Source organism: Pituophis catenifer, unplaced genomic scaffold (assembly GCF_029215685.1).
Source record: "Pituophis catenifer annectens isolate HBS135680 unplaced genomic scaffold, rPitCat1.0.hap2 SCAF_1, whole genome shotgun sequence".
In the NCBI taxonomy this organism is placed as follows: domain Eukaryota; kingdom Metazoa; phylum Chordata; class Lepidosauria; order Squamata; family Colubridae; genus Pituophis; species Pituophis catenifer.
In genome coordinates, this window is record NW_027256881.1 from 330,439,316 (window position 1) to 330,674,481 (window position 235,166).

Consider the following 235,166-nt stretch of genomic DNA (forward strand, 5'->3'; position numbering starts at 1 on the left):
TCCTTACCATTACTGTCCTGCTGATATGCCAACTCTGTTTTTCAAAATCAAACAAGTCACAGTCATCAGCCAACTCTTGCAGCTCAAGGCAAGTAAGTAACAATACAAATCAAAAGTACAAAAACTTACAATGAAAAATACAAAATTTCACACCTCTGATGCCCTCTGGAAGAGCTCCATTTTCAGCTGCTTCCATGAAGCAGCCAGAGTTGGAGCCAAATACACTTCCCATGGAAGAACATTCAACCCAGGGTTACACATAAATATGGTTGAGGCACTATTCTTGGTGGAGGCTTTAAAGGTCTGGACGGGGAGAAGCAGACTCAATCCCACCAAGATAGAGTGGAAGTAGGTTTGGCAGCTAAGATGTGTTTAATTCAAGATGCAGTTCCCCAGATCAAACTAGCTTGTAATCTGGAGGTGTTCTTAAGAGTCTACTATTTTGCATAATTCTGTCTAGCTGCTACAACTAGAGTAGATCAAAAGACGCACTCACAGTTGCTCATGCCCAGATCATTTTTATTTGATTATTGCAACTCATACACTATGGAGCTGCCTTTGAAAACTACATCATGGGGCAGAGGCTCAACCAACTAAGGAAGCCTTTTTATGGCTTTTATCATAAATTCACATCTTTTAGCTACAATTATTGCTACCCTTCTTGCTTTTTCTTTTTTTTTTAATTTGATTTATATGCCGCCCTTCTCCGGAGACTCAGGGCGGCTTACAATACATTAAGCAATAGCCTTCATACTTTCATATATTTATAAAAGTCAGCTTATTGCTCCCATAATCTGGTTCCTCATTTTGATGTACCAAATGCCTTTTCATATACATCAGCCCAGTATAACTTAAGTTCATTCACCCCTTCTTTCTTTTGATGTGTTTCTTGTAAAAATACAATATATATTTTCTCTTTGTTAATTGATTTTTCAATTCTTGCTCATTTATATTCAACGATTTCCCCATCTATCCCACATATGACATATTCCCTTTGGTCTCCATAGGTGCTCTAACATAAATCCTACAAAACTAAAACTACACAGTATACATATTACCCCAAAATGTAAATAACCTCTTACCCACCCATCAACATTTACCCACCCATAAACATATACAATATCCCCTTTCCCTTCTTCAGATTTTCCTCCTCTCCACCACATAAGGCCTCTGGGGGAGAGAAGAGGAGCCATTCATACATGGCCTTCGGTTGCCCACTCCACCTCCCTTAACTATCTTTACCCTATTTCAACACCCAAACCTATGTTGTAACACATATCCCTTAATATAACTATTGCAAATATTTATATACTGTCTCTACAGCGAACTTGTAACTCCTGTTGCTTCATCCAGCCTCCCTTTCTCCCGTAGATCTTTCTTCTTCTCCATCTCCCTTCTTGAGAATGCTGACATCTCATTCATTTTCTGGATTTGCTCCACGAACTCTTCTTTATTGATGATTCCAAGCTCCCTTAATTTCTCCATCGCCTCCTCCTTTGTTTCAACTCTATAAAATCTTCCACCATATGGAAATCTCAAAAAAAAAACCTGGATAACCCCAGCTATAATTAGGGGAGATAGTGGCCTAGTGGTTATTCTTCCCCCAGTTCCTGCCAACCTAGCTGTTCGAAAGCATGCACATGCGAGGAGATAAATAGGTACCACTTTGGTGGGAAGGTAACAAAGTTCCATGCACCAAAGTGAAGCATGACCACAGAAGCATCTTTGGACAACACTGGCTCCCCTCAGCTAGGAAACGGAGATGAGCACACACTCCCAAAGTCAGATACGACTAGACAGGGGAAACCTTTACCTTTATTTCTGACACTTTAAATGGAGTTGGACTACAACAACCAGGTCAGAAGCATTTTGCAGCTCCTACTAAAATACCTCCATTTGGGAAGGACAGGAATCAGTTCCAATATTTAACTAGCTTTGCCTCTGTTCGTTTCCCTGACTTCCTAGTAAATGAAGCCGGAGCTTTGCTCTAGTTTTAAGGCACTTTTCTGCTGATGAAATTCCTCCTGGCTGTCATATTCAACTTTTCTTTTTTCTGTCTTTGAAGACACGGGTAGCCCCTTGCCCAAAACAAATAGTGGGTGGAATTCTGAAAGACAAAATGCAAAGAGTGCAACCTGGCTTAGTTATAGTAATACAATACACAACTGAATACAAGCTAACAAGTCCTCCTAAAGCAGAGTTCTCCAATTTTTTTCAGCTTTACGGAGCAGCAGGGGCAGGGAGAGAGGGGATGGTCCTGCACACTAACAGCTCCATTTGTGAAAACGGTGGGCACGCGCATCTGCCATTTGCACAAACGAAGCATGTGCACGCCTGGTCACCTGCTGCTTGAGCGTGTAGGTGCCCACCATTTCCATGGCCTGGTTCAAAAAAGGTTCAAGATCCGGTAATGGGTCATGGCCCGGGGGTTGGGGACCCCATGTCCTAAAGTTTCTTATATTTCTAACAATTCTACAGTCCAAAGACAATAGTAGTTTTGTAGTACGCAGACCTAAAGAGGGGGGAAAATGCTTCAGATCCTACATGAGTCTTGCCAGATTTCCCCCCCACCCCGGTTTAGTCACCAATTAGCTAAAAGACAAAATTAATTATTTCCTTTAACTATTTCTGATCTGAGGATATTTAACTTCTCTTAAACATTTCTGACATTGAGAAGTTCTCAAATTATTAAATTATACCAATTAAATCCAGATTGGCTGGTTATCAGATTTTTGCTTAATTTCCAATGATGAGATTAGATTGGATAGGAATTCCAGAAATCTGACATCAGTTTGCTGAAAAATATACATTAGGCCAAAAAAAAAATAAATTCCAATAAATACTATGTTGTCTCCAGTGGCCAAAATTATTCTAATTCTTGAAGAGATAGATGTTTCGGTGCAAAGTCAGGTGGATGTTCATACCAAAAGGTGATTCCAAGCCATCTGAAAAAAGCAAAGCCACCAACCTTGATCTATAGAGCTGTTTTCCAAATGCTGGAGAGTCCACAGTACACTCTGTCTCAGCCTGAAAGTCACTTTCCATTATACTCTCATCTGGACCTATTTCCATGGCCTCAACATGTGATTGTTCTGAGTCTTCCACAGTCATATCTATTGGCACATTGCTTTCTTTTGATGAAGGCCTCATTTTCTCTTTCCTATTGCAGAAATTTAGCTCAAAATCAACATACTGAAAAATAGATGGCAAGAACATTGTAGAAAGACTTTAACATCCATGCCAGTCCTCAATTTATGCTCTTTTTTTCCCTTTAAGCAGTCATATAAAGGTAAAGTTTCCCCTCACATATATGTGCTAGTCGTTCCCGACTCTAGGGGGCGGTGCTGTCTGAAGACGTCTCCGTGGTCATGTGGCTGGCATGACTAAATGCCAAAGGCACACGGAATGCTGTTACCTTCCCATCAAAGGTGGTTCCCTATTTTTCTACTTGCATTTTTTACATGCTTTCGAACTTCTACGTTGGCAGAAGCTGGGACAAGTAACAGGAGCTCACCCCTTTACACAGCACTAGGGATTTGAACTGCTGAACTGCCAACCTTTCGATCAACAAGCTGAGTGTCTTAGCCACTGAGCCACCATGTCCCTAAGCAGTCACAGTCTCTCACATTCTGGTGAGAAAGAAGTTCCCTGACGATGGGCTCCAGCACAAATCCGAAAGCTTGGAAGACTAAACCTCTGGTCCCAGTGACCGACCCAAACTGGATCCTGCAACATTATCCTGGGACATGAATATTTACTTTCATTCCTCACTTATTTATTTTTATTATATTTATATGCCATTCATCTCACTATTGAGTCACTCTCTCTGGGTCAGTCACTCTCTCTTAGATTAATTTAATTAATCAAGTCGAAAGAAAAATACAGAATGATCATATCAACAGTATTCATAACTAGGAATTGATCTTCTGAATTTTAGATTTTCTGTCAGTCATAGATCAAAACATTTCTAATGAGCAGTGAGGAACATATCAAATGTACATTCCGTGTAATCATTTACCTTTGTGCTTTCAGAGACTTATCAAAGCGAAAATCAGATGGATACTGATGAACTGTGATTAAATGATCCTTGCGGTCTTTGCTGCTCTTGAATTTCTCTGGACAGCTCTCTACCAAACACTGGTACTGCAAAGAGGCAGAAAAACCAATAAGAAGGTTGATCAGTATTGTGTGTTATACTCTTGAAGTTACTAGTCCACTGTTAAGACTGTATTGGCAGAACATAAATTCAATCTTCCCAACTCAAGTAACAAGTTTTAGGATGGTCTTAGTATCAGCAGCTGTCAGAGCTAACAATAGTTGATGAACCCATGAAGTGAATTAAGCATAAGGCAGTTTTACTGTTTTCAATACCCAAGAGAAAAATGAACTACAAGTAAGCATTGCTTATGTTCTTGATTTTTTATAACCAAAAAAATGGTGATTATGATGGTAACATTCTTGATTACAAAAATATTGCAGTTGTTAATATAACTAGATTTGTGCTGTACTGAATCTCTGAATAGCAGCCAATCTATAGGTCTCATGGCCATTTACCATATTCTGCTTCTCTGCCATTATCTGGAAGAGGGAATCATGCCACTCCAAAATGTGAACATCTAACAAATGTGTTGAAGGGAAGGCTCTTTTGCAAGAAGAACACACATTCCTGTGCAGCATGTTGTAATGATGCTCATAGCTCTCCAAGGTGTTGAAAACCTGGCTGCATCCACCAATTTGGCAAGAAAATTCAGAGGTTCTGAAAGGAAACATAGAAAACAAATCTTTATCAAATTATTCCGAACAAATGCTTTTTCAGGAGGCAACTGGAGTTTCTTGTTTTTTCTTTGAAGACGTTTAGCTTCTGGTAGGGAATGGAAGGAGGTCTAGTCAGAGCCGAAGAAGCTTCTTGGATGAAGTGGTATAACCATGACCTGGATGACTGAGAATTGCTACAGCCTTTATCAAATTGTGACATTCTAAGAAGTGTTGGGTTTATTTATTTAGTGCATTTTTATTTACAGTCTTTACAGTGATTGAAGCTTTGGGAGGCTTGTTATTCTTAAAGGAACAACATCAATAGAGTAGAATCATCCCCATCATTGTGGCTATACACTAAAAGGGAAGGGGGTGAGGCTTTTAATGTAACTCTTCCTTATGAACAAGCTTGTTTCTGCTGAAGATTTTATAATCAACAAGCAACAGCGAATGAGCATCCTTGCAGGGAAGGAGAGAGGGAGGTGTTGTGGCCCACCAGCTGCCAGCAGAACTGCCAGCAGACTCGGACGATGAGGAGGTTGGGGAGGAACTTGGGCCAGTTATGGAGTCTGCGTCGAACACAGAGGTAGAGCCAGGGCCGTCCGACATTTCCCAACCACCAAAGAGACAGCTGCCTTTGGAGGCTCATATGAGTGAGAAGGAAGAACAGCTGGGGCCTGTTACAGATGCACGTATGTGCAGAGCAGTTAGGAGAGATGAACAACAGAGGACAAGGAGTTGACTCGGGAAGCAAAGCACATGTGGATGTTGCATGGCCCCTCCCTGGCTGGGGAATAAATAGAAGGAAAGGAGAGTGGTTGTTGTAGAAGACAAGTGTTTGTATTTCTGAACATTTTGCTCATTGTGTTTTGTGCGACAAAGACTGCTTACCAGAACTTAATTTGCAGCCTTTCAGCTGGGACCTCACAGCCTTGCAATTATCACAAGGAAGTGATAAGGTCTGTTACTGCCGTTAACTCCTTGAATAGAATAGATTTTTTTCTTTTTTGAAGGACTACTGCCTGGACTTTTCCGTGAGTGAATGCAATTAATTCACAGGAGGTAAATAAAAAGGAGGTGTTGGTGACAAGGAGTCTGTTTCTTGCTTCTGCTAAAGCTGGGGCAGGAAAGGAGGGCAGGAGGGAGGGAAGGAAATAAAAGAATCACAGAGTTGGAAGAGACCTCGGAAGTTTTCTAGTCCAACCCCCCTGTTCAAGCAGGAGACCCCATATTAGGGGGTGTTTAACCTTAGAACTTCAAGACTTGTGGCCTACAACTCCCAGAATTCCCTGCTGGCTGGTGAATTCTGAGAATTGAAGTTCACAAGTCCCAAAGGTCGGACACCCCTGCCCTACAACATCCCAGACAAATGGCTGTCCAGTCTCATCTTAACAAGATTAAAAACATCCTGCCTTTGAGGGGAAAAAAAAAGAGGCCTTTATTCAGGACATCTGGCGAGGAAGGGGGGGAGGCAAAGGCCCAGACCCACCCACCCACCCCCCCACACACACACACACTGATCTTGTCTACCAAAAAGATTGGCAGTTCGGCGGTTCGAATCCCTGGTACAGGTCTCCTGCGTGAGCAGGGGGTTGGACTAGATGACCTCCAAGGTCCCTTCCAACTCTGTTACTGTTAAACCCCCGGTCACCTGTGCGCTCACAGGAAAGGAGGAGGCACCTCTCCCAATCTTCACCTGGGCCTTTCCGTGTCCCTCGTGACGTTCTCCAGGAGACCTTGGAGGTACATATGCCGGTGGACGTCGCCGTCCTGGAGAGGAAGAGAACAGAATTTACAGCAGGGGTCTCCAACCTTGGCCACTTTAAGACTTGTGGACTTCAACTCCCAGAATTCCTCAGCCAGCTTTGCACTTTAAGTCCACAAGTCTTAAAGTGGCCAAGGTTGGAGACCCCTGATTTACAGCCATCGCTTCAGGCGCAGGGAAGAAAAGCAAGGCCGACCCCAGCTCGGAAGGAAGGCAGAAGCAAGGAGGCTCCCTACCTCGAAGAAGGGATCGTCCGCCGCGTAGCGGACCACGGCGGGGCGGAAACGGAAAGGACCTCCCTCCCCACCGCCGGCCATTCTTTCTTTCCCCTCGCACCTTCTCTCTCCCTTGAAACCTAGCACACCCGCGCTTCTTCCGCTTCCGGGTCGTGCGGAGGATGGTTGCTGGGAGACGGGCGACGGGAGGGGCGGGGCTATAAAAGGTGGAGCTTTTGTGGCGCCTTAATTCCTAACGGCATGGCCCTGCCTCGCAGGGTTGTTGTGGCTTGACCGCCCCTCTTGGGAAGCCCTGAAGGCTCCTTTCTCGTCATTATGAGCGAGTTTCGGATTCATCACGACGTGAACGAGCTCCTGAGCCTGCTGCGAGTGCGGGGCGGCGGGGAAGGGGCGGAGGTCTACATCGACTTGCTCCAGAAGAACCGCGCCCCTTACCTCACCACCACCGCCTCAGCCCTCGGAGCCAAGGTGGACCGGCCGGGAGAAACCGGGGATCCTTCTCTTTCCTACTTCCCCTTCTCTTCCCCCCCCCCACTCCTCTCTTCTTCCCCTCCTTCTAACCTCCTCTGCTCCTCTTTCCCCTCCCTTTTCTTCCTCTCCTTTTCCCTTTCTTCTTTCTCTTCTTCTCCCTTCCTCTCTCTCTACTCCTTTCCCCTCTCTCCTGTTGTTTCCCTTTTCAGTTCACTCTAAAGTGGTATTTGAGCAGCCCCGATTTTCTAATTACCTTTATTCTCATTTCAATTTCTTATTCAATTATTATTTATTTTTATTTCATCATTTGCATACATTTTTATAATAGCTCGCTTTTTTCCCTTTTACACCCCCTCCTCCCCTTTCTCCTTTTACTTGACGTAATCTGGGTATCTATTTTTCTAATTGTTTTCTCCCATCTATTCTCTATCTATTTTATCTCTATATCCTTATTCAAGGAAAGGAAAAAAAAAACCTGTTTTTGTATAGGAGGGAATGAGATATTTTGAAGTAAACGCTGCATAGTGATCACTGATGGCTGCGAAGGTCCACCCAGCTATTCCTCCACAATCATAATATTTAAGGGTGCAACTGGTTTTGCAATCAATTTTAAAAGGGTTGACTGGCCCCGCATAAGATCTGATGAAATGAAGATAGCCATAAAGCTCTTACTGGGTCCCAATAAGGGGTTCCTCTCCCACCCTGTTTCCAGTCACCCTGCTTCCAGGATGGACGAGCTAAGTAGGGGGGGAAATATACTTATTTGTTTAGTCATTATTTATTTGTTAAATGTATTTGCCGCCTCTTCGCCGTGAGGGCTACTCTGGATGGCTTACAGGAAGAAAAAGGAAGAAAAAGGGAGTGTAAACAGAAGTAGAATAATAATAGAACAATAAAATAAACAATTACAAAGGAACACACAAAGATAAATACATTAATATGATAACCAAAAAGATGGCTGGGTGGAGAACAGAGAGCAAGAGGGAGTAGAGATGGAGTCTGCCATAAATCTAGCAGCAACCTCCAGGTTTATCAGGTTTATTTGTTCATACCTGGCCTAAAAGAACTGCTGGTCTTCAAAATATGAAGTTGTGTTCATATTTGCTGGCCTTCCTGACCACATTTTATCCCAGAGTGAGCCAGGTAAATTCGTAGAGTTATGTGGCGTCATTCAACCCATCAAGTTCAATCCCCTGCTCAGGGTAGGAATCAAAATAATTTACAGAGATGATGATAGCAAGGATGTTTTCACCAAGATAGAAGAAACATGGGGAGATGTGGTAAGTGATGTTGGTTTCTTTATCTTGGGTCTTTAACTTTTTGACTATCTCATTCGTTTTCTTTTCATAAAGTTGCTTACCTCAAAGAGGAATAGCCTGGTGGGTATGAATATATAATACAGTCAGAGAGGGGAAATCTATAGTAGCTTTTTCCCCTGCCGCCACAGGATCACAGTTTAGCTGCCCAGCAATTCTGCTTCATGCAGAATTGGAAAGGCTTTGTTAAGTAGAAAAGCACTCTGGAAGTTTACAGATATATATTTGTGTAGTTTTTTTCCTCTTGTGATACATAAGAACAATGCTATTGATTTTTTTAAAATTTTGATTGCTTTTGTACACCACCCAGAGTCGCATTGCTCAAATTGGGCGACTATATAAATTAATTAAAATTTTAAAAGTAAATAATAACAATAACATGTATTTCCTAGGTTAAAATTGCAGAGTTTTCACGGACTCCGGAAGATTTCTTAAACAAATATGATGAACTAAAATCGAAGAACACAAGACATCTTGACTCACTTGTGTATTTGCTGTCCAAGCTTATAGAAGACAAAGAGGTAGAAGGTTTACTTTAGAAAACCCATATAAAAACAATTTTAATTCTTAGTTACTGGTAGTTGTGTTGGTAAAAATAGGAGACCAAGCATTAAAGGAGTCAAGACCAACCATAGTTGTGTAGTGGGATCCAGAAAGGGGTACAAAACAAGGAAATAGGGAAATCTCTTGCATTCTCAAACTAACAGTGTTGAGTTGAGGAATACAGCAAAGCAAAATAAAAGTCTGGGTTAAGTAACATTAATTTTCCAAGTCCCATGTACAGAATAATTTCTAAATGTAATACAGAGGTCTTTTCAATTGGAGATGATCACAGAATACAGGGGATGAAAGGGATTTTGGAAATTATCTCTCTGAGTCCAGGGTTCCCCAAAGTGGTTAGAATCAAGGGTCAATAGAACTATCCATTATGGTTGTTACTATTTTTTGTAGTACTATTAGTTAAAGTATTTATTAAATTATTTTCATGCAATAAATGTTTGGGGTGTGCATGAAGAATCTGAAACATGAAGTCATGGAGCCAGTGAGCTGAAGAGTTTGGAAACCCCTGATCTAGTGGGACCCCAGTCAGCTATCCAATTGTAGAGCATAGCTGAGTGACAGTGAACAAGTCTTTATTTACACATCTCTAGAGGAGAATCTACCATATCGACAGTGAGTTTGTCCCATTGTTGAACAGTTCTTACCATTAGGATTTTTTTTCTGATGTCTGACCAAAATTTGCTTCCCTATCACTGAAACCCCTTTAAATGATATAGGGCAGGGATGGCTAACCTTTCCAGACCAAGTGCCCAAAGCGCGCACACATGAATGCGCACGCGTGTGCCCAAACTCCCAAAATGCAATGCGCATGCTGGCCCCATGCATGTGTCCCGCACATGCATGCACGGCCCCCCGCACACATCCCAAACCCCGCGCATGCGCATTTCCCCCACATGCACCCTGTGCATGTGTGGCAGAGACCCAATGACCAGCTGACCCGGTGGGAGGCATGCGCGCATGCGTGATGGAGCTGAACTGGGGCAACAACTTGTGTGCCCACAGAGAGGGTGCTGCATGCCATCTGTGGCACACGTGCTATAGGTTCGCCATCACGGATATAGGGGATCTTCTGCACAAAGGGAATAAATGCCATTCTAAGTAAACATCTTATTCAAGGATGCCTCAGAAGCTGAGTGAAGTTATTAATTGGCACTCGCCATAAAGCTAGAATCAAGAACATCTGGGTAAGAGAACAAACTCACATTGCCATACATACCCAAATTCCATAATAGGTTTCAGGGAATTGTCAGAAACGCAAGTAGATGCCTAGATATGTTGGTAGCCGGAGGTATAGTAAGTTCAGCAAATAATCAGGAAATCGTACATGTACATGTGAAAGACTGAAGCCTTCATTATTTCTGAATTCTGTTTTTGGCCCATTTTTAGACATTGCAATACTTGCAACAGAATGCAAAGGAAAGGGGAGAACTTGCAGCAAGTGCAGCAGCCAGTAACAGTGGTAGCAGCAGCCTCACTTTCTCTGTCCCCTCAACATCTTCCAAAATGACTGCTCAAGAACTGGAGGAGTTACGGAAACAGCTGGGCACTGTGGCAACTGGCTCCAGCTCACAGCAGGTCTCTGAGGTTCTTCCTTTGTTTATTTGCTGTATGTAAGCCATGCAATCCAAAGGGCCATGCGTATTCTTTACGATTCCACATTTATTGAGGAGTAGAGAGTGGCATTTATTATCAAAAATTATAAGGAATCACAGGGAAATTATACTCTATATACTCAATTAAATTATTGGGTGGATACTGCAATATGTTATGCATGGGCTATCCCTTGGCCACTTTAGTTACTCAAAATAACCCTGAAATGTTTCTGACAAGTTGCTTACTTATCTAGTACTCTGTTAACTGTCTTGGCCATTAAGTCATTTCTGAGCCCAGTTCAATATCTTAATGTTGATTTTTAAAGCCCTGAATAAACTACATGCCAGACTTGAATGGCTTGAGGAATGATTCTTCCCATATAAACGAGCCTGGCACTTTAGTCATTTTCTGATGACCTGTACTGTGGTTGTGGATGCTTAGAGTGGACTAAGCAAAGTTATATTTACAACTTTTGAGCTCCTTGTGGAATGTGAAGGTAATACAGACTGAATGAAATTAACTGGCTGGTTGGGTGGGGTAAGGGTTAAGAAATGTTTGTCTGCTCACATAAAGATGGATAACACCTAACCATGCAGTAAATCAATTGCTAAAAATTGTCACTCTGCTGTGACAGAACTAATTTGTCTCATCTCTGTGTGTGGCAAAAAGGCTTCTTATATTAGTTTAGTAGGCATTTCACTTACAGAATGCTCATGTCTCATTTTTCTTTGGCAGCCTCTTGAACTTGTACGAAAGGCACTCCGAGAAAAGCAGAACAAGAAAAATTCTGGCCAGCCTATCCCATCATTCCCTTCCTGGGTGTATGAAAGACCAGCTCTTATTGGAGACTTTCTTTCTAGCTCTAGTTTAAGTACAGATACAACTGTGCCAATAGGTGAGTAAAAGTGGTGGATTGTAAGAGACTATCTAATCATGAAGCTCCACACCAGTCTGTTGTTTGGCTGGAGCCTTTCATTAGCACTTAAACATTCAGCCTGTATTTTCCTGCCAGCGTACCTCAAAGGAACTGGGATGCAAAGTTAGAGATGTTAATTAATTTGTGTACATTATTCTGTTCAACAAATCAGGAAAGATTATTTTGTATCTTAATTGGATGCCTTTAATATAAAAACTTAATCCTCCAGAAGCCTGAAAGTTATTTGTTTGTTTTTCCCTTCTCCAAAATATTATATATCTTTGATTTCCTCATCAGGTACTTTACCATTGGCAGCCCAAGAGTCTGCAGTTGTAGAAGACCTGCTGTATGTTTTGATAGGTGTGGATGGCAGATACATCACAGCACAACCCCTTGTTGGTAGAGAGACTCGTACTTTTCTAGTGGATCCCAATCTAGATATGTCTGTTAAGGAATTGGTCACTAGAATCCTCCCTGTCGCTGCAAGTTACTCCATAATATCCAGGTACTAGCAAGTTCTTTAAAATGTCACTAGCGGAGACCAATGAAGGTGTCCATTTCTTATATGCTTCTTGCAACTACTCTAGAAAGCCAGGCTCTTGTTTCAGCTAATAAAACAGCCTAATGCTTGTTCTTATAGATGGATGGATGGATGGATAGATAAATTGACAAAAGGCTTGGATTATTGCAGGTTTGTAGAAGAGAAATCTTCCTTTGAATATGGACAAGTAAATCATGCATTGGCAGCAGCAATGAGGACCCTCATTAAAGAGTACATGATCCTGATAACCCAACTGGAACATCTCCAGCGCCAAGGGCTCCTCTCACTGCAGAAGCTTTGGTTTTATATTCAGCCCACAATGAGGACCATGGAAATCTTGGCTTCTCTTGGTGAGGAATTCTTCTTTCTTTGATTTATTGGGATGGTGGTAAATATTTTCTGCTAGACCATCTTTCAACATTTACCTATATAAGTAGGGTGGCCAGTTTTTTAGTGAATCAAGTGGAATTTTTTCTGCCTGCATTTCTCTTCTTCAGTTGTTTTATCTAAAGCAAAATCCTAATTCAATTACTATTTTTAGTAACTACATGCTTGATGCACTAAAATAATACCTGCTATTCAAATACCAGGGCCCTTGAGGCTATCATTCTTATTATAATTTTAGTTATTATAATTTAAATTCAGGGTAATTTAAATCACCCTGAAAACTATTGAACTGAAAAGAAGAGGCTTTTAAAACTTACAGATTTACATATTTAAAGAATTCAGTTACACCATGAACGTGCTCAATTTGAGCTGATCACTTATAGCTCAATCACGTTTACAGGTAATCCTTGATTTACAACCATAATTGAGCCATGGGAGTATGCGGCCATCATAACTGCAGAAACAGGTCATAAGTAGTCTGGGGAAATCTGCCGTAACTTTAAACAGTCATTAGACAATTAGTCATAAATCAAGCACAACCTATACATGTACTTCAATGGTGTCAGTTTGACTGTCATTTATTCTGCTAGTAAACATTCAAAGATGTTTAAAATTACATTGAGCCATTTGAGAGCTGCATTTAATGTTTTGCAGCATGCAGCTAACTAAGATCAGTGAGTCTTTTTGAAATTATCATTTTTAGTGGATTAGCAGTGTTGCAGTTGAATATTTGTTCAGGTGGACTTTATGCAAAAAATTCTGTGTGATCAGCAAGCAGATTCTTTCAGGATGAAAGATCTTTCATGGTAGCTGCATTTTTTTCACAGTTAAGTTTTTAAAATTGCATCTTTTTTCCCCCAGCTACTTCGATAGACAAGGGCGAATGCATGGGAGGTTCAACCCTCAGTCTACTCCATGACAAAACATTCAATTACACAGGAGATAGCCAAGCCCAAGAGCTGTGCCTCTATTTAACCAAAGCTGCCAGTGTTCCTTACTTCGAGATATTGGAGAAGTGGATCTACAGAGGAATTATCAATGATCCTTATAGGTATCCTGAGGAATCGTGCTCTTTTTTCCTTCTGGGTATCATTTGTGGTATTGTTGGGAGGCGAGGTAAAATTCCTTTCACTGGTGGAAATGGTGTGTTAGCGCTGCCAGAGTAACCAGAGTATATATAACACACTGGAACAAACAAAAATTCTTTTCCATCTTTGTACTCTGATTTCCCCTTTCACTCTTCTCTTCTCTCCCCTCCCCCCCGCCCTTCTCCACCGCTGCTCTTCATCACTCCCAAACGTTCATTTCTTTTAATTTTATAGTGAATTCATGGTGGAGGAACATGAACTCCAGAAGGAAAAGATCCAGGAGGACTATAATGATAAGTATTGGGATCAACGATACACCATTGTCCAGCAACAGATTCCCTCCTTCCTGCAAAAGGTTGCTGATAAAATACTTAGCACAGGTAAGCATTTAGCTTTCAGTGAACAGGAAAGAGGGCAGAGGCTCTTGAAAAACAATACTGTAAGCACCTTAAAAATGTGAAACTTGTGCCTCCTTTGGTAACCAAGACTGAAAAGTTCTTTTTTTTAATCATGAAAAAACAATGGTTCTTCACGGAGCCTGAGAAACCCATTTGGATGGAATCTTGCTGGCCTTGACAAATCCCTGCTGTTTTCTTGGCAAGTTTTTGGCAGTGGCTTACAATTTCCTGCCTTTTAGGCAGCGGTGAAATCCTCTGAAGTCTGCTACCGGTTCTGTGAGTCTGCTACCAAGCACTCGCTTTTGCGCGCACATGCGCACCTGAGACTCGCCCGCACAGCACTAAAAAAAGAACATTTTGAAGCCTTCTGAGTCTGCAAAGGTAAGTAGAACAGCGAGGGGGGAAATCCGCTGTGCCATGTGATTTAGATTAGCTAGAAAGCAGGAAATCCGATGATTCTAGCTAATATAAATCGCGCATCACAGTTGATCGCCGCCCAGCTGATCGTCAGAAATACTGGTTTGCCCAAACCGGTAGCATTTTTTACTACAGGTTCAGGAGAACCAATCCAAACCGGTAGCATTTCACCCTTGCTTTTAGGGCTAAGAGAGAGTGATCCAAGGTCATTGACTTGATTTCATGTCTAAGGCTGGATTAAAACTCAGTCTGCCAGTTTTTGATCTGATCCTTTAACCATTATACCAAACTTTCTCCCTTAAAAATAATTACATATTTTTAAATATATCTGTGGTATGCCATGTGTGGATTCACTTCTTTTGGCTCCATCACAAGGCAGAGCAAGTTAAGCTTTGTTCGATGTAGAAGTTTTTATTCAGTCTGTACCCATCTGAGTTATTCCTTTCTCCCTTCAGGGAAGTACTTAAATGTGGTCCGGGAATGTGGCCATGATGTTACTTGCCCAGTGGCAAAGGAGGTGGTTTATACCTTGAAGGAGCGTGAATATGTGGAACAGATCGAGAAGGCCTATAATTATGCCAGCAAAGTCTTGCTTGATTTTTTGATGGATGAAAAGGAGCTTGTGGCCCATTTAAGGTTTGCTTCATTTGTTATATTCAGAAAGCACGGTTTTTACCTTGCTTTGCCTAAGAGGATGATTCAGGGAGGGTGGAAACGTGCTGGCTTTTGTTAGCATTTCTCCTTGTAGAAAATATGTCCCTTTTTTTTGTTGTTGTTGAGCAGGTCCATCAAACACTACTTTCTCATGGACCAAGGTGACTTTTATGTCCATTTCATGGATTTGACAGAAGAGGAGTTGAAAAAACCAGTAGATGATATCATTCCGACTAGATTGGAAGCTCTTCTGGAATTAGCATTACGTATGAGCACAGCTAATACTGACCCATTTAAAGATGATTTAAAGGTAAACGAGACTTTGCAGCCTGAAATGAAGACAAGATGTTATAAAGACAGAAAATAAAGACAGATGTCAGATTCACAGATAAAAACTGGGAGGTCTAGATAGTTACCTGTTTCTGCATTTATCAAGCCAGTAATATAAAACCTTCAGGACAAAAAAAATCCTGAAGCAACTGTAACAGCAGATACACTATTAACAACTCAAGAGACCATTTAAGTCACAGCATTTGCCATATAAGCCAAGAGGAAGTGCAGCTGACAGCCTTTTTAGAGCAAAGGGTCTTGTTGATTATCATTGTTAGTATACATTTAGTATAGATCTATTTCAAGCTTTTTAGCTTTCATCAGCTAGCATACCCTTTCTCGGATTCGAACTTGGGCTTCCTGCATGTTAGGCAGTTGAATTAACCTTCTGAGCCACAAGTTCTCCTCCCTTCATCAGCTTGGGGGGGGCGGGGGGGGACTTAATCTTTCCCCTGGCTCAAGCTGATGAAGGGAGGAGAACTTGTGGCTCAGAAGGTTAATTCAACTGCCTAACATGCAGGAAGCCCAAGTTCGAATCCGAGAAAGGTATGGCTAGCTGATGAAAGCTAAAAAGCTTGAAATCTATATTAGTCTCCCTTTATTTCTTTATCAGCAAAATATAAATTTGATATATAATATATGAGTGTGTGTGTGTGTGGTTTTTTTTCCTCTAGCCAGGTTTTCCTACATAACCAAGGTTTTTCTGCAGCCCTAGCTCAGTAGAATCACATCCACTCGATTCTGGGCTTTTTTTCTGGTGCCAGGTGAGAGAGCCCAGAATCGAATGGATGTGATTCTACTGAGCTAGGGCTGCAGAAAAACCTTGGTTACGTAGGAAAACCTGGCTAGAGGAAAAACACACATAAATCCTACGAAGAAGTATAGAAGAAATTCTTTTTGCCTAAATTCCCTTACGTGCATTATCCAATCTAATTACTTAATAATGCCTTATAATTAACAAAAAGAGTATTTTTTTTCTCCAATATCACATTTGTCAGATTCTTACTTTAGCTTTAAGCTAACCTCATTGTTCTTGTGGTTTCTTTCAAGATTGACTTGATGCCACATGATCTCATAACACAGCTCCTGCGAGTTCTGGCCATTGAGACAAAGCAGGAGAAGGCCATAATCAATGCTGATCCAACGGAGCTCACTCTCAGTGGCCTGGAAGCATTTTCTTTTGACTATATTGTGAAATGGCCATTGTCTCTCATCATCAACAGGTAAGCCAAGGAGAGGAATTGCTGCCAGAAAGAACCACATCATTTATAGGTTGCTGTCAATATACTTTTGCAGTGATTTGATCACTCATTATTTAATAATCTCGGGTCCCAATATAGGAAGTGTTTAGGATGGACTAAAAACTGTCCTTGCCTGGATGGCAGTGTGATAGCTCAATGGTTAAGATGCTGGCTTGTTGCTGGAAAGCTGACTGCCAGGTTCCAAACCTGAGCGCCATGCAACAAGGTGAGCTCCCATTACTTGCCCCAGCTTCTACCAACCTAGCAATTTCAAAGCATGCAAATGCAAGTAGATAAATAAGTACCACTTTGGTGGGAAGGTAACAGTGATCCGTGTTTTGCCACATATTCTGCGCTCTAGTGTGATGTCATGCTGGCCACATGACCATGGAAAAATCTTTGGACAGCACTTAACAGCTTTGTAATGGAAATAAGCACCACTCCCTAAAGTCAGCTACAACTAGCAAAATAAAATTATCTTTACTTTATGCCTATATAAATTTCCTTCTGAGAAAATTTAATGCTTGCTTAGCATTTGCTTGTAATTGCTAACTTTGTGCTTGACTTGTAGAAAAGCCTTAACACGGTATCAGATGCTCTTCAGACACATGTTTTATTGTAAACACGTGGAGCGGCAGCTGTGCAATGTCTGGATCAGCAGTAAAACAGCTAAGCAGTGTTCCCTACAGTCATCAAAATGGTAAATGATCCTTCAGTGTTCAGTGGACTAGAAATAGTTGTTCAACTATTTATGCAAACAGCCTTCTATCTCTGACATCTAGTAATACTCTGCCAAGGAATGTTTCCCAACCTGGAAATTCTTGGCCTCCAGTTATGGAGATACAGGGAGGAATCTTAGTGCTTTCTGAATAAATTGTTTTTGCCATTCTAAAAGTGAAGGAAGTAAAAAGAAATAGAAAAGCAGGTATGTTAATGGTTTCAAGCTTTCACCTCTCCCCCCCCCTTTACTCCAGTGAAATGTTTTGATCAAAAGCTAAACATCAAGTATGTTTGAAAGGTAAGTAAATTTGAAGCTGCAGCTGCTTCATAGAAAACTGCTTTGCAATGAGTGAAGTTGTTAGTACTTCAGTATTATCTTCAGTGATGGGGGTGACTTCTGGATTTCTGCCATTTCGTTCTTGGCACTAGTTAACAAGGTTATGGACTCAACCCATCTGCTTGCAAAGCATAGTAGTAACTACTCTGAGGCTGTGTTTGCACGCCACATTTAGTTAGGGATGTCAAACTCAAGGCCTGGCCCTCGGGTTGGTTAGATCTGGCCCATGGGGCCACCCTGGAAACAGTGAAGGACTGGCCCACAGTGCCTCTCCAAGCAAAAACTGAGCTTGGGAGGGCTGTGTGCAGCTCTCTCGAGCTCCATTTTCACTGGGAGAGGGTTGCAGGAGGCTGTCTCAGCCAAAACAGCTCAGGAGCCTCTTTTCACTGGTAGAGCGCTCGGGCCACCACGTCATGGGGGCATGACGAGTGACATTGAGCTGGTCATGCCCAACCTGTCCCCCCAAGGTCAAACAAAACCCTGATGTGGCCCTCAATGAAATCGAGTTTGACACCCCTGCATTAAGTCATATGAACAGTTCATGAGAGTATTCACTCTATGCCCTTATACTAACTTATGTGGTTCATTAACTATAATTGAAGACTTACCTGATAATACATCCCTGAAAGTGAATTGGCTGTTGTTTAGATTTATGAAAACTAAAGTTGAAACCCACAACAAGCATTGATTCTATATCCTGGTTCCTGCAAATAAAACAACAGCCACTCCAAATTCAGAGGCATGGTACCTCTCAGTGGCAAACCTGCACTTCCTACCCTGACAATCTCTCTTGAGTTTGTTGACCCCTTATAGCTTCATCAACCCTAATTGATGAACTCTTTCTTGGGCTCACTGCTCCTCTCTCTTTAGGTTTGCGGGTGCTTTTACTCTGCGTCAGCGGATGCTCAATTTTGTGCAGAATATCCAGTACTATATGATGTTTGAAGTGATGGAACCCACATGGCATATTTTGGAGAAGAATCTGAAGTTGGTTAGTCTGGATCAAATTATATTAGCTGGAATAACTAAAGAGTTAATTGTGCTGCTGAGTCAAAACTATAGGAACCAGTTGGTTTCTGCCATCTATTCTAACTGCCTATTAGCAAAGCTGTAAAGGAGTTATGGGGGGGGCAAATCTCCCACCACTAGGGCTCTTCTAAGTCTGCAGATTTAGTGTTCTATATTGAGCAGGCTTCCTGGATGAAATTTTTGATAACCTATGGCAACTGAGCAATTGGATAAGCATTCTTTTCAACTACAACTGTTAGAACAAAACAATTCTTCAAACTACAGACTCTCCTGAAATATGCGTAGCTATCTAGACAGAGCAAAGATTACCAATCCTACCTTGAGCAATTACCATCCTTTTTTATTAGCTATTGCTAATCTAGCTTCCTTACTGGTTTAAATCTTTGGAAGTATGGATGTTTCTAGGCAATATCATTGCTGCCAGGTTCTAGACAGGCCAGATAAAGTAACATTCACACAACATGCTCATTTCATTAGTTTTAGTGTTGGTTACTTGGTTGTATTCAGTCCCCAGGTCACTTGGTTTGGTTGTGATTGATTACAGGAACCTTGAAAACCAGTTAACTCCCAGATTGAGTGTTGAGTAAATTGAGGGTTTTGAGCAAACTTATTTTATATTCCTGCAGAAAACATAGCTAGAACTGATAGCTGGAAGTTATACAGTATGAAAGCCAGTATTAGATAAACATTAAAGAAAAAAATTCCTCCAAGCCTTGAGGACCTGAAGGCTATTTGAAGAGAAATATTTGAATTGAGGTTGGCCACCATTTGTGTGAGATAAACTAATTGGATTCTGTCCTACAGAGCATCAAACAAGATTACACTAGATGACTTCTAACTTCTCTTCCGTGATTGCTGGAAGAAGGGTTCGTTGATGTTATTATATCTCCTTCAATAGGCCTCCAATATTGATGATGTCTTGAGCCACCACACAAGCTTTTTGGATAATTGCTTGAAGGATTGCATGCTTACCAATCCAGAGTTACTGAAGATTTTTTCCAAGCTGATGTCTGTGTGTGTCATGTTCACCAATTGCATGCAGGTAGGACCCACAGAGCTTTAAGTCTTCTAGATTTGTTGAGAAGGGCCACCTGCTGAATTATGTAGGGCCTCAAAGGCGATATATGTATGCTTTGGAACATGAACCTTAACACCTGTTGGAAGTATTTTTTAATAAAAAAGTTTTTATTTTCTGATCAAACAAGTATACAATATAAACAATCATTCAAACTATCATCAGAAAAAAAGAAAAAAAAATCAATTTGGTAAACTCAATCTTCAACCCCTCCTCACCACCCCCCACCCCCGACTTCCCAGAACAAAAACAGGGCATAGATTTCACCAAACATTCGCTAAAATAAACTAGCTAACTGCAAGATTTAATAACTCCCAAGACCCCTTAACTCCCCTTTTACAATTTCATCAACCTCCCTTTTTATAGATACAAAGTAACATGTAATCCAATAACTCTAAGAATTTTAAAACCATTAACAAATATTAAACATTCAAACCTAAAAACATTTTTCCCCCTCCTACTTTTCTCAAAGTTCAGATATTTTAAAATCTCATAACAAAAAATAAACCTTAGATATTCACTAATTAAATTTCTACATTTTTATAATTAACCATTAGTACATTAACTAGAAAACCAAAAAAGATTAATCAACCATTAATACATCATATTTAAAAATCAATATTCAACTTTATACTTTTTCCCCCTCAGTAGTTATAACACCTAAAACATAATCATTTTTAACCATGAGTAGAACAACTGCAAAGCCAAAAGAAAAAATTAATCTTCCATTCTTGCTTTATTTTGAAATCTCATAACAAAAAATAAACCTTAGATATTCACTAATTAAATTTCTACATTTTTTAAGTTTCTAAATTTCCCCCTTCATTATTCCTCCCTCCAACTTTTAAAATTTGAAAGATGATCATCAACATAATTAACCATTAATACATAAACTAGAAAACCAAAAAGGATTAATCAACCATTAATACATCATATTTAAGAATCAATATTTAACTTTATACTTTTTCCCCCTCAGTAGTTATAACACCTAAAACATAATCATTTTTAACCATGAGTAGAACAACTACAAAGCCAAAAGAAAAGGTTAATCTTCCATTCTTGCTTTCTTTTTATATTTTTTCCAGTCTTTCTGCATCCCTCCTACTTCTATTTTGAGGTTTTTCATTTTAATTTGAGGTTGATATAACTGCAAAGATTGTCCCCTTTTTAAGAAAGTTTCCTCTGATTTAGAGCCCCCAAATCGCCTCTTCATGCTTATATAAATCAGTTCATTCCTTCGTCTGTAAAACCAAAGTTTATCAAGAGTTTGTGAAAAGAAGTTCAGTTGTTTCTTTTCTATTAAATGTATAGATGCCACTGACAAATCTCCTTCATCTTCTGAAACTTCGAAAGTCTGGTCATTTACTACTTTTTTCCAAACCAAGTCATAATTTTGAAAGATTCTATCAATTTTTCCGAAAAGAGCAGAGAATAGGCTCGAAAATTCTTGAGAAAATTCTTCCACCCTCTCTGCTGCAATATCTCCTGAATTGTCATCATGCTCCATAGTTGTTTTTGTTTCCTCAGTCATTTCTGTTGTTATCCCTTTAAGAATTGCTATTTGGTTACTTATAGCTGCAGTATGATTATTCATGGCTTCTTTTATAAATTCTGTAAGTTCTGCATCAAAATCCTTATAACTCTGTAAATCAGACAACTGTTTCGTTTCTGACACCTCCAAATAGCATCCAGCACTTTCAAGATCTCCTTTCTTAGAAGCCATTTTATTTTAAAGAAATTTTCTTTCTTCCCACAACCATAAAATCATAAAGTCAGAGCCATCCTTTTGAGCAGCTTTCAACAATACCAAACGAAATAATCTTTTCCCAGACAGCTCTTCAAAATCTATTCCAGCAACTTAAAGCCAGTCTCTGAGCACGAGTCTATTAGCGAAGACTTTTTCTAACTTTCACTTTTAAAATCGCAACAAAGAAACGCCATCTTAACTTCCAGCTCAGAAAATCCAATTAGAAACATTGTATCCCCGGAGTTAAGTATTATACTTGCAAAAAGCTTGTCCTCCTGCTTCTGTTCCGCCTGCTTTTTTGAAATCATTTAATCTTCTGTTTGACAGCAGAAATTGGACGCAACGCCTAGCTCTGTAAAAAAAAACAGAGTCCCCCCGGATCCGGAGCTTCAGTGGGCTGAACGGGGAGCTCTCACCCTCCTAACCCCTGGAATTAATCCAGGGGTTTTCGGGGAGCTCTACCCTCACCCACCTGCTCTCCTCCCCTTCTTTTCCCGAAGGGGAGATTTTCAAGCCGTTTGACATCTGATTAACGCTGTCAGAACGGCTCAACGGAATCACGGGGGCGGCGGTCTAAAAAGACCGTCAATGGCGCTGCGGAGCCAACCCGGAAGTGGAAGTATTTTAAAGCACCTGTCTACAGTACTTAAGTATTCCTTTTCCCAAGGTTGCACAGTTGTCTGAAAAAAAGATGCAGCTTTTTATTTATTTACAAGATTTGTCAATTGCTGCAGTTGTACCAATTCTTGGCAACATATAACAAACTAAAAAAAAAAAATCAAGTAAAATAATCAGCTTCATGGCTGCTGCTGGCCAAGAAATCTGGGAGGGCAGATGTGTACCACCCAACCACATCACAATAATGCAAATTAAGTTTAGGAAATTGTCCCCTGCTGTGTCTTAAATATAATCTTTAAAGCAACACTGCTTTAAAGATAGGCAATAGGCACCAAGTTCATGCTCTCACATGCTCTAGAACATGAAAAAATGTGCAGAATTCTAATATTATATGCATTTTAAATACTCCATCCTTTCTGCTTGCCAGAGATTTTCCCACAGCATGAAGTTAGATAATGAAATGGACCGCCTCACTGTAGAGCATGGGACTATGAGAGGCCCACCTACTAAACAGGAAAGAGTAGAGGAATCCACACGAAAGCAGCTTGCTAATAAGGTACGTTGTGGGTGCCAGGCTCTTCCCACTTCCTCTCTTACTCTAACACAGCACTTGAAAATGTTAGGCTATTGCATTTTTGCGCTGTATCAGAATCACTAAGTTAAGTCACACAAATGGTTTAGTCAGCTAAACACAATGTGTATGTTTCATTTTGGTTTGTGTGAATAACAGTTGGAAGGGACCTTGGAGGTCTCCTGGTCCAACCCCCTGCTTAAGCAGGAAACCCTATACCATTTCAGATAAATGGTTGTCCAATCTCTTCTTAAAAACCTCCAATGTTGAAGCATCCATAATTTCTGGAGGCAAGCCGTTCCACTAATTAATAGTTCCACTGTGGGGGACTTCCGGTTTGCGAGCTTCGGCGACGGCGGTGATTTTCTAAGACCGCCAGCCCCGCCGCCTGTAGAGCCGCCCCGCGAACGAGGAGCGGCTCGAAAACTCCGAAATCTTGAAGATTGCAGGAGCAGAGACAGCAGGGTACAGGTTGAGCCCCTGTAACCCCCCCAGGGAATTGTTTCTGGGGGTGAAAACAGGAGCGGCTCCCTTCCAACCTGCGGAGACTCCGGGCGGCGTGGGACGATTCTGCCTTCAGCAGAACAAGCCGACAGCAGCAAACTCTTAAAGTGAGAGGAACTAATTCTAACAAATAGCGGAAATACCAACTTGAATCCAGAAACCTGAAAATTGCAAGTATTAGTGCTTTATTGACTTTTTAAATCAAGAGAAAGTGAGCGAGTGAAAGTGATTTGGAAAAAATATGGCGTCCAGCGCTTGAGTTAACGAGCTAGTGAAAGTGAATTTGTGAAGCCTCTCTGCTTTGCTACAAAGTTGAAAAGTTGCTACAAAGTTGTCTTACCTAAAGGAAAACATTTCTTTTTGCTAAAATTTGACTTTGCTTTACTTCAGTTTTATTTGACTAAATTTGGGGGACTTTTTTAGAAGCTTTTGTGGAAGAGGGAAAGGAAAAAGAACTTTCCTCTCTAGAAAAATTAGCCTACGTGGCACAATGGCTTCAAAGAAGCAGGAAGGGAAGGCATCAGGGGGGGGATCCCCCACACACAAACATCAAACGCAACTTCCCCCTGCTCAACAACTACAAACTCAGAAAAAAGAACTTGATGTGGGAGATTTAAAAGACTTTATTGCTAAAACTTTGGATGAAAAATTTCAAGAATCTCAACAGGAAATAGATCATAAACTTCAAAAATCACATGAGGAATTTCTGCAGGAAATTAATGAAGTTAAAGATATGGTGAAGCAGAATCAAAATATGGTGACCAAAAAAATATCAGAAGTGGCGTCTGGCCTGGCAAATTTTATTGGGAAAGTTGATTTTAAAGTTGAAGAACTCAAATTAGAAGTTAATGTTAGGATGAAAGATAATGACTATAAAATTGAAGAAGCTGATAATAAAATGCAGAGAATTGAAGATGAGATTGTCATGATACAATTCCGGGCGATGGAATTTGCCATACGGCTTCGGGGAATTCGAGAGGAGGAGAGACAGGATTTGAGACAAGTTTGCTCTGAAGCCCTGGCTAAGATCTTACAAGTTAACCCTGATTTGGTATTTCACAAAATAGATAAAATTTACAGAGTCAACTCTTGGGTGGCCAGACAAAGACAATTGCCTAGAGATGTGGTCATATACTTTACTGAGAGAGAAATTAGAAATGAAATCCTCCAAAAATCTTTTCACACCTCTGTAGAAGTGGGGGGCTCACGACTTGTAGTTTTTAAAGAATTACCTCCTAAAATGCTGAAAGCTAGAAAAGAGTTTGGTTTTCTTGTTAAGGAACTGAAAGACTTACAGATACCCTTCCGGTGGGATGCACCAGCTGGGATAATTTTTAGATATAAGGGAGAAGGATATCGATTGAATACCGTGGAGAAGGCACAACATTTTTATAGTACTATTCTTAAGGAAAGAACACCATCTCCACGTACATCTACAGTTTTGGAGATTAAGGAGAGTGAAGAGAGGCAGTCGGAAGAACAGCCCAAGCAAGAATTAGAAAATGTGCAAGGTGCAGAAGGAGGTTTTCTGAGTGAGCCCTTGCTGGATTCTTCTCCAATTTTGGATTTGATTCAGCTGACTGAAGTTAAAGATCAACGTATAACTAGAGCTCAATCCAAGCTACTTAAACAAAAGCAACAACAACAACAGGAAAGACAAGACAAGATGGCAGCTAAGAGTACCCCACAAGAGAGTGGAGCTATGGGAAGAGCAAGATCGAAGCTTTTGGATGAACTTCAAATATTTTGCTCTGCGCTCCAGAAACAGGCCGATGACCCTTAAGTGTCTATCTTGGAATGTTAATGGGTTGAATTCAGCACAGAAAAGGAAGAAAATATTTACATATTTGAAACAATTTAATAATGATATAATTTGCTTACAAGAAACACATATTACAACTCAAGATCAGAAATATTTGATAAATTCAAAATTAGGAGTGCATTATATATCTTCAACTTCGCAGAAAAAGAATGGTGTGGTTATTTATGTAAATAAAAAATTAACAGCAAAAATTATAGAAGTAGATCAAGATGGTAGGTTTGTAGCAATTGAATTGCTTACAGCAAATGGTCAAATTCTTTTGATTGGAATTTATGCTCCTAACCAACAACAGGATTGTTTTTACAAGATGTTACATACTAAAATATTGCAATGGGACTATAGATCTATTTTATTTATGGGAGACTGGAATGGAGTAATTGATTCTAAATTAGATAAAAAGAGCTTGGCAAAGTCTAGAATTAGACTACCGCAGACTTTTTTTGACATGAAAGAAGATATGGAACTAAAAGATGTTTGGAGAATACATAATCCGAATGAATTGGATTACACTTTTTTTTCCGATAGACATAGATCCTTTTCTAGGATTGATTTTATTCTGTTGTCAAATGATTTACTTATTAAGACAAAAAGAACAAAGATTTTTCCAAGAACTTTGACTGACCATAGCCCTGTATGGATAGAAATTGAGATGGATAAGGTTGAGAGACGTTCTTGGAGATTAAATGAGAACTTGTTTAGATATGAAAAAAATACAATAGAACTTAAAAAGCATTTGAAAGAATTTTTTGAAATAAATTTGAATAAAGGTACCCCAATTGAAATTGTTTGGGACGCTAGTAAAGCTTATATGAGAGGGGTACTTATCTACATGAATTCTAAACACAGACTGTTCCGACAAAAGAAAAGATCTGAGTTGGAAATGGAAATAAAGAATAAGGAACAGTTACTTATTAAAAACCCAACAGATGAAAGAATAAGAAGTGCTATAAAACTTTTGAAAGACCAATTTCAAATGCTTATGGCGGAACAAGTTGCAACAAGTTTACAATACGCAAAGCATAATACATTTTGCAATGCTAATAAACCGGGCAGATGGTTGGCTTACACACTGAGGAAAAAACAAAGTATACGGACTATTGATAGTATTGACATTGGAGGGAAAGAAATTTTTCAACAAAAATTAATTAAAGAAGCTTTTGTGGATTATTATACTAAATTATATGCCAAAGAAGAGGTGCAGAATGGACTTATAGAAAAATATTTAAAGGATAAGAGAATTACAAAAATTACTGATCAACAAAAGGAAAGAATGAATTACCCTATAACAGTGGAGGAGATAATAGCAGCAATTAAGCAGCTAAAAACAGCTAAAGCGCCTGGCACGGATGGTTTGACAGCAGTGTATTACAAAACTTTACAAGCTGAAATGGTGGAACAACTTAGAGATTTATTTTGTAATATTCAACAAGGGGGTAAAATACCCCCATCTTGGACAACTGCTTATATATCTTTGATACCAAAGGAACAAGTTGGTCCTAAAAAACCAGAGAACTACAGACCAATATCTCTTTTGAATACAGACTATAAAATTTATGCGAAGGTATTAGCCAACAGGTTGATGCCAGTAATTCAAAAAGTGATTCATGAGGACCAAGCGGGATTTATTGAGGGCAGATATATGAAGGATAATGTAAGGCAAGTAATAGACTTATTGGAATATCTTGATAAGAATAAACAGATTTCTGCAGTGCTGGTTTTCTTGGATGCGGAGAAAGCCTTTGATAGAGTGGATTGGAACTTTCTACTAAAGACTTTAAAAAAGATGGGCTTTGGGGACCAATTTATACAGGCGATTTCAGCAATTTATCAAGAGCAAAAAGCACAGATTATTATTAATGGAAGTTTGACGACAGAGTTTAAAATTGAAAAAGGAACAAGACAGGGATGTCCGTTGTCCCCACTTTTATTTATATTAACATTGGAAGTCTTGCTAAATATAATACGGGACTCAAAAATCTTGAAAGGTATAGTGATAAGGCAAGAGGATTATAGAATAAAGGCATTTGCAGATGATCTGGTTGTTACCCTATCACAACCAATGGAATCAATAATCCTGATGAACGACATTATACAAGACTATGGTAGAGTTTCAGGTTTTAAACTGAACTCAAAAAAGACTAAAATGATAGTTAAGAATATGACACAAGATCGTAAACATGAGCTTGAAAGGAGGGCAGGTTTTGAAATTGTACCTAAGGTAAAATATCTTGGAATTCAGGTTGCAGAATCAAATATGAAATTGTTTCAAAATAATTACGAGGTGTTGTGGCGAGAGGTTCAGAAAGACATGGAGATCTGGAAAAAGCTGCAACTGTCTTTACTTGGAAGAATAGCAGCAGTTAAGATGAATATTTTGCCAAGATTTCTGTTTTTGTTTCAAATGATTCCGGTGCTTAAAAGTGATAAACAACTGAAAGTCTGGCAGTCTGGTGTGAATAAGTTTGTCTGGAACGAGAAAAAGCCGAGAGTGAAATTGAAAATTATGCAAGATGTTCCAGAAAGAGGAGGCCTTAAACTCCCAAACCTACAGTTATATTATGATGCAGCAGCTTTAACTTTAACAAGTGACTGGTTTGGAAATAAAAAGGCTGGAATATTGAATGCAGAAAGTTTTGATCTTGAATTTGGATGGCATGCTTATTTATTTTATGATGATAAAGTTGATAAAGTATTTAAAAGTCATATACTCAGAGATTCTTTGATGAGAGTTTGGAAGAAGCACCGACTCAAATGGGATTATAAAATACCGCTATGGCTGGATCTTGGTCATACCTTGTGGAATACAAATATAATGTCACTCGGGGGGTTTTTATACAAAGAGGTTCTTTTTACAGATGCGGGCAGATGGCAGCTGAAGACATTGCAGACACTGTTGGACGAAGGGATTAATTTAACCTGGTTACAATATAATCAATTACAAATGAGATGGAAAGAGGACCAAAAAACTGGTATTATGTTGCATGAGGAAGAATTGGTTAGACATATAAGAGAGAAAGGTCCAATGCATATTAAAAGGCTGTATAATGTTTTGTTAGAAAGAGATTCAGAAACGGAATTAGTTAAAGATTGTATGATTAAGTGGGCACAGAATTTTGAAGAACCAGTGATGCTGGAAACTTGGGAAAAAATTTGGGTTCAGAATGTTAAATTTACACAGTCGCAAAACCTGAGAGAAAATTTTTATAAAATGTTTTATAGATGGCATTTAGATCCTAAAAAGTTGTCATGTATGTACCCTAATGTTCAGCCAAAATGTTGGAGATGTGATTGTGTAGATGCTACATATTATCATGTTTGGTGGACCTGTAGGAAAGTTAAGGCTTTTTGGATAAAAATTTGGTGGGTCATGCAGAATGTTTTGAAGAAAAAAATTCAATTTTCTCCACAATTGTTTTTATTGGGTATAGTTAAGGGTTTTACATGGGGTGAAATAAAACTAATATTGTATATGATAACAGCAGCTAGATTGTTGATAGGTAAATATTGGAAGAATGAAGCTTTGCCTACTATCGAGGAATGGACTTTGAAGATGGCCAGCTTTGCAGAGATGGCGAAGATTTCAGCGTATCTAAAAGATTGTTCACAAGAGACTTACGAATGGGAATGGAAAAGGTGGATAGAATATGTTCAGAACAAATACCAAACCAGAAAGTATCAAATAGCTTTTATTTGAAAATAATGTATTAGAAATATTTTTATGTAAAGAGACAAAGAGGAAAAATTATATAGGGGGAGGGATGGGTTCAGGTTTATATATTAGTGTTATTAGTTATGAGTATGTAATAGGGAAGTCTGGGGGGGGAGGGTTAGGGAGGGTTAGGGTGGATGGGAAGTTTGGGGAGGGAGGTGGGGGGGTGAAAAAAGGGGTGAAAATGTAATTGTAAAACTTTTGCAATAAAAAAAAAAAAAAATAGTTCCACTGTGAAATGAACCTATTAAGTTAACAGACTATAGTTTATGGCTAAATGGTATTTGAAAAAATACCATGTGGGAAACGCAGAACCTTTTCTCTTAATGCTGTACAATCATACAAATCGTTTTTCTCAGTAGAATTTGCAATTTCTTCAAGTCTTTTGGCGCATTTATGTCCTTTGATGTTCTAAGAAATCAATTTGCTATGAAATGTACATGAAACAATGTAGGATTGCAGGAGTCTTCCCCTTTCAGTTGCAGTCTTTGGGTTAGAAATTATGCTAATTTCCTGTATTTTGCTTTTTTCAGTTTTTAGCAGAGCAGGCCGATTCTTTGCATGTAAGTTCTGGCTTTGAGGCAACAATAAACAAGTTTGACAGCAATTTCTCTGCACATCTGCTGGACCTCCTGGACAAACTGAGCATTTACAGTACCAATGACTGTGAGCACAGCATGATCAATATCATCTACAGGTAAGCAGAGATTTTTCTCCCAGAAAAAAAATATATTCCTCTTCCTCAGGAATCTCTATTGAGTGTATAAAACTCTAGAGAGAGCTAGAGTTATCAATGGCTATGCTGGTAGTGTGTGTATACTCACTTCAGGATCCGACTCAGTATGGCTTTCCGTTCCTGTTGCTGGGGAAGAGGTTTTGCTCTTCACATCCTATTTGCAACCTCTCCTAATCTGATGTGGCAGTGGGGAAGTAGAAGCTGGGCTAGATGGACTTTTGGTCTAGCACAGCTCTTATTTCAGTTCTTCCCATGGTCCATCCACATAAACCCTACCCTTTCTTTTCTAGACTGGACTTCAACGGCTTCTACACAGAACGACTGGAGCACATGTCTGCAGAAAGGAGTCAGAAGACTGTTTTGCAAGTGGCTCCTCCTCCCAAAGTTGCTGCCTCCACTCAGTGAAAGGCCTGGTTTGTATGAAAGTCATTTTTCCCAGAGAAAAGTGGGAAGAGTTAGGGACTGCCTCGAGAATGTCATGGTTTCATCAACACTTATGTCGCACAAAAGTTGAGGAGCAGCAGTGGAAATATAAAATACAAACACTAACAACAATACTGTGTATAAAGGAATGTGACTCTGAATGCTTCTATATTTTTAAATCCAAGCATTTAAATTCTAAATTTTCTGTATTATAGGTGAAAACTAGTGTTTCTAAGTGGCATCTTTGATCTTTAAAAATGTACTTTTATATGTTGATGTTTAAGTCCTGGCTAACTAATTGTGTCAGTGACGGCTCAATTCAGTCAAGAAATAAGATAATGCCACCTATTTTGATCAATTTGGAGTAGAATGAGTAATATTACATGAACTTTCATGGACACTGTTCACTGCTACTAGCCAACTCATTTTCGTATTTGCACTTTTGCAGAGAGCTTAACTATCTCCTGTTGTGTACACTCCATTCAGATAAAGCTTCATTAAATGTAATTGATTTCACCTGGTGTCTGGTTTGTATAAACCTATGTGCACGTGCATGGAAAAATAATTGAACAAGAGTCTGATAAAATGAGGGAATTCTGTGCATTGGGAATAGTAGCAGAAGAAGCAGGAATTTAGATCTATTAGGCATATTGGGAACTATTAGTGGAACATGGCCACTAATGCTACTAAAAAGTGGCACTTTCACATTTGAAATGCCACACTATGAAACGAAATCATTTTGAAGTCCTGAATTTCACATTGACAGATACCAGAGGAATTCTTCGAGGGTGGGGGGAATCAAGTTGTAAAGGTTGAGTTTGAAAAAAGACTGCCAAAAATAAAGGAACACAAAAGAAAGCAAACTGGATGTCAGAACAGATAAGGAAACCAAGAGAGCCAAAGCCAAGAAAGATTCAGGAGGGAAGATCTCCAAAATGAACATAACAATTTCAAAGACCTTTTGGAAGACACAATAAGTAATATTGCAACAATATCTGTAGAAGCAGGAGACATGTAGAGTTCTAAAAGATCTCTGAATTTAGAATGTTGCAACCTTGAATTGATATACTATGGACAGGTAGTAACTGATTCCAAGAAAATGAAACAAAGATGGAAGAAATTACTGAAACTTTGTACCGTAGAAATGTCATTATCCAAGACAACTTAGAACACATTCCATACTTTCAGGAAACTCTCCATACTTTCAACAAACTCTAGTATTAGAAGATGAAATCAGATCGGTGCTCCAGTCAAGGCTATAAGAACAGATTGAACTACAGAAACATGGCAAAAACAGAATAGGCAAACTATCATGAAAGATCTCATATACAAGCAGGGTGGATAAAAATTGATTTTTTAAAATTTAAATTGGATTTTTTTTATTTCTATCAAATTTATTTTAATAAAATGCTTTTGGAGTAAATATCTAGATAGTTTTCTATTTAAGATACATTAATATAGTTTATTCAACATGAAATGGAGTTTAGTTATGTAGCATGAAGCTGTATATTCTGCAATATTGGGACTGTCGGTGAGTCAACAGCAGGTCGGAGCAGCCGCGGGACAGATGACAGTTGCGCTTTAAAAATTATGATTTAAATCAAGTTGATTTAAATCAAGCCTTTTTACTACTGATTTAAACCGTGATTTAAATTGACCTGATATAAATCAAATCCACACTGTATATAAGTAAAATGTTTAGGATTATCCAATCCAGATTAAAACTCTACATGTAAAGGAAAATGCCAGACAAGCTGGTTTAGAAAAAAAGGATAAGATACGTAATTGCTGGTGCATGTTGAATAATTAAGAAAACCAAAGAATACCAAAATAAATCAATTTCAGCTTCATGGTTTATAGAAAGGCTTCCAATAGTGTGAATCTGTCCAATGTCCTGATGAAAATGGAAATCCCAGACTATCTTTGACAAAACACAGTAGTGGCCAAAATTGTGGAAACATTTTGGTTTGATGGCTAATAACACCACTTTTTTGGGAGTTTCAAGATAATTATATTCCACTGCAGGAATGGCCTGGGAATAGCCCAGAATTTAACCCAACTGAAAATCTATGGAGCCAACTAAAGAAACCTGTTAGTCAGAAGCGACCAGCAATAAAACCCAGTTAATAGAAGTGATCATTCAATCTTGGTTTCACATTATAACAGCTGCAGAAGTGAAAGACTTGGTTCACTCCATGGGAAGACGTTGTAAGGCTGTAATTCATGCTAAAGGTTACCCAACTAATATTAACTGACGTGATAATTTTTGTATATCTCATTTTTTCTATGGTGATAATTTCTGTATATCTCAATTTTTTCTATGTTTCACTTTTCTTCTTTATACTGTAACTGCTATTCTAATAGCAAATCCTTCATAAAAGTTATTGCATTACATTCTTGATTAAATTATCTTTCCATTGATATATAATTTTATGGCACTACTCCCAAAAAAGGTGGTTATTAGCCATTAAACCTCAAAAATACATTTTCCCCAAACTGTTTCCACAATTTTGGCCACTGCTGTATATACAGACTACACAGAAATGACAATTTGGAGGGAACTTTTGAAACTGACTGACGCCAGAGCAGGAAAGGATTAAGGGTGGCTGTTTACTCTCTCCTATTTATCCAATCTACGTCTAGAATATGAGTCAAGACACTGAAGCATGGTTGGAAAAATGATGTGCATAATTTTAAAACTGAAAGAACTTGCATTATGCTGATATTAATCAGATAAATAAAAACATCCATGATCTGTAAGCTCAGAGTCAAGCAGTAAAATGGGGGAGGGGGGGAATGGATTAAGATCAAATATAAAGATGACCTAACTAATGACAGCAAGGAAAGTAATGAGCTTCAGAATTAACAAGATACTGAAGTGGATTGCTTCTGCCTTTTTGGATCTACTACTGTGGCAACATTAAAGGAAACGGCAGCAAAAAAACATTCCATAGACTAGCACTTGGTAACAGTGAAAGCCCGGGAGAAGATACTCAGAGGCTGTGATGTGCTTGTTCCCATACAGATCACAATTGAGCATGCAGTAGTCTTCCCTATAACACTTTATAGAAACTAAAGTTGGGAGTTTGAAGAAGCAGCACAGAAAAAGTATTGACACTTTTGAACTTTGGTGTTGGACAAGAGCCTAACAATGCCATGAATAGTCAAGAAACCAGATAGATGAACCACAGAACAAATCAATCTGAAGTTTTTACCCAAGGCACAAATACAGTACAAGGTTGAAATTATTTGTTGGACACAGCCCTATCTTGCAGTCTATAATTCTGGGAATAATGGAAGGAAAAATAAAACAATTAGCAGCAAGGTGTATGACTTCAATTATAGTGATGTATTTGGATGCACTGATGGAAGCACTGAAGACAGAAAAAGTTGGGGATAAATCATCCTTAAGAATGTCGATCTGAGTATTCACTAAAAGTCAACATGAACTTGATGTCACATCATTATTCATTATAGATTTTAATAAAGTTGTCTTGGTTTCTGAATTTTAAAGGGATTTCTATTTTAGTTTTCTTTTTAAACAATTAAGATCGGAGGACAAAATATTCTATTGTTATCGAGTTGCTGTTTCATCCTACATCTCCCAATAAACACTAGCCCATTTTAGCAAAGTGACTTGTTTTCTGAGGTTTTTTTTTTAGCAACAACTTGTCCGTGATAACATAGGATAAACAACCTGAATCCACCATACACATTCTTAGAAAAGGTTATGAAAATAGCTTTATTTTCCCTATTCCAAATACCATTTGAAATACAAGCCTTTAAAAAAAAAAAGTCTGAAATGATACTTTCCAGTCATGAGATGCATCTTCTTCAGACACATTTGTAAATTCCAAAGCAAAGTTTTCACAGCAAGAACACAATTGAGTTGGAGCCAGAGCCTAAGAAGTAGTCTCAATAGTTTTTATCTTACCAACAAGTGGGACCAAAATTAATTGGGGTACGCAACTCCCCTGGAGTCATACGTTTATCTTATTGAGCTCTTGGTTAATAGCATCAACTTCCAAATTCCAGTAGTAAAATGTATGATTGAGATTATTAAGATCTAGTACATCGGAGCCCCTATGTTACAATTGCTTTCAACGTAGGAACAAGTGCTTCCCCATAAGAGTGAAATAGCCAGGTTCAATTATTTTAATTGCCAACTCTTTTCTAATGATAAACGTTAGCACTTGGATTACTTTAGTTCTTGAAATCCCCAGGAGCCAGCTTCTGGTGTGGAACAGCCAAAAAAAGCCTTTGGATTCTCTTCCTAGCAGGCTCTGGAGAATGACACAAACTCAGTGTAGAACCGTTTATACTGCAAACAAAAAAAAAAAAACAACCCACTAATTCCTTTCCTCTGTTTATCAATAAGGCAGTTTGAGAACAATAACTGCCCTGATTTTGAGCAGTTGATTAATGTTCAGATCAAGGAGGCTAGATGGCATGAGCGTCAAGTAGCAGTTTCTTGAGCCCTGAGGTGGTGGCCTCCTTTAGAAGTCCTTGCAATCATGTGTTCAAATGCCCAGGAACCTAGAAACAAGTGAGAGGGCAGGCTACTGCCAAAGTAGAGCTTGCTGTTAGTAGCGATTGCTTGGTATTTCATCAGCTCCAGGTAGGCTGGTGTGAGTTTCAGCTGTCAAGGAGAAAAAAAATAATAAATACACCAAGGAAGGTATTCACATTACAAGAATTACCGTCTTTTTCAGAGTATAAGACACCTTTTTCCCCCAAAAAAGAGGGTGAAAATCTGGGTGCATCTTATACTCCGAATGTAACCCCACCCAGCTTCTAAAACGGAGGTTTCAGAGGCTGAAAAAAGCATCAGAAATGAAGCTTTAGAAAAGAAGCCCCCAAACAGAGCTTCAGAGGCTTTTTTTCCAAAGCTGTTTCAGAGGCTTTCAGAGGCAGAAAAAAAAAGCAAGGCACAGACCTCACAACCAAGGAGCTTGTTGCTAAAATTCACCTCTGGGAACAGCTGACTGGGGGGATTCCAGGAGGCTGGTCCACCTGCCAATCAGCTTTTTTTCTTATTTTCCTCCCCAAAAACTAAGGTGCGTCTTATACTCCGAAAAATAAAGTAAGTGCAAACGCAGCAGGCCACTAATAGGGAATGTTTTTACAGCTGTACTTATTTTCTTCCCCAAAAAAGTAGGCATTGCTTATATGTGTCTCATTCCCCCTAAACTTTGGTCAGATTGCTGATTGTAAGCAAGGGAAACTTAACTCACCTTATTTGAGTCAGCTGCTTTTTGGGCAGTGTAGTATTCTGCATCAGCCTTTGCTTTCTGTCTTGCTAAATAAGCAGCATCTGAGAAGGCAGCAGCAAAACCTCTTTTAGCCAGTTTTAAGCCATCAAGTCACCTGTCTGTTTCTTCAAGTTACCAAAATAAACCTTTCTAAACCTCTGCAACATAGCCCACTGTGAAATACATGAAGTCTAAGCATGTTTCTTTTTGGCCTCCAAGAACGAATTCAGAATAGAAGACAAAAAAACAACAACCAGGGAAGACTTTTGAGGAAGGCTGAAGTATGGGACGGGGTGTGTGGAATGTAATGACAGGAGGAGATTCCATTAAGTCGTATTCCAGTTCCAAAACCCGGCAATGGGGAAGAGAAAGATCAGGGAGAGAATAGAAGAACTAATATTTCCACAAAGGAAACAACATTAATCATTCCTACAAAGCCTTCTAAGCAGCTTGAACCAATCTTTGGAAATCAAGACAACCATCCTCCCATCCTAGTTCCCAGACACTGTGGATCATTGTCTAGAGATTGGCAAGAGATATAGAGCGGAGCACATAGCTACCTTCAAGCTCAGAAATTCGTTTCTCTGTCAACGTCTCCATGACCTTCTGTTGGATCTGTATCTTTGCCACTTGAGCAATTTTCTCTGCTTCTGCAATTGAAAAGCATTCACAGTTAAGCACAAGAACTGCACAGGCTGTGACAACAATCAAGTGTGCCAATGCCCCAAGTTTATTCAACTTTCCTGAAGCTCACAAGAAACGATTTGTGGTCTGGCGCGCACACAGTTAAATCCCTACAAGTCCGGGAGAGTAACGTACGGCACATCCTTGCTCTTAACTTACTTTCCTTCTCTTAAAGACTCCATTACAGCAAAGGTACACAAGCAAATGCATGAAACTAACCAATGGCCAAAGTAGTTCAACCTCAACATTTTTAATTTGGAGTATTGCGGCACACAAGGTAGGGATGGAGGGCTATTGGCATATTGAAGGCTCCTCAAAATTATGCCACAATTCTGGCCATTTAGCTACTATTTTCAATACCTGCCAGACAGAAGATCCATGGTTCAACTATTATGCTTGTCAGTTTCCACACTCAGATTTTCTTCAACCAAAAGAGAATACTTAGCCCAGAGGCAGTCAAGTGAGGAGGGGAGGGGGAACAGTTGAGCAAAGCTCATTACCTATGACTGCCTTCCTCCTTTCCGTTTCAGCCTCCTTTTCCACCACTTTCTGCTTCTGCGTAGCTATCAAGAGTTTAGTCTTCTCTGCTTCCCTGCAAAGCAGAAAACGAATCGGCTTCTTGAACTGCCTACCTGGAAGGTCATCTCTATGAAATTATCTCTATCATCAGCACAAGAATAGAGCTTTACGAAAGTTTCAGCTTAACTCATGAGAAATTCAGATGAAGACTCGGAAGCCAGAGATGGAGACTATTATGCTATTACATCCACATCCTGCTTTATAAATACCCCAGAGGCATCTAGCAGAAGTAGAATGCTGGACGTGCCTCTGATCTGATCCAGGAGGGTGTTCTTATACTCACACGAGTTCAAAATTTCTTCTGATTGCTTCAGGGATTTTGGGCTTTGTCACACGCACTGCCTGTGCAGAAACAATCAAATGGTCTTGATTAAACAATATCCGTGTAGCATTTCCCAAGCACAAGTTCTATACCAGTGTTTCTCAAACTCGGCAGCTTTAAGATGGATGAACGTCACCTCTCAGGATTCCCCCAGTCAGCCATGCGACTTATGACCATTCATTTAGCGGCCGTTCAAAGTTACAACAGCACTGAAAAGTTACCTACAACAAGTTCTTGCACTTACAACATCCTGATTTGAGCGCTTGGCAATCGTCACAAATTTACAATGGTTGCCGCATCTCATGGTCACGTGATCACCATTTGCGACCTTCCCGGGCAGTGTTCTGTTTCAATCTCTTTCCATCACCCACACAGCTATACAACAGGCAAGTGATAGGTAGTACCTGGATGGTAAGGCCTGGTGCCATGGTATTCAGATCTTGTTGTAGTGCCAGCTTCAGGTTTTCATCGATCTGGTCTGGTACAAGAAAACACAAACTAATGAGTAAATTTGGTAAATTAACCAAACAGAGACACTTATGCCAGAGCTCAAAAAAAAATTCTGTCAGCACTACCCATGGCAATGCTATCTATTCAGCTAGAGAAGGGACTGGGATTAAATAGCTACTACTCTTTTAGCCAAGGTACATGAAAGAAGAATGTAGGGCATATCTAGGTGGTTCCATTCCAGGCTAACCACTGCAGATATTTTATTTATTAAATTAATATGTCACCCATCTCTCCATCAAGCAACTCTAAGTGGCTTGGATCAAGCTAAAAATGGGAATACAAAACATTAAAATAATAAATATTACCAAAAATATCTAAGGAAGGAGCACTATACAGCAGGCTGGAGATAAAATCTTCTCTTATACTATAATAATAAAATTGTAAATAACAAAACCTTCCACAAAACATGTTTTACATAGGTTTAATGACAACTTGCTGGGGTCAGTCTCCCCCCTAGCTGCACACACACCTCTCTACACTCAGGTTGCACTGGCCACTGGTCACATCCTCGCAAGCCCTCCTTGACCTATGCCATGTATCTCACACACACCTCATGCCCTTCCCAACCCTCCCCATGCATCCCTCTTTCTCTCTCCTATCCAGCAGCAGCCACTTACCTGCCTACCGGCCTGGAACTTATAACTTTCTCCCCGCTTCCCCACTGGTTGTGGGAAGCTGACAGAAAGTTGCTTTGCTTAATAATCATGGGATTCAGTTAATGACGACGATCAAGATTGTCACGACTAAACCATTTTTTGCTTAAGACTTATTGTTGTTGTTAGCCGCCTAGAGTAGCCCCATGACATTTGAGTAGTCCCAAATTAATTTACAACTGCTTTGCTTAGCAATGGAAATTCCAGTCCTACCGTAACTGCTATCATAGGTCAAGGACTACCCACGTGTGGAAAAGCCCATCCTCCATTGTGAAATACATAAAATAGACAAAAGCATTCCAAAAGCCATCCTCCAATAGAACCCTGTGTCTATGCAAAACCTCTTACCATGGATAACAAGGTCTGGTCTGTATTTACCAATCACAAAATATGTGAAACTGCAGGTAATGAAATCACCAATAATGAGGATTGCTGGGAAACAATGTGTCCCAAATGTCAAAGACTCTCTGTGGGAAAGAGTGGAGCCAAAACACAGTGAGACTTACCAAAGAGCTCAATGTACACCTCCTGCAGGGTATGGACGCTGCAAAACTGGTTGAGTTCATGATGGATCTTATTGAAGATGAGCGCCTTGTCATAATCGGCAGTATAATTCCTCACAACGTCATAAACTAGGAAAGGGAATACCAATTTGCTTATCAATGATGTGAACCCCCCCCCTCAATCACAAAGCGATTCTATGCCGCTGATACAACACAATTACAACACCAAGTCAAAATAACAACTAAAATTAGAAAAAGGCAACCGGTGAAAGAACATATGGCACATGTCAAGGAGGATTGCATTTTATTCCAAAAATTACCATCAGGGAGTAGCTCCTCCTACTCTACCCTGGGACCTGTTGAGAGCGCCAGGTTTTACAGAAGGGCAATGAGATGAGGGGCACATAATCTCAGGGTGTCACCTAGATTCCACAAAATTAGGAAGCCAAGACCTGGAGTGAACCAAGTCATTCGGAATCCAATCCACCAAAATGGTTCCTTGGCTAACCACATCTTGAGCCACAAAAGACTCCTCACAGATATTCTTTGAGATATTCTTCCTACCTCTCAAATCTCACAAGAGTTTGGGTTCCCTTAAAAAAGGTTGATGGGTAGGATTCTCCAGAAAAATATCCATGCCTTTATTTTTTGCGATATAGACCTAAGCTTGCACATGTATTTGGTAGGACTCATTCTTCATTCTCCCATTTTAGCACTCTAAATATCTGTTCTGATGCTTTACCTCCTCAGAAAACCAAGGAAGAGTATAAAATCACTCAAGTGCCATTCTGTGCAAGGCACTGATGTACCTTCATTTCAGAAAGCAATTAAAATCCAACTACTAGAGACTCAAGGAATTCCTCAAATGCCCTCTGGAAAACAGGCAACACCAGGCACTGGGGGCAGTGCAATTTGATAATCCCATCTGCAGAAAGAGAGGGGGGAATAGCTGCACCAGAGAGTGGTTTAGCTATGACAAGGAACAAATGCAAACCCACTTCAGATCATGTCACCTCTGCTCCAAGACAAAAAACAGATCCAATATGTAACATTGTGAGTCAGGTCCTCAATCATCTAGGACAGGCCACAAACTTCCAAGCCAATTTAGGTTGAAATTCTCCAGAACGATCAGTCTAGGGAAAATTTAATCACCATCCTGGCAGTGACATTAAGCAGTTCAGGCAAAGAACCTGCTAGGCAGCAAGAGAGTCTGGTGTTCCAGCAGCAATCTCACCTGCTCCCTTATACTGCACCCAACTGTACATTTCCAAGTAAGGAACAACACTGTGTGTTCAATCAGATTTGGTAATTGCCACTACAATGACTCTCTCATGGATGAGGAAGGATTTATTATAGGCCAGCCTGACATTAAATAGAAATAACCAAAGCCCAGAGACACTAAGGAACTGGTGACCTGAAATTTGGGCTCAGAACTAGGATGCAGATGTGGGGAAAGGGAGCTCAGTGTAAGAAACAAAACCTCTTTTTCTTAGAAATGGTCCATTCCCTCTCTCAACACATCTCCCTCTGCACACTGCCATCAAAATCCTCCTGCAATTCCCACAAACACACAATATACGACAGTAAAATGCCTGAATCCAATCTGGTGCCCTCCAGCAATCCAGCAATCTTTATGAATCAACTGTCATATCAAACAATAACAAGCCAACTATGTCAGCGTCTCAGACATAGAAAAGGCTGACACAGAAAAGGGAGGATGAAGTTTGAACTTTTGCCTGCTAAATCCCTTTGAAGTTTCAATTTCTTTGGAGATGAAGAGGGGAGGGGGAACATTCCTGTGAACTGCAGGAAAAGAAATCAGGAGAGTGACTTGGAAGATAGCCAATGAGAAGCAGAGAATTGGGGATCGGAAAGGGAGGGATTGGGGGGCAAAGGTCAGTACTGACCATGCAGAGTCATGATCCGGTTGCCGTACTCGAATAAAGAGAAAATTCCCTTAAAGATTGGCAGTTTGGAAAGTCATTTATTTTGAGATAGCACCGAAGCTAGACAAACTATAGTTGAACGTATCCTCCTTTTAGGAGCAATAAACTGCATAGCTTCTGCTCCTATTTCTACATGTACTTGCCTACCTTCTATCTTCCCACCACTGATCTTGCTTTGAAGCTCCCTTCCCAAACTTGAAGCACCCCAAGAGTTCTCTTTCCTCTAAGCGTTTGTTTTCTGTTAAAGGAAAAAGGAAAATACCTGCATATGGTGCCAGCATATTCATCACCTCAATTCGGTCAATATAGATCATGACACCACCACTGCAAGAAGATAAGGAGAAAGCTCTTCCTTCATTGCATATACATATTTGCATGGTTAAAAACTATCCACTGTGTGCTTTTCTGGCAACGTCTTTGGAAACAATACACTCAGTTCACAAAATCAGGATTATAAACTATGTTCCTCCAGGATTATAAACTATGGTCCTCCAATTTTTGCAGAGTTTTTGTTTATCTTTGCGAGATTGGTCTTCAGAGGAAGGCTGAAACCTCTAATCCCTCAGAACTGTTCAGTAAGAAGGCTGCATTATAAAAATTACTTCCCTTTCTTCCATTTTTACCAAAAAAGAAGATTTAACACATTCTACTCTTCCACCCTGTGACTCAACCATTCTACTACACATCTTAATGGTGTATTTCTCAACTAGACCAGAAACACAATACAAACCACAAAACAACCACATACCTTGTCCCACATGGCACATTTTTCACTTCATCTGTCTGCAATGTTGTCTGGAAAAAAAAATAAAACAAAATTGATCAGCAAAGACATTGCAGAATGTAACATTTACTAATCTAACAATTATTATTGACATTCTGGAAACAAACTAAATTTCAGGAACATTCTGCTCTTTTTCTGAGAAACAACTTCAAAAACTTCAGTCCCACAGAGTTACAAGTGCTCCAACCACCACCTCCAATATCCAGGAGGAATTGCAGTTCATTTTTGGCATGAGATTGAGATCAAGAAACTGGAATAATGCAATTAAAAAAAATATTATTATTTTTAAATTGCATTAATATTTTTTCCCATAGAATAAGAGACAGGAAAGGACAGGAAAGGACAGAAATTTAAAGTTTAAAAATTAATGACTTCTGACCTTCTTTTCACCAGATAATTACAACCTTCCTATAGGTAATCATCCACAATGGAGCCTACCCATTACTCCCATATGTTGTGACGGTTGTGTTGTGGCCCGTCAGCGGCCTGTGCGGATTGTAGCTGATTCTGACAGCGAGGAGGCTGGTGTGCTGCGCCAGCAGCCTGTGCAGCTGGCACTCGAGTCAGACAATGAGGAGGCTGGAGAAGATGTGGTGCCAGAGGCAGGGATTCAGGCAGGGCCTTCAGAACCTCCAGAAGCTCCTTTAAGTGAAGAGGACGAAGAGGAGGAGCCTCTTCTCGATGCACGGGTGCGCAGAGCTGCCAAAAGGCAGGAGTGGCTCCTCAGGAGGAGGTCTCCTCGAGAGTAAGGCTTGGGGCTAATTGGCCACTCCCTTAGCCTATTTAAGGAGGACCGCCGATTGAAGCTATTTGTAGGGAACAACTTTAGTTCATTCTACTTCGTGTCTGGATTTATTTATTTATTTATGTATTGGTTCGATTTATATGCCGCCCTTGTCCAGAGACTCAGGGCGGCTTACAATGCGTTAAGCAATAGCCTTCATACTTTTGTATATACCTGCTTAATAGGGATTTCGCCCCCCCCCCTCCTAAGCAGTGTTCTTTCTTATACAAAGTCAGCTTATTGCCCCCACAATCTGGGTCCTCATTTTACCTACCTCAAAAGGATGGAAGGTTGAGTCAACCTTGAGCCTGGTGAGATTTGAACTTACAGTAATTGTAGGCAGCTGGTGCTATTTAACAGCACTTTAGTCTGCTGCACCACCAAGGCTCTTAAGGATTCTCTGAAAATTGCTTCTGGGCTTTCTGCCAACCTTAGTAAGATTGTGATTACTTTATCTTTGATTTCTTGTAGGCTGTTAAGAAAGTTTATTAACAACCTTTGTTTGGAAAAGACTGAGTTATTTTAGTAAATTTAAGTTTTGTACAGACTTTGAGTGTGCTGTGCTCTTTGGAGTCCGTGCTGCGGCAGAACAGGTTGTAAAACAGTCATCATGTGACCAACTCAATTTTAGGAACTTTTTCTGGGGATCCTAAGTTAAGCAAATGTGGCAGTCATAAAGCAAACACAGTGGTTGTAAAACTATTGCCCCAGTCCTTACATGAACCAATGGTTCACTAAGGCTATGATTTTGCTGAAAACCGGCAGTCAGATTTTTTTAGCAAAACCATTGCAAAACATGGTCATGTGACCGCAGGACACTGCATAAGGCCATAAATGAGGCTGTGTTGCCAAACTCCTGTCAGAACTTTGAATCAGGGTCATGAGTTCCTTTCTTTGGGTCAGTTGTAACTTCATAGTAACTGATCATAAATCAAGATATCACTCCTCCCTCTTAGATGTTATACAAGTTCCTTCAACCGAACATTTAATCCAGGGAAACAGGGTAATTGCTAATAAGGAACTTGCTAAATTGCTATTTTGTTCTTCCTTCTTTTCTTCAATCCTTCTTTTTTATCTTCAAGCAATTAGCAAGATCAAGCATGCAAATGAGAGGTATAAGCTTATTTATAAGTATTTATCTGTACTGCAACATTAGCCATTACCTATTTCTAGTAACATATTAACCTGAGGTGGATTTTTAGTAGTGACAGGATACAACAGGAAGTATCAAAACAGTAATTATATTCTGCCCTGATGCTATCTGTATGAAAGACAAAGGCAGTCCTTTTATCATCAAGCTGTTTTCCCTCCCTCTGCTGTTTCCCATCCAAGGCAGTTACACAAACCTGTACTGTTCTGTAAGTTGTGAGAATTGGGATCATGATGTGATAGCCTGGTCTGCTCAGGGTAGAGAGCAGTGCACCTCCCCTATAATAAATTATATACAAAAAGAAAGCAAATAAGCATGAATTGAGGTCAGAGAGGACAACGTTCTTATAAAACAAAACCCACAGCAAACATTAATTTCATCTGTCCAACTCGTTTTCCTAATACCATACTCCAGTGGTTCAGAACAGAATAACAGAGTTGGAAGGAACCTTGGAAGTCTTCCAATCCACACCACTGCTCAAGCAGAAGACCTTATACCCGTGATGGCGAACCTATGGCACGCGTGCCAGAGGTGGCACACAGAGCCCTCTCTGTGGGCACGTGCACCATTGCCAGCTGCTTTTGTGGTTTCCAGCGCGCCAGCTATTCCCCTGGTTTATTGGCAGATAGGCTGAAGATAAAGGGGCAAATTTACAGGCACAGAATATTTACAAGTTGCCTTGTGCATTTAGCCAACTTAGTCTGGCTCTAGGCCTCTTCAGGAGTAGAGCAAAATCAAGAGATGAGAGCGCCAATGTTGTTTCACACCTTTTCAGGAACAAAACAGGACAAGCCGCCCTTTATTTCTGAGAAGTGTTGCTGGGTGGAGCCCTGTTTGTTCTAAGACAGTTTCCCAACCTTAGCCATTTTAAGGTGTGTGAACTTCAACGCCCAGAACACTTCCTATTTTGGGAATTGAAGTCCGCACATCTTAAAACGGTTAAGATTAGGAAATACTTATCTAGGACAACTTTTTTTTCCATCTGGGACCATACCCAGGTATTTGAGATCACAACACTACATTTGGGTTCATGCATCATGCCAAGTTACCATAAGTTTTGTCAACTATGGATCAACAAGGCTGTGAAACCAACCAATGGAAGTTGCTTAAAAAGTACAATTAAGCAAACCAGGACACACCCAGCCTCTGAATCACCACGGCCAGGTTGGTATCAGAAGTTGTAGTCCCAACACCACCTGGAGAACTAAAGCTTTTGCTCACTCAGAAGAAAGTTTCAAATCAGGACAGACGGTTGAGTAGATAGTCCTCAACTTGCAAGAGTTCATTTAGTGACCGTTTGAAGTTACAGCGGCACTGAAAAAGGTAACCCATTACTATTTTCCATCCCCGTGGTCACGTGATTTACATTTGGATGCTTGACCACTGGTTCATATTTTATGACGGTTGCAGTCATATGATCCCCTTTTGCAACCTTCCAACAAGCAAAGACGGTGGAGAAGCCAGATTCACTGAACAACAACTGCATTACTAATTTAAAGCGATTCATTTAGCAAACATGGCAAGAAAAATCGTAAAAAGGGGGCACAACTCACTCAGCACATTTCTCACTCAGCAACATAAATTTTGGGCTCAATCGTGGTCGTAAGTCGAGAACTGCCTGTATTGCCAGAGCCAGGCTGCAACCACGCTCTCTACTCAGGGGTTTCTATCATCTGCCCGGGGAAGGAAGGCAGCTTCTCAGGATAAGAGGTTAGTTAGAGCCACAAGAGGGATCCCGTCGCCCGGACTCACCTGTAGTAGACAGCCAGGTGTCCCTCCTCCACCTTGTGGACCGAGACCCAGAGCAGCAGCGACAGCAACAGGCCAGCCGTCACTGCTATTGACACCGCCGGTCCCCGTCTCCGGCTCCTGGTCGGAACCTCGCCGCCGCTTCCAGGCATCCTCCCGCCGCTCACACCCCGCTGCCACCACGGCCACCACCACCACGACGTCGCCGCCTCTCCTGCCGCTGCATGTAACAGAACGGGACGGACTCTCCCCGCCTCCTTCGCGTTTCCGGCGGAGCATTTTGCCTGTTGCACGGGGGCGAGAAGGCGGCCGGAAGTGCTTTTGCGAGGCGCCGCCGTCGTGATGGCGCCGGAGAAGCCTTTGCGCCTGTGAGGAAAAGGGCGAGGGGAAGAAGGCTGGCCAAAGAAAGCCCCTTTTATTTTATTAAAATGGGGTTGCGGGGGATCTGGGCAGGATAAAACCCAAGCTCCTGGTCTTAATGGGAGTGTTAAAAAAAAGGCCGCAAAGGACTGAGCTTTACTTCCTTTCTCTAGAATCCACGGGTCGCTTGGAAGGGGGGAAGTTTATTTTTTATTTATTTATTTTGTCAAGCATGTGTAAGATGACAGATATAAGTATAAACGTGATTATGAATACATGAAATGGATACGAATAAAATGGGGACATAGGACAGGGACGGAAGGCACGTTGGTGCACTTATGCAGGCCCCTTACAGACCTCTTAGGAATGGGGTGAGGTCAACAGTAGACGGTTAAAGTTTTGGGGGTTTGGGGAAGTAACCACAGAATCAGGTATTGCATTCCAGGCATTGTTTAAAATATAGTTTCAAAGCAGCGTTTCTGATCTGGGGATCAAAAGAGCCCAGGTTTGCATAAGTGCACCAGTGGGCCTACCATCCCTGTCCTAATATTCCTTTTTACTTACTCTCTTCATGTATTCAAATTACGTTTATACTTTTACCTGTTATCTTATATATGCTTGACAAACAAACTTATGATTATGGTCTCCATTTGGTGCTTGAAAACGGGACTTTAAATTAATCTTGGCTGCTTCAAAAACCAGACAAGCTAAGTGGTGAATGGTGTGATTCTGGAGCAATAATAACCACCCCTGACATATCACTTCATTTGAAGTTATTAAAGATGGAGGAGCCCCACACTTTGCTTGGGCTCTGGCTACCTGGGAATGAAGATGTTTCCTGAGTTCTCTGGCTCACATCACTGCATTTCTTCAAAATAGTCACTTAAGAACTCCTTTTGTCAGTAATTTTGTAGATTATTTTATCCCCAGGGTGTTCTGCCATAGTTTGTTGATTCAGGGGCTTTTTCTCTGCTTGAGACATGCTCATTTCTCTCTCTAGGTTGGCCTGTGGAGATGTAGAAGGAAAATTTGGAGCTTTATATTCCAGAGTTCAAGCTGTTCAGAAGAAAAGTGGAGCATTTGATGTAAGTTTGTCTACATAGAATAACGTCCTAAAGCACTGAAGCTTCAGAATGAAAATACTCCTATCTTATATAGTCCTTCCAGTCTGTCTCAGTATCTGCCAAATGAGGAATCAGTTCATTGTTTATGTCAGCACTGGGTTTTCTTCTTTTTCCAAACAATCACCATTTTGTTTATTTCACCTTCTAAAAAATCTGAGAAGCTGCATAGAGGAGATGGAACACTAATGGAATTATATGGCAAGATACAGTTCCAAACTTGACATTTCAATGTAGCTAATCAAAACTACGTGCTACAATATATCATATTGATAATTTTATGATACTGCACAGGGCTATTTGTATCATTTCAACAGATTAAACTTTTTAATCCACTCACTAGCCCAAATTCTCTAGGTGAATTACAACTGATTTAAAGCATCATTATGATAAAACAATGAAAATAATGCACCACTTTTTTAAAAAATGAGCAGAATGCATTATGGAGAAACTACACAAAAGTATATTAAAGCTACCCTTGTTGAGCTAAATGTCTATGGAGATTCTCAGTCATCCAGGTCATGGATGTCCCAAAGGTGCTTTTTCAAGAGACAACTGGAGTTTCTGGTTTTTCTTTTGAAATCGTTTTGCTTCTTATCCAAGAAGCTTCTCGCTGAAGAAGCTTCCTGGATGAGAAGTGAAACATTTTCAAAAGAAAAATCAGAAACTCCAGTTGCCTCATGAAAAAGCATCTTTGGGACTACCTTGTTGAATTCATCACCTTTGTTTCTGCTTTGAAGGAATATTTCATGTCACCTCAATATTGTGTTCATTTTTATACTTTTTAATTATTTCATCCCAAAAATTTGTTGTCCATATAGATTTTTTAAGACATTACCTTAGCTGAACTCTTAAGCTTAAAATTAGCTTATTGTGCCTCTTTAGCTGAAATTGCTAAGGTGAAATTTTTATATTTTTCCTAAAGGGAAAAATATTGAAATAAGTAAATATGCACCGTAGCTCTTTACTTTTTTAAAATTCAACTGTATAGTACTGATAAATACCTACTATGCTTATATGCCCTTCTTGAAATAGCTAGGGATGCCATTGTGGTATCCCAGATTGAACAGGCAAATTTATAGCTTGGGAAGCATTTTAAAGATGAGGTATTTTCACCTTGATGCATCTCCTTTGGTTATTCCAATCAGTGTTATAAAAATTGTATGAAATGTTCTTACAGTTCATTGTGTGTGTGGGAAACTTCTTTGGCTCTGCTCAAGATTCAGAATGGAAAGATTATCAAACAGGAGCAAAAAAAGGTAAGCAAAGTTACTGTTCAGTAACCTGTTGGCCTTTGCAACTGACAATTGTGTTATAGAATCCTTTTCACAAATATGTCACTGCAGCTTAGACCTCATTTTTACTTACTATGTCTGGGCTGTACCACTTGAGGAAATTGGCTTGCTGACAGTTCTATAACAAATGAAAATTCTTCCCATAGGAAGTTTGACAAAGAGAAATATTGATATTTGTATACATACCAAAGCCAGTTCAGATAAATTCTTAACATTTCTATAAGGTACTTTGTCCCACTTTTTTGAACCAAAATATTTCTCTTCTATTCCCTACACCCACTGATACTTTGATCACAAATTAAATGGGTATACTGCTGATTTCCAGATCAAAATAAACATCTTATTACTCTATTGTAACATGTATCACATAACATTCTACATGTATAACTACAATTTTTGTTATTAATCTACTTATTCAGAAGCTCATAGAACATCTATGACCTCAAAAGTATAAATGTTTCAAATTAATTCAGACAAAATTGTGACTGTCAGATACACAGAGAAATAAAACAGCAGATTGCTGCACCTGCTAGAAATGAAACATCAGTTGATTTCTGTGCTCCAGGAAAAATAGCACAAACCCTTTTAAGTTAGAAGTCATATAAGTTTGTACTGAACAGTACAATACAGTACTTATATATTTCTGTTGTGTTACTGTTCAAAAATACAAAGAGGATGCTTTTAAGTAGCAGATAACAGGGAAAATCCTCACTATCATTTGCATGAAGCACAGATTCTTCCTCAGAACATACTGGAATAGCAAAGAATTTCTTAAATTTAAAATAAATGTCACAAAATAAAACTTTGACTTAAATCATTTTGCTCATACTAAGTAGAATGCATTTCTGTTGTTGTTTTCTTTAATTGTACTCTTGGGGAGGGGGGTTCTTTAGCCCCTATACAGACATACGTGTTGGGTGCCAATAATGATGAAACAGTGCGTTGTTTTCCTGATGTCAGCGGATGTGAACTAGCTGAGAACATCACTTATCTAGGTAACCTGGAAGTTTTATTTTTATGAGTTAATTTTGGGGGTATAAATAACTGAAGTTGGAATTTCTGCCTTCTCCAAGATTCTCATATAAGCTTCTTGTGGTGTGGTAGGCATTTGCTAGGCATAGCTGAGCACTGGCTCATATGATTCCCGAGATCAAAGGGCTTCTAAAGCCCCTAGGAGGCAAGAAAGAGCTGATTGCTGCTGAGATTCTGACTATCTTTGACTAACTTCTTCTTTGTTTAATTAAATAATGTCCTTTTTTAAACATCAGAATGTGAATTATCTGAGGTATCCACAATTGTTTCCCTATTCCCCCCAAATGGGGGGAATATATGATATATCTGTTCATTGTAGTTCTGTCTAACTTTTATTTGTAGTTTGGAAAACTGCTGGCATCTGTCCATGCCTTGGCAACTGCAGGAAAGAAAATACATTTTGTTTTGTTTTTTATTTATTCATTCATATTTTACACTTGTCAGTGAAAAACAAAATATACAAATTAATATTAATATTGTTAATACTAAAAAAAGTTTAAAATTATAAAAGGCACAAATAAAATAAAAAGATTAGGCAAAGAGGAGCTGTTAATTACCTAAGATCCATCTCAATATTTGCCAGTCCGTCAGGTTCCCCAAGCCTGCTGACACAGCCAGGTCTGGAGGTACCTCCAGAAAGCTAAAAGGAAAGAGGCCAGCATTACTTCAGGGGAGGAGACATTCTATAAAGTGGGATCCACAGCAAAAAAGGCCCACATGAAATGGGACCCACAACAGGCCCTTTCTGCTGGATGTGGTGGAACAGACAGATGTAATCTGAGAGAGATAGCACTTCAACTGCTTCAGCTCCATGTCATGTAGGGCTTTAAAGGTCAAAACCAGTACCTTTAATTCAATGTGGAAATTGGTATCCAATGCAGCTCATAAAACAGAGGTGTAATGTTTGATTAGCTCCCCTTTTTTCAGTTCAGTATGGAGATGAAAGTAAGACTTAGGTTCATCTAATCTTGCAACTCCAATTCATTCTTAAGAAGAAAAAATGTGATACTTCTTCAATCTTTTCTCTGTTTTGACTTTTTATGTATGCCAAACTGTCACTGAATTTACATATTATGCTAAACCAGAACACAAGAGAATTGAAAATTGTGTGAATCCCTGACACATTCACATGTGTCTTCTAATCAAAGACTGGGCAAGGGGCAGTTCGTATCTTTCAGCACAAAACAGAGATACTACTTTATCAATTAAAATACATAGTTTGGGATTAGGTATTCCTTATATTTGAGTGTACAGTATGTTAAAAGCGTGTTTCCTACAAATTCTCTGGCTGAATCATGTTCCATTATATGCATAGGGCGCAAAGGTGTCTTCAGTGGAGCTTCAGGACTTCAGATTGCTTATCTCAGTGGAGTTGAATCCACAGAAGATCCAGCTCCTGCACATTGTTTTAGTACTAAGGATGTGATTGATCTCAAGACTACCTTGCAATCCACCTCAAAATTCAAAGGTGTGGACATCTTGCTCACCTCTTGTTGGCCCAAGGGGGTAGAGATCTTTGGCAACAGCCCAGTAAGTAGTACATTGGAAATGAAAAGGAATTGTATGATAGGATTTATGTCTTCCACAAAGACTCATAGTCTGCAGGTGGAATGTACCAGATTGGCAGTGAGTATAACTCTGATTTTTAACTTGAACATAGTAGAAAAAGCTGACTGTAAAGAATGACACAATAAAATTTATTAATAATAATAACCTATGGTTAAATAAAAGAATACTAAATACAAATTGGACACAAGAATATAGGAAAACTATTAATGTTCTCACAGGAATTTTTTAAGAGAGGTTTTCCTTCTTGATAAGTCCAGTACCAGCTCTGATGTTGTTTAGAAGAACTGGGAAGACCTGGCTTTTCACCCAGGCTTTGGCAAGGAAGAGTGAGATCCCTCAATATATTGTATTTGCATTTTTATTATTAGATTTTTATTCCATCTATTTGTCCCTCCTCCCCTTCATTGAGTTGGTGTGTGTAAAAATAAAAAAGGCAACCAGCATATGGAATTCTCTTGCCGCCTCTTTTCCTCACAACAAGCCTTTGAACTGGGTTGGAGTAAGAGAGAGTAACTGACCAAAAGTCATCCAACAGGCTTTCTTGCCTAAGGGAATGTGGAACTTATAGCCTCCTGATTTCTAGGATAGCATCTTAATCACTACATCAAACTGGCTTTATCTTTTAAGTATTATTGATCTGAATGTAATTTCTTTTGATTGTTGTGAGCCACCCAGAGTCAGGCAGCAAACCAGTTTAATAAATCATTGTTATTCGATTTAGACCATAGAAGCATTGTTGATATATTTTCTATATATAAATCCACTGTAAACATTAGTAACATTAAATATTTGTGTGTGTGTGTGACTGTTGTTTTTTACAGGGAGATGTGAACTCTTTGAAATGTGGTTCAGGGTTAGTATCTATACTGGCTGCAAGTTTAAAGCCCAGATACCATTTTGCTGGTCTTCAAAAAATCAATTATGAAAGACTTCCTTATAGGTATGTGAATCCTTAGCTAATAACTGCTATACACTATAAACCCATTTCTAAAACTGCAGCAAAATTGTCTCAGTACTTAATGAAGTAAGTTGCATAAATATAAGGCCACGAAAAGAGATAAACTAGATCAAAACAAAGCCCACTACTTGTAGTTCTGTTCTCACAGTGACTACAAGTAGTCCTTGACTTACAATCGCAATTGGGACCAGAATTTCCCTTGCTAAGCAAGGTAGTTGTTAAGTGTTAAGTGCACTTGATTTTATGACTGAGTTTGTCACAATTTTTAAGCAAATTACTGCAAATTGTTAAGTGAATTTTGCAGTCAATAAATTAATCTGGCTTCCCCCATTGGCTTTGCATGTCGGAATCCAGCTGGCAAGTTTGCAAAGGCACTCACAAGACCCCAAGTTGTTACAACTGTCATAAATGCATGCCATTTGCCAAGTGGCTGAATGTTGATCACATGACTGGGAATGCTGAGACAGTTGTAAATGCAAGGACCTGTCATAAGTCACTTTTTCAATGTCATTGTCACTTCACATGGTCACTAAATGAATGGTTGTAAGTTGAAGTGTACCTGTAATTACTTGTAGAAAACCCACAAGCAAGATCAGGACATGACAACACTTTCCAGTCATAACCCAAGAATTTGTCATGTGAAAGCATGCTGCCTCTGATATTGGAGATAATGCATAGTCATTAAATAGTAACTTTTGATAGTCCTGCCCTCCATTCTTAAGAGAGAAGTAATTTCATAAACAACTTTTTATGGAATTAATTAAACTACACGGACAATTTTATGTGGAATTCATGTTGCATATAAACATGTTATACAGACTAAAGTTTCCAAAAGCAAACAGTTTTGTTTTGTTTTGTTTTGTTTTTTAGAGTTGTTGCATCTCTTTTCATCAAGACAGTTGAATATCTTCCAGATCAGGGGATTCTTTCTAAAATCTGTGCAAAATTCTTTCTATAGAAACCATGCTGTTCTTCAGGAAACTGCACAACATGTCAGCAGATTCATCGCCCTGGCCGATGTTGGCAACACTGATAAAAGAAAGGTGAACAGAGACTTTTTTGCCTTTTCATACCTGAACTGAACATAGAAATAACCAGGTTGTATCCAAGCTGATTATATTTCTTGTCCTAAGCAGCATAATTTAATTTTGGCCAAGAAATTTGACTACAATAGTGCTTCCATTAAAGGAAGCCCAAAAGTTGCTTTGCATTTGGTGTTTTGCATTGAAGGACGAGATCCCTCTATAATTGTTAATTTCCTTTTTTTAAACTACTTTATTGGCCTTCGTGTATTTTGTCTCACAAATCACAAAGCCCACCAGTTTATGCAGGAGTACCCAATATACTAGTGCTTCTGAGCATATTGGGATGATAGCCAGTCTCACAAAAAGTTATATGCTTGGCATGGCCTACCAATTCCAACTCCCTTGGCATAGGCAGCTTCCCTTTAGGCCTCTCTTGCGGGTCCCCTACAGTCTTTCCTAATTTCCCTTGTGATCTATCAGTTGCCTCTGCTACTTTGCTACTTTTCTCCTTATGCTGTGATGTGGCTTGCCAATTGCAGTGGTTTGATTCATGACACGTGCTAAGCCAAAACCAAATTGACCATATATGCCTTATGGCAGTTTGCGAATAAGTGTTGCTATTTCAGTTGGTACAATCTGGGGTGTCCTTCCCTTTTGACATTCATGTATGTGTGTCTACTTGTAACTTTATTATGACATACAATTTTCATTTTGGATGGAAAATGCATACTTCGATCCTCTATTCTTAGAAAGTGCTTAAACAGTACCCTGCAGGTTTTCTGCTGTGGCTCTATTCCTTTTTTGTGATTTCTTTCTCTCAGTATCTCTATGCGTTCAGCATTCTTCCAATGAATTCAATGGATCCTGCAGAACTCATCAAGCAGCCACAAGATACCACCGAGAACCCATACCGAAAACCTGGGGATGGAGGAAGTTTTGTATATCAGTTACCAGATGCAAAGGTAGAGGGATTCAGCATTCATATTTTCCAATCTCTTAGACTTGCTGAACTTGTAACATAGTTTTGGATGGTCCGGGATAGCTAAACACTGCCACTGCCTCTGATGAATGGGTTCCAGTTCTGGTATCCTCATAGAAGTGTACAACTTTTTTTAATGAGTCAGGCCTCTTCTGCTGGGCATTTTTAGAACTATGTGACATTTGGAGTAGATCTATGGCTGTAGATCTATCAGAACAAACCAGACACACTTCCCCATTTCTTCTACATAGCACTGATTTTCCTTCCTTTTTTGGTTAGTTGATCCTAGGCAATTTTCCAAATTTCCTTAAAAATTCTGGGTTTATAACATTCCTTAGAACAGTGGTTCTCAACCTTCCTAATGCCGCGACCCTTTAATACAGTTCCTCATGTTGTGGTGACCCCCAACCATAAAATTATTCCTAAAACCATTGAAAATATATGTTTTCCGATTGTCTTAGGTGACCCCTGTGAAAGGGTTGTTCGACCCCCAAAGGGGTCACGACCCACAGGTTGAGAACCACTGCCTTAGAAATAAAAAAGCTACGTTCTTTCTTTTATTTCATACTCATACATGTGTGTGTATGTGCATGCACATACACATAAGTTTATTTTGTATTAGGGACTCCATGTTCCAACTGTTTTTCAAAAAGAGCTTTACTCCAGATGTGTAACATGTCAAGCTGAAATACACATGAAAACAAATCTTTTCTAGTCTTGCCCTCTGCCCTAACAGATAATTTTCTCTTGCTTCTAAAGGAGGAGCCTGCTAGCCAATTTTTTTTCGATTTAAGCAACAAGCCTAAAGGAAAGAAACGACCTATGAAAGGAGAAGAGAGACGTCCACCTAAGCGGTCACCTTTCAAACCCCGTGAGTACCAGACTCATTTATCTTTAAAATATTGAGCAAGAAAAAGCACAGGGCTACAAATTGACGTTGGCTACCTAGCTTTCATTTTTATAAATTAGTGGAGGGGTCATGTTTGTTTTCTTCTAAGAGTAGAATATTTTGGTATTTGTTTTGAAACTGTTCAGGGCGACCAGCAGATTTAATACATTCGCACAACTAAGGTGCTTGGGAAAGTCCAAGAGGACTCGTTCACTGTATTAATAAAAGACTTTGATTTTATTGGTCTTATCATTGATCCGAACAAATTAAGACAAACTCTTGGCTGTACATTGAGAGATACTATCTAGCACAGTGGTTCCCAACGTTTTTTTTGGCCATGCCCCACCTAAGCATCTCTAAAATCCTGATGCCCCCCTCCCCCCGTGACATATAATTCTTACTTTACTCAAAAAATGAACTCTACTCACACTGAGGAAGCCTAAAAGGTCATTAATTTGGTTTAAACAAAGTTCAAATTGCCCCCTTGTGGGGCATGGGCCCCACATTGGGAACCACTGATCTAGCACAACATGCATTAAAGCATTTTCCTTAATGGTGACAGAATAGAGAAAGGAGAGAAAAAGACCCGTTTGACCCATCTTAACCTTCAAGGACCTCTAAAGATCTCCTGTTAAAGATTTAGCAGAAGTCATTGGTGATCTGTTTTAAGTCACTGCTGAGTTTCTGATACCTATTTCCTCTCTGATTTTAAAGCATTGCCAACAGCTGCCTGCTGGTTTTGCCTTGCCAGCCCAGATGTTGAGAAGCATTTAGTAGTGACCATTGGCACTCATGTGAGTATCTATTTTCCAGTGTCTATGCTTTAAAGATGAATTATATATAATACAAGATACTCAAAATATACAGTAGATTTGGACTTGGTTGGTGATGTAGATAGGATATCAGTGGCAGCTCTTTCGAATAGTGTTCATTAATCAGACTGATGTGAAGCAGAGTACTTGTTTTTCATTCCTAAAAGTTATTCATAGTACATGTTTCTCTCACTGTTAAACAGATGTTGACAATCTCTCTTTTTCCACAATTCTTTGGTTATCGTTTGGCAGCATCCTGCACAATCTTTATTGCATTTATTGATAATCCATTTTCTCTCTGGTTCTTTTGTCAATAAAGTGGCATAAAAACTTCTAATAATGATTTTTTAATAGTTTTCTCTGACTGTAAATTTTGTTTCTTTGTGAGTGGAAAGATTAGGACAATATAACATTTCAGAATGTCAGTACTGTTCCTTTCAGTTTAACATTAATAGCATGAAGGGATTGGCTACGGAGTGCTAATGATTCTCACCACTGTTTCTTGGGTTCTTTTTCTAGTGCTATCTTGCCCTTGCCAAAGGGGGCTTGTCACCTGATCATGTCCTTATTTTGCCCATTGGACACTATCAGTCAATGGTCGAACTTGCTTCAGAAGCAGTGGAAGAATTTGAACAGTACAAGTCTGTGCTGAAAAAATTCTTCAAAGCCAAAGGAAAAAGGTGTGTGATTTATGAAAGAAATTATAGGAGTCAACACCTCCAGCTCCAGGTGAGGCACTTCTGTCTTTGCAGGATGTTTTTAATTTAATTTTAATGAAAATTTCTGAATATTTGGGGTATGATTTGATGGTTTTAACAGCACTAAGAATCATGGAATATCCTTCCTTTCTTCAGTATAAACCTTACTTGTACATTCTCTTCATAGATAGTGTTCTGCTTATACCACCATGTTTTTTTGTGGTAGTTTCTATTTGGCTGACCAGAAACAGTATCTGAACAGCATCTGGCTACCACAGAGAGTATAAGTGAGGCAAGAAAACTGAGGGCTTCAGAAGAAAAGCAAGTCCTCAGTACTTCATCTCCCACAGCCAATTTTCTCTTTCACTTTCATAAGTTTAAGACTGCAAGAGAGGCATTTGTCTTTCGTCATGATGATAACCTTTGCTGAGGGCCCTCTTTGGTCCCAATGATGGAGCCCTTAAGTTGCCTTGAATATTGCTTTTTAACTTCCTTTTTTCATTCCTAAGTGCTGTGAAAATATTCTTCTAGGTTGTTCCTGTACCCCAGGCCTGTTGTGTTACTGAAGACATTAAGGAAGCCTTCATAAGTCAAGCAGAGGAACGTCACATTGAGTTGTTAGAGATACCAGAACATTCAGCTCTCAAACAAGTAAGAGTCAAGCATTGCTTCCTTTGTTTATACCAGAAGATTGTTGCAAGGGATTCTGGGAATGCAGGAGTTGGATCTCAGCCTAGCATGTTTTTTTATGTGTCCATTTCCTTTATTTCTAAGCAGATGGCAGGATACTGAGTCAGCAGTTCCAGTGTGTATTTTTATTACATGTTACATACTATCAATGAGTGTTTCCCGTATCAGGCTTCCTCAGTCTGATTGCTTTCTAGTAGCAGGGTCCTCAGTTCCAAATGTTCAGCCACAGCTATTGCCACTGGCTGCTAAATTACAACATCCCTGGCACATGTCCTTCCGTAATTTAACAAACCTTTTTCTCTCACAAAGAGCATCTCTGCCAGCATATTACATCTAAATGTATCCAGAATAACAAATAAAAAATTACCAGCATCACTTTAGTCCCTAAATACTTTAGCACGTATTTGTTGTAACTTGTCAAAAGTTGCCTGCTTAAAAAGCCCAATGAGTTCACAAGAAGGATTACAGCCTTAATTCAGTTTTGTCACAACCTGAATGATGTGAATAAAAAATTTCTTACTGAGCAAAAATCCAACTGCACCAAAACTTTGGCACTTGCTTTCATTTTCCTGGCAGCCTCGTAAACATGCTTCAGAGATCATGTGTGCTCATTTGTTTTTTTTTTTTTATCCAAACAGACTCCTCTTTGGAAGGGAATGGACAAAATATTGCTACATGGAAATGTTTCTTGTCTTTCAGATAATTCAGCCAGGGACACCGTATTTTTATGTTGAGCTTGATAATGGAGAGAAACTCTTCCATCGTATTAGCAAAAACTTCCCCTTGCAGTTTGGAAGGTTAGTTTATTCTACTTATTTAATCTCTCTCTCTTTTTTTTTTTTAGTGTGATTTAAATGGCTATCCAAGTCACTGATTGACTCTGGGCAGTTTACATTTGGATAGACAAATAAAAAACATAGGAAATAAAAGCAAAGTAAATAAACATCCAGAAGCAGAAAAAAGAATAACAAAAAGATTACAGAATAACCAAGACCAACTATTACATAGACCATTCAGAAGCCTTTTGTTCTGGACTTTGCCCATCAAATGGAATGAAAGTGTGTTGTAAAGACAAGCTGTAGCTTCATAGTTACTAACCCCTGTCTTTGTTTTCAGTTGGGATTGCATCACCATTTTTTTTTCCTTTGGCATCCATTCCTTCTTGTTAGGTTTTATTTATCCCTCTGCATGATCCTCAAGTGGAGATCCATCAAGTGGCCTTTGGAATATATGGCTAAGCAGTCTTCAGTATTGGGAACTTGGAGCACGATGATAGAGTAACACTAGTTTGCATTCTGCTGTTTTCCACAGGGAGGTGCTGGCCAGTGAGGCCATCCTTGGCATGCCTGAGCGAGCAGACTGGAGAAGCTGCCAAACAGGACGGGATGAAGAAATCGCTGCAGTCCAAGATTTCCGTCAAGCCTTTGAGCCCTTTGATTTTGCCCAATCGGATTGAGTATTTGAATGGAAGTGGGAAAGCTCTCTTGAAGAACAGATTTCCTTTGAAGCTTCCTGTCAAGCCACAGGAATTTTGCAGGGCTTGGAGTTCACTTTTCCTGCTGGCTAGGTCATGAAGGAATGCCTTTAATCTGACGGGAACCAGTGCTTGAAGTACTGAATATTATTTATTTATGAAATCTTGCTGGTCTACAATTTGGGCCTCATTTTGTCTGCACTTATTGGCCTGTGGCTTCCAGAAGGCCTTCAGAAGAGGCGCTCGCAAAAGATTTTCTTTTGCAGCTGATACCTCTGTTCCAGCCAGTGAGTTTAAGAGCTATGAATCCTCCCAGATTGGGGAAGTAGTTTAAATCCTCTGATATTGAAGGTAGATTTGCAGTGTGCATCACACAGTACCCCAAGTTCTTGTGCTCTGGCAGTAAATGACTGCTATCCAGGTCATGCACTAAAAGAGAAGAATACAATCTTTGAAAGCAGTGGAAGCCTCAACCCTCTGCTATATAAATAGAGGAGGTGGTGAAAAGCTAGTGCTGGTTGCAAGCTGATTGTGCAAAGGGAAAAACATGCACAAGCAGGGTACGTGTTAACAGTGTGTTTTAGGAAAATAAGGGAAGTCAGATGTGCAATGCAGATAAGCAATCACTGCTGATTCAAACTTTCTGTTCAGCCTAAGTTTAGATGTAAGGTGATTGGGCTTTTAAATAACTATATCTGTTGAGAGAGAGAGATTGTGAATCCTAATGTCAAGCAAACTACTGGAGAATGGTTAAAATATTTTAATGGTTGGGTCAAATGAATGTTTTTTATGAGAATGTGTTTTTTTTTAATACGTGAAAAGCAGATAAAATATTTTCCTGTCAACTTTTGGCTAGCGTTATCAGCTGGGAATAAAGTCATCTATATGAGCTCAGTTAAAATTTTCAACAAGTATGTTACTTTTGAGGAAGTGATTATGATTTATGAGGAAATTATAAGATCATATACTATATTACAGTAATAGAGTCATATGGGGTCTGTTTCTTATTGCTTATTTGGAATTTCTCAAATGTGACATACCAGCCTTTTAATTTACTTACATCTTTCTTATTTTTATTTTTTCAATAATTTCCTTGGACACCCTATTCAGCCTAGGAATCCAAATTAAAGTTTCTCCAATAAATGGTGATGTGGCCTTGTAGCATCCAGTGAAGGAACCCTTCTTTCTAATTAATTGGTTTCATTGTTGGACTGTTCCTACTGTTAGAGCATTTTGCTAACATTCAGGCAAAATGGATCTATAGGCATTGGGGGGCGATATGGTCACATTTCAATTAAGATAGAAGTTAAAATGGTCTACTCACTGGTCTTCTCTGTTTCATATACGGCTACAAGACGTGGACAATAGTGCTGAAAGAAGCATACAGGTATTCCTCAACTTATAACAGTTCATTTAGTGACCGTTTGAAGTTACAACAGCACTGAAAAATGTGGCATATGACCATTTTTCACACTTAACGACAATTGCAGTATCCCCATGGTCACATGATCCAAATTTAGATATTTGGCAACTGATACATTTTTGACGGTTGCATGTCATAAATACGACCTGACAAGCAGAATCAGTTGGGAAGCCGGATTCATGTTACTAACTTAACACAACGAGTGATCCACTCAACAACTGTGGCAAGAAAGGTCATAAAATGGGGCAAAATTCACCTCACAACTGTCTCACTTAGCAACAGAATTTTTGGACTCAATTGTGGTCATAAGTCGAGGACTACCTATATTCGTATTCTTTAGACAGCCAAGAGGCCCAGGCATTCATGACTATAGAAAATCAACTTGAATGTCCATTGGAAACGAGGCTGAAACAAAGCCCTTTGCACTTTGGGCACATCCATAGTGATGCCTCTGGAAAAGATAAAACAGGTAGTCCTCAATTTACAACCACAATTGAGCCCAAAATTTCAGTTGTTAAGTGAGACATTTATTAAGTGAGTTTAATTTATTAAGCATCCCTGGCCTGCTCTTGAGTTGCCATAGGCAAGGGAGATGGGAAACCAGCGAAGCAGCACGGCAGCCAAAAACAAAAGCACATTCCAGACATACCTCTCTCAAAGCTGTCTCCGAGGGTTACCCACAGCAGCCAGAGGAGAGTGATCTCTACAACCCACGAAATTGCTCCGAATGTGACTGATGACATACCCTGGGGGGAGGGGGAAACAGGGTCAAGATTGGGCCATAAATTACATAGGGTCAGAGTTGGCTTCACTTGGAAGTACTGACATGAATCTCCTAATAAATAACTGGATTTCTTTTGAAGCTTGGCTTGAGGCTCATGATTTAATTAGGGCATCCGTAGGAACCCTGACACCATTTTATGATCATTCTTGCCACAGTTGTTAAGCGAATCTAACCCGCTGTTAAGTGAATCTGGCTTCCCCGTTGACTTTGTTTATTAGAAGGTTGTAAAAAGTGATCACATGACATTGAGACAGCAATGGTCATAAATATGAACCAGTTGCCAAGCATCTTGAATTTTGATCATATATGAGCACGAGGATGCTACAAAGGTGGTAACTGGAAAAAACTTTTCCATGCCATTGTAACTTTGAATGGTGACTAAATGAACTGTTGTAAATCGAGGATTACCTGTATTGGGCAAGGTAGATGTAAGGAAAACAAGAGGTCAGAACATTAGGTGACCAGATGGAGTACAGAACAGGAAATTACAGGATTGCACCTCTAATAATTGTGTAATGCAACAAAAAACAGGACAGTTTGGAGAACGTCTATCCATAGAGTCAGCTACAACTCACTGGGATATAATATACAACATCCTTCCAGGAACTTGAAGAACGTTACCATATTTCTCCTTTCCTTGCCTTTTCCCAAGACTATTTAATTCCATCAATCTTTCCTCATGGTTTTGAGTCCCCGGTCATTCTTGTTGCACTTCTACGCATCTTTTCCAGTTTATTTGAATTGTTACAGTGTGGTGCCTAAACCTAGACACAGTATTCAAAGCGGGGTCTGATAAGTGTAGAATAAAATAGAATTACTTTCTGTTCTTTATTTGCAGCAGGAAAAAAAAACAGCTGTACAGTTTGTTGTAATAATAATGTGGCACTGTTATAAAAGCCTCGTATCCAACCTCATGTATATACCTGCAGCACACAGGGTGTGATAGCAGGGGGTGGGAAGATCCCACAAATCAGGAAATTGTCTGCTCATTGTTGATGTTGTCATACCAAAGGAATAAATTCTCTACAATGTTGCATCTTTTCAGTATTCAAATGAATTATTATGTTCCACTCTGTCACTCCTGGATTAATTTTGTGGACAAATGTTTATCCTTGGCAATTTTCTGTCAGGATAGTATGAAGGTTCTGACAGTAGCAGCCGGTTTAGCAGCAACTCAGTGTTTCATCCAAAAATATTATGCAGTATTTTGCATAGAAATACTTCAATGTGGATGCAAGGGGAAACTTTCAGTTCTTTGCAATATTTGCCACTGGAATCATAGCGATACACACCCACTTGATGTTGGTGCACAAAAATTTTATAAGGGGAAAAGGACAAGCAGTCACATATACTATTCTGAATCCCATTCTAATCAAACCATTATGTGCCAGGGTTTTTTAAAAAAATTAAGCAATATTTCCCATCCCCATCCTGCTTTGAAACCAAGACGTGATAACCCAGCACCATTTCACCATATATTTTAAATTGAGTAATGGGTATTGTTCCTCTTCCCTGTAAAACATGTGGAGAGAGGAAGTGATGGCTAGCTCCTAATTGGGGTTGTCTCCAAGATAGTCTCCTCAACTATCTTGATCAGCCAGAGGGAGTACTGTGCAGTCTGAGGACCTTTGTGCAGCAGGATGAAAATATTTCTGATAGTTTGGAGGATGAATCTGGCAGCCTAAGATTAGTTGTAAAATCTAGGAATCCTGTAAGGATATCATGCTCTTGTTTTCTGTTATGAAGGTCTTGAAGCCAGTACTCAACATGCCTATTAAACTAATCTGAGTTGTCATAACTTGCAAATGAAAAACTGGTTTTTCAGAGTGAGCTACATTTCTGCAGTAAAAGAGTTCATGCTGCCTGAGGCTTAAAGCTCAAACCACTGGAGTCTGAGGCAGAGTAATTTCCAGAGCAACTGTGAAGGAAAGGGGAAAATTCTTTACCAGAAAAAAAGTATGTCCCAGCAGACTTGAGCAAACCAGAATAATTTTTTTCTATCTGTTTTTCTTCTTTTTCTTTTCCATTGGTATACCAGCTTTACAGTTGATGCATGTTTCTAAGATGTGGGATACATGTTGTCTGTTTAGTGGCTGCCTCATTTAGCAACCATTTGCAGTTATGACAGCGGTGAAAAAAAATAACTTTATGATTAATTCTTGCATTTACAATCTTGGCCGGTTTGTAAAGCAAAGGAAAGCTGAAATAAGCTCATAAGCAACTGACAGCCAGTCATTTGGTAACCATTCATAGTCAAAGTAGCCACAGAACAGTTGCTTTGCAGCTTGTAAAATACTTACAGGCGTTATAAAGCAATAGCAGATCTCCTTCAAGACATGACTGCATTTTGGGCGCTTGGCAACCTGTTCATATTTACAATGGATCGGCAAGGGCCCTCCGATCATGTGATCATCATTTGCAAACTTCTCTGCCAGCTTCAGGAGAAGCTGGCAGGAAATGTTGCAAACTGGACAAAAAGATTTGAGGTTTGTTCTCCCGATATGCTGGGAGATTTTCCCCTCTGCTCCGTGTAGGGAGGGGCAATCCTGTACACTGGACGAACAGACCTCATATCTGGCAACAATGTTGGCAAAGCCAAAGAGGAGGTGGACACTAGCAAAAGAGGTGGGTTCTAGAGGAGAAGATGCTAAGGGGTCTAAGCCCTTGCCTTCTAAAACACGGAAGCTCAGAGCCTTTCAGCACACTGACCTCGCTAGTGTTTTTCTCTCCAGAGGAAAAAACATTAACAAGCACCATTGTTACCATGTAATTTGGAAAAAGAGCCTTTCAAGCCATTACAAGATTGGAACCAGCGTATAGGATGGAGCAAGATGATGGAAAGGTAAATGAACTTAGGCATGGTGGGGCACTGAGAGGATCAGTGGGCCTGGCCACCCGCTGCCTCCCAAAGGACAGCAGGTTTTGGTATGCAGGTGGGCACCAGGCTTCTTACCGTCTCCCCCATTCCCTGAGGCATCTGCACAGTCGCTTAAAAGCTGCAACAGAGAAGGCTCGGGTTGTGATCGTTAAATAAGGCTGTCGGGTGTCTCACTTAACAACCACAATGACAGCCAAAAATTCCAAACTCAATTGTGGTCATAAGTCAAGGACTACCTCTAGTCATACTTTCACTGCTAGAGATTGCTTCAGTGAACAACTGAGTTGCCAGTTCCAATTGTGATCACTAAATGAGGATCACATACCGTATTTTTTGGCATATAAGATGCACTGGAGTATAAGATGCAGCTTAGTTTTTGGGGAGGGAAATGGGGGGGGGGGAAATCTGCCTACCAGGTATTCATCTGGCTAGCATCCTTTGTCTGGTCAGCTTCATCACATTAGTTTGCTGGTTTTTATCCGCTGCTTGGGGATAAAAAACAGCTTCTAAAGCACAACTGATCTTTGGAGAGAGAAGCAATGAGAAAAGCAGGCAAACCACAGAGATCGCGTTACGCACTAGCACCTCATTAGGGCTGAAAAAAAGCTTCACAGCTGAGAGTCGGAGGGAGGGGAGGGGAGGGGGGGAGATCGCTTCACTGAAAAAAAGCTTCTAAAGCACAGCTGAGATTCAGAGGTAGATCTAGCACCTTAGGGCTGAAAAAAAGCTTTGAAAAAGCTACATTCAGAGTATAAGACACACCCAAATTTTCAGCCTCTTTTAGGAGGGAAAAAAAGTGGATTTTATACTCTGAAAAATACGATATATAAATCTACTAAATCCATTATGAAGAGGAAAAGTGTCATTCTGTGAAGAATCCCCCAAACTGGTGCTTTCATGCTTTCAATATATTCATTTTAGTTCATGTTGCAAATTGACTTGGCTGGTCCAGTTTTTTTAAAATGACAGTCCTTGGAGGTTCTGTTCACACTTAAAAAAAGCTTGTGTATTTTTCCAGTGCATCCAGTGGTGGGTTCCTCCCGGTTCTGCCCGGTTCCGCCGAGCCGCTAGCGGTGACAATATGATGTCACTGAACCGGTTCTGGCCACCCGCCACCCCCGTGTTATTCTTACCTTTTATTTGGCCTCACCCCCAATCTATTACTGCCTCCTGAGTCCCAGCTGATGGCTAGAGGGAAAAAAACCTGTTTAAACTCTTGCCATGGGGCTTCAAAGGGCCGCCCTACAGCTGATCAGTGTTAAAAGAAAACAAATGAATAGACCAGTGCCTGCAAAAATAAATGGGTAGACCAGTGCCTGCAAAAATACATGAATAGATCAGTGCCTGCAAAAATAAATGGGTAGACCAGCGCCTGCAAAGTAACGGGCGAGCTCCCATTACTTGTCCCAGCTTCTGCCAACCTAGCAGTTCGAAAGCATGTAAAAAATGCAAGTAGAAAAATAGGGACCACCTTTGGTGGGAAGGAAATAGCGTTCCGTGCACCTTTGGTGTTTAGTCATGCCGGCCATGTGACTATGGAGGTGTCTTTGGACAGCGCTGGCTCTTTGGCTTTGAAACGGAGATGAGCACTGCCCACTAGAGTTGGGAACGACTAGCACATATGTGCGAGTGGAACCTTTACCTTTACCTTACGTTCATTTTTACGAATACAGTACAATGTAAATTTTGTAGGTATTGCAGGTATTTGCCTGTAGCTGTAGGGTCAAACTCTACATGCTCAAAGCTTTCCTCACAAAAACAGGAAACTTCCAGAAGAATCTGATCTGGCAAAAGATTTAAGACCTGTACGTGCAGCAGGATCTGTTTTACTTGAATGTGTTTGGCTAACTACAGCCCCTCCTTCCTCTCACTGGTTTTCTACATCTTGGGTGATGAAACTGATTTCGGTCAATTCTAAGACTTTGACTCATGCTTTGCGCGATGGAGCCTTTTGGACTCACTGGTATTCTCCTGCTCTTTGGGACCTGCCTTCTTTTCATGGCAATCCGGAGAAAGACTTCTGAAAGGAGAAGGATGCCTCCTGGCCCTTTCCCTCTCCCATTGATTGGAAACTTTCTGCAGCTGGATACCAAGAATTTTCCCAGGTCCTTGGAAAAGGTAAACAAGCACAATGGAGAGCATGATTGATTGATTGATTGATTGATTGTTTCATTGACTGACTGACTGACTGATTAGCTATACGGGTAGTCCTCAACTTACGTCCACAATTGAGCCCAAAATTGCTGTCCTTGAGAGAGACATTTGTTAAGTGAACTTTGCCCCATTTTACGATCTCTCCTGCCACAGTCATTAAGTGAATCACTGCAGCTGATAAGTTAATAACACAGTTGTTAAGTAAATCTGGCTTCCCGATTGATTTTGCCTGTCAAAAGGTTGCAAAAGGTGATCACGTGACCCTAGCACACAGCAGTGGTCATAAGTATGAACCAGTTGCCAAGCATCTGAATTTTGATCACGTGAGCATGGAGATGCTAGGAAGGTTGTAAGTGTGAAAAATGGACATAAGTCACTTTATTCAGTGCCATTGTAACTTTGAATGGTCACTATAAATGAACTGTTGTGAGTCGAGGACTAGCTGTACAAAACTAGATACTGGCATCAAATATGCAATATTAGAGTACTACTTAAAAGAGAACAGTGGCTTAATCTTCTTGTGTTGGAATGCAAGTGTGGTCACTTCCACTCCTTCCAGATCAAGAAAGAATGCATTCTAGTTACAGCAAGGAACTAGAAGATACTGGATGTAAAATTATCATGTCAGGTTCATAACCATTTCTGCTTCTTACTAACTGGGAGAAAATCCTGTTCAACTCAGATCAGGCAGCAATGCAGCAAGAAGCTCAAACTGGGTATCTTTTCTTTCTTGACTAATTGGGAGTATCATTTCAGAGAAAGAGAGAACTTGTGCTGTTGTGGTGGTCTCATGCGGTTGAGTAAAACCCAGAGAAGTAGGGCAAGAATAGAATAGAATATAATTTTTTATTGGCCAAGTGTGATTGGACACACAAGGAATTTGTCTTGGTGCATATGCTCTCAGTGTACATAAAAGAAAAGATATGTTAATCAAGAATGATAAGGTACAACACTTAATGATAGTCATAGGTTACAAATAAGCAATCAGGAAACAATATCGATATAAATCGTAAGGATACAAGCAACAAAGTTACAGTCATACAGTCATAAGTGGAAGGCGATGGGTGGTGAGAACGATGAGAAGATTAATAATAGTGCAGACTTAGAAAATAGTTTGACAGTGTTGAGGGAATTATTTGTTTAGCAGAGTGATGACGTTCAGGAAAAACTGTCCTTGTGTCTAGTTGTTCTGGTGTGCAGTGCTCTATAGCGTCGTTTTGAGGGTAGGAGTTGAAATAGTTTATGTCCAGGATGTGAGGGGTCTGTAAATATTTTCACAGCCCTCTTTTTGACTCCTGCAGTATACAGGTCCTCAATGGAAGGCAGGTTGGTAGTAATTGTTTTTTCTGCAGTTCTAATTGTCCTCTGAAGTTTGTGTCTGTCTTGTTGGGTTGCAGAACCAAACCAGACAGTTATAGAGGTGCAGATGACAGACTCAATAATTCCTCTGTAGAACTGTGGAGGAAGTCAATATAGAAGAAAGGGTGAGAGGAAAATGCCTCTGGAAGAAATTCCCAGATATCGTTCTGACAGAGGCAATCTTCACTGTTCAGTCTCATGAGCACATGCAGTTGGAAAGGGGTGAGGCAAAGAAAACTGGGCGATAGTCTGACTTTGGAGCTTGACTTCGGAAGTTGTGGGAGCTTCATCACTGGAGGCTTTCAAGCAGAGACTGGACTGCCATTTGTCAGCAATGGTGTAGGGTCTCCTGCTTGGGTTGGACTAGATGACCTCCAAGGTCCCTTCCAACTCTGTTAATCTGTAAATCTGGATGAAACCCTGTCCATTGCCTACATTTAGCACCTAACAGACTGACCCCTAGCAATGTGGCTGGAGAAGAAAAGTTGCCCTTTTGGAAAGCTCCCGGAGTGACTTAAATGATCGTAGCAAATTAATAGTCCGTTCATACAACTTTGAAATCTAAAGACATGAGAAACAAGGAGGAAAACAAGTTAACTCAGGCACAATTCTGCCTGTAACACAGATGTGGAGAAAGTTTTTTGGTCAAGAGCTGCAAGACGTAACATGTTTGGAGTCACTGGGTGGGTGATGGAAAAAAACAGGGTTAGGAGGCCAGAACCAAAATTATGTAGGAATACTATTTTATCTTTTGGATATAGTTATTTTCCTGATCCCCATCTCCCTTCTCCCTCTTAATGGTATCCTTCCTAAATTACTGGGCTGCTGGGAGTTTTTATCACCAGGTCTAAATTAATCTCTTGTAGACCATATTTGAAAGGACCAAAGGTTAGCCATCCTTGTTTTAATTGCCAGCTTTGATGATGTCAGGATGAGGCCCAAATGAAATCACCACATATTCCCCAAGCAATGAGCAACCAACATGATTAGGAGAATGAAGGCTAAAACATATAAAGAACGGTTACAGGAACTGGGCATGGCTAGTCTAGTGAAGAGAAGGACCAGGGGAGACATGATAGCAGTGTTCCAATATTTCAGGGGCTGCCACAGAGAGGAAGGGGTCAAGCTATTCTCCAAAGCACCTGAAGGCCAGGCAAGGAATAATGGATAGAAACTGAACAAGGAAAGGTTCAACCTGGAAATGAGGAGAAATTTTCTGACAGTGAGAGCAATCAACCAATGGAACTGCTTGCCTTCAGAAGTTGTGGGAGCTTCATCACTGGAAGCTTTCAAGAAGAGACTGGACTGCTATCTGTCAGAAATGGGGTAGGTTCTCCTGCTTGGGCAGGGTGGGTGGGTGTTGGACTAGATGACCTACAAGGTCCCTTCCAACTCTGTAAAGATGCTTCTGTACAGCTGGTCCTCCTGAAGGAGAGAGGAACATCTCCAGTTGAGTAGAAATTAGGGCAATGGCAGTTCAAAGTGCATCACAGTCCTATCAACTGTTCCATAAGGGACAAATCATGGTAAGATTTATGATCCTGATCCTTTGGACCTCCAACACAGAGCATATCCTACCCCTATAGAGTAAAAAGGGATTTTAAAAGATCAATAAATTTTATGACTCTGATGGGGACCTGGTCTTTTGAATTACACAGTACTTAGAACTTTAAAAATCCTACAGAATAAAGAGCAGGTTGTGGTCTCTGCTGATGGTCAAAGAAGAGGTTGCCATGTATCTAGTATCAGTCTACAGTGGACCACTAAAAATGAGAAATCTTGCTGTATCAATGTGACTGAAGAATTTATTAGCAGCCTTGTTTGAATGGTTCTCAAACAAGAGAAAGCTGCTTGAGAAAGTGCAAGAAAAGCTTTAATAGCCCCCAGTTCTTCAGAACACCCTTGGTCTTAACTATTGTCAAACGAAACTAAGTCACACCATAGCTTATGGTTTCTCCTCCACAGCTAAATCAGAAATATGGACCGGTATTCACTATCTACTTGGGCTCTATGCCAGCTGTGGTGCTTTATGGACATGACGTAGTGATGGAGGCCTTGGTTGCACAAGGAGATGAGTTTGCGGGCCGAGGAGCATCTCCCATCCTTGCGAAAACCACCAATGGAACAGGTTTGTTTGAAGGGATTAATCCAGGGGTGAAATGCTACCGGTTCGTACTGGTTCGGGCGAACTGGTAACAGTAGTGGCGGGTGGTTCGGAGAATCAGTAGCGGCGGCAACGCAAGGCTCCGCCCGGATGTTGTTACTTCGTGGTTTTAACCTGTTTTTTTACACTCTGCGCATGCGCAGAGGGCCCAAAATTGCATGTGATGAGCGTGCGCACTTCCGAACTGGTAGGAAAGGTAAGTAGATTTCACTCCTGGATTAATCACAAAAAGGGCCAAATCTACACAGGCATGATCAACTCTCCAGACAGAAAAAAAGTAGATTTCAGAAAACAATATATATATATATTTATATATATATATATATATTTTAAATTCTTTTGATGAGACAGACTTTTAGAGGGCAAAAGAGGTACTGGTTCTGGGTTCCTTGCATGGAGATGTTCACTGAAGTCTAATTCTGTATTTGAATGTTCAGATAGATGTTTTATTAAAGGTAAAAGTTAAAAGGTTTCCCCTATCCAATCATGTCCGGCTTCAGGGGGCAGTGCCCTCATTGTTTCCTAGCCATGGAAGGTAGCATTGTCCAAAGATGCTTCCGTGGTCATGTGACCAGCGTAACTATATGCCGAGGTGCACAGAACATTGTTACCTTCCCACTGAAGTGGTACCTATTTATTGTGATGGCACAGTGGTTAGAATGCAGTACTGCAGGCTATTTCTGCTGTCTGCCGGCTGCCAGCAATTTGGCAGTCCGAATCTCACCAGCTCAAGGTTGACTCAGCCTTCCATCCTTCTGAGGTCAGTAAAATGAGGACCCAGATTGTTGGGGGCAATAGGGTGACTCTGTAAACCTCTTAGAGAGGGCTGTAAAACACTGTGAAGCAGTATATAAGTCAAAGTGCTATTGCTACTCGCATTTGTATGCTTTCGAATTGCTAGGTGGGCAGGAGCTGAGGCAAATAACGGGAGCTCACCCTGTCATGCAGCAGTCAGGTTTTGAACTGCCTACCTTCCGGTCAACAAGCCCATCATCTAAACCGCTAGGCCACCGTGCCCCCTTTATTCAAGGCAGCAAAGCTAGTCAGTTAAAGCAGTGTTTTTCAATCCCAGAATTAAAGTTGGCAGATTTGTAAAACCCTGAATTAAAATACATCAGCAAACATCATTTCAAGTCTCCCCCCTCTGCCCTCATCATTACTTGGATATTGATTTCAATATATACCAGTAAAAAGAAATGGAGAAAAGTTACATTAAATGGGACGTAATGAGAAAAATGTGTGAAGGGGGAAATCTTCCAATGAACCTTTTCTCAAACTCTTTAAAAAGACCCTGAAGGAAGTAGGTGGGTGTATTTCGGCCTGAGTTGAAAACAGCTGAATGCTTGCCCTTCAATCTTACCTAGTTATTATCAACTGCTTATCTGCACTGAATTCCTTTCTAAAGACTTAAGAAATCCACAATGACTAGGAAGGGATTTCAAAACAAAAGGGGATTAAAATGTACATGAAAGAGCTGAAAATAACTAACTCAGTTGGAAATGAGGCTAAAATGCAAAGAGGATTTTAACTCTGTTAAGCATTTAGTTTAAAAATTTAAACAGGACCAGAAGCTGGAATGGGAGAAATTCTTTATTTCAGTTTTTTAAAAAAAGATTTAGTAAGTAGAAGTAGTCCACGACATACAACAGTTTATTTAGTGACTGTTCAGAGTTACAACGGCATTGAAAAAAAGTGATTTATGACCATTTTTCACCCATATGACTGGCAGTATCCCCATGGTCACATGAACAAAATTCAGATGTTTGGCAACTGACTCATGGTTATGACGGTTGCAATGTACCGGAGTCATGTGATCACTTTTTGTGACCTTCTGACAAGCCAAGTCAATGGGAAAGCCAGATTCACTTAATAACTGAGTTACTAACTTATCAACTGCAGTGAGTCACTTAACAACTGTGGCAAGAAAGGTCATAAGACGGGGCAAAGCTCACTTAATAACTATGTCACTTAGAAATGTTGGGCTCAATTGTGGTCATAAATCGAGAACTACCTCTACATCTGAAAGAGTTCATCTCTTAGGCAAGAATTATCAAGGAAAATACTAGATGTTGCTCAGTTGGTCAAGTTTCTGATTAAAGTACTACATTAGTGCCTCTAGCATAAAAAAGATTGAAGAAGATAGTACGTTATGTTATGTTAACATATTCCTGATTGATGCTGGCAAAATTGTAACAGGCAAAAAAACTTCCATATAAGAGGCATGAGTGAAAAAGCTGAGAACATTCATGTAATCATGAGCCTCGAGCCAAGCTTCAAAAGAAATCCAGTTATTTATTAGGAGCTCCATGTCGGCAGGTTCCCAAGTAAAGCCAACTCTGACCCCATGTAATTTATGAACCTAATCATGACCCTGTTTCCCCCCTTCCCCCAGGCTGTGTCATCAATCACATTCGCCAACAGAGCAATTTCATGGGTTGTAGAGACCATTCCCCTCCGGCTGCTGTGGGTAACTCTGAGAGACAGCCTTGAGAAAGATATGTCTGGTATGCACTCCTGTCTTTGGCTGCCAGCTGCTTCGTCAGTTTCCCATCCCCCTTGCCTATGTCAACTCAAGAGCAGGCCAGGGATGCTTTGCAAGTTGACAACTAACATGATAAATCCTTATCCTCCTTATCTAAATAGAACATACAGTACTCTAGTACATACACACAGCATTTCGCACACTTTTACACACACACACTTACAAAACTGAAAACATCAAGACATTATAATTACATTTCCAAATGAATCTACTAGAGGTAATTTACACGAAAAATGTAAAAATGTACTTTGGTAACATCAAACCCCAATAGAAATCTCACATGTATCTTCTCAATATTCAGTGAGATGCTGGCAAGGCTGTAAACCGAAGGGAACATTCTTCCACTTTTATTGGGAATGTGATAAAGTATCAGACTTTCAGAGGAGCGTGTTTAAAGAAATGTCTTAAATTACAATTTAAAAAAAAAGTCAATTCTATCTGAAGCTGGATCCTGGCAGTCACTCAGAGTCAACCGGGGTGAAATGCTCCTGGTTCGGACCGGATCGCCTGATCCAGTAGTGATCGTGGTGGCTGGTTCGAAGAACTGGTAGCGATCGCGACACGAGGCTCCGCCCACCTGCCCGGTTGTCATTACTTCCTGGTTTTAACCAGGAAGTAATGTGTTTTGTACCCTCTGCGCATGTGCAGAAGATTTCGCTTTTTTGCTTTTAAAAGTTAAAAAAAGGCTCTGACGATCACAGCTGAGCTGCGCAATCGTCAGAGCCTTTTGGTTTACTTTTAAAAGCATTTTTTTACAACCTATTCGCCCGAACAGGTTTGTAAAAAAATGCTTTTAGAAGGTACAAAAAAGGCTCTGATGATCACAGCTGAGCTGCGCACCTCACATTTGGTGTGTGGTGGGCAATGTGTATGTGCGCGCATGTGTAACCAGCAAACCGGTAGTAAACTGGTTCAGATTTCACCACTGGAGTCAACATTGACTGAAAGGTACCAACCCCCACCTCCACCGAAATAGAAATATTTGGATGACTTGAAAATATATGGTCTGTAGCTTTACTTGAAAAAATACTCTGGTAAAATCCATTGTGTGGCAAACCACAGGATTGAATCATTGTTTAAGAACAGGGGTATCCAACCCTGGCAACTTTAAGACTTGTGGATGTCAACTCCCAGAATTCCCCAGCTAGCATGTAAGATGAACTTCCGGGAGTGGACTTCTGTGGACTTTTGGGAATTGAAGTCCATCAATCTTAAAGTTGCCAAAGTTGGACGCTCCTCTTTTAGAAGGAGTAGTGGAATTTCATTCATTATTTATATAAGAGAGAAGCATTCTGGAAACAACTTTTTATCAAATATTGTGAGCATGTTAAAATGTAATAGCACTATGTGGATTTTTGAAGTTCAAATAAACTTTTAATTGGAGGGACAGATGAGGTGGTGTATGTTTGACTTTTTGTTTGCTTGTTTGTTTCTATGAAAACCAAGTGCAATTCAAAAGAAAGACCATTGGTTAGTAGTTATTGTATTTACTAAGCTGAAGAAGCTTCCAGATTCAATACACAGTTTGAAAAGGCTCAAGTAGCAAAGGAGAGACAAGACTGTCTGGTTGCTGGGTGATCAGAAGGAACACTGTTTAATTATTTCCATAGTATAACATTGCACATTGCATTGCCTCATATTTCTCCATCACAAACAATTGGATAAACAGCACAAGAATTTTTTCATTAGCATTATGAAAAATACACTTGTTGTGCAATGTATTTTAAGAAATCCAGTGACAGGCTTTTCAACCATTGTGAGCAATCTCTTCTTTCATTCATTTTCATTTCTTTGCTCTCCTCAGGAATTGGCTTCAGCAATGGAGAAACCTGGAAACAACTTCGTCATTTTGGAGAAACCACACTGGACATGTTGGGCAGGGGCCAGAATATTGAGAAGAAAATCCAGAAAGAAGCTGGTTTCTTAGTGGAGAGACTGAAGAGCACAAATGGTAAGAATTCAGTGCCTTACTCAAGGTGGTCTTCTCTAGCAAACGTGTTGAAGTAGACTCAAGAAGCAAAAGTTAGAAAAATAAGGAAAAGGCTAGGAACATTTGGAGCATCCCAAAAGGTATCATGGATGTATAAGCAAAAGGTACATTCAGCAATGTACCTTTTGCTTATCATTCAGCAATGAATGATATCTTTTCATTCAGCAATGAAAAGTTAAGACCTTTCTTCTTAGATGAGAGCAGGGTTTTCCAACATTGGCAACTTTAAGACTTGTGGATTTCAACTCCCAGAATTCCCCAGCCAGCTAAGGAGTTGAAGTCACCAGGTCTTAAAAGTTGCTGAGGTTGAATATCCCTGGATTAGAGTTTAGTAATCTAGGATGTTCATCCCTCCATCTTGGAAATAATATATTTGTTCATTGGCAGGAAGGACATTTGATCCCACCAGTCTCCTCAGCCAGACAACAACCAACATCTTATGTTCAATTGCCTTTGGGAAACGCTTTAATTATGAGGACAAGGATTTCCTGAGATTTCTTCACTTGTTGAATGAAAATGCCAACCTTCAATCTAGCACAATGACAAAGGCAAGTATAGGAGGGGATCACGCAACGGAATTTCCATTCCAGATGTGAGGTGGGCTAGGATAACCCTGCAAACATTAGGAATGTGGAGAGAAAAAGTATCAAGCCTTCGGTATTTCTCTCCCCACTGCAAAATAATTAATGCTGAACTAGCTGGCTGTGAAAGTCTGAGAGTTGAACTCCACACATCTTAAAGCTGCTGAGATTGACAAACACCCGTCTAGCACATCATCATGACTTTTCCCACCTTGTCTTCACAGCTATACAATATTTTTCCAACAATCTTGGATTATCTTCCTGGATCTCATCAGAAGATATTTAAAAATACAGAGGAGGTAAAACAGTTTGTGTCAAGGCAGGTGGATATGCACCAGAAGACCCTGCAGCCTGAGCATCCAAGAGATTTTATTGATGCCTTTCTTATCAAAATGGAGCAGGTAATGGGGATCAAAGGATTCCTGAGGCAACTCCTCAGGTCAGCCTTTTTTTTTTTTTTTAATTTGATTTATATGCCGCTCTTCTCCGGAGACTCAGGGCGGCTTACAATGCGTTAAGCAATAGCCTTCATTCTTTTGTATATTTTTATACAAAGTCAGCTTATTGCCCCCACAAACTGGGTCCTCATTTCACCTACCTTAGAAAGGATGGAAGGCTGAGTCAACCTTGAGCTTTGGAGAGATTCGAACCAGCAGAAATTGCAGGCAGCTGTGTTAATAACAGGGTGCATTAACCACTGTACCATCAAGCCTTGTTTAATGGCTAAAGTAAACAGCCATGGTTGCAGGACGTCTGAAGGAGGCAAGACTCCATAAATGCAGATCTTCATTCTCGATCTTATATTTTCTAGAGCAGGGCTGTCAAACTCCCGGCCCACGGGCCGAATGTGTCACATGCTGGCCACGCCCACACCTGGTTTAACAAGTGGGGGGGAGTCCTGATATGTCACGTGACACTGCCATAATGACATGAGTTTGACACCCCTGTTCTAGAGCATAGATGATGGAGGAAGAGGGTGAATGATGTGTATTTTAATGTATGATGGCAACAGATGACAGCATCTGATCTTTACTTTAAGATAAGTAGGATAAAGTAGACTAAGTAGTATTGGATCTGAATAGAATTAGATGAAAGAGCACTAAGAAAGCCCAGAGCTGTTGATTAGACTAAGGAAAATTAAAAATCCCAGAAAAAACTAGTGACAAATAATATGAGAATTCCCTTTGTATTAATTTATGTTGAGACACAATGTAGAGGAGAGCAAAGAGTGGTAGGAAATCCCTTTCTTGTTCATCTCATTCCTACCACTACTTCTGGATTGAAGAGGAGGTGGGGGGAAAGGCAGTGTATTTGGGCATGGTAGGCATGGTAGACAAGACTAGTAGTCTTGGTATGTAGGGATCTCTTGGCTTTTTATAGTAAAAAAAAAGTGTGAGAAAGAAACCTAAAGAGTTTGGGAAGGTAACATCTCCATGTGGGTCAGCTTTTCAGTGCTCAATTCCAGGCTGAGCTTGCAAACTTTTGCACCCTTTGCATATCTTTTTATAATCACAAGAAAATATCACTGTTATGTCTCTGGCAGATGAATGCATCAATGGAAAAGTTATTGTATGTTATATAAGGTTTTGAATATTGTTGCAAGAATGATTTGCCCCGGCTCTACAGAGTGGGTAGATTCTAGTTGGTGAGAACACTTGGTCTCCTGGCCCTACAGCTCTCCCTGCACCTTGGTGAAGCTCAGGTGTCAGGATACCTGGCCCTATTTCATCATGTTTGATTGACCCAGTGTAGATGGTAGATGCAGGGAAGGACTCCGCTAGGCTGGGACTCTGTAGACAATACTTTCTTAAAAACTAAAACCATAGGCATCCATTAGAGCCAGTACTTTGTTCAGTTTGCATTATTACATCAATATATAAATGACACATTGTGTAATTCTTTACATTTGTCACACCAGTTGGACAACAATTAGATGTGGATGATGTCACTTGCCCCTTTGCCCCTCAACCCCAATCCCAAAGCTGTTCTCTTTTGTCATTGCTCAGCTCTTTCCTAACCAGTTTGGAGGAAGAGAGTAAAAAAGGAGAATTTAATTCCCTTTCTGCCATTTTTTTTACAAGGGGGGAATAAATGGAAAACTGAAAGGAAAGGGTCGGGGTGGAATTTAATTGCCAGTGGAATAACAGCACTCAAGTGGAAAATGGGTTAAATATCACGTTTCCCACCATTTCTCTTTCTTCATCGGTTGAGTAGTGCTTGAGGCCAGAACAAGTGTTTAAAAGATTTGTTTTCAACTTTTAAAAGTGTCAGGCAGACTAAGGAAGGATGATGGTGATTTATCTTCAGTCTTCTTTCACCTCTATCTCTATTTCTAATAGTTATAGGTACAATCTAACGAAGGTAGCTGGAAGAGATTGTGTCTCAGTCCCTAAAGTGTCTTTAGAGACTAGACTGTTCTTGAATTACTGAGGACTGTTACTGCACAACTATTCTGCATGTGTTTGTTTCATCCTTTTCCTCATTAAGACACTGTGTTATAATTTATTTGTTGAGCTTGTTCATGTCTGGAATACCATATATCCAACTATTGATTAAAACATTTTGATTCTGTGAAGTATAACAACGCCCTTGGAGAGAGTGATGTAAGATGTAAGCACACAGCCACATAGAGATGGGACTTACATTACATTAAGCCAATGTTTGCCTAAGTATAGGTTACTGAATAAATCATAATTCATAGAACACATTAAGCCTTAAATTATGACTTACAAATCTCAATGGGTTCATACAACATTCTAAGAGAAAGAAAGAAAGAAAGAAAGAAAGAAAGAAAGAAAGAAAGAAAGAAAGAAAGAAAGAAAGAAAGAAAGAAAGAAAGAAAGAAAGAAAGAAAGAAGAAAGACTTTGTGTGATGGAAACCTATAAACTCATAAAGTAAGAGTTGTTTTGTTTACGTCAACAATGCCTTTCTAAATATTTGTCCTCTATCTCAACACTTTGTACAGGAGAGACAGAATAGCCATTCTGCCTTTGATCTTCCCGGTTTGGTTAGAAGCACGTTAGACCTTTTCACTGGAGGAGCACAATCAACCAGCCTTGTCCTAAAATATGGACTTCTGGTCCTCATGAAGTACCCCAAAGTACACGGTAAGATAATAATATTGGATTTCCCTATTTAAGTTTTATATAGAAGTGTACTCATCCATGGTGAAAACAAATGTAAACTCAGAAGGCCTATTTTTCTGTGTTCGCAATAAGGGATTTTTTTGTTTTTGTTTTTTAAAATAAATATACAAATATTAAAAATGCAGAGTTAAAAAGAAACCAATGGTGAAAAAGAAGATGAATAGAATTCTTTATAGAATTCTTTATTCTTTATTGGCCAAGTGTGATTGGACACACAAGGAATTTGTCTTTGGTGCATTTGCTCTCAGTGTATATAAAAAGACAAGATACATTTGTCAAGAATCACAAGGCACAACACCCAGTGACAGTCATACAGTACAATAAGCAATCAAATCATACTAGGAAACAATATCAATATAAATCGCAAGGATACAAGCAACAAAGTTAACAGTCATGCAGTGGGAGAAGATGGGCAACAGGAAAGATGAGATGACCAATAGCAATAGTAGTGCAGCCTAATGTGAATAGTTTGACAGTGTTGAGGGAATTATTTGTTTAGCAGAGTGATGGCGTTCAGGAAAAAACTGTTCTTGTATCTAGTTGTCTAGGTAGAAAAACAGAGTAAAAACCTAAGGGTGTAAAACAGAATTATTGTTGTTCATTCATTCGCCATTCAATTTTGAATAGTTCTGCAGCAAATACAGGTAACATTTTGTCAGAATTTATTTAAACGCTGTAATCAATGATTAGTGATAGAAAACTTTATACTTACATTTTATATAATGGAGACATGGAGATCAAAATTCAGAAATAGCCTGATAAACAGGATTCAATACATACAGTACATTGATAAAAATTGTTTGAAAGCCAAGAAATACCATGGCATTTTACCTGTTAGATAAAGATTCCACTGTTAGATTCCACTGGATCAGAATATTCTTAGATGTTCTTAATATGGAGAACTATGCAGATGTCTTTGCTCAGCTATGGAGCAAACTCTGCAGGGAAGTTTGTGTTACAACCACCTTTTTCTATCCAGAGAAAATTCTTCAAGAAATTGATTCCGTGATTGGCCCATCCCAAACACCTTGCATGGCAGATCTTGATAAGATGCCCTACACTGATGCTGTAATCCACGAAATTCATCGGTGCCTAGCTCTTGTGCCACTGAACTTGCCACATGCGGTGATCAAGGATACTTTCTTCAGGCAGTATTTCATTCCCAAGGTGAGCCTGGCTGCTACGTATAATCTCCATTTAGAGCTTTGTACATATCTGCCATGTTCTCATTCCTTCTTAATTAGCAGGCATATTATAATTGTTAATTTGGCATAAAAGACAAACGTATGAGAATACACCAGTGGTGGGATTAATTTTTTTTTATTAACAGTAAAACAGTGTGGCAGGGGAAGGATACTGCAAAATCCCCATTTACTCCCAATCAGCTAGGAGTCGGGAGGCAGAGAATAGATGGGGGTGGGGCCAGTCATAGGTAGTATTTACTGGTTCTCCGAACTACTCAAAATTTCTGCTACCAGTTCTCCAGAACTGGTCAGAACCTGCTGAATGCCACCTCTGGAATACACCCATTTGACTTAAATTGCAGTTGCAGTAAATACATATCAAATTTAGCTTTTTGCTTGGTTTAAAAAAAATACTTTGGGCATGTCATTTAAAAGTCAGATTCATAGCTCAAAACAAATTCACGAATGAAGGCGAATATATGTGTCCCGGGATAAAGTTGCAGGATGCAATCTGGGTCAGTCACCGGGACCAGAGATCTCGTCTTCCAAGCTTTCAGACTCATGCTGGAGCCCATTTTCAGGGAACTGCTCTCTAGCAGAATGTGTGCTGTTCTGTGTGTGGTATTTATAGTCCCTGTTGTAAGTGGCTTTTTAGATATGATTGGGGTGTGTTGATGGCTGGCTTTTAAGTCATTAGCTGTCCTTTGCTGACCAGTCCTCGCTTTCTAAGTACTTGATAGGCTGGTGGTAAATCAGCACTCCTGTTGACTGACGAGGATCCTGTTTCCCAGGCTTCAATCACAAATTGGGTCACTCTGCCATAAGGCATCCTTTCACAGACTGATAGATGCATGCCTAAAGGAATCCTGGGAGTTGCAAATATGTGTGATTTTAGATGAAGGATGGCTGATTCTCAGTAAGCATTCCACGCACTTGTAACAGAAATATTTAACACTATTGGTCCATGAACTATTTACATCGATGTAATACATCACTGCAGCTGTGTCCAGTCTCAGTGCATCACTAGGAATGGCTGGTGGGTTCTCCTATGTTTATATCCACATAGTCCTTGCTAAAGGATTCAGAATAAGCTTTTGAGGGCTGTAATTTCACAAAGGCTGGTAGTAGCTACTAGGAAGAGAGCTGTTTCTATGTGATACCTAAAACATGAAATCTCAAGTCTCTCATATTACATACCGGTACATGGAATTATCCTACTCATTCTTAGACATCACAGCAATTCTACCCACGCCAATTTTAATTATCTCAGAATAATAACATTCCATCTGGTATACACTATGCTGGTTGAGCAGAAACTCCCACAATTCTCTGTTGGTTCTGCTCATTAAGAATTCTGATGGTTATAGTCAGGATCATTCTAGAATACATATCGAAGCATCAGTGGTGTATATTATTTGTTTTAGAGGGGTATCAAACCCCAAATCAACTATTCTAGCACAAAAATGGACTTACCTTGGTGTATGTGCATTTCTGCCAGAATGTTTTTCTCTTTGTTTCTTGAAAAAGAATCTCTTCGACATTGAACTTGTCATTGTCTAACTAGGGAACTACTGTGTTTCCGGCTCTGAAATCCTCTTTGTATGACAGTAGAGAATTCCCTAACCCAGAACAATTTGATGTTGGGCACTTCTTGGACAAAAAGGGAGCTCTGAGAAAGAGCGAATTTTTCATCCCTTTTTCCACAGGTAAAGATATCCTAATTTTAGAGCTGAAATCAAGGGAGAAAATCATGTTAATGTTTATGCTTTTTCTAGATCAATTGTATATTTTATTCACATTTTTTTGAAAGCAGAAATAGAAAAGTAGCCAAACACATTTCTAAATGAATGTAGAAAGGATTACCTTAAATGTCAAAAATAGCTATTAAATGCCTGGGGCTTCCCCCTGTATTAAGTCTGTTATATCTCATATCCCCATTGTTGGACATTTTACTCTTTTAAGCAAGCTGCCACAAATCAATTATTCTTTCCTCATTTTTCCTTGCAGGCAAGCGGGTTTGTCTAGGCAAGAAATTGATAGACATCCTAATATTTATCGTCCTGACAACTATTTTGCAGCATATTACTCTGAAGCCATTGGGGGGTCCTGATGACCTTGATACATCACCAACAGCTGGATTTCTGACAGTTGCCCCCAAATCCTATCAGCTCAGTGTTGCCCCTCGTTAAACAGAATCACTCAACCAACCATACAAAAAGCTCTAAATACTGCAACTGTTTTCATGTCAGACCTTGAAGTTTGTGATCCAGTACCTGATGCGTAGTGCTTGAAAGAAAAGCAACTTCTTTGAATGTTACTGTATTTTTGTGATTTTTTTAGTTGCCTTTTAAAGTGCATGATATTCAAAAAAGTGAAGTATAAATGTTTAAATAAATTTTCTAAAAATGAAAAGCAGATTTTGAGCAAGTGATGGTATAAGAGATCTGTGAGTAAAGGAGAGGACCAGAATTGGATCCCATTATTTTAAGTTCTTATGTTCTTACAAAAAGAAGAGGCAGAAAAATCTTCTTCTCTCCACATTTTCTTTCTTTTTCTTTTTCTTTTTCTTTCTCTTTCTTTCTCTCCTTCTTTCTTTCTTTCCTTTCTTTTCCTTCTTTTTTTCCTTCCTTCCTTTCTTTCTTCTTTGTCTTTCTCTATTTAGTTCTCTATTTATTTATTATTTGAATTTATATACCCACTGCTTTGTTCCACAGATCAACATTTTAAATTAAAAAACTATTATAGTCCACTTACAATCACATATATTCATAACAATCCAGACACTCAGTTTTCCTTTCCTTTCCCTCTCACACAGAACAAATGTTGCAGCACCTAATTGATTTTAGTTGATCTTGTGGTCGAACTAAGCAAGATTGACCCTAGTTAGAACTTAAAAGAGTATTCATCAGGGAATCCAAACAATAACTCAGAGAATGGAAAAATAAAAAACAGAGAAGAAGCAAATTGAGCCGAGGTGGCGCAGTGGTTAGAGTGCAGTACTGCAGCTACTTCAGCTGACTGCTAGTTCAGCAGATCAGTGGATCAAATCTCACCGGCTCAAGGTTGACTCAGCCTTCCATCCTTCCGAGGTGGGTAAAATGAGGACCCAGATTGTTGGGGGCAATATGCTATTTAGTATACTGTCTTTGGTGTAAGCTGCCCAGAGTCCTCGGAGAGTGGGCGGCATAGAGATATGACTAATAAAAAATAATAAAATAAATGCCAAGTCATTTTATATGGTTGCCAAGAAAAAACATGAATGTGTGTCCAACTCAGATTCAGAGGGAATTTTAGCCTTGATAAAGAAAGCAGTAGAACTTGCAAGGAAGATTCAGATGATTGAGGCAATGCTCAGGTCTCAGATATGTCTAAAGCACAGATGACAGTAGCAGTACTGTCCCCCATGAGGGCTGCTCTCATGTCAAATCAATCAACATGCCTTCAAGTATTTCAAAATTCATTCAACAACTTTATTGCAACTGGTGAAGATGATAATATGCTTCACACATGTTGAAATAGTCACTAAAAGACTTAATCAGCATCTACACTCTATGGTTCCACAATACCGGTAGTCCTCAACTGACAATCACAATTGAGCCCAAAATCTCTGTTGCTAAGCAAGACAGTTAACTAAGTTTTGCCCCCATTTTATGACCTTTCTCGCCATAGTTGTTAAGTGAATCGCTGCAGTTGTTATTAGCATTATAGTTATTATATTAGCATTATAGTTATTATTTGTTAAGTAAATGCAGCTTCCCCATTGACTTTGTTTGTCAGACGTCGCAAAAGGAGATCATATAAACCCGGGGTTCTGCAACCATCAGAAATATGAACCAGTTGCCGAGCATCCAAATTCTGATCACGTGACCATGAGGATGCTGCAACAGTTGGAAGTGTGAAAAACTCTCATATGATTCACTTTTTTGGTGCCATTGTAACTTCGAATGGTTACTAAATGAATGGTTGTAAGTCAAGGACAACCTATACTGTCTTCCAATGGCACCACAGATTTTGCAATTCATGAACTACTGTTGTTGGGTGTGTTGGAACAAAAACTCCGTTAATCTATATTGCCTTGCATAACAAAAATAGAGAAATCATCCTGCATCCCGATTTTTGCCATTTAAAGTCCGCCAAGTGTAAAATTTATCCTGGTGAACAATTATTTCTTTAAAATGGCAGAGTAGAAATCCACATGATGACCATGTTGCAATCCTTGATCAATTGGAGGCTCATATGCAGTGGTGGGATTCAGCCAGTTCGCACTACTTCGGGAGAACCGGTGGTTAACTTTCTGAGCAGTTTGGCAAACTGGTTGTTGGAAGAAATCATTAGGGCAGAGAACCGGTTGTTAAATAACTTGAATCCCACCACTGCTCATATGGTAAGCGACATCAGCAACAATTCAATGGGTGTCCTTTTTTTCTGAAACCATCTGAGAAAATGCAACCAAATGCATCATATTTGCATAGGAATAGCAGCAGCTACATGTGCAAAGTATAATTTTTGTTACAGAAAATTATAAAAAGGTAAAGGAGTCTCTATGGATTTTACTCCATTAGTGGTTGCTGACTTAGGGGAGTGCTCATCTCCATTTCAAGGCAATTGAGCCACTGCTGTCCAAAGACATTTTTGCAATCATGTAGCCAGCATGACATCATGGGGCACTGTTACCATCCCACAGAAGTGGTACCTATTTATCTATTTGCATTTGCATGCTTTCAAACTGCTAGGTTGGCAGGAGCTGGGGCGAGCTCACCCCATCAGGTGATGCTCGGATTTCGAACCTGACCTGCTGGCTTTTCACTGAAAAGTCTAGCACCTTAACCGCTGAGTCACCACACTGCCCTTTTTGGCTCCATCACCAACTCTGGTTCTAAGATTTTGATCTCAATTCATCTTGCTATTTTATGGATCTCCATTGGACTAAAGCATGGGTGTCACTCTCGCCGCATCACGTTGCTGTCACGTGATGAATTGCAATGATTCTTCCCTTCGCGGAGCTGGCCTACGTGTGAGGCATCTGGCCCACCCTTGGATTAAAGCATCACTTAAAATAACAGCTTCTGAGGTTTCAGTCCACTTCACTTTTGTATAATAATAGAATTATTTTTGTAGTCAATTACTTCTGTCTGCCATATATTTATATCAAAATACTATTGTAAGGTCCAAAAACTGCACTTGAGTAACTAGAATGCCAAAATGAGATTCAAGAAGAGGCTTGGGGAAAAAACAGCTTTTATTTGTACAAAGAAGAGCTGGGTAGACTTATTCCATATGCATAAAGACAACAAACATGCAAGGAGAAAAGCCACACCTAAGTGAGTATAGCCACCATGTCTTATATCCAAATCTAGCCAATCAGAGACCAACGTTTGTTATCCAACATGGGTAATGTCTTGCCCATGCCCTCCTTATCCATGGAGCATTCTTTGTTCATGCTCAGTTATTTTACAGAGCATCCTTTGTAGCCTTGTGTGTTAGTGCTCCTAGGCAGCCTCTTCTCTGGCCCCATTTATGATGATCCTGGGTAACTGTTTTTCTTCCATCTTCTAGGATATGCCTAGCTTTGAAGCAAATAACAGAAGTGAGATACCAAATAGCAAAGGATACAATTCGAGGTTTACAAAATTAATTCCTAACAAATAATTCCTAACTGTAGCAAAATAGCACAAGCAATTCTTAATAGAAGCAAACAGCAAAGGTTAGATTGATTCGTGTCAATATGTCCTTTCACTATAATTACCAGTATCAAACGCCCCTTCTGTTTTAACTTTCTGTAAGTTTTCCAGCTTTCAAAATTCATATACTTTTCCAAAGATTTATATAAATCATTAACTGTTATATTGTCCAAGAAGTGCAAATTTAAAAGTATTGGGAGACTATTCAACAGAAGATGCATATTCTACTATTCAAAATCTTCCACTGATCTACACACAAAACCATATGCATACAGCTAGACAAGAGCTGTTTCAAGAATATTCGAAAAGTTGTTTCTCTTATATAATAATATTCCTTTTCCCCCCTTGTTTGAACTTTTACACCAATATAAAAGCAAAGAAAATATATGCAGGAATATTTGGTCACATTTTCCTGAATCTTATAAATGGCAAGCCAGTATATTTACGTTTTCCATTTATATGATCAGGACATATTAACCCTTCTTCCTATTCCTTTTTAATTTTAACCTTCTTTTATTTTGCTTGAAAGTGACCTTTTAAATTCAAATCAATCTATTTAATTTTAAAAAATCCAGGCCTCATTGATAACTAGCTTTCTGTTACTCCCCTTGATGATATCCCCCCCCCCCAATACCAATTCCAATTCCAATTCCAAGAATAAAGTAGAACAAAATAATCTGTACTTTGGGTTGTGTCTAGAAGGAGAGCACTCAATGAACTCCCTTTGGGAGAACAAAAGCCTATACCTCCTCTCCATTGTGCTATCTACGTAATGCCGTAATTACATCTTCGCACGAAACTCTCCTCTAGTTTTCCAACGGATAAATTAAGAAACGGAGAGAAACTTCTCTCTCTCTCAAACTTATTCCACTAATCTCTTCAGGCAGATTGTGGACACCTATCAGTCCATGTCCCAACTAAATTGTGGAGGTGACTTAGGACCCCCTCCGCATAACAGGCAATACTTGCACCCTATCCGTGCCTTCCGCCTTTTACCGCTGCCCAATGGCAAGCTGGAAGGCGGGACTTCCGGCGCCGGTTGCTAAGACAAGCACGTTTCTTTCCTTAACAACGGCGAGGAGGCTGGCTTTTGGGGGCTCGGGGTCGAGGTGACGCAGGTGAGACGTACCGCCGAGTGCTCGTTTGGGGCTCCCGGCGTGGACGGAGCCGCTTCTCGCTTCTTCCTCGGACCGGGCGGCGTTCACCGTCCCCACGCCTTTCCTTTGGCGGGTCTGGTCCTCCCGAGAGTGCCGCCCGCCGCTGCTTTTTTAGCCGGGTCTTAGAGGACGCCTTTCTCCAGAGCGGCTGGGTGGGACTGTCCCACATTCCAGCCCGTGTATGATCGGCGGGCGGAGGCGAGCATCTGAGCAGGGCGGCTCGGGAAGATGAAGCGGCTCTCCTGGGCTCTAAAAGAAGGAAGGCAGCCGAATCATTGTTTCAGCCGGCTCTGCGGTTCTTCCTCGCCGCTCCTTTCGGAGGTGCGTGGGAGGAAATTCGGATTGTCACTTAAGGTATATTAGGCATGCCTTCGGTTAGGGCTGGGTCTCTATAGAGACGGTTTACTCTCCCGCCGGCCTTGAATCGCGTGGGAAGCAGCAGGGTGTGAGAACCATTGAGCATGTGCAGAGAGTGGGTGTGTTTGCCACTGGAGCCCAACCCTTGCATAGATAAGAAAGCTTTGTGGGTCTGGAAATGTACTTTTTAATGAATAAAATAGCAGGCTTTGTCACTTGATTATAGGTAGGAACTATAAGGGATAAAGAGCCTTGGTGGCGCAGCAGACTAAAGTGCTGTTAAGTAGCACCAGCTGCCTGCAATTACTGCAAGTTCAAAATCTCACCAGGCTCAAGGTTGACTCAACCTTCCATCCTTCCGAGGTAGGTAAAATGAGGACCAAGATTGTGGGGGCAATAAGCTGACTTTGTATAAAAAAGAACACCGCTTAGGGGGGCCCGAAAGCCCTACTAAGCAGGTATATACAAAAAGTATGAAGGCTATTGCTTAATGCATTGTAAGCCACCCTGAGTCTCCGGAGAAGGGCGGCATATAAATTGAACCAATAAATAAAGACAATAAATAAATAAAATAGCAGGCTTTGTCACTTGATTATAGGTATGAACTATAAGGAATAAAGAACTATAATGAATAAAGAACTATAAGCAATAAAGAACTACAAGGGATAAGGAAGGCTGAGCGCCAAAGAATTCAGGCCTTTGAACTATTGTGCTGGAGAAGACTCCTGTGAGTCCCTTGGACTGCAAGGCAATCAAACCGGTCAGTCCCAGAGGAGATCAATCCTGACTGCTCTTTAGAAGGCCAGATCCTGAAGATGAAACTCAAATACTTTGGTCACCTAATGAGAAGGGAGACTCACTGGAGAAGAGCCTAATGCTGGGAAAGATTGAGGGCAAAAGAAGAAAGGAGCGGCAGAGAATGAGGTGGCTGGATAGAGTCACTGAAGCAGTTGGCGTGAGCTTAAATGGATTCCAGAGGATGGTAGAGGACAGGAAGGTCTGGAGGAACATTGTCCATGGGGTTGCAATAGGTCAGACACGACTTCACAACTAACAACAACAAGTGATAAGGAGCTATTCTCCTTAGCAATGAAAGGGACAACAGAATCTTGGTTTTTTTTTCCCTTAATATTTGACAAGTCATTCTAAATTAAAGGGTTCCAAAATCAAGTGACCCAAATGGATCTTTTGATTGTGCCTCAATAGGACATTGGATTGATTTTGATTCCATGTGATAGTCAGATCAAAAGTTACTATGACATGTATTTTGCATGATATCTAAACACACAGATGAGCCAACACCTCTAACCCCTGGCTATGGGTTTCAAAATAACTGAATGGTTGGAAGTTATTAACACAGAGTATAGTTTTCACTACAGTTGGTACTTGGTGAAACCACGTTTCACTAATTTTACAGGTGAAACCACTGGGATAATTTACTTGGAGGCAATGCAGTTTTAATGTCTCAAGATTATTGAAATGGTTGGCTTACAGAATAATTAAAAAACAACATAGCAAGAAAAGAATGATACAATGATACAAGACAGTATCTTTTATACAAAGATATGGCAACACAGTTTACAGTTACAATATTTAAGAAGATCATTATTTAAATGTCCTCAAAAAGAGCAACAGATAAGCTAGCTAAGACCCTAGTACCTCCAAAATCACTTTTCCTGTAAGACACCAAAAAAATATCTTAATATTAGCATAATTTTTGTTAGTAATGGAAGATTATTTGCCTAAGGTTCCAGCATTTGCATAGCAAGATGGTATTTCCTTCCAGATTTTGAGGTCTCTTACATTTTGTCTTCCAAGAAGGCAGAATTACTGTATACATTTTTGTATTTTGATTTATCTTGCTGTTCATCCTTTAGTAGTGGCTTTTTACAATTTGCAGTCAAAGTTCAGAAATTTTTCAAATGTATCATATGTCAAGTGTACAGAGTATCTATGTTGCTTGTAAACAGCATACTGAATGATATTGTGTGATATTTTTAGAAGGAAAGCAGCACATTGACATCCTTCTAATACCACCCAGTTTTGTGCCCAGAAAGTTGATTAATTCTTACTTATTCACACCTTCCATTATTTTTTATGGAGCTATAGAATGTCTTGGTGATTTGGAAATTCATTATTTGAAACCGGCTTACACTGAAATATACTAACGTCCCCTCTGAATCAGTGTCTCTTACTCTAAAGAGAGCTGATTTATAGATTCTCCAGGAAGAGATTTTCTTTTTCTTATAATACACTTTAAATCTTTAAAATATATGTGACTACACAAGTTTGGCCAAGTGATTAACTGTTAATTCCACTGGGGGGAAAAGAGAGCTAGTTCCTTATCTGAAAGAGTAAAAAATGACTTGCTTTGAAACTCTTCTGAAACTCTGACTCCCAATATGGAATTTAAACAAATGAATAAACAGAGATCATCACAGTCACCATAATTCAAATATTTTGTTAATGTTACTATTTGAAGCCTGCCTAGTTTAACAATATTAGTAAGAATAAAAGAAATGGTAGACAAATGTAATTGTCATATAAATGACCACTTAATTTTATTCTCTTAAAAAGATTTGCCTGTATTATATTCTAAATATTATGCTATATTGTTTTTTTTTCTTTATTTTTCTACATAGCATAAGGTATTTTTCCAAAACTGACCTGAGCTCACATTGCTAGCCTACACGTGATTGGTTCCCTTCAAGATATTCTGCCCCCACTTGAAGTCACAGTGGACAAACAATGGCAGACACTGGGGAGGGGAAAAAAGAAGAAGCAGATTATAAGAGACTTCACAGCTTCCCACTGATTAGGGTAAGAATGGAAGTGAAGAAAGATGATATATTCTGAATCAGAAAATGCTGAAATTTAATGCCATTTTTATATCTTAAATTTGCCACAAAATCTAACCAGGAGAGTGAGAGAAAGGATGGAGAGAACTACCGGTAGTTGCCATAGTGACTGAAGAATTATTAGGTTATCTGCGAAAATCTGATTACCCAAGGTATACAGGACACCCTTGATCAAAATGTGCATTTCTGTCCCTCATAGCTTAGTAAGCATCATCATCTTTCATGACTGTTTTGTACGATATCTAACCATGTTTTTATAGTGTATCTATGATGAAGAAACCTTTGCTATAGGCCCAAGCAAGCTGACACTTCTTTGTGTTACATAATGCTTGTGAAGTTTTCTGATCAAGGAGAGTCTACTCTCCCCTCCATGTTTGAGTGATGAAATGTGGCTCATTCTAAAGCTGGCCTAAGAGATTCATTCCAAGGCCTTAAGTAAGGTCAAAAGTCAGGTTTAAGATTTTTGTATGCACGAAAATGGGGAAAAAATTGGTGGTAACTACAATGGAGGAATGGTTAGTGAACGTGATCAATATGCTGAAAAGGCTAAATTGACTTGTTTGATTGGAGAGAAGACAATATTGCATTTATTGGTAACAAGAAACCCCTTATGGACTGTTCGCATTAAAGAAGACAAAAATGATTCTTGCAGGCACTAGTTTAGCACAGATGGCTGCAAGAGAGAGGTGTGATAGTTTCTTCATTAACCATGATAAAGTGGCACATGTGAAGCTTTCCCCCTTTGTGTGACATTTGTGTGAGAAAGAAGGATTTTATCTGAAACTAGAGTGTATGGCGTAGACAAGGATTACTGGGGAGAAAGTCTGTAGACTTGTATTCTTGGTGCTTAATTGTCTGTAATGAATAAAGGCAAATTTAGTGAAAGGGATTTGAATCCTTCCATTCTTCATGTCTTACTATCTGATTTTGATTTAATGTTATGCAATAACCAATCCTGGCTTAATACTGACCAAGATCCTCTATGCTTGTAATTTTTTCCCAGCACTCAGACATGCCAGAAGAAATGCGAGTCGAGGCCATGGAATTATGTGTCACTGCATGTGAGAAATATGCCACCAACAATGAGGTAATGACACTAAAACTTCTGTCTTTGGTGAGACACTAGATAGGCTTCAATTAATTTTTAACTACCTCTTCCTAAAAGGAAAGGTAATAAAAAAAGCAATAAATCTTTGTTCTTAAAGACTCTAGTGCCATTTGTATATATTAAAAAGCAGTAATCATAGTTTGTATGCCCTCTTTACCACTGCTTTTGATGCTAAATCCCTTTCTATACTGAAATGATAATAAACTATTTTCCCCCAACGTGATCCCTTTATGCTTAAAACCTAGCATTGCATAATATATTAACAGGCGTGATTTTTTTTGTAGCTCAGTGTAAGCTTTGTCGCATGCATTTAGCCCCCTCAGTTTGCATATAGTTGTTTCCGTTGGAGGAATTGGATTCAGGTTTTAGTCAGGGCAGAAAAATGCCTGCTAAGTTCCATTCAAGCATCCAGGAAAGAGTGTTCATCATGCAAGCACTTTAGATTTTATTTATTTATATTTCCTATTTCTAAACCGACCATCTCCCTCAGAGACAGATAAGCTGTGTTCCCTACCTATGTCACTCAGATGACATTGTCTCCTGCGGCCACTGGTTTAGCGCATATGGCTGATGAGAGGAGCTAGAGTAGTTTCTTCCATAATCAAGACAAAGCAGTACATGTGAGGCTTTCCTCCTGCCAAAATTTGTGCAAGATGTCATTTAAGCAAGGTCAGGAAGAAAGTGGGAGCTGGTGTTCCTAATATTTCAACTGATGGAGCTAGTAAGGTAAAAACCTTTTGTTACTGTGTTAAATATTCTGGCAATAAGTACAGGTAGCCCTCGATTTACGGTCACAATTGGAACCAGAATTTCTCTTGCTAAGCAGGGCAGTTAAGTCAAGTCATGCCCAATTTTACAACCTTTTTTGCCAGAGTTGTTAAGTGGGTCCGGCTTCCCGCATTGACTTTGCTTGTCAGCAGACTGGGAAGGTTACAAAATGATCACATGACACCAGGATGCTGCAGTTATCATAAATGCATGCCAGTTAACAAGCATCCGAATTTTGATGTGACCATGGGAACGTTGCAGTAGTGAAGCTGTGGCATTTTTTCAGTGCCACTTTAACTGAATGAATGGTGCTTAAGTCAAGGACCAACTGCATGCTAATTAATATCAACTGTTTTGTGTGTGATCAGATGTCAACACGTTTATCTACAGCTTATCTATTTCTTTGTGCATTCCTCAAAAAAAAAAAAAAAATCAGATTTAGCTCCTGACTTTCTTAATACGGACATGTGGTTTTCATGGCAACAGTACAGATGTGGCTTACTACCACCTTTTTCAGGAATGTTTTTGGAATTTTTTCATCTAGATTAGTCCTGTCCTTCCTGGAGATATTAAACAAGCCATGGGCTACTTAGCTTTGTGGCCCAATATTGCCCAGATATTGCTACCTGCTGGATCAGTCCACACCTTTTGTTCTAGTAATTTTTTTGCGAGATAAAAAATACATTCCATTTTAGTAATGTTACTTTTTTTTCTTTTGGTTTCTGTTCCCTTCCATGTCAAAACTTTTCCTTCAGAGCGCTGCCAAGATGATCAAAGAGACAATGGACAAGAAATTTGGATCTTCCTGGCATGTGGTGATTGGGGAAGGGTTCGGCTTTGAAATCACCCATGAAGTGAAGAATTTGCTCTACATGTTCTTTGGAGGCAGTCTAGCAGTTTGTGTTTGGAAATGCTCCTGACACATTTTTCGCTACTGAAGCTCATCGCAAGCAGGATACCTTTTCCCCCAGACTTTTAATTGGTTTTTGTACAATTTAAAGGGCAACTTTATTTTTAATAACAACAAATATTGGGCTTTTTCTTATTTATATGCAAGTTATATGAGATATATTTAGTGTGTATCTGTAAATCTGTTTGAGCTACCTAATCCAGCTCATAAGTGTTTTGATTCTGATTTTACCAATGTGTCTTCTTGCTTAGAGGTGGGATTGTGCAAGAGCGATTGGGGTTATGAAGCCATACATTGGAGGTAGTGTGAGAATTTTAACCCAAGTTTGCTGCTACTTCTCCTTGCTATCCTTCCCACTTTCTGAGAGCAGACCCGAAAAGGCAGCTTTCGTTCTGCCTGGATGGCAGCTGCATGGTTGAGAAACCTAAGCCAGTGGATGGTTGCTGAAATGATTTTGCCTCGCCACCTCACTACACCTAAAGAGCACTGATATAATTTGTGGAGCATATGGTGCAGAAATAGAGATATTTTGCCTAGCATGGGGATGGGGTGGGAGTATCATACCAATATGTTCAGAAACTGGTAATGGAAAGAATGGACCTGACCTGCCAGTTTCTTATACTTCTAAGTACAATTGTACTTCCATTTTGTAGGCTGATGCCATCACAGAGGTGTTTGATTAATGGAATGATCTTAATTGTATTTTCTATATCCCTTATTAGAATTTGGAATGGAAAGGGGATTTACTTTTTGCAATAAAAACTTTTTTAAATGCATGGCTTCTATCTGAGAGATTTTCCTAGAATTTTGTGCATGCCCAGAAATGGTGGGAGACCTGTATGTACCGGCTTTCCAATAGGATGCAGAGATCCTATTTACAACATGACTGAATTCAATGTTATCCTTCAGTTAATGCTTATGCCACCATGTTGTGGCTCACCTCTGGCTTTCATCTTGAAAGCAATGAGCCGGATCATATTTCTTAATTCTTAGTTGATGGGCAATCCCCAAGATATGCCTTGCTTATCGTGTCCCAAAGGTGCAATATGCACTCATCAACTTCAAACCTCTGGTTAGCCTTTATGTCACATTGCAACATACCATAAAATGGTAGTTAACTGCTATAGAACTATTCTACTAAAATTTAACAGGACAAATGATTTATCCCTTCAGGGAAAAAAAGCTTGCATACTTTTCTTTCTTTTACCCTTACCATAGTATCTGGGCAGCAAATTACATACTACAATGTAACAAAACTGCTCCTGGAACAAACTTTTGCGCACAGCTTAGTTGCAACCACTACACAAGGATGTCCCCATGGCCAAATCCTGCCAGTTTAGAATACCACATTAATGGTATCAAAATGTATCAAATAATTCAAACTAACTCAGATAGCTGCATTTAAGCCATCCATCAAAGTTATCGAAGCAGCCTTACTATCATATCATGGCCTGATTAAAATTCAAATAAAGTTAAGAGGTCATTGCCATCTTTGCCCCAAAATAGAATGTATGAAAGTAGAACTAGAGGTTTGTTAATTATTTATTTTAGAAAATTATACAGCTGCCCATTTTTAACTCTGCAACCAAGAAACAATGTCAACAGTATGAATAAAAAGCAGTGTAAAACTATACGGAATACATGATCCAAGATCGGTCAGTCACTGGGACCAGCAATTAGTCTACTAAATTTATGGACTCCTGATGGAGCCCATCCTCAAGGAATTTCCCTCTCACAACCTTACAACCACTTCCTTTAATGGTTGCGGAAAAGACCCCTCTTTTCCGCAAGTGTGGAAAAATGCGAACATTTTCGCCACTAAATAAGTCCTAATAAAGGTTCTTAAGAGTGTTTGGTCAGATTCAGATTTACTGGTCCTCCACCGCTGCTCTAGACGTCTCTTCTGGAGCTTCATCTCCCGGAGCTCCTCAGTAAACCAGGGAGCTTTCCTGGATTCACTGCTCTTGAGAGGTCGCAAAGGCACAATCCGGTCCAGTGCCCCAGAGCAACTAGGATCTCTGCCGGGCTGTGGACAAGGGAGTCAGGTATCTCCCCAAGCTCCTTCTGGAACCCTACAGGGTCCATTAGGCACCTGGGGCGAAACCACTTAATCTACTCTGCCTCCCTGCGATGGGGGGGGGTGGCGTCCTAAAGTCCAACCTCAGCAGGAAATAATCTGACCACGACAAAGGAGAAACATCTATAGCCCTTAATTCCAGATCACATCTCCACTGCCCTGAGAAAAACACCAAGTCGAGCGTGTGTCCCCCCCACTATGGATCGGACCCTGAACTTTTTGGGTCGGGTCAGGTCCATGGTTGTCATGGAAGCCATGAACTCCTGAGCCACATCTGAGGGTTCGCCAAGTGATGGCAGGTTAAAGTCCCCCAGCATCATGAGCCTGGGGAACTCCACCGCCAACCCGGCTACTGCCTCTAGTAGCCCAGGTAGGGATGTTGTAACGTAGTTGGGAGGCAGGTACGTCAACAACAGACCCAACTGAACCCTTGAGTCCAACCTCAAGAGGAGGGATTCACATCCGACAATCTCCGGGGAAGGGATCCTGTGAGGGCAAAGACTCTTACGGACAATGACTGCCACTCCTCCACCCCTTTCCTGGAGTCGCGGCTGATGCAGTATCTGATAGGGGAACACCCTCTTGGCCCAGTCAGGTCTCAATTATGCATGCCAGGTCAGCCCTCTCCTCCAGGATTAAATCCCGAACGAGGGGGGCTTTATTAACAACAGGCCTGGTATTAAATAGCAGCAGCCTGAGGCCAGGCCCCTGATTTCCCAAGTCACCAGGTATATGGGATGAGCCTTGTGAACCAAGACCAGAGGGGCCGGAACACGTAATCGTTTTGACATAGCGAGTCCTAGTTCCCCGAGAGCGGCCTACCCCTCGGCTCCTGTCATATCTACCTCTCCCAGTCATAACCACAATATTCCGGCTCTCCATCTCCCCAGAGACCCCCTCCCCCTTGGCCCCCCTCTTCCCCAGTAGGCAAGGCACTTCATTCATTTATTTATTTTTATTTAATATAATTTATATGCTGCCCTATCTCCATAGGACTCAGGGCGGCTCACAACAAGTAAAAACAAAGCCAATAAAAGACATAAAATACATAAGTATACATACATAAAAGTATAAATATATAGTTTAAACATAAATTAAAACCCATTAAAATAATCAAAAAACCCCTCAGTCCAGGCTGGGCGATGTGAACAGCCATGTTTTTAATTCATGGTGGAAGGTGCGAAGGTCAGGAGCCAACCGAAGCCCCAGGGGGAGTTGATTCCAAAGAGTAGGCATGCCCACAGAGAAAGCTCTACCCCTGGGGCCGCCAGCCAACATTGTCTAGCCAACGGCACCCGGAGAAGGCCCTCCCTGTGAGAACACACTGGGCGACGGGAAGCCATTGCTGGCTGCAGATGGTCCTACAAGTATCCTGGGCCTAAGCCATGTAGGGCTTTATAGGTCATCACCAGCACCTTGAATCTCACCCGGAGAGCAACCGGTAACCAATGCAAGTCGCGCAGGAAAGGTGTAACATGGGAGTATCGGGACCCTCCCATCACCACCCGCGCGGCTGCATTCTGCACCAGCTGAAGCCTCCGAGTGGTCAAGGGCAGCCTCAGGTAGCAAGCATTACAGTAGTCAAGACGGGAGGTTACTAGAGCCTGAGTAACTGTGATAGCAGATAAGTTGTTGGTTTTGTTTCCCTGTGTTGCCAAGTCCTCATTCCCTATCTCCTATGTACCTGATAAATTGATAAATTTAAACTGATAAATCCTTTTGACTGACAAGGGATCCATTTCCCAGGCTTCAATAATTTTACTATTTGTATACCTGCTTGGCCAACAATCTTAATGGTATAAGTTTCAACGTATGTCCTCGTTCATTGCAATCTGAGACTCCCAATGAGTTTGGATCTCTTTGTCTGACCACTTGGCTTATGTTCTTGCAATCTAATGGTTAAGCTTCCTCCATGTCTACCCTACACAGAGGGGCAATCCGTGCAGGGGATCTGGTAGATTACATTGGAAGGATCTCCCACCTTCCAGCGATCTTTGCAATGTATGATGTGTCCTCATATGGTAGTCTTTGGGCAGTGTGCGATGCCCGGTTGCAGATCTAGAAGCTGCATTCTACTGCTTGTGAAATGTTTTTTATGTATGGCAGAGTATGTCATATAGTTGGGTCTTGTGCCTTATTTCTTCCTTTCCCCCCCTGCGTATTGCACAGGAATCTTGTAATAAATGCTTGTGAAGTTCCAATCGTCATCAGAATAGTTAAGAATCATATTGTAACTAACAGTTCCTTTAAAAGTATCCATACAATAAATCTATTGGTAGTCCATTGAGGTCCTGACCCTACCATCTCAGGGAAGAGCCAGGATTTCCAAGGAAAAATGTTCCAAAGGGCAGGTACTTATATCTTAAAGTTAACAGAGAATATTTTCAACAGAACCTTATAATCAACTGCTTTTTAAGCGAGGAAGAGAAGCCATTTTCATAGGTGTAATCCCTCCCAGACCAATTTTATCAGACAAAGAGGAAAGGAAACAGATGGTGAGCTTCTATTTTACATCTACATTTCTGAAATCCATAAGATGAAAAAACAAAGTAGGACAAGCAGATTGTCAATATACCTGTATGATCTGCCCCAACAATGTATTCAAGTCCATTATTTTTTCCTCACAGCTCTAAGGCACAAGGCAAATACTCAGAAAAATTCATGGTCAAGTGATCTGTTCCCGTCCACACACACACACAAACACAGCCAGCCGAGGGTTAAGAAAGTACTTGGCACGCGCACACAGGTTGTTATCTCAAACTTGGCAGCAATATAATCAGTCTGCCAAGAGCTTTTACTGCAACAGATAACATAACATTACGTACGCATTGCAAATAGTCCAGCAAAACAATATTCCTTTCGGCAGCTTCAGACGTTGTTCAAGTGACTAGCCAAAGTTCGTTTTTGTTCGTCACGGAGTTTTACCAGCCACCACCCTTTCTTATATAGTCTCTGGGGTGTGGCTTAACTGCTGCAACCATTTATCACCCTTCGTTGGCATGCATCCAGGAATGACGGCTCTCCTTCGCTCTCATCCGAGACACCTGTCTCCTGGCTAATCTCCTCTCCCTCGGCCGGCACCTGAGACAGTGCCAGAGGGGAGGGGCCTGGAGAGGGAGGCCTGGCTGACTCCTCTTCCTCATGTTCGGAGCTTTCTTCCTCCGATGAGATAGGCTCAGAGGGCGGGGCCACAACAGTCAAGTATGAATTTGAAGCCACATCTTTTCAGGCTAAATTGGACGTCACAAGATTAATTCTTCTAGGAAGTCAGCCACAAGTCACTTTAACGATCATGTGTCTTTTTTTTCTATGAAAAATTGAGGAAAAATAGATTATTCATGGTGCCAACAAGTGCATGCTTCATCTGAGATAAACCTCATAACCCTTTGACATTGCCCAACGTAGGTACCTTAACTTACCAGAACCAAGTTTAAAATAGAGGGAAAGCCATCCAAAACCCAGAAGCCAAACATTAAGCAATAATTTCAAAAAAATCATTTCTGATTTATATTCATTCTCCCCTGTGCCTGTGGTAACAGAATAACAGAGTTGGAAGGGCTCTAGGAAGTCTTCTATCCCTGCTCAGGCATGAAATCCTATACTATTTCAGACAAATGGTTGTCCAATCTCTTCTTAAAAACCTCCGGTGTTAGAGCACCCACAATTTCTGAGGCAAGCAGTTCCACTGATTAACTGTTCTATTAGGAAATTTCTCCTTAGTTCTAGATTGCTTCCCTCCTTGATTAGTTTCCACTTTGCTTCTTGCCTGCCTCCAGGTGCTTTGGAGAACAGGTAGACCCCCTCTTCTTTGTGGCAGCCCCTTAGATATTGGACATTATGTCATCCTTAGTCCTTCTTTTCATTAAAGTAGACATACCCAATTCCTTCAGCAGTCCCCTAATTATCTTTATCGCTCTTTACACTCTTTCTACAGTCTCAACATCTTTTTTAGACCGTGGCAACCAACATTTTTTATATTGTAGTTTTTATATTTTAATAATGATAGTTTTACATTTTTAATAATAGCTTTACATATTTATTGTTTTACAATTCTGGTATGCTAGCCAGTCACTTTTTATGAAATAGCTGTATCAATTTCACAAATAAATCAAATCAGGGTGTAAGATGTGTAACACCAGCTAGTAAGTATATTTTAAACTTATTTTGTCAAGGGAACAGATAATTTATTATTATAAGCACATTCCATCTTTATTTTGTACAATTTATTGCTGCAGAAATAATGCTCCTGCCTATTTTCTTGATAATACCCAGTCTGTGAGGTTGGTTCAGCTAAGTGACTGCCCAAGCTCAAACCAAACTGCCTCTTAATCTATAGAAATTCATAGTACTCAGGAATCTTTCGACTCTAGCAGAATATAAATAAGGGAAATATACTTTTCAGATAGAATTCTATAGTGATACTTGATGAAATATCCATGCATCTGGTTTAAAAGAAAAAAAACTCTGCCAGTAAAAGGCTAATTTGCACTTAAAAAAAAAACCCCACTATGAACCAAGCAAACTACTCTAAAAGCCCAACTCACATTATGATGTGTAATAAAAAGTTAGTCGTTTCTCATAACAGCACTGCCCATCCTTGAATAACATTGTCTTCTAGCGTAACACATATTTAGGAAGGATTGTTTATCTTTTGTTTCTCCCGACAGGATCCAGAGAAAAGTTTCACCCTCACCTCTGGGTTTAAGAGAGAATTTACTTTACCCCTCTGTATTGGCCACTTAAAGCACCATCAGCCTTAAGAGGGCAAAGCTAAAAGGGGGAGATGAATTCCAAACGTAGGTCCATCTCGAGTTATGACTGAAGTTGGTAACGCTGCAAGTGATAATTTTTCAGAAATGTTGTGGCAATGGATAAATTTTAGGTTGTTTTTTTTTTTTTTTCCAAATATGAGATTGTGGGGATTTTTAAAAGCATCCTTTCCAGTTATGCTTTGAGATCTAGTGGAGGAAAGGAATACATTCACTAGCTTCTCAATCAAGTCAACAAGAATCAGAAAATCTACAAACAGAATAAGAGTTGGAAGGGATCTTGGAGGTCTTCTAGTCCAATCCCCTGCTCAAGCAGAAGGCCTTATATACCATTCGACATGTGGTTACCCAGTCTCTTCTTAAAAGCCTCCAAGGATGGAGCATCCACAACTTCTGAAGGCAAGGTAATAAGGTGGAGCCATTCTCTTACTAAGAATTTAAAAGTAAAGTCAAGAATCTTTTGGTAAATCCAAAATAAAATAAGCCAACGGATGGGGTTATCAACAGAGTTTAACCTAAATAGGTACTTTACTTTGGCAATGGAGAAATTGGATGCATCACAGAAAAGTAACGATCTCCGAGTGCCTGATAGCCAGAATGTGACCAAGAAGTTAATTAGGTATATAAACTAAATTAAAAGAGGTAATTTATCTACATGATGAAGAATAAAATAAAACTTACCATTGTTTTCTAACAGAAGGAACAGCTACTGCTTCAGACTTTACATTCCTCTCATTCAGCAGAATCACTTCTGCAAAACACCAACCATTTCATCGCAGGGCATTTTTGTAAGCAGACAAGCTATCCCTCAGGTCTGTACCTGGAACGGAATGAAAGAGAAGCAACAAAAGTTGATGTAAAGAGCTCAAAACAGTCTAATATAGTCACAGACTATAACCAGGCCCATCTGAACCTTTTTAGGGTGGGTACTGTGTATGTGTGTTTTGGTTGGTTATAAAGAGCAAGTTAAGGTAAAGGAAAAGGTTCCCCTCGCAGGTATGTGCTAGTCGTTTCGATCCAGGTGTTCCCGACCAAAGGTGGTCCCTATTTTTCTACTTAAATTTTTTACGGGCTTTCAAACTGCTAGGTTGGCAGAAACTGGGACAAGTAAAGGGAGCTCACCCCATTACTATGGCACTAGGGATTCAAACCGCTGAACTGCTGACCTTTCAATCAACAAGCTCAGCGTCTTAGCCACTTAGTAACTTAGCAAGTTACGCTATAATAAATTTTGTCACCTTAAATTCTTCATAAATGACCAAGAAATGAGGTTATCACAACTCAATAGTCGTACATCGAATTGCAGTTCCTACATAGGAATACAACCAGTGGTGAAATCCAATTTTTTTTACTATCGGTTCTGTGGGCATGGCGTGGCTTGGTGGGCGGGGAAGGATACTGCAAAATCTCCATTCCCACCCCACTCCAGGGAAAGGATATTGCAAAATCTCCATTCCCACCCCACTCCAGGGAAAGGATATTGCAAAATCTCCATTCCCACCCACTCTGGGGCCAGCCAGAGGTGACATTTGCTGGTTCTCCGAACTACTTAAAATTTCCGCTACCGGTTCTTCAGAACCTGCTGGATTTCACCCCTGAATACAACCATTTCAATCAAGAAAAATCACGAAGTTGAGACTAACGAGGTTATCCTTCCCTCCTGCCGTTGCCAATCCAGTAACGAAGCCGGGGATTTGCCCTTAGAATGCATCCCGCGTGCCCAAAACGTTTGTTTCTCACGACAGGATCCGAAGGCGGAGACCCCACCCCGCTTCAGGTTTCAGTGAGAGCGCGCTCTACCCCCCTGTGTTGACCATCCTAAAGCACAGACCGCTTCGGAGGCGCGAAGTTTAAGGGGCCGAGAAAAGACGCGGGAGTTCCGACCCTCACCTACCCTGCGCGCTGAATATATACCCTTCACGGGCAAGGCCTCCGCCTGCCTTCCCTTCGCTGCTGGGCTTTCGTTCCCTTTCGCCCGCCAGCTTCTTCTTGCGCCCCGCCATCTTCCCGTCTCCCGCCGCTGGCCTGCTTGCAAAAGAGCCGCAATTGTTGGAGAGCTGCGCCGCCTCTCAAGCCGGGCGAGAAAAGAACGCAGGAGGCGCCCGCTGGGCTTATATAGCCCATGAAAGGCGATCCCGCGAGACTGGCCTGGCTGGGAAGGGGGCGCGCAAAGGCGGGGCGAGAGGAAAGCAAAAAAAAAAAAGAAAGAGAGAGAGAGAGAGAGAGAGACGGGGGTGGGTGGGACGTGAAAAGCACCCGCGCCGGTTTTGCCGCGCAAATGGCTGTGGGGTTCATTGGCTCAGCACGAGGGCACCGTCTACGCAAACGAGGATATCTTATTAAAAATAAATATATGGTTGGAAGCAAGCGCATAAATATTCTTCAACTCCTGTTTTGAGGAGGGACGGGTGTTTGGTGTAATTTACTTTAAACATTATAAAGTATTAATTTTCGAGCGGGTTTGCTCCATGAGGGAAAGAAAAACTCTCCAGGATCACGTCTATGGAGGGTTCTCAATCCTCCAGGTCATGGTTGTCCCAAAGGTGTTTTTTCCAAAAGACAACTGGTTTTTTTTTTTCTCCTCTCCTTGAAAACGTTTCGCTTCTCATGCGAGAAGCTTCTTCAATTTTGGCTTCTGAAGAAGCTTCTTGGATGAGAAGTGAAACGTTTTCAAGGGAAAAAACACGAAGAAAGTCCAGTTGCCTTTTGAAAAGGCACCTTTGGGATCTGCAAGATCACGATATATTCTGGGTCTAGCGAAGGCTGCGAGAGGAAGGAGGCTGTGTGCGCGCGCATAGCACATACCTGCCGCGCAGTCCTACTCCATTGTTTTCCTTCGAGGAGCAGAGAGGTCTTTAGAACTTTTTATCTTTACCTTTAAACCAAACCTTTGATCTGGTCGATAGGAGGATTTAACCAGAGAAGTGACAAGTTTTTAGGCAACATGTATCCTGAATCTTACAAATTACTTTGTAACTTGCATGTAGTTTTTGTAAGTTACAGTTACAACTGCTGCCAAACTGTGCATGGCGTTCCGTTCACCTGTTGTATAAGATCCTTCACCGTTTCAGTAAAAAGCTTTAACCTAGGGTTCATAATTAATAATCTAAAATCTTTATTGTCAGTGCACAACATATGTACAATGAGATTGGTTGAGCTCCTTCGGTGCACACACCCCGACACAATACAATTCACAGTGAAGACAGAAAATCCCATACCCAATAAATTATATTAACACCAGTGTGAACATGTTACACTTAGAGATACTTTACTATATCTTTACTATATTGTAAAGAAATCTGGCTAAGGATGAAATATTTGCTTTGTGTCTGAACACTAGTTTTTGCAAAAAATAAAAATAAGACTGAAGAGAATTTGGTGGTATAACCCTATACAGTATGCAGTTTTATTTTCCTTTTAAAAATTTGTATTTGATTAGCTGCACCTTTTCTAACATTGTAGCATTCATCTAAACTCAAGACATTTGTACCATTTGGATAACTCTATTTCCCAAATCACAGCAGAAATGAGGTCTGTTGCATGAGGTTGCACAATGTTTGCACTAGTTTTTTTTTACTGTGTAATTTGCAATCATTGATCCCATTTTCCACATCAAGCACATTTGATATAATTTTCAGATCAGCAGTCATAGGATCATGCTTCCCATCAAAATTGCTCTATATTTTCTATCCATTCCAAACTTAATTTCTTGCTAGTTTATCTGTTTTCACAATCAACAATATTGCTCTTTTTTGTAACAACCATTTCTGCAATAATTTTGCCCTCACATGGCACCACTGAACAGTGGTCTGTCTTGCACTAAGAACTTCTCATGACCTTTATATCCTTCCTCAGTTTTATCACTCTTTCATCTTAATCATAGCCTTTATTTTCTCCTTTTGGTGTTTTTAATATTCTTTTTGAAGCGTGTACATCAAAAATGCTTCAAAGAAAACCAGACCATTTTCTAAGCAGATACTGATCAGTCATTAAGTTGTCATAACATCGCTTGCATTGAACCCAAAGGTGCTTTTTAAAAGGCAACTGGATTTTTTTTTCCATTGAAAAACGTTCCACTTCTCATCCAAGAATCTTCTTCAGTTTTGAAGAACTGAAGAAGCTTCTTGGGTGAGAAGCAAAACATTTTCAAAGGAAAAAAAAAACCAGGAAAATCCAGTTACTTTTTTAAAATGCATCTTTGGGACAATCCTAACCTGGATGATTATGTCAGTCCATAGGCACTTTTATGGAAGGTGACTAGAACGTAGGACTAAAACGAAGTACAACACTCCACCTACTGCTATGAAACATCTAGGTGACAAGAGCTATCACCACCTCACCTCCTGGTGACATGGCTGTCTGTCAGGCTTCGGTGCTATCTTAAATAAACTTCATTCTCAAACGCAAAGTCACTAATGAATCACTTTTATTTAAGAATAGAAAAAATCCGACATTCCTGATTCAAGTTGCAGCCAAACTGGCCCCTCCTTCCAACCCCCTCCTCTTCCACTCTCCAACCCCAATGTCCCATTGGCCATCATGCAGATCCATCTCTACGTCCCGGCACGCTCTTTTCACAGGAATGTGGCCCCCACCCTCCATCACCCAGGTAACACTATCTGTTGCATGCAGAAAACTAGGTAAAAGTTCATCTCAGCAATAAATCAACGCTTCTGCTCTCTGCTTCATTTTGTTCATGTCAGCGCTGGAAGAGAGCCTAATTTGGAACGCTGACAAGCACATTGTTCTGTTTTCCTGGAGACAATACAGGTGGCTTTCCACGATCATCTTCCTGGCTTGCTTTACCACGCAAAATTGTTAAAAGTGAAAGAAATAATCCATGTTGCTCAGTTCCTTGGAGCAAGGGTGGAATAAATATGTACCTTCTCATCTTAATTTCTCATTCTCACCAGAAAATGCCAAACCTAGATCCATGCAAAAGAAAACTAAGACTCTCTAAAATTCTGGTCATTTCATTTATTTTAAACAGACTTTTAGACAACAAATACAATGCCCTGGTTGAAGGCATGATGCTGACATTTCTGGCAGCTGGAGGGAACCGGTTAAATAACAGCAGTGGTCTTAGATCTAACTTTGGCAAGTGAACCCATCTGTCCCTGACCAATCGTTATCTTGTGCATTTCTCAGGGATTCTGTGGCCTTCCAGAGTGCTGAACTAGTTTCCAACTTTCTTGGCAGTAGGATTTGCAGATGGGTCAGACTAATGAGAGCAGTGCTGTGGCATCACAATGCAAGCTGTATCCCTTTTCTGTGAGCTTCATGACATCACACACAATATCTCCAAGGGGTGGCACTTGTGATCCTGCAGTGGGATAGCGCTTTCATCATTCTGACAAAAACTGCAAGCTACAGCGCTACGATTCATGATTACTGCAACTAGGACTGCTAGAAATTGTAATTTAGCAACTCCAGGAGGGCCTCATCTCAAACATGGTCCTTTTAAGTGCAACTATGGGCAAAAATATACCTGTGAATGATTAAAGTGTACCAATCAATCCATTAGTTACATTTGTTCAACTAACGTATGATTTTTCATGGTTACAAGTAACGGGCTAGGGCTGTTTTTCCAGGAACTGACGGGTCTTGCTGCAAACATCACATTCCCAACTTCACGTTGATTGCTTCTCCCAATCCACTTTGTAAAAAGCAAGCACTTAAATGTAATCTTTGCAAGTATATCATTAATTTGAACCACACAACTCTTTAGAAGAAAAAAAGAGCCAAATTGTGAGCAGACATATGTTGCTAAAGAGCGTATGTAATGTTTTGTGTTCTATCAGAAGTGACCAACTGCCACTGAGCAGACCTCAATGCTGGATTGCTCTAAAGGAAGCAGTGAGGAGGCAGCAAAATCTTTGACCTAAAACCATTTTGGGGGGCACTTGCTTGTTCTGCTAGAGCAGCCTTTCCTGATATGTGGTGGGAGCCAATTGAGAAAGGCTGTGTTGGAACTACAAGGGGCAAGATAGGTAAGTGGCAGTTCTGGGAATTCCGGTCCCAACACACCCCAAAGGGGCTAGATTAGAGGAGGCACTCACAAGACGCTGTGCGTCTGTTTTACCATCTTGGGCATTCTTACAGGAACTACCGTGATTATATAGCCTTGTTCTCACAATCACCAGATACTGCAACACCTAGATGACTGTGCCATTTGAAAGCTAAGCAGGAGCTGGCAGAAGGCTTCCCAAGCACGACCCTCTATGCACAGAAACTGTCCAAGGAATGAAGACAAAAAAAAAAAAAAAAACCACACACACACACAAAAAAACCCAAAAAACTAAAACCTTTCTCAGTGGCAAAGTAAGTTTTCTATATACAGGTTGATTTTTCTTTACGGAGAAGCAGATCATCTTACAAATTCCACAAAGAGACTTCAGTTGCATGTTGATCATCTCAGTTGCTGCTTGAAAAAGATATATGGATAGGATGTTCTTCTCGGCTAGATGATTCAGAAGTGGACAGGGGTGGTGGTGTCAGGCATCCATTTTAAGCCCCCGCCCTCATGTTAAGAACACCTTGTGACACCAACTTCATGTTCTTTCTTAAACCGAGCGCCATCGAGCAAATGACTTTGCATGTTGTAAACTCTGCATCTGGGGAGTCTGTTGTAGATAATTAATTTGCAAAAACAACCCAGCAATGCAAACAAAACTGATTTCAAGATGTCACCAGAGTTTAACTAGCATTAAGACACATCAGCAGGCAAATGGTTGGCAAGAGGAGCTCAGCTAATACTCACAAAACTTCAGAAAGGAGGACGAATAGTCCCCAATTTCTGAAGCAAAGAAATAAGACCAGCCAAGTTTTCCCAAGATTGGCTCTTGGCCTTGTTTCAAGGCAACAGCTACTCCTAACAAAAAACAACACTGAACAGGGCGTACAAGAAAAAAAAAACATTCATGAGGTCTGCACTAAACACTGGTCCAAGTACAGCTGGATATGGGACACAGCCTGATTCCACTTCCAGCCAGCAAGACCACCTTGGCCCACACCTTCAAGCACCAAACATGTTTCTGACCAGGGATATTGATTACTTTCTTGGCCGCAGTAGCTGAGTTGACGTTATTGTGTTCGAAGCTGATAATCTAGGATGAAAAGAAAATTTAATGAACTCGGTAATGAGGAGCTATGAACCTATACATAGAGAGCCCTTCTACTCCATTTTTTTTTGAAAAACTCGTTCATTCCTTACCACTTACCAAAAAAGCATCCAGGCATTTTTCTATGGAAAGAGGCATGTGAAAAATTGCCTTTCGTTTTACCTTTACAACAGCAACTATTAGACTGGGAAAAAGTGACTAGTCCAAAGCCCCCTGGTGGATTCTCTGATCAAGAAATTGAAAATGGTCTCCTGATTGGTACTCCAAGATTCCAATCACCATTCCACCCCTGGCCTTACTTTTTTCCCATGGTTTTTACATAGGATCATCTAATTCTAAAAACTATGCTCGACTATATACTAACCATCCCACCCCTTAATTAATTGCGCAATTAATGTTCCTAGTTTTGTTGTAAGCTCTGTCTAACACAAGGGTGTCAAACTCAATTTCATTTGAGGGTCGCATCAGAGTTGTATTTTGACGTTGGGGGGGGCTGGGGGCGTGGTCGGGGGGGCGTGGCCAGCTCGACGTCACTCGTGTAAGGTGCACCTGTGACGGCCTGAGCTCCATTTTTGCTGGCAGAGGCACCGCAGGCCGGTCCTTCGCTGTTCCCAGGACAGCCCTGCGGGCCAGATCTAAACACCCCACGGGCCAGATACGGTCCGCAGGCCTTGAGTTTGACACCCATGGTCTAACACATATATTTTAAGCTTCTATTTTCTATTATAAATTTTATGTTGTATAGTATGCCTTATTTTAATTGCGAAGCTTCTGGCACGAATAAATAGTCCCATTCCTTATCCCAGGAGAAACACGTGATAAGAGCTCTTGGTTAGTTAACCAAATTCAGCCCCACCTAGACCTCATTCTTACTGCAAGCACATGGAAACCATCCATACACCATGTGACACCCACCAGGTAAAGCACTTGATATACCAGCCTCATTTTGTGGCTGCAAAACCACTTGAAAGTATCTAATAAGCAAAGTGTCTTTTCACATACCTCCGTTCTGGGTAATGTAGCGGACCCAAGGCAATGCCTGGTAGCCACTCTTCTCAATTATTTTTAAATAACGAACCTAGAAAGAAACACAAGTAAAATTTCAGCCTCTGTCTGAAGAAGTCCATTTGCTTCCCATATTCACAGGGGTGGGACAGATAAAGGAGAAGCAGCAGCATGAAGCATAGTGGACAAGATCACTGAAATCCCATATAGGCTGGCAAGGAACCCACAAGAATAGCCTTCTTACCTGAATTCCAGATGTGGTGAAATATGGGATTTCGAACTTCACACTGATGGGAGGTTTCCCTTCTTTGTCCTCAGCTTCCACACTTGGGAGCCCAAAATGGGCCCTCATCAAGTACTCCTTCCCTCCCTGTAAGTTAGCAGAGAGTCGAATTTCATTTTATCCCACCTTTCAGAGCTTCTTACGCCAAAGAGCTGAAGAAAAATCATCTGTTCCACAAAATCTGTGCAATTCTATCCAGCGTGATAAGACAGAATTCCATGGGATCAATGGAAGTGAACTAAACCTTGCTAGGCCGGGCAAAGTTCTTTTGACATGAGCTAATGAACCTTGCTCTGAACAGTTAGGCAGCTACAGAATAAGAACCGTTCTAGACAAAGTTCCTTTAGAAATAAAATGCATACAGCTTTTTTTTATATAGTTGGCCTTCCTCCCAGAGATGTTCACAATCAATGAGCTTACTGGAAAAGACTTGATGGACCACACAATGGCACTGTTCTCAGGAACCCACTTGACATTCCCAACTGTGGTTTTGAACTTCGGTGAATCGGCATCATTGGGAACAGGAATGTGAATCTCCACATTATTGGCTGTAGATCTGCGCTTGAACTGACTCTTGGCCTAAAAAGATTTCAAAATTGCTATAGAAGGTACAATCCCAAATAAACTGAGTAATTTGAAAAGTATAATTTCTAATTTTTTTTCTAGTGCCTTTCTCTCCACAAGAACTGTTCCAAAAGGCCTAGCTTAGGGTAAGTTGTGCTTAGTTTGAATAAAATGGTCTTATTTTATTGGCTAAGAACCCATATTTTCCTGGCCTCTTTTTCAACCAAAATGGCAAAGCTAAAAATGTTGGGCCTGTTCTTTCAATCGTTTTATTAGATTTTTTTATAAAAATGAGCCATCATAACTTAATAGTGCAAAGTGTGCTCCGAGGCCACACGCAGCCCGTGTTTGCTCACTTTTCCTTAACAACCATGTATTTTCAACATTTATTGTATGCTCAGTAGGGAAAGATAGCAAGGGATGGACATTGGAGCCCTTTGAAATTGTTTTGAGATTTTAGCTGTGTGTCTAAACCTGGCCTCCAAGGTGCTTTAACAGCCTGCCACCTTTTCTCTAGAACCTTTGGGGACAGAATTGCTTTGCACAATGGACCATAAAGGGCCGAAAGAGTCTCTGGATTCCACTCACCTTGATCATGTACTCTATGCGGCTGTGGGAATGCTTCTCTATAACTGACTCAATCCAGATTAGAGGCTTTACCTGCAGATGACAAGGTAAACTGCTATCACATCACTGGCTCCCCAAGTGCTAGAGGATTCACTGGTTTCTCCTTCATTTCTAGGGAAAAAGGAAGCCCCCTACAGAGAACCCAAGATACCCATGGCTACTGAACCCACAGTACCACTTGTCTCTTGATTGGTCTATAAAGCCACCCAAGGCTACAGCACTTTCTTTCCAGGATTACTTCACCTTCATTACTATCCTATACAGCAGCAATCCAACATGCAGCAATTTATTGATTCCACCCATTTCACCCACCAGGTATGTCAGAGATGTCACAAACCAGGCCACAAACCCAGGGTGGATAAAAATCGATTTAAAAAAAAATCAAAAAAATCGGATTTTTAAAATTTAAATCGTTTTTTTTTAATCAAATTTTAATTTGATATTTTAATGAAATGCTTTTGGAGTAAAAATCTATCTAAAGATAGTTTTCTATTTAAGGTACATTAGTTTAGTTTATTCAGCATGAAATGGAGCTCAGTTATGTTGCATGAGGCTGTATATTCTGCAATATTGGGGCTGTCGACAAGTCAACTGCAGGTCAGAGGAGGAGCTGCTGCGGGACAGAGAAGGCAGTTGCTCTTTAAAATTTTTGATTTAAATCGAGTTGATTTAAATCAAATCCACCCTGCCACAAACTCTTCAAAAGAAAGAACCAAAAAAAAAAAAAAAAAAAAAAAAAAGGGTGGGTGGGTGGGAGAAACGATTGTAATCCAAGATTTAAAACACACATACATGGGTATTAAGGCGATAAGACATGAGCTCAAATTCCCCATCGGGTGGGATAAATGAAATAGTCCTATCATTTTCAAAACGAGACAGACGAACACACTGGTGGAATTTCACATCTTCCAGTTCCACAGATTTGCTCTTGCCGCCTGTCAGGGAGATAGAAGAAAAAGCCCGGGCTTGGAAAGTATAACTGCAACAAGGGGAAGCTATAGAAATAGGTCTGTGCTGAAATTACCCTAGGCCGATTTCCTAAAGCAGGGGTCTCCAAAACCTGGTAACTTTAAGACATATGGACTTCAACTCCCAGAATTCCTCAGCCAGCTGTACTTGGAGCCAAGCTAAGTTTAGAGACCTCCTCCTCTCCTAAAGAATAGCAATCAATCCCCGCTATAAAGAGAGGCATTGCATAACCAGGTGCAGAGAAGTTCCCCTGTACAAGCCACATGCAGAAGACAAATACATCCCAGTAAAGGACAGAATTTATACTTACTGCCCCTAATTCTGCCCCTCTAAGCCAGGGGTTCTCATAGTCGGACTGATGAGCCACTGGTTAGTCATGTGGCTCAGCCAGTGGTTAGAATGCAGTACTGCAGACTACTTCTGCTGACAGCAGTTTGGCAGTTCGATTCTCACTGGCTCACCTTCCATCCTTCCATGGTGGGTAAAATGAGGACCCAGATTGTTGGGGGCAATATGCCTACTCTGTAAACTGCTTAGGGAGGGCTGTGAAGCACTGTGAAGCAGTATAAAAGTCTAAGTGCTATTGCTATTAGAGGATGGTGGCAGTTTTGTTGAGCAAGCAAAGGAGGAGTGGTGTCAAAACTCTCTCCTGTTGTGCTTGGCAATGTCCTCAGGGGATTTCACCAGGCAAAGCAGAGAAAAGGCCCCAGGCTGGTTTGGTGGGATGGCTCATTTAGTAGTATGTCAAAACAGCAGCTTCATTTTATTTTACTCACAAATTAATTTATCATTTTAAGAGGTCATGATACTGCACATTTTGAGAACCTCTAAGTTTCATAATGAAGAAACTGACAGGAGGACAGAATTAAATTGGTTAATACAAAATGTTTCTGGGACAATTCCAATTAGTACAGGGGAGTTCAAAGGGATGATTTCATAAGGTCCTTTCTAGTACAATGACTCTAGTAATGACATTGCTTTTTAATATGATGGGTTAGCAGTCCACATGCAGCTCTGTAGCACCCTATTTGCAGCTTCCAGTCACCCTCCCAGCAATCCATGGCACAAGCACAGTCACAATTCAGCACTTTAAAAAAAAAGGTTTAAAGGGCCAGATGGATGCCTTAAGCCTTGCAACATCTTCAAGCATTTATGTCCTTCAAGTCCTCCCCACATGTATAATTCTTTAAAATTAGGCTGCAAGGACAGGGAATGAGAGAGGCAAGCAGGTAACCCAGAAGAAGCAGACATACTCACGGCCAGTATTATCAAAGAGGACTTTGTCATTCAGGCCAAGGCGAAGCTCTGGCATTCCAGACAAGAAAACCCTCATTTTGATGGATCCAACAATTTCACTGCGCAGAACATTCCCGTTGGCACTAACCTGAAATTGAAGGGCAGGGAGGGGCGTGTCCACATTTCAAAATACCGAGAAACTCACAGGCAAAACTAACAAGATGAAATTCCATGGTGATCAACATAAAGTGATACGTTATAATAAATGTAATGTAAGTGAAGAATGCAAAACATCTGGGTTTTGCAACAGTACACATGAAATGGATCTAATGGCCTCAGCTGATCATAAGTGATTTCACACTAAATACTTCTAGCAAAAGAAAAGTCCAACACTGCTGGATGTGCTGTAGTGCTTCTTCAAACAGCTCCTTCTCCTAAAAGTGATCAGAATCTGTAGCACTCTTACTCAGATGATGTAGTGGGTTTGTTTTCTACATCCGCATACAGAAATACAAAAAGTAGATACTCTGCAGTAAACCTTTGTATGACACTCATGTAAGGAGCACTGAGGTGTTTCTGGGTTGAAAGGATTAGCCAGTGACATCACTGTTCTCCAGAGGATGCCCAGTTCCAGCAGGAGCTGGAATGAAGGACAGGAATTCACCCTGCCCCATGGCAGCACACCAGAACAGGTCTCAAACATGAGCTTGCTTACTTCCAACCCAGAGTCCTAACCACCTGAGCCATTGTGCCTCCTGGACAGTAAAGGTTTAGATAAATAAACCAATTGCCTGGATGGAGTAGAATCATTTTTACTGGCGGTACCTAAGCAAGGCCAGGTGGATTATCTGCTGTGAATGCTATCTCAACTATTTAGAGACTCAAAAAACAATTTTATTTATTAAGATCTGTCAATTAGCAAATAAAAGGAACTTGAATCAATGTTTGAGTCTCTATGTAACTAAGATTCTCTCTGTCATTCTCTTATAATTTTTCAGTGTTTCATCCCACTAATATACATAATTATTAAAATTAAAGAGACTCAAAGAATTTTGCTGGACCTTTCTGAAACTTGAACTCCAGTACAGTGATCAGAAATCAGCTCTTGTTTAAACACTGAGCAATTCTGGGCTGAGAAAAGAAATTCCAAAGGTCTTGAAAATCTGCTGAGAAGGCCAAAACAGTAAAATAATAAATCTGTCTGGACCATAAGATCTAGAGTGACTCTTTTGAAGATGCTCCCACTTTCAGAGAGTTTGTTTTCTCTCTCTCCCTCTCTCCCCTCCTCTCTCTCTCACACACACATACACAATCCACTTTATGATTTGTAATCATAGACATACCAAAAGATTAACAGATTCTATGACATCCAGGAAGACTTCATTCTTTCGGTACTTGATTCCTTCAGAACGCCAAGACACGGCATTTGTAACAGTGGCAGGAGGACGTGGAGCTCCAGTTTCCAATTTGTGGCCTTCTTGTGTTATGTATCTATATCAACACAGGCAAGATGTTCAAAATACGAGTATCTGCATATTTTAATCCTAGAGATTTATTTAAATTAGGATTATACCAATTAAATAAAGGACAGTTTTAGCCATCCTGAATTGGGATTATTAAATATACAGAAAATGTGAGTCTTTTAGCTCCAAGCCACATTCTTACTCTTGTAAAATTTTACTATCTGTGGTTTGAGGATATCCAAAGTCCATCAACTCATCTAGCAGTTCATAAATAATCACAAAATTATCCCGAATGCTCTCTTCTTCCAGTTCCTTGAAATATTCAGAAAAGACCTGAAATAAAAAGTTAAAAAGGAATGCAATATGCCTATATGGTAAAATTCCAATTTCATTATCAAATTATTTTCTAAACTAAAAGTTGTTGATATAATCACAATTACTTCTCACTCTAGAGAATAAACCCCAAACTAAATCTCAGAATTTGAATAATAGAATCAATGCCACACTCACCTGAACTACCTTGTATAGAAATGAGAACACGAGAGATACACAGGCATTCTTCTTTGAAGTGGCAACCACTGGGATAGCATATTCAGGAGCTTATAGATATTTGTATTTCCAAGTTATTCCTCTTTATATTTTAGATTTTACTAGTTTCTTTTTCAATGAACATCCTACTTAATTTCCTGCAAACTATTAACTTGTATCAAAAAATTTTATAAGACATATCCTAACCAGAAATGCACTGATTCAAAATTGCAAAGATTCACTAAAATAATGTCTTTCTAGGCAAAATCAATGAAAGTACTGTATCTAGATTATAGGGAACAAGTTATTCTGTTGGACAGACCAATATTATGTCCAATTGCAGGCTCTGTATTTTAAGAAAGATATTAATACATTCAAATGAGTCTAAAAAAAGGCAAAAAAAGAAATTAGAAGGCTCAATATCAGATGGATACCAGGCTAAACATATGGAACTGCATATATTTAGTCTGGAGACAATTGAAATGATCTGAAAGCAATCTTTGACTATCTAAAAGATTGTCACATAGGAAAATGTGTTTTTAAAGGAGAGGGTTAGTACTAATGAATTCAAGTAACAGAAAATTTGACATCAATATGAATTTCCTGCTTTTATGCTTCTCATTTATATTTGACTGGCCATTGAAAAGTCAGAGCTTATTGAAGGCAGATCTTTACAACTGCTTTTCATATTCTCTTCATAGCACGAAATCTTCAACAATCGAAGGCAATTAACTTTGTTTCACTAGAACGTAAGTAAATGGATGACAAGATATAGCAATAGGGAATTTTCTGCCTGAGCAGGGTTTAGAGTAGATCATTTTTGAAATCTCTCCCAATTCTGAAATTTAAAGGTTGATGTAATTGTTTTTCTTTTTTCCTTAACCAGATTTAGTGAATTCAGACCTGATCAACTCTCTCCAATATCATCTAGACCAGTGGTCACCAACTGGTGGTCCACGAGAAAATTTTGGTGGTCCACAGAAAAAATATTTGCATTTTTATATTGCACTAAATCCTCAAACTACGGCCCCTGGGCCGGATACGTGCAGTCTTTTTGTGCAGGTCGGAGGTGGGCAGAAATTCTAACTTGGGGTCTGCTTCACCCTCCTGGTGTGGGGCTTTGGGCGAAGGCTGGAGGGAATTGCTGCTGGTGGCGAAGAGCCAGAGGACCTTGTTCCAGTGGGACTGCCTCATGGCCTGGAACTGGCTGACCATCTCAGCCTGCTGAGCCTCCAGGCACCAGTATCTGGCCTTGCACTCCCATAGGTCATCCCTCTGCTTGGAAAGCCTATGCTTGTAGTCCTCAGTGAGGTGCTTCTGCTGAGCCTCCTTCTCGGCCAGATCCAATTTGAACTGAGTGTGTTTTGCCAACTCTTTCTCATGGTGGCTGCTTAGCTCCAACAACTGCTTCCTGTTGGGGCCCTAAGGAGCCCGGGCGGGGAGGCAAGGAGTGGCTGGGAGTGGAGGAGCGAGTAGAGGCCAGTGAGGCACCCCTCGAGGCAAGTGACATCAAGTTGGCCATGCCCACCCAGTCACATGACCACCTAGTCACACCCACCCAGCCGGTCATTAGGCAGATCATATTAGTGGTCTGTGGGATTTAAAATTTTGAATTTAGTGGTCCCTGAGGTCTGAAAGGTTGGTGACCCCTGATCTAGACCTCCATTTAGTGTTTTTTTTAAGCTGGAAAGTATTTCTTAAGAGATAAATAATAATAAGTAAAAAGTTTATGAGAACAAAGTAAAGATTAGCATGTGAATAATGAGGGAAACTGCCTTTCTTTTGACTAATTTAGTTATTAACTTGAGCCTTTTTTAAAAATTAAGTCTGAAGTGGAAAGTTTGGCTAAAGAGATTCCTAAAAATTGGCCTTCTTCACTATCTGGAGTCCTAGATCAAGGTGTCAGCACATTAACCCTTATTGTGTCAAAAGATACAATATAAATTGTTGTGTTTAATCCACATGAAGCGAACACCTCCATGAGCCAGAATAGGTGAGAGCATCCCTTCTTCTTCCTTCTCCATAAGTATAGGCATAAAATGCTCTACTTCTGACATATCCACATCTCCACGGTAATTTCTACAGATAAGAACCTAAAACAATAGAGACATTTATTAGCAGTTTTTGAAACAGTAAAATTCATGAAAGTTGCCTCAGCCAAGTTTGTATGTGCTACAAAAGAAACCACTTTTCAATTAACCAGCTATAGTACCAGAACCTCACTGATTCTCGATACTAAACAACCCTCTAGCTTTAAATAGCAACTGGTTTCTTGCAACTGGTTTCAAGTAGGAAGTGTAACGGCTAGAAGCTCATTTAATTAGGCCACTAGTGATATGAATCTAAATTTAATCCCAAGGAAAGAGCAACAGATACTGTCCCTCCCAGCAATTCTCTTTTACAGAACAACAAGATAGAATTACATAAACAAGAATAACATTAAACAGATTCAACTTGTGGCTTATTTCACCTTTCTTCCTTCTCTCAATAGCAGAGAAGAAGAGACATTCAATGGTGGGGTGCATTAAAGGGACTTAGTGAGGGAGAGAACAGAACAACAAAGAAATGTGGACATATGGTGAGTTTCTGGCATGGCTCCGTTTAAGTCCTTCCCCGAATATTCTATTTAAAATCAGAATTCCACGTTTCTAGCAAAGCAAAAACTTAACACCATGCTTAGCCTTTCCTATTTATAATGCCCTTAACTGTTGTTGTTTTTTAAACCGCAGAATAGAGCAGCTACCTCTCTGAAAGCATTTATTTTATTTACACTTTACAGCTGATAGACTGCCCCTGCAGCTGGAGGTTTCGCGGAAGGCCCATCCCCTCTCCACACACCTTGCCCTTGAGATCCAATACATAGACGGCGCTAGCCGACATGACGGCGGTCTTCCACCAGCCCGCACACGAGAAGCCACGGCGGTCCCGAACCCAGCGCTTCTCGGTACGCCCGAAAGCCTCGCGAGCTCACATCCGCTTGACTTGCACTTCCGTTGTAAAATTACAACGCCTGAAGATAGAGAGAACGGGTAGTGCCTAGAGCGGCATCTAGCCAACAAGAACGCTATAATTGAAAAAGAATGGTTATACAGCCAAAATCCCCTACCTACAAGATATAACTCTATGATAACGAACGTAACGTACACCCGTTCCAGCCAATGCTAGAGGCCGCCGGCTCGTGAGGACATATTAGCCAATGGCAGGTTGCCGCTGTAGTCAAGACCGTCTATTGACCAATGGGATTTTCAGTCCAATTTTTCCGGCTATAACCTAGAGGAGGGAGTACACCTGATGACGTTTCAGTCGCAGTGACCAATGAAATCCAACCGTTATGAAGATGGACAGCTTTGCTGGCCGGTAGCAAATTCCATAGAGGCGCCGGGTCGAAGAACATGGCGAAGACCTACGACTACCTCTTCAAGCTGCTGCTGATCGGGGATTCCGGCGTGGGCAAGACGTGCGCGCTCTTCCGCTTCAGCGAGGACGCCTTCAACGCCACTTTCATCTCCACAATCGGTGCGTCACCGCCTGGCGACGGCAGCATTCCGCCTACCGCCACTGTCGCTATGACAACTCGCTCCCTCGCGACCTCAACCCCTTCCGGTCGGCGTTACCATGGAAACCGCCCCCTCCCATCTCCCGCGGCTCAAGAGAGGGGCGAGGGCGCGAAGTGGGCCGCCGTTCAGCTGTGAGCGCGGCGAGAGGCAGCGTCCCCTCAGAGACCTTGCGGGGACATGAAGGGGAGGGAATTGGGTCTCGTGTGGACTGAACCAGCAGGCTGATCCGGGTTCACGTCCCCACACCAACGGCCCAAATTCTCTCCAGTTCGCCTTTCTCGGAGATTGTAAGGGGGGCTCAGATAGGAGAAAGGCCTTCCTCACTGGTAATTTGGCGAAGGGAACAAAAAAAAACATGTTGTAAATTATTTTTAAAAGACTTATGAATAAAAGTCGAAGCCACTTTTCCAGGCAGAAAAATGGGTGAAAAACTGTAATCTATCTTTGCTGGGTTTTGAGAAAGGAAAAGAGAAAGGAATAGCAGTAAAAAGCAAAACAGCCATGGGATTATGTATGATAGATACAGTGCTAGATCGGATCAGAGACATCCTGCTTTTGAATCATTATTCACTAAATAAATAGCCTCTCATCCCAACCTATCACAGAATAGGTGACAGCATAGCTAAACTGCGATTTGCTGCTGTCAGATGAAACTATGGCTTTATGAGATGACTGAAGAAATTTATGTGAAGGCCGTCAAGTGTTACTACTTTTGATGGCTTGGCAGTATCCCTTAACAGTGGTTAAGCAATAATAATGGAGCCCCTGTTTTTAATTGTTTGCAGATGAGATCTACTATCCCAGGGGGTTTCTCTTAAATTTTCTGTGATTATTTTGAAGACAAGTGGGTGAATGAGTCATTCTGAGAAAGGAAAAGTATACAAATAACTAAAAATCTAAAGAAACTGCATTGTCCATCATTCTCAGCTGTAAAAAAGAACAAATGGATGCTCCGATTCCTTCAAAACTAACAAATGTTATATTTCTAAATCTTTTTGTAGGTATTGATTTCAAAATCAGGACGATTGAACTCGATGGCAAAAAAATTAAGCTGCAAATATGGTAGGGGACACCTCAGAGACTACCAATGTTGCTGTATCAAAACCTAATATAGGCATCCTATATGTGGTGAGCCCACAACACAGTTGAAGAGCCCCAGATCAGAGAAGATTGCTTTAGAACAGGGATGGTGGTCTTATGACTTGTACATGCTTCAAACCAAATGCCAAATATTAGCTATTATTTTACATATAATATCTTTGATTTCATATAAGCTCAGTATATATAATTAGAAAGTAAAACAGACGTAGTTAGTTGCAGACAACTGAACAATCAAAAAGAATCCTGGATGAGCCAATCTGTTGTTTTACATAACAGGTAGTCCTTGACTTAACAACCACAATTGGGGCCAGAATTTGCATTGCTAAGCAAGCCGGTTGTTAAGTGAGTCATGCCTGATTTAATGACCTCTATGTCATGGTGGTTAAACGAATCACCATGGTTGTTACATGAATCACTTGGTTGATAAATGAATCCAGATTCTCCCATTGACTTTGATTGTCAGAAGCTGGCTGGGAAGGTTGCAAATGGCAAACGTGACTGGGATAGCGCAACAGTCATAAATACATACCAGTTGCCAAGCATCCAAATTTTGATCATAAGACTGCAGGGACACTGCGATAATCATAAATGCAAAGAATGGTCATAAGTAACTTTTTTAACACTTACAATTTTGAACGGCCACTAAACAAATGGTCATAAGCCCATTGTACAGTATTTGTACATAAGTCTACTTGTGCAATATTCCTATAGGCTCCATTGTCTCATTAATTTACTGGTTCCCTTTTACTTATCCCACTTCTTTGCCTAGAGAGGTCTGCCTCTTCATAGTACAGAGATCATAAGAGAGCTGAAAATCCAATGGCCCAAACAATATCACTCTTCCATCCTACCCTCATCCTAAGAACAATGGAGCTGAATAATAAGCTCTGATAAGGATGGAGCAGAAATCTGTCTTCCACTTTCTGACGTTAAGGTTGACTCAGCCTTCCATCCTTCCGAGGTTGATAAAATGAGATCCCAGATTGTTGGGGGCAATATGTTGACTAAACCGCTTAGAGAGGGCTGTAAAGCACTAAAGCAGTATATAAGTACTATTGCTATTAAAGATTTATCAAATAGTGGCGTAATTTAAAAGTAGTAGTATTTATAAAGCCCTTGAAACAACATTTTGTCCTATTCTAGGGACACAGCTGGGCAAGAACGATTCCGGACAATCACAACTGCTTATTATAGAGGAGCAATGGTAAGTTCAATTCTCTACAGTACTGATGAGCATCAAGTACTGATATACTGCTGTATTCTATAGTACTGATGAGGCTCCTCAAAGTCTCCAATCTGTAAAGACAGTGGTTCTCAATCTTTTCTTCACCACAGACCCCCTTTAAATATCTTTTGTGGCCACAGACCATGGCCGTGGACCCCCATGACTTAACTTAAGATTTAAATCATAATATTTCTTCAAGCATTCACAGACACAGCCCCCCCCTGATGACACCCTGGCCCCCTAGGAGTCACAGACCACAGGTTGACAACCATTGTATCTTTAAGATGTTCCTTCAGTAGGAACGTGGCTGTAGTTAATATTAAAGACTTTGTATCTGTGCTTGCTAATTTTTTTTGTTCCTTATTGCTTTTCTTCCAACTTTTCTAAATGTTTAGAGTTCAACTTACTTTTTCTTTCCTTACCATAGCGTCATTTCTTTCCTTTTTTATGTTTCAGCACTCTATCCTCTTTTGCATCAGATTTAAATCTCAGAGTTGAATGCTTCCCACACAATTCTCACCTGCCTACCCTCCCTCACCCCCTTCATCACTAGTCAGATCAATCTCCTGCTTCTTTCCACCAAACTGTTCCTTGGAAATTCTTTCTCAATGCTATCAGCTAAGTTGTATCAGTTATCTCATTTACATTTACATTGTCAAGTTCTTAAAAAACCAAAGACGTATCAGTCTACTTTTCTGTCTCATTCTTTAGGGCATCATGCTAGTATATGATATTACCAATGAGAAATCTTTTGAAAATATTCAGAACTGGGTCAGAAACATTGAAGAGGTATGTTTTCTGTATTAAAATGTATAAAACCTCTTGTTTTTTTTAAGTGTCAGATTTTGTGTTATTTCTCACAGGTATTCATAATGCAGGAAGAAAATCCTGTATTTTGTCTCCTGATATTTGGGAGATATTAACACTTAAGTAGTAAAGTTTATACTTGACAGCATATTGTTCAAGGCTGTACTTCTTTCATTGACAGAAAGGAGGATTGATTAAAGCTAATGGGAAAATTCTTTGTCTTTCTAAGACCCCCAAGAGCAGTCATTGCTCTGGATAGACAATCCTCCTAAATAGATTTTGGTGACCTGATGACTTTCAAGGGTGTTGAGGTTACAGTGTCTAAAAACTAACCAGTAGAACCAATAATTGATTTAGAATTTTGGAGATATCTGAATATTGCCAGGTTGTTGAAAGCTAGATGGACATATAATCTTTTTTTCGTTAGGGCAGCTTCCTGTTTGTTCCTAAACTTGTTGAAGCACTTTCTACCTAATAGTGTCTTTTTGATTCCTGCAGAAAATTGCACAATTGAACATTATTAAATGTTGGAATGTGCAGAAATGGACAGACTCACAAAGGAATTACAAAATAGAGAAGAACACGATTACTATTTAGTATGGGAAAAGTGGTACACCTGGTTGGAAGGCAGAGAAAGGAAAATTAGGACAAATATAGGTTAACAACGAACCACCAGAATAGACATAAGAGATAGATTAATAATATTAAGGAGTCAAAAGCACAAATAAGAACATACAATACAGTTACGATAAACTTGATATATAATTGAATTTTTGTTTATATGTTTACATGTTTTGTATGTTTTGTTGTGATTTGTTTTGTTTAGTTTGTATTTTCAAATAAAAAAATTAAAAAAAAAACAAAAATGTCAACTACGTTTGTGATAATCTCATAAATGAGCTGAAGATATTTTCTTTCTCCTAGCATGCATCTCCAGATGTAGAAAAAATGATCCTTGGAAATAAGTGTGATATAACCCACAAGCGGCAGGTTTCCCGAGAGCAAGGTGAAAAGGTAAAGTTCATCCTAGAATCTAGAAATTCAGAGCATCACATAAAAAGAAGTAAATAATCATCCAACTCTTGTACAGTTAATCCTCAATTTACAACCACAATTGATCCCAAAAATTCAATTGCTAAGCAAGACAGTTGTTAAATGATTTTTGTCCTATTTTGCAACCTTTCTTGCCATAGTTAAGTGAATCACTGCAGTTAAGTTAGTAACAAGTTGTTAAATTAATCTGACTTCCCCACTGACTTCGCTTGTGAGAAGATCACAAAAGGTGATCACAGGCCTCAGTACACTGCAACTGCCATAAATATATGCCAGTTGCTAAGCGTCTGTCTGAATGTTGATCATGTGACCATGGGGATGCTGCAATAGTCTTAAGTGTGAAAAACTATCACTCAAAAACTTTGGATGGTCACTAAACAAATGGTTGTAAGTTGAGGACTACCTATACTGTGGGTTTTGGATTTTGCTGACTTTGCTTCAAAGGAAATATTTCAGAAGTGGGAGAATAGTATAATTCAGGAGGTTTGGTATTTACCCTGAAGTTGTATTAGGTTAACAGAAAACAACAAAACGTTAGAATAGCCATGCTGGCAGTAAAAAGTCAAATACAATTAATTTTTAATCATACATATATAATTCATAAGCCCTTGTGAAGACTGCAGTAGACTCCAGAAAACTTCGGATATTTCATATCATTTATTTGAGTTAAAAATCCTAATCTATTTTTGTTCTGTGACACAAAGTGAAAAGAGAAAGCTCCTTTCTCTGATACCCTTTGTTCTTAGTCTGGACATTGAGCTGAACATGGCGTATGGGTGACCTCTATGGTGAAATCTGAGCCAGTTTGCCACCAGTTCGCTGGCCACACATGCACAGCACATGCCAAATGCATGCTGCGCATGCATGCACAGTACACACCAAATGCATGCTGCATGCGCTCACATGCACAGTATGTGCCAAACATGTGCTTTGTGCGGAAAAAGGATTGGGAAGGTAAGTAGAACAGCGGGAGGGGGAAACAGCTGTGCCACACGATTTAGATTGCTTTCTAGCAATTTTAAAATCACGCAGCACAGCTGATCGTTGGAAATACTGGTTCAGAGGAACCGGTAGCTTTTTTTTACTACCGGTTCGCCTGCAAGCCGGTAGCATTTCACCACTAATTGGAGCACTTTGAGCATTTAGCCAAATACAGCACATTGTAAGGCAGAAAAAAGCATGTTAATGCAGTTGGCCAACTTGGATGACTGTTTTTCTTTCTTAACCTTTGAGCCCTGAAAGGCCTTTGGCCTTTCTATGTTGTTAGAAATGTAGTCATTGCTACAAATACGGAAGCAGTTTCTAGCTCTTGTGAAAGGCAGTTTTAAATTTTAAAAAACTCAGAAACTCACATGTTTGACAGTAGTTACTATGCCCACATCAGATTGTTTGTATATAGCCTTTGTATTCCCATCATATTAGAATGTTTTGTTTTTTGATAGCAATAGAGAGGGAGAGTTTCATGTTAAAATTCTGTGTCATGCAATTTCATTTGAGGTCTCTTTTTCTTCAGTTGGCTGTTAGCTTTGGAATTAAATTCATGGAGACCAGTGCAAAGGCAAACATTAATATAGATAATGTAAGTATTGGCTCTTCATCTTGTAAAATCACTCTTGTCCAAATAACAAATGGTTTATCTCGTGTGATATCCCAAATGTGATTCTGTGGGGATTTGGATTCCAATGCTAAGAAATGTCTTAGTGGCTTCCAATGGTTGGTGTCAAATATATTAATATAGAAAGAGGGGAGTCATTTGGAATAATTGCATCAATTATATTTAATTCACATTACATTTAGTATTATTTTTTAAAAACCCACTGACCTCTTTACCATGGCCATACTAAGATTCTAGAGCAGGGCTGTCAAAACTCCCGGCCCATGGGCTGGATGCGTCATGTGCTGGCCATGCCCAGGCCCAGTTTAGCAAAGGGGAAAAAAGTTCCAATATGTCACATGACCCTGCTGTGATGACTTGAGTTTGACACCCGTTCTAGAACATAGCCATCAGCCACTCAAATGCCAAGTTTATGCCTGAAACTGTTTTATTCTTTGAACATTAGACTCCCATTCTTGTTCACTACACCAGCCTTTTACAATACCTAGTGTTTGACCTCATTTACACATTCTCTCATTTTGATCTCAAATATCTAGCAATCTTACTGCACATTCTATGGTCAGCTAACAAAAGCGGTATATAGCTAATCCTATCCAAATAGGAGACTACATAATTGGCTTTGACTATGCCAATTGTGAATTCTGGCAGTTGTAGCTGCCACACATCCCAGTTGTTTATGGCCATATTTGGTTAGCTGTTGGCGTATGAATGAATGGCCAAATGTTTTCTGGGTCCTTCCTCATTTGGAATAATTTGTATTTAATTTTAGTGTTCTTGATATAAAGAAAACGGAGAGTTCAAAAGCAATGTGGTATGCAGTTTGTAGCAGTGAAGCATTTTTCAGTAATGCACTTTTGTATTTCTTGTTTTCATTTTAGGCATTTTTTACACTTGCCAGAGACATCAAAGCAAAAATTGACAAAAAACTGGTAAGCACCTTCACTATAAGAGAGTTCCCTTGGGGAACTCTAAAAAACTGGCAAATATTCTCTTTCATGGGTATGAAGATATTCCCCGATTGTCCGACTTATTGATTGGATTCACACATCACTCTTAAGTGGTTTGTTTTGTTTAGATTTAGCATACTGTGGCAACCTAGTCATTGTGGTTTTGTAAATCATGCTTAACCATGGCATCATATGATGTTTACAATAAGATCAGTAGGCAACGTTGCCCTCTCTATCCTTTTTCTTAGAAAGCAAAGGTGCTCTTGAAAATTGAATGGAAGCTATGAGTGAATTATTTGGCATTGAACAGCAAAATGCTTACATGCACATGGGAGTGTATAATAGTTTGTGTAAGCGATACAGTTTTCTAGTACTGGAGGCAGGAAGTTTATTATAAGTATAATGCATTTATTTGTTTATTGCAGTATTTATTGACTCAAATCATACAAGTTTTTTTTAATGTTTTTAAAATGCTTTTATAATGTTTTTTTTTAATTATGTCACTGTTTGTATTATTTCTGTTGTAAGCCGCCCAGAGTCCCTTGGGAGTTGGGCGGCATAGAAATATGATTAATTAAATTAAATTAAATTAATTAAATTAAGTTCTGGATAGTGTAGAAAAAAGGAATAATTACAATTAATGTAGAATTGCAGGTTCTGGATAGTGTGGGAAAAAAGAATAATTAAAATTAATGTAGGATTGCATTACACATGAAAATGCTCAGAATTTTCCACCCGAACCATTGAAAAGAAAGGTCTTAAGAGGCTTCTGGAACATCAGAAGAGGAGGGACGGGGTCAAAGAGTTCTGCAGTGCAGAGTCAACAGCTACTACCATTGAAGAGGAAGGGTAGACTTCCTATACCCAGGCCAAGACAAAGTTTCATCTATCTGTGCAGCCAATACAATTTGTGCCCTCCACGATAGGGCTTGAATCAAGACAATATACCCTGTTTCCCCCAAAATAAGACATCCCCTGATAATAAGCCCAATCGGGCTTTTGAGCACATGGCAATAAGGCCAAGCACTTATTTCAGGGTTCAAAAAATATAAAACAGGGTCTTATTTTTGGGGAAACACTGTAGATAATCTGCTTCTTCTAGAATCTATTATAGCTAACTTTTCCCAAAAAGACGAGGTTGAAGAGGAGGTGAAAATTGTCAGATATAACCAGATCAAAAGTTGGCTACTTTCAAGAGAGTGCACACTATCACCTCTTTCAAGGCAAGTGGCATTCTGCTCTCTCAAAGAGGCATTGACCACTGCTTAGCTCCAGCTGCACATGCCTGGTCATTAGCCCAAGAGAGCAAGGAGCAGAACAAATCAGGTCTACAGGTAATAAGGCTCAGAGTAAAAGTACCACACCCATTTTTAGGGTTCCACAAACTCAATAGAGTCCCAGATCATATTGCATATTGTACAGCTTTCCCTTCTCTTGTAATGGCCTATCCAGGACAAACCCTATTATTATTATTATTATTTTGGGGGGGGGGCTTTACTATCAGACAACACATAGTGATCATATAAAACAAGAGCTCGTAATTGGAGTTCTGAGTTGAGATTCCAAGGGAGGGTACAGAAACAGTGTGTCTTTCACTTTTTTTTCTTTATTCAACTGATTTCATAATTACTGTATATAATTATCCTATATGCCATACGTGATTTTGCTGCTCTGGATATACTGTTGCATAGCATTGCTGGCAGCTTAATATTACTTACATGTTCCAACAGTATTCCAGCATTACTTCATCAGTTTTGACTAGTTCTGCTGGCATAACTGGTATAGCAATAATATAATAAAGCTTTCACTCTATTCTGCTAGTGGATTTTAAGTTTAAGAATGACTTTTAAATTTCCTAGTAACTGAATCTCACCATTCTTTATCTTTCTAGGAAGGCAATAGCCCTCAGGGCAATAGCCCAGGAATGAAGATCAGCCCAGATCAGCCAAAGAAAAGCAGTTTTTTCCGATGTGCCCTTCTTTGAGGGGTACAGCCTTAACATGAGGTGCTGTTCAACCTTTCTGGACTTGCCCATTTGCACGGGCTTTTTTCCCTCTCTGGATCTGATCCCACACCAGTCTAATGCAATGGGACAAAGTGGCTCCTTTTCATAATCGACCCTTCTGCAATAGAGAAGCATTAATTCCATCACTGCTCCTGATAAATGTGGGGCATGTAGATCAAGAAATCAGATACCGGACATTTTGAAACAGGCTTTTCTTTTTCTCTTGGGAGATGTGGTTTGTTAACTGTTATCATGGCTAGTAGAAAAAGTGATGATCAGCATAATTCTAAATGATTTTTCTCTGCCTTCCCAATCTATGAAGGAGTGTAGGGTGTAGCCTGTAAGACAGAATGAAGCACTGACATTTGTAGCGGATTACTCACCCTCCCTCTTGGAATCAGGAAAAACAAATTAGCCTGTTCTTGGCACTCATTCTAGACACTCCCATGATAGAAATTGCACAATGTCTCAAAATAAAAGTAAATTATTTTTTTAGAGAAATCAGTGTGTATTCTTACTTATACAAGTCAAATTCTTTTCCTCTTGTGTTTCCTTCTCGGTATAGGAGATTGATGCAGGGAGAGTAATTATTTGACTGATTAGGTAAATGTTCGATTTTGAATTGTGAACTACAAATCCTTGTGATCGTATAAAGGTTCCCAGCAGGTTAGACAACAGCAGTTCACTTTGCTTACTGCACCTTGGCCTGACTGTGCTAATCTTGCAGTTCTTCGTTGGCATTAGGCTCTTGCCTGACTTACAAATAGCTGCTTTCTCCTTTGAGAAAATTACTTGGGTTCAGCCTTTTCTGTGGGATTTTCTGAAATTCCCAAGCACAAATTCAAACTTAGTATTGACCCTGTGGACATATATTGCCACAATAGAAACCTGATCTTGTAACTTTTCTTCAGTGTATTCAGGATTCCAGTATAACTTCTGTATCTCTGGAAGACTCACTTATATGTTGGAATCTATCTATTTACAAGAGTTTATTATAAAACGGCAACTTGGGCTTCATAACTAAAACTATTTTATCTGGGCCAGAGCTGCTTCCTATGTTTTTTCCCATGCAGCTCTGTGTGGCAGTATCAAAGTAGTGGATATGGAAGTTACTTAATGAAACCTGTACTCCCTTTTTCAAGATTACTGGAATAGATTTCCAAATCTTTTTGAACCCATCCATTAAATGAATAGTAAGTTATCAAAGAAAATACGATCCTGATTTCTGACACTGCCCAAATGTAGGGAAAACTGAACCAAAGATAATTGGGACTGTTTTTGAGAGAGAGATACAGCCAAGAATGAATCAAGTTCCTTCTGTGAAGGATAAGATACAAATTATACTAAAGATTCAGTATTCTCTCCCAATACTTCTGATTAAAAAATATCAAAATGATCTCCATTACCTAGGAGTATTTCTAGTTGCAATCCTTAAAATAATATTCTGGGTTGTGTGCTGATTAAGAGGAGAGGTTTTCACACCTGTTTTAGGACAGATCAGACCAGTCTGTGCTCCATTTTTCATTTATTTAATGTGTTTATATAGCATTTATATATCACTTGATTATTCATCAATGAGGGGAGGGTATTGTGCAATACTTAAAGCCACCAATGCAGCTACTAGTTTTTTAACTGCCTTGGTTATGTGTATTGTGAGAACCAAGCCATGAAATACTTGTCTCACCAGCATCACAACTTTGCCACTAAACGAAGTAACCAATGGATGTGAGGGTGATCTGACCACAACATCTGTCACTCCACTGATTGCCAGGGTTGATTTGGCTGATCTGGCTAGCTAGGCGGGTGTTGCCTTCTTCCCTCATCACTCCATGTGCATCCTTCCCAAAGCTCTGCACTTGATGGAAGAGGATGACCATCCCAGATAGGAGTGTAGCAATTTTTGGTCAAGGTCAACCTATTTTCAAAGCACCTTAAAGCCAGACAAGGATTAATGGATGGAAACTGATTGGAGAGATTAAACCTAGAAATAAGGAGAAATTTTCTGACAGTGATGACAATCAACCAATGGAATAGCTTGCCTTCAGAAATTGTGGGAGCTTCCTCACTGGAAGCTTTCAAGAAGAGACTTATTGTCTAAAATCTTAGACAGAGTAAGTACATACTGTACACACCTAGAGATCCCTCCCATCTCCGCTAAAGTTGATACCAAAAACTGGACTTATATTTATCTCAAAAGGCCGTGGAAATGTAAATTCTTAATCTCTGCTTTTGGGAAACTAAAACTAAAAATATATCTCAAATTGTAAATCACGTTACCATCTCAAAAATCTTATTACAAAATAATTATCAAGTCACCAAGATTTTAGTTTTCCTTTCTTCACCCAGCCTATTATGAGAATGATATGAGAGAACCTTGAATTCTCTTGAAAAAAAACAAAATGAGCTGCAATGTGTCCTGCAATGATAGAGGGGTTGTGAGCGTGTCTTATGACAACCCTGCAGTGTAGTCCACTTCCGAAGCTGAGGGTCCCTAACTCCACACTATAAAAAAAGATGTTGAGACTCTAGAAAAAGTGCAGAGAAGAGCAAGATGATTAGGGGCCTGCAGGCTAAAACATACAATGAATGGTTGCAGGAACTGGGCATGGCTAGTCTAGTGAAGAGAAGGACCAGAGGAGACATGATAGTCATCTTCCAATACTTGAGAGGCTGCCACAGAGAGGAGGGGGTCAACCTATTCTCCAAAGCACCTGAAGGCCAGACAAGGAATAATGGATAGAAACTGAACAAGGAGAGGTTCAACCTGGAAATAAGGAGAAATTTTCTGACAGTGGGAGCAATCAACCAATGGAATAGCTTGCCTTCGGAATTTGTGGGAGCTTCATCATTGGAAGCCCTCAAGTAGAGACTGGACTGCCATCTGTCAGAAATGGTATACGGTCTCCTTCTTGGGCAGGGGGTTGGACTAGGTGACCTACAAGGCCCCTTCCAACTCTGTTCATCAGAATATTGGGAAGGATTGCCACTCCCTGAAATGGCTTTGGCCGTGCAAGCTGGGAATCTTGAGACTTGTGGTCCTCACGCATCTGAATTCTGAAAGACATCAAAAGACCCGTCATACATCTATGTATTTATTTATGTATGTATGTATTTATTTATTTATTTTATTTATTTATTAAATTTGTATACCGCCCTTGTATAGATGTATCTCTATCATCGATCTCTATTTATCTATCTGTCTGTCTGTCTATCATCTATCTATCTATCTATCTATCTATCTATCTATCTATCTCTATCTATCTATCTATCTATCTATCTATCTATCTATCCATCCATCCATCCATCCATCCATCTATGAAGACCTACAAGGTCCCTTCCAACTCTGTTAATCTATCTAACTCTTAAGTATCTCAGGTAAAAGCATCCCCTTTGAGCTTGCTCGCAGCTCCACTACGTTTCCCTTTTGCTTCCCTTAACGTTCCAAACAGCAAAAAAAAAAACCTTCTACGCCGGTGATTCGTTCCTGGAGCCGCTCTAGCATTTAACTCTCTATGGGTAAAGGCAGCCGTTCGCCGGTTTTAGGGATCCGCCCGTGTACGCGTTCCGCGGTTTCTTGTTGTTTGGTTCCTTTAACCCGGAAATATTTTCTCAGTCTTGCCCACACAGCCCCCGAGAGAGAGAGGGGAAAGGGGAACGTCGCTGAAAGAAACGGGGGATGTCGGAGTACGAAGCTGTCCAGCGAGGCGCTCTGCGTATAAAAGGGGGCACCGACTGCGGGTCTGCGGGGAAACGGTGAGGGGAGCCTCCGAAAGCAGGAATTGGATAGGCGGCCGCGAAGACGCTGGTTTTGTTCAGTCTTCATCTTGTTTTTCATAATCTTAACGCTCGCCCCCACTCTTTTGGGCAGGCGGGTCTTCTGTTGCCGTTAGCCAAGACGAAATAATAATTTTAAAAAAATCTTAATTTCTAGCTTTGGTCCTCTGTCAGGAAGCCCTAACAAGAGCAAAGAGTCCTCACGACCACCACTAAAAGAGAAGGCCAGAAGGAGGAGTGATTAATTTGGCTATTGGCGGTCGTAAAAGCTCTTCATCAGCTATGGCAGAAATGGGTAACTATGGCCCTTTTATGACTTGTGGACTTCAATTCCCAGAATTCCTGAGCTAACATGGCTGGCTCAGGAATTCTGGGAGTTGAAGTCCACAAGTCATAAAAGGGCCATAGTTGCCACCCCTGAGCTATGGGAAAGCAAGGCGAGGCTGCCTCAAAAGGAAACAGCGCTTAAGGCCCACTGTTGGAAAGGCTTGGTCTTGCATAGTCACCCCACATTAAAAGGGCAACGAGGCGATGCATTTGAAAAGTTGGTGGCTTTTATAAGTTGAAAATGCTTCACTCCTCAAAGTTAAGAAGTGGAGCTATGATTCATAATTAGCGAAGTGTTTTAAATTCCTCATTTCTGCTATAAAGACAAGGTTATCCTCAGGCTTGATCAGGGCTTCTTTGTGCCAGTGTTCCAATTTGCCCTTTTTTCTTAACAAGAAAATACTAATGCAAATAAAAGTATGGGTGGAGATGTAGAAAAATTATATTCTGTTTTTTCCTATCGTGCTTTGTGAAAGAATTTTACTTTATCTGAATGGTCTCTTTTTAGAAAGAAGAAGAAAGATAAAGAAAGAAGCAAGATTGTAGACCAGATTGTGAGCAGCAAGAACCAGGAGGAAGAAGAGGAGAAGAAGCGGGCTCTGGACAAACGTACTCCAGCACAGTTGGCCTATGAAAAAATGCAGGAAAAGCGGGTTGGTGTCTAAGAGAGAAAGTGGCAACCACAGAGAGTTTGGGTTAAGGGGAACAAAAATGTTCCTTGACAAAATGACAATAACCAATAACTATCTTTTTATTTTATAGCAAATAGAACGAATCTTGAAAAAAGCATCCAAAACCCACAAGCAGAGAGTAGAGGTAAGTACTTACTTTGGGCGCTACATGTTCTTGCATAATGGCAAACTATTTTTATGGCTGAGTATGCTGTATCACCCAACCTAAGATGCTTTTAAGGAGGAGAAAATACGGATGAGAATTTTGTTCTGTGGATAGATGTAGATATAAAACGTTATCTCTTATACTGCAAACTGCTATTAAAACCTAAGCTATTTGCAAAAGAAGGTTAATCAATTTCCCCCTCAATCTCTCCTCACATCCTTCTGTATTATAGAACAGCCTGAGTGATTTCTCTGGTAGGCCATTCTTGGTCATTAGTCATTAGAGAAAACACAGAATATAAGAAAGATCTTTGAGATCATCCAATCAAACCTACAGTCCAGTGCAGGATTATACTACTACAGCATTCCTAAAAGATGGCTATTCAATCTTTGTTTAAACATCTCTAGATAAAAAGAATCCACTTTAGGCAATCTGCCCCATTATTTTTATTTTTTAACCGCCCATCTCTGAGAGAGGAGCTCTGGGTTGTATACACTATATTGAACTGCTTTTCTATTGGGAACTAATGTCCAATTAATATCTGTTTTAAAATGAAATAATTTTTAAACCCATCATTTCTTGACTTCTGGAACAAAACTGAAGTCTATCCCACCTTATAAAGAGTTTGACAACTCTTTATAGATGTTTTAAGAATGCACATATTTAGCCATCTTTACCCTTCTGGTTAGGATCGGATCTAGATAAGCAATCCCTTTGTTTTCAACCTTCTGGAAAATGAAAGACAGAAAACTACTGAATAATATTGGGTACTTTGCAGTTTTGGTTATATGGAATGTGAACAAGTTGAATCCCCCATGTTTTTCTTCCTTAAATGTTTCCTTACCTGGTTGATGAAGGCATTATTTAAATTTTCTGTTGTCTCTATAGCACACTCCCATAAAAATATTATTGTAGTTTTCCTTGTATTTTTACCCAGTGCTGTTGTCTGGAGCCTTGTGCTCAGGTAGCTGGATCCCTAAACAGATGTGCACTTTCATTTAATACCTTTGCTCCTCCATCCATTTTGTCTGATCTGTTCCTTTTGAAATATATTTATTTACTAAAATTTGTATGCGGCCCCAGTCAAAGGACTCATAGTTTCATAATCCAAATCCACAATCATTAAAACAATTCAAAACAAGCAATAAATATCACACAAATAAAAACTGGCATGAGCTACAATTGCCCCATTGTACAGGTAGTCTTCAACTTGCAACTATTTAACAATGGTTCAAAGTTATGACAGCCTGGGTAAGTAATTTATGTCCCATCCTCAAAGGTACAACTATGACACCACCTAGCAGTCACATGATCGCAATTCAGGCATTTGGCAACCGGCTCACATTTACAATGGTTGCAATGTGTTGCTCTCATGGGTCTTCCCAGCTGACAGTCAGTTGGGGAAGCCATAACAACCAATTTGTTTAACGGTGGTAAAATATTAATTAAATTCAGTGGTCACATGACACAGTTTTGACTCATTTAACAATCCATCACTTAGAGACTTAACAATTGTGATTGTTAAGTCCAGAACTATCTGTAGTCCCTTTTCCTCCTTGAACTCTCAGCAGAAGAGCAGTCCTCAACCCTCTTCCAAATATTTAAGAAAGGCCCGACCTAATTTTGCAAGAGGAGGCAAAGACAAGTTGTTGAGTAGAGTTGGGGCAAACATCAATTCTCAGTCCCTTCATTTCATGCCAACTAAGGTGGGATCCTCAATGTGGTTCAATGAGATATGTAACTTCCCGTAATTACATGCTCATCAGTGGGTGCTTGTTGGATCTCTCCCAGAGCCAGTTTACACATAGCTTCAAGATTATTTTTCTGAGCTCTTTTCTCTTTACTTCAAAATGTGTATCCTTGTGATTAGGTTGTTAGAAAAATTGTGTCCAATATATTTAAAGTTTCTTATTTTGGATTAATTTAGATTGAATACATACAAACTAGATTCACTGAAATCAAAGGGATTTTATGTACTCACAATGAAATTTATTTAAATAGATCTTTGCCAAATCTGGATATTTGTACCATATATTTGTAAAGTAATGAGTTCTTGCTTCCAACTAATACTCTTTTTCTTTCCTAGGATTTTAATAGACACTTGGATACTCTGACTGAGCATTACGACATCCCCAAAGTCAGCTGGACTAAATGACCATCTTTTCCATCAACATTTTCTTCTTATACGATCTTTGTTTCTGAAATGAGCATAGACAATGGTGTTGAGCTGCAACTCATTTGGCAGAATTGCTGTTTTCTTGTAACTTCCTTTTCTTGATCAAACTTGCTTTTAAAGAAACACATGGCACCTATTACTTCGAGAAACTGGCAGTTAGCTGTTTAAGTTATTTCTGCTTTATTGTTGCACATTTAAAGACAAATTAATCCTTGGCTAATTATAGACAAGATCAGACACATACAAAACTTAGGATTTATGCAGAGTCTGTTGCTGAAAAGCAGCTCAAGAAGGACAATTTAAATGCTTGGGGTGGGAGAATTACTCTGTACCAGTTTTCTGATTGCTGCATTGTAAAAGTATACAATAAATATATACAAAAGGAATAATTGCATCAGCCAACACATTCATCCAGCATATTTCCATCATTTCAATGGCTTTACCATCTTCTTGGTATACAATCTCAACATTTCCTAAGAAATATTATTTGTAAAGGACAATTCTAATGACTCCCAGCTTCATCTACTGGAAGGACCACTGTATTCTCTACATTGTGATATAACGATAAAAATTTGTTTAAATAAACTAATTAAAAACACATATCTTGATTATAAGTAAAGAACAAGCCTATACCATATTGAAAGTTAAATACCACCACAAAAAAGTGATATTGAAACTAAATGGGTTGACTAAAACCAGCAATATTGTTTTAATTCTTACTCACTTGAAGCCTCCTCCCATGTACGGTGATGACAGTATAATCATTTTGGTTTTGTAGCACCAATGTTTAATTTTAAACCTATGTTCCAGAAAGGGACAAAAATTAAACGTAATGTAAACCCAGATTATATCTCAGCAAATGTATGTGCTACTTTTGGTTTTTTGTGAACTGTTATGATCTTGTTAAGGTTTATCTTCCTTCAGTTGGTTTTAGACTCAAGTCTGTTGATCCCATATAGAGTTTTCCACTTGGCATAAGGTGTAGAATGTGTCAGGGTGGTGCACCATTTAAGGTCATCAAGAGTATGAAAGTTATACCTCTCTAATACTTTACAGCAGCCATTCCTTCCCCCAAGAAAAGACACACCTTTGTGTGTTGCATTCTCACTTCTGCAGTGTCCAAGCGCTGCAGTCTTAAACCATGCATCAAAATGCAGTGTGAAAAAATGGAAGAATCTGAAAGTTGTCAGCCTGACTTTCAAATCATCTAGGAGTTGTCTTCTCCCTTGTCCCCACTCAAGTGTCTTGTGCTAAGAGAGGAAGGTTCTAATTTTGTGCCTTTTACTTAAAGTCTAATCCTTTCAGTAGTTTGAGATGGGTCACAGTTGCACATTTCAAATTAATGATGATCCTGGATTGTTAGGTTATCTACTGTGAGGAAATGGACAGGACAAATTAAAACAAGCAATAATAGATGTGCTAGTTGACATTTCCATGTTTAAGTGGTTTTAGATGGCGAGGTTCACTATTCTAAAAGTTGGAGCTTGGGAGTGGATCACAATTGTAATTGCAGCGGAAACAGCCTTTTTGCTGTTTGAGTTACCAGGCACCTCTTGTAAACTTGCCTCTAAAACAACATTCTTTCATTACAGTCTTCAATTTACAATCATTCATTTACTGACAGTTCAAAGTTACAATGGCATTGAAAAAATAGACTTAGGGCTTTTTCATACAGCCGTTGCAACATCTCCATGGTCATGTGATTAAAATTCAGTTGCTTGGCAAGTGATTCGTATTTGATGGTTGCAGTCTCCCAGGTGTGTGAGTGTGTGACAAGTGATCACCTTTTACGAACTTCTCATAAGCAAAGTCAATGGGGAAGCCAGATTCATTTAACAGCCATGTTACTAAACAGCTGTGGCAAGAAAGTTCGTAAAATGGGGCAAAATTCACTTAACCGTCTTGCCTAGCAACAGAAAATGTGTGCTCGGTTGTTGTAAGTTGAGGACTACCTGTAGCGTCTCCAGTATTTTCACACATTCTCTATAGTTCTGCTATTGCGAAGCAAATATGCCAATTGCTACAAAATGGTTCTGCCAGTTACTACCGTGGTTACCCAAAAATAACAGCCAACTGGAAATAAGCCCTAGCATGATTTTTCAGGATGCTTGTAATATAAGCCCTACCCCCAAAATAAATCCCAGTTAAGATTGTCAGCCAGATGAACGCATTTAATACAATATTTCCCTAAAAATAAAACCTAACTGGAAAATAAGATCTAATTTGGAGCAAAAATTAATGTATAACCTATTCTTATTTTGGGGGGAAACATGATACCTGGAGCCACACACATTTTAAATATGCCCTTTTCAGCTTCAATACAAGGTTCTAAATATAGCCACTTAAGCCATATAGCTCAAAAACCAATTACTGAACAGACCATTTCATGCTCTTCCCATTCATGTTCTGTTCAGCAGCTGAAACCTCATGAGGTCATTTTTCTCTTCTATTCCCGTTTACCAACACAGCTTTCATCATCCGCTGTCATTTTTGTATTTATTTAAGAATGCCACATGAAGGAATATGTACTTTTAAAAAAATTATTATTAGATCAAAAATCATGTTACAGGATTCTCTTACAGGAGCTTTAGAAAGTTTTAATACAGATTGGTTGTTGTTGGGTTTTTTGGGGGGGCAATTTTTCCCCACCTTGTAAAATTGAATAAATACAGAAGTAAAAAAAACACAAGCAACTCTTTTCCTATCAGAGCACAAAGAAGTAGACCAACAGGAAAATGTGGGGGGTTTTTTTCCCCTGCATCTGACATCTTCAAGGAGACGAACCAAAAAAGGACATTATTTGGAACATTGGTCTAAACTAGAAAAACAGTTGCAGCCTTTATAATTAAGGCACTCACTGTGGAACCCAGTGCTATGCGAATTAAAGGCCATTTATCTAAAAGAACAATCCAGCTCTGCCCTTCTCCTTACTGTGCCCCTGTTCCCTATCTGCTCTGGAGGAGATTTGGAGGGCATTTGCAAGGATTGGAGGTAGGGTGAAGACAGAACTCCCTCTATTCCAGTTGTATTGATAGAAAAGTGTTTCCAGCCTTGAAACTGCCTAAGGAATGTGCAGGCTACTTTGTTATTTTATGTTACATTTTTGCAAGGAAATTTCCCTTGTTCACAGTAACACCCAGGGATCTAAGGCAGAAAAGATTCTCTGGCACTGCTTAAAACAAACCAAGGACATGAGAATCCTACCACGGAGGATTCACCCAGATCCACACACAAGGGCAAATATGTTTTCTGCTGCAAACTGCCATGAAAAGCACCTTACTGGCAGGGGGAAAAAAAAGCAGTTTTCTGCAGGACACGTATGGATTGTGTGTTTCCAGTACTGGATGGGGCCTAGCACCTTGGAAGGATCCACATACAAAAAAAAAAAAAAAAGATTAAAAAGACAAGTTTTCCAGTTTCACAATGTGCTTGTCATATAGGACAGGGTAAGAATAGAAGCCTACATTCAGTTTGTGCCTAAAGCCTTAATATTTCAAAAGTGTGGGGGGGGGGAGAAAAGATCTGGTCCCATATTTGCTCTTTGCAGAATGTGAAAGAAAGAAAAAAAGAAAAGTGGGTTTAGAAAAAAAAAGAAGCTGCCAATCCAAACATGACTGTCAGGTTTTCTTGACCTTCAACGTCTGGGTGCTTTCCCCACAGATTTTATATGCTGCCCAGTTCACAGAGGGTTTGATCCAGCGTTCGGTGCAGAGTCAAATTCTCTTCTTTCGCTAGGGCAACTTTTTCTGGTGAGAATGGGAAAAAAAAATATTAAGAAAAAAAAAAACAATTTCAAAAGAATAGGACTGGTTCTGAATTCACATTCCAATTCATGTTCCAATTTTAGTTGCCTCTGTTTCAAAACAGCCATGTTCCTTCCATTACATCTTTTCCCTCAATCTTAATGTTATTCTTGTTCCTGATACATTCATCCCAAAGGACCAGCTGAAGGAGAAAAACCTGTTCTGGGATGGTGAGATTTAAGAAAGAAACACCCAGGAAGTCTGACATCCGGAGGAGCAAAAGTACCACAACCCTTTATTACAGGAACTGAATTAGTGAAAGATTTAAAGAGTTCAGCAAGTCACAGTTGTCAGTTGTAACACTGGTCAAAGGTCATCAAAGCCCAACCCACTGCTCAAAGGAGGAATTAGCTGGAGATAGATTTTATACCCCAAAAAGGAAAACTCCAGACTGAATTTCCCACAAAATGGCCTGATTTCATTGGGTTAGGGTGATTTCCAGATTCAAATGGAAAAATTGACATTTTTATTTTCAGGAGAATTACATAAATAATCTCCAACTCTGTACTGTTCCACTGAATCTGTGTTCAAGCTGATTCAGTGTTCAAGTGAAACAGACTATCATTTTATACAGGAAACAAGGAACAAATGCCTTGTACTTCATAAATGGCAAATGAGAAAAGATTCCTGAAATATATATATATATATATTTAATCAAAGTGCAATTTTTACAGGAAAAGACTTGTGAAAGCACACAGAGAAAAAGGAAGCAGAAGCTGCTTAAGCAGAAACACCCAGCAGGACAGAAAGCTCCATTGTATTTATCTACTATAAGGAAGTCATATCATTGAGTGCGTGGTCCAATTCCTCGCTGATGGCCTTGTATTTCAACTTTTGAGCATACAGCTCATCTGCAGGGCAAAGTGTGGCGACAGAGGCAGGATGAAATGCCGAAGTAACAGGCGCATAGACAAGTTCAGAGATGTTGCCAGAGCAAGGAGAGGTGGAAGAGAAAGGGAAAGAAATGAATGTTAAAACACAGAAATGCAAGATGAATATGAATATGAAAATGAAAACTTCAGCAACAGAAAGTTGAGAATTTTGGAAAGATTAAACATTCAATTTTCAGAGAGTGAAGAACATTTTAAATCTGAGCTGCTTACACTAGCCTGTCATAATCACCCTGGATATGTCTGGACAACAAAGAAGGTTGTTTTCAAGCATAAAACATTTCCAAGTAATCAAATTAGGATATTTCAAATTTGGGACAGCTGTTTTGACCTCAGAAGGTTCTTTGCCTTCAAAACAATTGTAATTCAAAACATTTTGCACTCCCCTATTCAGTATTATATATATGCTACTTTGAGTTCTTAGATCTTTCATTAAATTATTACAGTAATTATTTTTTTTAAAAAATCCAAAAGCTAGGCAAATTGCAAAGAATGATCTTTGCTCACCTGAAGACCAACCTATCAAATTCACGATGAAGATGAGAAATGTTTAATTTTAGTTATTCTTATCCTCGGGTGCTGAACTGAGCGAGACTGCCATAAAACACTCTAGGGCAGGAAAAAGCTTTCTAGAGCAACCTTGGCAAGTTTAAGACTTGTGGACTTCAACTCCCAGAGTTGAATTCTGGGAGTTGAAGTCCACAAATCTTAAACTTGCCAAGGTTGGAGACCTCTGTTCTAGAGGCCAATTCACGGAAATGTAATGATGCAAACAGTGTCCCGTTAAAAGTTTTCCACCCCAAACTTCAAAAGCTTTATCCCATACCTTCCAAATCATCAATGGACTTTTCCAGTTTAGCAACTGTTCTCTCTGCAAACTCAGCTCGTGTTTCAGCCTAAGAACAGAGATTACAGCAATGAAAAGGTTGCACTAGGTTGTGATCAGATGTCATTTTCCTCCTCCCGACTCTAAGCCAACACGATCACTGGCTTCACTCACCTCCTTCAGCTTGTCAGTCAGAAGTTTGATTTCCTCTTCATACTTGTCCTCTTTTTCAGAATACTATGAAAACAAGGTTAACATCCATTATTTTGTTTGTAAGAGGAGAGAGGGAGAATTGCAGAAAAAAAGGAAGTGAAACCATCTCATTTCTTAATTATTTATATACTGGACTTCCTGTAGGACAGGGGTGTCAAATTTGATTTCATTGAGGGCCACAAGAGCCTTGATAGTACAGTGGTCTACGCACCCTGTTATTAACACAGCTGCCTGCAATTTACTGCTGGTTCGAATCTCTCCAAGGCTCAAGGTTGACTCAGCCTTCCATCCTTTCTAAGGTAGGTGAAATGAGGACCCAGTTTGTGGGGGCAATAAGCTGACTTTGTATAAATATACAAAAGTATGAAGGCTATTGCTTAACGCATTGTAAGCCGCCCTGAGTCTCCGGAGAAGGGCGGCATATAAATCAAATTAAAAAAAAAACATCAGGGTTGTGTCTGACCTCGGGGGGGGGGCACAGGAGGTATGGCCAGCCTGATGTCACTCGTGTTGGGGGTGCCTGTGGTAGACGGAGTGCTCTGACAGTGAAAATAGGCACCCAAGCTCCATTTTTGGCTGCAACAGCCTCCTGCAACCCTCTGCCAATGGAAAAAAGGCTCGGGAGGCCACTCACACCCTTGAGCTCAGTTTTCTCTGACAGAGGGCTGCAGAAGTCCATCGCGGCCAAAAGCGGAGTTCGCAAGCTCACCGTGGGCCAGTCCTTTGCTGTTTACATACATACATACATACATACATATATATATATATATATATAATATATATATATGTATTTAATTTGATTTATATGCCGCCCTTCTCTGGAGACTCAGGGCGGCTTACAGTGCATTAAGCAATAGCCTTCATACTTTTGTATGAAAAGTCAGCTTTGGGTCCTCAATTTACCTACCTTAGAAAGGATGGAAGGCTGAGTCAACCTTGAGCCTGGCAAGATTCGAACTTACTTTAATTGCAGACAGCTGGTGTTAAATTACAGTGCCTTGTCTGCAGAGCTATCCAGGCTCCTTTATCCCTGCTGTTTTATTACCCTGAAGTGATGAGCTTCAAATCAATGGCCTGTTGATGTATTTTGCAATAGATGAACATCCAATATATGGTATTTAATATTTTTATATGTCTACTCATTTACTAGCATATGGAACTCCCTTAAAAAAAATCAGATTGCACTAGAGGCTAATCAATTGTACCATCAAGTTGGTGTCAACCTTTAGTGACACCAACTAAACAACAAAGCAGCTACCACAAAGAAGAGGGGGGCAACTTTTCTCCAAAGCACCTGAGGGCAGGACAAGAAGCAATGAATGGAAACTAATAATGGAAAGAAGCAACCTAGAACTAAGGAGAAATTTCCTGAGTTAGAACAACTTGCCTCCAGAAGTTGTGAATGCTCCAACACTGGAGGTTTTTAAGAAGAAATTGGAAACCATTTGTCTGAAATGGTATAGGGTTTCCTGCCTGAGCAGAGGGTTGGACTAGAAGACCTCCAAGGTCCCTTCCAACTGTTATTTTGTTATTCTGACCACATACATATTTTCCTGAAAATAAGACTTATCCCGAAAAGAAGCCCTGCTTAAGGCCTGCACAGCCGGTCCATTCTGTTTGGTTATTTGTGGTGCTGTGGCTGCGAGGCGAGGCAGAGGAGTGGAGCTGCCTCATGCACCCTGCAATAGCTTATACAATACCTCAGAGCCCCCGCAGCCAGGCCATCCATGCCCCAACACCTGCCTTGCCTTGTAGCGGCAGAGACGGCAGCCCCGTCCAGCAGGACCTCGCATGGCCGCCAGCCCACTTCTTCCGCTTGCTCACCAGCTGCAAAGGAGCAGGAGGCTGAATGATATACTGGAGCTGCAGCCGCAAAGCGTCGGGGTGTGAATGTCCTGGCTGTGGGGGCCCTAAGGTAAGCCAGTGCAGGGCACATGGGGCAGCTCCACCTCACACTTTGCAGCAAGCAAGTAAGCAAAAGAAGTGGGCCTCCCATGTTTAGTTAGTTTAGTTTAGTTTATTATATTTATACTCTTAAAGTACCTGGGGGGAAAAATAAGACATCCCCCAAAAATAAACCCTGTTGCTTATTTTGGAGCCGAAAAGGAAATAAGACCAGGTCTTATTTTCGGGGAAACACAGTAGCTGAATTTTCTTCATGATTTCTATCCCTAACCTAGTTTTCATTCTTCAATGGTGCATCCATCACCGTATTAACGGAGTCCATTCACCTTGCTTCACCTTCTTAATAGGTCTGAGCAGAGAAGATAAAACCCCAGGCTACTAAACTGGAATATAAAGGAAAAGGAAATCACCCCAATGGTTCATAATAAGAGCAGAGGCCTATCCATCCCATCTATACTTGAACCTTTAAAAAAACCCGGAATTCCTGACTCCTAAAAGTTTAGGAACCACCAACCTTCTCTGATTGAGCTTCAAGGGACTTCAGGTTGTTGGTGACATTTTTGAGTTCTTCCTCCAGGTCACTGCATTTCCTACACAAAGCAAAAGAAATCACCCACTTTCAGCTTCCAGTCTTCTATTCTTTAAATGAAAACATCACTGCCCTCAGAATTCTTAAGAACCTCTTTACTGACCCATTGTTTCACCTATTTTGTAATTTATTTGTATCCAGCATTCTTACATGTAAACATCTCAAGAAGACAACCCATAATGAAAACATAAAACATTTTCAAAATATGAAGTGTGAGGAAAATTAAAACCATTCCCTTAAAGCAGCAAAACTCCCATCCCCAGTTCTGAGGGAAAAGATGCGATTTCAGCATGCATTAAAGAAGACCTGTTCTCAGAGGTTAAGGATTATCCTAAATGTAAGAGCTGTGGTGGCACAGTGGTTAGAATACAGTACTGCAGGCTGACTCTGCCCACAGTCTGGAGTTTGATCCTAATGGGACTCAGTCTTCCATCCTTCCGAGGTCAGTAAAAACCCAGATTGTTGGGGGCAATAAGCTGACTCTGTAAACTGCTTAGAGAGAGCTATAAAGTACTGTGAAGTCTAAGTGCTATTACTATTATCTAAACCCAGTCCGGATTGGAATGTTTCGGGAATAGAATCAAACCCAGTCATTCTGATAGGAAAATGGAAGAGGGCGATCTCTCTGCAACCCTTGACACCATGACACCATTAAACACGAGGACCTCCTGAATTGGGCCTTTAAGGCTGTAATGAGAGACATCATGATAGTGATTTTGCTCTAAAAAAGTCAGTTTCAGTACTCAGCACTTTGGGAACTGTGTTTGGTGTCTTAAGCATTTAATAATTATACTGCAAAGTACTGTAAGTCTGCAGTACAGTTTCACACCTATATAAAACAGCTGGTACATTATTAGGGGATTTGAAGCCAGGAGATACTGGAATGTAATCTGCTCATCTGGTGATTGACACACCGCCTGTTGAAAGTTCTTCTCCTCCAGTGATCTTCACAGGGTGGAAGGTATGACTGACTTTTTCTGTGGTATCCCTACTTTATAGAAGTCTCTACCAAGGAAATACATCCAGCCCTCCTCTTGTGAGTACTCCTTAAGGAAGTCAAAGCTGTATTGTTTCAAGAATCCTTTATCTCCTACTGATCTTGTATGGAGGTGTTCATTTTGTATAATTAATTTGGGAGATTATTATGATTTTTTTCCCCTACTGCTGCATGCCACCAGAGTTCTTCAGAAATGGGGGCAGGGATGGGCTGCTGGGGGTTCGCAGTAGTTTGGGAGAACCTCTAGATAAGATTCTGTGCAGTTTGAAGAACCCCCAAATCCCACTCCTGGCTGGCCCCACCCTCCCCACCCCTCCCCTCCCCTCAGTCCCCAGGCGGCCTGTTTTGGATACAGTTAAGTGCAGGACACGTGCGGAGGCTTGGGGAGGGCAAAAAACAGGCCTACCGGAAGATTGGGAAGACTGGAAATGGGCCTGGGGAGGCCGTTTTCGCCCTCCCGGAGGCTCAAGAAAAGCCTCCGGAGCCTGGGGAGGGCAAAATGCCCCCCTTCGCTGTGGTGCAGGAGGCCGACTAGGCCACGCCCACCATGACCACGCCCACCCAGCAACCAGGCAGAGAACCCCTTACTAAAATTTTTGAAGCCCACCCCTGAATGGGTGGGTTAGAAGTGCAGAGAGAAAGAGAGAGAGAGATGCTGACAACGTAAAACTCAAGACTCTCTGGTATAGTTACACACATCCAAGACCATCCTCACACACCATAGGTGGCTAGATGAGGGAACAACAAGCTGAAGAACAACCAAGTAAACCTATAGTTCCAAGAGAGACGACTGTCAAGTCTGGCAATGTTCTGAATAGAGCTCAAACAGGCATATAGACAGCTGAGAGGCACAATCAGCTTGTGCCCAACAGCCTTCATTATTAGCTGCAATGCTCCACATGAAGTTTCCCTTGAAAAGTGGCCCAGAAATTACAGCAAGTGTAAAGTGCCTAGAGAACACGGGTTGGGAAAGATGATTCTGGATGCCCTCAAGCACTTTTTAGAAGTTACTCTGCAGGTAACTAATGAGTTTCTTGCTTTAATCAGATTTCTGACAAGCAATGATCAACTCACAGTTCAGACACCTCAGCTCGTTCTTCAGCTCTTTCCAGTTCTCCCTCCAGAATGACAAGTTTACGGGCAACCTGGAGAAAGTTTAAAAAAAAAAATCACTGTGTGCCCCAAACAATATAGTTCCAACATAAAGTATCTATTACGGTCAACATCTGCACTCCAAAAATAGCGAACTGGTACTTAAATAAAATTGGCACTTCCTTGGAACATTATGGAGTCCAGCTGCAGTGATGAAACTCTGATCACCTTGATATTTTCTCAGTGATTCTGTTTGGTTAGGTAAAGGTAAAGGTTCCCCCACACATGTGTGCTAATCGTTTCCACTCTAGAGGGCGGTGCTCATCTCCTATTCTAAGCCAGGGAGCCAGCACTGTCCGAAGACGTATCCGTGGTCATGTGGCCGGCATGACTAAGCGCCAAAGGCACAATGGAGCGCTTTTACCTTCCCACCAAAGTGGTCCCTATTTTTCTACTTGCATTTTTTACATGCTTTCGAACTGCTAGGTTGGCAGAAGCTGGGGCAAGTCACGGGAGCTCCCTCCATTATGCGGAGCTAGGGATTCGAACCGCTGAACTGCCGACCTTCTGATCGACAAGCTCAGGGTCTTAGCTGCTGAGCCACCGCGTTCCTGTTTGGTTACTGAGTCACAAATAATGTTTCTATCAGGGCTGTTCCTATGCGTTAACTTGAAATGTTAAGTTCTAAATTTGCAACATAGACTGGAGCACATTCCAAAGAGAACATACAAATCAGGGCTCCCGAGAAGCACAGGAATTCAATCAAAATAAAATTAAGATTCAGGGCATCATTGAAACTCACCAGGTTCATTATAACTACCTTTGAAACCGCAGCTCAGGCTCTTGGGAAACTACCTAATCCCCGCCCACTTTGTGACTTGTCTAGCCAAGTTTTATCTCTTACTCCAGATCTTTCGAGCAGAGCAAGGATTTCCCAGACATGCTGCCAGAGGCAGTTTTAAACTTTAGGAATTAAGCCCAAGGCCTCCTGCAGGGGAAAAAAAAATCCAGGAGCTTCACCTCTGGGCTGTAATTCCACCAAAATAGGCTAGGAGACATGGGGTAACAAATGACATTTTGAGTTTGCAGCCTTTTCCTCGTTTCTTTAGGGCAACTGCGCTTGCCAGCTTTCAAATCAGCTCAAACTGTCAGAATGTCCCGCAGCATGACAGGTGCCCTGGAACATGTCCCTGCCCCAAACTGTTCCCAGATGTTCCCCTCTCTCTCAGGATAGCTGCCTCACCTCCTCATATTTGCGGTCAGCTTCTTCAGCAATGTGCTTGGCTTCCTTCAGCTGCATCTCTTGAATCTCCATTTTCTCCTCGTCCTTCATAGCTCTGTTTTCAATGACCTTCATACCTCTGTGGAAGCAGCCAAAAGAATACTTTTAAACCCTCTGGGAAAGTTGTCTACAGATGTTATATGTGTCTTGGTGGGATCCATATTTCGAGTGTCTATCAAGACCAATAAGGCAGCAGAGTCCTGCATGGACAGCAACTTTCACATCTGTTCAACAACTGGAAAAAAGTGACCGATCTTGCTGTGCAAAGTATATTTCATAATTATGTGTATAATAAAACTTAATCCTGGCTAGTCGGTCCACACTGCAAATCTTCTAGGAATGGGTTCCTGAATCTCTACATCCCTCTATGTTTTATTATTATATGTTGTTGGTATTTTTTAGACTTTTCTACTTAAATAAGTATTGATGTGCATAATGCTTCTGCCATCTACTGTTGTGCTCATTTGTCTTTATATTTATATGGTACTTTTTATGGCTATGTATAAATCAACTTAATGTTTACTTTGAATTCTAGGAGTTGAAGTTCACATTTCCTGCTTGAGCAGGGGGTTGGACTAGAAGACCTCCAAGCTCCCTTCCAACTCTGTTATTCTTTTACATATCAGTACAGCTAAACACCAGGAAAAGTGTAGTAGATCAATAAATTTTACAATAATCACTAAGAGCAGCTTAGGTTTTTTCCTTAGTATCCTTTTAAACACAAAGCAATTTATAGCAGTAATATTATTTGTTGGGATTGTATTTCATAGTTTTTTTACTCATCAACTGACAGTAAAATATTTGCTCAACAAAACATGATAAGGCTGTTGGTTTGCGCTCCGAGCTTGGCAACTTGGTTGCAAACGTTTTGTCACCATTCGAGGAGACATCGTCAGTGTGTTTTGAGTTGTGCTCATCTTTCAGAACACAGGTCTTTAGACGAGCACAACTCAAACACACTGACGATGTCTCTTCGAATGGTGACGAAACGTTTGCAACCAAATTGCCAAGCTCAGAGCTCAAACCAACAGCCTAACTACCAATCTGAGCTACTAATATTCAAACACATTTCAAAACATGATTATTACAATTCTAGTGGCTGTTAATATATAGTCACCGTTGTGATATAATCTTTAGGTATGTTTTTTATTTTTTCTAAAAACAAAATGAAAAGGGACCAGAACTTTGTTTATCTGTCTTTCTGCCAGCAAGTTACCTGTCTGAAAACGGAGTAGAACAGGATTAAATTTGGAGTTAGGAGAATAAGCTGGAAAATGGAAGGCTAAATCTGAAAATTAGGTAGGTCAGGCTAGGGTTTGGGGGAAAAAAATCCTCAATGATTTTTCCCAATGCATCTCAATGAGAAAGGCAAGGGGATAGAGTTTAGGATTGTTGTCACTTGCTCCATTGTAAGCCCTTCCTATCACATTGCCCAGAGAATGTATACAAACCAAATTGTGTTTCCCAATGCACCCATACAGATTAACAGGTACACCACAGAACAAAAGGAAAGACTTCAAAGAGCCATGGTCAGCATGCTTTCCTTACGTTGTTAATAATTCTTGTAGCTGTATTATTAGAGGACCGTTTTACAACCTCAGCAACTTAAAAATCTGTGGAACTTTAACTCTTGCTTGCTGGAGAATTCTGGGAGTTGAAGTCCAGCCATATTAAAGATGCTAAAGTTGAGAAATACTTTAGTAGAAGGTATCAGTGGCTAATCTCCTGCAATCTATACGGTAGAGCAGGGGTCTCCAATCTTGTCAACTTTAAGACTTGTGGACTTCAACTCCCAGAATTCCTCAGCCAGCTTTGCTTTGCTGGCTGAGGAATTCTGGGAGTTGAAGTCCACAAGTCTTAAAGTTGACAAGATTGGAGACCCCTGTGGTAGAGGGCCATATCTGAAGGACCACCTTTCTCTAAAGACATTTACCTTTTCTACCAGGGCAGTTAAAGTGGGCATGCTCCTAGCCCCTTCCCCTAAATATTGTCCTCTAATGGAAGTTAGGAAGTGTGACATTTCAGGGACAGTCCCTGCCCTACCAAACATCTTTCTCCCTGAAGTTCAGGAGGGCTCTGCCCTCTTAGACTTTTGTAAAGCTTTGAAGACCTGGCTTTCCCTCTCAAGTGCTGGGAGATGATTGAATAATGGCACAGTAGAAGGTTGACTTGGTGCCAGGTTTTCGTTGTTTTTATCCATTTAGTTTTATAGTTTTAATATGATTTTATATGTTGTTTTATCTTTTTACTGGGAGCCGCCCAGAGTTGGTTAGAATACGGTCAGCTGCATAAATGTTTTAAATAAACAAACTTCCTAGGCTTGTGAAAACTTCTTAAACAAGGTACATTGCAGGCAGTCCTCAATTTATGACAATTGAGCCAGGGGTTAAATCCAGCAGGTTCTGGAGAACTGGTAGCAGAAATTTTGAGTAGCTCAGAGAACCGGCAAATACCACCTCTGGCTGGCCCCAGAGTGGGGTGGGAATGGAGATTTTGCAATATCCTTCCCCTGGAGTGGAGTGGGAATGGAGATTTTGCAGTATCCTTCCCCTGCCACACCCACCAAGCCACGCCCACCAAGCCACACCCACAGAACCCATAGTAAAAAAATTTGGATTTCACCACTGAATTGAGCCCAACATTTATGTCACTAAATGAGATAGCTCTTAAGTGGATTTTACATTATTTTACAAACTTTCTTTTCACAGATGTTAAGCGAGTCACTGCAGCTGTTACACAGTGGTTGAATGAAACTGGATGCCCCATTGTCAGAAGATCCCAAAAGGGGATCACATGATCCCGGGACACTGCAACCATCATAAATACGAGTGTAGTTGCCAAGCATCTGAATGTTGATCACATTGATCATAGGGATCCTACAACGGTAGTAACTGTGAAAAACAGTCACAAGACACTTTTTCAGTGCCGTTGTAACTTTAAACGGTCACTAAATGAACTGTTGTAAGTTGAAGACTACATGTGCCACCGAATGTGTGCAAACCGTCCACTGCCCTCTTCCATCCCCAATCAATATCCGAAAGTACCGAGAACAATCATCAAAGAAAGCCACATGAACTGAACAGCGTAAAAACTTTTGTTCTTGTTCATTCCTCAGTTTTCTTGTCAGGACTTGTCAGGCTTTTCTTTCTTTCTTTCTTTTTTTAAAGATGCTTTAGCTGACTCTCTTTAAGACCAAGAATACAGATATGCTAAACCAGGAGCAAAGCTGATCGTGTAGCTGATTAAGGTAGCTTAGTATACAAATGTCTCTAGCTCTGATTTCCTTTTACAAGGAAGTAATTCTCGGATGATTTTATGAAGCTGCCTTATTGTTAAAGTCACTTTTATTAGGCCACTCTGGATCCATTGAACTTCCAGGAACACATTATCTTCTTCATTTAGCCTGCATATTATTATTATTTTTACTATTTAAAGCTAAAGTAGACCACATTTTCATGGTACACATTTTTCTCATGGCTTTGAAGGCAATGTTCAGCAGGACTGCCAGTCTCAAAATTAATCTTTTTCCTAGACTTTCAGGAAACGAACATTCTGATATTTAAATTTTGGGGAGATATTACACGGCTGATAATTAGCAATTTGTCACTAAATTCTAACAGGGCAGAGTATTTGGGGGCCACATGCAAAATTAAACTCATGGATGGTCAATCTGTACTTTAAGCCTCATAGTAAGAGAAAGCAAAACAGGCTAACAGAGTCAGGGATGGAAATGACCAGAGGTTTCTCTTCATCCATGTAACTTTTTTCTTCCATTCAATCATGTCTGATTCTCAAAGATTGCAAGGAGAAGCCCCTGCACTTTTCTTGGCAAGGTTCTTCAGAAGTGGTTCGCCATTGCCTCCATCGTAGGGCAGAGGGAAGTGACTGGCCCAAGATCATCCAGCTGGCTTTGAGCCTAAGGCAGGACTAGAATTTACTGTCTCCTGGTTTCTAAGCCTTGTGCCTTAAGCATTACACCAAACTTGCTCTCAATCTGACTCTAAATCAAGGGGGGAAAGTTGTAAAATGAATGACCTGATCCTGAACATATCAAGACACAACTAACTTTATACTGTTTACCACAGTAGTCTTTGTCTCTTATTTTTACAGAAAATTTGTAGGGAGGCTGGGAGCACACATGGGCAATATACATGTCGTCAACGTACGACAACGGAGCCCAAAATTTATGTTGCTAAGTGGGAGATTTGTTGAGTTTTGCCCCATTTTTCCGACTTTTCTCACCCCATTTGTTAAGTGAATCCCTGCAGGTCTTACATTAGCAACACGGTTGCTAAGTGAATCTGGTTTTCTCCTTGACTTTTCCTTGTCAAAGTCACAAAAGGGGGAATCACACGATTCCGGGACACGGTGACCGTCATAAATGTGAATCGGTTTGTCAAACACCCGAATGTAAATCACGTAACCGTGGGAAATGCTGCAATGGATGTAAGTGTGAAAAATGGTCCTAAGTTGAACATTTTTCAGTGCCGTTGTAACTTTGGTCACTAAATGAACTCCTGTAAGTGGAGGACTACCTGTATATTCCTTTGATTATATGAACTTTAAATTCATGGTCCTTTACTGAAATAAGGCAGCGCTGATCTCAACTGGTTATCTAAAGCAGGAGTCTCCAACCTTGGCAACTTTAACCCTGGCGGACTTCAATTCCCAGAATTCCCCAGCCAGCAAAGCTGGCTGAGGAATTCTGGGAATTGAAGTCCGCCAGGGTTAAAGTTGCCAAGGTTGGAGACCCCTGATCTAAAGTAGTCAGAATGAGGACCAAGATTTTTAGAACCTGGGATTGACAAAAGAATTAGCTGTACTCTCAACTGGAAGAGCTGCTGCCAAAGACCAGACTAAGCACTTCCTCAGCCATTCAGCCCAGATCCGCCTTTAGATACCTCTCGCTCTCGTCAGCTGCTTTCTCTGCCTCCTCCAGTTTTTGCAGAGCTGTGGCCAGGCGCTCTTGGGCGCGATCCAACTCTTCTTCCACCAGCTGGATCCGGCGATTGAGAGCAGCCACCTCTCCTTCAGCCTGGATGAGAGAGAGGGAGAAAAATCCTCAATGACTCAAAGGCTATTTAGAAACCTCAGCGAAGGGAACTGAAGTGACATAAAACTGCACATAAAAAAAAAAAACCCTTTAGGGAAAAAAATTATTGCCAGCCTCCCCACCCCTCTTGAAATTCAACTTCTGAAAGAGTCTCGAAGGCCTCCTGAGAGCAACTCCTGGGCAGACTCAACACTCAAAGAGGGTTAAAAGCCAAGTCCTACCTTGCAGGCTCAGAAAGAATCATTTAATGGACGTTGAAAGAGGAGAAGGACAGCAGTTTCAGAGAAGGAGAGGAAGATCTTTTTTTTCCCCCTTCCTGGAGTATAAGCTCAGTCTACATAAAAGTCCACCGGATCTGGCCCAATGTCCCAACTGGAGATCAAGGAACCGGCAAAGAGGCTGGAGAAGAGCCCCCTCTCCAATAAGCCACTATGGAACCGAAAAAGTTAAGATTGGATCAGACGAAGATGAAGAAGGGAAGAGGCAGGTGGGCGGAGGGAAGGACCCACGTAGAGATTGTTAGCTTGGTGGGGTGCTTGTTTGTTTCTTTTCCATTAGCTGGGCTTCCTACAGTTTTGGAAAGAGGGAAGGTGAGAAAGGAAAAAGGAACAGACCACATTGGAAAGCATCTCCAGGCATGCTGTCCAAGTCCTTGTCTTCGGAGGCCCCCCCAAAATCCGTCGGCACTTAAGGCCCCCCCTCCCCATATCCGAGATAGCGATGGAAGGGAAACAGGAGGAGGAGGGGGAGGCGGGGCAGATCTGGGTGCGCTCGGACCATTCATTGCAAGCCGAGAGAGCTTCCTCTTTTTTTTTTCTTTTTCCTTTTTTTTTTTTTTTAATTCCCCGGCCAGGCGAAATCTTGAATTAATTTTAGCGGGAGCCGGGGAATCCAAGCCAGGGAGACGCTGGTTCCTGCCGCTCGGGCCGCCCCGCCTCGCCGGCCGAGATCTGGGGTGCAAAACGCCGGAGGAAGGCTAGGGAAGAGAGAACGGTAGCCGAAGCGCTGTGGGCAGCAGACCCCGCGATGCAGGAGAAAAGGGGGAAGAAAAGAGACGGCGGTGCCGCCCTGGCAGACGTGGAAGGCAAAGCGGTAGCCGGGCTGGCTCCACCCTCGTCCGCCCGTCCTCCAGCCTTGCCTTATACGGGCAAAAGGCAGATCAGGCGGCGGCGGTCTGGGATGCGGGAAGAGAGGAGGAAGGCAGGCGAGGAAGCGGAGGAGAGGCAAGAGCGCGGGGGGGAGCGGGGGAGGGAGGCCGCCCCGAGCCTTTTCCCCCGCCGTCGATGCTCACTTTCTCGCGCAGCTCCCGCTCCTGATCGCGCTGGCGTTGCAAGACTTGGGCGCGGTCTTCGGCCTCGTCGGCTTCTTGCTGCAGCGCCTGGATCTTGCGCTTCACCGCCTCCAGCGATCCTGTAGTGGCTGCCATCCTAGCGGCGGCGGGGACGGGGGCTGCTCGGAGTGGGATCCCGGTGCCAAAGAAGGGCGACGGCGAGAGAGCTACACGTGGGCCCCGCGGTGGCAGCGGCGGCGGCGGCGGCAAGGATGCGGCTCCGGTGCTGGCGGGAGGAAAGCAGCTGGGGAGGGGTTTTGACGTCAGCACCGCTGGAGGGCGGGGCCGTGACGTGGCCACCGCTGGCCCAGCCAAAACGAGCCCTTTCGGGAGCGCGAGGTGGGGCTTGAGGGGCGGGAAGGGCGGGCTGGCTGGGCGGCTCCTGGCATCCTTTGTTGGGCCGATGGTTTTGGCGAGGCTGCTGTCTCCCAAGCGTCTGCTGAGTGGCAGCAAGAAAGGCGGTTCAGGGTTGCCCCACCTGGAAGTGCTGGGAGGGACTCCGGGCCGGCTGGGAATTTGGGGAGTAGGAGAGCTTGGAGGCGGAGGGCGCTTTGTCTGCCTCCGCGCCGTCAAGTCTGGCGGGAGTTCCCGCTCTCAGCCGGTGCCTCGTTCAAGAAAGAAAGAAAACCGAGTTTCTGCACCAACCCAGGGCGCGTTCAGACGTTCCAACTCTCTTCTGGTGGGCGGATACGATAAGATCAGGGAACTCTGTGGGGGTCGAACTAACTCCAGACAAGATTTCTCCCAAGCAAGCCCTGGTGTGCTTGGTAACACGCGGGGTACGATGCCTAGGGATCATCAAATCAAGATCAGCCCGGTTTGGGGGATCAAAATCCACCTGGAAAGGCAGCCATTGCTTGCGTTAGCATAACCTGCTTCAACTGGTTCCTTTGAATACACAGTCTACTCAAGCATAAATCAACAAAATAGGCTAGATGTTAATAACATGTTAAATGGCAAAAGAAAGGAAGCTTAGTGGGCGCACAAATACGCCTACTAGGACTTTTATGCCAACTGGTTAAGCCCTAATTGGAAGCGGTCGAGCTGGCTCTGAGATCACCTTCCTAAATTCCTTAAATCTCACAACGCATGGACAGACTCAATAGTTTCAATTGGGAAATTTAGCACCGTAGACCAAGCTAAATCCACAGATGTTAGGAAAATCCAGGAAGTTTGGCATTCAGACAAATTAATTAACCATCACATAAACTACATTTACACACTATACAAAATAAACAATACGAAAGTTAAGGAAACCAAAAAACCGGAATACATTCTCTTCCGCAGCCAACACCCGGATAAGCAGGGATTAACACCAAGCAAACATCAAGCAGAAAATAATATGTTAATCAAGAAACTACCAAGTAGCAAACCACACCCTCACCAATATTAGGGCAAGCTACTTTGTATAAATAGGAAACTCTGCACTCCCTTACATGGATGAGGTTACCTTGTTGGGTAAAGAAACACCTGCAGGCAAATAACCAGAGAGCCCAAAGACGCCACTGTTTAACCCTCAGCTGCAAATGTTCTCTTCTAGTGGCATCTTCCTTTTGTCCCTCACTTAGTGGCTGTATGCTCCTGTATTAAGGGAGTGTTCACTTTCGAAGTTACTCATAAAGATTGGGTCAGTATATCCTGGTCAAAAAAGCAATTGTGGATTTTTCTCCCCCAAATACAGAGCCTTCAAAGGGGCTTCCTTGGCCTGCTCTGTGTGACTAGAAAAAGTGAGAGGGTGGGACCAAGGCAGGGATCCTTGTGTAGCATGGAGGAGCAGACCACCTCCCACAGACTCAGTGTGGCTAAACAGATTTTTCCGCTTTGGTCTAATGCAGGGGTCCCCAACAGGGGTGGGTTCTACTTACCCTTACTACTGATTCGCAACGGGATTGCGTGTGCACCAAGTTTCTGCGCATGCACAGAAGCTTCTGCGCATGCGCAGATCGACTATGACAACATCCGGGTGGGTGGGTGGGCGGAGGCTGCCCCTGGTTTTACTACCAGTTCGCAAGAACCGGTCCAAACCGGGGGCAACCCACCACTGGTCCCCAACCCCAGGGCCATGGCCCACTACCTGGCTGTGATCCTTTCAGAACCAGGCCGCGGAAGTGGCGGACGAATGTGAATGCACACACATCCCCACTTGCTCAAGCAGCAGGCAACCTTGTACGTGTGCACTTGCCCGCTGCACACATGGGACCATCCCAGTGGTGGGATTCAAATAATTTAACAACCGGTTCTCTGCCCTAATGATTTCTTCCAACAATCAGTTCACCAAACTGCTCAGAAAGTTAACAGCTGGTTCTCCCGAAGTGGTGCGAACTGGCTGAATCCCACCACTGGACCATCCCTTCTTCCCCCCTCCCCCGCCGGTCTGCAAAGCTGAAAAGGTTGGGGAACTCTGGTCTAGTGGTTAAGGCACCAGGCTAGAAAGTGGGAAACTAAGTTCTAGTTCTGCCTTAGCCATGAAATCCAGCTGGGTGACTTTGGGCCAGTTTCTTTCTTTCTTTTTCTTTCTTTCTTCTTTTTCTTTTTTTTCTCTTTTTTTCTCTTTCTTTCTCTCTCTCTCTCTCTCTCCCTCCCTCTCGTTCTCTCACTCTCGCTCGCTCTCCAACTCACTTCACAGGGTTGTTATTGTGGAGAAAATGTGAGGAGGAAGGTTGTGTTGGATAAGTTTGACATCTTGAGTTATTTGTAAAATTAATAAAGGCAGATTGCAAATAAATCTTGTACATGTTTTGTAGAAAACGTGGAATAAAGAGGCAGCCTTCAGCTCAGACTGAATAAGTTTTAGGAGAAAGCAGGAAGCAACTTTTACTTCCCAATTATTGTAACTGGCTGAGTTTTTCCACACAGAAGTTTCTGCTATCAGGAAAAAAAATCCCTCTTCCTCTTTTCCTCCCTATCTTTTCTTCCTTCCAGGTTCTTTCTTTACAATGTGTGCCAAAGGCAGGGATCATTTGGCTCCTACGATTCTTGAAACAGTTCCAAGAACCTTTAGACTGAGGAGGAAAGTGCAAATACTTTAAAGCAAGAGTTAAGCTCACAGATTACAGCTTCAGTTTCTGTGGCCAAAGACCAAACTGGACAAGGCAGCAACACTATGGAGAAGCTGGAACTTGTTTCCTCTCCATGCTAAAACTTTCCAGTAGTTCATACATCAGTTTTGATTGTTCGGCTCCAAATGGTAAGAGGTCACACTTTCAGGGTTTTTTCCCTGTAAAATTTCAACTGCATTTGCAAGGAGTTGCAAAAAGAAGCAGCTTAGGAAAGAATATTTGTATCTCAAAGTTGAATTGTAGATGTCCTTAGTACTCTCTGAGCTTAGCTCTTTTCTTGCATTACCAAACTAGGTAACATCATCAGTGCAGCAAACTCAGAAAGCACCAAAGAGAACCTCCCCTCCACAAGAAGAAGCTTGGAAGTGACCATCATTTGGTTATATGTGTTTTGAAATGAATTGGGACAATAAAGCTTTTTAGGGTATGGATCTTAGAAGGATAGTGCGCGAATGTATTAGTTTCCTTGTTTTTGAAATGAAATCAGCAGTGGGAAGAATTAGGAGGTTTTGGTGCACTCTGAGCTTAGAGATGGTTCAATTATTTGACTACCAGGGGTCTGCAACCTTAAAAACTCAAAAGAGCCATTTGGACCCATTTCCCACAGAAAAGAAAACACAGGGAGCATCAAAACCTGAGTGGGTGTGGCCAACTCAATGTCACTCATTCCCACCCAGTCACATGACACACACACCAGCAACGCCTACCCAGGTTTTGTGGCTTCCAGTGTTTTCTGTGGGGAACAGGTGTCTCTCTCTCCCTCCCCCCTCCCTCCCTCTTTCTCCCCCCCTCCCCCCCTCATCTCATCTCATCTCATCTCATCTCTCAACTCTCTCAGGGCAAGCAAGGAGTGATTGCAAGGGGAGGGTGAGGGGTATTGCCAGCCAGTGGTGGGTTCAGCCGATAGGGAGACGCAGCAGGGGAACGAAAGAGCTGCATGCGGCTCCAGAGCCATGGGTTGCTGACACCCAGACTAGGCAACATTATCAATATGACTGAGTATGGGTAATGAAATGTCTGCAAGCAAACAACCAAGCTCAGAGTGCACCAAACACTCCACGGCTCAACCCTGAGTTATACTCTCTTCTATTGGAAGTGGGGAATGTATACACTTCTGCAGCTAACGCTAATATGCTGTACCAATAATATGCTCTGGCTGATGCAGTTCTGGTCCAGTTCAATTTCCTATAATTTCCCTTCTCTCTGCCTTGTTGGAGCATTAACAATGTCTTCCTTAAGTAACCCTCAAGTTTTGGGAGAATTACCGCTACATACTCATTCAACGATCACTCATTCTGTAACCAAAGTTACAATGGCACCGAATGAGGAATATTTACGACAGATCCTCATAGTTTTGACCATCCCTGCGATCATGTGGTCATGATTCGGGTGCTTGGTGACTGGCTCGCAATTATGACGTCACAATATCTCGCAGCTATGGGACTCCCATCTGCAACTTTCACTGACAGCATTTGACAAGGAAAGTCGATGGGGAAGCCAGCGGGAGGTAGCAAAGGGCTTTATAATTTGTTTAACAACAGCAACCAGAATTGCTGCCAGTATGCAGCATGGTCATATGATGGCATGCTTTACAATCATATCACTTAGTGACGGGTTACCATTGTTAAGCAAGGACTACCTGTGTTCTGGCTTCACTATACAAGTATCTTACAGTTTGCATTATGGAAATAGTAATAGTTGCCACCTATTATTAAATTGTTGTTGATACAATAAGGTCCAAATTCTTGGAAGCTTCAGAGTTTATCCATTGTCACTAACCATGTCTTCTACCTCATTGAGTCCCCCAAATCTCTTTTTCCCAAAATCCCTTCTCAGAAACCCCCATGAAGAGTCTATACTTACATCTGTAGCTTTCTTTTCAGCTTGCTCCAATTTCTCCTGGGCATCCTTGAGAGCTTCAGAGTACTTATCCAGCTCATCTTCTGTTCCTTTCAACTTCTTCTGCAAAGCCATCAGCTCATCCTCCATCTACCCAGAGATCAAAGTTAGCCATTAAGACAACATTTCTCAAATTTCTAACATCATGCTGACTGGGGAATTCTGGGAATTATATCAGGGGTGAAATCCAGCAGGTTTTGACAGGTTCTGGAGACCCGGTTGCGGACATTTTGAGCAGTTCAGAGAACCGGCAAATACCATCTCTGGCTGGCCCCAGAGTGGGGTGGGAATGGAGATTTTGCAATATCCTTCCTCCAGAAGTGGGGAGGGAATGGGGATTTTGCAGTATCCTTCCCTGGAGTGGGGTGGGAATGGAGATTTTGCAATATCCTTCTCCCAGGAGTATTTATTTATTTATTTATTTATTTATTTATTTATTTATTTATTTATTTATTTATTTATTTATTTATTTATCTATCTATCTATCTATCTATCTATCTATTTATTTATTTATTTATTTATTAAATTTATATACCGCCCTACTCCTGAAGGACTCAGGGCGGTGAACAGCCAAAAGATAAAATACACAGTGAGGAGGGAATGGGGATTTTGCAATATCCTTCCTCCAGAAGTGGGGAGGGAATGGGATTTTGCAGTATCCTTCCCCTGCCACACCCACCAAGCCACACCACGCCCACCAAGCCACGCCCACAGAACCAGTAGTAAAAAAAATTAGATTTCACCACTGAATTTCATACACACACACACACACTCAATGCTTTGTTTTTGCTTTGGGTCTATTAACATTCATTTATTGATAGTGATCTTTTTGCATGTGTGAATATTATTTCTCTTCAACAGTAAGCCTGATATGTATTGGGCAAATTATGCCTCTCCATGAAAATTAATACACAGTTACACGGGAGAAAGATACGTTTCAGGTGCAATCTATAAGGTATCTTCTTACTTTTGCTTGTCATCGCTTCTAAAATAACAAATTTCTTTCCAATTCTGACCCCAGGATACCCCTTTTGCTCAGCCCCTTCAATAGAAGACTTCCAAACATCTTGAAAGAGCTAGCAAAATGAAAACTGTGTTTCTATAATAGCCATCAGCTTCCCTTTGGCAATTGAAGAAATATTACAGATGATGATTTTGATGTCGGGTTCATTTATTAAGCTAGATCGTAATGTAGTTCAGTTTAGGGTTAGTATAGTGTGTGATCCCAGCTACTGTTGTTTGTCGAACAATCCATAATTATCTGCTTTGCAGACAGTGCTAATCAGCAGATGAATTCACATTCTACTAAGACAAAATCAAACTACATTATAGCTTAATATTATTAGCAGTTGCATACACGTACATTTGTATATGCTAATCCAAATCCAAGTAAATGACATCATAGCTAGATTGATTTGGATTAGCATATTGTATGCATAATCCCATGTATTTATGCTATATGTAAATGATTTGTATGGCTGAGCCTAGCTTCACCCATTGCATTAATCCCTAACCTGCTTGTGCCCTAGGATCTTGCACGAAATCAGCTATTTTTGGAGTGTAAACCATGGTGAGCCTATTTAAGCATGGTTTATTTTGTAGGCCATAGTTAATCAAACAATAGCTTCATTAGCTCAAAGTGAGACTTGATTTGGCTACTTACAGGGTCATTTTTTCCAAGCCGTTCCTTTAGAATGAGCGGCCAAAATATGCTCCTTTCTTATCTTAATGGCACTCGCTCTCCTTCCACTTTCCCATATAAATCCATATTGCTTCCTGAAAGCAGCTATTTATATCACGTTGAGCATGCTCTGAGTGTCAGTTTGTCCCTCTACTGAAGAGAATTTCTGTTATCTAGTGACTGGCTGGTGATAATGTGTCAGGCTGTTCCTTGGCTTCTGAGCGCTGGGAAAGAATGCTTTGTCCTCCATCTTCTGATAGGCTAGGAAAATTTGACCCTAGATGCAAAGAAGTACCCCTCACTGAACCAGTTCAGGTTTGGGGCTGATACCATACTCAAAATGCTATTTAAATGCTCTATATTTTAGTCAAGTTTATTTAGGAGACTTCAAATTCTGTTCTAGAAATTTGTCCAGTCCCTCCTTTTCCCAAGACTGCTCCAGTGATGAAGAAGAAAGCAAAGTGGACACTGGGCACCCTAAAGATACATCACACTTTTTCAAAAGTTCTCAAACAATGAAGCACATTATTAGCTAGGCTCATACATTGCTCTAAGCCAGGGGTCTCCAACCTTGGCAACTTTAAGACTTGAGGACTTCAACTTCCAGAATTCCTCAGCCAGAAGTCCACAAGTCTTAAAGTTGCCAAGGTTGGAGACCCCTGCTCTAAGCCATAATTCAAGGTTTGTGAGTAAGCCAGAATGGCTAAGATCCTACCACATACTAAGTGACAAATCATGGTGTTCAGCCCACAAGCCAGAATGAAACAAGTGACATCATCTGTTTGTGCAATAGGTGAAGTTCTCATTGCCAAAATCAGAAAATGGGAAATGGAAGAACATCTGAAGCCTATTCTTGGACTTGGAAATATTCAGTTCTTACACAGTGGAGCTTATATCTGTATGCTGTTCATAGGAATAATTTTGTGAGAAGTGGTTTGCCTGGCCTGAACCCATTTGGGCCAGCTGTATCCATTTGAATAGGAAAACATATATCAGGTCTGAATCCATGTCCAGTTCTGTATATTTACAGCAGTTCATTTGGCTCAAGAAGCTACACGGAGCTGATAGCTGGAACAGTCGAAACATCCATCAGGAGTTGAGAAGGAAGCAACGGCTTCATCCTAGCAACATTTTAGTTGCATTGTAGAGGGAAAGTAACACAGCCCCCACCAGCCATGCCAGAGTCCTGGCCCCAAAGGTCAACATTAAACCCAGATAACGAGCAATCTGTGCTCTCCCTCTGTTACAGAAGTTACAAATAAGCACTTCTTAATCCTCCTTCCATCGTATCAGCCATGACCTCATCCATCCTCACAGAAAATATGAGACAGCTGTTCAGTGTCCCTTCAGTCCTTTCAAACAGTTTGTTTAGGAAAACTGAGGGCAGGGTAGGCAGAGTAAATGGGATGTTTCAGAATAATTCCCTGTTCTAGAGGAAATACGTTATACCTAAAAATGAAAAATTGTAACAGTGTTTGTCTAATTACCAAGAACAATCTGGTATCGATGAACACGAGGGATGACTTTATCTCCGCCTTAAACTTCCTGAGGGTGTGCAGCACTCCCCCACACATTTATCTGAGAGTAAGCCCCACTTATAAAGGGAAATCTGCGTCCCCTCAGCCTTGAGTCTCTAACATGGAAATGACACAATTGAACAAGCCCTGCTTTTGAATAATAACAGACTTGGAAGGGACCTTGGAGTTCTTCTAATCTAGTCCAACCCTTACTCAAGCAGGAAGCCCCATACCATGTCAGACAAATAGTTGTCCAATCTCTTCTTAAACACCTCTAATATTGGAGCACTCACAACTTCTGAAGGCAAGTTGTTCCACTGGTTAATTGTTCTCACTGTCAGGAAATTTTTCCTTAGTTCTAGGTTGCTTTTCTCCTTGATTAATGTCCATCCATTGCTTCTTGTTCTGCTTAGAGGTGTTTTGGAGAATAGGTTGACCCCCCCCCTCTTCTTTGTGGCAGCCCCTTAGATATTGGAAGACAGCTAACATGTCATCCCCGAGTCCTTCTTTGCATTAAACTACCCAAATGGAAAAGCTCTATAAGGAAGACCCAAGTATTTACTCCAGCAATTGTACCACAACCAATACATACAACTCTGGCCACATCTAGCACATTCAAAAAGCACGCACAAATACCCTGCAAACAATGCACACTCGTCCACATCACACGCAGACCCTTCACCTGCTTGCACTTGTCCTCAGCTGCTTTCTTGTCCGCCTCAGCCTGTTCCGCTCGATCAATGGCATTCTCCTTGTCCAGTTTCAGCATCTGCATCTTCTTCTTGATGGCTTCCATCTTTGCGGTTTGGAGTAAAGATGGCTTCAGGTGCTTTTTATGTAGAAGAGAGAAGGTGAAGGCTAGCCTTCAGTTGGAGGCTGCGTGGAGAGAAATGGGCACTTCAGCAAGTGAAGATAAAGTTCTCGGAGAAATTTCTCGCTGTGGTAGGCTACAGTTCTGATTGTGTCCCCGGTGGCTCCCTCTTCTTTTCACAGGCAACCTTTCTAAGAGATAAGTTGGAACCCAGTCAGTCCTGGCATCTTTAGCGCTCAGGGATCACCTTATTTGGGCCTCAGCTTCTTTAAAGAAAGAAAAGCACTGTTTCCATTTTTAACCTTCCAGGAGGAGCAAAAGAGAACACAGGGGCTGGAGAGAAAACTCATCCGCCATTGTCAAGTAGTTAAAAGAAAGTTTGGCTTCAGAGAAGCAACTGAACTTTCTAGAAATCCAGAGTAGGCACTCCAGGTCAAGGATGAGACAAATTTGTCCTTCTAGGAGGACAGATTTGTGGTCAGGACAGTCTTTGGATCCAAAATAAGAAGAGAGCCCAGGGTGGTGTAATGATTAAAAGTGCTGGACCAAGGCCAAGGAGACTCTGGTTCTTTTTTGTCTTCAGCCATGGAAGACAGATGATTTTGGATCAGCCACTTTCTCAAAGGAATTTTATTATGAGGAAAAACAAAAGGAGGAATCATTAGGTAAAGGTAAAGATTCCACTCGCACCTATGTGCTAGTCATTCCCGACTCTAGGGGGCGATGCTCATCTCCGTTTCAAAGCCAAAGAGCCAACACTGTCCAAAGACGTCTCCGTGGTCATGTGCCCGGCATGACTAAACACCAAAGGCGCACGGAATGCTGTTACCTTCCCACCAAAGGTGGTCCTTATTTTTCTACTTGCATTTTTTACGTGCTTTCAAACTGCTAAGTTTGCAGAAGCTGGGACAAGTAACAGGAGCTCACCCTATTACGGGGCACTAGGGATTCGAACTGCCGAACTGCCGACCTTTCGATCGACAAGCTCAATGTCTTAGCCACTGAGCCACTGCGTCCCTCTAATCATTAGGTACACCTCCTTAAATTCCTGAATAAAATAAAAGCAAGCAGGCTCCAAAAAATAATAATGGTTCTAGCTTCTTCCATGATGCTGGGTGGCTACTTCAGGGGTTCAGTCCAGTCCAACCTCTTCTTAAAAATTCCTGGTAGCCAAAGAATGCCTTGTTTTGCATGAATCATAGCATGGCACACATCTGAAGCACTCACCAATGATGTGGGTGTTATGAGTGACATACATAGCAAGGGATGGGTCTTATATTACAAGTTTGCAGTTGCCATTTTGACCCTTTTTACTCTCCCTCCCTTCTTGTGGGACCCTCCCATTTCCAAATTAGCGGTGGTCAGGTCACGATAAAACTGAATTTTATTTCATCTACATTTAAATCTAATTACAGGGAGTCCTTAACTTATGACCGGTTGCTTTTCAAAGTTACAATAACCCCCCCAAAAAGCTACTTTACAACCTGGTTTCAAACTTCCAATATCAGCCCCCACCCCCCACCCCCAATCACATGACTGCATTTTGGGTACTTGGCAAGCAGCCCTTCTGTTGCAACTCTCCGCATTCACATGACTGAAATTTACAACGGTTTTGCTAGAAACCGGTGCTTACTTCGGGTTTCTAGCCTAACCACCCGGTAACAACAAACAGTGGATTCACTTAACAGTTGTGGCGTTTGCTTAGTCATTGCAGGGGTTTGCTTAACAATTGCCACAAGAAACATTGTAAAGTTGGGTCCGGTCACCGTGATGATGTGCTTTATGACCATCACGACTTACAATGGTTATGGTCATAAGTCAAGGACTGCCCGTAAAAGCAAATAAAATTGGTTAATTGATTTAAAGGCCTGCACAAAAAATTGGGTCACATTCAAAATAACACACGGGCAGTAATTTTCCACAGTCTCATATTTATATCTGGGGATTTCAAGGGGTACTGCTAGCAGCCTTCTAGAAATATAATTACTGCCAACTCAAATGAGTTGCTAAAATTATCCATTTTCATATAATTATGACAGCTGCAGTTTTCGAAATCAGCAAAAAAGGAAGTGGTTGATTCCTCTTAATATGTCAGGTGGGTGAGTTTTCCATGTGTATCCTAAGATAAAGGATCTAAATAGGATGTATGATAAATCATTGGCTGTTATTGGAATTGAAAATGTTCATCTGCTGTGTTTTTAATTTATGTTATCAGAATTATTGTTCTGTTCTTAGAAAACTATGAGCCTCGATTGCACCACAGGTTTTTTTTTTTTTTAATTTAGCACTGATTCTGCTGCATATTAGCTTCTGGCCTTAAGGCAGTCCCCAACTTACCCACAATTGGTACCAGAATTTCCATTGCAAAGCAAAGTGATTGTTAAGAGAGTCCTACCCAATGCTATGAGCTCTTTTGCCACCGTTGTTAAGTCAGTCATTGAAGTTGTTAAATGTATACAGTCATTAAGTGAATCTGGCTTCTTTTTGCTTGTCGAAAGCCAGCTGGGAAGGTCGCAAAGGACAAACATGTGACCACGGGATACTGCAACTGTTGTAAAAACGTGTCAATTGCCAAGTGCCTGAATTTTGATCACGTGACTTTGAGGATGCTTTGACAAGGACCGGTCATAAGTCATATTTTTCAGTGCCATTATAACTTTGAATGGTTGCTAAATGAATGATTTTAAGTTGAGGATTATCTAGGTTAGTGGTGTCAAATGCAATTTCATTGAGGGCCGCAGAAGGGTTGTGTTTGACCTTGGGGGGACTGGGGGGGCGTGGTCAGGGTGGATGTGGCCAGCATGACCTCACTCATGTTGGGGGGGGCACCTGTGGTGGCCAAAGCACTCTGCTAGTGAAAACAGGCTCTGGAGCGCCATTTTCGGCTGGGACGGCCTCCTGCAACATTCTGCCAGCGAAAACCGAGCTCGTGAGGGCCGCGTGCTGGTGGAGGCACGGCAGGCTGGTCCTTCACTGTTTCCAGGGCGCCCCATGGTCCAGATCTAAGCACCCTGCCAGCTGGATCTGGCTCACGAGCCTTGAGTTTGACACCCCTGATCTAGATATTTAATTATAGGGTTCAGTTTCTAAGGATCCCTGTATAGCATGCACATCTGCAGTCATGTCTAAAAGCTATGGATTGCCTCTCCCTATTTTCTATTAAGCTCTGTAAAAAAAAAAAGGAAGTATCTATTGATTGTATCTGTAATAACGTAGGGAAAAAAGATCCTTTCTACTGTCAGTAAGACTTTATCATGGGAATTTTCATTGCATCTTGCGTCACCATTTCTGCAAATCATGGAGAATACTTGGCATGAACTGCAAACCAGAATTAGTCCAGGAGAAATTAGATAACACTTTAAAAAATGCTCTTGAGTGTAAGAAGCCCAAATGTTTCTTGGGTTTTGAAACAGGCCAGGTTTTAAGATGTCTCTTTTAGGAATCCAATTCTTTGGGGGGTGGGGGAAATTGTAGGAAACTGGCATATAAATGAGAAATTGTCCTACAAATAAATACATTTCCAGTTGCTCCAAATAGCTTTACTGTCCCGAAATGGATCTTGCTATTGTGGGATTTCCGAAGCCGCCTTTGCCAGTCCATTGTGTCCACAACAGATACTGCTGGGCCAGACAACACAAGTGGAACTCTGCTTGGAAACTCAGTGGAAATTAGATCCATCCCACAGGAACTGATGAGACCCTCGTCCATAACCTTGTATGGCAAACTTTGAGGGGTGTAGAGTGAAAGACAAAGCTTTGCAGGACAAGGCAGTGACAGGCAAAAGACAAGAACCAGACAGAGATTTGGCAGCCTGTGAACAAGAAACAGTTGTTGGTTATTAGAATCCAGGTATGAATCCATCTTGTAGACTAGTCTTTTGATGTCTTTCAGATGCGTGAGGACCACAACTCTCAAAGATTCCCAGCTTGCATGGCCAAAGCCATTTCTGGGAGCGGCAATCCTCCCCAATATATCCAAAACAAAGCAATGGATGGAAAGTAATCAAGGAGAGAACCAACTTAGAAATAAGGAGAAGTTTCCTGACAGAACAATTAATCAGTGGAACGACTTGTCTTCAGAAGTTGTGGATGCTAAAACACTGGAGGTTTTTAAGAAGAGATTGGATATCCATTTGTCTCAAATGGTATATAGGCTCTCCTGCTTGAGCAGGAGGTTAGACTAGAAGACCTCCCAAGGTCCCTTCCAACTCTGTTATTCTGTAACTCTGTTGTTCAAAGTATCCCAGAATGTAGAATGTGAGTCTAGGCCAGCTCAAGGAAATTTTGAAGTTGGAAGACAGTCACAGTTAATGAACATTAAATATATATATATATTCTTGGAATACAGGCCTATTTAAAAGCTCAAATTTGGTATCTGTGCATGTTCAGTCTGCAGTTTTCAGGGCTTCTATGATAGCATGATTTCTGGCATAGAATTGCAAACATGGCATACTTGAAGGGCAGACAGTTGGTGAATGAGTTTTCATAATCAAAGAGACAAATTATATGATTTCTCAGGTTGGAGACGGCCAATTATAGAGAGGATTCAGGGAGTTTCTTTTCTTTCCCTCATGTTTCCCATTTGCAGCATAAGGCCAATGCAAATTTATAAACCTTTTACTCTGGCCCTGTAGTTAAAAACATGTGATCTGCTCATAAATATCTATGAACAGCCAATAAGTGTCCTGGGGGACTCTGGAAAGACAGTCTCCTATTATTACTTTGTTAGGCTACTTTTAAGGACATCCTGAAAACTCTGAGCTTATACTGTTGACACCAGTCTTATTGTACCACACAGGAGGCCAAGCATATGCTCCATAAGCAGCTCAAAGAGGTTTACAGCAGGGGAGAAATGCTAGCAGTTCGGGCCGGTTCGGCCGAACCGGTAGGAAAAACTGCTACTGGTTCGCTGAACATGTAGTAAAAAAAATAAATAAAAAAAAAAGTTCTGAAGATCAGCTGAGCAATGTGCGATCGTCGTAACTTTTTTTAAAAAAACTTTTAAAGCATTTTTTTACTACTGGTTCTCTGGAACCGGTACTTAAAAATGCTTTTAAAAAGTACAAAAAAAAAAGGTTCTGACGATTGTGCGCCACAGCTGTGATCGTTGGAACTTTTTTTTTTACTTTTTAAAGCATTTTTTACTACTGGTTCAGATTTCACCACTGGTTTACAGTACTTAATTTACCTGCCCTCCTGCCCGTCTGTCTCTTCTCCTCCTCCTCCTTCTCTCACTTCAGGTGTCAAAGGAGATACAAGGAGTTCTGGTTCCTGCACTACTGATGGCCTCAACCATTGTTATTTGATGCCATTGTAGCATGTCTTTATTTTTATTTTATTTATTTATTTATTTGTCAAGCATGTATAAGATAACAGATATAAGTATAAGCATGATTATTAATATAGGAAATGGATACAAATGAATGGGGACAGTAGGACAGAGATGGTAGGCACGTTGTTGCGCTTATGCACGCCCCTTACAGACCTCTTAGGAATGGGGTGCGGTCAACAGTAGACAGTCCAGTGGTACGATGCTACTGGTTCACCCCAGTTCAGGCGATCCACCATGTTTTACTCCTCACTTTTCAAGTTGCCTTTCCTGTTGCACAAGCTTAATGACCAGAGCTTTTTTCTAAATTTTCTCTTAACCGTGTTTTCTATTGTTGTTTCAACAGGCAAACTCAGATCTTTTTTTATTCAGGACTGATTGTTTCCTTATAACACCTTCATTCTATCCCTAAAATGGGAATCCAAGGGAGAAAATAAACCTAGACTCTTCATCCCACGTATACCATCTTATCTTGGGGCCAGGATATTTGAAGGAACTGCCTGTTAAATCCACCTGGTCCACCAGAGCTGAAAGGCAGGGCATGTTACAAGTCTCATCAATTAGGAATGTACCCGGTTTTTCCCCAAAATAAGACATTCCCTGATAATAAGCCCAATCGGGCTTTTGAGGGCAATGCAATAAGGCCAAGCGCTTATTTCAAGGTTCAAAAAAATATAAGACAGGGTCTAATTTTCGGGGAAACACGGTACATCTGGTGGGACCGTGAAACAGGGCCTTCTAGGTGGTGGCCCCTTGTTTAATAGAAAATAATTACCCCCAAGGTACAGTTGGTCCCACCCTGTTGTTTTTCCAAAGGTCCTAAAGTGTGGTTTTGCCAGCAGGCTTGGGGACCATGAATGGAACCAGTCACGTGGTTGATCTGTTTGTGTTGTTACTGTCCTAGGGGTGGTGTGGTATTTTAATGTGTTTTTTTTATTATACGGTGTATGTGTTTTTAATATGGTGAGCATCCAGTCCCCTATGCGTGAGTTTGGTGGCTATGTAAATTTATTAAATAATAACAAAATAAATATCTCAGTAGCCAGGAATAAGGTTTCATTAGATGAGCAACTCAAATAGTTAGAAGAACCATCTCTGACTCTCATAGGCTGACTCAGATTATTTCCGTTTCCATCACTCTTCATTTCAGCTGTATTTCTGTATTTAGTTATTTGTGTCCTGCCCTTATTACTTTTACAAATAGCTCAAGGTGGAAAACATATCCAGCACACCTTGCTCCTCTTGTTTTTCCCACAACAACAACCCTGTGAGGTGGGTTGGATTGAGAGAGAGGGATTTGCCCAAAGTCACCCTACTGGCTTTCTTAGCTAAGGCAAGACTTGAACTCACAGGCTCCTGCTTTCTGGCTTGGTGCCTTAACCACTAGAGCAAACTGGCCCTCAGATACAACCTAGAGAACATTTTTCATTATTAATGCAGTTATGAATTGAACAATTAATGTGTTTGATACACCTCCACACATCCTACTCACTGGTTACACCATCAATAGTGGATCAAGTCATTTCCAGGGGTGAAATGCTCCCGGTTCGGACCGGATCACCTGATCCGGTAGCGATGGCAGCGGGTGGTTCGGAAAACCGGTAGCAAAAATCCCTCCCCACCCCCATGCCCAGCTGAGCCGCGCAATCATCAGAAGCTTTTTATTTTATTTTTAAAAGCATTTTTTCTACAACCTCTTCGGCTGAAAAAATGCTTTTAAAAGTAAAAAGAAAAGCCTCTGCCGATCAGGCAAGTCAGCTGGGATCATCAGAGGCTTTTAAAAGCATTTTTTTACAACCTCTTTGGCTGAAGAGGTTGTAGAAAAAAATTGTTTTAAAAGTAAAAAAAAAAGTTGGCCACGCCCACTCAGTCATATTACACACACCCCACCAAGCCACGCCCACAGAACCGGTAGTAACAAATTTTACATTTCACCGCTGGTCATTCTCCACATTGGCAAGATGTAATATCTCAAGGAACCTCATCATCAACCAACTGTTTATCTGTTGCTTGTGAATTCTTACAACAGGGGGAGCCTACGAGCTAAAAACATTGTTTGTAATGTAAATATTACTTGAAAACGTTAATTCTTATTACAGAGGAAACATAAATATCAGCTTATTCATGTTAAGGGGGGAGTAACCAACCTGAGATTTGCTAAGCTACAAATTCAGCTAAATAAGAGAGTTCCAATTGAATGCACCTCTGATTTGTAATTTATTAAACCCGTGCTATGTCAGCCATGCAGAATTCTACTGTGAGTTTAGTCATTGGTTTAGTCAGTAGTCTATAAATCATGGCTTAACAGTATATATATATGAGCTAAATCAATATGGCTTACACAAAACCCCATGGTTCAAACTGGTAGTTTGCTTAGTGCAGAGTGTAAATCCAATTAAAGCCATCATTATATTGCTTTGGGGGTGAAGGAGATACTGAAATGGGATTATGTATTTATTTGTTTGCTTGCTTGCTTGAATCCTGCCTTTACTGTTTTTACAAATAACTCAACATCTCCAACACACACTTCCCCTCCTATTTCCCCCACAGCACAACCCTGTGAGGTGGGTTAGGCTAAGACAGAGCAAATGGCCCAGAGTCACCCAGCTGGATTACATGGCTAAGGAAGGACTTGAACTCATGGTCTCCAGTTTTCTAGCCTGGTGCCTTAACCACTAGACCAGTGATGGCAAAACTTTTTGCCGTCGCGTGCCAAAAGTGGGGGGAGCACGGGGTGGTTGCATGCATGTGTGCCCATACCCATAATGCAATGCCCCCATGCTCTCCAAGCCCCACACATGTGCGCACAACCCCCCCCCCCCCATGCTGCCCTGGTTCTGAACGTGCCTGCGCCCCACCGCACATGCGCACACGACCCCCCATCCCAGACCCCATTTTGGGCCTAGCAGGCCACCCTGAAGCCTCTGGAAGATGGAAACGGCCCGTTTCCGGACTTTCAGTAGGCCTGTTAGGCTCATTTTTTGCCCTCCCCAGGCTCCGGAAGCTTTCCTGGAGCCTAGGGAGGGCAAAAACAGCCTTGTCCGTCCGTCCGGAGGTCCTCCAGAGGCAGGAAACAGCCCGTTTCCGGACTTCCGGTAGGCTCATTTTTCGCCCTAAGGATGGTCTGAGGATCCGGAGGCTTTCCTGGAGCCTCCAGGAGGGTGAAAACAGCCTTCCCCAGCCCTCCGGAGGCCAGAAACAGACCGTTTCCAGATTTCCGGTATGCCTGTTTTTCGCCCTCCCAGAGCCTCCGTGCGAGCCCTGTACTTATCTGGCATCCAAAATGGCCACTTGGAGACTCCTGGGAGGGGAGGGGCGGCATGGTCATGCGCGCACATCTCCCGCATGCCTGGCAGAGACCCGAAAATCAACTGGCTGGTGGGAGGCACGCACGCATGTGCAGTGGAGCTGATCTAGGGCAACGGCTTGCGTGCCCGCAGAAATGGCTCCGCATGCCACCTGTGGCACACGTGCCATAGGTTCGCCATCACGGCACTAGACCAAACTGGCTCTCTAAAAGATCATTTGTGTGTGATTATAAATTCTAATTTTAAGCCTCATTTTGCATAATACAATCTGTAATTAAATTAATAACAATAGCTCTTAGACATATACTGCTTCATAGTGCTTTTACAGCTCTCTCTAAGCAGTTTACAGAGTCAGCCTATTGCCCCCAACAGTCAGGGTCCTCATTTCACCAACCTTGGAAGGATGGAAGGCTGAGTCAACCTTCAGCTGCTCAGAATCGAACTACTGGCAGTCGGCAGAATTAGCTTGTAATACTGCATTTTAACCACTGCACCACCACAGATCTTAATAATTGAGTTTCCTATACATCCAACCATCATTAATTACTGCTTAAAAATTCTAGTTTCTCTCAACGTGTTTTATTAAGTTTACTGATTTATGCAAGAGTCTTGGGTCCCAATATAATATACACTTAATTGGGAAAAAACAATAGAGGAGATAACCTACTTGAGGGTTCATCCTTGTATCCTATTTCCTGCAGCACAAAGATGCCTTGGTAATTCAGGTAGTCCTCGCCTTAAGACCACAACTGAGCCCAAAATTTCTGTTGCTAAGCGAGATGTATTGGTGAGTTTTGCCCCATTTAATGACTTTTCGTGGCACAGTTGAATCACTGCAGTTGTTAACCTAGTAATACGGTTGGTAAATGAATCTGACCTTGCTTGTCAGAAGATCATAAAAGATGATCACATGATCCCAGGACACAGCAACCACCTTATAAATACAAGCCAGTTCTCAAGCACCTGGAACTTGACCATGTGAACATGGAGATGCTGCAATGGACCTAAATGTAAAAACCAGTCAAAAGTTTTCCAGTGCCATTATAACTTTGAATCAGGGGTGAATCAGGGGTGAATCCAGCAGGTTTTGATAGGTTCTGGAGAACCGGAAGCGGAAATTTTGAGTAGTTCTGAGAATCGGCAAATGCCACTTCTGGCTGGCCCCAGAGTGGGGAGGGAATGGGGATTTTTTTTTTTTAATTTGATTTATATGCCGCCCTTCTCCGGAGACTCAGGGTGGCTTACAATGCGTTAAGCAATGGCCTTCATACTTTTGTATATTTATACAAAGTCAGCTTATTGCCCCCACAAACTGGGTCCTCAATTTACCTACCTTAGAAAGGATGGAAGGCTGAGTCAACCTTGAGCCTGGTGAGATTCGAACTTACAGTAATTGCAGACAGCTGGTGTTAAACACAATGCTATCAGTCTGCTGAGCCACCAGACCCGTGTTTTGCAGTATCCTTCCCCTGGAGTGGGGTGGAAATGGAGATTTTGCAGTATCCTTCCCCTGCCACACCCACCAAGCCCACCAAGCCACGCCCATAGAACTGGTAGTAAAAAAATTTGGATTTCATCACTGCTTTGAATGGTCACTAAACGAACTGTTGTAAGTCAAGGACTAGCCGTAATTTCTACGTCAAAATCTTGGTAGTATTACATATGATGTCGCAAGACTTTTTTTTTTTTTTTTTTTTTTTTTACAAAATCTTGATTTGCTGGCGATCCTCCTGTCCAACCTCAGTGCATAAAATGCAGAATAACACCATTAACAGAGTAGAAAGGACCTTGGAGGTCTTCTAGTCCAACCTTCTCTCCATGGCAGGAGATCCTATATCATTCCAGACAAAAAGGTTATCCAATCGCTTCTTTCCAGAGATGGAGCACCTATAACTACTGGTGGCAAACTGTTCCACCAATTAATTGTTTTCACTGTCAGGAAATTTCTCCTGAATTTTTTCTTCTTAAATTTCTTAGTTCAGTGTAGAGTAGTGTAGGGTTATTCTACTGTGGAATTTAAGCTCCTGCCAAATCAATATGGCTGTCTGCACTGATTACATGTAGTCTTCAATTTATGACTTTAATTAAGACCACAATTATGGTCATAAGTCATGAGAGTCATTAAGCTGGTCATCATAGGACCGGGCCTCATTTTATGACCTTTTTTGCAGAGATCATTGAGTAAACCCAGTGGTTGTAAAACAAACACAGCAGGAGTGGGATTCAAGCTGCTTCAGACCGGTTCGAGCGAACCGGTAGTTGTGATCTGCGAGTTGGCCCACCCACTCGCCCTGGCACTATGCTGTCTTATTTAGCTGCGTTTTTTAAGATGTGCATGCTCACATCTTCAGTGCTAGGGCGAACCGGTTGTTAAATTATGTGAAGCCCACTTCTGAAACACAGTGGTCGTAAAGTGAACACAGCAGTCATAAAGCGAACACTACAATTGTTAAGCGAATGCTGTGGTCATTAAGCAAATGGTTGTTATGGGGCATTTTTTTTTGCTAAAAACTGGGAGTAAACACAGGTATCCAGCAAAAATGACATAAATCGTGAACATGTGATCGCAGGATACTGCAACTGGCCATAAAAGCGAGCCGATTGTGACTGTCAAAAGGCCTTCACATAATCATGGGGGCAGTCATCTGGATTGCAAGTCGCTTTTTCAGGGCCAATCATAATTTTGAATATACTTGAATATAAGTAGCTGGTGGTTGGTAGTTGGAATGTTAGTCTGAACTCCGAGTTTGGCAATCTGGTTGCAAAAGTTTCATCACCATTCGAGCAGACATAGTCAGTGTTCTTTGAATTGTGCTCGTCTGTCAGAACGTTGGTCTTTAAATACCTTTTTATCTGATGCAAATTAGTGTGGATGTTGTTTGTTCGGCTACATCTGAGTCATGGCCTCACTTCAGACTGTTTGATTGGCTGGCTTTTGTAACTGAGGCATGGTCTTTGGTTTTAAGTACCGTCTGTGTGATGTAAATTAGTGTTGTCTGCTTGGATACTGCTGAGTCATGGTCAGAGGTGGCATTCAGCAGGTTCTGACCAGTTCTGGAGAACCGGTAGCGGAAATTTTGAGTAGTTCTGAGAACCGGGAAATACCACCTCTGACTGGCCCCGCCCCCATCCATTCTCTGCCTCCCGAGTCCCAGCTGATCGGGAGGAAATGGGGATTTTGCAGTAACCTTCCCCTGGAGTGGAGAGGGAATGGAGATTTTACAATATCCTTCCCCTGCCACGCCCACCAAGCCATGTCCACCACACCATGCCACACCCGCCAAGCCACGCCCACAGAACCGGTAGTAAAATTTGTTGAATCCCACCACTGGTCATGGTCTGGTTTGTTTGAATGGCTGGTTGTTGTTACTGAGATTTCTTGTGAGTAACCATGATCCCGAAGATAACATTTAAATGAACAGGCACCAGTGGTGGGTTCTTCCCTGTTCGGTCTGGTTTGGCCGAGCCGGTAGCGGTGACGATATGACATCACCGAAACAGTTCTCCCCCCCACCCTCCCACCCCCCCCCCGCATTATTCTTACCTTTTATTTGGTCCCACCCCCAATCTATTGCTGCCTCCTGAGTCCCAGCTGATGACTAGAGGGGAAAAAAGTGTTTAAACTCTTGCCGCGGGGCTTCAAAGGGCCATCCTACAGCTGATCAGTGTTAAAAGCAAACAAATGAGTTGGGTCGTAAGTGTGAGGACTGGTCGTAAGTGCGAGGACCTTCCAGAAATGACTCTGACCAGGTAGCCACGCCTACCTAGTCACATGACCTCTAAGCCACACCCACAAAATAAGCCACGCCCACAGAACCGGTAGTAAAAACATTTAGAACCCACCCCTGACAGGCACCCACCTACGCAAGAACAAAAATCACAACCCATCTGCTCACAAGAAATCGGACAACGTCTCAGTAACAACAACCAGTCATTCAAAGAGACCGAAACCAGACCATGACTCCGCAGTATCTGAACAAACAACATTAATTTACATCACACAGACTGTACTTAAAACCAAAGACGGTACTTACAACCATGCCTCAGTTACAACAGCCAGCCAATCAGACAGTCTGAAGTCAGACCATGACTCAGAAGTAGCCGAACATCCACACTAATTTGCATCACATAAAAAGGTATTTAAAGGCCAGCGCTCTGACAGACGAGCACAATTCAAAGCGCACTGACAATGTCTCCTTGAATGGTGATGAAATATTTGCAACCAAATTGCCAAGCTCAGAGCTCAGACCAACAGCCCATAATTTTGAATGGTCACTAAAGGACCAAGTCATAAATTGAGAACTATCTGTACATATCTTGTTGCAGCCAATGCCACACAGAACAGACATTCTGTTAAAATTCTACAACTAATCTCCCCTATTCTGGCTATTAATAAATAAATAAATAACCCCTCCAAACCAGAGGTGGGTTTCAGTAGGTTCTGACCAGTTCTGGAGAACCGGTAGCGGAAATTTTGAGTAGTTCGGAGAACCGGTAGTAAAAATTCTGACTGGCCCTGCCCCCATCTATTCTCTGCCATCCAAGTCCCAGCTGATCGGGAGGAAATGGGGATTTTGCAGTAACCTTCCCCTGGATTGGGGTGGGAATGGAGATTTTACAGTATCCTTCCCCTGCCACGCCCACCAAGCCACGCCCACAGAACCGGTAGTAAAAAAATTTGAAACCCACCACTGCTCCAAACCAGTGGTGGGATTCAGCCAGTTCGCACCACTTCGGGAGAACCGGTTGTTAACTTTCTGAGCAGTTTGGCAAATTGATTGTTGGAAGAAATCATTAGGGCAGAGAACCAGTTGTTAAATTACTTGAATCCCACCACTGCTCCAAACCCAGTTATTTGCGCTTCATGTATAGCTTTCCGTGCTCCAGAAGTTGTCTTGGATGTGCCTTTTGCAATCTTGAGAAGGCAGGTTCTTAAATGCTTGAATGTTGAAGCTAATAAAAGTAGTGCGAGATTGCTAACAATTAAGACAGAGGTAGCCAGGGAGTATCTTGGATTATCAAGGGCTCCTCCTATAAAAATAAAAACCACATAGACTAGGAGTTGGCAACCCACGGCTCTGGAGCCTCATGTGGCTCTTTCATCCCTTTGCTGCGGCTCCCTGTCGCTCAAAATATGCGTCACAACCGCCAATGTGGGACACCCGCCAGCACGTGATTTATTGAGATTTTTGACCCCCGGTAGGCCAACTATGGATAAATCCAAGAAAAGAAAAGTTTCAGAAGAAAACAGAACGTTTAATGGTATGTGGGCAGATTCATTTGCTTTCACTGCTGACGAGTGCTGCTGATGAGAAATTGGCAGACAACAAAAAGTCGAATGTTGCAAGACATTTGTGGCTCCCGGTGTTTTATTTTCTGTGGGAAACAGGTCCAAATGGCTCTTTGAGTGTTTAAGGTTGCTGACCCCTGATATAGACAATACACAGAAATCAGAACCGCTGCAGTTAAGACTGTGTTCAACTTTTGATATCCCATTGGCCAATAGAGGGCAGCAGAGACAACTGCTTAAAATGGAATACAGTTAAAGTCTCCTTTTAAGTTCAGTTGACTTCCTACTTTTTTTTTTTATTATTAGTTTTACCAAACGAAACCTGGTAGTTACATAAATCCAATATACACATACAGAAAAAGATCAACAAGAAAAAAATATAGAAAGTACCAAAGGGATCTAAATGCAGTGTGAATAGACGGGTCCTATATAGGTTACGGGTGTCAAACTCGCTGCATCACGTTGCCATCACAATTAATGCCCTTTTCCTGCAAAAAAACCCATCCCAGTTTTTATAAATCTTGTCATGTGACCGAGGGATTCTGCAAACGGTCATAAATGTGGGTCGTTTGCCGAGAGTCCAAAATTCAATCACATGACTGCAGATGAGGCAGTTGTCGGAACTTGGAATCCATCTCGTAAGTTTAGTTTAGTTTAGTTTAGTTTAGTTTAGTTTAGTTTAGTTTAGTTTATTTGATTTATATACCGCCCTACTCCCGAAGGTCTCAGGGCAGTGAACAGCCACAAGATAAAAACACATAAATACAAAATTTAAAAACAGAATAAAACCGAATTAAACAATTTGGCTGAAGACAGATTTAAAACACCCCAATAAATTAAAAACAAATTAAAATTTGTGTTTTAAAAGGGGGAAAAAAAGTACCTTTTGGGGAGTACATCAGAATTTTGAACAGTCACTAAGTGACTGGTTGTAAGTCGAGTCCATATGAAAAATTTCAGGTGACTTTCTAATGACTTCATGGACACCCATGTCCATGCAATTTTCTGGGCAAAGACACAGGAATAAGTTTTATTACTTCCTTCTTGCTGCGATGTTTTTCCTGATTTCCCTGTTCAGTATTAAACGGGCTCCCCAATGATAACTGCTTCCCAGTCCCATCGGCCACCTGTTGAGACACCAGATGGCCTAAATCCTGCCCTACCATTAGGCTAAAACTGGATTAGTTGCTTTAAGATTGGAATACCGGATTTCGTTATGAATTTTGGATTGTGGCTTAATGCATTTATTTTATACTGCTAGGTTACTGCAGCCCTGAGCTGACAAGAGTCCTGCCGTTTGCTGTTTCCGATCTATTTGCATGAGTTACCCGTGTTGCTTTAAGGATTTGAGGATTTCTTTTTGAAAAAGCAGGTTGCAAACATGGAAAAGAAAACAAATATAGCTTGATACAATTAGGTGAGCAGAGTGCTTTGAAATCTGCAAGATCCTACAAGCCTGATTGCTTTCATGGCCTCAGGTTCAATTTGGGATAAAAGCCTGGTCAGAGAATAGTTTGACTGATTTAATCCAGATTGTGAGGGCAACAGATTTGCAGCTTCTCAGAGACATTTGCCCCAAATATCGATACAAAATAAAGGAGCTTTATCAACAAGTCAGCATTGCAATTTATTCCTTAAGCAAGTATCAATTATAAAACCCCTTCCTTGGGTCCCTATTCTTCTTCCTTGGGTTATTTTCTAATCTCGCATGATACGGCTATTTCATCTTACAAATGTTATCTGTATGTTTTTCAGCATGGATCCTGTTATCAAGCTGAACTTTGGTGTTGCATGTAAAGAGAGTTAGCACTTGTCTGGCACTTTGGGGGCACAGTGAAAAGAAAATTTGATTTCACCTTCCGGGTCCATCCCAAATTGTTTCTGCCTTTGTCCTCCTTCAGAAATAAATTAATCAGGGCGTTTTCCAATACAGATTAAACTGAATTTGCAGCACTTCAACCCAAGTCTATAGCAGCAAATACAGGATGAACGTCAACCCAATACAAATGTACAAACAGGAGATAAGCAATTAGTGAAGCAGAAAGCTTTTTCTACAAAAGTTCTTTTTCTTGTTTTGGTGCAATTATTCGAAGTTCCTGGGGGGGTGCATTTTCAAAAGACTGAACCGCACCCAAGAAGGTACTTTTTCTTAGTAATAGTTCAAAGAGTGGGAAAATCTAAAGCGCATCTTCAGAGGATGAGTGAAGCGTTTGAGGTGGGATGAGGAAATACAGACTAATGTTATTCTTTAAATTGCTCACAACACTTTGCCCCTGCAAGGAATGTTGTTGACAATACCTCAGGAGCAGAAAATTGAATCTGCATGTAGAGAAGCAACCTAGAACTAAGGAATAGAATAAAATAACAGAGTTGGAAGGGACATTGGAGGTCTTCTAGTTCAGCCCCCTGCTTAGACAGGAAACCCTATACCAGTGATGGCTAACCTTTTCTGGACCAAGTGCCCAAAACGCACATGCCTGAACCCCCAAAATGCAATGCAAGTGCAGGCCCCGTGCATGTGCCCCATCCCATGAATGTGCACACGCCTCCTGCATGCATCCTGCCCCCTGTGCATGTGTGCATGGCCCCACTGCACGCATCCTGCCCTGTGCATGCATACCCCCCACCAAGCCCCCTGCATATGCATGGCAGAGACCAGAAGACCAGCTGGCTGGCGGGAGACACATGCGCATGTGCAGCGGAGCTGAACTGGGGCGACGGCTCATATGCCCACAGAGAGGGCACTGCATGCCACCTCTGGCACTCGTGCCCATAGGTTCGCCATCATGGCCCTATACCATTTCAGACAAATGGTTATCCAATCTCTTCTTAAAAACTTCCAGTGTTGGAGCATTTACAACTTCTGGAGGCAAGTTGTTCCACGGATTAATTGTTCTAACTGTCAGGAAATTTCTCCTTAGTTCTAAGTTGCTTCTCTCCTTGATCAGTTTCCACCCATTGCTTCTTGTCCTACCCTCAGGTGCTTTTTTTTTTTTTTTTTTAATTTGATTTATATGCCGCCCTTCTCCGGAGACTCAGGGCGGCTTACAATGCGTTAAGCAATAGCCTTCATTCTTTTGTATATTTTATACAAAGTCAGCTTATTGCCCCCACAAACTGGGTCCTCATTTCACCTACCTTAGAAAGGATGGAAGGCTGAGTCAACCTTGAGCCTTGGAGAGATTCGAACCAGCAGAAATTGCAGGCAGCTGTGTTAATAACAGGGTGCACTAAACCCCTGTACTATCAAGGCTCTTTGGAGAATAGTTTGACTCCCTCTTCTTTGTGGCAGCCCCTGAGATATCGGAACACTGCTATCATGTCATCCTTAGTCGTTCTTTTCATCAAACTAGACATACCCAATTCCAGCAACCATCTTTATATGTTTTAGCCTCCAGTCCCCTAATCATCTTGGTTGCTCTTCTCTGCACTCTTTCTAGAATCTCAACATCTTTTTTACATCGTGGCAACCAAAACTGGATGCAGTATTCCTAATGTGGCTTTACCAAGGCATTATAAAGTAGTATTAACACTTCATGTGATCTTGATTCTATCCCTCTGTTTATGCAGCCTAGAACTGTGTTGGCTGTTTTGGCAACTGCAGCACACTGCTGGCTCATATTTAAATGATTGTCCACTAGGACTCCAAAATCCCACTCACAGTTATTACTATTGAGCGAGGTACCACATATACTGTACGAGTGCATTCTGTTAAATACACATTTAACATGGTCTAAGTATCCACATGTGACATTTCCTACAGAATCTAGTATAACTAGATTTTACATGTTGCACTGAAGTGTAATTCATGGTTTACAAATTGCAATACTTGTGCTAACTCCTACTGTAGTTTAATATTATTGTTTAACCAGTCACAGTTGCCCTGATTCACATGAAATCTGAAATTTGTTTGGGTTAACACAAAGCACTAAATCACAAACCACATTATGACTGACCATGTTTTGTGAGACCAGCAATGCAGCATGGCACCTAAGCAGGGGATGGTGGTTAGATGGGAAGAGGAGAAGGAGAAGAGGTTACAGTAAAACAACAATAAAAAAACCTACTTCAAAACTCTAAGTAATAAAGCCAAGTAAACAATAATGACAACAACACAGCCCTTTTTATTTTAAAGACTAGCGGCATTACACTTTGTAGCTAAAATTAAAAGCAAATTTAATCATAGACTCATGGAACGGTTCCAACAACTGAGTGAACCACAGCCTATCAAATGCCAAATATAGAATCAAAGTGCCTTTCCCCACTTCTGAATTAGTGTTCCCCCTCCTCCTTGACTCAGCAGAAAGACAGGCAAGCGTAAACTGTGCAATTCCCACAGCCAATCCCTATCCTGTCTCTATTGCCTCTATTCCCCCTCACTACAGTTGGCTGGATGTATTTTACACACCTTGAGGTTGTGCTGAATGATGTTGTAATAAGTGGGAAAACACTCCTTTAGCATCAGTACAGCTAAAGACAATTCAGTGATCTCACTCATGGACCGACTATCATGGAAGAGTGTTGCTGGGATATGTTTCTTTCATGTTTATGTGTGAGAGAGATGTTTATTAAGAGCCATTGTGGTCTCTGTTCAATGTTCTCAGTACAGGAATCCAAGTTAAAACATTGGTGACTTCTATCTGAACACATTCTGTAAAAGGAAACCAATAGAGTATTTATGGAGGAGAATATTTGTAGCTCAGGGTTGAACTGTGGGGTCCTGAACGGTGGAACACTTGGCGCTCCCTGGTTGTTTTCTTGCAGACATTTTATTACCCAACTAGGTAACATCATCAGTGCACTGATGATATTGTTGTTGTTAGTTGCGAAGTCGTGTCCAACCCATTGTGACCCCATGGACAACTTTCCTCCAGCCTTCCTGTTCTCTACCATCCCCCGGAGACCATTTAATCTTATGCCAACTGCTTCAGTGACTCCATCCAGCTACCTCATTCTCTGCCGTCCCATTTTTCTTTTGCTTTCAATCTTTCCCAGCATTAGGCTCTTCTCCAGTGAGTCCGTCCTTCTCATTAGGTGGCCAAAGTATTTGAGTTTCATCTCCAGGATCTGGCCTTCTAAAGAGCAGTTAGGGTTGATCTCCTCTAGGACTGACAGGTTTGATTGCCTTGCAGTCCAAGGGATTCTTAGGAGTCTTCTCCTCAATTCTTTGATGCTCAGCCTTCCTTATGGTCCAACTTTCACAACCATACATTGCAACTGGGAAAACCATAGCCTTGACTATAAACACTTTTGTTGGAAGGATGATGTCTCTGCTTTTTAGTATGCTGTCTAGCTTTGCCATGGCTTTCCTCCCCAGGAGAAAGCATCTTTTAATTTCTTGGCTGCAGTCCCCATGTGCGGTGATCTTAGAGCCCAGGAAAATAAAATCTGTCACTACCTCCATTTCTTCCTGATGATATTACTAGTCTAATAATGAAATGTCTGCAAGAAAACAACCAAGCTCAGAGACCACCAAGGATCTCACCATAGTGTATTATTCTCCAATCTCCTCTCTCATCTGCCATTAACAACACTTGACTGTGTGTATTAGATTATGGGTCACCCATCTGCTGGAGTAAACTATGATGTAGAAAAACCTATGCAACAATAAATTGGTCTTTATTTACCAACTACATAAGACTGCTTGCTACTAAATACTTATGACCCCTAAGATCAATCTGCCCCATCATAGCCTTCAGCTCAGTGGTGGGTTGCTCCCGGTTCAGTCCGGTTCTTGCAAATCGGTAGTAAAAGCGGGAGGAGGCTCTGCCCACCCGCCCGGACGTCATCATGGACGATCTGCACATGCGCAGAAGTGCACACACACATGCGAGTGAAGCAAACCAGTAGTAAAGGTAAGTAGAACCCACCCCTGATTCAGCTGCCACGAAACAAAATATCACTTCCACCTATATTTAGTATTACATTCACATAAGGACTGCTATAGCCTAATTGCCCTATATTCCAGGAAGGATTTCAAAAGGGCAGCTGATGTCCAAGGACCACACGGATCTAAACATAAGTTAATCTTGGCTGTGTCCATTTTTGTCTTAATTTCTCACTTGCAAACCTGGAACCATAACGAGATTCGAAGATGAACTCCAGAAAAGATGAAGAAAATAGCAGGCAATCTTTTTTTTTTAAATAATTTTTATTGAACTTTTGACTTTTAAAAACAAAATAAAGAAAAATACAACAAAAACAAAAACACATTAAAAACAAACATAACATTACATCATATATTATTTTACAGATTACTGTATCGACATGGATATATATTCTCTATTTTTATTCAATTGTTCATCTACGTACTTATATATACATTTGTATCTATTTGCACAGCCATCATTGTCGGGTTAACACTATTCAATAATTTACACTTCCTAGTTTTAACTCGATTAAGTTAACATTCTGAATTATTGTTTTGATTCCTTTTTTCTAACAATTCATATAATTTGTTCCACACTCTATAATATTCCGACTCTTTCCTCTCCTTAATTTCCAGCGTCATCTTCTCCATTTCTGCACATTGTAAAATTTTTCAAATTACTGTTTCCTCTCCTGGTACGTTATTTTGTTTCCATCCATATACGACAGTAATCCTTGCTGCCGTTAAAATATCAAGTATTAGATAAACCCAAAAATAGCAGGCAATCTTACATCCAGTCACATGAAAGCTCCAATGGGGACTGGCTTCTAAGCAATATTTTTGTTTTAACCTGCTTTTAAGGGGTAAGAATGATTTGACGAGAAGTAGTCCTCGCTGAACAGTTGTTGTTGTTTTAAATGCGTCAACTATCCAAAATTCTATGGCTGAGGAATTCTGGGAGTTGAAGTCCACACACAAATTTGAAAAACACTGTTGTAGAGTGAAGCCAATGCCATCTCTCTTAAAGTCTGGACACTGTTCTCATAGAGCTGGTAAGACGGTTACCTTAGGCCACTTAAGGTTGAGCAAGATTAAAGGGAAGCAAGTCATCAATCATATGATGTCATTACTATGATTTACTACTTCACAGAGAGAGAGAGAGAGAGAGAGAGAGAGAGAGAGAGAGAGAGAGAGAGAGAGAGAGAGAGAGAGAGAGAGAGAGAGAAGTCGAGGAACTGGGAAGGGGAAGAGACGACTATTTGATTCAAGCTATAAAAAACGTTGGGTCTGCTTGCCACAATATTGCTTTAGAGCAAGAATTCCCTTGTCGTGAGCCCATGCATTCTGCTTAAGAGAACCGCTTCCCTCCCCCTGTGGCAATGAGTCCTATAGGCTGTGGGATTGCAATTGTCCAAGCTCCAAGAGGTCACAAAGGATGACCTCGCTTGTGCTTGTGCTGGCAGCTGAAGTATCCCTCACTGCTGTCCTATGCGCTATCAACAGGAAACATCTTTAGCAGGGCAGGAAGTAGCTCTTTGTCATTGGCCAGGAATGAAAACATGACGGGATTCGCTCGTCCTATCAGGGCAGAGATATTTTAGGAGCTGTATATAAAGGGGAAAAGAGCCATGGAGAACCAAGAGAGAAGGCTGGTGGGTTGTGCTAATGCTTAGGGAAATAGCAGTGCAATGAAACATTGCACAGGTTCTCCATCACTCACAGGCCTTGAAAAAGCAAGTTAGGTACAGCAATGAGTAAATATATCTCATTTTCAGCAACAATATGTCACCCATGGTTTGCTGAATCAAGATACTTTCCTACCAACTCTCTTACTTGAGCTGCACGTGAAGACAAATAGATTATTTAAAGGCAAAGAAAAGACACACAAGCCACTGGCAGTTTCTCTGTATGCGTTCTCAGAAAATTACTAAAAGCCAGAATTCTGTGGGATAAATTATGCATATGCGCAACAGGTTTCTGTATCTGAAAAATTATAAGCTTTCAAAAAACAGTTTGATTTGTTCCCTCTCCTATGGTAAAGCTGTTGTTTTACACACTGTAAAAAAAAATCCCTTTTCCATTTGAATGTTCTAGAATTGGGGTCTCCAACCTTGGCAACTTTAAGCCTGGAGGACTTCAACTCCCAGAATTTGCTGGCTGGGGAGTTCTGGGAGTTGAAGTCCTCCAGGCTTAAAGTTGCCAAGGTTGGAGACCCCTCTTCTAAAAAGTTAGCTGTTCAAAACTGAATTCTCAGGACCTGGAGTTTCAGAAGTTTGTCTATGTAAAGTAGGTGCATTATAAAACTACTGATGTCCCTCTGGTATATTGGAGGAATTATTTCTATTTCCATTAATGGCATCTGATAAGTAATCCTTTTTCTAAAAAATTATGCTTCTGGATTTGTGGTTCTGCTCTGTACTGCTATGGAACCTGTCTTGATTTTCTGGGTGTTTTTGAGTTTTGAGTGAAAATAAAATGAATACCAGGCAAGTCCTGTTTCCTTTGACCTTGGCACACATCACTCAAGCAGGGTTGCGCCACAGCCTTAGTCTGAAGACGCTGTACCCATTTGTGCTGCTATCTTAGATATCAGTGGTGGGAACTCTAGCACATGTGGTTAAAGTCAGAAGCAGCTCCTTAGATTCTGAGAAGAGAATACTCTTATACGCCTATTGATGCAAACACCTTTTTTTTTGGTTAAATGTTTTTTAATTTTCTTTCTTTCTTTCTTTTTTTAAAGTCCCCCTTATCTTCTCCCGTTATCAAGATGGGAGTGATAACAATCCTTCATGTTACGGCTTTAGTCAGTTGAGTTACAGTAAACGCTGCTGCTGCCCCAGGACTTCCTATACCAGGGTTCTGTCTCCAGGAGTTTATTATTCATCTTCAGCTATTATATTTTTTAAAAAATGCAGTCTTTTTACTTAAAGGGTGGTTTAAGTTGAATATATGTGTCTTCAAATGGATAGACCCAGTTCAGAAAAATAGGAAACTTATATGATTTCTCAAATTAAGCATTAATTCTGCAATCAATGCTTGCAGAAGAATTCAAGAGCCTGACAACTATCCCCCATCATGCCACCCCTTCACCTCCCATATTTTTAAAATAACACCTTTGTTCTTGCTTTTAAATTAAGTTTAAACATCAAGGATGAATTTGATGAAGCTGATTACGTAGCACTTGTAAAAAAAAATTGTTTTCATCTATTATCAATCAGCTTCTGAAACCCAGGGCTAACCTACACTTCCTGCTTGCGTTAGTTTGAGAATGGGGCCCCTAACCGTTTCAGGAGAGGAAGAAAGGATAATGTCCTCAACCTCCCCCCCCCTCATGGCTGCCGGGAAGGTGACCTCCGTCCAGATTTCCTTGCTCTATATCAGAAGAAATGTTTGCAAGTAGGGTGGCCCAGTTTGCCAGTGCTGTGCATCATGCCATCTTCTATAAAACGCTGTGATTCAGCTGGCTGGTGTGTGTTGTAGCAGGCTCAGTCTCACTTCTAGGCCCTGCTTTGTGCCTTTACCAGCCATTCTCTGAATGAACTGTTGTAAATTGAGGACTACCTGTACTAAAATGTGATATTGCTGTTTGTTTCTTTGTTTTTTAAAAAATAAATGCAGCATTTTTTAAAAAAAAACCTTGGGTGAAATTGGCAAAAACTTTTGCCATTTTTCATTCTAGGCCAAGAGACAAGAAGTAATAGTACAGGTAATCCTCGTTTTATGACCACAATTGAGCCCCAAATTTCTGTTGCTTAGTGAGACAGTTGTGAAGTGAGCTTTGCCTCATTTTATGACCTTCCTTGCCACAATTGTTAAGTGAATCACTGCAATTGTTAAGTTAGTAACATGGTTATTAAATGAATCTGGAATCAATGGCTTCCCCATCTGTTATGGATTGCACCAGAGAGGCTAAACCAATTTCGTTGTATATATGATGTACAATGACAATAAAGGCTATACTACTATACTATACATTGACTTTGCTTGTCAGAAAGTCACAAAAGGGGATCACATCAGTGGTGGGTTGCTACCAGTTCGCCCCGATTCGCTCGAACCGGTAGCGGTGGCAGGAGGCTCTGCCCACCCGCCCAGACGTCATCAAAAATGCTCTGCGCATGCACAGAAGCGATGCGCACTCCCGATAGTGAACCGGCAGTGCCAGGATTTGAAACCCACTACTGGATCATATGACCCCGGGACACTGCAGCTGTCATAAATATGAATCAGTTGCCAATCATCTGAATTTTGATAAGCTGACCGTGGGGATTCTGCAACGGTCGTAAGTGTGAAAAATGGTCATAAGTCACTTTTTTCAGTGCTGTTGTAACTTTGAATGGTTATTAAATGAAAGGTTGTAAGTCCAGGACTACCTTAGTTATTTTTTCACCATTTCTCCAAAGCGCTACTGCTGCTGGAAGGACTTCTTGCTTTCCTGGCATGGATGAGAAAAGAAAAGAAATGGGGAATCCACCAACTTGAAGCTGTGTTAACCATAGTCCGGACAGAACATCATAGTGAGCAACGTGGAAGAAAGAGTTGAAATCCAGAAAAAGATTTCTTAAGGTGATTTTATTTATAGCCATTTTGTACACAGGAGGCTAATAGAAAAGTGGTTAGATACCAGGAGTACCGGTATTTGTGTGATTCGGCAGCTTTTGAGTGGAAAGTAGTGCTGCTTTCGGAAAAACAAAGCCAGTGAGAAACACAGCTTGCCGTTTTTCAGTTTCATCTTTGAATTAAATCATACTGCTCATCGTCAGCAGGAATTCTAGAAATTCTGTTCTGAAGTTGCTGATCTCCTTTTTTTGGTTTGGCTCCTTTCAGTTTTAAATTGTCCATCGACCAAACTAAATGGACAGGATAAAGCTACCCAGGAAAATGAGGTGGGATTTCCCCCCATTCTTGATTTTTTAAAAAAATTCATGCACCCTAAAAATACAGTATAAAAATACTGTAAAAATACTGTATACTGTACAGCATACAGTACAAAAATATTTAAAGTGCTGCAGATGTCTTAAGATATTTTGTTGGTGCGATTATGGGAAAGACTCTATAGGTTTAAGATTTGTGGACTACAGCTCCCAGAATTCCCCAGCCAGCATGCTGTCTGGAGTATTTTGGAAGTTGTAGTCCACACTTGTTAAAGTCATTATACTTGACAAACGTTGCTATGTAGTTTTATATTAATCTTCTGTAGGCCAACTTCCTCTCCCCGCAGTCCTGTTTCATAGAAGAGATTTCTTTATTGACCAAGGGTGATTAGACACACAAGGAATTTGTCTTCGGTGCAGTAGCTCTCAGTGTACAATACGCACAGAATAATAATTATAGTAATAATAGCAATGAGGTGGGGAGTAAAAAAAAGATAATAGGAAGGATATAAGTGGTGATACTACAGCCATACTACATGGGTAAAAATATACATAGATATTAGACAGCATTGTGAGAATTAGTGTTCAGCGGAAGGAGTTCAGCAGAAGAATTAAGCATTCAACACCATGTATTGTTACATTACATGAATTGTTCTTTATACTTTTCGCTTCTCTCTTCTTCGTGATCCATCCCCTCTTCTTTCAAATATTCTTTTTGCTGTTTCATTCTCATTCGTCTTGTCTTTTACAACCAAATCACTACAATGTACATCTTTCATATTTTTATTTAATCTGCATGCTTCATTCTGGGCTCCACCTCTTATTGTTTTAGCTTCTTGTTTAGTTTTATTTCTTCTGATCCATCCAACACTCACTAGCAAATAGAGTTGGCAAGCACAGGCTTCTTTCTTATACACTTCATCATTGCCCCCAGCATCTTTTTACATATTAGCTTAAAAAAATGACTCAACACCCCGATCCTGAACCACAGGAGTCATTCAGCAAGTTGCACGATTTCCCCCAAAATTCATTCTTGGTTCTTCTGTTATAATTAACTGGAGCATAATGCGAACTATCAGCAACCCATGGCTTTCTACTTTCACATACACCTACAACAATTGAAATGACACAGATTTGACATAACTGTGGTCTTTTCATTCATAAATAAACCTATACCATATTCTTTCATGTATCCTTCAACTTGTAATGGGCAGAAGGGATACACGTAGTCCTCGAGTTACGACCGCAATTGAGCCCAAAATTGATGTTGCTGAGCGAGACATTTGTTAAGTGAGTTTTGCCCCGTTTTATGACCTTTATCGCCCCAGTTGTTAAGTTATTAACAGTTATTAAATTCCAAGTCACAATCTCCTATATGCCGTCTAGTCACCACAGATGGGCCCACAGATACTATCGCCAATTGCTGCTTTATTTGGTCAATAGACATATATAATATTTGCTAGGATAATATATAATCTATAGATCTCTAATCTAGAAACTACTTTGCAAATGTTGCTTGCATTCCACCAATTAAGAGATAGACACAGTATATATACCAACACAGGCATTCAAGGGGGTGGGGAGGAAATATCTGCGAAAGAGCCATCCTCCACTTTCCGCAATCCAGATCCTACAAATTTCACTTGGCTTGGAATTTCGGGAGCTGCAGGGTCAACCCACCTGAAGAGTGCCAAGTTGGAAAAAATTGGGTTTTTGTGTTTTTTTAAATGAAACCCATCAAATCTGGAAGGAAATATATGAACAAAAACACACTCAATCCCATAGCTCTGGGAATCCGTGCTTCTGCTCCTCTGTGTAGCAAAACTGCAATATCTGTGATCTGCAGTGCACCGTTGCTGTACAGTGAACCAGACCTCAGAAAGCAAAGGAAATAAAAAATATTTTTTTAAAAAAACCCTCCAAGCTGAAGCCAAGTCATTTTTGCTTTGGGCACGTGGCTTCAGTTCCAAAACCACTCAACAGCCTCGCTAGAAAACTGCGGCTCTCCACCAACTATCTGAGGTTTACTGATACAACTGTTATGTTAATAACAAGTTTTTAAAAAAGACAAACCACTGAAAGTGATGCACCAGCCCTGCCAGCGTGTGGCCCAACTGAATCGTAAACTGTAGGCAACAGTTTCTGAACCCTGAGAAAAGGCCAAGCCTGGGAGCACAGGAAGGACACTGCACTCACCCTGTGAAGCACATGTTGTATCCCAAAGCTCTGTTAGTTTAGCACCCCTCCTTTTTCTTGTACTTGTTAAAGAATGACTGAAACTAGCTGATACCAACAGAACAATTTCCTCCACTGTCGTATGATGCACTTTTAGCTGCATGGCCGATAGGCACTACTGATCCCGTGGGGATGAACAGATGTTTCTGTGATAAATCATGCTAGTACATGGAGAGGGAAAAAAAAACACGTGTAAAGTTGCTGATACAAAACGTCAGGGCCTGCTTCCTTATTACAGGAAGCCCTCACTTTATGACCGTAACTGAGTCTGGCAATAATGTCCTTTAAGTTGTGATGGGCATAAAGCAGGGGTGAAATCCAGCAGGTTCTGACAGGTTCTGGAGAACCAGTAGCAGAAATTTTGAGCAGTTTGGAGAACCGGCAAATATCACCTCTGGTTGGCCTCAGAGTGGGGTGGGAATGGGGATTTTGCAATATCCATCCCCCAGGAGTGGGGAGGGAAAGGGGATTTTGCAGTATCCTTCCCCTGCCATGCCCACCAAGCCACGCCCGCCAAGCCATACCACGCCCACCTAGCCACGTCCACAGAACCGGTAGTAAAAAAAAATTGATTTCACCACTGATATAAAGCAAGTCACCACGTGACTGGACCTTTTTGAACAATCTTTTTTGGGTGGCGGTCATTAAGTGAATGCTGAAGTCATTAAGCGAACCTATTGTTTTTGTTATGGGTCTTTTTATTTTGCAGGAAATTCCAGTTTCTAGCAAAACTGTGGAAAATCGCAGTCATGTGACCATGGGGCGCTACGAAGGGCTATAAATGCAAACCAGTTGCCCCAAAATTTGGTCCTGTCCTGTCCACAAGCATCCCACGCCAGACAGAATTAGATGTGCTTATTAGTACAACTAGCCCCAATCATTCCCCTGGCCCCATCGTGCTTGTAAAACATCCTTAGAGCAAGACCTGTTTCAAGGGGGCCGGGCAAAGTTCCCCCAAAGTTCTCAGGCCAACCGTAGCAAAGTTCAAAAACCCCAAGCAAGGCCAGGTGCTGCTCCAACTAAGGGTTACACAGCACGGGGGAGGGGAGCCAAGACTGCAAGCCTAGATGCAGCATCACAGCTGGGCAAGACAAAGGCACAACAATGGCAAGACGAAGGCATGACGAAGACAACAGCAACATCAACAGGTTCAAGACATGACAAAGCAGGACGAAGCCTTCAGGGCACACACAGCAAGTTGCATTCCAGACTGTTGTCTCCAACACCGACTACGTTTTAATGCCTGCTTAAATAGGTGCTGCCAGGTGTGCCTCATTGAGAAGGGCAAGGCTACCTCCTCACGAGCAGCCTCACTGTTCTCCACTGCACCTCTCTCTGCTTGGCCCTGTGCCGGGTAGAGGCAGCAACTCCTCCTTGTCGACATTGGTTGCAGCTACGTCTCCTCCTCAGTCTGCAAAGTCAGCTATTCCTATGATGGATCTAACCCAGTTGTCTTCAACACCTCCTGAGCTGCTTCGCCTTGAACTCTACGATTCCCGACTTTGGCTCCCCTGAGTTGCCTACCAAAACCATCCCAGGTTCTGAGTCCTCGACATTGTCCCACTTGGATGGCCCTGAAGCCGGCTCTTCCTCCTTGTCCAAACCCACATCCAAAGATGCCATCATAGTTCATGTGACTGGGCAGGGTAACGTCAGAACTCTGAATGTTCCAGAAGGTTTTAAGTAGCTTTATTTTGAACATTTGCTAAGTGACTGGTCATAGATTGAGGACTTCCTATTATTCTGCCAGCAAGAGCCATCAGTTTCTTATAATTATAATTATTATTATAATCGGGTGATGATGGGAGCAATGTGGCGCTCTCATGTAACCCCCCTCCTGCGCGAGCTGCACTGGCTCCCGGTGGTCTTCCGGGTGCGCTTCAAGGTTTTGGTTACTATCTTTAGAGCGCTCCATGGCTCAGGACCAGGGTACTTACGAGACCGCCTCCTGCCACCAATAGCCTCTCACCGACCAGTTCGCTCCCATAGAGAGGGACTCCTCAGGGTGCCGTCGGCCAAACAATGTTGACTGACGGCCCCCAGGGGGAGAGCCTTTTCTGTGGGGGCACCTACCATCTGGAACGGGCTTCCCCCGGAGTTACGAAACATCCAAGACTTACGCATATTCCGCCGTGCCCTGAAAACATTTCTATTCCAACAAGCTGGTCTGGCCTAATTCTCCCTTTTTAATTGGCTTTTAAATTGGCTTTTAAATCGGGTTTTAGACCTCTTTTAGATAAATCTGGATGTTTTAATCTTTGAGCCAAATTACTTAATCTGTTTTTTAATAGTTTTTAACTTCTATATGTATTTGTATTTATTATGGCTGTTCACCGCCCTGAGTCCTTTGGGAGTAGGGCAGTATACAAATATAAATAAATAAATAAATAAATAAATAAATAAATAAATAAATAAATAAATAATTATATGGCTGAGCTGAAATTCAAGTGTTTTCAAAACTGCTGTTCCCAGTTGAATCTTGAATCTCCTCTTGAATGTCTCTTAGGCAGGAGCTGGCAACTATGGCAACTTTACAATCTGTGGACTTCCTGAGTGCTGGCTTCTGGGAGTTGGAGTTCACAGGTTGCCATAGTTGCCTATCCCTGCTCTAAGACAGGGCTGGTATTCACTTACCTTTGCTACCGGTTCGCAAATGTGAACACACACAAATGTCAGAACCTTCCACAAATGCGCATAGCATAAAAAAATGGGACGTGATGATGTCCGGGCAGGTGGGCAGAGCCTCCCGCAACTGCCGCTACCAGTTTGCCCGAACCGGATAGAACCACCTGAATACCATCACTGCTCTTCTTATTTTATTTGCCTTTGCCCCAAATCTATTGAATCAATTCTTCCTCTGCAGAATCCTCCCCTCAACCAGGGAAGGGCTGAATACAAGGCAGGGACCCGATAAACCTCTTGACACAGTGGTTAATTAGAGCAAAGTTCTGTGCATGATGATTCATTAATATGTTAAGTGAGACTCCCAGGGAAACTCATACATACAGTAATTGCAACCTTAATTTCTTTTTCAAGTTTAACTTTTGCTACTCTGAACTGTATGATATCCAGTCTAAGGGGAAAAAAATATTTATCATATTTAGAGACTGCCTATCTCTCCCATAAAGCAATTCAGTATACAAATAGATATAAAAACATAAAACTATATGTAAATATTAAAATAAGAACAGTTAAGAGTAAAGTTTCAGGTTTTATAAAGGCAGGGGAGAAGTACCAGGTAATATGCAGCAACATTAATGCGTGCTTCTCATAAATATGCCATATGTGCTACCATATAGTTCTAGGCTCTCATCCCTGAAGAGACTATTTAAATAATAACATTTAGATTTTTAAAGAAAATTCTGAATCAAATGGCCTCTTTTTCCTTCCCTGCTTGCGCAAGAAGTCTCTTCTCCCAGAGATGAGAACATTTTCAGCATGAATGAAGTAATTTGATAATTAGATACTTTTTGAGAGTACCAATGGATAAGTTCTCATTATTCCCACTGATGTAAATTGAGATATTTATTTATTTATTTATTTATTTATTTATTTTATTTATTTATTTTTAAATTTGTATACCGCCCTTCTCCCTGAGGACTCAGGGCGGTGAACAGCCAAGTAAAAACATAAACTACAAACATTAAAATACAATTAAAAAGATATATATAAATTTGGCCCCATGATTAAAAACAATAACAGACAATTAAAAACATTTTAAAAAGTGTTAAGCCACCCCGGCTTGCTGGAAAAAGAAGGTTTTAAGGGCACGGCGGAAGGCACCGAGGTCTTGGATTCTCCTTATCTCTGGGGGCAGCTGATTCCAGAGGGTAGGTGCCCCCACAGAGAAGGCCCTTCCCCTGGGGGTCACCAGCCCTCTCTGTGGGAGCGCATAGGTCGATGGGAGGCCGTTGATAGCAGCATGGATATGATCTCCAAATTAATATAAGACCTTAATTTGAAAAAAAAGAGGACGTCCCAATTATACAATCAATCACTTTTGATATGTTGCAATACCCATTCTGAATTATTTCTTATAATTTTTAAAATTTCAAATCTTTATTGTCAGCGCACAACATATGTACAATGAGATTGGTTGAGCTCCCTCAGTGCACCCTCTCAACACAATACAACTCACAGTGAAGACAGAAAATCCCTAACCCAATAAATCATATTAACAATTCCCAGGCCTATTGCATCAGTGTGAACATGTTCCACGTTGCGCCAGCCCTGCAAGCCAGATAGGGGGCATGGGGCTCTTTCTGTGCCCTCCAGAATCACTATCAGAACACACATATAGAGTTCAAACTAGCTACTTTTATTTCCCAAAGGTGCTTTTTCAAAAGGCAACTGGACTTTCTTTGTTTTTCCTTGAAGACGTTTCGCTTCTCATTCAAGCAGCTTCTTCAGTTCTGAACTGACATGGATGGTTATGATTTGACTTTAAATTGCAACTGCATCTGGTAAGTTATAGGTGATGCTCTTCTAAAAGTAACAGGCAATAATAGTAAGTATATTACTTTTGTATTGCCCTATATGGCTGCCTTCAGGGAGTTTTCTAAAATAAAAAAGAAATGGATAACACTAAATAAACAAATAATTGCCTATTGCTTTACAGGTTGCCCTACTATGGTATAGGTTCTCAATTAGAGTTGGCTGGCTTGCTTTGCTTCCCAAGCCACAATTTTGACTGTTCAAAAGATCAGCAGAAAATATTTTCCAGACACTTTTCTTTACATTAAAACGATTTGTTTTTAACAAATGTTAAGGAGCAAAGTCTAGGCCAGGAGGAGCCTTTCTGGCAGAGACCAAAGTTGGCAAACTTTTCTTTTCCATTCGTTTTCTAGAGCTGCTTTTCTACTCTGCCAAAATTCTTGCAAATTATACAGCAGGTTCCTCCCCTTGTACAAACCAACAGAAATATCCCAAATCTATTCCAACTCACTGCTCAGTTTCCAAAATATGCGAGTAGGCTCCCACTTGCTAAGCCAGGCTGAACAGAGAAGAGTAGGCTATTAGTCTCCAGACATCTTATAAACTTGGCTGAGTGAGCAACCTTCTCCTCTTATCACAAATCCCCTTGTACATGTTGTTGTTGGGTGTTATTTTTTTCACAGAAGAAGAAAATACACTGTGTACCTTTTGATCTGGATGGCATGTTTTCTTCTGCCAGCTACATTCCTGGCATTATCAGGTGAACTCCAACCAAGCACATGACATAGGTTCTTTTTTTTCTTTTTAATTTAATTGAATACTTTATTTGGCCAAGTGTGATTAGACATACAAGGAATTTGTCTCTGGTGCAGAAGCTCTCAGTGTACATGCAAAGCAACAGAATAATGATAATCATAATAGTAATTCTAGTTGCAATGTATGGTTGTGAAAGTTGGACCATAAGAAAGGCTGACCGTCAAAGAATTGAGGCCTTTGAATTATGCTGCTGAAGAAGACTCCTGCGAGTCCCTTGGGCTGCAAGGCGATCAAACCGGTCAGTCCTAGAGGAGATCAACCCTGACTGCTCTTTAGAAGGCCAGATCCTGAAGAGGAAACTCAAATACTTTGGCCACCTAATGAGAAGGAAGAAGTCTCTGCAGAAGAGCCTAATGCTCTTGAGGCTCTGATTGAGGGCAAAATAAGAAGGGGACGACAGAGAACGAGGTGGCTGGATGGAGTCACTGAAGCAGTCGGTGTGAGCTTAAATGGACTCCAGAGGATGGTAGAGGACAGGAAGGCCTGGAGGAACATTGTTCATGGGGTTGCGATGGGTTGGACACGACTTCGCAACTAACAACAACAAAAATACTAGTAAGAGTGGGGAGTAAGAAAGATAATAAGAGGGATAAATAATAATATTACAACCATACTACGTGGGTAAATATACAGAGATATTAGACAGCACTGGGAGAATTAGGCATTCAGCAGAGTGATGGCACCACGAAGGGAAAAACTGTCCCTGTGTCTACTTATTTTGGTTTGCAATGCCCTGTAGCATCATACTGAGGGGAGGAGTTGAAACAGTTTATGTCCAGGGTGTGAGGGATCTGCAGATATGTTCTCAGCCCTCCTCCTGACCTGGGCACCCAAATATAAAATCAAGCTGGGGACAGCTGTTTATTGCCTGAGCTTGAACCTAGTAAGGCAAAAGTCCTTAGTTCAGCCTCCAGTTGAAAGAATTTCCACAGAGCAGGGAAGGATCTGATAGAAGAAAATATTTGTAGCTTGAGGTTAAACTGTGAGATCCTTGGTGCTCCCTTTCATGATGTTGCCTAGTTTAGCAATGAAACGTCTGCAAGAAAATCATCAAGCTCAGTGAGCATCAACAACACCACAGTGAAGCATTTGGCTTCCCTTGAAGCTTGACAAATTTCAGTTAGGCTGAGACCTCAGGGCTCGGTAGCCCAAAGTTATAAAGCAGCTTTGTAGGCGTTAACTTACTAGCACTAGAATCATAACAACAGGCAGGTCTGCCAGATTCCAGTTGTAAAAACTGAAGCCAACGAAAGCAAGACAGAATTCACTCTGCAATGTTAAAATAATCATCAAGCAGAAAAGCAAATATTATGTCCATTAACTCTGGATAAAATATGCCCCGCCATGCCCCTCTCTCTCCCAGCATTGAGAAAAGAATTATTTTGCATCTCGAGGTTTGCCATTCCAGTCTTCTCATCGGATTGCCACATGGAGGCTTCAAATACTATGCACCGAAAGCAGAAAATGCAGGCTCTTCAAAGCTTCCATGAAAGAGGAGCCCTTGTGTTTCAAGTCTAGGCCAAGTATTTATCCAGCTGGCACCGTTCAGCGCAGCGCATACATGCCAAAATTGTGCTTGCGGTCGCCATTGTGTATAAAAATACTGCCGCCTGCTCCTGTGCCTCTGTCTCCAATAGAACCCTCTGTAATTCTCTTTCCAAATAAAAGGGCAACCTATTTCTGGTGGTTTTCTGAGGCTTCCTGAGTTGTATCGAGGCAAGTTTCTGAAACGCTAAAATTGGCTCCTTCCATCCCCATTCTCAAACCAGCACAACTCTCTAGTCTACCCCATTCTGGGGCTTACTGAGCTGGTTACTATATTAGCCTAAAGCCAAGCCACCCTGATTGCAGAAAGGTCCTTGGGGCTGTTTTTTTCTGGGGGCAAGAGGATTGGGGAACCCTGTTCTTCACCTACATCCAGCATAGGGGGAAAATCAGGGGTTGGTTGGTTGAAAAATAGGAAGGTCTCCTAGTCTGTAGGATGCTTAAATCAATCGATTTGAATTGGCCTGTTCTCTGCCATGACTGTGAAATTGTAGGTATGTGCTTTGATGTATTTGGAAAATGCAGGATGGAAACCACTTCTTTCATCAAAACACAGCCAGTATTTGTCCATGACATGGATTGGTACCTAGCCAGCTTTTTTCCAAGGCAGCTCTTTGAAAAAAAAAATAAAAAGTTAATTTGTATATAACTTTCCATTTTGCATTTTGCAAGGGGGCCTCCTTTCCTGCAGGAATTTTGCCAGAGGAATGTTTTGGACTCAACATCATGCCGGTCTTCCCAGTCCCCTTGTTTGAACAGCATTTTGTAGTGTTAAAGGTGGGAGGGGAGCTCAAAAGCTCATCTTATCAAAGAATTTATTCAATTCAGTTTTAGAGAATCAGGTTAAAAACAGAGTGATGACAGTGGGTCTCTTTCCTGTGGATTAACATGATGTTTGGGAGAGAGTCAGAGATTTACAATCCCTGCTTTATAAAAAGTCAGAAAATGACAGCATCACCAATCCGATTACATTAGAGAGGCAGAGAGAAAGAAATTATATAGCCTAACCTTGTTCAATGGGATTTCAAATCCCTTTTAACCCATGCTACCTTGCCATTGTCCAGGTAGTCCTTGACTTATGACCACAATTGAGCCCAACGTTTCTGTGGCTAAGTGAGTTTTGCCACATTTCATGGCCTTGCTTGCCACAGTTGTTAAGTGAACCAGTGCCGTTGTTAAGGTAGTAACATGGTTGTTAAGTGAATCTGGCTTCCCCATTGATTTTGCATGTCAGAAGGTTGTAAAAGATGATCACATGACCCCAGGATGCTGCAATTGTCATAAATACGAGTCAGTTGCCAGGCATCTGAATTTTGAACATGTGACCATGGGGATCAATTGTGTCATTTTTTTTCAGTGCCATTGTAAGTTTGAATGATCACTAAATGAACTGTTGTAAATCAAGAACTACCTATACTCTTGGCGGCAGTCTATGGAAGGAAAAGTTGGACTTTAAAGAAGTAGGATAGGAAGAATATTGATGTCTTTGAACTTTGGTATTGGAGAAAGCTCCTGAGAATACCATGGACAGACAAGAAAACAAATGGGTGGGTCATCAAACAAAACTAACTTGATGTTGTGGCCTGTCAGCAGCCTGTGCAGCTAGTAGCTGATTCCGACAGTGAGGAGGCTGGTGTGGTGCTGCACCAGCAGCCTGTGTAGCTGGCACTCGAATCAGACAATGAGGAGGCTCGAGAAGATGTGGTGCCAGAGGCAGGGATTCAGCCAGGGCCTTCAGAACCTCAAGAAGCTCCCTCAAGTGAAGAGGACGAAGAGGAGGAGCCTCTTTTCAATACATGGGGGCGCAGAGCTGCCAAAAGGCAGGAGTGGCTCCTCAGGAGGAGGTCTCCTCGAGAGTAAGGCTTGGGGCTAATTGGCCACTCCCTTAGCCTATTTAAGGAAGGACGACGACTGAAGCAATTCGCAGGGAACAACTTTGTTCACTTCTTCGCATCTTGATCTTAGTTCTCTTATCAGTTTCCTGCAAATTGCTTCTGGGCTTTCTGCCAACCATAGTAAAATTACGATTATTTATTCTTTGGATTCTTGTAGGCTGTTAAGAAAGTTAATTAACAGCCTTTGTTTGAAAAAGACTGATTTAATTTAGTAAACTAAGGTTTGTACAGACTTTGTGTGTGCTGCGTTCTTTGGGGTCCGTAGCTGGGGCAGAACACTTGAGTTCTCACTTGATCCACAGATGAGCAGGCTCAACTTACCAACCTGTTGTGGCCCGCCAGCGGCCAATGGAGCTTATGGCAGACTCAGACAGTGAGGAGGTTGGGGAGGAACATGGGCCAGTCCTGGAGTCTGGGGAAGGCTCTGATGAGTGCTCTGCGTTGAAGGCAGAGATGGGGCCAGGGCCGTCCGACAGTTATCAGCTGCCTTCGGAGTCGGACATCAGTGGGGCAGAAGAACAGCTGGAGCCTGTTCCCGATGTGCACATGTGCAGAGCTGCCAGGAGAAGGGAACAGCTAAGGAACAAGGGCTGACTTGGGACTAAAGCCACAGGTGGACGGCGAATGGTCCCTCCCATAGGGAATAAAGAGGAGCAAAGGGGAGGGGCGTTTGCAGGAGACAATTAGTTCAATTCATTAGGGTGAAGATCTGATCCTGACTTCTTGCCAAGTAATCAGTGGTTGGTTGCTCCCGGTTCTGTCCGGTTCTTTAGAAACAGTAGTAAAAGTGGCGGGAGGCTCTGCCCACCCGCCCGGATGTCATAAGTGATGATCTGCGCATGCGCAGAAGCGCACGCTCATGGTCCCATTGCAAACCAGTAGCAAAGGTAAGTAGAATCCACCCCTGCAAGTAATTGCTGCTACAGCGTGGCTTTTGGAAGATATTAGCCTGGCCACTCTCCAAGCTTGATAAAGGTCTGTACAGTGGTGGGTTCCTCCCGGTTCGGTCTGGTTCGGCCGAGCCGGTAGCGGTGACGATATGACGTCACCGAACTGGTTCTCCCCCCTCTCCCATCCCCCACCCCTCCACGCTATTCTTACCTTTTATTTGCCCCCACCCCCAATCTATTGCTGCCTCCTGAGTCCCAGCTGATTACTAGAGGGAAAAAAACTGTTTAAACTCTTGCCGCGAGGCTTCAAAGGGCCGTCCTACAGCTGATCAGTGTTAAAAGCAAACAAATGAGTTGGGTCGTAAGTGCGAGGACTGGTCGTAAGTGCGAGGACCTTCCAGAAATGACTCTGACCAGCTAGCCACGCCTACCTAGTCACATGACCTCTAAGCCACACCCACAAAATAAGCCACGCCCACAGAACCAGTAGTAAAAAAAATTAGAACCCACCCCTGGGTCTGTAGTTGTGAAATCTCATGAAAGACTGTTTGCCGGGACTTTGTTGAAGAGGAATTCCCTTTAATCTAAATAAAAGAGGTTTTATCCGGACAAGGAATCTGCTGCATGATCTTGGAAGGCCTAGGTTAGAACACATCCTTCAGATACTATTATGTGAAGACCTAATTCTCTGGAAAAGGCTCTAATGCTGGGAAAGGTGGAAGAAAGGAAGGATAAGAGGATAACCAATAAACAGTTAAGGGAACTAGGTATGGCTAGTCCAACAAAAAGAAGGACTAGGGATAACTTGATAGCTATCTTCCGGTACTTGAGGGACTGTCACAGAGAAGAGGGGCTTACCGAAGCACCTGAAGGCAGGACAAGAAATAATGGGTGCAAGCTCATTAAAGAGAAGCCCGACCTGGAACTAAGGAGAAATTTCCTGACAGTAAGAACAACTAACCAATGGAACTGCTTGCCTCCTGACATTGTGGAGGTTTTCAAGTAGAAATTGGATACCCATTTGTGGGGAAGGTATAAGGTCTCATGCTCGAGCAGGGGGTTAGACTAGAAAGCCTCCAAAAGTCCCTTCTGACTCTATAATTCTATGAAAGAGAAGAGGAGGATGACCAGTTGCAAGGTGGACAGACTCAGTTACAGTGGTGATGAGTGAAAGAACAGGCGAGGAGGAGACCATCATGGAGAAAAATCTATCTATGTTATTGCCAAGAGTCAAGGGTGACTTGATAGCACAAATCAATCAATCAATCTGCTATTTTTAGAGTTGCTGTCCCAACAACTCTAATGCTAGGTGGTGCAAGTGGGGAAAGCTGATCCTAAAACTATTTATTTATTTATTTATTTATTTATTTATTTATTTATTATTTGTTCAATTTATATGCCGCCCTTTCTCCGGAGACTCAGGGCAGCTTACAATGCGTTAAGCAATAGCCTTCATACTTTTGTATATACCTGCTTAGTAGGGCTTTTGGCCCCCCCTAAGCGGTGTTCTTTTTTATACAAAGTCAGCTTATTGCCCCCACAATCCGGGTCCTCATTTTACCAACCTCGGAAGGATGGAAGGCTGAGTCAACCTTGAGCCTGGTGAGATTTGAACTCACAGTAATTGCAGGCAGCTGGCAGCTAAGTGCTACTTTAACAGCACTTTAGTCCCCTGCACCACCAAGGCTCTTATTCCAATGAATTGGAAACCCCCACCATGCAAGATTTTAATCTGTCATGAACACAGGAGATGTTATTTTACAGTCCTCTCGCCCCTCACTGGGACAAACCCTGTTATCGTTGTAAAGATTTAAAAAGGGACCCATTGGTAGTGTTAGATCAGGCGCAGGAACAGAAGACGTGACCAGCTCGATACATGTAACAAACTTTATTTACATAGTAACAAGTAAAAGAAGACTGCTGGCGCGCTGCTGGAGCTCTCCTTATATTCGCTCCCGGCAGACGCACCGCCCCTAGACAGGGATTCAAATCTCCCGCCCGATGACTGGCAGCCAATCAGGGCGGATGCCCTTATATGGACATAACACTCCTCCCCCCTTAGTCTGAACTGTCAATCTCGTTTACAAAAGTCACGTAGTCGCGCAGGTACGTAGGACGCCTCGGCACCCTAGCTGACCTGCGCAGTCTCACTTGTTCTCCGTCTCCGACCTGGATGGACGGGGCTCTGTCGTCTCCGGGCTCCCTCTCCGGAACCGGGCTTGGTTCGGCTGTCGAGTGAGCGGGGTCACCCCCAGCGCCTCCGGCCGGACCGCAGACCTTGGGTGGCTGGTTCTGGTGGTCTTCTTCCTGGCCTGTGGATCTGTTTCCTCGTCTCGGTGGCTCGGTTCCGACCCGGGAAGAGCGTCTGAGTCTTGGTAAGTCCATCGTTTGCTCCTCCCTGGTCTCCCGGGCGCTGCGGTTCGGTTGCGGTTCGGCCTGGTGCCGGGTGGGTGGTGGTTCTGTTTGGTGCCCTCTGGACCGGCCCGCCGGCTGCGGGAGGTGCTGGCCCGTGTTGCGTTGTCCGACCTCGCAGGGGTGGTGTTGGTCTGCTAGGTCGGGCTGGCGTTGGTCTACCCTGTCTGGTCGGTGGTTGTCGACCTGGTCGGGCTGTTGTTGCGGCACTACCTCTGCGGGGCGGCGGAGGTCTCCCTTGCCGGGGTGGTGCAGGCCTACCTGGCCGGGTTGTTGTCGGCTTTCCCTTCCCCCTAGTCCCTGGTCTACCGTTGGGTGGTGCCTGGGGTCATCCGGGTCGGGGTGTTGTTTCCTGGCTGCCTCTTGTGATGGGCGGGGGTCCCTCTCGCCGGGGAGTCGAGTGCCACCCTTGCCCATAGGTTTGGGGGTGCCCGTCTTGGATGGGTCCCGGTCTACTCGCCTGGAACTGCAGTCTCCCTTGCTGGGCTGGCATGGGCTGCTGTAACTGGTGGGGTGCGCTGCTCCTCCTCTGGGCAGGTCCCGGTCTACCTGCGGGCTGGGTTGGTGGTCCTTGGCCTTGCCGTGCCCGGTGCCCACCTGGCTGGGTTGGTGGTGCCATCCCCCGTGCGGTTGGCCCCGGTCTACCTCGCTGGGCTGCCGGTGTGACAGCATTTGGTAGTGGGCTGGGCCAACCTTGTCGGGGTGGTGCTGCTCTGCCTCGCAGGGGTGTGGTAGGCCTACCTCGTCAGGGTGTTGTAGGCCTACCTCGTCGGGGTGTTGTAGGCCTACCTGGTCTGGGTGTGGTAGGCCTACCTCGCCGGGGTGTTGGAGGCCTACCTCGTCGGGGTGTTGTAGGCCTCCCTCGTCAGGCTGGTTTTCATGTGCCCCCCCCCACCTTTTTCGGAGTTGGTCGATGTGGCGTCTCGTGAACTGTCCATCTTCCAACTCAACGATGTAGGATTTGGGCCCGGTTGTGCTGGCAATTTTCCCCTTCAGCCACTTAGGAGAGCCGCTGAAATTCAGCGCGAAGATTGAATCTCCTTTGCTGAAGGCGCGCAGCGGGCGGCTGGCGGTTGCGGTCACTTCCGGGCTGTATTGGGGGTGCAGCCGGTCCAAGGGTGACCTCAACCTTCTGCCCATCAACAGTTCGGCCGGGCTCTTGTGGGTGGTGGCGTGTGGCGTGATGTGCTGTGTGAGGAGGAAGTTGTCTATGCGCTCTTGCCAGTCCCCCGGGCCCATCTTGGTGAGGGCCTCTTTGGTCAGCCGGACCATGCGTTCGGCTTGTCCGTTTCCGGCCGGCCTGTAAGGGGCGGACAGGGCGTGGCGGATGCCCAGTCCTGCCAGGAAGGACTCCATGGCCAGGGATGTGAGCTGGGGGCCGTTGTCTGAGACCAGCACATCCGGTAGGCCGTGTGTGGCAAACAGGCGGCGCAGGGCTCGGATGGTTGCTTCAGTTGTGGTAGATGCCATCGGCACCACCTCGAGCCATTTGGAGAAGGCATCTACCACGATGAGGAGGTGTCGCCCTTGCATCGGACCCGCGAAGTCAATGTGGATCCTCGACCAGGGGTTGCTGGGGGTCTCCCACTTCGCGACTTCGGATTGCGGCGGCGCTGGGCGAACTTCTTGGCACGGGTCACATCTGGAGACCCATTGTTCAATGTCTTTGTCCATGGAGGGCCACCAGACATAACTCCGTGCCAGGGCCTTCATGCGGACGATGCCCGGGTGCCCCTTGTGTAAGGTTTCTAGCGTCCGCCGTTGCAGGGTGCCTGGAATCAGCACCCTGTCTCCCCATAGCAGGCAGCCTTTGATGGTGGACAGCTCCTCCTGTTTCCTTGCGAACGGGCTGAACCTTTCCTCTGGCTTTTCCGCTGGCCACCCTCTGAGGATCCAGGACTTCACTTGGCGGAGTGTGGGGTCCTTTTGGGTGTGGACGGCCACATCTGCGGATGACACCGGGCAGCTGGCGTCGTCATCAATGTGAAGTAGGTGGAGCGTGGGGGCTGGGTCCTCGACCGGCTTCCTCGACGGGCATCTGCTGAGGGCGTCAGCGTTCCCTATGGCTGTGCCTGGCTGGTGCACGAGCCTATAGGAGTAGCCAGCTAGGAAGATGGCCCATCTCGTCATTCTTGGGGACATGAAGGTCGGGGTTGGTTGGTCGCCTGCGAGGAGTCCCAGGAGAGGCTTGTGGTCTGTGACTATGGTGAAGCGTCTTCCGTAGAGGTATTCGTGGAAGCGCTTCACTCCAGCCACGATGGCCAGGGCTTCTTTGTCCAGCTGGCTATAGTTCCGTTCTGCGCCGGACATAGTCTTTGAAAAGTACGCGATTGGGGCTTCCGAGCCATTGGGCAGTTCGTGGCTGAGGACTGCCCCCACCCCGTAAGGCGACGCGTCGCAGGTCAGTCTGATGGGGAGCGTCTCGCTGTACTGGATGAGGACGCTTTTGGACGTCAATAGTCCTTTGATGGCCCGGAATGCCGCTTCCTCTTCCTGGCCCCACTTCCAGGAAGCCGATTTCCCCAGCAGGCGGTGGAGTGGCTCAGCAACTGTGGCTTTCTGTTTTAAGAAAATGGCGTAGAAGTTGAGCAACCCAAGGAAAGCCTGAAGCTCCATTTTGTTTTTTGGGCTTGGAGCTTCATGGATTGCTTCCACTTTTGATTTGGTGGGGTGTATGCCTGTGCTATCAATGAGGAAGCCCAGGAACTCGACTTCCTGTACTCCTATGATGCACTTGTCCCGCCTGACCCTCAAACCCTTGTCCTTGAATCGCTGCAGGACAAGCCTGAGCCTTTCAAGGAGTTGGGGTCTCGAGTCACCGGAGATGAGCACATCATCGAAGTAAGGCACCACCCCTGGAACGCCTTGGAGAAGGCGTTCCATCATGGATTGGAATATGCCAGGGGCAGCGCTGACTCCAAATTGGAGGCGGTTACATTTAAATGCCCCTCTGTGCGTGACAATTGTCTGAGCCTCCGCCGTTTTGTCATCCACTGGCAGTTGCTGGTAAGCCTGGGCCAGGTCCAGTTTCGCGAAAATTGATCCAGATCCCAGGGAATGCAGCAGGTGTTGCACCACTGGGACTGGGTATGCGCTCTGTGCCAACGCCTTGTTGATGGTACAACGGTAGTCAGCACAGATGCGCACAGACCCATCATGCTTCAGTGGGGTCACAATGGGGGTCTCCCATGAGGCATGATCGATCGGTTCCAGTACGCCCTGGGCGATCAGCTTATCCAGCTGTTCATCTACTTTCGGCCGCAGGGCAAATGGAACTCGGCGGGGCTTGAGCCTGATTGGGGTGATTCCCTTGTCCAGATTAAAGGAGATTGGCCTCCCCACAAATTTCCCCAGCTTACCATCGAAGACTTCTTTGAACTCTTCGATGATGGAGTCGAGTTCGTCCCTGTGGATCTCGTGGATGCCCTGAAGTGAAAGTCCTAGAGGCTTGAACCACTCCACGCCCAGCAGGTTCGGTCGGCTGTGCTGCACGATGGTGATGGGCAGCTTTCCATCGAAGTCGTTGTACTTCACATGGATGGTTGCTCTGCCTAGGATGTCGATGGGGTTTCCATTAAAGTCCACAAGTTTGTCTTTCGGGGCTTTCAGCTGGGTCCTTTTGTATGCCGGTTTCAGCTGTTGTAGGTGCTGCCAGTCCATGATGGAGAAGGCGGATCCGGAGTCTACCTCCATCTTGCACGGAGACCCCTCTGCTAGCAGCGTCACGTGGAACTTGGTGGTCCCCTCGTCGCTTGTGTGAGCAATGGTGGTGGTCTGGTGCACCGTTCTGTTTCGGGGATATTCCTCCTCCCCGCGCCGGGACTGGTTTGAGGACCGTTTGGATGTCCTCTGGTTATCTTTGCGATTTTCCCGGAATCGCGGTCTGGGCGGCTCCGGGGCTGGGTCTGTGGCTCTGCAGGCCTCGGCGATGTGGCCCCTCTTCAGGCATCGGCGGCAGGTCGCGTCCTTCCATCTGCAGGTCGCTCTGGGGTGGTCGCCTCTGCAGCTGCCGCATCGCTCTCCGCGGTCGCCATGCGGTGGGGTTTCCCGCCTGGGAGGGCGGGACACCTTGTGGACGGCCATTTCCTCATCAGACTCGGATTGAGTGGTTGCCTCGTCCGATGAGGTTGGGCCCGACTTGTGGATCTTATGGATCCCTCTTGCTTTTACCATTGCAGCGGCTGCTTGTTCGGACGTTTCCGCCGCTGTTGCCTCGTCGAGGACGTCTTTAAGCGGAATCTTCTTCCTGCTGAGGAATTTCTTCTGCAGCCCCACATCTCGCATTCCAAACACAATGCGGTCCCGGATGGCATTGTCCACATTGTCGAACTCACAGTTGGCAGCGAGTTGGCGGAGCGCTGCCACGAATTCTTTGATTGATTCACCTTCCCGCTGGTTTCTTTGCTGGAAGGTGAACCTGTTTGCGATGGGGGTGCCTGTAGGTGCATAGTGCTCCTGTAAGACGTCCTGCAGGTCCTTCCAGGACATCTCCTCGATGTCCCTAGGTGCCACGAGGTCCATCGCCATCTCTAAGACGTCCGATCCGCAATGAGCCAGGAAGAGGGCTCTTTTCCTCTCATCATCGAGGTTCTGGTATCCATTGCCTCGCAGGAACTGCCAGAATCGGACCATGTATGACCTCCACTTCTCCCGGGATGGGTCGAACGGGTTCAGCGCGGTCATCGGGGCTTGCGGGGTAGCCATTCTGGAAGTCGCTGTGGTGAGGTGACTTCAGCTCTTTGGGCGATCGTGCCGTGAGTCTTTCTCAGGTTCTCTTCTCTAGTCCTTCGTCGCCAGTGTTAGATCAGGCGCAGGAACAGAAGACGTGACCAGCTCGATACATGTAACAAACTTTATTTACATAGTAACAAGTAAAAGAAGACTGCTGGCGCGCTGCCGGAGCTCTCCTTATATTCGCTCCCGGCAGACGCACCGCCCCTAGACAGGGATTCAAATCTCCCGCCCGATGGCTGGCAGCCAATCAGGGCGGATGCCCTTATATGGACATAACAGGTAGCATGTCAGAATCCTTTGCCAAGCCTCGCTTCTCCTCCCTGCTGTACATTTCAAACAGCTTTATTCTCATGATTTAGTTACAGAGTTTTCCCCTCTGGTTTTATGATTTTAAAGCATAAATACTCATTGTCAGTAACCATTGGTCTAAAATAGATTATGTCTTACAAAATAGCAACTGTGTATTGCATGAAGCATGCTTGGCATTCTGTTCCCTGGTTTCCAGATTTAATTCCGCCAACAGTGGATGTTTGCTTCTCACAACAGATCTTACAGATTTTGTTCATGTCAGATATAGCGCTATATTGCAGTTGTTTGGTTTGGGCTTAGTATTTATCCAATTATGATTTGTAAATCACTGTTAAGCAACTAAAAGCTTAGCATAATGTGTGAAACTAGTTTCAGTACACAAAAATAAACACTGGGATATTGCAAGGACTAGGACGGCGACCCCAAAATAGAGACTGCTGGAGGTTCAACAGGGACTAGCAGTTTGAATTCTACCGAAGGGGCAATGTTATTAGCTTTTTCTGTACAGCAATTGTAAGCATTAGGAAGCTGCTTTATTGGTCCAAACGTTCAACAAAGAGAGACTCATGGTCAAATTCCCACTGACTTGCAAAGCTAACTGGGCGTCTTTGGGCCGATCACTATTTCCTACCCTTATTTACCTCCCAAGCTTGTTAAAGGAAAGAAAAATTCCAAAGGGGAAAGAGAATTACATATCATGTCTTGACCTCATGGAAGAAGGGAGGGATGAATAACTGAATAGAACGCTTGTCACTTATTTGGGGCACTCTTGAATATTATATATTTAAATGGAGTCAAAATACGGAAGCTGAGGGGATGAGAAACACTGTCGTTTCCTCAAAAGCCACCTTTCGAAAACGTGAAGAAGGGGGGGGGGAAAAGCAAGCCCCCTTTGCCGCCATCACAAAGGCAGCCTTCATAAATGCAAGGCCCAGGTTGGACAGCAAAGGGCCTATTGAAGCAGGAGCCTTGGCTTCTGGTGTTGCTGGAGAGAAGATCTTCACTGGAGAAGCCACGGCCTCCTCGGCACCCGGCGTGCTGGCTGCCTGCCCTCTGAGACTTTCAAAGGATTTCTGTCAGGTCTTGAGTCCTTGCCAAGGTTTTTTTTTTTTTCCCCACCGTGCTGTGTTGTTGTAGTACTCCAGATTTTGTGCGCCAGGACCGCGTGTTAGCAGGAAGCAGAGCCAAGCGGGCTTCCTGAACGCCTGGGAGAGGAAACGCTGCCATCAGCAGGGGAGGCTGTGGTTAAAAATAACTTGGGTATATAAAGGTTGCAGAGGTTCCCCTCACATTCGCTGGTGCGGCTGCCTTTGACTTACATGCGCAGCGCGGGCTCCGAGCAGGAACCGCCAAGAGGCAGGTGCCTCCAAGCGGGAGAAGCCAATTGGCTGGGGATGCCCGAAGGAGCAAAAGGCCAGCCAGGGGTGCAGTTGCCTTATATCCCCCACTACTTTAAAACACCCCAGCCAGCAAGGGACCCCGTTTCCCCTCTCCTAAATTATTCTGCCTTTACAAGGCGTGAATCATTCAAAGTGGTTATTTTCCTCAGCTCCACTCCCTCTGTAGCATCACTTTTTTCCTCCCTTGTCACCCACCCCCCAGATGATCTTGTCATAAATGGAGACACCCCATTTTGTAAGCCGTCTAGTCATGTGGTGAATGGCATATCTATTTAATAAATAATAAATAAAATGAACTTTAAAAATTCTCCGCCAGGATCATGCTGTGGGCTGAATTCAGGTAGTCCGTGAGGTACGACCACAATTGGAATTATTTTTTTTTTTTAATTTTTATTTATATGCCACCCTTCTCCGGAGACTCAGGGCGGCTTACAAGGCATTAAGCAATAGCCTTCATACTTTTGTATATTTTATACAAAGTCAGCTTATTGCCCCCACAAACCGGGTCCTCATTTTACGTACCTTAGAAAGGATGGAAGGCTGAGTCAATCTTGAGCCTGGTGAGAATTGAACTCACAGTAATTGCTGGCAGCTGGAAGCTAAATGCTACCTTTAACAGTAGCATTAGTCTGCTGCGCCATTCAGGCTCCTTTCTATTAGACTTTCTATTGCTAAAAAAAGTGGTTGTTAAAGAGAGCTGCACTGACTTTGTTGTTCAGTGAGCCTTGGTGGCGCAGCAGACTAAAGTGCTGTTAAGTAGCACCAGCTGCCTGCAATTACTGCAAGTTCAAATCTCACCAGGCTCAAGGTTGACTCAGCCTTCCATCCTTCCGAGGTAGGTAAAATGAGGACCCGGATTGTGGGGGCAATAAGCTGACTTTGTATAAAAAAAGAACACCACTTATGGGGGGCCGAAAGCCCTACTAAGCAGGTATATACAAAAGTATGAAGGCTATTGCTTAACGCATTGTAAGCTGCCCTGAGTCTCCGGAGAAAGGGCAGCTTATAAATCGAACCAATAAATAAATAAATTATGTGGTTATTAAGCGAATCCAATTTGAGTTTCGTCTATCGAAAGCTGGCTGGGAAAATTGCAACGGACAATCACATGATCCTGGGATGTTCAAACGATTGCAAATACACCTTGGTTGCCAACCGTGCAAACTTTGATCATGTGATTCTGGGGAGGCTATGATGGTCATAAGGGCAAGAACAGGTCGTAAATCACTTGTTTCGGTGCATTGCATTTCATTTTATTCAAATATCTCTGCTCCAGAGAGAACTGGATATGAGATGCTCTGCCTGAAGTTGTGCTTAAGGGAACAGTTGGGATTGCTTCTAGGGTCCTGGTCTCCCTGCTGCCTGGCAGCATCTCTGCCCTGAGTACTGGATTCCATTCCATTGCTGGGTTGGTGCTTGGAGTCCCCAGCTGGTTGGTGCTTGGGGATTTCAATCTGTCGGTGACCCTGAGTGCAGGGTGGCTCAGGAGTCCATGGATTTCTCCCAAGTCACTGATGGCCCAGCACATACTGGGAACTACTTGTTGGTTGTGATTTTTGTCTCAAGGCCATTGAGATATGATCTGGCAGTGGAACATGTTGACATCAGTCCATTGCTGCAGACAGTTGTTGTTGTTGTTGTTGTTGTTGTTGTTGTTATTATTATTATTATTATTATTATTATTATTATTATTATTATTATTTATTGAATTTGTATACCGCCCTACTCCCGAAGGACTCAGGGCGGTGAACAGCCAGATAAAATACATATAATACAAATGTTAAAAAAGCATTAAAATACAATTAAATAATTTGGCCTGGAAAACGAAATTTAAAACACCCCAAATTCTTAAGACAAATTTAAAATTAAAGAATTTTAAAATGAGAGTTCACTCTCTGATTGGCTTTTGACTTACTGGTGTCCTCACTACCTGCAAAGAGACAGTGTCAATTTGATCATCCCACCCAGGTGATTGACTTGCATTGCAATTAGAGCTTGGGATTTTTCTTGAGTGTCTAGTGGATGCTTTGGCCAAGGCTCTAGTTGTTGCCTGGGGAAAACACCAATATTTTTCTGCTGTTATTGCATTAACTTATAGTTGTCCAGTGGCCCAATACAAGGCAGTTTAATCTCCATTGGGTAAGGAGGGTTCCTTGGAATATCTGCTAGGCTACTCTGAGGATTATTCAGGCTACCTGATGGATAAAATCATCCACACCTGCTCTGATTCTGACTGGGTAGGCAAACTGGGGTGCCTAATGCATTGTCTGAGGGTGAAACCTGGGATGAATTTAAACTTAGGGAAGTAGAAGTAGTCAGAGTCCTCTATGAGATTGTCCACCTGTTTACCGGATCCAGATCCCTCCAAGGTTCTAAAAGCAGCCAAGAAGATGAGCCATATGCTGTGATCAGGGGTGGGCTTCAAAAATTTTAGCAAGGGATTCTCTGCCCGGTTGCTGGATGGGTATGGCCATGGTGGGCATAGTCTAGTTGGCCTCCTGCACCATGGTGTGTGGGAGGGTGTTTTTGCCCTCCCCAGGCTCCAGTGGCTTTTCTCGAGCCTCCGGGAGGGCAAAAACAGCTTCCCCAGGCTCCAGAGGCCTTCCGGAACTTCCACTCGTGCTCTGCACTTACCTGCATCCAAAACGGGCCATGTGGGGACTCCTGGGAGGGGTGGGGCAGGGGTGGGCGGGGCCAGACAGGAGTGGGATTTGGGGGTTCTCCAAACTGCACAGAATCTTAGCTTGAGGTTCTCCCGAACCCTTGTGAACCCTCAGCAGCTCACCCTGGCTGTGATGTTGGAAGACCACTGGGAGGTAAGGAGACTCTTCAGACTGCCACCTAGAGCTTGATTACTGTAATGCACCTGGAAAAATTCAAAAGGATAATTATGACTTATCAAGCCCTACATGGTATTGGGTCTAGTTACTTAAGGGACCCCTTGTCTCCCATAGCATCTGCCCAGCCAATCCAATCTGGTAGGATTGGCATGTTCTGGGTTCCTTCAATTAAATAATGCCAACTGACAGAAGAGAATATTTCTAGCTCAGGGTTGAACTGTGGGGTCCTTGGTGTTCTCTGAACTTGGTTGTTTTCTTTCAGGCGTTTCATTACCAATCTAGGCAACATCATCAGTGCCCCATAATGGGGCTAGGTTACATCATCAATTTATTTATTTATTTATTTTATTAAATTTCTATACCGCCCTTCTCCTGAAGGACTCAGGGCGGTGAACAGCCACAAGATAAAACACATAAATACTAAAATTTAAAATAGATTAAAAACGAATTAAATAATTTGGCTGAATTTAAAATATCCCATAATTTAAAAACAAATTAAAATTTTCATTTAAAAAGGGGAGAAGATTTAGGACAGGCCAGCTTGATTAAATAAAAAAGTCTTAAGTGCGCGACAGAAGGTGCGCAGATCCGGGATCCTCCGTATCTCCGGGGGGAGCTTGTTCCGATCGTAGGTGCCCCCACAGAGAAGGCTCTCCCCCTAGGGGCCGCCAGTTGACATTGTTTGGCCGACGGCACCCGGAGGAGCCCCTCTCTATGGGAGCATACTGGCCGGTGGGAGGCTATTGGCGGTAGCAGGCGGTCCTGTAGATAACCAGGTCCTAAGCCATGGAGCGCTTTAAAGATGATAACCAAAACCTTGAAGCGCACTCGGAAGACCACCGGGTCTTCCAATGCAGCATAATGCCATCTATTGGAACCCCAAAAGTGCATTTTCTCTGTAGAAATGCTTGTCCTCTAGAATGAGGTTCCAATTGAGATCTGTATATTGAAGGACCCTTCAAAGGCCTGGTTCTTCTTTTCCCATTTGGCAAGCATGAATAAAGGCCTCTTGGACCGGGGGTATTGTTTATCTCTCTTTCCTATTCCATTGTTGTCACCCTTAATCTTTTATTCTTTTAATTTTTTTCTCGCTTTGATGTTTTAACTTGTGAACCACTCAAAGGAGTAGGGAATCGAGCAACATACAAATTAAATAAATACATGGATGGGAAATGTATTTCATTTCAGTTTTGGTATGGCCTCCATTTTGTCTTGATTTCCCGTTTCTTGGGATGTGACACCCCCACCACCACCCATTGAAATGCCACATACAGCATTCGACCTGAAAAATACCATGCATCCCCACGATTAAAACATAGGAGCGTTAATTTGTTGGCAAGATGTGAGCCTAAAGTCTTCTGTGTGGGAATCTCTCATTCAAACCAGATTTGCTTTCCGGAATTAGTTTTTAATTGCTGCAATGAACTAAGAAATACGAGTCTGCCCTTGAGCATTTATGAAGTAGACTTCCGAGATAACCTGTCATCTCTTTCTGAAGGAGGTCAAGACAATAGGATTTACATTTGCATATGATGTAATTAATCCTCTTGTCAGGCAGACGTGGCTTCCAAAGCGAGAGAGCTCTTTTCGTGCGACCCGTTGGCATCTTCCTTCTGCAAGCAAAGCTGCCTCTGATTCACACTTCCAGGAATTCAGCCTAGGAATGTGGCAGTCCCAGCAGGTGCTGCAATTCAAAGACCGCTCATTTCTGACTCAGCTTTGAGTGTGACACAGGCCCTGCGTGACTAGAGATTATCTGGGGGAGGGCCATGACTCCAACCCTTCCCTCTTTGGTAGCATTTGACCATCAGAGCAAGTAGAAGCCTTGAGTCTCCAGCCAATTCTTTCTCTGTCCATCCTTGTAGAACAGGGGTCTCCAATCTTGGCAATCTTAACCCTGGCGGACTAAGTCTACCAGGCTTAAAGTTGCCAAGATTGGAGACCCCTGTTCTAGAATACATCTGGGCATTTTACAGCCCTCCCTTCCCCAGGCCACATCCAGCCCGCTGGCTATCTCTGTCTGACCCACAGGGATCAGAATGGGACAACTCTCCACAGCCAATCTATCACAGCCAATTCGCCACAGTCAACTCACCATGGTACAACCGGCTTGTGGGACAATTCAACAATTCAACTTAAATAGTTAAAATAATTTTAAAAATCATTTAAATTTTTGTCATTCACATTTTATTTTGTCCCTACTTTGGCACCCTTTTTTTAAAATTTGATTTATATGCCGCCCTTCTCCGGAGACTCAGGGCGGCTTACAATGTGTTAAACAATAGCCTTCATACTTTTGTATATTTATATAAAGTCAGTTTATTGCTCCCACAAACTGGGTCCTCAATTTACCTATTTTAGAAAGGATGGAAGGCTGAGTCAATCTTGAGTCTGGTGAGATTCGAACTTACAGTAATTGCAGACAGCTGGATGTTAATTACAATGCAATGCATTAATCTGCTGAGCTATCCAGGCTCCTTTCTTTAATTATGTATTGGATTATTTTTTTGATATGAGCGTAACTCTTGTCCCACGCCTGCAGTTGTCCTGCAGCAAGTTGGCCATGGTGAATTGGCCGGGGTGAGTTGATGGTGGTGAATTGGCTGCAGCAAGTTGGCTGCACTGAGTTGTTGTAGACCCCACATGGATTGCTTTTATTTTTAAGGAAATTGGTTTTTTTTTCTCCAATTTATATATGTCTGTGTGTGCATGCCTACTTGTCAGAGAATTCATGACTGGCAGAGACATGATAACAAGGTCAGCCAATGAATAGGCATAGCAACTAAGTCAGCCAATGAGGACTGTTTGGAAACTGTAACTGGAAGGAGCCTGGGCGTGGCTCTGTAGCTCTGTGCTCAGCTCTAAAACTGAAAGTGCTTTCTGAATTGAAACTGAAACTCATCTCTGCTGTTCTCTCCTCTACCTGTGTTTTTGGCCTGTAACTCTCTACCACGTTGGAAGAATCTGCTGTTGGTATTGTATGTGTTATTATGTAGAATGAATCCTGCTGAATCAGTTATCTGTGTGTGCTCTCTGGATTTGATTGCTGCAACAAACTCACCTTCGCATTTCTGCTGGTTCAGTCCTCCGTAACAGGCCCAGTTTTTCATGTGGCCCCTTGGGAAAATTAATTGCCCACCTCTGGTCTAGAATATTGAAGAAAGAGGCTGGATGGTCAACACAGCTGGGTTGCCCCAGAGCAAGAAGGAGTCATCATTGCTTTTGAAAGAATGAAAGACATCATCCTTCACTCTCCTCCAGACCCTATGGAGGCAACCTTCCACATCTTTTCTTGCTACAAATCAGAAGTAGTGTTTTCCAATAAGTCAACGCAAGGGATGAATGTCCTCTGTTTGGTCTGCTGTCCTTCATTTCACTACAGGCAAACCTTCCACTCAAATTGGCTACTGGACTTCCAGTTACAGGCCACTGCCTTCCATCCATGGTCAGGTTTTCCTGGATTTGGGAATTCTTTGGACCGACAGAACAATTGATCAGTGGAATGGCTTTCAGAAGTTGTGGATGTTCCATCACTGGAGGTTTTTAAGAAGAGACTGGACAGCCATTTTTCTGGAATGGTATAGAGCAGGGGTTGGACTAGAAGGCCTCCAAGGTCCCTTCCAACTTTTTTTGTTCTGTTATTCTGCTGAAATACTGTGGGTTTCTCCGTCCTCCTTAAAGATTCACTGACTAACTACTGGAATCCCATTTTTTGACCAGTTAAAAGTCGGGGTTTTTTTTTTTCTTTTACAAGTTGACTAATGGAAAAGCGAAATGGTGAATTTTCCTCCTTTTTTTTTAAAACCAGGTAATACTGAGGAGAGTTCTGCCAATTTTCCTCTTCTGTCCCAAGTGATAGGAAGACAGGTGGAACTCATGGGCCAGTGACTAGTGTGTGTGTGTGTGTGTGTGTGTGTGTGTGTGTGTGTGTGTGTGTTTGTGTGTGTTATTCTTTCTCAGTCCAAACTATCTCACAGAACAATTTCGGTAGAGTCAAACTTAGAGGAGACTTTTCATATGTCATTTTGAGCATCCAGAGCAGGCTTGCAGAACATATGGCCTATGGACCTTGTGTGATCTACCAAGCAACCTTTTATGGGCTGCTGGAGCTTTTAAAAAAGTAATAAATTGACCTCCACTACTGCTGAGGTAGGGACATGGTGGCTCAGTGGCTAAGATGCTGAGCTTGTCGATCGAAAGGTCAGCAGTTCAGCAACAGGTGAGCTTCCGTTACTTGTCCCAGCTTCTGCCAACCTAGCAGTTCGAAAGCAAGTAAAAAATGCAAGTAAAAAAATAGGGACCACCTTTGGTGGGAAGGTAACAGAGTTCCGTCCGCCTTTGGCGTTTAGTCATGCCAGCACCGTGACCACGGAGACAACAGCGCTGGCTCTTTGACTTTGAAATGGAGATGAGCAACGCCCCCTAGAGTCGGGAACGACTAACACATATGTGCGAGGGGAACCTTTACCTTTACTGCTGAGCTCCACCAAGCCCTGTTGCTGCCGCCAGTTCCAGTATAGGTAGTTCTCAACTTACAATCACAATTGGGACCAGAATATCTATTGTTAGGCAAACCAATTGTTAAGTGAGTCACACCCAATTTTCAGACTTTTCTGCCATGTTTGTTAAGCAAAACATTGCCATTGTTAAGTGAATCACATGGTTGTTAAGCAAATGACACAGTTGTTAAGTGAATCCAGCTTCCCCCGTTTTTGTTTTTGTTTTTTTTTAATTTGATATATATGCCACCCTTCTCTGGAGACTCAGGGCGGCTTACCTGCGTTAAGCAATAGCCTTCATACTTTTGTATATTTTATACAAAGTCAGCTTATTGCCCCCACAATCTGGGTCCTTAGAAAGGATGGAAGGCTGAGTCAACATTGAGCCTGGTGAGATTGCGTTGACTTTACTTATCAGAAGACAGTTCTTTGGAAAGTCCCAAATGGTGATCCCATGAACCAGGATATGCAGGTAAATACATGGGTAAAATTCACACATACATGCCAGTGGCCAAGTGCCCAAGTTTTGGTCATGTGATTGTGGAGCTATTGTGAAGATTGTAAGTACAAGGACTGGTCATAAATCCTTTTTTTTTCAGTGCCATTGTAACTTTGAACGGTCATTAAATAAATGGATGTAAATCAAGGACTACTTGTAATGTCACTGCTCTCTTAGCTGCCTAACTAATAGCTGATTGGCACTCCGGGTATTTCTTTGTGGCCCGTTTTGGTTTTTAATTCATTAACCTGGCCATTTATCCTCCACAAATGGGACAGGTCTAGTCTAGAGGGAATATGAAATATAATGAAATAAATCAATACGCTGCCAGAATGTGCTTCCAAATGTAAGGTGACCAGACGTCCCGCTTTTGGCAGGACAGTCCCGCTTTTGAGCAATTTGTCCCGCATCCCGCGGCGTTTTAAAAAAGGCCCGATTTTTCATTCTGCCTCCTGAGTCCCGGCTGCTTCCTGAGTCCCCGCTGATGGCTAGAGGGAAAAAACCTGTTTAAACTCTTTAGATTCAAGATTTTAAAACACAAAAGAAAAAAAAGCTCTTTTTAACTAGGGAATTGTAATAATTGAGATACTATTAATTGTATACTGTGTTGAAAGCAGAAATGGTTAAGTTGTGGTTTGGAGGAATATATGGGGGAAATTATTTGGTTTATTATTATTGGTAAATATAATTAATTGATTTGTAAGAAATTGGATTGCATGGAAATAATTGGAATATTCATGTTCATATTGATTAATATACAAAAAAGATAGTTATATAACTAATTGATTTATATTAAAATGTTGAATTTGTATTAAACAACTGTATTACATAATTACATAATTAACCAATGTGAGGATGGATATAAAAATAGATGACAATGGGAAGGGGTATAATATAGAATAGAAGGGAAAAATTGAATTTGATTAAGATTAGAGATGAGGATGAAGGGTAATATTGTTTTTTTTAAAAAATAGATGAGGAATAAATATGGCAAAAAGGAAATATAGAAATTATAAATTTAATTGAAATGACTAAACACTGTTTAAATTTGTGAACCAGCCAAATATTCTGTTCAAAGAAAATACATTGTATGTTTGTATGTGTGTTTCTAATTATTGCTATTTATTCATATTTGTTCTCTTTTATTCTTTAAAGTTTAACAATTCATTATTTATCTTAATATCTTTATATTTGTTTGGGGTTGGCTTTCTTCCCCTTCATCTTTTTTATTGTACAGCAATCTTTCTCCTCAAACCTACCACCTCTCTTTTCTTTCTTTCTTACTTTCTCTTCCCCCCACCCTCTTCTTCTCCTCCCTATTTCCTCTTCCTTTCTCCTTCTCCTCCTCTCTTCCTCCCTCTCTTACCGTCACTCCTACTCTAATTTCCCTTCCCTTCCTTCATCCCTCTCTAATACTGTATCCTTTTATGCATATGGATTACTCAGAGGGCTGAAAAAGTTATTTTTGACTGGTCCTCACACTTTTGACCAGTCCTCGAACTTACGACTGTCCTCACATTTTACGTTTTTGCCCTATCTTGTCACCATGGTGAAGAGAAGCAGTTGTGAAATGAGTGACATGGTTGGTAAGAATGCTGCACGGGCATAAATGTGAGGATGGTCATAAGTGTGAGGACCAGTCAAAAGTGTGAGGACCTGTCAGAAATGACTTTTCAGCCCTCTGAGTAGTCCCTATACACATAGCCATGGCCACCGGGTCACATGACCTGCTAGCCACGCCCACCCAGTCACATGGCCTCCAAGCCACGCCCACAATGGTGTCCTTACCAATGTTAAAATCTGTTCACCTTACCCTATACACATAGCCATGGCCACCCGGTCACATGACCAGCTAGCCACGCCCACCCGGTCACATGACCAGCTAGCCACGCCCACAAAATAAGCCACGCCCACAATGTCCCTCTTTACCAATGTTAAAATCTGGTCACCTTATCCAAATGGCTAAACATGGTGCAGATTCAAGATAAAATGCAGGCCAGTGTTTCGCAACCTTTCCAGTGGGTGGACTTCAACTCCCAAAATCCCCCAGCCAACTAGATCTGGAATTCAGGTCATAAGCATAGGAATTACAGCCAATTAGTTCAATTGCCTTATTGTGACCTCACCAGAATTGCTGGCTTAAAAGTTGCTGAGATTGAGAAACACTGATTGTAGGCAGTTCAAAGAGGGGAAACCAGGGGTGGGTTCTACATTTTTTTACTACCAGTTCTGTGGGCGTGGCTTATTTTGTGGGCATGGCTTGGTGGGGGGTAATGTGACTGGATGGGCGTGGCCAACTTTTTTTTTTTTTTTTACTTTTAAAAGCATTTTTTCTACAACCTTAAGAGGTTGCAGAAAAAAATGCTTTTAGAAGCCTCTGATGATCAGGCAACTCAGCTGGGATTGCCAGAGGCTTTTAAAGGCATTTTTTTTCCTACAACCTCTTCGACTGAAGAGGTTGTAGAAAAAAATGCTTTTAAAATTATAAAAAAAAAAGCCTCTGATGAGGTGGGTGGGGTAATCGAGCGGCGACCGGGCTGGGGACTGGTTTGGGGGCGTGGCCAGCCAATGTTATTACCTGTTCTCCGAACTACTACAAATTTTTACTACCGGTTCTTGTGAACCGGTGCAAATCAGGAGCAACCCACCACTGGGGGAAACCCACTTATGCCATTTGCTTATCTCATCTCTGCCCCTTGCAACAACAGCACAAGTTCACGCTAACTCCAGTGCCAGTGGAATGCATTGCTCTTCTGTTGAGGAGAAAACTGAAAATCAGCAAGTTTTCATCACAAAGTAGAACGCAGCAAAACTCAATCACAGGATACCAGTGACATTACATATAAACACCCAGCAATTCATGTCTATGATGTGCAATGTGGGGTTTCACTTTCATGGCATCCACATTTTTTTATTGCTCATGAGAAGAATTTTGATGAGGCCACAATAAGGCCACTTAACTAATTGGCTGTAATTCATACACTTAAGGCCCGGATTCCAGATATAAAGTCCCAGATATTATACCCTGTTTCCTGAAAATAAGACATCCCCTGATAATAAGCCCAATTGGGCTTTTGAGTGCATGCACTAAAATAAGCCCCCCTGAAAATATGTGGAGCCGGTCCCCGCCATTTCCTCTGGTTTCCTTCAAGTGCCCCAAAATAATAAGACCTCCCCAAAAATAAGGCCAAGCACTTATTTCGGGGTTCAAAAAAATATAAAACAGGTTCTTATTTTCAGGGAAACATGGTAATTCCACCCCCACCCCCCACCCCGCCTTCAAGAACTGGGAAATGCTACCCAACTCTGTTTTATCCAATCCAGTACTTTGCATGAATCAAGCCACAATGTTCTTCTGTCTACCCTAATGCCATAAGGGACATCATACCTGTCTCTCCATTGTTTGTTCTGTCAATTGACCAAGTGTTCAAGACACCAGACTAGAACCCAGGAGACTGCGAGTTCTAATCCCGCATTAGGCATGAAAGCCGGCTGGATGACTTTGGACCAATCACCAAGCGATGGTGACTTTTAGTCCTGCCTCAGATATGAAAGCTGGTTGGGTGACTTGGGGTCAATCACCAGGCGACTGTGAGTTGTAGTCCTGCCTTAGATATGAAAGCTGGTTGGATGACTTTGGACCAATCACCAGGCGATGGTGAGTTTTAGTCCTGCCTCAGATATGAAAGCTGGTTGGGTGACTTTGGACCAATCACCAGGCGACTGTGAGTTGTAGTCCTGCCTTAGATATGAAAGCTGGTTGGATGACTTTGGACCAATCACCAGGCGATGGTGAGTTTTAGTCCTGCCTCAGATATGAAAGCTGGTTGGGTGACTTTGGACCAATCACCAGGCGACTGTGAGTTGTAGTCCTGCCTCAGATATGAAAGCTGGTTGGGTGACTTTGGACCAATCACCAGGCAATGGTGAGTTGTAGTCCTGCCTCAGATATGAAAGCTGGTTGGGTGACTTTGGACCAATCACCAGGCAATGGTGAGTTTTAGTCCTGCCTCAGATATGAAAGCCGGTTGGGTGACTTGGGGTCAATCACCAGGTGACTGTGAGTTGTAGTCCTGCCTTAGATATGAAAGCTGGTTGGATGACTTTGGACCAATCACCAGGCAATGGTGAGTTTTAGTCCTGCCTCAGATATGAAAGCTGGTTGGGTGACTTTGGACCAATCACCAGGCAATGGTGAGTTTTAGTCCTGCCTCAGATATGAAAGCTGGTTGGGTGACTTTGGATCAATCACCAGGTGACTGTGAGTTGTAGTCCTGCCTTAGATATGAAAGCCAGCTTTGGGACTTTGGGTCAGTCACTTTTTCTTAGCCCACCCAACCCCACAGGGTTCTTCTTGTGGGAAAAATAGGAGGCAGAAGAAGTATTGTGTGTGTTCGCCACCTTGAATTGCTTATAAAAATAATAAAGGGGGTATATAAATAAAAATAAAATATACAAAGACAACACGGCTCTGAAAATCAAATGCTGAAGACACGGAGGGGGGGGGAAAGACAGAGTCTTTATTACTTGGCTTGCAAGCTTCTTAAAGCATCTGGCTGCTGACCACCATGGTGGTGTTTAAAACAGGACGGCTGAAACATTTATATAAAACGTTAGAAAAAGCAAAGACCCATAACACTTCTATTAGGCCAACTCAGAATACAGACAGAGTGCAAACAACTGAATTCTCCAGAATTCTTCATTGGGAAAGATGGTAAACAAAGGCAAAAAAACAAGAAGGGAGAAGGAAAAAAGTGACTAATGTTAAAGCCATGGGATCTGCTCTTAATTATGGTCTTGACGAATGTGGGAGTAGGCCTCAGACTTTTAAAGTAAGGTGCATAGGGATTATCAGGAACCTTCCAAAGGCTGCCAACATGAAGACACCAACAACGGTTGACATTAGCTATGTAGACATATAACAGCTATGTGAAGGGGCTGTTGTGGCTTATGGGCCATCCAATGAAGCAAATACCAGAAGGAATTATCTCAGAGTAACAGAGTTGGAAGGGACCTTGGAAGTCTTCTAGTCCAATCCCATGCTCAGGCAGGAAACCCAGTACCATTTCAGAGAAATGCTTGTCCAGTCTCTTCTTAAAAACTTCCAGTGTTGGAGCATGTTGTAGCGCTAGCACTAGCCCTGATAATGTTACCTAGTTGGGTAATGAAACGTCTGCAAGAAAACAGGCAAGCCCAGAGAGCACCAAGGACCCCTCATGTCAACCCTGAGCTACAAAAATATTCTCCTTTATTAGCAATGGGTTTGCTTAATGATCACCACGAAAAGGACCATAAAATTGGATCAGTCACAGGATGACCTGCTTTACGACTGTCATGATTTATGACCAGAATGAACTGGCGTTAATTGTGATGATAAGTCGAGGAACAGCTGTATGCTTTCAATTTAGGTTGTCGGGTTTCGCTTTGCTTTTTGTCTTTCTCGTTGTGCCACCTTTGGAATGAAGAGCTGGTATATAACATAAATAAATAAACAATTGAGAAAAATGTGATTGTGAAGCTCCTTCCATGATCCTCCTGCTTCCCTCCAAACATATCATGCAGGAAGCTCTCTAATGTAGCTTTGGTGTTTCTTTGCTGGCCTTTTCAAGCTCCGGTTAGTGTAATGTAGAGATGAAATTGGTTTGGAAAAGGGAAGGCCATCACAGTGGGGGGCAATCAGGCAAAAGAGATAGGACTCCAATAGTGTAATTGAAACCTTTCCTTTCCCTTTCCCTTTCCTTTTTCTTCTCCTCTCCTCTCCTCTCTCCTCCTTCTCCCCTTTATCCTTTCTCCTTTCTCTCCCCTTCCCTTCCCCCTCTTTAGAGAACCAATTTGGTGTAATGCAGTGTTTTTTTCAAACTTGGAGATGTCTGGACTTCAACTCCCAGGATTGAAGACACTGGTCTAATGGTTAAAGTTGTGAACTAGGAGCCAGGAGAAACCTGAGTTCTAACCCTGCCTAAGGCATGGAGTGCAATTGTGTGTCTTTGGGCCAGCCATTCTTTCTCAACCCTAAGAAGGTGGCAAGAGCAAGTCACTTATTGAAAACGTTGCCAACAAAACTGCAGGACTTGTCCAGATAGTTGCCAGGAGTCAAGACTGACTGGAAGGCAAGTGTCTTATAAAACTATTTCCAGATGTATCCTTTAGCGGCCATGTGTTTACCGTTTTAAAAAAGCAGGACATGGAAATTAGGGACAATCCTAGGGATTGCAAAAAATAAAATAAAAGGAGTTTTGCTGATGGCCTTGAAATATAAGGATGTCAAGTTGCCTGTCATATGTAAAATGGGTCATTCATTCTTTTAGTAGAGACTTTTCTGTAGGCAGGAATCCAGATTGGAGTCATCTCTGCAGGAACATCTCTATTTTTTAAAAAAAAATTTTTTTTTTTATTGAAACTTATTAAAAATTACAGAAAAAAAATATAGCAATATGAATAGAATTGCAGAGAGTAATATAATACATATAGAGTTTTAAGGTATCAGTTTTCGCCTAGAAATAGTACAAACCTCCATTAAACCAAATCATCAAAAAAAGAAAAGATTATCCAGAAGAAAGAATTCTCAACTGCCATGCAATATTCCTATAAATATTCACCCCCAGTCACACTAAGATTATTATTTTACATTCTTCTTCAGATTTCTTTTTTGCAGCCAAGCATACCACCAGTCCCAACTAATATATAGCTCTGATTCTTGTCTATCTCACAAGAGTCCGGTAAGCTTGTTTGCCTCTGCACAATCCATGATCTTTGCGGTTAACATAGCCTCCGATGGAATATTTTTGGATTTCCATTCTTGCGCAAACGAGATCCTGGCTGCAATGATGATGTGGAGAGCGAGATACCAATTAGATTTGTTTAAGTTCTCTGGTTTCATGCCTAGTAAAAATGTTTCCGGGTTCAATTTTATCTTACATCCTATGATTTCTAAAATCCATTTTTGAATTCTGGCCCAATATTCTCTTACTCGGGGACAGGTCCACCAGATATGAAAATAAGTTCCCATAGCGGCATTGCATTTCTAACAAACCGGGGACGTTCCCGGGAACATCTTTGATAATCTAGCCGGAGGGAGGTGCCATCTATACAGCTTTTTATATGTATTTTCCTTATAGGAAACCAACAGGGTCAGTGCAGGAACATCTCTAGATGTCCCCAGGTTAGTCAATCGCAACTCAACCTAGCTTACAGGGTTCCTGTTGATGACGACAATAATGAGAAGCATACCACTGGATACCATGCCTGCTACCTGCTCTGTGCATCCAACAGAAAGGCAAGAGATAGATAAGATATATATATATATATAGCAAACACAAAAATAATGTTATTTTGAGTTGATGGGGAAGGGACTTTTTTTTTTTTGCACCGGAAAGACTTTGCTTCTGACATTTAGTAGCTGCAGCTTTTGCAGAGGAGCTAAAACCGTGTTTTGCAATAGTGGCAAACATCTGTAGCTCGGGTGTAAGATGAGGGTAAAGGTTCGTTCTCCGAACTTGTGGGTTGGTTTAACGAATGTTTCAGCTGGCTGGGGAATTCTGGGAGTTGAAGTCCGCCAGGCTTAAAGTTCCCAAGGTTGGAGACCCCTGCCCTAAAACTCCTCTGAAGATGTTACCTAACCAGGTAATGAAACGTTCGTTAAACCAACCCACAAGTTCGGAGAACGAATCTTCACTACTACCCCCCCCACCCCCCAAATCATGTTTGCTTGAGAGAGGAGAGGGGATTTTTTTTTTCCCACCAGCATCCATCGCAAGAAATTACACAAGTGTGAAATTATCAAGGCATGACTCACCACGCTTTGTGTACTAGGTAACCAGGCGTCTCCGCCTGAAGGCAATCCGCGCTCGCCAGTGAACTCTTCTTCCACGCCAGCCTGACATCACCGTGGTGCAAGTTCACTCCCGCGGGCGGCGGCGGCGGAGGAGTTGACCGTTGCCATGGAGACAATGTTTTCGCGGAGTCAGGAGCCGCGGGGATTTGCAACGTGGAGTTCGGGAAAAACAGCGGACGGGCAACGTGGAGGAATCTCGCGGAAGCTTCGGAAAACCCCACATCTGCCCTAGGCGCTGCGCACACAAACACACACACACACACACACACACACACACACACACACACACGCATCGTTCCGGGACGGAGGGAGGGGGGTGAGACCCCGTTCGTTTAGGGAAGGGGAGAAAAAGGAGACCCCCCCCACCCAATCCCTTCCCTGGAGGGCGGAGGGGAGGAGCATCTTGGAAAGATGGCTTGACTAGGTGGCTCAGTGGCTAAGACGCTGAGCTCGTCGATCAGAAAGGTCGGCGGTTCGAATCCCGAGTATAGGTCTCCTGCGTGAGCAGGGGGTTGGGCTAGATGACCTCCAAGGTCCCTTCCAACTCTTGTTACTGAAATGCGGGCGAGAGAGAATGCAGACATAGCCTTTGACACGGGGGGGGGCTTTAGAAGCAAACAAGAGGAGCAATTCTGTTAGTGACCAATACAGGCTCACCCCACTAATATAGAGATGGATGTGTGGGGGGGAGGGGGGAGGAAACACGTGTCGTGTCCAATGCTCTGATCGAAATGGGAACGCGCAGGAGCCCCCTTTCCCCCTCAGCCTTGGGAAGTGATACGATCCCGTTATTTCACCCTGCTGCTTATGCACCTTGGACTGTGGGAGACGGAGAGTCAACAGAGCCTTGAAAATCGGTGGCAGCATTTTTTTCCCCGCCTCGGCAAGAGGGGTTCGACTAGATGCCCTTTCAGGTAACCTCTGATCCCGGTGCGGCTATGGTTCAAGTCCGAGAAGTCCCAGGGCTAGTTTCCCCCCCACCCCCACGACTATCTCTGGTTTGAAAATATAACCACCTGCTTGCTCCAGGACAAAACTAAAGCCTCGCCGTCTCCCCGTTTCCAAAAGTCCTCAAGCTTGAAAACGAGAGGAGATAACGGAATATCCCCATTTCAGCTCCCAGGCATAGATTTCGGCTCTGGATTGAGCTCTGCGGAGATTTTAGTTTTACAGATAGGCTTTCCCCGCTCCAATCACTTCTTTCCTCTCTTCCAACTCCCACCACCCTCACCCCGCGTCAGATTTTGACGTACTCCCCCTTTCAGTCCGCACCCCTTTGGCGCGCTGGTAAAATCGTTTCTGGATCTGAAATTTGAATTTGTAGACTGGATCTTGCGGGGGCCAAGAATTAATAGCGGTCGTGGCGTGGCATCCCGCGTAGGGAGCCTCCGAGGAGCTCAACCGCCGCCGCCGCAGCAGCAACTTCGAGGAGCTGGAAGCGAGGAGGGGACTATTCACTGTCCCTCCTCCTCCTCCTCCTTCCCCCCCCCAAGTTCGCCTCCCTTCGCATCCTGATACGACCGTGACATCTCCATCGAATCACAATCACCTCCCCGTTGTTTTGTTTATATGCCGCCTCGCTAATTTTCGTTTTCTCCAATTGTTTTGGAGCCTGGGAAAAAAACCAAAACAAAACTTTCCTTTTTTTGTGTGTGTGTTTTTTGCAAGCCTTTGCAAATCCAGTCAAAAAAAAAAAATCCAGCCCCATAATTAACATTCCGTTGTTCTGACCCATAGCTGAGAAATACCTCGGCGGACAAGAGGGGCGGTAAGGATATCTGGCTTATAGGAAAGAAGTGAAGGACAAGCCCCTTCCAAGAGACCCACTGGCCGGGATTCCTCTCCCCACTGAATCATCGCTTGCCCCCCCCCTCCCCAGCAGCTTCATTTCAGCAGCCCGATCCAGCCGTTTGGAGCCCCCTCGAGCCCCATCTGAAGCGCGGAGGGCTTTTCTTCCCCCTTGAGAGTAAAAGCAGGCGGGCGGGCGAAGGGTTAGATAAATATTATCTAATTGTTGGTTGTTCATGTTCTCATTCCTCGTTGCAATAGGACCTGGTTGTGGGAGGTGGGGGCAGGTTGCTCTTTGCCCTGCCTCGCAGCCGGGACCTTCCAGGATTTTAGCTGAGCTTCATACATCGTTCTTAAATCACACGAGTGGCCGAGTTCAGACGTTACGCTGCGCCGTCATCCCCGCTCTGGTCCATCGAAGCCGATCCCGTTTACCCAATGCCCTAAAGCAGGGGTGTCCAACCTTGGCAACTTTAAGCCTAGAGGACTTCAATTCCCAGAATTCCCCAGCCAGCAAAGCTGGCTGGGGAATTCTGGGAGTTGAAGTCCTCCAGGCTTAAAGTTGCCAAGGTTGGACACCCCTGCCCTAAAGTTCATCAGCAAACCATAATGGTGGTTTAGGGCGACGTGCGAACTTTGCCAAACGCTCGGCAAATGCCCGGTCTCTAAGCAAAAGAGAATCCGGGGAAATTTCTCCTTTCTTTATTCAGGATTCTTTTTTGGACTGTTTCGGGAAGAGATGGAACCAGCAAACCGGCTTGAGTTCAGACTTTTTCCCTCAGCCTTGGAAAGTGATTTTTCCCACCCCCACCCCCACCCTCATTTGCGTGCTGTCCGAAGCGTTTGACGGCCATATGTGGGTACCAATAAACAAGAATATTTGTAGTTCGTTGTTGACATTTGCAGCTCATTTCAATCCCCAGTCCTACAAATAGCCTCCTTTATTGGTAAAAAGAGGTCGCGGTTTGGCAAATCCAGATTAACTACAACTCCGCGTCCACAAGCTTTCTGCCTTATTGCTCCGGATTAGCCTCCTCAGGGACTGCTGGGCTCCCTCTAATAACACGGGAGGCGACGCGCCAAAGGCAATAACCGCCGTGATGTATCGGGGGGACCCCTCAGTTACGTCTCTTGGGGTCCCAAATCGTCACCTTTTGTCTCCCCCAACGTCAAAATGAAGGTTAAGGCGGTTGCCGGGGAGATCAGAGGGATAATGGGTATAAATGTCCCCGCCGCGCCGGCGTGAGGCATCCGATGCTTTTGAGGAGAGTGGGAGCGGTGTTGCTTCGCACAAGCTCGGAGAAACTTTTTGCCTTTCGTTTGGGTGTCTTGACTTAACGACATGGAAAACTCGCGCCAAAGACCATCTAAGGGCCCAGGCAACCTGGGCGGCGAGCGTTTCCGTCGCGTGAAGAACGCCAGACCCGCGCAGCTCGAGCCTTTGGCTCGCCCGCCGGGAAACAGTCCGGCTAAGCCGGCCGTTAGCTCTCCGCGCCCCGAAGATCAGCGGCCGCGGCAACCAGAGCGCCTTCCTCCGCTCCGGACTCGCTCTGGCGGCTCTCCTTTTATAGGGGAGCTAAATTTAGGCCCGCTCGGCCAGGCAGGAACGATAACTGTACGTCCCCCGAGCGGCCCCCCCCCGATCCGGAGACGCATTTCCTCCGTTAGCGCCATTGGCCTGCGCTCTTGCTCGGCGCGTCTTAAAAGCTCTCCGCCGCCGGCCAGGCCTTCCACAGCGCTGCAGAGAAGAGATCGGGGCAACCCCGAGGCAGACATGGCGTTGCCGGCCTCCAGCTTGCCTTCGTTCGCCTCTTTCCGCAAGGACAGCCGCCCGGCTTCCCAAGTGAGTGTCCCGGAGACGGTGGGGAGGGGGAAAAATGGCGCTCTCTGCACATGCTCAGAGGCACGCTTGCTTGCCCCCCCCCCGGAGACGGGAAACGGGCCAGCGTGGAAGCTTCGACCCTGGTGTCCCCCGATCAAACCTTGAGAAGTGGCTCCGCTGAACTCGGAGGGACTCCCTTCGCCGGTCGCTCTCGCAGGAGCTCCGGCTCTTTGCCCGGGGGATTCGTGGGAAGGCGCCCTCTGTTCTCCGTCTCTCTTTTGTGAGGCTACCTGGAAACACATCCAGGGGTGCTGGAGGGGGGAGGATCCCGACCCCTCCCCGGGCCAGGCCAAGGTCTCAGGTCAATCAAAGCGGGTGTGGGACGAAGATGCTTCCGCACGCAGAGGGGTCTGTCTCCCCCGCGAGGTGCAGCGGAGGGCGGGCGAGCAGGGTCCCGCCGGCCGGCCGGCTGGGTCAGCGCCTACTAACGCGTCCGCTTCTGCTCTCCTCTCCAGCAATGGTCCTGCGGCTTGGAAGCTGCGATGCCGCTCAGCCACTGCCCTTTGCCGGACCTGAGGTCGAGGATGGAGGGTGTCGCCCCGATCAGGGACGAAGAGCTGAGCACCGTCTTGGATCTGGTCCTCTCCATGGGCAGCAGCGACAACAGCCTCCTCTCGGACATGCCTCGGGGAGATTACGCCAGACCGGACGATTATTTCGGCATCAATTCGGCGGCTGGATACTACAGTCCGTTAGACACTCGCACGCCTACTCCCTACAGCCCCGTTTTCCCTTCCGAATCGGAACCCTCCGACCTGGAAGGAGGGAATTACGCCCACGGGCGTTTCTTCGTGGACTTTGGTCCCTTCGTGGACAATGTTAAACCGGAGCCCGAAGTGGACACTTACGAGCCTCTGCCAGGCCTGGGCTCCCACGTTTGCCCCAACATCAAGCGGGAGAACACGCCAGCCCCCTGTATGCTGTCTGGCTCTCCCCAGCTGCCTTGTGCAGAGACCCCCCCCATGAGCCCTGACGACCTGCTGATGGCCACCAAGCGCCACGGACAGTTGATGCCTCTCTCCCAGCAGGGCTACCACCCAGCCTTTCCACAGCCTCAGTACCCCCAGAGACCCTCCCCTTATGGACTCTTTGACGAGAGCCTCCCCTGTCAGGCCTCGGCCTCCAGGACCCTTCTCACTCCACCTGCCTCACCCCTGGAAATGCTGGAAACCAAAACGAAGAGGGGACGCCGCTCTTCGTCCCGCAAACGGAGCGCCACGCACACTTGCACTTACGCTGGCTGTGGAAAAACCTACACCAAGAGCTCCCATCTGAAGGCACATCTTCGAACTCACACAGGTAAGCATCGTTTTATTGCTTCATAGGAGGAAAGAAGGGAAGGCGGATTTGAACCGAAGGGAGTAAGAAGTAGTTTGGCCACACATTATTCCATGAAGCTGGTAGGCTTAGTGGAAGCTGCAGCTCACTTTTCAAGTGGGAAGTTTCAGAGGAGCCCCTGCTAAACACGCTTTCCCCTCCCACCCCATCTCCTCCTGAGGTTTGCACACAATTCTGGAGAGGTGGGGAGGTGGACACCGAGGGAGGCTTAGTTATGCTGGTACAGCTGAGGTCATAATGGGTATTTCACTTGCCCTATGGGAGGACAGGGCAGGAGAGAGCACATCACAATAGACAGGTGTGAAGTATATAGCTGTCAGAAAGCCACAGGGACTTTTGACTTTTACAGAAAGGATGCTTTGACAGCCTTTCCTACTTAGGATAAAGAGCAAGGTAGATACATTTGTAAGGCATATAAGTTTAATAAAGTAAAAAGAGAGATCCGTTCAGAAGGAACACTGGTGGTCGCTTTTGGCCTGGCACATATCAATATTTTTTTTTTCTCTTCTCCCCAAACAGGTGAGAAACCCTATCACTGCAACTGGGAAGGGTGCGGATGGAAGTTTGCTCGCTCAGATGAACTGACCCGCCATTATCGGAAACATACTGGGCATCGTCCATTTGAGTGCCATCTGTGTGACCGGACCTTCTCCCGTTCTGACCATCTGGCATTGCACATGAAGAGACACATGTAGCTTTCTCACGCCTGTGATGTGACCTGAAGAACTCTGGGGATGGGGGGGAAATCTTGTAGCTGGTACTACTATGTCTGTCTACACAGAGAAAAGACTTGGAGTGAACCCTGACCCGAGGAAGCCAGCCGTTCCAGTGCTTCCTGAAGAGGCCAAGAACCTGACTGACTGTTCTTTTGTCATGGAAGAACGGGACTTATTTATAGGATGGAGAAGAGACCAAACTGGGTGACTGCAGCCCTGAGATCCGAAGGCAACTATAGCACCTGGAAGAACTGCAATGTCTGCCATGAATAACAAGTGGACGAGTACATATTCAGCCTCACAAGCAAATTTAGATTAGTTAACCCAATAATTTTTACAATTTGCTATTTATGGCTGTGAAATCTGGACTCCCAAAAAAAAAAAAGGCAGATAAAAGTATGGACGTTTTTAAACTGTGGTGCTGGAGGTGACTATTATGCATCCCATGCGCACAAAAATACCAAAAAACAAAAAACAAACAAACCCAAAGTCCTTGACCAACCCTCACCAAAAATATTACTTGAAGCCAAAATCGAGGCTGTCATACTTTGGTCATCAGAGCTGACTCACTCGAAAAGTCAATTGCGCTGAGAGTGATCGGCAGAAAAAAAGGAGGAGGCTGCCCCAGCACCTGCTGGCTGGCTACTATAAAAGATGCCTGAGATGGCCATGGCAGACCTGAAGAATGCAGTGCAAAACAAAGTGATCCATAGATCACTTCTGGCCGAGGGTTGAAAACAACTGAATGGCTGATGACAGAGAAGAGACAAAGGGGTGGCTATATGTAAATAACTGACCATGCCCCAAACATAAGCTGTATTTGAGGACTGTAAGAGGTTTACTGCAACCTAAAAAAAACTTATTTTCTGAGACAGGAGGTTCTCATTGAGAACATGCCAAATCTATGCCGTACACTCAAAAGTGTGCACCCAAGGTGCCTTAAACTATACTAGAACTACTGGGTTACAGGTCCTGTAAATAAACTTGTCTTTGGACCGGAATTGTATAAATATTGTAAATAGTTCTATACTGAAGTTGACTATAAACAGGAGATAAAATAGGTTTTATTTCCCCTCTGCCTATTCTTTTGTTTTAAATAAATGTTTTCTGAAAAGTTGTTAAAAAAAAGACCTTTTCTAAAATAAAGCATTTGCATTTATGTGTCTTTCGCCCTTTTTTAAAAGACATTTGCTGAGAGTCAAGTGACAGGGTGAACCAGACTAGCCTTAAAGCTGCTTTGTGGTTCTACCAATGTCTCAGCTGCACCATAGGACAGAGCTCAGTAGCAAAACTCTCGAGTTCAAAAGCAATCAAGGCTATAATTTGAGTCTCATTTTTAGTTTACTTGATAGCTATTTTGGTAGCACCCTCAAATCTCTTCCAGATGTAGATACAATTGTGCCAGCAGTAAACCTGTGGGCGGTTTTGCTTGTTGGGGTTTTTGTTTTTTTGTTTTTAAACTTTGGAAGGTAAACACTGCTTTTCAGTAATTATGGATTTTTAATGCACGATCTTTTCACTGTATTTGCTCTCAAATGCTGGGTGGCAGGATAAATTTGTGGAGAAGGCTTCTTCATAAGTAGGTTGTAAAGATACACCTTTAAAACAAGCCCCAATTCTTAGAGCTCATGGGTTTTAATCTGTTTCTTAACTGGATGTTAGTTACCCAAAGTTGCATAGCAAGTGGATGGCCACACAAATCAAACTGAATAAATAAGGTACTAAAACCATTTATACAATGCTTCAAGTCCTACTATTAGAAGAAAGTGGAATCTTTATGAACTTTTCTCATAATTCTATAAGCCTTCAATTTGCCCTCCTTTTCTCCATATTTTTCCCCTAAAACAAAACCATTGCAGACACAGATTTCTGGTCATATTTCTAGCTATCTTTTCTGAGCTCCATCGCCATTATGCTTGTTGAGATGGAATGTCCCAACGTGCATAAGATTACACAAATCATCATCTATCTCAACATAGGAAACAGTTAAAGAGGTAAAATCGGACTACTAGATCTGGGCTGCAAAAACCCAGATGACTACAAGGTGGCAGCAAAAAGAGGTTCTGTAGCTCTCTGCTACCATCTGGTGTTATTCCAGCTTTTTGCTGTCTAGATTTGGCAGCTTTAGGTAAAATTATTTCAGGATCCAAAAGAATGGGGTTCGACCAACTTATTGATTCTTTGCTGCCCTGGTGAGTTGGATATGTTGTCCTATCAAAGCCAGGTTGTAATGCTGGGCTGGGAATGTTAGGAGTTACAGGTCAATTAAAGGACACCAGGTTGGGAAAGGTCTAGTCCACTGTATATGAAACTCCTCACTACTATGCCTGAAGATCTTCCTGATATCCCACTCAGTGGTTCTACAGCCAAACTAAAGATTATACTGAGTAGAATTAGATCCTATCAACAGATTTAGTCATGTCTCCTATTCCATCCCATGGCCAATCAGAACAGAACAGGGTCTTAAAAACAACTTCCGGCTGCTATTTACTACCCAAACGTTTAAATTCAGCAACATGGTCTTCTCTGATCCCAGGGATAAGGCATCCTGACTGGTTGAATATCTGTTGAATTTCTCTTTTACGCTATTTGAATCCGTGGCCAAGTAGACTATAATTTCCCAATCCAGGGTTTCAAATCTGAGAGGGGTAAAATAGCTCTTTACCCATTTTATCTACAGTGCATATAATTTTATAAATTCCTTCTTCACCCCCCACCTTTTTTTTTTTTTAAAAAAACAAAACCAAAACGCTCCAAATTACATCATATTTTCTCATAAGGAAACTGCAATATCCCTGAACATTTTGATTGCCACTTTTTGCTATTTCTGCAATCTCCTCGAGAGGATGTTTCTACACAATATTCCAAGTATGTTTGTACTACAATGCCGTATTGGCACTTCTAGTTCCATAATTACACCGATGCGAAATTTGCCTCCCCCCCCACTCACAGCTACTGCATTTGGGTTGACATTTCCACTGAACGTTCCACCATAACCGCAAAAATCTTTCTCGGTTTAGTCATTCCTAGGTCAGATCTCCTTAATTAACGTCCCCAATACTTAAATGGTTAACTGGTAAAGATAGAAAAGGAAAACAAGTTTAAAATTTGCATGGAGGGATGGGCTGTTGTACACAACATTGCTAAAATTAGCACTTCAATTACACACTTGCAGAAAATGACTGGGAAGTTATTTAAAGTAGCTGCAGAAATAACCCCTCTGCTCTCAACAATGTAATCCTGTCATTTCTTTAAAGTGGCAAAACAAAAGTAGATTTCCCTCTTGAAAATACTACCTAGAGAAGAGATTTTGCTGGTTTTTGATGGTGGGCGGGAGGCCCTGTGTTTTCACTGCAGAAAGAAAGCATTGCACAATCCCTTCCAGAAAGTATGAAAGATATGCTAAAATGATCATTCCGATTACTGCAATTGTTTCAGCTCCTCCTCCTCTTTCACCAACTACAGGGCACAAAGACATCAAACGCAGCTTGGGGTTTATGTAGTGGTGTAATATACAGAGAGTGTTACAAGAGCAATATTTGTGCCTTGAAAAAATTACACTTCTTCTTTCAAGCGGCTTGTTTGACCACAAGTCCCTTTCTCACAAGTTGGAAAGCTCACTCCAAACTTTGCACCCCCAGAGATCAACCTATATCCCAGTTTGATTAGATCAAATATGTTTGAGGAGGTGATTCACACAAGCCAGTCAACTCCTTATCTGTGTTTGAACTTTGCTGTAAATCAAGAAAGATTAATTAAAAGCATATTAGCCACCAGGAACTTTAAAATGTTTCAAATCTCATGGAGAGAATTCATATTCTTTGGAGTTGATTTGCAATATTTCTTCTGACTCCCCATTTCAATGATTTAAAGTAGATTTTTTCAATTTCAACTATCTTAAGATTGTGGACTTCAACTCTCAGGATTCCACAGTCCACAATTTCTTAAAATTGCTGAGGTTGAAAGACACTGGTTTAAAACATTTTAAAGAGTTTGTTAGACAAAGTGGGCAAACTTTGGGGCACATTTAATTTTGGGGAATAAGATTATGATGCAAGGTGGTGACTCTCCTCACCAATGTCAACAGTGCCAGAGTTTTAAGATTACTTTTTTAGGATTGGTTAGCTGGGGAATTCTGGGACTTGAAGTCCACAGATCTTAAAGTTACCAAAGTTGGACATCCCTGTGCTATAGTGTAAGTACAGTATAATGTAAGTGTTTCTGTACTCTCTGAACACTGCAAGGCATATTATCTTGCTATCAGCGGAAGAATACTCAATGTATTTCACAGTTTGGAAATAGGTATTTAAAAGTCAAAACTGGAATGTTAAACCAATCAGAGATTATCCATCTATATTCAAAGGTAATTGGTAATTTCCCATTGATCTTAGAAAATTTCATTCAGAGAAATTGCTTTACTCACCACTTGTTTCCTTAATCCTTTGGAGATCTCCTCTTTTAACATATTTAAGTTACATTCTGGTTCATAGGTTGCCCAACTGAACAACAATGATGCCTGTTTGCTACCAAATCAGGATTCCTTCTAGGGGTAGAGATTGATGTCTGTTTTATATAGAGAAGGGTCATCTAAATCTTCTGGCTGAATTCTAGCACAATTATGCAAAACACATTAACCAAAATAAAAGCTGGTCTGACCAAAATAAAAAATGAAAGCCATCCCAGAATTTCAAATGCTCCAAAATAATTAACTTTCTTCATTTATTATATTAAACAATAACACTTCTTTTATTAAACAATAACCATAGAGCATGGGTTAAACTTCAGCAATCCTACTTTCTCTTCCACTCCATGTTCTTATATGATAATTTCAAAAATAAATATAGGTGCCACAATGTACATATTTGGCAATACATTAGTCAGCATCTGTAAGCTTGCCCTTTCCTACCAGATTCAGGGGATGGATCCTAAAAGCAGGGTTTAGACTCCAAACTCACCTGGACGGTATTCCTTCCATTAATAAATTCCTCTCCCACCAAATCATGTGATCAAATGTTTGAAATTCTCTACCTAATACGATTCATAGTAACAACCTTTGTGATGCTTTGGAACCGGAGAATGAAGTGTAACTGTTGTTGTTTTTTTAATCTACAGTAGTGGCCAAAATTGTGGAAACCTTTTGGGGAAAGTGTATTTTTGATGTTTGATGGCTAATAACACCACTTTTTTGGGGGGGAGTTTCAAGATAATCATATTCCACTGCTGGAATGGCCTAGGAAAAGGTTAAAAACCTTAACCCAACTGAAAATCTATGGAGCCAACTAAAGAAACTTGTTGGTCAGAAGCGACCCAGCAATAAAACCCAGTTAATAGAAGCAATCATTCAATCTTGGTTTCACATTATAACAGCTGCAGAACTAAAAGACTTGGTTCACTCCATGGGAAGATGTTGTAAGGCCATAATTCATGCTAAAGGTTACCCAACTATTAACTGACGTGATAATTTTTGTTTATCTCATTTTTTCTATGGTGATAATTTTTGTATATCACGTTTTTTCTACGTGTTTCATTTTTCTTCTTTATACTGTAGCTGCTATTCTAATAGCAAATTTTTCATAAAAGTTATTGCAATACATTCTTGATTAAATTATCTTTCCATTGATATATAATTTTATGGTACTACTCCCCAAAAAAGTGGGGTTATTAGCTAGTTTTAGAAAATACACTTTTACCAAAAGGTTTCCATAATTTTGGCGACTACTGTATGTACCCTTTGTATTCTGGGACAGCAGAAAGAGATGAGAAGAAGAATCACAAAAGATGACAAAAGGAAATAATCTTTTTCTCTTCCCTGCTGCCATTAGTGGCAAAAAGCCCTTCCTTCCCTCCTGAAGAGAAGCTAAAAATGTTAGAAGGCAGGCATCTCTATCATTTAGGGCTTGCTTAAAAAGAATCCATGGTGACGTAAAAAAAAAAAAATCCACTTGATTCAAAGATAGATTGCATCTCCTCTATGGGAAGAAATAAAGTTTGACAGAGAGGTAGGAAACGGTAGAAAAGAATTAAAAAGATTGAATTTCAAATTAAAAGAATGAGAACTGTTACAGACCCAATGGGATGAACAAGTTATTCTGGCATAGATAATACGGACTGAGGACGGACTGAGTAGCACAGCAAGAACAGAAACTAGGGGAACTTATAAGCACCGAATGGAAGGCAGGAATGGAGAGTGTGTGCATTTGTTCCCAAGCCATAAATTCTCGTGTGTACAATTAAAAAAAACAAGTGTGCTGGCTGACAGAAAGCAAAGGAGGAGCAACCAGGAACACTTAGAGAAAGCCAAAGGATTAAACTTACTTGCGAGGTACAAACAGCGCCCCAACAAAGTAGGGGATGACAACAGCAGTACACCATGTTCACAAAGAATCATGAGGAAGTTTCTATAAAAAGCAAAAGTGAGTGAATGTTGGGAAGCTGGGAGGCTCTATTTGCCTGCTCATCTCACCAAAGTCCACAAGAAACATCTATTTAATGACATAGCAGTGTTAACCCAAGAGGGCAGGCTTCAAAAACACTAGCCTGTTCTTGAGGAACTTTGGGAGTTTATCTTCCAAGGGTTTAATATACTTACTTGCAAAATTCTTTTTTAGTGCTGAAGAAAAGAAAAACTTCACTCCAAAACCTGGCTGGCTTTATTTTGCCATCAAATTTTCAGCAGCACGATCTGGGGGAACTTTGGGTAGATACAAAACAGGCCAGAGTTTTTAAAACGCAGCTCAGTTTGCTCGTCCTGCTATAAAAAAAAATGCAAGGCCCAAGTGATGTGTCTGTGTGTATTTGTCTGTCTTGCAATCCAATCAAAGAACTAGACAAGCTGTAGTGCTTTAACACAGGGGTCTCCAACCTTGGCAACTTTAAGACTTGTGGACTTCAACTCCCAGAGCTTTGCTTTGCTGGCTGAGGAACTCTGGGAGTTGAAGTCCACAAGTCTTAAAGTTGCCAAGGTTGGAGACCCCTGCTTTAGCAGCTCCTCTGCCCTAAAAACTATTTAGAGTTTTGTAACTAAAAACTATTTAGAGCTTTGTAATCCCAAATGATGTGTATATGTAAAACAGCATGTGGGATGTAGCCTAGGCTGCTAGTGAGAAGTGCTTTTTTTGCAACTGTAATTGCTATTGTATTAACTGTTCCTCCAGATTTAGGAGGCCAATGGCCACCAGGAACTCCTGAGAGAAGTTATCTATCCTTACTTCTTGAATTCCTTTAATTACTTCTTCAGTCTCTGGGTGTGAGTCCCTTCCCCTCACTCAAGCCCCCAAAGGCAGCAGTTTGTTAACAAAAAAATGAAATGAAAAATCACCGCATCTACAAATCAAGGAAAGGTGAAGAATATTATTGCAGCAGTGGCCAAAAGGAGATTTATGTTCATCCAAGAAATTACTTGAATGAGCAATGAAATGTCACACTTTAATAAACTTTGGTCCAGTTGTGCCATGATTTAACCTTTTTTAGATGTTCATCAAATATGCATTTCTAGACTTGGCAGCTCAGTACATTAATCAGGATATTAGTTGCCTATGCAAAATTAGACAGAGATCTTACTCTTGAACTGTTTTCAATAACAGAATGGGCCAACTTGCCACAGCCGAATTTAACCATTCAATTTAATTATTTAAAATAATTTAAAAATTATTTTGATTTTTGTCATTCACACTTTATTTTCTCCCTCCTTTTGTATCCTTTCTTTAATGATGATAATAAAAAAATGTACCATTTCTTTGATATTAGTATAACTCCTGTCCCAAGGTGTGTCGGCTGTGGCGAGTTGGCTGCAGCAAGTTGACTGTGTTGAGTTGGCTATGGCCAATTGGCCACAGTGAGTTCTCCTAGACCATTTTGAGAAGCTTTTTCTGAATTTGTGTGACATGTTACATGTCATTTGTACTAGGACCTTGAAATTATAACTACAACTATTACTTTATTTCCAGATCTATACACTAAATAAATATACATGATGCATACACAAACTATACATTATTTATGTACAATATATAATTATATTCCATTAATAGGCAGGCAATAATAAGAGCTATGGGAAATCTGCCAGTCTGTATGTGTGTTTAAATATAAATACGTCCAATGCCCAATGCCAAGTATCATGGAGTAATGATAGACGAGCTAAGAGACAATAAATGTATACAAAGCAAACCAGTGGTGAAATCTGAACCAGTTTGCTACCGGTTTGCTGGTTGCGCCGTGCGCCAAAAGGAGGCTTGGGAAGGTAAGTAGAACAGCGCGGGGGGGGATTAGCTTTGGCGTATGATCTTGGGAACCTTTAAAAAAACTTTTATAAAGCATTTTTTACTACCGGTTCGGGCGAATAGGTAGTAAAAAAATGCTTTAAAAAAGTAAAAAAAAAAAGGCTCGGACGATCACAGTTGTGCGGTGCGATCGTCTGAGCTTTTTTTAAAAAACTTTTTAAAAGCATTATTTTACTACCTATTCACCTGAACCGGTAGTAAAAAATGCTTAAAAAGTTTTTTTAAAAAAAGTTGCGATGATTGCGGGTCACTCAGCTGATCATTGGAACTTTTTTTTTTTTTTACATTTTTTTACTGCCAGTTCGGCGAACCAGTAGCATTTTTTACTACTAGTTCGGGCGAACCGGCCTGAACCGGCAGCATTTCACCCCCGAAGCAAACTATATACAACATAATGTATGTTTTTTTAAAAAAATCTACAAGCACAGACCTTATTTGCTTCTAAGTAAAAGAAAAGGGGCTCCAAGCCACTGTGGTTAGATTCAGGGCACCTCTTCAATACCTAGAATGGTTTGCCTGAGCACCAGACGATCTGCATTTGGGTCCAGAGATATGCTCAGGTTGCATAAATATGGTTGAACATGACCAAGATTTATTTTTAAGAGCTTTCCTGAACAAATCTCCATAGTAAGATTTGTGTCAAACATGACTTACAGCATTACCTTTAAAATTCTATATACATTTTGATTATTTAAATGAGTTGCCAACACTATTAATGAATTAAAGGAAGAGGCTTAAATCTTGCTATAACTGTGCCCCAAATTCATTTGTTCCAAGGCTGTCATTCAGGATTGCCAATCACTTTGCAAAAGCAGGGTATCAAACCTTTCTGGGACATTTATTTATTGAGCTCTCCAATCCATATAGTTCAGTCCTGGATCTTCCCAGATTAAAAGAACGGGTAGCAGAATAACAAGGAGAGGCTTAATCCTGCCACTAATGTCAAGGGTGGGAAAACCAGGAGATGAAGAATGGTAGTAAAGAGAGAATATTCCCAAAAAGGAAATTGCAGCATGAATCCAAGCAGGATACCAAGCTGTGCTAGAAAATAATTTTATTCAGGCACAAAGCATTGAAAAATGGAGAGCTGGAAGAGACTTTGTGTCTGCAATGCTATTGAGAGATGTCTTCAGGAGGACTTTTTTTGGGTGTGTGGGTGGGAAGGACAGAGAGACTTAATTCTCCATGTATGCAAGAAAGAAGAATGCCCAGTGAGATAAAAGGAGTCAAGGAAATGAAGGCACATGAATGGGTCCTCTCTACACTTCAAATATCATAACAGAAGAGAGAAAATGTGCTTGGATACCACATTTTCATTCAGGCTCAGGGAGAAAATGGAAGTGTTTTCAGAATGTTCCACAGGAATGACAACCACAGGGTCATCTCAATACGGGCTGAGGGAGTGTGCTGTACCTGTCAGTTTTGAAAAGTTGCCATCCTAACCAAAACTACAAAGACAGTTCTCTTACAAGTAGAGAACCAGGAAACATCACCTTCCCACCCCATAACCCAGAAGGTATGGCACGAGAAATCAAGAACGGAAGACCAAGCAAGCCAGAGCATAGTTTACAGTGGAAAAACCCAGTGTTGTGAAAGTGGCCTATCCCCAAGATAAATAATGGAATTCTTTTTGTAAAGTCAGGAATATTTTCTGAATAAGGCTATGAGATGAATAAGATGATCAACAGAGAACTAATTACTTTATAAAAACAAGGTAGGGGGGATTATATACAGTAGCCATAAATCAAACGTTCAGCATAATCCCAATATTTCAATTCCCTTGCCCCTTCTCTCCCTTTGTATGGAATCTCAAAGCCCAAATACATATGCAAATGCATATATAACCCTGAAAATTAGCTGAAGTCAGCTCACAGAATAAAGCCCCAACTGGCTCTTCCCTAAATCATGGGGGACCAACAGCTAAAAACGGAAAGGGTGAAGTTAAAAGAAAGTGTCCCATTTGCGAAGCTAGCAGTCATTTATGCACAATCAGTTGAACACCAATTGTTGCATTGGCATCTCTTCCTATTAACTGAACCCATGACCTCCCCTCCACATCTCTCCCATCAACATTTCAGAAAGACACACAGGAGGGCAGCCACAGTTCCGAAGATACCAAATTATTATTATTTTTTCATCTGTTTTCCAGGCAGCGTACACATAACGGCCCTGCCCTTTAGCCGCAACAGTTTCCCCTGGTTTCAGTATGATTTGGTGTTGGTTAAAAGATGCTCTCGTCTGTACAACAAAGCGTTTATGGTTAGAAGCGAAACTTCTTGTTCAACAGAGCGCACTTTTGGTTGTAGTGAGATCCGGGCT

General features: G+C 41.8%; 11 protein-coding genes, 1 long non-coding RNA gene and 1 other non-coding gene across 17 annotated transcripts; 7 read left to right on the forward strand and 6 right to left on the reverse strand.

Moving 5' to 3' along the window:
- Window positions 1-1,127: 1,127 nt before the first annotated feature.
- Window positions 1,128-6,857, reverse strand: ZNF511 (zinc finger protein 511). Of its 2 annotated transcripts, XM_070931716.1 has the most exons (6): window positions 6,757-6,857; window positions 6,452-6,525; window positions 4,555-4,756; window positions 4,019-4,143; window positions 2,969-3,160; window positions 1,128-2,107 (listed from the first exon to the last, which is right to left on the reverse strand). In XM_070931716.1, the coding sequence occupies exons 1-6, from the start codon at window positions 6,835-6,837 to the stop codon at window positions 2,038-2,040; spliced, it is 744 nt and encodes a 247-aa protein (XP_070787817.1). In that variant the 5' UTR covers window positions 6,838-6,857; the 3' UTR covers window positions 1,128-2,037. The 2 variants fall into 2 exon arrangements, with proteins under 2 accessions (XP_070787817.1, XP_070787816.1); XM_070931715.1 differs by lacking the exon at window positions 1,128-2,107 and having other exon boundaries at window positions 2,872-3,160.
- Window positions 6,858-7,056: 199 nt separating this feature from the next.
- TUBGCP2 (tubulin gamma complex component 2) lies at window positions 7,057-30,476 on the forward strand. Its single transcript, XM_070943204.1, has 17 exons — window positions 7,057-7,224; window positions 8,936-9,064; window positions 10,491-10,679; window positions 11,433-11,592; window positions 11,911-12,118; window positions 12,305-12,504; window positions 13,403-13,592; window positions 13,864-14,009; window positions 14,900-15,080; window positions 15,228-15,408; window positions 16,479-16,651; window positions 17,241-17,369; window positions 18,597-18,717; window positions 19,654-19,797; window positions 22,623-22,751; window positions 29,335-29,498; window positions 29,828-30,476. Exons 1-17 carry the CDS (start codon window positions 7,072-7,074, stop codon window positions 29,940-29,942), a joined length of 2,712 nt encoding a protein of 903 aa, XP_070799305.1. The 5' UTR covers window positions 7,057-7,071; the 3' UTR covers window positions 29,943-30,476.
- A 3,236-nt stretch (window positions 30,477-33,712) lies between these two features.
- On the reverse strand, window positions 33,713-45,098 carry LOC139308231 (erlin-1-like). Its single transcript, XM_070931717.1, has 11 exons — window positions 44,880-45,098; window positions 43,324-43,405; window positions 41,158-41,204; window positions 40,672-40,733; window positions 38,467-38,592; window positions 37,202-37,275; window positions 36,759-36,817; window positions 36,397-36,488; window positions 35,773-35,862; window positions 35,195-35,274; window positions 33,713-34,599 (listed from the first exon to the last, which is right to left on the reverse strand). The coding sequence occupies exons 1-11, from the start codon at window positions 45,026-45,028 to the stop codon at window positions 34,417-34,419; spliced, it is 1,044 nt and encodes a 347-aa protein (XP_070787818.1). The 5' UTR covers window positions 45,029-45,098; the 3' UTR covers window positions 33,713-34,416.
- An 80-nt stretch (window positions 45,099-45,178) lies between these two features.
- Window positions 45,179-58,623, forward strand: CWF19L1 (CWF19 like cell cycle control factor 1). Of its 2 annotated transcripts, none has more exons than XR_011600370.1 (14): window positions 45,179-45,244; window positions 46,237-46,321; window positions 47,538-47,616; window positions 48,546-48,647; window positions 50,000-50,214; window positions 51,075-51,193; window positions 52,170-52,254; window positions 53,058-53,198; window positions 53,975-54,086; window positions 54,819-54,898; window positions 55,436-55,645; window positions 56,146-56,265; window positions 56,943-57,101; window positions 57,616-57,693. XR_011600370.1 is itself a non-coding variant. In XM_070943215.1 (14 exons), the coding sequence occupies exons 1-14, from the start codon at window positions 45,219-45,221 to the stop codon at window positions 57,758-57,760; spliced, it is 1,617 nt and encodes a 538-aa protein (XP_070799316.1). In that variant the 5' UTR covers window positions 45,179-45,218; the 3' UTR covers window positions 57,761-58,623. The 2 variants fall into 2 exon arrangements, 1 of the variants encoding a protein (XP_070799316.1); XM_070943215.1 differs by having other exon boundaries at window positions 57,004-57,101; window positions 57,616-58,623.
- A 6,169-nt stretch (window positions 58,624-64,792) lies between these two features.
- On the forward strand, window positions 64,793-80,177 carry LOC139308232 (cytochrome P450 2H1-like). Its single transcript, XM_070931718.1, has 9 exons — window positions 64,793-64,981; window positions 68,342-68,504; window positions 72,887-73,033; window positions 73,460-73,620; window positions 73,878-74,054; window positions 76,620-76,761; window positions 77,780-77,967; window positions 79,549-79,690; window positions 79,992-80,177. Exons 1-9 carry the CDS (start codon window positions 64,793-64,795, stop codon window positions 80,171-80,173), a joined length of 1,491 nt encoding a protein of 496 aa, XP_070787819.1. The 3' UTR covers window positions 80,174-80,177.
- A 4,584-nt stretch (window positions 80,178-84,761) lies between these two features.
- On the forward strand, window positions 84,762-91,558 carry DNAL4 (dynein axonemal light chain 4). 3 transcript variants are annotated; one of them, XM_070931721.1, is made up of 4 exons: window positions 84,762-84,783; window positions 87,822-87,999; window positions 89,041-89,124; window positions 90,669-91,558. In XM_070931721.1, exons 2-4 carry the CDS (start codon window positions 87,928-87,930, stop codon window positions 90,831-90,833), a joined length of 321 nt encoding a protein of 106 aa, XP_070787822.1. In that variant the 5' UTR covers window positions 84,762-84,783; window positions 87,822-87,927; the 3' UTR covers window positions 90,834-91,558. The 3 variants fall into 3 exon arrangements, with proteins under 3 accessions (XP_070787822.1, XP_070787820.1, XP_070787821.1); XM_070931719.1 differs by having other exon boundaries at window positions 84,771-85,176; XM_070931720.1 differs by having other exon boundaries at window positions 84,771-85,143.
- Window positions 91,559-95,378: 3,820 nt separating this feature from the next.
- LOC139308235 (uncharacterized) lies at window positions 95,379-99,739 on the reverse strand. The gene is made up of 3 exons (XR_011599715.1): window positions 99,564-99,739; window positions 98,351-98,489; window positions 95,379-96,207 (listed from the first exon to the last, which is right to left on the reverse strand). It is a non-coding gene; the product is annotated as an uncharacterized lncRNA (long non-coding RNA).
- On the reverse strand, window positions 97,550-97,668 carry LOC139309154 (small nucleolar RNA SNORA26). The gene has a single exon (XR_011599812.1). It is a non-coding gene; the product is annotated as a small nucleolar RNA SNORA26 (small nucleolar RNA).
- A 4,228-nt stretch (window positions 99,740-103,967) lies between the features above and the next one.
- On the reverse strand, window positions 103,968-114,548 carry AP1M1 (adaptor related protein complex 1 subunit mu 1). The gene is made up of 12 exons (XM_070931722.1): window positions 114,304-114,548; window positions 113,402-113,558; window positions 111,448-111,515; window positions 111,140-111,270; window positions 110,818-110,965; window positions 109,496-109,622; window positions 108,062-108,204; window positions 107,231-107,302; window positions 106,499-106,657; window positions 106,040-106,165; window positions 105,793-105,868; window positions 103,968-104,775 (listed from the first exon to the last, which is right to left on the reverse strand). Exons 1-12 carry the CDS (start codon window positions 114,343-114,345, stop codon window positions 104,753-104,755), a joined length of 1,272 nt encoding a protein of 423 aa, XP_070787823.1. The 5' UTR covers window positions 114,346-114,548; the 3' UTR covers window positions 103,968-104,752.
- Window positions 114,549-114,852: 304 nt separating this feature from the next.
- RAB8A (RAB8A, member RAS oncogene family) lies at window positions 114,853-124,276 on the forward strand. The gene is made up of 8 exons (XM_070931723.1): window positions 114,853-114,981; window positions 116,024-116,084; window positions 117,267-117,327; window positions 118,060-118,137; window positions 119,080-119,169; window positions 120,722-120,787; window positions 121,702-121,752; window positions 123,662-124,276. The coding sequence occupies exons 1-8, from the start codon at window positions 114,858-114,860 to the stop codon at window positions 123,752-123,754; spliced, it is 624 nt and encodes a 207-aa protein (XP_070787824.1). The 5' UTR covers window positions 114,853-114,857; the 3' UTR covers window positions 123,755-124,276.
- Window positions 124,277-127,364: 3,088 nt separating this feature from the next.
- FAM32A (family with sequence similarity 32 member A) lies at window positions 127,365-131,278 on the forward strand. The gene is made up of 4 exons (XM_070943242.1): window positions 127,365-127,528; window positions 128,385-128,529; window positions 128,639-128,692; window positions 130,800-131,278. The coding sequence occupies exons 1-4, from the start codon at window positions 127,452-127,454 to the stop codon at window positions 130,866-130,868; spliced, it is 345 nt and encodes a 114-aa protein (XP_070799343.1). The 5' UTR covers window positions 127,365-127,451; the 3' UTR covers window positions 130,869-131,278.
- A 3,621-nt stretch (window positions 131,279-134,899) lies between these two features.
- TPM4 (tropomyosin 4) lies at window positions 134,900-158,028 on the reverse strand. The gene is made up of 9 exons (XM_070943231.1): window positions 157,708-158,028; window positions 153,792-153,917; window positions 147,388-147,521; window positions 142,448-142,565; window positions 141,187-141,257; window positions 139,041-139,116; window positions 136,583-136,645; window positions 136,409-136,478; window positions 134,900-135,543 (listed from the first exon to the last, which is right to left on the reverse strand). Exons 1-9 carry the CDS (start codon window positions 157,819-157,821, stop codon window positions 135,461-135,463), a joined length of 855 nt encoding a protein of 284 aa, XP_070799332.1. The 5' UTR covers window positions 157,822-158,028; the 3' UTR covers window positions 134,900-135,460.
- A 63,946-nt stretch (window positions 158,029-221,974) lies between these two features.
- KLF2 (KLF transcription factor 2) lies at window positions 221,975-225,644 on the forward strand. Its single transcript, XM_070931725.1, has 3 exons — window positions 221,975-222,475; window positions 222,970-223,813; window positions 224,372-225,644. The coding sequence occupies exons 1-3, from the start codon at window positions 221,975-221,977 to the stop codon at window positions 224,545-224,547; spliced, it is 1,521 nt and encodes a 506-aa protein (XP_070787826.1). The 3' UTR covers window positions 224,548-225,644.
- The last annotated feature ends 9,522 nt before the right edge of the window (window positions 225,645-235,166 follow it).

Bases quoted from the DNA above. Each gene is read 5' to 3' on its own strand.
- LOC139308232 (XM_070931718.1), top strand. From the start codon at position 64,793: ATGCTTTGCGCGATGGAGCCTTTTGGACTCACTGGTATTCTCCTGCTC. The intron at 64,982-68,341 runs GTAAACAAGCAC...TCTCCTCCACAG, and splicing joins TTCCCAGGTCCTTGGAAAAG to CTAAATCAGAAATATGGACC. The intron at 68,505-72,886 runs GTTTGTTTGAAG...TGCTCTCCTCAG, and splicing joins GAAAACCACCAATGGAACAG to GAATTGGCTTCAGCAATGGA.
- RAB8A (XM_070931723.1), top strand. From the start codon at position 114,858: ATGGCGAAGACCTACGACTACCTCTTCAAGCTGCTGCTGATCGGGGAT. The intron at 118,138-119,079 runs GTATGTTTTCTG...TCTTTCTCCTAG, and splicing joins GGGTCAGAAACATTGAAGAG to CATGCATCTCCAGATGTAGA. The intron at 120,788-121,701 runs GTAAGTATTGGC...TTTTCATTTTAG, and splicing joins CAAACATTAATATAGATAAT to GCATTTTTTACACTTGCCAG.
- ZNF511 (XM_070931715.1), bottom strand. From the start codon at position 6,837: ATGGCCGGCGGTGGGGAGGGAGGTCCTTTCCGTTTCCGCCCCGCCGTG. The intron at 4,757-6,451 runs GTGAAGATTGGG...GTTTCCTTTCAG, and splicing joins AGGGACACGGAAAGGCCCAG to AACCTCTGAATTTTCTTGCC. The intron at 3,161-4,018 runs GTAAATGATTAC...TTTCTGCAATAG, and splicing joins AAGTCTCTGAAAGCACAAAG to GAAAGAGAAAATGAGGCCTT.
- KLF2 (XM_070931725.1), top strand. From the start codon at position 221,975: ATGGAAAACTCGCGCCAAAGACCATCTAAGGGCCCAGGCAACCTGGGC. The intron at 222,476-222,969 runs GTGAGTGTCCCG...TCTCCTCTCCAG, and splicing joins ACAGCCGCCCGGCTTCCCAA to CAATGGTCCTGCGGCTTGGA. The intron at 223,814-224,371 runs GTAAGCATCGTT...CTCCCCAAACAG, and splicing joins ACATCTTCGAACTCACACAG to GTGAGAAACCCTATCACTGC.
- TUBGCP2 (XM_070943204.1), top strand. From the start codon at position 7,072: ATGAGCGAGTTTCGGATTCATCACGACGTGAACGAGCTCCTGAGCCTG. The intron at 17,370-18,596 runs GTAAATGATCCT...CTCTCTCTTTAG, and splicing joins TCCCTACAGTCATCAAAATG to GTTTGCGGGTGCTTTTACTC. The intron at 18,718-19,653 runs GTTAGTCTGGAT...CTCCTTCAATAG, and splicing joins TGGAGAAGAATCTGAAGTTG to GCCTCCAATATTGATGATGT.
- AP1M1 (XM_070931722.1), bottom strand. From the start codon at position 114,345: ATGTCGGCTAGCGCCGTCTATGTATTGGATCTCAAGGGCAAG. The intron at 111,516-113,401 runs GTATCTTTTGAC...ATGCTATCCCAG, and splicing joins TAAACACAACAATTTATATT to TGGTTGCCACTTCAAAGAAG. The intron at 105,869-106,039 runs GTAAGAAGGCTA...GTTTCTTTCTAG, and splicing joins TCACCACATCTGGAATTCAG to GTTCGTTATTTAAAAATAAT.
- FAM32A (XM_070943242.1), top strand. From the start codon at position 127,452: ATGTCGGAGTACGAAGCTGTCCAGCGAGGCGCTCTGCGTATAAAAGGG. The intron at 128,530-128,638 runs GTTGGTGTCTAA...TTTATTTTATAG, and splicing joins AAAAAATGCAGGAAAAGCGG to CAAATAGAACGAATCTTGAA. The intron at 128,693-130,799 runs GTAAGTACTTAC...TTTCTTTCCTAG, and splicing joins CCCACAAGCAGAGAGTAGAG to GATTTTAATAGACACTTGGA.
- LOC139308231 (XM_070931717.1), bottom strand. From the start codon at position 45,028: ATGCCTGGAAGCGGCGGCGAGGTTCCGACCAGGAGCCGGAGACGGGGA. The intron at 38,593-40,671 runs GTATTTTCCTTT...TCCCTTTCCTAG, and splicing joins TATGCTGGCACCATATGCAG to TTTATGACGTTGTGAGGAAT. The intron at 34,600-35,194 runs GTGAGTTAAGTT...TCTCCTTGACAG, and splicing joins AAGCAGCTGACTCAAATAAG to CTGAAACTCACACCAGCCTA.
- TPM4 (XM_070943231.1), bottom strand. From the start codon at position 157,821: ATGGAAGCCATCAAGAAGAAGATGCAGATGCTGAAACTGGACAAGGAG. The intron at 142,566-147,387 runs GTATCTAAAGGC...CTGCTTCCACAG, and splicing joins GCAGCTGACGAGAGCGAGAG to AGGTATGAAGGTCATTGAAA. The intron at 141,258-142,447 runs GTGAGGCAGCTA...AACTTTCTCCAG, and splicing joins CTGACCGCAAATATGAGGAG to GTTGCCCGTAAACTTGTCAT.
- CWF19L1 (XM_070943215.1), top strand. From the start codon at position 45,219: ATGGCGCCGGAGAAGCCTTTGCGCCT. The intron at 55,646-56,145 runs GTGAGGCACTTC...ATATTCTTCTAG, and splicing joins GTCAACACCTCCAGCTCCAG to GTTGTTCCTGTACCCCAGGC. The intron at 56,266-57,003 runs GTAAGAGTCAAG...CTTGTCTTTCAG, and splicing joins AACATTCAGCTCTCAAACAA to ATAATTCAGCCAGGGACACC.
- DNAL4 (XM_070931721.1), top strand. From the start codon at position 87,928: ATGGCAGACACTGGGGAGGGGAAAAAAGAAGAAGCAGATTATAAGAGA. The intron at 88,000-89,040 runs GTAAGAATGGAA...ATTTTTTCCCAG, and splicing joins ACAGCTTCCCACTGATTAGG to CACTCAGACATGCCAGAAGA. The intron at 89,125-90,668 runs GTAATGACACTA...CTTTTCCTTCAG, and splicing joins AATATGCCACCAACAATGAG to AGCGCTGCCAAGATGATCAA.